Genomic DNA, 264297 nt, shown 5'->3' with positions numbered 1-264297 from the left:
CCATTGATTACAGACCCACCAAATTAAAGCTTCAGGAGACTTAAGTGAGCAATTATTATCAGCTACAAAATGCTGGAAATTGTTTATTAGGCATCATCTTCTTGTTTACTCTGACAGCTTCCTGTTGAGCTTTCTCTTAGCTACTCTGTGAAGCAGGACTGTTCCAAAGCGGTCTGATTGGCTTCCTGAGTTTTCAGAGTTCACAGCTGAGACTGGGTTACTCTTAAGGATTCGGGAGAGCCAGTTCATCCATCCCCCCGCCTCGAGGCAGGCTTTAATTACATCGGTGTAAATTAAGAAAGTAGGAGACTGGAGAAGAATAGAAGACAGGGATCCCTAATTGAAAATTGCCCTTTGAATGGGAATTCCTCACCATCTCTGTGTCCTGCGGGAACATTTGGAGGTCAAGTCCATCTGCACGGTCATGGCCGCGCAGAGAACAGATTGCATCTATAGCGTGACCTTTTCTGTGGTTCCTGCAGCCAAACTTCTGGGTTTCACTGGACTCTTGCTTATTTTTCACGCCTGGTTCTTCAGGTTGGATTCTGTGAGTCTCTGAAAGCTTTCCAATATAGATGAGGGAGCCTAGTTGGTTTCTACTGCTTCTTGCACAGCATGATGGGTGCACATTCACATCCAGTGCCCTGAGTGCTCATGAAATGCCACAAGATGCTCTGGAAGCAGAGGGTCACCTAATTCAGCTCAAGTGGGCCAAGGAAGTGTCTCCAGAGGCCCCACTAAGCTGAATCTTGAAGATATTATTGCAAGGTGAGTAAGGAGAGAAGGGTCTTCCCTGAAGAATGAACAACAAATGCAAAGGCCAAGAGAGTGAGAGAGATTATGGTATGATCAAGGATTACGAGGTTTCTGGTACTCCTGAACATGGGATGCATAGGGGAAGTAGCTGGAAATGAAGCTGGAAAAGTGGGCAGGAAGTGTGGACTTTGTTCTGAAGGTGAGGGAGAGCAGTGGGAGAGACTAAGCAGGAAGTGATAAATTAGATGTGCACTGTAGCTGGCAGTGGGTGGAGGGAGCACTGGAGGAGTAGAGGCAGGAGGCAGGCAGGTATCTCAGAGCAGTAATCCAGGTAGGAAATGAAGACTCTCACTGTAGGAGGACAGCACTTTTCAGGTTAAGGGGGATTCCAAAAAAGATAAAGAAAAAGGAACAGGCTCTGATTGAAATTGACAGAGACAGAGAAGCCAGCTGGGGGTAAATTGGAATGGTGATCGAAATTAGCATAGGTGCCCGGCGGAGAAATATTGGGCCTGTGAAAGCAAGATATACGAAAGGCAGGACTGAATGAAGTGCCCTTAAAATAACCTCTTTCTCACTGATTTCATGTTCACATACATTTAAATCCTTTAGCTTAATATTCAGAATTTCCCCACCCCTATCCTCATCCCCATCTAGCCTTCTGTTCTTCCCCATCCTCATATCCCAAATCTCTATGCTGAGACATTCTCTTCCTTACCTTCCACTTGCAACCTGTGATTTGTCTCTGTAGTTTACCACCTGGCATCCCCTCCATTCTGCTCTTCCTGCAGCTACCCACCAGCGAAGCCCAGGGTAAGCTACACATCTAGGAAGCCTTCCCTGGTGACTCCTGCCAACTCCTCTCGCTCTTCCTGGAGTTTCTGTAGTCAGAGCCGCACAAAGAACAGTTGACTAAATATACTTCCTTATTGTTTCTTATCCAAGAAAACAATGAAATTTTAGCTTGAGGGCAAGGACTTTGTCTTATATGTCTTTTGTTTAGCCTGTAAAATTCAGCACAAGAGAGAAAGAAATGGTAGCAACCCAGAAAACACAGTAAAATATATCATTTGTATTTATAATACAATTATTAGGGCCCTACCCAGGGTACCACAACTGAAGGCAAATTGGAGCAGCCAGGTATCATCAGAAACAGTCATAGGAGAAAAAGCTGAACCTGGAGGTGTTTTGCAAATTTCAAGAAAAACATGTCAGCTGTCATGCGGTGTTCTGTCTTACTAAGGAGTAAAACCAGGACAATGGTAAAAATTATAGGGAGAGGGTTTCCAGCTCAACACAAGGAGGTGCTTTCTCAAGGTCAGAGTGGGATGTCCCGAGAGGTCATGAGCTCCTCTCTACTGGAGACATCCAAGGAAAAGCCTCAGGACATAAGAGGCCTCAATGTGGGATAGTGGTTAAGGGCACAGGCTTTCTTTCCTAAACTACATAATGAGGATGACAAGATTTCCCTCACCAAATTGGCGTCAGGATTAAATGAGATAATATATGTAAAGCGGTTTAGCAGAGTCCTATAATGGTGGCTCTTATTATTTTGAAATAATGAGTATAGTAAGGAAATTTGCACAACAAATGGGGGAGACATCAAATTAGATATCTTTGAAGTCTCTTCCAAACCCGAATGTCTACGATTGGAAGATAATGGGTACTTAGTGTTGAACCTGGATTTATAAAGATGGTATATTTTCAAGGGATGACTAGTGTCATGCAGCTCCCACTTCCCTGGTAAATTATAATGATCCTCTTGGGCCCAGAGCAGTAAGGCAAGAATCACCAGAAATATAGTGGATCTAGAAGAGCTGATTTGTAGCTAGGAGCAGAGAGTTATTAAAAGATGGAGATAGGCAAGAAATCAGAAATCAAGGCTGCCAAGTCAAAACCTAACGTCAGGAATAGATGGGGGGTCAGAATCCAGAATCCAGAGCACCTAAAAATAACAGTTTATAGGAGACCAAATGGAAAAACCAGAGGGGTGGGTCTGATGGAGTCAAGAATGATCACCATGATAAAAACTTCATTATGGGCAAGAACTGCTTCACCCAGGGCTCAATGACATATTCCCTGGTGGTACATGGGTACCCCTCTTTAAATCTAGTGAAGGCACACACATGGAGTTGGGGCCCATGAGACTTTAAAAAGGCCATCATCTCCCAATACTGTTCCTGCATATGGAGCTGCTGATCAAGTGTCTTGAGTTCCCTGATCCTTACTTCTTCATCCCAGGCTGCTAGCACCCCATGTGGATTCTCCTCCCACCGCTGTTTCTCCAGCTCACCCTTAGTGGTGACTCATCTGCTGTTTCACTCCTGCTCTCAGTTCTACTTTCACCCCACCTCATTCATTCTTTCATTTGCACTAGCTTTGGAGACCCACTTACTCTCCCTAGGGTCTGACCTTGACTCAGCCTCTGATTTTGGTTTCTCTATTGCCATAGCAGCACTGACATCTTGAAAGGGTGTGACACCTGCGACTCTGCCTGAATTGCAGCTACCAGTCCCTGGGGAACAGAGAACACTGTGCCCGACCTGTGATGAGGTGAGGGGCAGCACAGACTGAGAAGTCAGAGAAAGCTGTAGTGGAACACGACTTCCGACAATTCACTGGCATCACATCGTTCCTGGGTGGCCTCACTTCCTCCAGGCAGCTTCCCCAGAGGGGTGTCATTTCAGCTAGAAGAGGAGCTTGGACATATGTACAACTTGGACCTTTCTCTCCCACAGCTGCAAACAGCAAAGAGTATGGAAGAGTACACAAGAACACGTGAACCCGCATTCACTCAGTGACATGAGAACCCTGTTAATAGCCTAGGGTTTAGTCCCCCCTTCTCTCACTTTTCTTTGAAGTGAAATCATTCTGTTGTCAACCTTGGTGAGGGTTAGCCTGTTTGACTGAAGCAGTAATTTGACAAGATGTGTCTTCACTGTCATTCAAATGGTGGAATACAGCTCTTAGCATATCATATGCAAGGCTTGTTCTGGCTGCCACCTCCATCTCCTCCCTGTGAAACTTTGCCTTCCCTTGGAGATACGCCTCCTTAAAGATGAAGAAGAAAAAAACCATAATCCTGGGGGTCAAGAGGGCATGTGCTTAAATCTACAACGAGCCCTCCTAAAATTCAGATGAGCTTCAATGCCAGTGGGGGCTCTTCCGGGACAGGGAGGGGCAAGCAATCAAGAAAGAGAGCTTAGCACGGAGTCTGCTGGCAGGGGCTCCTGCCTAGCTCCATAAATCAACCCCAATGAGTCAATTCCTCATGGAGAATGATGAATGAAAGGCTGCGAAGCCCAGCACAAGGCTGGGCTTGGTGAGGGCCCAAGACTGCTACATGTCTGTCTGACTTGTCCCAAAGCTTGGGGCCACGGGAGCAGACTCCTGCGAGTACTTCTGAGTGCTACCCTTGTTGCCAGAGACCCTGCACAAGCATGATGAATTCCAGAAAGTTGGGGAAACTCTGGGAAATTGGGGCCGGCCTAAATCTGGATTTTGTACTTATTAATAGAGCTTAGTGATTAAGAATATGAATTTTAAAACCAGAGCCACCTGGAAATCTAGCTTATAAACCTGGGCAAGGCAAGTTTGATGACTTCCCCATTGATAGAATAGGGATGATAATACCCATCCTGGGGGCTCAGTAATGGTAGCTGTCGTTACAAATATATCATGTGTCTTCCTGACTGCACCTCTGGCCCCTACAGTGGCAAGTGGATGGTGTGGAATTGAGAGTTTATGTAAGAATTGTGCTGACCAGCCAGGGAAACGGGAAATGGAAAATGGATGTGTCTATTGACCCTTATTTGGAATTGTGATCCCCTCCTGGGTCTTGTCCTCCTTACTGCTTGGTTCAGCCCTGTTGGGCCCCAGACTCCTGAGTCAGTCATTGTAAGCTCACAAGTCCCCTGGTGGGGATGCTGGAGAGCCTGTGCATGTCTGCCTCTGAGAAATCCTTGAGTTCACTGTTGGAATTCACTGCATGGTTTTCTTTGTATACGTTCCCAGCAAACCTTTGAGTGAGCAGGGTGTCGGGCATTCCTCTGGGCAGAGGGATGCAAAGATGAAGGAGAGGTGACTCCTGCCCCTGAGGGACCCACCTAGAGTGTAGGATGGAAACAGACGAGGACATGAATAGCAAGGACACTGTGGGAGGAGTGCTGTAATGGAGGTAAGTATAGTGAGTGTGCCACGGGAGAGAGGAGAAAGATACCTAACGCTACCGAGGCTGCCCTCAGAAGCCTACCCTTCAAGACCGGATGAGGCTCACCTTCATTATGAAGCCTTCACCAGTAAAAGAATTCTTTTCCCATCCCACTGTGCCACAGTACCACCCATCTCAGAGTTTAAATATTTCATTTCTTTTATGGTTATTTTTTCTCCTGAACCAGAATTGAATGAGGATTAGACTAAACGAAATGATGCTCGTAAAGTACCTGGCACACGGTTGATGCACAACAAATGCTAGTTTCCTTTCGTTTCTTCCCCCTTTGAAGGTGGTGTCTACATCATAGATTTGGTTGAACCATACGAAATTACCATTTTTGTAGGTCTAAAATGGTTGAGTATTAGTAATTGCATACTGTTCCAGTTAATGTTTTATTTGATGACCCAAAGCTGCTTGATGGATTAATTGATTTAGCTTAGAGGAAAACTTCTCTTCCTGGCAATGACTGAGGGAAGATGAGTGGGCTTGTTCTGTATGTCCAATATGTTTTGAACATCAATTACATGCTAGGCACCATACAAGGACCTGGGGGTGTAGGGATAGAAGGCCCCTGCCCTCGAGGAGTAGCTGACAATCCAAGGAAGAGAGAGGCGAGAAAAGTTATAATTCAATACAATGATCCATGTAGCAAAAATCCAAACAACATGTTATGGAAATGCAAGGAGGAGAATGAGGAGCTGTCTGAGAAGGGTCAGGAAACATCTGGCTAAAGGGTTGACATCGGACCTGAACCTAAAAGGCTGCAGAGGCATTCTTTGCAAAGCTGGGCATTCCAGGCAAAGGGAATCATGGAGAGATGTGAGAGCAGCACACAGTAGGTTTAAGGAACCAGTGGACCAATGTCTCCAAAACAAATATAAAATTGTGAATCCAAGTATCCTCGTATAGATCTTTTAAAAGAAACCAGTGTTTCTAACTGGAGAGATACTGGTGGTCCTGCTTGCTAGGAAGATGAACAGGATTTTCTCCTGGGGGCCTTTCCCCCAAAAGAGTTGGTGTTCTGGCTGCTGCATTGGGCTCCAGGTGTGCGCCCTCCCTCTAGTGTCTGTGGCAGCCGGGCTCACCAAAAGCCTCAGGCTCCGCTTTGCCCGTCTGACCATGATCCAGCCTGTCAGTGACTGGAATTTCTCATCCTTTCGTGGGGCTGGCCTTCCCCTCCACCCTCTCATTAACTACAAACCATAAGCTCTGCTCCGCCAGGAAAGAGGTTGTTTCTTTGTCCTTCTTCTCATGGCCACGTTGCAAGCCCATGCTGGGGACAGCAGCTCTATCGATGTTATTGATGCTTCCATGGGTGGGGGAGGCAGGGGGCTGATGTTCTGTCAGACATGTGTGCTGGATAAATTGCTCCACAGTGTACCGGCTTCGGTCCTCCTCTATCACACCTCCCGCCTCCAAGGCCTTCATTAATACGGGGAGCCTCGCCCTCGTTCTGAATGTCCTGAGGCCAGGCCACATTCCTCAAACTGGGCTAAGGTTGCAGAACCTCAGGAGGTGACTGGAAAGGCTTTGATAAGAGGGAAATGTAGAATGGGAGGGGCAAGGTCCTAGGGAAAGGAGGTCCCAGGTAACTACCGGAGCATGTTCAGTATACGTGGGTCGGGGTAGAGTTGGGGAGGCACCTGAGAAAGGAGACAGCTCTCTTTATAACTTCCTCCTATGTTACTGACTCTTGGAATTTTTACAAAGAATAGAATAAATACATATGCACAAAATAGCAAACTTACTTTGTCAGAGGATTTTTAGGAAGAGCCAGGGCAGTCTAGTTCTTCTCAGCCCCTCCCCTTCCCCACCAACCCCATCCCAGATTAATATTGCAGCAGGATGCCCATCCTCTCAGTAAATATACCAGGATCAATTGTTTGCCATAGCCCCTGCACAAATCCGCCTTAGACGGTAATATTTTAAAGTTGATTGGATCTTAAAATTGTAAGAGGTCCCTGGTGTCGTGACTTTGCTGGCATTATCAGCTCAGCCATTGTCTTACCAAGCAATCTCTTACTGAAGCACAGTGCCGCCCCCTCCACCCCACGTCAGGCAACTGGAGGGCGCTGCACCAGGCGCCCACTGGGGGAGCCTCACTTAAGAACCAAGGGATGGTGCAGAATGAGGATGCCCCTCTTAGCCCACGCGGATGACCTTGGGAGTGCCCGAACATCTCCTTGCAGCACCAAGGGAGGCTCCGGGCTTTTTTCCCTCCTCTCCCCTCTTTTTCCTTTTTTTTAAAATATGCCCGTTGACAGTGTCATCTCTCAACTTGATAGACTTGTCAGAGGGAGCTCCGGGAAAGTGTGACACGGAGGTTGGAGTGATTGCTGAGTATGCAGGGAGAAGAGGCTGGGGAGTTGTGGGAGGCACCGGGACATTAGCCTGGGGGCATCAGCTGTTCTGGGGTGTTCCGAGGCTCACGGGCCGTGGGCACCACCTCATGGTGCAGTCTTAACAGATCAGACCAAGGAAGAGGGAACGGGAGCTTCAGAGACCAGCATGTGATGGGAAGGAACTAAGGGAGATTAGGAGGGACAGTGCCAGCCACGGAGTGTACAAGGCTGCAAGTGTGTGCACTAGTGTATGACATTGTGTGTAACATGTGTGGGGCATGCATGGGACAGGCCACGGGAGGCTGTGTGTGGGTAGCTAGGCATGAAGGCAGGATGGAGGGTGAAGGGCAAAGAGCATTAGAGCTCTCTTGATAAAGCAGACTGGAAACTATGGCTTGGGCGTTTTCTTGAACCCTTCTACCAATTCTTCTGTGAAAGATCTTTTCAGATACCCACCTGGAATCCATAATCATCCATAATTATGGAGGTTTACACTAAAAATTCTCCTTTGAGCATAGAGGGTAAGTAAACCAGTGATTGCTGTACTTCTGAGCCTAACACAATGCTTTATGTCACTTGCATTCTATCGATAATAATCAAACACATGTTGATTCAATGAGTGAAACTAAGAACCTCAATTTTGACTGACCTAATTTGCTGGAGTGTAGAGCGTGAGTAACGGGGAGAGGGAGGCAGAAAGACCTGAATCTGAATATCAGCTCTTCTCAAGTTGCCTCTCTCTTTGATCCTCAGTTTCCTTATCTGTTCAACGGGAGATCTGAAAATTCATTACAGAGGACAGCATCCAATAGTCTCACTTCTAGATAAAAATCTCAAATGCTGTCATGGGGATCAGTGCAACAATGCAAATGAATGATATTTGTAAATTGCAAAGCACCATACAAATTCAGGAAGACGGTACAATCTCCTCCACTGGGACAGATGGCCCCGCTCCGCCCCTCCCCCTCCCCCCCGCCCCCCCCCCCCCCCCCGTTATGGGCTCTTACAGCACCCTGTACTTACCCTCTCATTGCACTCATAACCCACCCCAGCTTCAGTTGTCTCTCTAGAGGGAAGGATCTGGCCGTCTGCCAAAGGAACATGTGTCCTCTTTTTCCTACAGTATTTGATAATATAATAAACTTCTGCCCCGTGCCTCTGAGTGATTAGAACACATCTCAGGTGCTGCCTTGAAGAGTCAAGGCCAAGAAATTCACCCTACATGGGAAGTGCAATAATTGCTCTATGGTGCCCTGCCCTAGAGTGAGATATTTATACTATAAGATAGGATTTAGGTCTAAAAATAAGGAAAGTTGTCAGAGCTCAGGGTTATTGATACAAGTGCAAATGACAACACTGACAGCTAACATGAATAGTTGTGTCCAGGTTTCTAAACTGAGAAGGAGGTAAAATTAATAAATTATGTCATTGACAATACCCAGGGAGGGAGGGAATCGTCATCCCAGCTCCCCTTTTTGGCCTTTATGTAAAGGGAACTGCATTTTGGAAGCACGATGTAACTAAATACACACACCAAAGACAAAGGGATGAAATTGCTAATGTAATTAATATATTAAAAAGTCATTGATGAGCTCTACTTAATCAGATAATATGATTTAAAAAAACACAAAAGCAACTCCATTATTATCCAGAGATTACTCATGTTCAAATAATTGTAACACCATAGCGTTTGGGTTGGCAGTGTGGCATATGAGGAGGGAGCAGTTGAAATGCAGAGGTTTGGGATCTTGGCCCCAGTTCTGATCAACCAGCCTCATGACCTCGGGGCCTCAGTTTCCTCAACTGCAAAATGAGGGGGTTGGACCAGGATACTTCTAAGGTCCCATCCAGTTTTGACATTCTGAGGCTCAATATTGAGTATAATTTCATCGGTCTTTGTTGACGCAGAAAGCACTTGAGGATCCTGCAGTGCCTGTGGTCGCCATTTTGAACATCAGTGGCCTTTGTCTGAGAGTGTCAGTGGCTGGAGAGGCTGGATTAATAGAATAGGAGATAACAGGGCCTACTGTTGTCACTTTCTTCTTTTCTGAAGCACTTCTAACCTTGGGAAGCTAAATAAGACTGGTCAGTTTCGCTTTCGTTTTTTTTTTTATTTTCTGGTTTTTATCCATACCTCCAGCAGAGATTTTGGTTTTTCATTTACTTTCACTGCAGGTTGCAATCTTCCCCACCCCCAAGACAATATCCTCTACCCTGTTGCATTAAAAAAAAAAATCTTCAAATTGGCTCTGCCTCCTTGAGCTTTTAGAAACTTTTACGGTGGTGCGGGTCTGCAAAATAAATTTGGGGCCTGTGCTATTTGGTGGTGTCTCTTTGCCTCAGAGGAATCTTCTAGCTTTTTCCATTTCAAAGCCCTTGGGTCCACACAAATGCTCTCGGAGAGAGAGCTTTTTTCCCCCCTTAGCAAAAATTCAGGTTTGTCACCAGGAAAGAAGAGGTTTTTCTGTGGAAATCTTCCTCATGCTGGTTATAAAGCCACTCACATCTCAGTGTGAACTCTGCTAACTCGGCCCGTTGTCTTTGTGAGTGAGAAGTGAAATCCACACAAAGGTATAAAGAGCTGATCCATATAAAGATTGCGCTCTGCATTTCCATTGGGCAGCAGCGTTCTGATGACTGCATCTTTGCTGTAGACAGCTGTGCAATTGAGACAACAGCAGGACTCCAGATGTGCTGGGACTTGCTAGGCAACAGACTTAGAAGTTTGGCCAAATCAGCCCCAGATAATCACCAGAGAAGAAAAAAAAAAAAAAGAAATGCAGGGCTGGTCCAGAGATTTTGTGTAATTTAGGGGCTGGGGGATTAACCCAGTAAACAGAGAGGGATCAAGTTGGGATGGAAAGTCTACTTCTCATATCATGTGTGAGGTCTTTTCTTTGCCTGTAAGAAACTCTCAAAGGAGAGCAGAGCTGAGTGCTTATCTGCAGAGGTATGTGGCACCATGGGTGGAGGTCTGGGTCCTGAGTCCCACAGACCTCAGTTTGAATCTTGGCCCTGCCTCTGACCAGCTGTGTGAACTTGGGGCTGCTTTAGAGGGTTGACGCTTACAGAGCAATTTGAACACGCTTGACACGTTCATCAGAGTCGCCCCTTCTTTCACAGGGAGGAGTTTCACAATGAGCAACGAGTTTAACTGCGACTAGAATGCAGATCGAACAGCTAGTAGGTAGTAAAGATTAGTCTAAAATCCAGTTCTGCTATCTCCCTGTGCGGTGTTCTTTCCACTACACCAGCGTTTCCAAATGCATCTGATTATAAGAATCACCTGGTTGAGTAACTCTTGAATGGAGTCTGGAATCTGAATATTAATCAAACGCCCCAGGTGAGTCTTAAGATGGAAAAGGCAAATTTGAGAAAGACCTTCACTGCACTGCAGTACCCAAGATGGTATTTCTCAGAGAAAGGCTCCCATTCCTTGTGTATCTCTTCTGTACGTACAGAAGATGGGAAAAAATGAATCATTAATCTCAAGAGGTATCAAGGACCCCCAAAAGCATAATCTAAACAGTTCTTGGTGATGTCTTTGCATTAATAAAGTAATTTCTCCCAGAACTTCAGGAGAGAAAATCTCCGTGCTTTTCTTACACGAGATCCCCAACAGCAATGGTGAAGAAGTCTCTTAGCGGTTCTCTCTTGGGCACATTTTAGTGAGATGAGTCTGCTTCAGGGTGACCTGGCTTTTCCCTGCACTTTGCTAGAAATCAGGGAGCTATTTGGAGCTTGCACGATTCAGGCATTCAAAGGGGAGCACAGGAAAAGGGCCCCTCAGGTGGGAACAGCAGAAGAACAGATGGTAAAAAGTGTTCTTGGTGTCTCTTGAACATTAACGCCCTGGAAACTTTGTTTTAACTTGGGTTTTTATGGTTACTTTGGGCAACCACAAAGGATAATAGAATTGTGGTGGCAGCTATGCTGGGAGAGGAGAAGCACGTGTCCTAAAGCATTTTAGGTACAAAAGCAGGTGGCTTCAGATCGACTGCAGGTTACGAAATGGAAAAGCCCATTGTCGTTTTGGACTTTGCAGGGAGCCAGGAGTAAATAATACTTCTCTTATAGCTTTACCCCGTGCTATCTTAATTGCAATCTCTGGTGAGATTTTGGAGTTATGCGTTTTTAACAAGCAAACCATAAAATAAGGTTTAATCTCCCCAGAGCCCTGGAGTTAATTTATCTGTCCACAGGCTAAGATCTTTTGAAAGGTTAAGAATGCTTGGGTTTCCTTTCTGGTCTCTGGGTTGGCTGGAACGCCTGCAGGTGTCTCCTACGGCTGGCGGCTGGAATCTGGCTTTCATCAGCAGTAAAGACCCAGCCCTTAGGAAGCCCTGCAATAAGAACAAGGTGTTGGATCCTAGTATTCACAAACTCTACCTCATCCTGTTGCAGAGGAATTGGTATTCATTAGGACTGTACCTGTGGCAGAAAATACAGTCAATTTAGCCTTAGAAGACCAGGGATTGAGTCTTTGCTCTGCAATTCGGAGCTGTGAGATTTGGGGAAAATTACTTAACCTCTCTGAGCACCAGTTTCCTCATCTGTAGAGTGGGTATAATATCTACCCTGAAGTCCTCATGGCGGTTCTGTGAATGTTAAATGGTATGTGGATGACTTTTTTAAAAAAACAGTAAAGCACAAAGTAGTTGTTAAGCTAACTATAGAGACCCCAGGTTCTCACACAGCTCTTGGGCCTAACTGCCTTGCAGAATGGATATACATACATAATCTCCATCGGTCAGCCCAGCAGGGCGACTTGCCCTAGTCAGAGCACATTTCCCGCCTCGCCAACCTCAGGGGGATGCAATGGCTGCCCAGATCCACCAGTTGAGGGTCTATTCGCACCCATCTGCAAGGCTGTACCCCAAGAGAACAGAATAAGGGGAGCCCGCCTGCACTCAGGGTGGAGGAGGTGGAGGAAGAGCTCTGGAGAATAGGTTGATGTGGCCCATTATTTATAGACCCCTCTATGGTCTTCCAGCAGCTGGAATTCATAGCCCCATTGACTGGCATCTCCACCTTCAAGTCTGGTTGCAACCTACCCATCCCTCCCTCCTCTCCAACACCCCGCACCCTCCCCGCTTGTCACACCTGCTGTCTCGGTTCTGACGATTCTTCTTCCTGGATCGCCGCCCTCTTTTGCTTCCTGTTAAATCGTCTCACTACTACCTATGAGATCTCCATCACAAGGCCGCATCTTTCAGAAAGCCCTCCTGGATTAACCACATTCCTCTCTTTCTCTCATCACCCTTTTCCTACAAATCCCCTCAGTGTCTATATATTTGATTGGGTTATTATACAACCTCTCTAATGAAAGTCAGCATGGCCGGGGATGGGTGCTTGACCAAGGGTCCTCGGGAAAAGCAATTCTGTCATCTGCACCTGCCCTGTTGGAGCTTTGCTGAAATTGCCCCCAGGACAGCTACAGATGAGCCAGAGGCCGGGTACAGGAGGTAGGGGAAGCTCATGGTGCAGCTCCAGATTTCTCCTGAGCCACACACTGAAGCGTGTGGAAGTGTAAGTGTTTCTAGCTTTTCCAATGGCAAGCCATGTGGCAGGATAAAGGATTAGGGAGCAGATGCCAAAAGGGACCAGAATTGTTTCTCTAAAATACCATTCTAATCTCATCACTCCACACCTTGTAAGTCTGCCCTGACTCCCTAGGACACAAATAAGAAAGGCCGCACTCCTCAGCCTGGTGCACAAGGCCTTGCACAACTGCGGCCAACTCTGCAACGCCCCTCCCCCTCTCTCCCCTCTGCTCCCCTTAGGCTCCAACAGTCCCTTCCTAGTTTGGGAACCCCAAATACACTGGCACTCCAGGTAGTGTCCTCCTTAGCACCCTTCATCTGTTTGTCCTCTCTGTCTGGAAAATTCTCTTTTTTGCCATCTTTCTACCCTCCCAACTGTAATCCAGGCAGCTGGAATCATACATCCATGGGGCTCTTATCAGATCTCCCCAAGTCGGAATCAAGTTTGCCTTCCTGATGCTCCTGGAGTGTGTTGTTTGTTCTCGTACACTTATGTAGCATGTCTCCCTCCTACCTGCGTGTTCTACAGCCACTTCCCACTAGGCTGGGCACCTCTGGCCTTCAGGGACTCTGTCTTCCTTCCTATCACCTCACCTGATGCCTGGTATCAGGAGGAGTCGCCACACCAATGTACAGAGTTGAGTTAAAGTTGTTGAATTAAGATGCAAGACATCAGGAAAACCTCACTACCTTCCCAGCTCTGCTACGACACCCTACCCTGCCTGTCCCTCTCCCCTGCCCACTTTTGTAGCCATTTCCGGCATGCAGGACTCCGCGTGTTAACGGATTTGCAGGCCAGGCAGGAATCTGAGGCCTCCTGTTGGGGACCTGCTCCTGCCTCCTTGGCCTGAGACAGAGAGGGCAGCTGCTGAAGGAGGACCAGTGAGCCTTTCTACCCCCCTCCTGTGCTGCTTCCATTTGCCTTTGTCTGTGGCTTTGGAGCTATTTGGGAGACACCTTGAGACAGCTGGAGAAACAGCAATAATCCAATTAAGGCATCTGACACTTTGGGCTGGTGGCATCTTGGCAGGAGGTGGTGGACACACAGGGGCTGTTTCTGGTTCGCTCTGTGAGATGTGTTTTCCTGGCTGTCGATACACACAGGGAAAACACCAGCAGTAAGATGCACAGATAAAAACCAGTGGCCTCTGCCTCCTCCCTTGGGTGTTTTCATGAGAAATTGGTTTCTGGGCAGGCAGGGGACAAGGCTCCTTCTTTTTCTTTGCCCCCCCCTCCAGAGCATTCAGAGAGGGAGGGAAAGAGTCAATCAGAGGAGCCAGCAGGGTTTGAAAAGTCTGAGATAGCCCCCTGACCAAGCCCGTTTATTCAGGCTGAGGGACTGATTCTTCCTTCCTCTCCTGATCCTCTCTCAGAGGTACCCTTTCTCTGGTTTCTCCCTTTCTTCTCTCCCGTTCTCCTTAGGTCATTGGTCACTGTTTCACCTCTGGGAATCTCAGGGGGTTGTCAGGGCCTGAGCAAAGCACAGGAACAGTCCCCTGGAAATTAGAACAGAGGAACCCACAATCCAACCACTACACCTTTTGTTGAAGATAACCAAGCTCACCGCAAAGAGTCACTGATGGAGCTGAGTAATCTCCCAGGAGCAGGGTGCTGCCCCCTCCCAACCGTCCTAAGAGGAGTGGCTCTCAGCACCCCTCTTGCTCCTATTTCTGTCTCCCTTATTCACCTCCTAGCCTGCCACTCCATGGGGCCCCTTCCCAGATGCACCTGAGTTGTCCCCGCAAGCCCCCCACACTGACTGAGGACAAGGCTCTGGAAAACTCTCCCCATCCCACGCCAGGCTGACTTGACTGTGCAATAGCTGGAGAAAGTTAAATGCTCTCCCCCTCATTATCAGAAAGAGTTTTATTCTGACTGAAGTGAACAATATGAAGAGACACCACAGAGCTCGGGCAGAGGATGAAAAGTTTCTTATATCCACAGAGCCGCACTTCAAAGTGTCCTGTGAAAAGGTTCCTCTTTAATTAGGGGGAGTCAATTGCCATGTAACTTAATTAATATCAAAAACGTTTTTTCCTTAAATGTAAGAAAGGAAGATGGCTACATAGAAAAGGAGAAAGAAACTGACAGCGAACCTGGACAGGCCTGTTCACGGACAGCATAACAATAAACTTTGTTTTTAATTACTCCATATACGTCTCAGATTCAATTAAGAACTTGAAAACCACAGTGGGTTCTTTGCCACGATGGAGATTTGCATCTCCATCCCCGACGCTGGCCTTGGTGTGAAATAAAGTGGAGACCTGAGATAGTTATCTGGATATTTCAGCAGAGAAATGCGGAATTCCTCTTTTATTTCGCTTATCTAAGAAGTGTTTGCAGAGAGTGGTACTGGAGAGCTGGGTCATCCGGCTCCTGCATGTACTACCTGGAGACTTTTCAGCCTTCCTCCCTCCTGCTGTTATCACGTCTCACCTTCCTTCCACCCATCTGCTCTGGGAAGACTCTGGGGCATTTGTCTGGTTTCTTCTCTCTTTCCACAATCAATCCCATCGTACCCCTTCTACTTCCTACCTCTCAAATCTGTGCTCTGCTCTACTGTCACCATAGGCAGGGCCACCTCATATCTCCCCCAAATAATTTATAAGTAGGCTCCTAACTCATCTTTCTGTTTTCCCTCTTGTCCACTGGAGTCCACTCTCCCCCCAGCAGCCAGTATGATCTCTTATAAGACATAAAGTCTTGCCATTCCTCTGCTTAAAACCCTTCCATGGCTTCCCATCATTCTTAGAAAAAACTTAAGATTCCTTAGCAAGGACCACCGAGGCGCCATATGATTTTGCCTCTGCCTAACTCTCTCACGCTTGTTCTTCACTCTAGCCAGAGTCTCAGGGTCTTGGTCACGGTGTTCCTTCCGTTTGGAACATTCTTCCACACCTCCTCCACCCACCGGATCTTGGCCAGCTCACTCCTATCCATGTTTTGAGTCCTGACTTAAACGTTATTTACCCTGGAGAGAATTCTGCAATAATCACCTCCCACATCTAAGTGAAATCCCCATGTTACATACTCACATGGAATACTACACTTCTCTGTAACACACATCAAAACTGTAATCAATTAACTGTTTTGGCAAACAGTGGTTTGATATTGACCTTTTCCCCTGAACTGTAAGCTGAGTGGAAGCAGAGACCAAGTCAGTCGTATCACAGGTGTTTGCTGAGCCGCCTGCCCATCATCATAGCAGACACCGTTCTAACTCCATCAGGCCATTTCAGACTCCTAACAAAGTGATAAGGTACATCATTTTCTTAAACCCATTTTACAGCAGTAGAATGTGATGCACAGAGGTTAGATTTACCCAAAGTCACACAGGAAGTAGGTGGTGGTCATCTGGCTCCTCTGTCTCATTTTTCCTCACTGCACTGTGCTCACACAGGAGGAGGACAACGTTCACTGGTGGAAGGCAGGGAGGGAGGAATGACAGGCCTGGGAATAGTTGGAGAAGTGAGTAGACTTTACCAGGCATAACACTGTGGAGTCAGCCCTCAGCTCATGGAGGGATGCATTCCTACTCAGCACACTGTGTCTTTAATATTCCCAAGAAGGAACCTAGAAATGCCTCTCTATGGAGTGAGCATAATGGAAGGATGCATCCTGAGAAAGTTAAGATGTGGGTTAGTCTCAGCGATTTTTCTCTCCCCACTCTTTGTCCCCATCCCAACTTCTAGCCCACCCACTTCCTTTGACATGAGGAGATGCATAAATTTATAGAGTAGGGCTGAAGTTCCCAAACTGTGCACCAAGGTGTCCTCGGTCGCACAGTGAACTCACGCAGCCCTGCAGGATATTTTAATTTCTGGAGGGAAACACAGAGTTGCGCACACCTGCCAGACACCGAGCAAATTACTAAAGAGAGTTTACAGTGTTGACATTAGATCTCACAGTTTCCTTTCAACTGAATCATATCTTTATGAAGGTGGTTTTTCTGTGGCTGCTGTGATAAAAAGGAAGAACTACACAAAAATCAATGTGGACTAGAAAGTGAAGGTGATGGTGTCCAAGGTTTGAGAAATTGTGCAGTGCCCAACAAGTGCACACATCCCATTAGTAAGTCATTATGATTAAGAATGAAATAAAAATGTTTTTCCTTTCAGTTTCAAGTAGCTATTAAGTTCTTAGGACATTAATACTTATAAACTTGTTTGACCCTAGCTACTTGAAAAATGGAACTGATAGGTAGTTCTTTGGGCCTATGGGCACCATGAAAAACTGATAAGACTAAATAACCTGTGAACCAAGCAAGTTTGAGAACCCCTGGAGTTGGGTGTCAAAGGTATTGTATTGGGATTGACATACTAATGTAGCAGAGTGGGAAAAGACCACTCCGCTTAGATAGGACCACCTCAGATAGGACACGATTGTCCTCGAGGGTGAGGTTATCTTGACAGATTACAGTGAGTTAAGGGAGAAAGGAAAGAAGCAGGCAGACCCAGAGCCCAAGCCCCACCTGGCTCCCCTCTCTGAGGCTTCTCCTGGCCGCGCACGCACATCCGCAGGCAGACAGAACCCATCGCAACCTGGCCCGAGGCTTGAAGGACAGGTTTGTAATTGACAGTATCTCCGCTGCCCTCGGCGAGCACCGCCCCGAGCCAGAGGTCTCTCCACAACCGCAAAGAAAAGCCTCTTAACTTCCCGCGCTTCACGCACGCACGGCCGCCTGTTATCAGCTGCAGATGGGAGACTCGGCCGCCTCCACGCCGGAGTGCTGGTGGAAACAGGCTTGGCAGGTGGACAAAACGGACAAGATGACAAGCGCTGTTAAACAGCAACACGCGGGGGGTTGTAACACAAGCGTAGGCCCTTCCTTCTCTTGGGCTCTCTGTGCAGTTAACGCGGCCGAGGCCGTCAGAGGAGCAGCCGCGCCTCCCAGTTTCTGAGGATGTGGTGCTGGCAGCCTCATCCTCCCAAGACCTCTGCCGGGACAGAGGCGACAGAGGCGACAGACTGGAGGGACTTCCAGACCCTCCTACGCTGTCTCCTAGGGGTCTTCTTCCTCAGAGCCTCGGGTCCTCCAGGTAGGGAGGTAGAGACCCACAGGAAGGGAAGCTTTCGATTTATTTCAGATGCAGTATCCATTCGCTCATTCCCACACGGGTGACAACGACATGCCAGGCACTCTTCCCCTGTCTCAGATCCTTGTTCTCAGGAACTCCTTGACACCCTACCCCAGAGGCTCCACACTTGCTTGGTTCTGGCACCTCTAGTTTCTCAGTGCTTTTTCATGGGGTCCCCCACATCCAGAAAAGTAACAAATGGAGTGGGGTGAGTGGTCTGGAACCCTTGGAGGTGCACAGCCTCCCCTCCCACCACCTTACTGGCTGATGACTTTAGGTTTCTTATCTATAGAAAAGGTGTTGAGCTGGGGCCAGCTGGTGGCACAGCGGTTAAGTTCCCACGTTCCGCTTCGGCGGCCTGGGGTTCACTGGTTTGCCTCCCGGGTGCAGACCTACGCAGCACAGCTTGTCAAGACATGCTGTGCAGGCGTCCCACATATAAAGTAGAGGAAGATGAGTGCAGATGTTCGCTCAGGGCCAGTCTTCCTCAGCAAAAAGGAGGAGGATTCGCGGCAGATGTTAGCTAAGAGCTAATCTTCCTCAAAAAAATAAAATACAAAAAGAAGGTGTTATCCTTCTACCCTGCTCTATCCACTTTCTTTCTTCTCCAGTCCAGAAGGGCTTAGAGAAAGCTGTTCAGATCCTCATTCTCTTCTCATCCCATCTCGAAGGCTCTGGGTTTAGCAGAGGAAGGCAAACCCGGCCAGCCTGTCACTCTGCACTACCAGAAAGCCTGAATTTGGATCTGTGTCCTGCCTGGGAGGTACAGACCCAGAGGGAAGCCAGAAGAAGGGAGAGAGCGGGCCACAGCTGCAGGGGGCTTCCCGTTTCGGTGGCCCCAGAGTCCTGCATTCAGGAGCCTTGTGGCTTGGCAGCCCCCCAGACTGGAACTACTACCAGGAGAACGTCTCTACCTCATTTCATCAGAGCCAGAGATGTCTGTCTCCAGCTGCCATATCGTCATCCCACCAGCTGTAGGACTTACTATAATTTCATACAGTTCTGCGGACAGATATTGAAAAGGCATCTGGAAAAATTGATAGCATATCAAGGCAAAGATTTCATAAAAGTCATTTTTTAAATGTCCAGCCATAGGTGCCAGCGTGCAGTCCTCGCAGACACACATTCAAGGTCCCCAAAGGACTTTTTCCCTGATCTTAGAGCGCCCCCTTTGGAAATGATGCTCCTACTGCAACTGGCCAAGCAGGCTTGTCGGCAGGTATCTGAGATCCGGGAACAGGGGAAAGGCAAGGGACGGGGAAGAGCAAGAAGGGAGAGGGCAGAAGGACAAAAGGGGCAGAGGGAGTAGGGGCTGACTTCCAGGGAGCATGGTGTGTACACACTGTCATGTGCTGAGCTCTGTGCCACACACTAAGCAGATGCAATCTCATTAATACACGCAAAATAAGCCTCCAGCCCCAGTTTACTAAGGGAGACACAGAGAGTCCAAAGGACTCACAGGAGTGGCTGCCAGGGCCAACGTCCTCTCCGATTCCTGAATTCATGCTCTTTGGTTCGAGAAAATTGTGAATGGCAGCTGCTCCCTTCTCATCTCTCTCCACAAAGGTTTTTTCAAGTTCTCCACTGAAATCACAATGAGAAGAAGCAACTATTTTCAAGGGACCGACCCAAGTTTCAGGGGGTTTGGCTGGACGTGGAGAGTCCACTGATAGTAACAATAGTCAAGGGCAGGTTTCACAAACGTTCTTCTTCCCCGCGTTTTCATCTTGTTTTGCTTCATCCCCTTCCCCAGTGATCACAAACAGGTGGCAGCCGCCACAGCATGAAAAGAGCCCCGGACTTGAACTTGGAATCAGGGACCCGCTCTAGCAAAATAGGGCTTGGCCTCAGCAGGATTTGGTCAGTAAGGAGAGAAACCGCTAGGCTCCGGGTTTTGATCGGCATCCAGGAGGTGGTTTCAAGGGATGTACGGGCATTGTCTGGTGATCACACAATGAGGAGCAGGGAGCTTGTCCATAGTGCAGGGAGAAATCTAGGGTTCTGCAGTAAGAAGCCAGGTCAGGAGCCAGCAGGTGGCTGAGTATTGGAGACAGGAACATGGGAAAGAACAAAGGGCAGTTCTCCGAAAGGATCTTTGAGTGAGACCTTTGTTAAGTCAAGGAGGGAGCTCTTTTCTGGAAACATCTTAAAGACATGGCTCTTTGAGTGGGTCTGGGGATGCAAAGAGCCGGAGTGCTCAGGATGGGGTGGGGTGGAAGTGGGGGATGCAGGGTGTGAACTTGACTCTGAACTCAAGGCTCTCTTTGGGGGTCTCTTTTGGTCTCTTTTGAAGGAGTTGGGGTTGAGAACAGAGGAAATTGTGCACTAACGAGTTTCTTTGGCCAGAACGTGCTTCCCCGTGGGCCTGTGCTTAAGTGGAAGCCTGGCTCCCTTGTTTCTTCTTGGTGGGGACCGAATCTCAGGGATGGTGAGCCTGAGATCCGCCGACTCATCCCTCTGTCTGCATGCTTGCCACCTTCCACACAAGAATCAATTCCACTTTGAATACCAGGGAGAGCACTAAGGAGCATTTCCATGCATGTCCTTCCCAAATAGCACCCTGGAAAGTCAGGAGAAGAAGGAGAAAAGCAAGCTCTGGTCCAATAATGCCGTGATGAAGAGAAACAGAAGGTTACGCTGGGGCCTCGCCGCTGCTCCTCAAAGGTCGAACCCCTATTTCTATCTGATAACTGGCTTCATGAGTGAACGCATCAGTGGAGAAGAGCAGAGATGGCAGGTCTGTTTTTGTAGGGGTACTTTTCAGAAGGACCTTGTTGGGGAGCCAGACATGGTAGGAGTCTGTGGCCTTTCCCTCCCTTCTGACGCTGTGAGCCGAGATGGCCTGAGCACTGTTCTAATAAAGTGGTGGTCACTATTTGGGCCCTACATGGGCAAATTAACTCTTCAAAGAAAAAAATACTATTCCCAAGCCCTGGATACTCAGAACCTTGCCTGTTAAATGCAATGAGTATTAAGTAATATTGTTGAAAACATTGTCTATCACCCAATGTCTCCTAAATGAAGCCCCATATGAGAAGTTCCTGTCAGAATTTAGAACCAGGATATTTTTTAATCCCCTAAGAATAGAGGATAGTGGAAAGGTATACTTCCTCCTTTTAAATGATGAGAGCTATGGTAATATACCATGTTTCCTTTTTTGTCTTAGCTACCAGGAAGCTCCAATCAGATTTTATGTTTATTGCAATAAATATATTAATCAATCCTTTGGATTAGTATGTTTGTTAACGCCCTTCTTCTTCAATCCTGGTTTCTCATTTTGGTTCCTATTTAATTATCTTATTGTATATCCTTTGTTTAAGCTATTTAAACCACCTTTGGAAAGAGGCAGATATTTCTATAAGACAACAGACTACTTTCTGCACATTCATGGCCTGAGCTGGATAAGCCACTCAAAGGGTACCTTTTTTTGGCAGGAACCCACATGACATCAACGCTGTCTTCAGAGAGAAAGGACAGTCTTCTGCATTCCTCTTGTGCCTCTTCCCCCGCCCCCACCCTCACAAGGACAGAGTGTCGAGGGCATTCTTTAATCTCCTCTCTTTTAATTGGTGAGAGAAAGTGGTGCCACTCATCAGCGCTCTAAGTTGGAGGGATTTAATTAGATCTAATGACCAGATAAATGGAGAATTCTGAGTAAGGACCTTTGGGGACTGATCGGTGTGAAGAGGATTATGTTGTTATGTTTCCCTGCACTCATCGTCGTGGCTGAGGCCACCATGGAAAGAGAAGCCGGGCTCTAACAAGAGGCAGGTGCAGATGCTGCTGGGGAGGGTAGGAGAGAGAGCAGAGGGTCATCTTTGGGCCGTGGTGGAGAAGGCACTCAGAGCAAGGGTGAGGTCAGGGCAAAGGGTGAAGTGGGGGTGAGCGCTCATGAGGATCAAGATATTTAATTCCACTGCCCGAGTAATTCTCACTGGTAGGTGATCCTGCCTTCCACTTGATCCATTTCCCAGGCATTCTGTCTCCCTGCGGCCCTGGCATCTTTCTCACCTTTGAGGAAAGCCACAAGCCCGGCCCCTCAATGGGTAGAACTGTTCACTTGTCAGGCTTCCCATGAGTTGGTGCTGAAATGACCTGTCCCCTTGACAAGTCGCCTTTATCTAGTATGAGCAGGATCATTTTGAATATCCTTGTGCTGTCACTTAGGGCCTGGAGTGTCAGCAATTTCTCTCCCCTCCAAGATCATCTGTCAGAGTTAGTGGGGTATTCTAGTCCCAACAGCCCCGAGGGAAAAGTTCTAGGGGCGGAGGCAGAGTGTGGGGAGAGGCAGGGAATGAAGTCAGTCTGCAAAAGCTCCAGATCTCACTCCTTCCCAAATGCGGGGGGATGAATCCTTCCCTGGAGAGAGGTCAGTGGAAGCCACGAAGCTTGAGAGGAGGAGTGAGAAGGTTTTTTGAGTAGCCACCATATGCCCAGCGTTTGGTCAGATGCTCATATCTGTAATACCACTTAATTCTGATAATATCAATGCCTGGTGCATGACATGTCCTCAATAAGTACAAGTAAAATGGATGCATAATTTAATTACCCTGAGAGGTATCACTGTCCTTATTATACAGAAGAGAAAACCAAGGCTTAGGGAAAATAAACAATTTGCCAAAGTTCACACACCAGTGGAGCTAGGATTTGCACCCAATTCTGATGCCAAAGATCACTCTCTTACCAGTTCGCTGTGAGTGCAAGACATTGGCCACAACCCTCTCTGGTCTCCCTCCAAATGAGAGCCTGTTCACGTTGGGCTTGTGTGTAATTTGATTTCATTAGACCTCAGTCTGCTCACCTATGAAAAGGACTGGCTGGGGCAGTGCTTGGTGACGACGGCAGCGGCCACTGTTTTTTTCCGGGAGATCCAGTAGAGCTGGGATGATTTGTGTGGAGCTGCAGCCCACTTTTCCTCTAAACCCAAAGCCCTGCTCTCGGTGATAAACAGCGTTAACGTGATGCTAACTCTATTTATATGGCTCTCTGCCCCAGGAGATGGATTTACATATGCGCTAAATGTATTTCCCCAGCACCTAAGTGTGATGCTTTATTTCACTGCTTCTGGACACCTGGTAGCAGCGGCTCAGGCCATTAAGGAAGCATCTCTCTCCACACACACACACACACACACACACACACACACACGGTGCACTGTGACCACTCTGGAACACAGTAGCAGCAGGAGAGAGATGGGGAGGGCCCTGGCCATTAAGGAAGCATTTCACACACACACACACACACACACACACACACACACACACCACAAGGTGCATTGCAACCATTCTGGAACACAGTAGCAGCGGGAGAGAGATGGGGAGGGCCCTGGCAAGAGAGTCCCACTTCCAAGTATAAATGACAAACCACCTCTTGTTCCAACTCTCTGTAAGGTTCTTAAAGACGCCGAAAAGGGCCTGCCAGGGTCATCTTCTCCCTTTACTCCTCAGAATGATTCAGATGAAAGTAGAGCGTAGGGCCCAAATGATTGGAATTGTTCTCTACTTCCTCTGCTTTAGTCTGGCCAAGGAAAGGCCTTCACAGCGTGAAAACGTGCTAGTCAGTGAGCCCCACGCTTTAGCCCAAGTAGCTCCTGAAGCACATGGATCAACCTTCCCTAGCATAATAGTTGTTAACTTTCATTGAACGAATTACATCCCAGGACCTGTGCTGAGGGCTTCAAATACATTATCCCGTTGAATTCTAATAACAACTCTATGAATTTTTACTATTATTACGCCCATTTTACAGTTCAGAAAATTGAGGCTCAGGAGATTAATAACCCGTCTGCAGCCACTCGGAGAGCTAATCATTAGCAGAAGAGAGATATGAACTCAAGTCTGTCTGAACTTTAACTACACAAGACCGCAGACTTCAGTGAGATGTGTGTTTCTGAGGATATTGGACTGTTGGGGTGAAGGGGACCAGAAAGGAGATTTAAGAGAAAGGAATTTTGCAAATTTTTTTACACTCATGTACAATGTGCCATAGAGAGTACAGTCATGTGGAGTCTTGGGCTAATTCCTCTAAGAGGCAGACAGGACAAGTCACAATCCTCTCCCATTCATTCACTCACTCATTCGTGTCTTAATTCAGACATTCACCCAACATGTCCTGTGCTATTCAGCGGAAATACAAAATTAAATAACACCTGGTCTCTACACTGAGTAAGCTCACAGTCTAATTGGGGAGACCAACCTGTAAGTTAATGATTGCACTGCCATTACATGCTTTGGTGGATGGAAACTATGCGAGCCCAGAGGAGGGGCATCCAGATCAGAATGAACTTCAAGTGATGGAAGGAGCAAAGGCTTTTGAATTAATTTAAACAACAGCAGCAACAAAAATAACTGTGTTTGAGTCCTGTTTGTACGATCTTGAACCAGTTCAAATTGTTTGAGCTCTACTGTCATTCTTTTTTTTTTTTAAGATTGGCACCTGAGCTAACATCTATTGCCAATTTTTTTTTCTGCTTCTTCTCCCCAAAGCCCCCTAGTACATATTTGTATATTCTAGTTGTAGGTCCTTCTATCTGTGGCACACGGGACACCACCTCAGCATGGCCTGATGAGCAGCGCCATGTCCGCACCCAGAATCCAAACCCGTGAAACCCTGGGCCACCGAAGCGGAGTATGCAAACTTAACCACTCGGCCACAGGGCTGGCCCCACTACTGTCATTCTTTTGCTGGATTACAAAACTACCAATCTAAAGATATTAGCAACCCTAAAAGAGTTGGAGAGAGAATTAAATGAGTTAATATAAATGAAAGTACTATTATTCTTCATCATAACGGCAAAGATGGAAAATATGGGAAAGGTAAGTAAGAAAAGGCATAAGAGCAATGTAAATATTTCTATAATACAGAATTAGATAGCAGAGTAATGAAATAGATGTAGATGCTCCAAGGAAATGAGCTGTCCTGGGCCTTTAAAATCATTAGTCATTCTTTCGGGGGCCAAATTTCTCCATATGGGATTAAGGAGAAAAAATACTTTGAGAAATTGGCAGGTTGTCATTCTTCCTAGGGTAGGAGGATAAAAATATAATCAACACTTTCCATTAGATCTCAGAGAAATCAAGTAATTAAATCTTAAGTATCTACTGACCATTGCCATGTGCCCAGCACCGTGGCAATTTCTGTGTAGAACTTCAAAGAGCTAATGAGGTCATTGGAAAGAAAAGAATAAGATATATTAAATAATTAACTACCAAACTGTGACAAACTCCACTCACAGTGGGAGAAGGAAAAGTTTGGCATAAGCTCAAACAGTGAGAGATGCTTTCAGGAAGAGGGGGAATTGAACAACATCTTAAAGAAAGGCTAAGGTTGGGAAAAGCAGAAGGGAGAGTGAAAAAGGATGAGAAGAAGAATGAAGGTGGAAGGGGAGAGGGGGAGAAAAACAATGAAAGGGTGGGAAGAAAGACAGGAGAGGACTAAAGAGAGAGAAGCCCGAATAGAAGAATCAGTCTCAGCAGAGAGAGAGGCTGGGACCAATCTGGAAGGGCTTGGCTAGAAGCCTGTTGCAGCAGAATCAGTGACAGTGGAATAGGTTAGATGAAACCAAATTATATTCAGAGCAGAGGAGTCTGGATTGGACGCTTCTGTTGGATGGACTCGTTAGTCGGTTCATGACAGGGATTGTCGGGATAGAATAAGTTTTGCTTGGTAATGGTTTGAAGGATGGCTTGTGGGGAGCCAAGAACAAGGAGTAGAAAGGCCAAATCAGAGACTCTCTGTGAGCCACGCTCCGTTAATGAGGACTTGGCCTCTGCAAGAACAAAGAGGAAAGGGCAGGTCTGAGCAGAAAGGAGAGGACTTGGAATATCAGAACTAAAAAGGAGGAAGGAGGAAGAAGAAAAAGTCAAAGAATCCTGCCAAGATTCTGCGAGGCTGGGAAACTGGAGGAAAAAACAGTGCCTCTGGGGAAAAAATTAAGTATTGGGGAAGAGGAAATGGGATGACTTTAAATTAGACTGTGTTCAGTTTGAGGTGACGGGCAAGTCTGCAGTGGGAAAATCATATAAGCAGTTGGGATAATGAGATTGAAATGAGATTGCATGGGTGAAATCAGGGCTAGACATGGACACATGAGGGATGTACTGGGGTGACAGTCATCAAGCTCTTGGAGGAGGTGGTTAGAGGAACAAAGGGAGAAGGGCTAAAGAAAGGTTCTTGGAGAATCCTCACATTTAGGAAGGCAGGATAAAAATGAAACCTTAAAGAAGACCGATAAGGAGCGATCCCAGAGGATGGGAGCAGAACTCCCAAGATCCGGTATACAAAGAGGAAAGTGCTAAAGAATATCATGAATGAGGGAATTGTCATTAGTGCCACACTGCAGAGATCAAGAATAATGGAGCAGGGGGCTCCATTAAAAATGCCATTTGTTTTGCAAGAAGACATTTCAAATGTAATTTGGGAGCGAACGCCAGCTTGTCTGAAAATGAAGACTGGGGTATCAGAAAGTGAAGACTTCTGCAAAGACCATAAGCTTGAATGGTTTACCGGCAAAAAGAAGAGAAGAAATTAAAAGGTGTAATAGGATCAAACCGAGGGCTTTCTGAGATGCCGAGACTGCAGCTCCTGGAGAGAAAGAGGCAGAAGCTGTAAGAGGTGGAAGAACCAGAGCTATCTTGTGGAAGAAAAATCCCAGAGGAGACAGGGTCAGAGTTCACAGGAAGCAGTTACCTTTAAATAAGAGGAAAGAAACCTTTTCCTTTGAGAATAATGGGAAAAAGTCCACTTCAGAGACAGAGCTTTTGTGTGGTGAGAATGAGGGCACACAAGTTGTTCACAAAGACGCCTTTAATCTTCCACTGATCTGAAATGGCCACGTAGCAGGAGTGAGACAGAAATCTTTGATGGTTTCAGTTACTGAGATTTTCAGGCTGTTATTGCAGCATCACCCGGCCCATCCTGACTGAATACGAGGAGAAAGTGGCCTCCTGAGATCAGGAAGGCAGGGAGGGACTGGGGTTTTAAGGAAAGAAAAGGTATGAAATAACTGTGGTCGTATCCAAGCGATTCAAAAAAGATTCTTTTTCCCAACATGTGTTTTCAAACTTTCAAATCTACAGAAAAGTTCAGAAACTGGTCTAATGATCACCCGTAGGCTCTTCACCCCAATTCACCAATTGCTAACATTTTGCCACATTCACTTTATCTCTCTGCATGTAACGTATATGGACACGCTTGTGCGGGCGCACGTACACACACACACTCCTTTCTTTCCTTTTCCGTTTTTGTCTCTTTTTTAAAAAAACATTTGAAAGTAAGTGGCAGACATCACATCAGTTCACTCTGAGCGTTTCAGCATGTCTTCTAAGAACAAGGACGTTCTCCTGTAGAACCACAATATCATTATTATACCCAAAGAATTTAATATTAATACAATAATGTTATCTAGTATATGTCCGTATTCACGATTTCCCAATTGTTCTTAAATTTACTTCTCAGCTGTTTTCCCCTCATTTATGATCTCATCAAGGATCACACACTGTTTTTGGTACATATATATATATACATATACATATACAAAGAGAGAAAAGTATTGAGGTAGGCTAGGCAGATTTGGATAGCCCAACCCTTCAATGAGCCAGATTTGCTCATTTGCTACGGGGAAATAGGAGTGAGTGAGAGCATGTAAGGAGATCTGCTTGGGTGGAGAACACAGGCCTTTGCCTGAGATTATCTGTGAATATGTCATGGTGGTGGTAGTAGTGATGAAGATGATGATGATGAAAAGGAAGATGAATGCTGCATAGCATCCAAGGAAAATGACAAGTTTTAGATATTAAAGGACCAACAAAGGAAAAAAATTAGAAATATGATTTGGCAATGTAAAACTGAATATTAATTAGACTCTTTATACCCTACCAAAAAATGTTTAATTACCATGCATTAAATAATAAATCATTAAATCTTTGTGAAATTAATTTGTTCTAAGTTCTCTACACATACATGCTCAATTTGCAAGTAGCAGGGCCAACTCCTCCCAGCTTTAATTAATTAGAGTTAGCGTTGCTGATGGAATATTTATGGACCAGGTGCAATTAGAGAGGAATGGGCTGTGTTCACTGTAGGGAATGCTAAGAGGGATTTAAGATATGAGAGATTGAAAAGCCTAGAATCTCAGAGCCAGTGTGACCTTTGTGATCATTTATTTCGGTGGATCCCTTTATATCATAGGGATCTGTGATGGCTACCATGTGAGGCTGTGTGATATTCTCAGTATTTCAAGATGACTAACAGAAATGTTAGATTTACTCATGATAAAGCTGCACAGGTTCAATAAAGTATCGGAGTTTTCAATTTTTTGTTTTATCTTGGGCTGGAATTACATTAACTCTTTGCAGTGATGTTGGTTATCTTCTGCTTACCAGATGCTCTGATAGCAGTTAAATACATCTTTCACAGAAAAAAAAGGATAACAAATTAATTTTTCTTTAATCAATGAGTTTCTTTGGTTGAAGAGATTTTTTAAAACAAGGGGAAAGGGCAGGGTGCTGAGGGAACTAATAGTAGAAGTCCTTAGAGTGAAAAGATGGAAAACCACTATTTTTGCCCCAAACCCTCATTTCATAGATGATGAGATTGCCCAAGTGACATCCCCAAGTTCATGCAGTTATTTAATAGAAGCAATTAGCAGCAATCCTTCTAGCACATCCAAGGTTAGTTGAGGAATAAATTTAGTGAGCTAAAAGTGGGGTCTCTCTGGTGACAGCGAGTCTCGAGAAGGGAAACCAGTTATGAGGCTGTTGCTGGCAAACCAAGCAGACTGACGGTGTCCTGATTTCAAGTTGTGGGTAGACTGCAGCTTATGTAGGAGGTACAATCAATAGGGCTCGGTGACTGAGTGGCTACTGGGGGTCTTAGAATGGTGGGGAAGGAAAGGAAGCATCAAAAACGAAATGACATTCAGATTCTAAATGGCAGCTTTTGAATGGTGCCATTTGTGGAAGGAGAGAACAGAAGAGAGGAAATGGAATTGAAGACAAATGTTAGGAAATGAGCTCAGACGCCCAAGAAGGCTGAGATTCTAAGATTCTCTGCTGCTCCTCGAGGGTTCTTGGGTCTTTCTAAAGCCAGGGACAGAGAGATCAAGAAGTATTCCCAGCCTGACACCTAGTTCTGGGCCGGAGTCACAGGCCTCTGCTCAACGCAGACACCAGGGGTCAGTGCAGCCCCAGCTTCTCTGTAAGGAGCTGTTCGGTCCCTTGCCTCGAGCATCTGTTCATTACCAAGAGAATTTAAGAGAACTCGGAAAGGCAGATTCGTTTATGATAGCGGCGTTTACAAGCAGCTGTAATTATGGTGTATGGAAAACAATTATTCTCTCCTAAAATTGGTCTTTTAATTTTCTCTTATTTGTCCCATAGTGAATGTTAAATAAGCCTCATTGCCTCACACACTGCCTTGGATATATGCACGGAGGCCCCTAAGCATCAGGCTGTGAAACACACACCACACTAGCCTGCACACACGCACTCACACTCACATTACACAGACAAGTTCTGGGGCAGTGTGACAGGTGCCCCCGGTGGAACTCCCAGCCCAGCCCCATCGCTGGCACAGCTCACGGAGCTGCATCATATAACCTCTCCCATCCACCTGGAGAACATCTACTCCTCTTCCTATATCCACCTCGAGTCGCCTCCCCTGTGAAACTTTTCCCTCCAGCGCCCTCAAATAGACCTGGCCACTCCATCCTTTATGCTACCGTGTTCCCTGAGCGTGCATTTTCCACCTGTGAAATTTCATCTACTTCTTCATTTCCATGTCAGTCTTTACATCCAAGCTCTTACATACCTTGAAGGTGAGAGCTCACCTTATGCGCTACCAGGCCCCAGTGGTTGGCACATGGAAAAGCTTAATAAATCAGTTTTGGGTTAAATAAATGAGTGATTAAGTCTAAAGAGGACTGGCTAGGGTATGTAGAGGGACAAGGAAGAAGGAAAGGATGAGGAAGCAACGAAGACGTTCGGCGTGAAGGAAAATCACAAGAACAGCCTGACTTGATCTGAGGTCCCTCTAGAGGAGTGGGACGTGATGCTGAGAAGCCTGCATGAGACGGAGTGGTGGGGTGCTCTGGATGTCAAGCAGAGAAATTCAGGCTTGATGAGACAGATGATAGAAGATCCTTGTAGATTTTTGTTGTGGTAATTGTGAAAATAGCTGATTTCTGCTTTCTCTCACAGGCCATAGCTGAACATATTGCTCTCCTAACAAAGGTCACAGAACTGGGTGCTTTCCCAAAATTCTGGCTTGCAAACAGCTCCATTTCCAGAGTTCCAACTCTACCAAGGAAAGTGAGAGAGGTGGAAGATGCTGAGGAGCTGAATTTACCTGCTTTCCGGGGATTTCCACGAGAGTGTGGCGCTTTTGCAGAAATGCATCCCATTTCAAAATGTCTGGGATCTTGGTGAGGCTGCAAAGAGACAGCACACAGGAGGGTCTCAACTTCTACCTTTCAAGAGAATAGTTCTCCTTAGAACCGGATTCTACGGGAGGTAGGCAGAGATGAGAAGCAAATCTTCACGATCAGGAGCAATGACATTTCATAAAGTGATTAGGCAGTGACATTAAATAAGTTCTCCGGCCATCTTGGAGTGATTAATGTGGGTGGATGGAGGCCAGGATCTATTAGGGGAGGCATGTGGCGGGCTGTTCTTTTGATTAAAAACTGTGTGTTTGTGGGGGGGGGCTGAAGTTTCAGGGAAGTGTTGTTATTAATTGGTTGTCTTTGTCCTTAAAATGGTCTTGACTATTAAATAGCTCTGTCTTTTCACAGGGGTGGAGGGAGTAAGAGGAATGAGCTCCACGTGAGGGACAGAAGGAAGGTGCTGGTGCCAAGAGTCTTTTGTTGGAATCAGATACTTTGCGGTTGGCAGACTCTTTAGACTCTTGTTTATCCACCAATATTCCCTCATGTTGGCTCAAATGCTAAAGGAGCTTCCTTTATTTTTCCTTTCACTACCAGCGAATGGGGCAATCCTGAGGATCACTGTAGCTTCATATTTAACTCCCTATCTGTATCCCCATGCTGGTGAGAGTGAAGAAAAGAAGCCTGAGTTTTCCCTCTCCCTGTGGTTTAGGAGCTCCGCGAAAAAGTTAAGGGTGATGAAAGAACATGGATGGAAGTTTTGTGAAGACTCCCGTACCTTGTGGAAACCAGCAACCGTTAGGAAAGTACTTATGTGAGCAGAATTTGAGAATTAACAGGAGACCAATGATTCCCAGGATTTCAGATTTCATGGACCAGGACAATTTTTTTAAAAAAAAGGAAGAGCAAGGGCCAGCCCTGGTGGCATAGTGGTTAAGTTTGGTGTGCTCTGTTTCAACAGCCCAGGTTCACAGGTTCGAATCCCAGGCACAGACCTATACTACTCATCAGCCATCCTGTGGTGGCAACTGACATATAAAGTGGAGGAAGATTAGCACAGATGTTAGCTCAGGGTTAATTTGCCTCAAGAAAAGAAAGAGGAAGATTGGCAACAGATGTTAGCTCAGGCCTAATCTTCCTCAGCAAGAAAAAAAAAAGAGCAATTTTTTACATTGCTAATTAAAGCAATAACAAATAAATTGCCATCCACCACTAACAAAATTACATAAACTATAAAAACTGAGAATAACATAATTAAAATGACTGAAGGATATTAAATGTAATACCATTTGCTTTATGAAAAACTTACTCTTTGTGTTAACTCTCCTCATTTGGTAGCTTACTTTTTTGACCAACCAAATATTCATTCACATACCTGGGAGAAGGTTTAGCATAAATGCCATCTCTGACATGCCAGCAGAAACTGACTTGACTTGGAGAACAGCAACAGCTTACACTCAATGAGCACTCCCAAGGTGCTATTAAAATGGAAGTGATAAAACTTACAATGGTTTTTTTCTTTTTTTGATTTTTCCACGTATTAATTCATTTCATCTTCACAACACCCCTAGAAGTGATTACTATTATTACCGCCACCTTACAGGGAAGAAATGCAAGTACAAAGAGGTTAAGTAACTTGCCGGAGGTCTGACAGCAGGGTGGGTGGAGCCAGAATTCAAACCCAGGCACTTTGGAGAAGTCCTAGAGCACCCCTGGGGTTACCTGGCTGCAATGGAAACAACCTGCATGGGTGAAATCAACCAACCAGCTTGAATCCTATCATGGAATTAGAAAGAGCGCGTGTGTGTATGAATGTGTGTGTAAGTATGTGTGTAGGGGATATAGGATGTGGGCACATGTACACGCCCTCCTTTGGGTGATTAAAAGAAAAAACTTACATCTTCTTAACAATGTAAATATCTCATTTTTGTGTGTGTGTGAGGAAGATTGGCCCTGAGCTAACATCTGTGCCAAGCTTCCTCTATTTTGTATGTGGGATGCCACCACAGCATGGCTTGACCAGCAATGTGTAGGCCCATGCCTTGGATCCAAACCCACAGCCCCCAGGCTGCCAAAGCAGAGCACGTGAACTTAACCACTATGCCGAATGGCAGGCCCCAAATGTTATCTCATTTGATTCTTCAAGAATCCTTGTGAGTATGACAGAGTATATTTTATTGTGTCCATTTTAAGATAGGGAAATCTGTAGGAAAATAAAAAATTATTATTAATAATAATTATAATGGCTAATATTTATTAGCACTTTTACGTGTGTCGATGTATTTAATCCTCACAACAAATTTAGTAGTTTCATAAGATTAACACACTACTTAACAGATTATTGCTCTTTTACAGATTAAACTGGGACTCAGAGAGATGAAGTGAGTTATCCAAGATCAGTTAGTGAATGGTGATAGAATTTCAATCAGAGAGGGATATGATTTCCTGGGAGCCTGGATCTTTTGGGGCTTTCCGGAAGAAAAAGAATACAAATTTTAAATTTCAAAATTAGGTGCAAATGTGAAGACTCACTGAGGATGAGAAAAGAGATCATAACAAATTACACATTTTTAAAAGCTTCTATGTATCAAACATTACAAAATCCAGAAAAATATTTTTATTGATTAACTGCCTGACGTATCTCTACCTTCTTCTTCCCCTCCTTTTTTTGGGTTACTTACTCTTCATTTTCTAGTTTTGTTTTTGTTTTTTTATTTTACCAGAGAGAGTTTATTCAAAGAAGAACGACATATGTATGGATTGGTTACAGGAATTTGATCTTACACAATGGCAGGAGCTGACTAAGCATTCTGTAAGGTTTGTTCCTTTTTTCCCAAAGATTGGCACCTGAGCTAACATCTATTGCCAATCATCTTTCTCCTTCTTCTTCCTCTTCTTCTTCTCCGTCTCCTTCTCCTCCTTCCCAAAGTTCCCCAGTACATAGTTGTATGCTCTAGTTGCAAGTCCTTCTGGTTGTGTTATGTGGAACGCCTCCTCAGCATGGCTTGATGAGCAGTGCTAGGTCTGGGCCCAGGATCTGAACTGGCGAAACCCTGGGCCACTGAAGTGGAGCACGTGAACTTACCCACTCAGCCACAGGGCTGGCCTCGAGATTGCAGGCCACTGGGGAGGCAGTTGAGGAGGGATGATGGATGTGAAGAAAGATCCAGGACAAATTGGAGCCAACATTAGGAGCTGAAAACCCACGGATGGACAGAAATCAGGTCTGTTACAGCCTCTGACAGAGTGGTATAGATGTCTGGCAGAACTAAGGCCCTTCATCCTGGAGTTAATTATGTATCCCTGCTCCAGGTGTTGTAGAAGCTGATGGAAGATCCAGGGGATGGTGGAGCAGTTGCAGGCCATGTGCTGCCTCGGACCATCAAGTTGGCTCCGCAGATGAGCAAACAACATAGATGCAGTGCAAAATGGCCACGGCTTCCCCTCCGCTTTCCAAATCTTCCACAAGAACCTCCCTGCGGCCCATCATAATCAGAAATATAGAAGAGTGAACATTCTGGGAAAAGTACTTCAGCCTATTCAAGTTGACGTATCACAAAGCGGTATCATGTTTTCTGCTGATGCTGGTTAGATGTTCAATAAATGTCAAACGTGTCTAGTTGGTTGATAGTGTTAAGTCCTTTATATCAACACTGATTATCTGTCTACGTGTTGTGTCAATGTCTGAGAAAGGGGTGTTGAGTTCTATAACTATATTTGTATTTTTTTCCATTTCCCCTTGCACATTTCAAAATATTCCCAATAAAAAATGTAAAATAGCCACGTAATCAGTGTTTGTTATTTTAGTGGTTGTTTACTCTTTGATTGTCTATTTGTATAAAATCGGGGTGGAAAGAGCCCTTAGTCTTCACTAATTGCAGTTTTCATATATATATATATATACAATAAAAATATATAAATGTGTACACATTTATATTTATAAAATACATATGTATGTTTTATATAATCTATACATGAAAGTATGTAAATACTTATATAATATACATAATTTTTTTTGCTAAAATATATGACCGTGTGGATACATTGCTAGGGCCTCTCCCAGGACCTTGGAAGGAACTCATGCAAATGAAGGCCCTTGACTTAAGTTTTCTGCTCTGATTCTAGCCCAGGTTTGTCTCAAAAGCCCAACCTCATGACCGCTCGACTGCCTCTTCAGTGAGAGAGTCAGGAGCAGAGTTCAGGTCTAACTCAATACAGGTGCTCTCTGCTCTATTTAAAGAATAGCTGTATCTGCCAGATTCCCACCGTCATCCAACTAGTGCATCAACGTATCTCAGTGAGCTTGCTCATGTTTGTCCAAGAATGTAGCCTGCTTTTTGCTCAAGAAAAATGTGAACATTCAACCAAACCTCCCAATCCCAATGTTAACGGAGAAGCAGATGAACACTTGAAAGAAGGCTGAGATTATGACTCCTGCTTTACGTAGGAAGCTGGCCCAGGTAATCCCATGTGACCTTCCAACAGAGTCGTCTGCTCACCTCTACCTTTTCTAACAGCAAGAATTCTGCCTGAGTGGAATTTGTCCATCTAATTTTCATTCACTCATCAATTCTGCGCAGATGGGAGTCATTCAATAAGTATCTATCCCATACCTGATATAATAGTGAATAAAACAAGCATGGTTGATGGTAAACTCAAGTGTGCTTCTTAAACTTTACCACCAGGTTAGAACATAGACACAGAGCCCTGAAGATGTAGTTGCTGGATAAAGATTCCACGGGACTCCTTCCATCAGAGCTGGTGGTAAAGAGAGAACATAATAATGAGAACAGCAACAGTACCTCACATTTTTGAACAGCTGTCGTATACCTTGTTCTCTGCCAAGCACTTTACACAAAGTATCTCACTGAATCCCCCCAATAACCCTGGAGATGGGTACCTAACCACTATGCCATCATGCAGGCAGTGCCCTTCCAGCAAATGGCAACAACACTCTGGGGTCAGTGAAATTCACCTAGGAAACGGGAGAGGTTCATGAATGAAGGTGAACCAAAAACGTCTGCGAACAACTCCAACATCAACCCAGAATCTGCTCACAAATATTTTCTCTCCTTCATAGGCTTTATCCTCTCCACCCAGGGGGAGGGAGAAGACTTTTTAATAATCAATGTCATTTAATGCCAAGGACAATCAAAAAGAACTTCTCATGAAATTTTTACCACCATGGCTTGCAATTTTTAATCAAGAAAAACATCCCTGTATACCTTCCCCAATAAATCCTGGCCTCCGTCCACCCATATTAATCACTCCAAGATGGCCTGAGAACTTATTTAATGTCACTGCTTAATCACTTTATTAAATGCCACTGCTCCTGAATGTGAATATTTATTTTATCTCATCTCTGACATCTTCCATAGAGCCCTAATCGAAGAACCCCGACTCCTTTTCAAAAGAACATGAGTTTCCCACTGTGCACCCCATTTGTCACTTCTTGCTGTAAAGATCAAATGGTACAATCTGAGGTACATCAGAAAAACCACTCTTTCTGACATGTCTCCCTTTGGTCTTATTCAGAATCCTATCATAGAAAGTTATTGCTAAAGACTAAGCATGAGCCTCTCCAAATTCCTCCCTCGGGGGTGGGGGCGGTGGCACAATATTTTATGCCATAAATTTTCATTTTCAATTATTCTTCTCTGTTCTGAGGAGTGAAAGGGGCATGAAAGTCCTGGAAACTTCAGAAATGAGAGGTTACTGAGAGAAAAAGAGCTAAGAAACAGAGAAAAAGAGCTCTGTCACCAACAGAAATGTTACCAAAAAAGAGTTTTTGCTTCCTTGACTAAAACCAAAATGTTGTCACAGGACTGGGATAAGGAGTGTCTTGCCCAGTCTCAGTGGAGGAAGGCGGAAGGGTGAAAGGATGGGGAGTTCCATAACTGGTACAGCAAGGACCTGCTCTGGAGGGAGTGGTTTTCATTGCAGTTGACATAGTCCTGGAGAGAAAAAGAAAACTAAACTCGACTGAGTGTTTCCTAAATATTATGAAGACAAACTCTCTGGAACAAATATTTTTGCTCCAGGGCTGGAAAATTGATTTCTTTGTGTATGCCAATGCCAATTGATTGGTAGTGGCTTGCTGTAGCATTGTGTGAGAAGGATTCTGAGACCTTCTCAAGCACAGTTGGAAAGAGAGCTGCGATGAGTTAACAAGGTCTATTGCGGAGAGAAGAAAGGAATGTCATGACTTCCGAGTAGCTGCTATCCGTGCATTGTCATATTGGTTAGTCCACCCAACACTGCCATGAAGACAAGAGAAATGCAGGTGTAGACACTAAGGTCCCACCTTTTATTTCATTCAACTCTTAAATCTCCTTCCTCACAGAAATTTGAAACTGATGTTGTCGGTTTCATATATTTAAAGGGATCTTAGAGGTTCTCTACACCTAACTCCTCACTTTATGAATAAGGAAACTAAAAATCAGAGAAGTGATTTACTTATTAACACTTTGAGTTCCAGGTTTTTTTCATATACATTTCTACGAATAGGGTCATTTCATTGTATAAAACAAAACAGAATTCTGAGAGGGTCACTACAAAATAAAATTTAAGAATGTTATATTTTTCTGTTGACATCCACTATACTAATCAAGAAGGCTCCTTTATGGAGAAAAATTATTGGCTATTGAGAGAATTATGCTTATACTTAAGGATTTAGAAATATGGGAAGAAATTACATTTTAGAAACTCACTATGATACTCATAATGAAGTAGAAATCTTTTACTATAGAATGTAAACAAAGACTTACTTTTAACGCTAAGAACTTTACTTTTTTTCCCTCATTTGGTCCACAACCCTGATAAAGCATGACCTCATTCCCATTTTCCAGGGAACGTGCTGCCCAGAGCTAGGCAGTACAGGGCCGAGACACATGCGCAGGCTTGTGTTATACAATAGTTTCGGCTCTTAACTCCTCTGTTCTGTTGCCTTGTTCTGTGACCTTTGGAAAAGAAACAGCATCTCATCCTCTGTGAAATAATAAAGAGAATTCACAAGTATTACAGAGTATGAGAAATCCACTTACTGGGCTCAGGAAGAAGAAAGAAAAACCATTAGCTGGGGAAAATGGAAAAAACACTAAAGGGTGGATGTGAGAAATCAAGAGGGGGCTGGCTGGCTCTCTCTGATGCAGAGGAATCCAGGATGTGATGGACACTAGACAGGATTTATCACTCTTTTCATCCTCAACCACTTCAACTCATTCCTGGGGGGAGACAGGGGTGGGGAATGGGGAAGCAATCTAAAGAACCATGTCTTATCATAAAACTATAAAACTTGGGGTTCGGGTAGGCAGTACTTTTCATTTCAACTAGGGTTGGGATTTGAGGAGAGAAATCAGTTCAATAGACAGCCAGAGTGGTTTAATCTCTTTCTAGAATTAGATGATGATGATGATGATTATAGCTAGGTGATAGATAGAAAGATAGATGATAGATTGATAGACAGATGACAGATAGATGGTAGATGATAGATCGATAGATGGATGAGAGATAGATAGACAGTGAGATAGATAGATGATAGATAGACAACAGATAAGCAAGCAAGCTGTCTGCAAAGCTAGTATTACAGAATGACATTTGGTTTCCTGGGCCATAGTTTAAGATACGGAAATGTTGGTCTCCCGGCAGAGAAAAGAGCACACATCCAGTATACGCAGGCTACCTGCTTATTGATTTATCAAGCTGACTTTACACTAAAAATAGAGGCAGAGAAAGAAAAATGCCCAGAAATGAATCAGGGCAGCATCTATGACAAGAGAAGAAAAAATAATAGTGGAAGGAATGCCTGGTACTTCATAATGGAAATAATGGGAAGAGTAGCTGAAAGTCATACTGAAAAAAAATATGTGTAACCTTAGTACCTGCCACACCAGCCCCTGTTATGTTTTCTCATCAACATAAAACATGCCATCAATTCTCCTATTTTAAGGAAACCGTCTTTTTATCCCCCCATATCTAACCTCATTTCTCTACTCCTTTTTATAGTAAAACTCCTTGAAAGCGTTACCAATTTTCCTTGCATTTTCCCCTGAACCACTCAGTCAGACTCAGCCCTTTTTCAGCTTACCAAAACACCAGTGACCTCCAGGTTGTGAAATCTAGTAGACAGTTCTCAGCTTACTTGAACTAACAGCAGAGCAATTATCCAACCATATGGACAGCTGCAGCCACACTGGCTGGTAAAACATTAAGATATGTCCACACCATTGATAAATAGCCCAATTTCTGAGCCCTCTGAATGCCCCAGCCAACCACTGCTACTCCCTAGAACCCATTCCTTACTTTCTCAAAACCCAGAAAGTAGTGGATTAATCCTAGGCACTGCAGGGGCCTCCAGGTCCTGCTCCAGCACTAAGGCCAGATTCTATTCCCATTGATCAACAGTGTACGTGCCAGTTGTACCCCCCAAGGGTCTTTACTCCCTGGCATTGCCACCCCCTCCATCCCCAAGATGAGTGGTCCATGGCCTGCCCACGTGCCACACACAGCTCTGAGGATCTCTGAGTCACATTGTTTGGGAGTCTTCTTGGTGTCTACTAGGCTCCTGGAATTCCAGCCAGCCCACCATGGCTCCATGAGCCAACCTTAGATCCTGGCTCTAGTAGGCCCAGACATTTGTAAAAAGTGTCCCTGGTGGCACTGATATCCAAGTAAGGAAATGCCTAAGCTCCATCTGGCCTCCAAAGCTCTGGCCTAGTACTGCTGGTGCTCATCCTGGTGGTGACTTCACATGGCTACATAGGGCTGTAGCCTCCATGGGACTTTGCCTCAGAAAGGATCTGGGAAGGGCAGGCAGAACAGGTGGGCAGGAAGGAATGGATGGGGCCCTTTGGGACAGTTTGTGGTCAAGGATACCTAGAGTGTGGGTCACTGTTGAGTTTCACCTCTATGTAAATGGGTAGGCTCATTAAAACCCACCAAGCACTCAACCATCACAAAAGTTAGCAGCAATAACTTCATTAATGAAAATGAAAACAATGACTTACAGTATTTGTTCTGTGTCTGGCAAATATCAACTCATTTAAGTACTTAATGATCATCATTGTGCCCATTTTTACAGATAACTGAGACACATGGAGGTTATTTGAAACTTAAATGGCAGAACCAAGACTCAAACTTAGTCAGTCCGGCACGTAGCCAATGCTCTTAGCTGCTACAGTACTCTGCCTCTCGTTTGGCCTGAATGATCATATTCCACCCAATTAAATATGACATTACGAAATTATTTTCTTGATTTACTTGATAATAAAGATTTTTAATACACAAAATCTCGGTAATATAACGACTAAAGCATTTAGAAGGGTAGAACATTTTTTATGTAATTGCTTTTCAATAGAAGTTGAGAGAATTTGGTGCCACGATCTATATTATTGATGTTAATTTGACATTCTAAGCCACCAATGACCATAAATTTAGCGGGGAAGTTTTTATGTGCTGAATGCCATCCTCTTTATCAAAGAATAGCTCACAGATAGGGGCATCATTTAGCTAGTGACAGCCTCCTCAAATAAAAGATCGCACCAACAATTTCTAAAAATTAACAAATCCTTTAAATGGTTTGATGAATAATTTGTACCATGACTATGTCACATGACAGAATTATACTATATCTAGCTTAGCTTTTTCAAAGGATAAAGGAGGTTTCTTTTCAGTTGTTATATATATACTTTTACATTAACTTATTTTACCAAGCTGATTGTTAAAGATTTTTAATATCTCCTCACCTTTCACTAGGATTTGACTCTCTCCTCCTTAAAACATGTTTTCAATAGAACTTAATGCAACACATTCTTGTTCTCCTCCTAGATACCATGGAAACTTCTCGATGTCTCTTGCTGATTATTCCTCATGTCTCTGATCTCCAAACCTTAGCACATCCTAGGCTCAGTCCTGGGACCTTTTCGCTTGTTTGTGTTTTCTCTCTTGGTCACCATATCCAGTATAATCGCTTTAAATACTACCTATGCTACCTGCAAATGTGTGTCTCTAATCTTACCTCTTTCTTGGATATCAGACTTCTATATCCAAATGGTTACCAGACAGCTCCTCTTGGGAATCTCCGCTTAAAGCTAATATGTCTAAAACTCAACTCGATCTTCTTCTTCAAACTCCCGGTTTTTCCCATCTTCTTAAATGGCAGCTCTATCTATCTAGTTGTTCAAGCTCCAAACCTCAGAGTCATTCTTGATTCCTCTCTTTCGTATCCCGTGTCCAATCTATCAGCAAATATCCTAAGATCTAAATAGATCCAGAACTGTACCTCTTTTCATCACCCCCTCTTCTATCACCCTGGACCATGCCATCATCATTTTTACCTGAATTGTTTGCAATATCTCCTTAATGGTCCCCCTGATGTCACTCTTACCCTCCTGTTCTCTATTACTGATTTTCAAAGGGTCATTCCTTTAAAACGTAAGGCAGATCATGTGGCTCCGCAATTCAAAATTCTCCAATGACTTCCATCTAACTTGAGTACAAGCCTAAGCCACTATAGTGACCTACAGGCCCCTTCATGATCTGACAATACATTTCCTCCTGACTCATCTTCTTCCTTCACTTGGCTTCAATCATAGTGACAGCCTTCCTAGACCTTGCACATGACAGACACACTCCTGTCTCAGGGTGGTCACATCAGCCATTCTATCTGCTCAGACAATTTTTCTCTTAGATACCCACTTGGTCCTTTTCTCTCTTCATAACTTTTCTCAAATGTCACTGTATTAGCTCCCTCTTGCTGCTGTAACAAATTAGCACAAACTTAGTGGCTTTAGTTCTAGAGGTCAGAAATTGTAAAGTCAATTGATTATTAGCAGGGTGTCATTCTTTGGGAAGCCACTTCGTTGCCTTTTCCAGATTCTAAATGCAACTACATTCCTTAGCTCCTGGTCCCTTCAAAGCCAGCAGCATAGCGTCTTGAAATCTCTCTTTCTCTGACCTCTGCTTCCATTGTCACAATGCCTTTTCTGATTCTGACTCTCCTGCCACCCTCTTATAAAGACCTTTGTGATTACATTGGGCTGACCCACATAATCCTGGATAATCTCCCCATCTCATGATCCTTAACTTAATCATCTCTGCACAGTCGCTTTTACCATATAAAGTACATATTCACAGGTTCTGAGGATAAGGATATGGACATCTTTGGGGGCCATTATTCAGTCTACCACAGTGACCTTTTTAGTTGATCTTTTCCAGCTGAAATAGTTAAGCTTACAAGTCTCATTCTCTCACCAGAAAGCCCTAGCCTCCTTTTCTGCTAAATTTTTCTCCAAGCACTTATCACCATCTGACACATGGAGTATCTAAAATTCATCCATCAAGCCCATTAGAATAAGGGTAAGTGGGTTTAGTCTCTTCTCTTCATTGCTATACCACCAGTGCCTAGAAGAGTACCTAGCATAAAATGGGCCCTCAATAAGTATCTGTTGAATGAGTATAAGAGTCACTTCAATAATAACATATGCAGGAAGGAGACTCACAACTAGAATCTGCTAATGAAATATATACATTGAAAATATTACCAGTGTTTGCCAAGGTCTAGTTCTGTGCTTGTCGCCCATAAAAGACTGCACTTTCAGCTTCTTTGTGGTTGATTGGGACCACATGACTAATTCTGCCCATTGAAATGTGACCACGAGTGGTGTATGTCAGGTCTGGTCTGAGGCAGTGGAGAGCCCATGCATTCTTCTCCAGTCCATATTCCTCTGTTGAAGCAACTAGGGAGCTGGTGTTTCAGGGGGTACAGCTGCAGGTGACAGAACCTCTGACACCCTGGGTGTCTGAGTGACTGTGCAAAACAGAACCTTCCCTTTATCCCCACCAACCAGAGTAGGACATATCATGTGATCAAGAAACCAACTTTTGTTGCATTAAGACACTGAAACTTTAGCTTGTTTGCTGTCAGAACATAACCCAGTCTATTCTGATGAATACAGAATTTCCCACCAGAAGTTGGGTGGCCTTGTAAAAAGTAACGCAGAATTTGTGGCACTAACTTCACAGTTATGTGGTCATTGACAAGGAAACTGATACCAGAGGCTAGAAAGGCTGTGACCCATGTTTTATAGTGACCAAGTATTTAGTAAAACTGTCACTCATGTAACTTCAGAAACAGATCATGATTTGAGTGACCTGCAGCGCTAGGGGAAAACATGTTAGAATGTTTGTTTAGTGATTTTGTCGTGTTTGGCTAGGTATTATATGAAAGACGGGAGCCCAGGAGAGAATTGCCCAATTTGAAAGCAGAAATAAAAGGAAATTGAGAGATTTAGGAATTGGGGCTCTGCAAGGTTAAAAAAAATACCCAACTGCTTCTAGACTCGAAATAGTACAATATGAGAGTCAGAAAGCAATTTTAAGGGAGATGGCAATAAAATCCTTCAACAGATTATATTACCTAAGGGCAAGGATCAGATTAAGGATATATTGCTCAGTAAATCTTTTTCAACGGTATAAAATTACTCATGTCAAATATTAAGAGTAAAACTTGCCCAAGAAGTGGGATAGAGAAAGAGAGCTGTGGGAGTGAAAATGCAAAGAAACACACCAGATGTGAGAAATTTGTCCCAAAAAGAACTATGGGATCTTCCTCTTCTCTTCCCTTCCCTCTTGAAAAATTTGGTCCTAAAGCCATTAGGTGGGCAGAGGAAGGTGGACTTTCACACTGGTGTGGGGGTAGCAGCAACCACAGTGGCCCAGAGGAGAGTACTGGAGCCTGAGCTGAATAAGGAGGGCACCTGCATAGGACGGCTGCCTGGGTCTGAGCCCTAGTGGGGCAAGGAGGGTGTCCATGTAGAGGAGGGAGTGTGGGGGTCAGGGCCTCAGAAGGGTGAGGAGGGCATCTCTGGGGAGGGGAGCATCTTGGCAAGTGATGTCAGAGCTTCAGGACACTGAAGAGTCTTCCTGGAGAAGTGGCCTGGTGTGGGGTATCAGAGGGCATCTGTATGGAAAACACACACCAGCACAGAGAGTGAGAACCCATATGGACTGAGGAGAGTATCCTAAGTGGCGAGGGTTAAGGGACAATGGGTCAGGCACGCGGAGGAAAAGCCTGAGCACGCTGAAGAAGACACCCACACAAAAGGTGGTATGTCATTGGGTTTCAGAGCCCAGAGTGAAAAGGGCACTCCCACAGAGAGTATGCAAAGTACAGGTTTAGCGGCCAAGCAGAGTGAGCAAGGGGTCTTTATGGAGTGGCAGCCTAGCACGGGTGTCAGAGCTTGAGCAGGGGGAGGGCGCATCCAAACTAGAAAAGCAGACTGGATCAGGACGTCAGCCTGAGCCAGTGAGGATGGCATTCACATGGAAGGGGCAGCAGCAGTGGATGATTGGTTATATGCTGAGGGGTTGATGAAATAAAGATAACAGGAGACAGTTTCTCACTGTCAGAGAAGGGCACTTCAAATATGAAAAGGGAGAAAAGTAGAAGGAGCCCTGTGGTACATCATGATGAACTTGTGGAGATTATATATATATATATACACACATATACATATACAAACATATATATTCATATATATTATGTAATACAACATATATTATTTATAGTGTAATATACATTATATAAAAATATAGATGTAAATGTATATTTTATATGTGTATACGTATATACATGCATACATACACAGATTCCCTAACTCTGTCCTCTGAGAGAGCCTGGGAAAAGTGATACTCGAATAGCAATGGACATACCAGGTGCCTAGATTATGACTTCTAAACACCTATTCTCTACCAAAAGGAACCACTGTTCCTTGGAGAAAAGGCCAATTCCAGACCTGGGCAGGAAAAGTATAATATAATCTTGGAATATTTTGTCCTAGAAAATAAGGAATAGCTCAAAGAATGATAAAGACATGTCAAAAGGCCACAGATGCCTGCTTGAAGGGGCACCCACTGGTCAAATCTAGGACAATTTGATTATCAAAATAAGCAATGTTGGCAGTGGATTATAATCCGCTAAATAAATTGAGAAACATATATATTCTAAATACAAACTAATAATGAATAAATTGAAAGTTTGGTGACAAATGAGATACATACATGGCTCCAAAGTACTTTCCCACAGTAGTTATCAGTTACGAAGGGAAAAAGAGTAACTTTACAGTGGAGAAGCCTGGCAGACATCATCTCATTCAGGCGATCAAAGCGAAAAAGTAAAAATCTCTGTCACTCAATGGCACGTGACAAGAGCACAGCAACACTTCTGTGATATTCCTGCCAAAATGCACGACTTGAATCTAATAATGGGGAAACATGAAACAAACGCAAATTGAGGGACACACTACACAGTAGTTGGCCTATTGTCTTCAAGAGCATCACGGTAATGAAAGTCAAGGAAAGACCGAGGACCTGGGCCACAGTGAGGGACGCACGACAGGACAAGGAAAAACAACTATGATTCTGAGCTGGATTCTTTTGCTATAAAGGACATTTTTAAAACATCAGGCAAAATTTGAATGTGTCTGAGGACCAAATGATAGTAACCCATCAATGTTGATTTCCTGATTTTGATGATTATGGTTTGCTTATGCAGGAGAATGTCCTTGTTAGTAGGAAACGCACTTACTAGGAGATGCTGGGGCATCAGATCAGCAACTTGCTCTCAAATGGCTCAGGGAAAAGAAAGTTCTCTGTGCCATCCTTGCAGCTTTCCTACAAGTTTTATATTGTTTCAAAAATAATAATACAGGCGTACCTCAGAGATATTGAGGGTTTGGTTCCAGACCACTGCAATAAAGTCACACAAATTTTTTTGGTTTCCCAGTGCCTATAAAAGTTATATTTACACTATATTGTAGTTTCTAAAGTGTGCAATAGCATTGTCTAAAAAAACAATGTACATATCTTAATTAAAAAATACTTTATTCCAAAAACTTTCTGTGCATCATCTGAGCACTCAGCAAGTCCTAATCTCTGTGCTGGTGGAGAGTCTTGACAATGTTGATGGCTGCTGACCGATCAAGGTGGTGGTTCTGAAGGTTGAGGTGGCTGTAGCAATTTCTTAAAATAAGACAACAGTGAAGTTTGGCAAATCGATTGACTCTTCCTTTCATTAATGATTTCTTTGTAGTATGCAATGCTGTTTGACAGCTTTTGGGGGGGTTGCTTTTGTTTGTTTGTTTGTTTGTTGCTGAGGAAGATTCTTCCTGAGTTAACATCCATGCCAGTCTTCCTCTGTTTTGTACATGGGCCACCGCCACAGTATGGCTGCCAACGAGTTGGGTAAGTCCACACCCAGGAACTGAACCTAGGCTGCTGAAGTGGAGCATGCTGAACTTAACAACTAGGCCATGGGGCCAGCCCCTGTTTGATGGCATTTTACTCATAGTAGAACTTTCTTTCAAAATTGGAATCAACCCTCTCAAACCCTGTTGCTGTTTTATCAACTAAGTGTATGTCATATTCTAAATCCTTTGTTGTCAGTTCAACAGTCTTCACAGCATCTTCACCAGGAGTAGTTTCCATCTCAAGAAATGACTTTCTTTGCTCCTCCATAAGACACAACTCCTCATCAGTTAACATTTTATCATGAGATTGCAGCAATTCAGTCACATCTTCAGGGTCCACTTCTAATTCTAGTTCTCTTGCTATTTTCACCACATATGCAGTTACTTCTTCCACTAAAGCCTTGAACCCCTCAAAGTCATCCATGAGGGCTGGAATTGACTTCTTCCAAACTCCTGTTACTGTTCAGATTTTGACCTCTTCCCATGAATCACAAATGTTCTTAATGGCATCTAAAATGGTGAACACTTTCCAGAAGGTTTTCAATTTACTTTGCCCAGATCCATCAGAGGAATCACTGTCTATGGCAGCTATAGCCTTACGAAATGTATTTCTTAAATAATAAAACTTGAAGGTCAAAATTACTCCTTGATCCATGGGCTGAAGAATGGATGTTGTGTTAGCAGGTATGAAAACAACATTCATCTCATGGTACATCTCCATCAGAGCTCCTGGGTGACCAAGTGTATTGTCAATGAGCAGTAGTATTTTGAAAAGAATCTTTTGTTCTGAGAAGTAGGTCTCAACAGTGGGCTTAAAATATTCAGTAAACTGCATTGTAACAGATGTGCTGTCATCCAGGCTTTGTTGTTCCATTTACAGAGCACAGGCAGAGTAGATTTAGCACAATTCTTAAGGGCCCTAGGGTTTTCAGAATGGTAAATGAGCATTGGCTTTGACTTAGAGTCACCAGCTGCATTAACCCCTAACAAGAGAGTCAGCCTGTCCTTTGAAGCTGTGAAGCCAGGCACTGACTTCTCCTCTGTAGCTATGAAAGCCCTAGATGACGTCTTCTTCCAATGTAAGGCCATTTTGTCTACATTGAAAATCTGTTGTTTAGTGTCGTCACGTTCATTAATGGTCTTAGCTGGATCTTCTGGATAGCTTGCTGCAGCTCCTGCATCAGCACTTTCTACTTCACCTTCACTTTGTGTTATAAAGATGGCTTCTGTCCATAAACCGCATGAACCAACCTCTGCTAGCTGCAAACTTTTCTTTCACAGCTTCTTCCCCTCTCTCAGCTTTCACAGAATTGAAGAGAGTTAGGGCCTTTCTCTGGATCAGGCCTTGCCTTAAGGGAATGTTGTGACTGGTTTGCTCTTCTATCCAGACCCCTAAAACTTTCTCCATATCCGCAAGAAGGATGTTTCAGTTTCTTATTGGTGTGTTCACTGGAGAAGCACTTTTAAATTCCTTCAAGAACTTTTCCTTTGCATTCACAACTTGGATAATTGTTTGCCACAAGGCCTAGCTTTTGGCCTATTTTGGATTTCAACATTCCTTCCTCACTAAGCTTAATCATTTCTAGCTTTTGATTTGAAGTGAGACATGACACTCTTCCTTTCACTTGAGTGTTTAGAGGTCACTGAAGGGTTATTAATTGGCCTAATTTCAATATTGTTGGGGTCAGGGAATAGGGAGGCCTGAGGAGAAGGAGAGAGATGAGAACGGCCAGTTGGCAGAGCAGTCCGAACACACACAACATTTATCAAATTAAATTCACTGTCTTACACAGGTGTGGTTCACGGGATCCCAAAACAATTACAACAGTGACATCAAAGATCACTGATCACAGATTACCATAACAAATATAATAACAATGAAAAAGTTTGAAATATTATGCGAATTACCAAAATATGACGCAGACCTGAAGTGAGCAAATGCTGTTGGAAAAACGGTGCTGATAGACTTGCTTAGCACAGGGTTGTCACAAATTTTCAATTTGTAGAAACGCAATATCTGCAAAGCACAAAAAGTGCCATGAAATGAGGTGCACCTGCCATAAGCAAAAAGAAAATAAAAATAAAAATGAAAATGGATTGTGAATATGGGTGTGGTTTCTGGCACGCAAAGATCCTGGAATCTGATGGAAAGAAACTTTCTACGTTTTTGAAAGATGGGGAGAAACTGTTGGCTCCCAATGTTTTCTGGTCAGAACGTGGGCTGTGACATCTGCACAGTTCTCATAGGGTCTATTTCCCGCAGTCAACTCTAGCTATGGCTGAAGAAGAAAATGGAAAAAGAAAAATCTCCCAAAGACGTGGGCTGAGAAACAAAGGACAAGGACGCCTTAGGGTACAGTGCCCGCCAGTGAGACGGAAGAACTCCTGTGGACCAGTGACTGCGCCCCCTTCCTGGATGTTGCATATCGGGCCCAAGGCAGGGCAGATAACTTGCATTTTTCATTCATGGTCTCCAGGCAAAGAGGAGCCATGCCTGGATCAAGTAGAGACTGTGACACTTCACCAAGAGAGCCTGGGCTTTGAACTCAATACCATGACCAGTTAAGACTTTCAGGTTATCTCCCTTGGGGAGGGTTGTTGGAGAAGAGTGAACTGAATGTTTGATGACTGTAAACAGACTATGCTAGCCACTTTTAGTATTCACCCAAATCTGGTTCTCTTCTTTTTCTGTGCATATAGAACACTGCAACTATTAGCCCCAACGACTTCTGACTATTTCAGCCCAATGAAAGGTGAGCAGAAGTGACACGCATCATTTCCATACAGAGGCAGTGAGGTGGCCAAATATTAGCCCTCCATCTCCCTTTCTCTGCTGCAGTGATTGAAGTCATTTGCTCCAGATGCTGCAGCTGCAAGACGGCAGATTCCCTATCAGCCTGTCATCCTGAGTGTCACGCCGGAGGCAGGCACCCAAGAGAATCTAGAAATAAAGTGAGCAAGCAAAACACTTTTTTAAAGAAAATTAAGCCACTAGGTTTCGAGGTTGTTCATTACCACAGTATAATCTAGTTTATATAGATACTTAATTCAAAGAACAGAACCTGGGTAGAGGAAGGTAAAAGACACGAGCATCTGATTGAAGACAAAAGAAGAGTGGTAGGAATGATCTCTCTGTGGGTATCCTACAGTGAATTAACCAAAGAGATACGGGACATGGGTTTCCCGATAGACATAGCAACACCAACATAGCAGCAAGACCTAGAAATTTGCTTTCTTTAGGCTGAGGGTCATAGAAAAGGAAAGTGCCCCCCTTTTGATCCCCGGCCTTTTACATGCTTGGATTCTTGACACCTGAAGTGGCTCTCCTACTAGTTCCTGGTCTTAAGATTTCTGTCTCCTCACCTCCCTCTGGTCTTAGTAACAATCCTCAATGGTTTCTGTCTCTGCATTCTGCATACTGGATTTCTTACAATACCTGACTCCCCCCAGGTGTTTTAAGGTTTTTTGTTTGCTTTGTTTTCAGTTTATTTGATATCCTTGGCAGAAATCCTGGCTCAGCTGACAGAAATAAAGATACTACAATGATACCCATAATCCTAACTAGTTACCCTGCGTAGTAAGAATACTTCTTAATGAGGGTCAACACCCCACTACTTAGAGTAAAACATAGCTGCCAAAATTATATGAGATAGTTTGTAATAGAAGTTCACCAAATATAGATTTTGGTCAAACGCCCAATGGTCAAGTGTTAAAATCAATATTCAGCTAAAGCCGAGTCAAAGCTGAAAATAGCCATCATAGAAGGAAGCTACAGGATAGAAAATATATTATTTTATTTATGTGTATACAAAATTCATTATTGACATTATTACAATATACAAAAAATATTATTATTATTACAATTTTATCACTGAACTTTTAGAAGTGAAATTTTAAGTTTATCGTATGAATGCAGGAGCAATTCTTGCTTCGCATGGTCAGCTGTTTGATGGTTCCTATATAGCACATTTGTGAGATTAAATAACTCATTAAAATTGGAAAAAGAACAAGAAATTTGGAGGTACCTTTTTCTCTAGTGTTCTCTTCTCGTGTTCTACTCCACTGTTCTTTATTATATCTAACTTTGTGTGTGTGTGTGTGTGTGTGTGTGTGTGTGTGTGTGTGAGGAAGATTGACCCTGAGCTAAAATCTGTTGCCAATCTTCCTCTTTTTGCTTTAGGAAGACTGTTGCTGGGCTAACACCTGTGCCAATCTTCCTCTATTTTGTATGTGGGCCGCTGCTACAGCATGGCTTGATGAGCATTGTGTAGGTCCATGCCCAGGATCTGAACCTGCAAACCCCGGGCCACCAAAGCGGAGCATGTGAACAAAACAACTACACCACCGGGCTGGCCCCTGTATCTAGTTTTGGTATGTGAGTTTTGAGTTTTCTCTTCTCATCAAATGTGGAGGTCACAGAGTTGACATTCTTGCTTCATTCTTACAAGATAAAAAGAAATCCCAAAAGAAGTTTTCCTTAAAAACAATCATGGCCTTAATGAAATTGCAAAACTAAAATTTAAATATAGTTCTTAAAGCTTGTTTTGTTTAACATACATCTAATAATTTTATAAATAGTAGAACTATGACATAATCATATTCTTATTATTCTGCTTTGGATTATTTAAATTCTTATAAATATTTATTTGCTGAGAAAGGATAACTTCCTGAAATTATCTGTAGAAGCCAGATTCCCTTAATTTTTGTATTAACTGCTAAACCATACCCTTATTTATCTATTTAAAGATTCCTAATTGTTTTTAAATATTAAAACGAACAGCTTTCGTAACAGCTATTGTTCCCTTTTATAACTGCAATAATAAATATGCCTTCACACTTTTAATGGACTGGGAGTGTTTATATAAAATACATACAGAGATTTGACTCTGAGTAACACCTAGTACACTCACTTATATTTAAAGGCATCGTGATAAATCTGAATAATATATCATGTTTGTATTACTTACGTTGCTCAACTGATAAGACGTAACTGTAAACAATAGCATGATGTTGTTATTGACCATGGACAAGGTCAAAGGTGCCAAAACTTGTTTAAAAATGTACGTGGGCTGTTCTGACGTTTAAAGGCTAAGACTGATGACAAAGCCAAGGCTGAATAGTGGACTTTTGGGCCAGATTCCTCGGGCGAAGCTAAACTTTGGTGTATCTCTCGTGTGTACAAACGATACTTCGAAGACGGATTCTCTGATGGCTGGAATTTACAGAAAGGTGAATGCCAAAGACCACCTTCACACAGGGTGCAACCCCCTCTCTAAGCAAATCAGCTCGTGTATATGGGATTGAGCTGGGTTGGCAAAGGCCTCCCGGGGCAACTAGGGAAGCAAAATTCCTTGACATAAAAGAAGGAACGGAAAAATACACATTCTCCTAGCTTTGGTAAAGAAGATTTACACTAAATAGAGAGCTCACCTAAAATGTCTAAGCAAAAAGCAGAAGAAAAAGGAATGGGAGGTGCTGGCCCTGCGGCCGAGTGGTTAAGTTCATGCGTTCTGCTTCGGCAGCCCAGGGTTCGCTGGTTTGGATCCTGGGCACAGGCCTGCACACCACTCATCAGGCCATGCTGAGGCAGCATCCCACATAGAAGAACTAGAATGACTTACACCCACGATATACAACTATGTACTGGGGCTTTGGGGAGGAAAAAAAAAGAGGAAGATTGGCAACAGATGTTAGCTCAGGGCCAATCTTCCTCAAAAAAGAAAGAAAGAAAGAAAAAGGAATGGGAAATCACAGATGAGGCAAAGTTTGGGACCGTCTGCCCGCCTCTGCTGTTTATTGACTCCTCTACTTTAACCAAGATCTGTAACCCACCTGAGCCTGAGTTTTCCCATCTATAAGATGTAGGTACCAGTATCTACATTCTCAAATTCATAAAGTAAGGGAAAGCTGAAAGTTTCGTAAATTCTAAAGCTCTACATAAAACAGATTTTAAACATTCAAGGAAGCTTTTCATTAAAACATTTTACTCTATTCTGATCACTCCCTCACCTCTCCAGTTTGCTACATACTATATTGATCCTGCTTACATGTTACGCTATAAAAAAAAATATTAATATTACTACCACAATTCCCATTTTACAGACAAGGAAACTGGGGCACAGAGCTAAGAAAGCACAGAGCTAAGATTACACAGCTAGAAGCATCACGACACACATCATTTACTGACAAGATCAAATCAGAGAACCTGCAAAGCTGAATCCAGGCCTTAGTGCACGGTTACTTTGCCAAGCAAAGGTCTTTGGTACAAAAACATCAAGCCTTACCTGTTGACCTCCCTAACTCAGTGTTGAGTCTTTTCATCCTAAGTTTCCAAGATAAAGTTTGGTTAAACACTGGAAAAGAAAGCCTGCTGCCCAAAATATTTATTATTTAAGGTGCTTGAATATTCATTGTAAAAATGAGGGGTACCCCTGAAATCGAGCAGAAGACCCTTTGCGTGCCTCAAAGAATGCCGAAACTCTTAGTCTTGAAAGCCCCAAACAAAATCAGTCTCTCTCGGTTCAGCCGGCATCTGAGCGAGCTGACGGACCTGAGACAACAAACGAGGCCTGTTGGAATTGGTCACAGCCACATAAATATCAGAGATAATCCTGTGGCCCAGAGCTCTGCTTTGGACCAACCAGGAGGTTGGCTACGTTCAGGAACTCACTCCACAATGAGTGTGGGAGGGGACCATCCCAAACAAGGCCAAAGGATCCTGAAGCTCTCTTCTAATTAAGCCTCAGAGGTGCAGGGAGGCCTAAGACTGTTCTTTTTTATGATAGTATCAGGTGATTCTTCTGCACACCAATGTTGACCTGACAACTACTGATATAGAGGGAATGGGACATGCCTCTTAGCTTGAGGTTTGAGTGTCACTTAGATTTGATCCCAGGAGTGACTGAGAGTGCTTTGCATCCCCTCCAGCTCCACCACTACAGCTGAAGCAGAGGCCGGGATCACAGGTGGGAAAACAGCCAAGCCTGAGCTTTATATCATTGGCCTGAAGAGTAGAAACCCCAACCGTTGGCTCAGACATACCCCAACTTCTCTAAGTCCCAAGCAAGGAACGGGCAAGAACAATGGCATCAAAGGAGCCAGAGAAGCAGGGTCAGAAGGAATATAGCAGCAGCTCTAGAGACGTCTCATTCCTGCCCATGAAGTCAGCTTACTTAGTGGTAGGTAGGGCGCTGGCAGCTGAGTCTGCCTAATTCTGAGGTTTAGCACAGAAACTCATTTGGATAACACACTTCAACCATGTCCTCCAACCCAGTTTTCATTAGTAATAAAAATATATACAGAAATTTACTCTCGTTTTCTTCCTTCTCCATCCTAGGGTGATAGAAGGCAGCAAGTCAGGTGTGTCTGCCCTGCAGAATCAAACTTTCCCATGATCTAAATTAAGGGACAGTGGGAAGCCAATTGTTGCTGTGTAAGCCGTGCCCTCCAGTCCAACTTAGATCAGTAAAAGAACAAGTCTTTTGATCTCCATCCTTGTGACTACTTTGTTTTTCTCAGTTGGTTTGGAATTCAAGAGAAGAGTATAGGAGTGTAATTTGAGTCCCCCAACCCCAGACTCGTGTTCAGGATTCACTGCCCAAGAGATGTGCGTGACCTGAAGTTAGTAATTCAATCCATTCAAGTCTCTGTTTTCTCATCCATAAAATGGAGATAATAGTAGAAACTGCCTCAAGGACTGTTTGGCAGGATAACAGGGTATAACCCAAGAAAAGTGCTCAGCAGAGTGACTGGCACATTTTTTCCAGTTTTATTGAGAAATAATTGACATACATCACTGTATAAGTTTAAGGCATACAGCCTGATGATTTGATTTGCATATATTGTGAAATAATTACCCACAACAGGTTCAGCTAACATCCATCCTCTCACATAGATACAATAAAAAGAAAAGAAAAAAAAAGGAAAAAGGAAAAAAATTATGACTGGCACATTTTTAGTACTCAGGAAGTGTTGCCTATTATATTTATAATTTAATATTTTAAATTAATTTTTATGCTTTATTATTATAATTTTGATCTTTGCTACAGAAACATATTGCTCTGTTTCTTTTTAAACCCATTCTTTCAGCACCGATATCAGGTAATACCCCAAACCCATCTCCACCCAATCCATGTGGAGCGGGATTTGAGGCATTAGCTGATACTCGTGAAGATGGTTTGGGCATTAACTGATGTCAGCAGAGATAGGATCGTGGTATTAGTGATAGCAGGAGAGATGAGTTTGGGGCATTAGCTGATATCAGCGCTGAACGAACTGGTGTAAAAGAAAAACACAGCACTAAAATTCTGGGGCAAAGATCGAAATTGGACTATTGTCAGAACATAGAAAATAAGAGAAATCCAATTGTATAAAGGAAGAAACAAGTTTTACAATGTGTGTGTGTGTTCTAGGAGGGAGTGCAAGAGTCAGGTAAATCAATACCTTGCAAATTGCTAGCACTTGAGGTTGGCAGGTTATCTTTTCCAGAGAGAGAAGGGAATAAGCAGGTTTTAGAAGCACGTTTTCCAGGAACACCACAAACAGGCACCCACGGTGCCTGCATAGGATCGCTTAGCTAAAGATCAAATAGAGAGAGAGAGAGATTTGTAGCAAAGGCCTTAGGTCAGGGTGCTACGGTTACTCTCCTGTTGTAGGTGATCACCCCAAATTCCTCCTGCAAGTCTAAGCTGGAGTTCTTGTACAATAGTGGAGGAAAGCAACTGGTACCTAGATGGCGACAATGAAGATGATTATGACTGACATCACCACCTAGTGTTTATTGATCGTCATGTGCCAAGCTAAGCAATGTGCATTCAATATCTTATTTCACCTCCACAACAATCCTAGGAGATGGATACAATTGTTTTTTAGCATTTCAAAATTAATCTTTTTATTTTGAGATAACTATAGATTCACATGCTGTTGTAAAATAATACAGAATTTCCCCCAATGGTATGATCTTGCAAAATTGTAGTACAGTATCACCACCAGGATGTTAACATTGACGTAGTCATTTTATAGAACATTTCTATCCCTACAAGGATCCCTCATGCTGCCCTTTTATAGCCACACCCACAAATCATAGATTGTTAACTTATTTTCCTTCTTCAGATTTTCAGTTTTCTGAAACAAATAGGATTTCTTTAACTGAATTCGTAATAGTTTACATCAGTGTGAGATTTCAGTTGTACATTATTTCTTGACTGTCACCACATAAGTGCTCCCCTTCACCCACTGTGCCCACCCTTCAGCCCCCTTCCCCTGGTAACCACTGAACTGTTTTCTTTGTCCGTGTGTTTGTTTATCTTCCACATATGAGTGAAATCATCTGCTATTTGTCTTTCTCAGTCTGGCTTATTTCACTCAGCATAATTCCTCCAGGTCCTTCCAAGTTGTTGCAAATGGGATGATTTTGTCTTTTTTTATGGCTGAGTAGTATTCCATTGTATATATATACCACATCTTCTTTATCCAATCTTCAGTCAATGGGCACTTGCATTGTTTCCATGTCTTGGCTATTGTGACTAATGCTGCAACGAACATAGCGTGCATATGTTACTTTGGGTCGTTGATTTCAAATTGTTTGGGTAGATACCCAGTAGTGGGATGGCTGGGTCATATGGTAGTTCTATTTTTAGTGTTTTGAGGAATCTCCATACTGTTGTCCATAGTGCCTGCACCAGTTTGTATTCCCACCGGCAATGCATGAGGGTTCCCTTCTCTCCAATTCTCTCCAACATTTGTTGTTTTCAGTCTTAGTGATTGTAGCCATTTTAGCAGACGTAAGGTGGTATCTTAGCGTAGTTTTGATTTGCGTTTCCCTGATGACTGGTGATGTTGAACATCTTTTCATGTGCTTATTGGCCATCCGTATATCTTCCTTGGACAAATGTCTGTTCATCTTCTCTTCCCATTTTTTGATCAGGGTGTTTGTTTTTCTCTTGTTCAGCTGTGTGAGTTCCTTATATATTATGGAGATTAACCCCTTGTCAGATATATGATTTGCAAATATTTTCTCCCAATTGGTGGGTTATCTCTTTGGGGTTTTTTGTTTCTTTGTTTTGTTTTCTTTTGTTTTTAAAGACTGGCGTCTGAGCTAACAACTGTTGCAAATCTTCTTTTTTCCTACTTTTTCTCCCCAAATCCCTCTACTACATAGTTGTACATTCTAGTTGTGGGTCCCTCTAGTTGTGGCATCTGGGGCACCACCTCAGCATGGCCTGATGAGTGGTGCCGTGTCCACGCCCAAGATCCGAAGCAACAAAACCCTGGCCACCGTGCAGAGCATGCAAACTTAACCACTCCGCCATGGCGCCGGCCTCATGTCTTTGTTTTAATTCTAGTTTCTTTTGCCTTGCAGAAGCTCTTTAGTCTGACAAACTGCCACTTGTTTATTTTTTCTTTTGTTTCTCTTGTCTGAGAAGACATGGTATTTGAAAAGATCCTTTTAAGTTCGACGTCAAAGACTATACTAGCTATATTATCTCCCAGGAGTCTGATAGTTTCAGGACTTATCTTCAAGTCTTTGATCCATTTTGAGGGTTTTTGTTTGTGTATGGTGTAAGATAACGGTCTACCTTCATTCTTTTGCATGTGGCTGTCCAGTTTTCCCAACACCATTTATTGAAGAGACTGCCTTTTCTCCATTGTATATTGTTGGCTCCTTTGTTGAAGATTAGCTGTCCGTAGATGTGCGGTTTTATTTCTGGGCTTTCAGTTCTTTTCCATTGATCTGTGTGGCTGTTTTTGTATCAGTACCATGCTGTTTTGATCACTATGATTTGTAGTACATTTTGAAGTCAGGGATTGTGATAGCTCCAGCTTTGTTCTTTTTTTCTCAGGATTGCCTTAGCTATTCAGGATCTTTGATTGCCCCAAATGAATTTTAGGATTCTTTGCTCTGTTTCTATGGACAATGTCATTGGGATTCTGATTGGGATTGCATTGAATCTGTAGACTGCTTTGAGTAGTATGGACATCTTAACTATGTTTATTCTTCCAGTCCATGTGCATGGAATCTCTTTCCATCTCTTTATGTCATTATCAGTTTCCTTCAATGATATCTTATAGATTTCATTGTATAAGTCCTTCACCTCCTTGGTTAAATTTATTCCTAGGTACTTTATTCTTTTTTTTGAGATTGCAAACGGAATTGTATTCTTCAGTTATCTTTCTGTAAGTTCCTTATTGGAGTATAGAAAACAACTGATTTTTGTAAGTTGGTTTTGTACCCTGCAACTTTACTGTAGTTGTTAATTATTTCTATTAGTTTTCCAATAGATTTCTTGGGGATTTCTCCATATAAGATCATGTCATCTCCCAACCGCGAGAGTTTCACTTCTTCACTCCCTGTTTGGGTTCCTTTTATTCCTTTCTCTTGTCTAATTGCTCTGGCCAAAACCTCCAGTAGTATGCTGAATAAGAGTGGTGCTAGTGGGCATCCTTGTCTTGTTCCTGTTCTCAGGGGGATAGTATTCAGTTTTTGCCCACTGAATATGATGTTGGCTGTGAGTTTGTCATATATAGTCTTTATTATGTTGAGGTGATTTCCTTCTATCCTCATTTGATTAAGAGTTTTTATCATAAATGGCTGTTGGATCTTGTCAAATGCTTTCTCTGCATCTATTGAGAAGACCGTGTGGTTTTTATTCCTCAATTTGTTTATGTAGGGTACCACATTGATTGATTTGCGGATGTTGAACTATCCCTGTCTCCCTGGTGTAAATCCCACTTGATCATGATGTATGATCCTTTTGATATATTGTTGAATTCAGGTTGCCAAAATTTTGTTGAGGATTTTTTCATCTATGTTCATTAGCAATATTGGCCTGTCGTTTTCATTTTTTGTGTTATCTATGTCAGATTTTGGTATCAGAGTGATGTTGGCCTCATACAATGTGTTAGGAAGTGTTCCATCTTCCCTAAATTTTTGGAATAGCTTGAGAAGGATGGGTATCAAATTCTCTCTGAAAGTTTGGTAGAATTCCCCAGGGAAGCCGTCTGGTCCTGGGCTTTTATTCTTTGGGATGCTTTTGATTACTGTTTCAATCTCTTTACTTGTGATTGGTCTATTCAGATTGTCTGTTTCTTCTTGTTTCAGCTTTGGGAGGTTGTAAGGGTCTGAGAATTTATCCATTTCCTCTAGATTATCCATTTTGTTGGCATATAGTTTTTCATGGTATTCTCTTATAATCCATTGTATTTCTGTGGTGTCTGATGTTATTTCTCCTGTTTCGTTTCTAATTTTGTTTATCTGAGCTTTCTCTCTTTTTTTCTTTGTAAGTCTGGCTAGAGGTTTGTCAATTTTATTTATCTTCTCAAAGAACCAGCTCTTTGTTTCATTGATCCTTTCTACTGCCTTTTTGGTTTCAATGGGATTTATTTCTGCTCTGATTTTTATTATTTCTCTCCTTCTACTGACTTTGGGCTTTGTTTGTTCTTCTTTTTCTAGTTCAGTTAGCTGTAATTTGAGATTGCTTATTTGGGATTTTTCTTGTTTGTTAAGGTGTGCCTGCATTGCGATGAATTTCCCTCTTAATATGGCTTTTGCTGCATCCCATATGAATTGGTATGGTATGTTATGAATTTCGTTTTTCTCCAGATATTTTTTGATTTCCCCTTTAATTTCTTCAATGATCCATTGCTTGTTCAGTAGCATGTTGTTTAGTCTCCACGTCTTTGTCTCTTTCTCAGCTTTTTTCTTGTAATTAATTTCTAGCTTTATAGCATTAGGATTGGAAAAGATGCCTGTTATTATCTCAATTTTCTTAAATTTATTGAGGCTTGCCTTGTTTCTCAACAAATGGTCTATCCTTGAGAATGTTCTGTGTGCACTTGAGAAGAATGTGTATTCTGTTGTTTTTAGATGGAGTGTTCTCTATATGTCTATTAAGTCCATCTGGTCTAGCTTTTCACTTAATTCCATTGTTTCCTTGTTGATTTTCTGTCTGGATGATCTATCCATTGATGTGAGTGGAGTGTTGATGTCCCCTACTATTATTGTGTTATTATGAATATTTTCTTTTAGGTTTATTAATAGTAGCTTTATGAACTTTGGTGCTCCTGTGTTGGTGGCATAGATATTTAAGTGTTATGTCTTCTTCGTTGAGTCTCCCTTTGATCATTATATACTGCCCCTCTTTGTCTCTCTTTATCTGACTTATCTTGAAGTCTACTTTGTCTGATATAAGTATCATGACACCTGCCATCTTTTGTTTGCCATTAGCTTGCAGTATCATCTTCCACTCCTTCACTCTGAGCCTGTGTTTGTCATTGGAGCTGAGATGTGTTTCCTAGAGGCAGCATATTGTTGGGTCATGTTCTTTAATCCATCTCATCACTCCGTCTTTGTATTGGAGAATTCAATGCACTTACGTTTAGGGAGATTATTGATGTATGAGGGCTTAAGGCTGTCATTTTATCACTCGTTTTCAGGTTTTCCTGCTTTTCCTTTGTTTCTCGTCCTGTGTGTTTTGGTCTACCCATTGAATTATGTAGTTTTTTATGACATGTTTCTTTGTTTTCTCCTTATTTATCCTTTCTGTCTCCATTCTGCTTTTTTGTTTAGTGATTACCCTGAGGTTTGCATTCAGAATCTCGTGTATAAGATATGCCATTTTCTGATGGTTTTATTATTTCCTTAGTCTAAACTGATTCAGTGCCTTTCCTCCTCCCCTCCTAAGTTGTTTTTCTCATATCTTATTCCATCTCATCTTGTGAGTTTGTGGTTAAAATGACAGGATTATCTTTGGTTTTGGTGTTTTCCTTCACTTTACCTTAATGCAATAGTTGAGTATTTGCTATCCTATTCTGATTCTGTCCACCGATTTATCTCCTTACTCTGTGTTTTGTGACCCCTTTCTCCCCCCCCACTTTTTTTTTCAAGTTTAAGGGCCTTCTTGAGGATTTCTTGTAGGTGGGCTGTCTCATGGCTATGAAGTCCCTTAGCTTTTGTTTTTTCTTTTGTTATTTCTCCCTCGTATCTGAAGGATGTTTTTGCTGGATAGAATGCTCTTGGCTGGAGACTTTTGTCCTTTAAAGATTTGAATATGTCATTCCACTCTCTCCTAGCTTGTAAGGTTTCTCTAGAGAAATCTGCTGAAAGCCTGATAGGGGTTCCTTTGTGGGTTATTTTCTTCTGCCTTGCTGCCCTTAGTATTCTTTCTTTTTCATTCAGTTTTGCCAGTTTCACTACTATATGCCTTGCAGTAGGTCTTTTTACATTGACAAATCTAGGAGATCTGGAAGCCTTTTCTACACATATTTCCCTCCCTTTCCCTAGGTTTGGGAAGTTCTCTGTGATTATTCCTTTGAACACACTTTCTGCTCCCTTCTCCTTCTTGAATACCTATAATTCTTATGTTGCATTTCCTCATTGAGTTGAATATTTCTCAGAGACTTTATTCATTTCTTTTTAGTCTCAGTTCTCTCTCCTCCTCTGCTTGGACCATTTCAACATGTCCATCTTCGATTATGCTGATACGCTCCTCTATGATGTCCACTCGAGCGTTCAGGGAATCTGTATTTTGTTTTCTCTCTTCCATTATGTCTTTCATCTCATATATTTCTGATTGATTCTTCTTTATAGTTTCAATCTCTTTTGTGAAGTAGCTCCTGAACTCATTGAATCATTTCTCCACATGCTCTTTTACCTCATTGACTTATTTGATGATAGCTATTTGGAATTCTTTGTCATTTAGATTACATATTTCTGTGTTCTCAGGACTGAATTCTGAGTGCTTGTCATTTTCTCTCTGGCCTGCAGGTTTGATGTAGTGTCTGATGTTAGAGGAGGTGGGTTGGGTCTTTTGCATTCTGATGTCATTTGGTTGCAGTTACCATCTGTCGCCACTGGGTGGGGGTCGAGAGCCATGTATTCTGAACCCTCTGCCTTCAGCTGAGATCCCAGGGAGTGGAGTGGGGATGGGGTGGGTCAGGGAGGGGGGCTTTCTCCTGCATGCTTTCAGAGCTTTCTTGCTGCTGCTATCTGGTCTCCTGGAGTGTTGGCTTGATGAGGTCACCCCTGCAAAAGCTTTTGCCCCATTAGAGGGTTTTGCTCTAGGCTGCAAGGGCCCTAGGAAATGCCTTGGTGTTCCTGCAAATGAGTATCCCTTCCCAACTCTTTCCCTCATGGATCCTCCCACTGTCATGGATCCTCCCACTGTCATGGATCGAAGACTTTAGGGGAGGGAGTAGAAGTTCTCTCTTATCCTGTTCCAGCTCCTCCATGGGGGGCTCCAGCCTCTCCACCCTCCGTCGTGTGGGTGTATGTCTCTCTGACATTTTTGTGTTGTGTTAGGATGTACTCTGTTGGAGTACAGATGCCCCTCTTTGTTATATGTTGGAGGGGAGAGAGTCCTGGGCAAGTTCATCCCACCGTGATGCTGACGTCACTCTGAGATGGATAAAATTTTAACTCCTCTGTTTTTCTAACGGTGAATCTGTGGCCAAAAAATTAAGTGGTTCACCTACATTCACATAGCCAGAAACTTGTAGATTTGAGATGCAAACTTGGCTTATCAGAGAGGAAGAAAAATTCTCACATAAGATATAAGAAATTCTTCTGTAAAAATACAGTGGTAGAAGGGGAGCCACTCATAATAAGAGGATTTTGAAAGATCCTGACAGCAAAGGTAAAAAAGAGAAATCTTTATACTCTTAGAAATAATAGAGATTCTTTTGTAGATTACTCTAAATATGCTGAAAAAGTAAAACTATACTATGCTTCCATAAATGCCAAGAAAAGTTCCTCAACACCACAGGAGGAAGAGACCTTCAAGGGTTATTAGTAACTGCCTGCCATACTTCAGAGAAGTGACCATCCAGGGTCATGTGCTTATTTAGCCTGGAGAGTCTACTGGCTTACTAACCCTACCAGGATACAAATAACATATTCAGAAGATGATGTAATTGGTAAACTGTAAATTGGAGGTTATGCTAACTTCATTACTTCCTATTGATAGCTGTAGCTTTAAAACCGAACAGTATATAGGAGAGCGAATAATAAACCACACTTCTGGTGTTGGCAAAAAGTCTTGGTTCTCTGAACCACGGCCAATGCCAATACAATGAACATTTAAAAGAGATTAAAAAGAAAACTGAAAAAAAAAAAAAACATGTAAAGGACTGTGCTCATACACCGTGAAGGAAACAACATGAATGATCTTTGCTCTAAAAGTTTCTCATTACACAGATAAGCAGTATTTAGAAGACATATCCATAGATACACAGGAGAGTTTCAAAGTTATAAGAATTTACCATGTCAAATTTGTATTCCATTAAAAGATCTGTATGAAAGGGATGGGTTTTCAAGCAAAATAAAAATGATCAAAATTGACCGAGATAAAAGAAAACCTGGAAAGTATAATATTCATGGACAAATTATTATAGGTAGTTAAAACTCTACCCCTAATTATAGTCCATCCCCTCACATGTAACCCTAATTACCCCTTTTGCCCTCCCCCCCTTCTCCTATGGTAACCACCAATCCAATCTCCATTGCGATGTGTTTGTGGTTGTTTTTATCTTCTACTTATGAGTGAGATCATATGGTATTTGACTTTCTCCCTCTGACTTATTTTACTGCACATAATACCCTCAAGGACCATCCACGTTGTCACAAATGGCCAGATTTCATCATTTCTTATGGCTGAGTAGTATTCCATTGTGTATATATACGACATCTTCTTTATCCATTCATCCCTTGATGGGCACCTAGGTTGCTTCCAAGTCTTGGCTATTGTGAATAATTCTGCACTGAACATAGGGGTGCATGTATCTTTATGCCTTTGTGTTTTCAAGTTCTTTGGATAAATACCCAGCAGTGGAATAGCTGGATCATATGGTAGATCTATTCTTAATTTTCTGAGGATACTCCCTACTGCTTTCCATAGTGGCTGCACCAGTTTGCACTCCCACCAGCAGTGTACAAGGGTTCCCTTCTCTCCACATCCTCTCCAACGTTTGTTGTTTCCTGCCTTGTTAATTATAGAAATAGCAATTCTTTGCATGTTCTCCATGTGATGTTTCAGTCAAAGCTTTGGTAATATCCAAGGAGCTTTACTGGCTGTATAAAGTCAATCTTAGGTCTTTAAAATTGTTTGTAAATAAGGAATCTCAGATTAGACCTTTAAAGTCTCTTTAGGCTAAGAAGCTAAGCTCAGAACTTGTCCGATTGTGTCCTCTTACAAGGAAAACAGATTCCTATTGAACTTATGTAAATACATATATTTTCATGAAAAATAAGAACATTTCATAGTTTCTGAATTCCGGAGGGATCAGGTAGGGAGAAAAAGATAAGTATTTCAACCTTTGTTGCAAAGACATACTTTACCAAATTGCTGTAGAGAAATCACATCCCAAAGTGTCCTAAGCTGGAAGAAAGACATAAATTTATAGATTCAAGTATTTCATAGAACCCCAGCCAGGATAAATTTGAAGAAAACTTCCCTAAGCACATTATAGTCAAACTGCTAAAAACTAAAGATAAAGAGAACATCTTGGAAATAGACAGAGAAAACTGACATAATACTTAAAAACTGAACAATGATGCAAATGACAGCTGACTTCTTATTGGAAATAATAGAGACAGTAAACAGAGGAGCAACATCTTTAAATTGCTTAAGAAAAACAACTGTCAACACAGAATTCTATGTCCAGGGAAAATATCCTTCAGGAATATAAGCATATTCAGATAAAATAAGCGAAGAATTCATTGTCAACGGATACACACTGAAGAAACACTGATAATTTAACAAGCCTTCCCGGTGACTCTGATATATGTTAAGGTTTGAAAAGCACTGATATAAATGAGAATTTGGCATCACATACAAGGTTAACGTAGAAGATCTTTGCCATCCCCTTTGTCTCTCAGTTGTATGATTGCGTGATTTAATAATCTACAATAAGGAATTTTGACTGGCTGAGCTAGACCTCAGAGGCTGTTAGTGTGGACAGTATACTTTTGTGTACTATGGCACAAACAATGCTGATACAGGACTCCAGTGCAAAAGTGCAGCATAGTTTTGGAGAGAGTATTCTCCAGACCTCTCCCTGAAATCTAGCACAATAGTGGTACCCTGAGGATCACCAGCTTTGTTAGCATCAGGTTTCTGAATGCAACGTTACCTAGAGCGTAAAATAAAGCCGTGGAAGCCACAGTGATACTCCTTCAAGTAGCTTTGCAAGCATCGCTTGTCAGCAGGCGCAATCCAAAGCAGAGAGGGATGGTAGAGGCAAACACAGTACGGCCAACAGACTGGTTCATATGCACACATGAGGTACCCATTCAGGAATGATCAGAAATAGCTGCGAAGACTCTTCATTAGGAAGGTGTGCAGCGGAGGACTGTAAAACTCCCGCTTGAGGTAGTAGGAGGTTCAGGGTCACTTAAAATAAGGCAGTAGGGTAAATGAGTGCCTTCATTTGGTGTGGCCAAGTAACATTTGGGCTTCAAAGGTCTGTGTATGGCAAAGGACGGGTCAAGTGGTAGGAAAAAGATGGTGGAAAGAGGATGCAAAGGCTAACAATGTTACTTTCGAAAATAAACGCTGATATACTAACTGTTGGCTATAAGATTGTGCATTATGGGCAGAAGTGAATGTAAAGTTTTCAGTGTCAATGTGTTGAAGTTCTATGGCTTCACTCACTATGGTAGGATAAGGAAATAGGGACTTCCACTTGCAGTTCACTCAGGGGTGAGGGATGAGAGCTTAACTGGGAGGTGGGCTGTCATGATGGCAAGAGAAGAAGTGTGATGTTGTAGTTAGGATCTGGTTTAGGCGTTATACAGATCTGGGAGTAAATCTCAGACTACTGGTTTATCCTTCATGTGACCTTGAGTACTTTATTTATCCTCGTTGAATTTCACGTTCCTCTTCTGTCAAGTGGAGATAATAATGGTCTCTATCCATGGGATATGATTATTGCTGTTATTCTCTCCAACCAGTTTGACATTTGATTTTTCTAGAGGAAACTTAGGAAGGTGCTTAGTTTCTGATTTTCCCCTTCTGTATAAAACATTTTTGATAAATTCTGAGTTACAAAGAGATGATGGCTGGGGGGAACTTGGAATATTAGCCAGGAGAGGGTTCTGAGCACAAGAGATCTAGTGAAGGGAAGCAGTATGAGCACCAAGGGGTGTCATATTGCTTGTGATTCTGTGTGATCTTTCTTCTTTCATATTTACTTATCATAAGATTCATACCGTGTATGTTACATTTAAAGGAAAAACATACATTATTTTCCATGTTGATGTTTATACTAGTTGCCTGGATCATTTTTGCAACCCCTAAAGACTTTGTAAAGCTAAGAAGTGTTTGCTCACTCACTACGTTCGATTTGGGAGTGGTTTCATGAAAATCTATCTCCAGGCCAGAGTAAATCTATCTCCTTATAAAGAACTCGGATTGGGGATACAGCTAGTGCATGCTCAGGGGAATTCATCACTCCGCACAAAGATAAGTCCTGTCATGAGGGTCCTTCCTTCTGAATCCCCTGTGAAATTTTGCCATATGGCACAACCTTGAGTTTTTTTCTCTCTTCCGGCCCAAATGTATCATTTATTACTGTGTTTTTGACATCGCTTTTCCAACTCTATGCTTTCCACATTGGGATTTCAAAAATCGGTAATCCTTCCCTCCCTCTCCCCTTCCATCCATGCTCTCCTTCCTCTCTCCCTCCTTTCTTTTCTTCTTTTCTAACTTCCTTCTTTCCTTCCTTTCTTTCATCTTTGCAATTTTTCAGTAAATCACAAGCTTTCTATAAAGTTTAGGGAGTGATATGTGGAACATTCATGTACTCATCACCCAATTTAAGAAATAAAATAAAAATAAAGCTCCTTGTACACCATCTTCAATCCAGTTCCTCTTCTCTCCCTCCACCAGAATTTGCTGTTAATCATTCCAGTGCATGACGTTAGAATTTTATCACATGTGTAATGTAACCACATACATATAGGTGCTGTTTTGTAGGTTTTAAACCTTTACATGCATAGTTTCACATGACCTATATCCTGAACCTTCCTTTTTGTTGTTGCTGTTCAAAATTTGTTTTTGAGATGGTGCTTTCATTTTTTTTTGCTTCCCAGATAAAGGCATTTTAAAAACCACCACATACTTTCTTACTGTATGTAAAAGATGATACTTCAATGACCCAAATTAGAAATATGGGTCATTGCTAAATTATGTACATTTATCTTTATGTGGGGTATTGCATAACTTTTGCTTTCCTCTGTTACCTTGGACCAATAAAGATGTCATCCCAAGCTGAGAACAGGGTGGTCCAGCAAAGCTTATCTGCATCCCTGCTCATCTCTTTCTCAGGGGCCATGCAAACTTTCAACAATCTGTGAGGAACCCTAGGCAAGAAAAGCAGGACAACATCGCAGGGTCCTGGCTTGGAGTTAATCTCCAAAGCACCTTTTGTCTTTATGCAGGCCCTGGTTCCACTGTGTCTCCTTGGGAAAAACCCTCAAACTCTCTAGAGGTGCCCTCTCCCCACCGTCCCAGAATACTGCACTGTAGAATCTGTGTTGTCCCTTCTGACAAATGGTCCACGTCTCTCTTCACAAGTTCCTACACCGGGAAAAGCGGCATCCACTTAAATTGTCTCAGAACTCCCTAAACTATATAGGGAAATTTATCTTAAATAGAAGTTTTCCTGGTAAATGTGAGAACAAGAATCAGCCAGGTATACAAAGAAAAGTTGAAACTGTTTCTTTCTGCTTTCCTTCAGATCTCCTCTTCTTTTTAATACTCATCTCTTTCAAGTCAAGCCTTTCCACATCTCTCTCCCTCCTGGCTGCTCACCTTTCTAGGGCACCCTTGTTTTACTCTCTCTATTTTCTTTCGATGTGCCTTTCTGTTTTCCACTTATGTTCCTCATCCTAGTTCTACTCATTGGCAGAGCAATACAGTAATTAAAGGCATGAGCTCTAGAGTCAGGCCAGTGTTCAAATCCTGGCCCAGCCACTGATCATTAGTGTGATTTTTGGAAGATTATTTATACTCTCTCTGTCCCAATTTTTCTCACCTATAAAAATGGGACGATTTTAGTACCTTCCTCAGAGGTTATTATAGGAAGAGAAATAAGATCAATACTAAAAACCTTTCACATGTGCCTGACACACAGTCAACTCCTCAAAGCTATTAAATATCATCATCACGTTTTATTCCGTATTTCCATTCTCTTCTATCTCTTGTCAGCTAATTCTCACTTGTTTTTATTCACCTTATTTCCTCCGACTCCCTTGATTTCTATCCCAAGTGCGCTCAGGCCATCTTTCTCTAACAATGGGGGTCTAGAAATGAGACACAATCCAGACAAGAAACAGCAGCAGGTTATATACGTATAGTTACAAACCCACCAACATAGATAATAACGTAGAGACAGGCTTTGTGATTTGTACAAAGCACTAAAGTATGTTCCTTATCGTTCCATTATGATTCTGCTCCAAAGAATCATTTATTGTACCCTGAGGCACCCAGAGGAACAATGACTGCTCCGAGAATTTAAAAGAAGTCATGAATAAGCTAAATCACATGATCTCACATGAACACTATTGCCAGCTCAGACCTCAGTGTACTCGCAGTCCTCAGCCTCAGGATGGCCCTCAGCCAGGTCATCTAAACGTCCTGCGGAAGGTGAGAGAACACTTGGGGAAAAGGAGAAAGCGTGGTGGGGATTTTCTAAAGGCCAGGACCTGAGGCACCTGGTTCATGAAGGGTGACTGACGTCAACAACGGGACCTACCTTGTCAAGCTGCCCTTGTTCTCTTCTGCTCATCCACCCCAGGGAAAGGAAGGGGTGTCTGCTCTCTAGAGGGCAAGAAACCCTGTACAGATCCTCCCCAAATCCTGTCTGGGTGTAGCCTCAGTACAAAATGACAAGCAAAATTTGCCTGGTCCCGGCTGCATTAAAAATAGAAATATATGAGCCATACTTGTAACTTCCAATTTTCTAGTAGTTGTATTAAAGTAAAAACGTGAAATTAATTTTGAGAATTTTACTGAGCCCAAAATATTATCATTTCAACATATAATCAATGTAAAAACTATTAATGAGATATTTCACATTCTTGGGGTTTTTTTATACTAAGTCTCTGAAATATGGTGTGCGCTTTACACTTACAGTATACCTCCATTTGGACCAGCCACATTTCCAGTGCTTAATAGCCACATGTGGCTAGTGAATTGGTCACTGTAGCTTTCAACCAAGAAGCCTTCTACTGCGTGAAACCTGACCTGTGCCCTGACCCATATGAAGAGCAGGAACAGTGTGGTGTCTTTTCTTAGTTTCAGAGAAAAACATTTGCTCTGCAGATAAATAGGCCTTCATCAAGAGATGCAGAAGAGTGAGACTACACCCAGCTCAGACTCCCTCAGGTAGGTCTTTTCCTAGCTGAGTCGCTCCACTATCAACATGGAGTTCAGTAGTCAGACCCATCCGCTCAGAGTCCTCCAGGTCAACTGAACTGGGGAGTCTATTTACAGGAAACCATTCATTTGACTTCCACTGCTCTGATCTCATGTCCCTGAAAGGGTCTTTAATAGGAGAACACCCAGAGAAGCAGCCTCCCTAGAAGATAAAGGGTTTCAAGGAGGAGGGAGTAGTAAACTCTTGAATGCTGTTGATGGGTAAGAGAAGAATTGCGACTGGATCATTGTGGGAGTCAGAGATGACCCCAACCACACCCCAGCCTCGGGGGCAGATATGATCCACACTTGGCCACAGGCTGAGACAGCCATGTCCAGAGACCTAAGAGCCAAGGCAGGAGAGGGAGCTTAAAATGGGTTTTCAGGAGAGAAGAGCATGAGAATGGGATGAAGCAACTATGAGGAGGCAGTAGGTGTAGCAGGGAGTGATGAGGGGAATCAGGCCAGGGCCTTCAGGGCCCTGAACACCAGCTGAAGAACCTCACATACTCAGGAAAAGGGGACATTGGAGGTTTTTGAGAAAGGAAGGAGCCTCTAAGAAGATGTGTGCAGTGGCCAGGAGGAGGGAAATGGGAGAGTAGGCTCTGGCCACCCATGGCCTGAACTCACCCTCAGCATCCTGGGCAGCCTCTTGGCTTGCAGGCTTCCTCCTTTCCCAGGAAAGATGCAAAGCCCTGTGGGGGTCAGATGCAGGGCACAGTCTTACGGTTGTCACAGCCAGTCTTTCTCCCAGTGTGTCACCTTCACTGGGATGCAGCTGCTTGGCTACCAATGAGAAGTACAGGGCTTCCAGCAGGACCTGGGGAAGGGGATGACATCAGAGAAGGTCAGAGCCAGAGGCTGGGCAACCTGGATCCCCTCTCACACCCTACTCACCTTGAGAGGTTCCCAGGAGAGGAACGAGGCCAGGAAACCACTTGAAAGGAGACACGTGATACTTGGACTATTGTCCAAGACTCATCCCCAGAGCCACCAGAAGCAGGCTGAGCCCCCAGGGCCAGGTGGGCACATGGGGCTGGTGGAGGTGCTCCTGCAGACCATCCATCAGGCCTGGGGAGGCAGAGACTGTCTGTCAGTGTCCTAAACTCTGCCCGTATGTGTCCAATGGTTCTGATAGTCACTGCCACCTCTGATTCATACTGGGGGCCTATAATGACAACAAAATGGGCAACCGTCCACCCAGAGCAACATGGAGAAGAGCAAAGACACAACCAGGCGGCTCTTCCACCCCCCCATGGCATCCAGCCTTCTGTGCTCTAAGCTGCCATTTCCCCAGACTCCTAGGACCCGCTGTGTTTTCTGACTCCCAGGAACTGCTCAATATTTCTCATCTGCTGTTGGGACTCTTCCTTGTTTCCTGCAATTGCTATTAATTTATTCTTTGAAAATATTATTTCTGTCATTTCTTTGGCTTGGTTGGGAGGGAGGTAAAAGCAAGGAAGAAGTAGCGGAGGAGCACTATTATTTATCGTACTTGCGGCAGGGAAGACATCCTGACTACAGGCAGCCTAACACAAAGGAGAGGTTTGAGTATATTAGCTAAAGCGATAAAAAAAACAACAGAAGCACTAAAAGTTATAATATAAGGAAAAAATTTCACGGTGGAGTAGAGAAGCTGTCAGTGATTTGGATTCCTCATCTTTCCCAATGGTGACTCAACGGAGTCTGTCTAAGGTCAGTATAATCAATAAGCAGAAGCATAAACTTGAACTAATGGGATAACCGCTGAATGACCTAAAACAGAAATGATTAATTCTCTGGAGGGAATGGGTAGGGCAATGCACTTTCCGTGTAAGACCATTCTACTATACTTAAGCTTGCTTTTAACATGCCTACATGTTATTTTTTATTTAAAAATAAAAAATAGGATTTGTGGCATTTATTTTTGTCACAGATTCATAAAGCCTGGACATATGATTATAGGTACCTATAATCATAGCAGTTTCACTGAAAATTCTACCAGATTTACCGCCCTTGTTATGGATTTCAACTGACCTAGAATAAAGTAGCGATAATGGATGTGACTTCATTCATTTCTCTGGGCCACAGGAATTCTGCACCCTCACGTTCTTTTTCACTTTTTATTTTGAACATTTTCAAACATTTGTATAAGTAGGTGGAAAGATATTTGAGGAGTCATTACATCTTTCCAGTCATCCAGTTTTGACAATGATTAACATATTTTACTGTATTTTTTCCATCTATTTTATTTTGGCCAAAGTATTTTAAAATAAACATCAGACTAATGACATTATACTTCCAAATGCATAGGTGTGCCTCTTTTTTTAAAAAAAAAGTGATATTTCTTATGTAAAGACAGTGCTGTTATCATTCCGGACAAGATCTACAGTAAAGGTTTAATTTCATATTCAAAATTCCCCAATTGTCCCCAAAACATCTTTTACAATATAAAGGATAATACTGAAGAGGAGAAAAAAAAATGGGGGCCAATAAATCATCACACATTTCAATTATTGGATGTTATGCCTCTTAAGTCTCTCTTTTTTAAAAAACAGCTTTATAGAGGTACAACTGATGTACAAAAAACTGCACATATTTATCGTATACAGTTTGATGAGTTTGGACGTATGCATACACCTGTGAAACCATCACCACAATCAAGGGAATAAACATATCCACCATGTCCAAAAGTTTCCTGGTGCCCTTTTATTTTTGTTTTTGTTTAGTTGTGGGTTTTTTTGTGGTAAGGACACTCAGCATGACATCTAGTCTCAACAATTTTTTAAGTGCACAATACAGCAGTAACTGCAGGCATGATGTTGTACAGAAGTTCTCTAGAAATTATTCACCTAGCATTACTGAAACTTTCTACCCACTGAACAACAACTCCCCCACCCCCCCACCGCCAGCCCCTGGCAGCCACCATTCTACTTCTCAAATCTCTTTTAATCTAGAATAGCCATTTCCCAACTCCCTTTATTTTCTTGATGTTGACTTGAAAAAATGGGGCAGTTGTTCTGCAGAATATCGCATCTTCTGGATTTTTCTCATTGCTTCCTCATGGTGTTAAATTTGTTTCTTTTCTCTAGGTTTTCTGTAAATTAGAAATTAGACCTGAAGACTCTTTTGGATTCTGGCTCAACATTTTGGACAAAATACTTCCTATTGCATCACATGAGAAGGCACGCAGTGGTGGATTGTCCCAATTTCATTGATGCTAAGTGGGTTTAGGTGGTGGCAGGCTGACATCCCCATTGTATAGATAACCATTTCCTCTTACAGCCAGGAAGTAATCTGTGGTGATATTTGGGCACCTTGTGAATATCTGTGTTTACTTTAGCGTCTATTAGTGATTATTATCTATATAGATAAATTCATTAGGAATTTTAAAACTGGCGATTTTCTAGTTCTTCCCACCTTTATTAGCTGGAACAATTCTGTTAAGAAGAGTTTACCTTCATCCGTTCAAGCTCTTTGGTTCCCCTGAAATACATTCACATAGGAAAATCAAGATGAATGCTAATTCTTTTGCTTTAATTATCCATTTTTAGAGTAATGTATTTCTGTACTAGCTACCTCCAGTGATAATAAATGAGATTTCTTCTCTCTCTGATAAACTCAAATAATTTTATATATTCAATGTGTTTCAAAACAATGGCAATCATTCTTTCCAGTGCTCAAATTGCTCCATTTTGACCAGTGAGAGCCCACTTGATTTCCTTTTCAGACCCCTAAATCTAAGAAGACCTCAGCCTTTATCACACAATCTCTGTTTATAAAAAAGAGTTAAGCATTGATGAAATAGATGCTCAACATCACTAATCATCAGGGAAATGCAAATGAAAACCACAGTGAGATATCACCTCACACCAGTTAGAACTGCTATTGTCAAAAAGACAAAAAAAAAAGACAAGCGTTGGTGAGGATGTGGAGAAAAGGGAACCCTCGTGCACTGTCGATGGGAAGGTAAGTTGGTGCAGCCTCTATGGAAAACAGTGTGAAGTTTCCTCAAAAAGTGAAAGATTTTTTTAAAAAGAGCTACCATATGATCTAGCAAGTCCACTTCTGGATATTTATCTGAAGAAAACAAAAACTCTAACTTGAAAAGACACATGCACCTCCATGTTTATTGCAGCATTATTTATAATAGGCAAGATATGGAAACAACCTAAGTGTCCATAGTCAAATAAATGGATAATGAAAATACACACACACATATATATACACACACACACAATGGAGTATCATTCCATTCCATATATATACACACACAATGGAATATTATTCCAGCATAAAAAGAATGAAATCTTGCCATTTTTACAACATGGATGGATCTTGAGGGCATTTTGCTAAGTGAAATAAGTCAGACAGGGAGAAAGAAATACCATATGATATCACTTATATGTGGAATCTGAAAACAAAAACCTTGTAGATACAGAAAAGAGATTGGTGGTTGCCAGAGGTGGGGGCGCAAAATGGGTGAAGTGGGTCAAATGGTACAAAGTTCCAGTTATAAAATAAACCCTGAGGACGTAATGTACAGCATGGTGACTATAGTCAATAATACTGTATTTCACGTTTGAAAGTTGCTAAGAGAGTAAATCTTAAAAGCTCTCATCATGAGAAAAAAAATTTTCCGTAACTATGTATGGTGACAGATGTTAACTATGTTAACTATGGTGACAGACGTTGCGGTGAACACTTTGCAATACATACAAAAATCGAATCATTCTGTTGTACATCTGAAACTAACATAATGTTGTACGTCAATTACACCTCAATAAAAAAAAAAAAAGAAGGGCCAGCCGGGCAGTAACCAGATGTACCAGTCTGCAGGGACTCTAAGCCAAAAGTCATCAAATTTTTCTGTAAAGGGCCAGATGGTAAATATCTTAGGGTCATTTACTTTTTTTTTTTGACGTATATTCTTCTTTGTTTTATTTTTACAAACCTTTAAAAAGGGAGAAATCATTCTTAGTTCACGGGCTGTATAAAAACAGGCTGCCGGCTGGGTTTGGCTGGCAGCCATTAGTCTGCTGACTCCTGCTATAAACTAGGAGCAGATACATAGAGAGGCAGAACTTATTTCTTTATTTCAATTATTTTTAGCAAAAGTGCTCTTTGTTCTTGGAAGGAATACTTTCATCAGCTGTTTGGAGTGTGGAATGCTGAAATGCCACCTGCCTGTCCCCTAAAGGACATAACCAAATGACAATGGCCTGATACCAGCCTGCCTTCTGAGTAGAGCAGGTCTTTTTAATCTCAGAGCTTTTATCCGGCTTAGTGAGATATGCAGTCTTGGGGTCAGAGCTGAGTTGCTCAGGACAATAGGGGTGGCACTGAGTTTTCTCTGCTTTACCACCAGACGGTCCTCAACTTGCCTTCTCAATATATGCTGATGAAATACTTGAAAAGTACCACACGATTATTTTTATACCCAGGTGCCACCTTGCAGGAAGGACATATCTTATATCTGAGATCCAGATAATTACAACAGAGATGAGTAAAGGATACAAGAAACATACCTACCTATATTCTAGAGCATTTTTATTTCATCCCTCATCAGGCCTCCTCTATCCCCGGGGTAAATAATGTGTGGAAAATGGAGTGATCTTCCACACGCATCAGAATCTTTTTTTTTCATAAGGTCAAGTAGAGGAGGAGGCATAGAGACAGTTTTGCTGGATCTAGAGTAGGTGAGGATAGAGACAAGAGGCCTGGTGGCGCGGGCTCACTGAGGCTGCTTTTCCTTGTCCAACATGCTGACCAAGCTTCCACAAGGATCATGACTTACCTGTCTTGGGAGCTGCTTCCCTCAGCACCCCGTGGTGAAGACTCAGCCAGGCAACAGGTTTAGATGAGAACCAAGGAGGGCTATGGAAGGGCCAAATGGATACGCATAAGCTGTTCGACCTCGGGGAATATAGTGGAGAGAGAATACCTTAGGGTGCAATTTCTAAGTCGATCCTATTGCCAGATGCCTGGATGGATGTATTAGAATGACGTTGGAAGACAGTAAAAAAATACAGATTCCTGGGCATCACCCAGGAAATCTTATTTGGCTGGTCAGAAGTTAGGTGTGACAATTCCCATTTTTAAAAAGCTTCCCAGGTAGTTGTGGTTCCCAGGCTCCTGGGAGAAGCTGATTCTGAAAATGTCCTTATAAGAGAAAGCATTAGTTCTGAGTGTGGCCTGCATGGTTTACCAAGGGGCCAGGAGGTATTTTGGTAGTTCTCAAAGGAAAACACTTAAACATTTTGTTTACCTATAGTTCATAAATTTGAAATGAAATGCATTGCTTCCCACCCTTCCTTAGGATAGTGTGAAATGGATTTCTATCACCTCTAAAAAAAAAAAAAGCCTTATCTAATGCAGAGAAGTAAAACCATTGAGAGCCAAAATTATGATTTCCCCAAAATTTCTCTATATTCTTAATAAGAATTGCTTTCTCAAAAGCGGTTCATGAATCATAAGGTCTGTTCAGACAGCTAATCTTGACTAGTATTCAGTTAACGTGGAATAGTATGGTCTTCAGGAACATATTTTTACATAATTACAGGGTTTTGTTTGTATGTGTTAAATTTATATTTTTTTGGTTTCTATTATGTAATCTTATATCCTCACTACGAACTAAATAAATCAAAGGCTTACAAGTGGATTATTGAAAGTAAATGTAGTGATAAAATTAGTAACATAAATACTTCAACTCAAAATAATTTTTAAAAGTGAAGAATTTCTTCTCAAATATCTGTGAATGTGATGATTTTATACAATTAAGTAAAAAATAAAGTGTAAAAAAGAAATACAACCACAAACTTCTGATAATTGAATTTTATGGAATCAGTAATCTGTTTGCCCCTTGGGTATTATTTTTTATGAGACTTTGTCAAATATATCTGCCGTGGAAGAAAAATATTTTGTCTATATTCTTTCCTTCACTCCTGGCAATAGAATTTGGCCAGAGGCATGGGTATAGGGTCTAGGCTCGATAATCAAAATCATCTATCCCCTTGGCCACTGTCATTGGTTCCAACATGGACATGTGACCCAAACTGGGACAACCAGAGTTTTCTCTGTGTTTTTTTATCTATATATAGGCACTGGAAGAGGATTCTATTCCTCTGGGATCACAAATCACAAGGATCACGCAACCTTTCAGCTGTCCCCTTCAGCTGAAAATATCCTGCCTGAAAATGAAGCCATCAGAGAAACATGGAGCCAAGTGGCGGCAAGGGAGAGACAGAAGTCTAACAATGTCCTTTAGGCGTCTGGATATAACATCCCTCAGTTTTTCTGCCCTCTCTGCACTTTTCAGTTATGAGTCAATACGTTCCTGTCCCCTTCTTCTTAGCTTGGTTTGAGGTGGTTTTCTATTGCTGGTAAAAAGTCCTATCTAACACAGTGTTAAGCCATCAAAGATTTAATATTAATTGTCAGGCAAATCACAGTCACCTCTCTGCTAGAGCAATCTGCTTTTCTCCAGAGCAAGAACAAAATATTGCCATTCAGTACAAACTTGATAAATTCTATCAATAAAGTCAAAGGAAAGAGCAAAATTACCAAGATATCATTTAGAGTTGCACTCCTGATAATGAAAAAAGGTCCAAGTCAAACTGCTAATGAGAAGTTTATAAAGCCAACCATGAGTTACTGACAAATATGGTTAACGCTAAATCGGAAGGAACAGTTGTTGGCAAAATTCCTTTATCAAATAGTGCTCTGTACAAACAAAATGTCAACAGCATATAATGTGAATTGAAAGGTGTGTACTGGATGCAGTTTGCTGTAGAGTAGGTTGAAATGATTGACAAGTAGAGTATGAATAAGCAGCATTTATAGGAGAGTGAAGCGCTTGCTTTTTTTGCTCCTGGTTGTCATTGAAAACTCATGCTGTAGATGAGGAATTTTCATGTACATTGTCTTGTGAGCTCTGGTATGGTACGGAAAAGAGCACGGGTTATTCCTACTCGAGCAGAAGCTATGTGTGCAGCAAGACACAGCTGAAGCCAATTCACATGCTGCTTTATCAACAGAAAACAGGGTTTTTTTTTTTAACAGTGTGCCACCTAATGTTGATTCCTTATGGAAGAAAATAAAGAATTCAAGCTATTAACAGATACTGAGCAACTGAGACCATTTCATTTTAGAATTTTGGGCAAAGAAATGACATGCTATCGATTGCCACATTGAAGTTTATTTGCTACGAAGGGAAAAGAACATATATCAGGTTGTGTGTGTGTATGGTAAAAAACACATTAAATTTACCATCTTAACCATTTTTAAAAGCACAGTTCAGTGGCACTGAGTATATTCACACTGTTGTGCAACAGATCTCTAGAACTTTCGTCTTGCAACACTGAGACTCTATATCAACCAAACGTTAACTCTCCCTCCCCTCAGCCCTGGATAGCCACCTTTCTACTTTTTGTTTCTTTGATTTTGACTACTTTAGATACTTGTATATGAGTGGAATCATATAGTATTTGTCTTTTTCTGACTGGCTTATTTCATTTAGTGTAATGTCCTTGAGGTTCATCCATGTTGTAACATGTGACAGGATTTCCTTATTTTTAAAGGCTACATGATATTCCATTGTATGTATAAACCACATTTTTATTTATTTGTTGATTTGCTGATGGACATTTGGGTTGTTTCCATATCTTGACTATTGTGGATAATGCTGCAATAAACATGGGAATGCAGACATCTCTTCGAGATCCTGATTTTGGTTCTTTTGGATGTATACCCAGGAGCAGGATTATTGGGTCATATGGTAATTCTATTTTTAATTTTTTAAGGAACCCTCATACTGTTTTCCATAATAGCTGCACCGTTTTACATTCCCCCCAACAGTGCACAAGGATTCCAACTTCTCTGTATCCTTACCAACACTTGTTGTTTTCTGTTCTTTTGATAGTGGCCATCCTGATGAGTGTGAGGTGATATCTCACTGTGGTTTTAATTTGCGTTTCCCTAATGATTAGTGATGTTGAGCATCTTTTCATGTGATTATTAGCCATTTGTATATCTTCTGTGGAGAAATGTCTATTCAAGTTCTTTGCCCATTTTTTAATCAGATTATTTGTTTTGTTGCTGTTGTTGTTGAGTTGCAGTAGTTCCTTATATATTCTGGACTATTAACTCCTTATCAGATATATGATTTGCAATTACTTTCTCCCGTTCTGTAGGTTCTCTTTTCACTCTGTTGATTCCTTTGACGTAGAACTTTTAAAGTTTGGTGTTGTCCCATTTATCTATTTTTTATTTTGTTGCCTATGCTTTTGGTGTCATATTGAAGAAATAATTGCCAAATCTAATGTCCTGAAGCTTTTCTCCTATATTTCCTTCTAGGAGTTTAATAGTTCTGATACTGACCCTGATATCAGTTTCCCTACATCAAACCCAGCATATATGGGATTAAAACCAAAACACTCATTCCCTGCTTGATCCCTGGCTTCCTGGCTCCAGAATCCACTATCCTCCATGGAGACAGACACCGCCAAGGACGAGCACCTGGATTCACTATCTCCTCCCCGCAAAGAGATACAGGCTGGTGGGAAAGCTGCTGACCAGCAAGGTCATGGGCTCCCTCCTCTCTGCAAGTAGTCTCAAGGCCAAAGACAGGCTGGTGGGAAAGCTCCGACCAGCAAGGCCATGTGCTCCCCCTCCCCTACCTAAAACCCCAAATTAAAACCCTTCCTTTTAGCTTTTTGGGGAGTTTGGGATTTCAGCCTTAGCTTCCCTCTTTCCTTGCTCATCACTGTGCAATAATAAAATTCCTGCTTTCTTCCACTACACCCGGTGTCAGAGGTTGGCTTGCTGTGCAACAGGTGAGCGAACTCACTTCAGGTTCAACATCAGTTTTAGGTATCATGTTCAGGTCTTTAATCCATTTTGAGTTAATTTTTGTATACGGTGTAAGGTGGGGTCCAACTTCCTTCTTTTGCATGTGGATATTCAGTTTTCCAAGCATTATTTGCTGAAGAGACTGCACTTTCTTTTTTGTGTAGGCCTGGCATCCTTGTGGAAAATCATTTGGCCATATATGCGAAGCGGTATTTCTGGGCTCTCTATCCTGTTTCATTCATCTATATATCTACCTTTATGCCAGTACCACACCATCTTAATTACTGCTGCTTTCTAGTATCATTTTGAAACCAGGCAGTCTAAGTCCTCCAACTTTGTTCTTCTTTTTCAAGATTATTTTGGCTATTCGAGGCCCCTTGAAATTCCATATAAATTTTAGAATATTTTTCTTTTTCTGCAAAAAAAAAAAAACACCATTGGAATTTTGATAAGGTTTGCATTGAATCTGTAGACGGCTTTGGGTAGTATGGACATTTTAACAATATTAAGTCTTCCAATACACAAGCATACAATGTCTTTTCATTTATTTCTATCTTCTTTGATTTCTTTCAGCAATGTTTTATATTTTTCAGTGTAGAAGTCTTTCACCTCCTTGGTTAAGTTTATTCCAAACTATCTTATCCTTTTTGACGCTACAGTAAATGGGATTATTTTCTTCATTTCATTTTCAGATTGGTCATTGTTAGGTATAGAAACACAACTGATTTCTGAGTGTTGGTTTCATGTCCTGCAACTTTGCTAAATTTGTTTATTAGTTCTAACAGTTTTTTTGTGGAATCTTCAGGATTTTCTATATATAGGATCATGTCATCTGTAAACAGAGACAATTTTACTTCTTTGAAAATTGGTTTTCCCCTTATTGCTTTTTCTTCTCTAATTACTCTGGCTAGAACTTCCAGTACTATGTTGAATAGTAGTGGCGAGAGAGCTACAAGTCTTTTCCTTATTCCTGATCTTAGAGGAAAAGCTCTCAGTCTTTCCCTGTTGACTATGATGTTAGCTGTGGGCTTTTTATGTATGGCTTTTATTATGTTGAGGCAGTTTTCTACTATTCCTAGTTTTTTGAGTTTTTATCATGATAGGGTATTGAATTTTTGTCAAATGTTTTTTCTGCATTGAGATGATCGTGTGGTTTTTGTCCTTCACTTTGCCAATGTGGTACATCACATAGATTGATTTTTCATATGTTGAAGTATCTTTGTTTCCAGATAGAAATCCCACTTGGTCATGATGTGTGATCCTTGTAATGTGCTATTGCATTCAGTTTTCTGGTATTCTCTTTAGGAATTTTGCATCAATATTCATCAGGAATATTAGCCCGTAGTCTTCCTTTTTTGTTGTGTCTTTGTCTGATTTTGGTGTTGGAGTAATGCTGGCCTCACAGAATGAGTTAGGGAGTCCTCCCTCCTCTTATATCCTTTGGAAGAGCTTGAGAAAAATTGATGTTAATTCTTCTCTAAATGTTTGGTAAAATTCTCCAGTGAAGCCACCTGGTCCTCAGCCTGTCTTTGTTGGGAAATTTTTCTTATTACTGCTTCAATGTCCCCATTGTATTAAATGTAGTTATAGGTCTATTCAGATTTATTATTTCTTCAGGAGTCAGTCTTGGTAGGTGGTATGTTTCTAGGATTTTATCCATTTCTTACAGGTTGTCCAATTTGTTGGCATATAATTGTTCATAAACTTCCCTCTTAATACTGCTTTCACAGCAGCCCAGAAGTTTTGATATATTGTGTTTTCATTTTCATTTGTCTCCTAATATTTTCTAAATTCCCTTGTGATTTCTTCTTTGACTCATTGATTGTTTAAGGGCGCATTGTTTAATTTCCTTATATTTGTGACTTTTTCTATTTTCCTTCAGCTAATGAGTTCTAGTTTCATTCCATTGTGTATACATGAGGTTTTGAAAGAGGCTTGTAATACTAGTAAAGAACACTTTTACCATGTTAAATGGCTTGTTCAAGTCTTGTATATTAGCAATATAGTCAATATCTGCAATAACGTGAAGCTATCACTTCAAAGGCCAAAAACATTATGAAATATGTTGATACTGGAATTTCTTAAAAAGACTGAATCAGAAGTAAATGGCTTAGAAGTCAAAAGTTTGACACTTAGCAACATTTGATGACTTTTTCATTCATCATAAAAATTTATAGAATACCGTTGACTTACTTTTTAACATAAATTCAAATGTTATAGTGAAACTTTAAAAAACACTCCCCAGAGACAAATGCAAGCAAATATTGTGCTGTCATTACAGTGCTTCTAGACACATGTGGCTATTGAACACATGAAATGTGATTACCGCAACCAAGGAACTGATTTTTAATTCAATTTTAATTTAAACAGCTGCGCGTGACCCATGGCTATTGTACAGTGGAGCTCTAGAACAAGAGAAGTAATAGACCCTCGTTATTCTATCCTGATTGGTCACCTTTAAATTAGGGCATTCAATTTGTTGAGGTGCAAGATTGAGTGGAAGGCGTATTGTAGAGTGATGTAGACAAACTCCAGTGCATTCAGAGAAGAGTAATGGTGAGAAGACAAGAAACTTCATCATATTAGAACTAGGTTAAAGGAAGTTGAGGTGCCCGTGGTGGGAAAATAATAACTCATGTACACATTTAAAAGTACAATGGTTGGCCAAATAATTAGATTTATTTAGAAAAATTTTAATAGGAAGAGTTAGAACTAATGCATAGCTTGATTCAAAGAAGAGACTTCTAATGTGTGTTCCCTTATTTAGAGGAGCCCAGTCCTGAGCTGTGTGACTTGGCCTTTGCAGTGATGTTATAGTGTTATAATTTTACTTCCTCTCACTAGAAATATTCCCTATGAGGGAATCATCCCTGAATTCGGAATCAGCCCTGAATAACAACATTTCCATTCTTGACACCTCAAGCATTTTAATGGGAAGAGTGGATACTTCTATGCTGAAAGGGAGATTTAGAGATAAAGCTTATAAAGTCGTTTGAGGTCCTCTGGAAGGGATCTCACTGCATCTATTAGGGTCAGCAAGAATCAGGGTTTCAGGGTCTATACATTGACATAATTCTTAGCTGGTTTCTCTCAGTGAGCATGTGGGTTTTGGATTGTGAACCCTGATTCTTACCGAAATCTAGAGAACAATTGGTTACCAAATTCTAAATAATTTTCTTAAGTAAGAAGACTGACATTATGAGTCCACTAAGCTTTCTTCTACAGATCACATTTTCCCTAAACTTGAATCATTTAGATTACTCCTTTCCGGGCCATACATTTCTTAAAATTAAACTATGAGTGGTGATGTTTTACTATTCTGCCATCATACTCAGCACTAGAGATATTCCTCCAAATTTGGTTTGCTCTTCATAGCAGCATTATTCACAATAGGCAAAAGGTAGAAACAACCCAAGTGTCAACCAATGGATGAATGGACAAACAAAATGTGGTATATGCATACAGTGAAATACTATTCAGCCTTAAAAAGAAAGGAAATTATGACACATGCTACAACATGGATGAAACTTAAAGCATTATGCTAAGTGAAGTAAGCCAACACAAAGGACAAATACTGTATAATTCCAAGTATTTGAGCTACCCAGAATAGTTTAATTCATACAGACAAAAAGTAGAATGGTGGTTGCCAGGGCCTGGGGGCAAAGGAGAATGAGGAGTTATTTTTTAACGAATACAGAGTTTCTGTTTGGGATGATGAAAAAGTCCTGGGGCTAGATCATGATGATGGTTGCGCAATATTGTGAATATCCACTGAATTGTACGTTTAAGAATGGTTTAAATGGTAACTTTTATGTTATGCATATTTTACTACAATATGAAAACTTTTTTAAAAATTTCATTTCCTCCTACCTTGGATTGCAATAAACTATCCTTGCAGTATAAGTGAGGTCATCTATAGAGAATGGCTAGTACTGTTTTTGCTGTATTTTTCCTCTAGCAAGTATAGTTTAAGAACATGTTAATCTGATTTCCAATCACATAATCAGGTGGATGGGCATTATTAGTGCCATATGCAATAGTCATATCCCAGGCATCAATAATACCCACATTGAGATCCACAAAAATGTCCCTCATGATAAGATTCTGAATGTAGCCATGAAAGTCACTAAACATCTCTGCATTTAGATATATCCCCCTGGTGTTTTCAGTTTTGGGGATCACCTTGGTCTCTGGGCTTTGCAAGAACAGACGTTCAATGGCCTTTTGAATATTGATGGCCCTACGGATGAAAATGTGGATGGGAAAGGGTCTGAAGTGCTAGCCGAGGGTAATGACAATGGCTGTGTAACTGTCTCCTGCTACCCGGTCAATTTCCCGTGGAATATAGTTTTCATCTTTCACCGAGAACAGATTTTTGGTAATAAATGGATGACCATGTTTTTTCCACTAAAGGAAAATGTGTCTTTCAGTATCCAGAAGCATGTAGGTTTTAAAGATCCCGGTTCCATGATGATCAAAATATTTTAAGGCTGATGGAAAACAAATCAATAAGTCTTTTAATTAAAGGAAAATAATGATGTAATTTTAAAATGCACATATTTAAAAAATTCTAACCAAAATCACTTCTAACTATAGTAGCATTGCTGCCTATCGGGGCAAGAGAATTTTACCAGATGCATTAAGATCTTAATAATATTTTGAACTTTCTATCAGAATATAGGAAGAGGAAGAAAAGTGTCAATATTTGTGAATGAAAAAATAAAACAACTTTTTATGAAAAACTCAAATCCAAACGTTTGGTGAGTTAAAAAACAATAACAAAACAAATAGCAGAAAAGGATAGCAAAAAATTCTAATTATTATTCAAAGAATCCCAGAAGTCAACTATAATGTCAAAATAAAAATAAAGTACATACTTTTCACCACTTTTTCTAAGTAGTAAATCCACTGACGCAGTCTTGAGTCTCCCATGAGGTAGATAAGTTTTCTCTTCAAGCAGTCATTTATATTGTTTGTTTCATTCAACTCGATCTGTTTGCAAAATGCTGTAATCCACCTTTTTCTCATATCATAACCACTGGGGAAAAGAGTCTTCACTCCAATCTTACATTTCGTTTCTACGTTCTTACTCTCTGGCAATAAAAATTCCCACAGCAAGCAATTTTTATTGCCACAAACCGTTTCAGAAACACCTTCTTCATCTTCCCCCTCCTCTTCCTCTTTGTCGGCCACCGTTCTCTATTCCTTCCCTCCTCTCTTCCACAAATGTTTATTTAACAAGATCGCGTTAAACAGGTAAATTAAAAATTCTCACTTTGGAATAATCTCACTAGTGAGTAGTTTTTCCTGGAGTAGGGATAGATTTCCTTTTACGCATTCGCAATGTTTCCCTGGGCTTCACCTTGTCACCAAGGCCACTCCACTGCGAGACAGCTACCCAAACCAGGAGGAAGTGTGTGGCCGTGAAATAGCAGGACTCGGTGGCCCAGCTAAATATTGTACCAACGACATTGGCCTTGCTGGCTTGTAAACCTCCTCTTCCCCAAACTACTTCTCCAGGAAATAAACTGAAACACATTTATGAAATGAGTGTCACATACTGTTTATTTTGTGTATATCAGAATCATGTTTCCTGGTTAATCAGAAAACCCCTTAAATGTTTAATTGTGCCCAGGCCTGTACGTAATATTCTCAGCGTGGTCTGATTAGTGCAGAAAAAGGGAAGACCATTATGTCCTTATTCTGAACACTCCAGTAGGAAAGTGGCCTGAGCTGTACTCACTGATCCACATCAAGCTTTCACCCAAGTAAGACTCAGGCTATTGTTATATTTTGCCATTAAAACCACATCTTCTTTGTCTTCTAGCTACATCTACTGGTTCGGATTTCGGGTATGAGTTTAGGAACTTAAATTTATCTTTAAGGAATTATATCAGGTTTATAAATGGGTCTGGAAAATAACAGTCTGGCACTGTCTTCTAAGAAACTGCCTGACTTGGGGCCGGCTCCATGGCCGAGTGGTTAAGTTCGCGCGCTGCGCTGCGCTTCAGTGGCCCAGGCTTCGGATCCTGGGCGCGGACATGGCACTGCTTGTCAGGCCACGTTGAGGCGGCATCCCACATCCCACCACGAGAAGGACCCATAACTAAGATATACAACTATGTACAGGGAGGGTTTGGGGAGATAAAGCAGAAAAAAAAAAGAAGAAGATTGGCAACAGTTGTTAACCCAGGTGCCCATCTTTAAAAAAAAAAAAAAAAGAAACTGCCTGACTTTACTAGAAATTACTGTCCAGGCAAGAGGGAAATCACAGAAATGTTAAGAGGACTCAAGTTGCCTCAAGAGTCTGAGAACTTTCTTTGGTGTAAAAGTTGGGCATGGATGACGGCTTCCATGGCAGAGAAGGGATCTGTCTTTTCCACAGACTGTGAGCTTTAGATCTGGGTACATGATTTATTTATAGCTATGTTCTCCACAGGGTTTAACAAAGTGGGTTCTCAATATACATCTATTGAACACATGAAAAAAGGGCAATGATAAATGTAAACCCCATTGATTGTTATAATGGAGATCATTTGCTTTTCTGAAATTCCCTTTAACTTTGTTTTGACCACTGAAGTTCACGTGATAAAACTGAAAAAAAATCCACGGAAATTGTTAGTTAGTTCATAGAACTTCAACTGAGATGGTTTAGCTGGAAGAGAGATTAGAAATTAGAAACAATGAGATTTCCTAACTCTGTAACTCATCGGAGACATTTTCACCAGTACCCAATTATTGGCTTTTCAGGAATAAATCTCAAGTTTAAATACAAATAACCTGTACATTTTGAGAGTAGGCAGCTAAAATTAAGGGTTGCCTAGTCTTTTATATCAGACTCAGGATGAAAATTGGTTTGAATTGATATGGAAATAATTCCCCAAAATAAAATCTCTCCTGTAAAACCCAAGATAATTGACACTATTTGTTCCAGGAAATGAAAGGTTGAAATGGTTAACGTCAAAGAAATATCTCTTAAACTAAGAATGTCCTTTAAACAGATAAATTGTGAACACGGCAGGCAACAGCACAATGGACTTACGGTTACATGATAAGACCTCAAGGGAGGTGAAGTTCTTCATCATTTCAACCCCCATGTTGGACCTTCAAGAAATGGGAAAATAAATTAGCCTGATATCTGCCCAGATGTCAGAATGAAATCACTGCCTTAGAGGGATTGGACCACTCTTAACTCTCTGTAAATGCTTTTTTTTTTCCTTTATTTTTATATATTTAAGGTATTCTGGGGGAACTAAATGGGTCAGGATTCTGAGAAACTCTTCCCCTGCTAATGGCAGGGACCCAGAGATCTAGAGAGAGTCATTTACCTTCCATGTGCAATTAATCAAATATATATATCTTTGATTTTACCTTCTCAATGATTTTCTACCACAAGCCATCCTCCCCACCCTTACCACCCATAGTAATTCAGGCCTCCATTGACATTTTCCTAGGCTAGTACTTCTCAAACTCGAGCATGGATCAGATTATCTAGAGTGCTTGTTACAACTCGGAATCCTGGGCCTCAGCCCCAGAGCTTCTGATTCAACAGTTCTGGGGCGCTTGAACAGATCCCTGCACCTCCATACTCATAGCAGCGTTATTCACAATAGCCATGACATGAAAACAACCTAAGTGTCCATCAATGGATGGACAGATAGAGAAAATGTGGTCCATATATACAACAGAATATTATTCAGCCTTAAAATAGAAGGAAATTCTGCCATTTGCACCAACATGGATGAACCTGGAGGACGTTATGCTAAGTGTAAGAAATAAGTCAGATACATAGAGACAAATACTGCATGATTTCACTTGCATGTGGAATCTAAAAAAGTCAAATTCATAGAAACAGAGAGTAGAATGGTGGTTGCCAGGGGTGGGGGTTGGGGTAGATGAGGAGATGTTGGCTAAAGGGTACAAACTTTCAATTGTAAGATGACTAAGTTCTGGGAATCTAGTGTACAGCATGGTGACTATACTTAATGACAATGTATTGTATACTTGAAATTTGCCAAGAAAGTAAATCTTGTGTGTCACCACACACAAAAAATGCTATGTGAGGTAATGAATATGTTAATCAGCTTGATTATCACTTCGCAATGTATATGCATATCAAAACATCACGTTGTACACTTTAAATATATACAATTTTTATTTGTCAATTATACTCAGTAAAGCTGAAAAGAATAGTTCTGGAGCAGTGTCCAAGAATATGGATTTCTAACAAATTCTTAGATGAAACGGGCTGCTGATCCAAGGACATTAGTTTGAGAACCTTGTCATAGATTGTTATAATATTATCCTTCTTCCCCTTTGGTTTATCCCACTTAAATACATCCTCTCTGCTGCCTGCTTTATTCACCTACACAAAATCTCTCCATGACTTTCCATCATTAACCTACGGGATAAGGACCAAGCTCCTTAACTGGCATGCAACTTTCTGTGAGCATCTACTTCTCTAGCCTCATCTTCATGCACTCTCCACCTTCACAACTCCCCCAGGGGTCTGTTTTCTGTACTCTGTAATCTCCTTGAGAGGAGAACTTAGGTCAACCTTATTCACTATAAGATTTCAAGGGCTTAGCACAGTGAGCTTCACCTCAATTAAGATAGTGACTACATTTGGTCAATTAAATTTATTCCATCAGAATGAAATCCATCTGGGAGAAAGAAGGACTCCTAAGGCCAGAGCAAGAGAACTCCAGGATGGACAAAGGAAGTATTTTTCAACACTGAGGATTGCCTGAATCCTGGGAAAGATTTTTTTTGGATCAAGTGAGAATAATATTCCTCTCATTAAGAGCGCCAGAGGGCTGGGTAACTGAGAGGCCAGGGTGGTTGGACAGTGATGGCTGCATAGAGTGGTGGAGTCATGGAAACAGTGCTATAGCAAATTGACATTAGAATAAGGTAGATTGGGATTCCAGTTCTGGCCTTGCAACTTACATTGGCCAAGTTATTTAACACGTCTGTGCTTAAATTTCCATCTATGTGAAATGGGCATGATAATTGTCAATCCCAAGTGTTTTACTGAGGATCCTATCAGACCTATCTTTAGCACAAGATTAAAATTTGTCTCAGTGGGAAATTTGAACTTTTTGAAACTTGAAACATTTATTCTTCCACATCGATCCAGGTAAGGTTGAAGTTGACGAAAGAGACCGATACCTGGCTACCTTGTAAATCTGGTTACCAAAGCCAAACTTTTCTGGTTACCAAAGCCAAACTTTGATGGGACATTAAAATTAGGATTAAAAACATGTACTCATGGTATAAAGGCATTCGTTTCAATGGGTGTTGTCTTACTATTGAGTGTGCATGTGTGTGTGTATGTGTATTGCATTTCAGAAGTGGGTCCAGAATATTGGACCATAATGGAAACTGAAAGAATTGTCAATAACTCTGTTGCTTGTACGATGTCTTCTTCTGTGGTAACCCCTTGTTTATTTTCCCATCATGATTATCAATAAAACTCTTAAATTAAAAAGACTTTTTTGTTAACTTTAAAGAAGTGAGTATCTAAGGAGGTAGCGTCTGATTCTGTCACCAGGGTTGGGAGAGAGAACCCTGGTGGGAAAATGTATTTATTATGTTACAAATGAAAGGGAAACAGGCTTAGTGCCTGGACTTGTGGGAAAGCAAGATGTCAGAGAACTTAGCTTGGACCTAAGAAGGGGCCCTAGAGCTTAGCAATAGAATAATCCGTGAGGGTACTTGGATGTGGAATTATGTATGAAGCCAGCTATTCCTTGTATATGCACTAAATTGCCTGTGAGGAGACTCAAATCTCTACTTGCAGTGAGGGGAGAAAAGGACAATTTAAATAGAGCAGGGGATCCAAGAAGGAAATGTATCTATTGGGAAGTAAAACAAGGTGGGGCAGATTACTGTTACGAATATAGCCCACTTGAGAAGCAAGATTGCACCAAAAATACATGGAGGTCTGCCAGACCAGGGACTTAGGATTTCTGAGAGCAGCCAGGAGAGTGTGCAAGGAGAGTTCCTCCAACCCAGGCTGCAATGAGGACCATCTCAGGAGGGAGCCAGATGTGGCCAACAGGAATATATCCCACATATACAGATAGTCACCGCCTGTAGAGTTAAGACATAGTTCTGAGACCTTCAAGACAGAAAGGCCTCTATGTCTCCATGATTGTGTCTCCTTTAGGTCTTAGTAAAATATTTATTTGAAAAAGTCCAGCCTCTTTTGACTGAGTCATAGGATAATGGATTTTTCCGTACCTTCATCAGGAAAGCAAAAGGAAGTAAAGGTGACATAGGGGAGGAAGGGAAATCTTGTAGAGGTGTAGGGTCGGTGTGCCCTGCCCCCTGTCCTTGTGTCATTATAATATTTGAATTGGATTTCAACTAGAATTTCCAGGATATCATGCTATCCAGCTTGATCTTCAGAACCCACATCGAAAAACCAAGGTCTTTCTACAGCAGCAGTTACCAAACTATGGAACCAAAGTCCCTTAAAATGATGCACTAAATAAGTGTTCCACAGTCAAAAAATTGGGGGAAATGTTTTGTGCTCTATTGCTTCTTGACAGAATAGATACTAAAGTTACTGAGAAGGCCTACTGCAAAGGAATCTATGTGATTATTTTCCCAGATTGTATTTCACTTATTCTTTCATTCAACAGTTGAGAACCTTCTGGTGTTGGGCGATGTGCTGGGCCTGTGAGACAAAATGGTAGCCCTCAATGGCTTCCTACCATACATACATGGCCTCTGAGGTCCTGCCTACCCATCTGACCTCCTCTCTCCCTCACTCTTTGCATTCCAGCCTTACTGGTCTCCCTCATGGTTCCTGGAACATTCCAGCATGCTCTTGCCACAGGTGCTACTTGCTCCTTTGAGAATGGTATTTCCCCCCAAATTCACATGGCTCCCTCCCTCTCTTCATTCAGGTTGCTGTTCAAGTGACCCATTCTCAGGCTCAAGCCAGGCCTTATCTGACCACTCTTTAAAAACAGCATCCACCATCACATTCAAATCCCATATTCTGATGACTTCATGTTACAAATCTATTTGTTTGCTTGTTGTCTTTCTATCCCACTAGAATGATGAATTCTGAACACATAAAACTGTGTCTGAAATATAAAAGGTGCTATTTATAAATTGAATAAATGAATGAATGAATGGCAAAAAAATAGTTACAGTTATTGCCTCAACCAGCTTACAATTTAGCAGGGGATATAAAATACATATATTTGAAATTTAATAGTGTAATGAGTGTTATAACTGGGGAAGAACAGAAACAACAGAAGAATATGGGACTACCACTGTACCCAGACTTGGAGGAAATGATGTTTAAACCAAGGATTGTGAAATGCCAGAGTTGAGAGAGAACATGGTCCATTTGTGAAATAAAAGGAGTCCAATCTGACTGACAGGGAGCAAGGCAGTATAAAAGTGAGACAGGCAGCTGCAGAGCTGGGCCAGTCCTTGTATGCATATTAAAGAGTTTGAATTTCATCCTCAGAGCAATGGGATCACATTAAGGGTTTTAAGAAAGGAAAATTAAAAGTCATCTGCATTTTGGAAACATTAGTCGGAGTGCAGTGTGGAGAATAAATTGAAGGAAAAAAGACTGTAGGCAAGGAAGCCAGCTCTGGAGATTGTTGTGATGATTTACGTGAGATATGCTGATAGTTTACACAAGGATAGAGGCAACAGCAGCAGAATAAAATGTCTGGGTTCAGGAGATAGTTGGGAGGGACAATTCATTTGATATAAAGGGTGAAGTAGATTAAATAATGATACCATTCACCATCCCCCTTTTGATTTTGCACAGCATCTATTAATACTCTGTAGGATTGGTATTCCATGGAATATATTATAGGAAATACTGGTCTATAAAAAATTATTGAATCTGGAAGTATTACCAACTATGGAGAACTACAGGCATACGGAAAGTACTTCATTAGTTATACTCCTTTTAGCAGCTAGTCAGGATGAATAAAATGCTTGCATAGGTGACCTGTTTGGGACCTGGGAATATACTACCAGCTGAACTGACTCTGAATGACGGACCTAATTACAACCTAGTCAACATTCATTGACATGATAAAGGGAGCTTGATTAGGAAAAGCTATTAGTCAAAGTTGGGCTGAAACTAAGTCTACCTGTTTGTATCGATTATTGTATTCGAAGGCCTGTTTACCTGTGGAAAAGACTCCGTTCTGCCTTTCTAAGATAGGAAATGTTTCCATCCTTGGTGGTCACGTGGGTTAGGGCCTCACAAGGAACATGCGAAGGCCTCACGCAGTAGAAAGCTTCTTGGTCTCGATCATCCAGGTACTTGCACAGTTCAGCACTTGAACTGAGGATCAGGCCACATTTAGAGAGGACCCGGGAGGTACTGTTGGCAAAGTGGCCCGTGAAGATCACCCTGTCACAGCCTTGGTTCCTTGCCCTCCAGAGAGCCGACACCCCTTCACTGGGGTGGATGAGCAGGAGAGACAGAGAGACCTGGCCCTCCCAGAACAGAGTGAAGCTGACAAGGTAGGTGCCATTGTTAAAGTCTGTCACCTTTCCTGAAGCGCCTGCCTGCAGGGCGGGGGAGGACGTCCTGGCCCGAAGGAAATCCCCGCCATATTCCTTCCTGCGTCCCAGGTGGTCCCTCACCTGCAGCAGGATGTCTAGCTGATCCCCTTTGCAGTGTGTGTCTTGAGGGTTGAGGATGGTGACTCTGCTGTGTGCGGCACTGGTGGTGGTGTTCACGTGAGTGAAGGGTCTGGGTGGGACCAGCTGGCCGAGTTCCTCCATGATTCCCTTTATTCTCAGCTCAGTCTCTGTTGGTGAAACTGCTGGATCCAGTGGTGCTTCAGGGTGTGTGGACTTTCTGAAGACATTCCATTGACTCAGGGTGATAGGGCTTCTTAAGCTGAATAAGAACTGAAGAACTGAGGGAAAAGGGATATATCAGCAAATAATATGGCTTGGTTTTCAATGTAAATTATTATGGTTTAGTTTATACACATTTAGGAGTGATGTAATCATATCAAAAATTGATTCTAACTAGTTTTCAGTTTTGGAATCATAGGAATTGATTTTCATGAAATGGGACTTCCTCTGCTTCCAGGAGAAGATTTTATTTGGAAGTCATTGGCTTCAAAATTAACTATACAAAATAAGTATATGTTACTTCATGATTGAATTTTAAAGTGTTTATCTTTGCCAGCCCCTCATTTGGCCTATTTTTTCTTTATAAAAATCATATAGCTATATTATAGATAATATGGAAAAGAGCAAATTTTAAAAAATATGATCCTACCTAAGCTTTGCTGTCTTTATGCTATTTTTTATTATGCCCACTCTTTCTTTTTCCTTCCATGTATGTTTTATCTAGTGTAATCATACTACAAATGTAGTACTAATTTTGCACTTATTACCATGTTTTATAAACATTTTAATATTGTTACACAATTTTCATGATCATTATTTTTAATGGTTGCATAATATTCCATCAAGAGGATAAGTAGCCAATGATATTGGACTATTGGATTATGTCTATTTGTTTCCATTTTACATCACACTTGGATATTTTCTTACACTCCATATGTAGGATTACTTCCTTATGACAGATTCCTAGTGATAGAAGTACCAGATCATACATTATTGAATTAAGTAATCAATTGGTCAAAGAACATAAACATTTTTATTCTTCTTGACTGTCAGATATGCTCTCAAGATAAGAGTTTACATTGCCACTAGCAGTATGTAAGGCCACCTGCTATGCCACACCAGTGTCTCATTGGTCATTGCAGCAAACAAGGCATAGAAGTTCTGAATAATGTTCCTTAACAAGAGTTCCTGAGACAAATATTTGGTCAAATGAAATATTTGTTTAGCTGACAATGGATGCCATTATATCCACCTGGACAAAGAGGTCACTGGAGGGAAAATTACCACCAATTTAAGGTCTTTTCAGGTCCCAGAGTCTCCCAAGCCCTGTGGAGGGACATTTGGCTAGTGGCCTAAAATGAATTGGGCGAAGCCAGGATTGGAAACCTACCCCTGTTTGGTTTTTGCTTTTTTGTTGTTGTTTAAGTCAACTGCTGTTTATTATTCATACAGAAAGTCTTGAAGTCCGGGTATGCTATTTCCTCTGTCATAACTATTATCAAAGATTTTTCTGGAACAAGATATTTGGTTATGCCAAAACAACTTTATAACATCACTTATTTCATATTCTAATAATTGGGTCATTGCCTGAATGAAAGATTCATACAAAATCTATCTTCTGATTGATGACTTTGGATAGCTGCATGCTCACCGGGAGAAAGGGGTTGTACTTGGATTTATCAGTTGACTAAATATCCCTTACAAAATTCATCACTTTAAATATTTTTGGTTAAATTATAAAATATTGTCATTAAAACTATTTGCAAATTTGGCAGGTGAAAACTGACTTATTATTTTAGATTATATTTACTTTGATACCAGTGTGTTTCAACTTTATTTTCCCTCAAATACTTGGGTTTTTTTTAACTGAGGTCAAAATAGTCTATAACATTGTGAGATTTCAGTTGTGCATTATTATTTGTCAGTCACCACATAAATGTGCCCCTTTACCCCTTATACCCCCCCACCTCCTTCCCCTCTGGAAACCACAAATCAGTTCTCTTTGTCCATGTGTTGTTTATCTGGGAGAGTTTTTATTTCTCCATCATATCTGAAGGGTAATTTCGCTGGATAGAGTATTCTTGGCTAAAAGTTTTTGTCTTTCAGAGATTTGAATATATCATTCCACTTTCTCCTAGCCTGTAAGGTTTCTGGTAAGAAATCTGCTGAAAGCCTGATAGAGGTTCCTTTGTAGGTTTTTTTCTTCTGCCTTGCTGCCCTTAATATTTTTTCTTTGTCATTGAATTTTGCCAGTTTTACTAATATATGCCTTGGAGAAGGTCTTTTTACATTGATATAATTAGGAGTTCTATTAGCTTATTTTACTTGTAAATCCAGCTTCTTCCCCAGGTTTGGGAAGTCCTCAGCTATTATTTCTTTGAATAAGCTTTCTGCTCCTTTCTCCCTCACTTCTCCCTCTGGAATACCTATAATCATTGTGTCATAATTCCTAATTGAGTCAGATATTTCTCAGAGAATTTATTCATTTCTTTTTAGTCTTAGTTCTCTCTCCTCCTCCATCTGAAGCATTTCTATATTTCTGTTTCCTAAGCTGCTAATTCTGTCCTGCACAATATCAGCTCTGTTATTCAAGGATTCCAGATTTTTCTCTATTTAATTCATTGTGTTCTTCATCTCCAACATTTCTGATTGGTTTTTCTTTATAGTTTCAATCTCTTTTGTGAAGAACTCCCTCTGTTCATTAATTTTGTTCCTGATTTCATTGAACTGCTTTTCTGAATTTTCCTGTAACTCATTGAGTTTTTTTTATGATACTTATTTTGAATTCTCTCTCATTTAGATTATAAATTTCTACTTCAGTTTAGTTTTGTATGTGGTAGGATGTTTATGATGATATTCATTTTATTCTCATATGGATGGTTGATTGTTCAAACGATTTATTGTAAAACTATTCTTTTTCCATGACTTGTCTTTCTACATTTGTCAAAAATCAATTAACCATATTTGTATGGCTACATCCCTGGAGTTTCTATTCTGTTCTACTCATCTTCATGTTTATCCCTTCATTAATTTCATATTGTGTTGACTATTATAGCTTTATATTAAGTCTTGAAATTTTGTAGTGTGACCTCCAACTTCATTCTTCTTTTTAAAACTTTTGTCTATTCTAGTTCCTTTGCTTTTCCATATAAATTTTAGAATCAGCTTATCTAGGTCAACAAAAATTCCTATGGAGTTTTTGTTTCAAATTGTGTTAAATCTATAGATTAGTTGTGAGACAATTAACATATTAACTATACTGAGTCTTCCAGTCCATGAACATAGTAAGTTCATTCATTTATATGTCTATAATTTTTCCATCAGAGTTTTGTAGTTTTCAGACTACAGATTTTGTCCTGTTTTGTTAAAATTTTATCTTGGAGTTTTATTTTTAATCTCTCATATGTGGCATTGTTTCTTTTTACTTTTTATTTCTAATTTTTCATTGCTAAAAATACGATATATAGAAATTCAATTGAGTTTTGTGTGTTGACCTTATATCATATGACCTTGATAAACTTACTTGTTAGTTCTAGGAGCATTTTTGTAGATTCCTTGGAATTTTCTATGTAGACAATTATGTCATCTGCAAATAGGGCAAGTTTTATCTCTTCATTTCCAACCTACATGTACTTTATTTCTTTTTCCTAACCTTATTGCAACAGCTAGCCTTTCCGGTATGATATTAAATAGGAGTGATGGAAATGGTCATCCTTGCCTTGTTTATGATTTCAGGGGAAAAGCATTCAATCTTTCACCATTAAGTATGATGTTAGCTATATGTTTGCCATGGATATCCTTTAATGGATTAAGGAAAGGAATTTCTCTTTTATTCCTAGCTTGCTAAAAGGTTTGGTCATGAATGACTTATGAATTCTGTCAAATATTTTTTTCTGTATAAATTGTTCTAATCAGGTATTTTCTCTTCTCTAGCCTGTTGACATGGTAGATTATATTGATCAATTTTTTAATATTAAATCAGCCTTGTATTCTGGGCATCAAACACACATAGTCATAGTATATTATTCTTTTTTTATATTGTTGGGTTTGATTTGCTAATATTTTGTTGAGGATTTTTGCACCTGTGTTCATAAAGGATGCTGGTCTGTTATTTTATTTCCTTATACTCTCTTTGTTTGGTTTTGGTATCAAGGTAATGCTGGCATAACAAAATGATTTGGAAGCTTTCCTTTTCTTTCTATCCTTTGGAAGAGATTGTGTAAAATTGGTATTATTTATTCTTTAAATATTTGATAGAATTTTCCCATGTAACCATCTGGACCTGGAGATTTCTTTTTCAGAAGAATTTTAACTGTGAATTCTATTTAACTGATTTTAGGACTATTCAGAATTTTTAATTATTCTTTGGGGATTTTTGGTAGTTTGTGGCCTTTAAGGAATTCATCCATCTCATCCAAGATGTCAAATTTATATGGTTGGAGTTATTTATGGTTTTCCTTTATTATCCTTTAATGTCTGTGATTTCTTTAGTAATGTCCCTTCTTTCATTCCTGATATTGGTTATTTATGTCTTCTCTTTTTTTTCTTTATAAGTTTGGCTAAAGTTTTATCAACTTTATAGATCATTTTACAGAAGCAGTTTTTGTTCTACTGATTTTCTCTATTATATCTCTGTTTCTAATTTTAATGATTTCTACTCTAATATTTATTATTTCTTTCTTTATGCTTGATTTTTCTAGTTCTTTAAGGTGGAAGATTAAGTTACTAATTTGATACCCTTTTTCTTTTCTAGAATAATCACTTAATGCTTTAAATTTCACTCTAAGTGCTGCTTTAACTGTGTATAACAAACATTAATAAATCATACTGCCATTTCATTCAGTTCAAAGTATTTTCTAACGTTCCTTGAAACTTCTTCTTTGATCCAAGGATTATGTATAAATGTGTTTAGTTTCCAAATGCTTGGAGATGTACCAGTTATTGTTCTGTTATTAATTTCCAATTTAATTTCATTATTATTATTTAATTTCATTTTTTTCATACTTTGTAACATTTTAAAAATTTTTAAGGCTTGTTTTATAACTCAAGAAATGTTCTAGCTTGGTGAATGTTTCATGTGCACTGAAACTGCTGTCGTTGGGTGAAGTACTTTATAAACGTCGATTAGATCCTGTTAATTGATTGTATTCTTTAGTTCTTCTTTATTTTTTATATATTTTTTTGAGGAAGTTTAGCCCTGAGCTAACTGCTGCCAATCCTCCTCTTTTCGCTGAGGGAAACTGGCCCTGAGCTAAGATCCGTGCCCATCTTCCCCAACTTTATATGTGGGATGCCTGCCACAGCATGGCTTGCCAAGCTTACCATGTCCATGCCTGGGATCTGAACCAGCAAATCCCGGGCTGCCGAAGCAGAAAAAAAAGTGCGCACTTTACCTCTATGCCACCAGGCCAGCCCAGTTCTTCTTTCTTTGTGCTAACTGTATTAGTTTCCTAGGGCTACCATAACAAATTACCATAAATTTGGTGGCTTTAAACAACGTAAATTTATTCTCTCACAGTTATGGACACCAGAGTTTTAACATCAAGTTATCAATAAAGTTGATTCTTTCTCTAGGTTCTGAGGCAGAATCTATCCCATGCCTCTCTCCTAGCTTCTGGTGGCTGCTAGAAATCCTTGGTATTCTTGGCTTGTAGATGCACATGTCAATCTCTGCCGTCATCTTCACATCATCTTTCCCTCTGTGTGCCTTCTCCCCTTCTCTTCTCTTAAAAAGTCACTTGTTATTGCCTTTAGGGTCCACTCTAACCTAGGATGATCTCATCCTGAGATTGTTAACTTAATTACATCTGCAAAGACTATTTTTCTAAATATGGTACATTCAGAGGTTTCAGGTAGACATATCCTTGTCGGGGGGGCACCATTCAACGCCCTACACTGACTTTCTACTTGTTCTATCAATTACTGAGAGCAACACAGAAGTCACCAACTATGATTTTGGATTTGTTCTTTTCTCCTTTCATTTATATGTCCTGTTCTTGATATATTTTGAATCTCTGCTGTCATATATATACAAATTTATGGTTGTTATAAATTTGGGGTGAATTGACCCTTTTATCATTATGTAATGATCCTATTTACTCCTAGTAACTTTTCTGTTTCTGAAATCTACTTTGTCTGAATTAGTAAATCTATACAAGCATTATTTTGGTTAATATTTGCATAGTATATCTATTTTTATTATTTAACTTTTAGCCTATCTATAGCTTTACATGTAAAATGGGTGTATTATGGACAATTTATGGTTCATTTTTTTTAATCCATTCTGACAGTCGCTGTCTTTTAATTGATATGTTTGGACTATTTATTTTTAACGTATTTATTGATAGGCTCTAACTTAGGCCTGTCATTTTATTAATTGTTTTCTCTTAGTTCTCTCTCCTTTTAGTTCCTCTATAACCATTTTGAAACACACCTAGAACCATCTTAACAAGATTTGCCCTCAAGGAAAACTATTTCACTAGACCTTAGACAGTTTGGGTTTGCCAAAGCCTCACCTACCCAGAGGAAGGAAAATATCCAAATCCAGCTCCCCCTAGCCTTCTTATTTCACCCAGGAGTGAAGTCAGGAGAGGAGGACAGAAAGCGGAAAAGCATTTGTGAAGGTGAACCTTAGGGGTACAAGCTCACTAAAGTACTGAGACCAAATCATAGGACTGTACCATGCTTCTCCTCCCCCATACTTTACCATCACATCAGTAGGGATCCAGTCTAAACAGTGGATGACAGCTAAAAGTATTGGAAGCCTCAGGCCCTATTTAAAAAGGAGTTTCCAGGAAAATCCAAAGGCAAAAATTCTAGGGGAAACTTGGTGCTGGCCCAGTGGTGCAGTGGTTAAGTTTACATGCTCCGCATTGGTTGCCTGGGGTTCACTGATTTGGATCCCAAGTGCAGACCTACGTACTGCTTATCAAGCCATGCTGTGGCAGGCATCTCATATATAAAGTAGAGGAAGATGGGCACGGATGTTAGCCTAGGGCCAGTCTTCCCCAGAAAAAAAGAGTAGAATTGGTGGTGGATGTTAACTCAGGGCTAATCTTCCTCAGAATAAATAAATAAATGATTTTTAAAAATTCTAGGGGAAACAAAAACCAAGATTCTAGATGAAATTTTAGCCTTTGACACCACGTCTTTAGTAAACAGTACACAGTCTAACTCCTATCCAGATAAACATAACACCTCACACTAAAGGCCTATCTACTCTGTTCCAGTTCACCAATATATCATGTCCATCTTTCAATAAAAGATTAAAATGCATGCAAAAAGAAAAAAAACACAGTTTAAAGAAACAATGTAAGCATCAGAACCAGACTCAGCTATAGTAGAGATTTCGGAATTACCAGACCAGGAATTTAAAATAACTGTAATTAGCGTGCTAAGTGTTCTAATGCAAAAAGTAGACAACATACAGGAACAGATTGGTAACGTAAGCAGAGATACGGAAACTCTAAGAAAGAATCAAAAGGAAATACTGGAAATCAAAAACACTGTAACAGAAAGGAAGAATGTCTTTGGTGAACTCATTAGCAGACTGAACACAGCCAAGGAAAGAATCAGTGAGTTTGAAGGTATGTCAGTAGAAACCTCCCAAACTGAAAAACAAAGATAAAAAAGAATAAAAACAAAAACAAAACAGAATATCCAAGAACTAGGGGGAAAATACAAAAGGAGTAACGTAATGGGAACAACAGAGGGGAGAAAAAAGAGAAAAAGACGGAATAAATATTCAAAATAATAATGGATGAGAATTTCCCAAAATTAGTAACAAACATCAAACTATAGATTCAGGAAACTCAGAGAACACCAAGGATAATAAATACCAACAAATCTACACCTAAGAATACTAAATTCAAACTGCAGAAAATCAAAGACAAAGAGAAAAATCATGAAAGAAGGCAAAGGGAGAAAAAACATCTTACCTATTGAGGAACAGGGATAAGATATCTATGTCCTATTCTAGAAAACCTATGAATATATTAGACTACATGGTAAAGGGAAGTTAAGACAGGACATGCAATTAAGGTTGCTAATCAGCTGACCTTAAAATAGAGAGAGTATCCTGAATTATCCAGATGGGCCAAATGTAATCACAAGAGTCCTCAAAGTGAGAGAGGCAGAAGAGAGAGAACCAGAGAGATGGCAGTGTGAGAAGAACTTGGCCCAATGTTGCTTGCTTTGAAGATGGAGGAACCAAGAAAAGTGGACCCCTAAAAGGTGAAAAAGGCCAAGGAACTAATTCTCCCCTAAACTGTCCAGAAGAGTATGCATCTTCATTTTAGCCCAATGAGATCCATTCTGGAATTCTGATCTCCAGAAATGTAAGATGATAAATTTGTATTGTTTAAGCCACTAACTTTATGATAATTTGTTGCAGCAGCAGTAGAAAATTAATACAGTTATAACTCCTGTTTTAAAGTCTTTGATAATCCCAACATCTTTTATCTCAGGGTTGGTGACTTTTGTTTATTCTCTTGCAAGTTGTGATTTTCCTGGTTCTTCATATGCTGAATAATTTTTGCTCATACCCTGGATATTTCAAATATTATGCAATGAGATTTTAGGTCATGTTTAAACCCTAAGGCTAACACGGATTTTTTTTTTTTTAATCAGGCAATTGACCTAGGTAGGTTAAGGCCACAAGAGTCAATCCACCTTTTGTGGGTTCCAGTTCCAAGGTCTTTCAGGTCTCAAAGCCTTTGCTGTGCTATTTGAATCTGTCCCATGTGTGTGACATCCAGTGGCCAGTCTGGAACCTGGGCAGTGGTCTAGTCTGTAGTTCAATTCCCAAAGTCTCTGGTGTGCTATTTAGGGTAAGATCAGTACATGCTAAATTCAAGTTAAGCCCAAAAATTCATCCACCACTTTATGGGATGGCTCTTTTGAGCCTTGTCTTCTCTGCAATCTCTCTAACCCCTTCTCATTCTCTGGGGTCCCTACTTTTGGCTCTTCAGCCAGATAAATGGAGCAGGAAGAAGGTTTCCCAGCCTGAGTGAGAAACCTAATATGCTTCCCTGGATTTCCTGTAGCACCTGAGATCAGGCAGGAAATTTGAACAAGGTCTGACAAAAGCAAGATGAACACCATATGGGGTTCTGAACTCTTAAGGGAAATATTATTTGGATAAGATTCAGCATGTAATGAGGTTTTAAACTTGAACAGAAGTATAGTAAAAAGGAAAAGAATTAAACTTTCTATTTTTAGATAATTGTAAATTCACATATAGTTGTCAGAAATAATAGAGAAATCTCATGTATCCTTTATCCAGTTTCCCCAATGGTAACATCTTGCAAAGCTGTAGTAATATATTACAACCAGCATATTGACACTGATATAGTCAAGATACAGAACATTTCCATCATGACAGGGCTGCTTCATATTGCTTCTTTTAACCACTCCTACTTCCCTCCCACCCCAACCCCTCCTTAACCCCTTAACCCCTGGCAATCATTTACCTGTTCTCCATTTCTATAATTTTGTCATTTCAAGAATATTATGTAATGGAATCACACAACAAATAAGCCATAAATATGAGCAAGGAAAAAGAAAGAATTTTGTGCCAGGCTCTTAAAATTAGGCGCATAAAGGGGAAAATCTCTTTAAAATAGTAGTAGCAGGGCTAGGATCAATATTCAATCTTCAATTTCACTCTTAGCCCAATTGCCTCATTCTTTTATTAACCTGTTTCAAATATTCATATTTCAAATATAGATACATTAAGGATATATACATATTTCAAGTATATATATTAGGGATAAATATATATTTAATATGTAAATATATATACTTCAGATACATATATATTTCATATATATAAACCCTAATATATAGGGTCTTTTTCAGAAGACTCTAAGATCTTTTGTTCTCATGATACATCTGACCAAATATCACCAATTACTATGTAATCCTCCTCTTCTCTGTCATTTTCTAACCCATTGCTTTCTTCCTCTCGTTGACTGAAGATTGTGAAGAACTTGGCTTATAGTCTTCTTCATCACTAAAAGTCCTGACATCCTCCAGGTAGATCTCCACGTCCATGGAGCAATTCCTCCAATACCTAGATCTCTTTGTCACTTAACCTTCTCAGCTGTAAGAGTAGTCAGACTACAATTCAACTTCCTGTCACCCTGCCCAAGTGAAGTGTAATCATCTTTTCCTCCCTACTGCCTGTTTGTTTCTGTTAGCCCCTTTCCAAAAGACTTTAAGTGTATTCAAATATCTCCCATATTAAAAAAATAAAAGAAAAACTTTCTAAGCTTCCTATTCCCCCTTTAACTACTATCCTGACTTTCACTTATTCCCTACCCCTACCCAATTAAGCTTCTCAAAATTTCTCTTCAATCACTGTTCTCACTTTCCCTCCTACCGCTCACTTCTCAGACCAGTGCTTTTCTTGTTCCTCAGGGCAATATCATTAGCAACTCTTTCTTCTCACTCCATAGCTCACCCAAGGAAATGTCACAGACTCCAAAGACTTCAGCTGCCATTTATACTCCGATGCTTCCTAAATCTATTTTTCTAAACCAGATCGTTCTCGGCTTTCAATCTGTATATTCAACAACGTCCTGAAGCAACATCTCCATTTAGGTGACCGAAAAGCACCTCAAACATAGACTGTTTATATCTAAACTTATCTTTTTTCTTCCAAAACTATTTCTCTTCCTCTTCAGTGAATGGCATCACCAGCCATGCAGTTGTGTATACTTGAAATAATTCGTGTTTTACTCGACTTCTTCACCCCCATAGTCAATCACTATTTCTGTTGATTCTATCTCAAATCCATTGACTTTTCTCCATCCCCATTGTTAGTACCTTATTTCATGTCACCACTACCTCTCACCTAGATCACTGAACAGTCTTTCTTTAGTTATTTAACAGTTCTTTATGAAGCATCTTTTATGTGCTAGACACTGTTCTGGGCACTTGGGATATACCAACAAATAAATACAGATAAAAATCCTTGTTCTTACGGAGGTCACTTTATAGCAGGTCAAGATAGACAATAATCAAATGGACATAATAAACAAGTAAATTCTTTAGTATTTTAGAAAGTGAAAAGTATTATTGCAAAAAAATTGTCAAACAGTGTAAGGGAAACGCTAAGAGGTAGGGGTGGGGCTGTTTTCAGTGTTATATAAAGAAGATGACATTTGAGCAAGTACGTGAAGGAAGAATGGGAGCTGCATGAAAACCCAGAGGAAGAACAGGCAGAGGAAACAGCCGGTGCAAGAACATCTTGGGCCAGCTTAAGTGGCCTTCTGTGCCCTTTAATCAAGGCCTGAGGAGACACGGTGCAGGGAGTTTGGGCCCTACAATGCTGCATGAGAAGCCACTGAAGGTGGTTAGATCAACATCCAAATTTTTATTTTAGAAATAAAATCCTGGATTCTTGAACACAAATACGACATCCCATATTTCTGTATCCCTAATCCATAGGCCGGCGCCTGACACACAATCTATACTCAACAAACGTGTGTTGAATGGATGATTAGAGCAGGCTGAGACTGGGGGCAGGGGAAATTAATTAGGAGACTATTTCTACAGCATAGATGAGAAATGACAAGGGATTGCACTAAAGCAAGACAATGGGGATGGAGAAAAAGGATAGATTTGAGAGATATTTAGGAGGTAGAATTTATGAGACAGTGGCTGAGTGCTTGAGAAGGGAGTTTTGGCTTGGTTGAGTGGTGGGCTGTAGCAACATAGGAGAGAGAGGAGAAAGGGCAGGGAATTTGTTTCCATTTGGTTTTGTTTGTTTTGTTTTTGCCAAGGAGGGTGGTGAGGGAGATGCTAAATTCAGTGTGCATTTCTTTGTCTTGGTAACACTAGTGCAAGACCGAGGTGAAGATAACCTGTGAACACCACATTTCCAAGTGTGGGACACAGAAGAGGTCTCAGTTCTGGGAGTGCACAAGCAGAGCTTCTCAAACTGGAGCGAGCATAGGAATCAGCTGGGGAGCTCGTCAATACTTCATAATCTTAGGCTCAAGCCCGGAGATTTCTTGTCAGTAGCTCTGGAGTAGGGCTCAGGAATCTGAATTTTATACACACATGCACAAACCTGGTGCTCTGGTGCAGAGAGTGTCCACACCTCACTTTAAGAAATACAAGTATTGGTAGTGGATGGGACCTGAGCATATGAATTAAAGATACAAGTATAAAGAGAAAAGGATGGAAGGCAGAAACCTAGAGAACGCAGATATTCATAGAGCAGACTCACAAAGAGAAACCTTCTGAGCTGTGGGCTGAGAGCTCTGTTATGGACCACTTCACATTATTGTCTGAATGTCTTAGACTTGTGGTCCTTCTCCTTTGGGGCTGGGAGTTTGTGTTAGACAAAGTTGAGAGAGACACTTTTAAAAGAAGTTGGGTCGAAATTTCAAAGAACCTTGAATGGCTAACTGAGTTGATCTCATCAGCGCTGTCATCTGTGAAAGCCATTGGTGAGAGTTTTTGATCAGGACAAGAAGATGATGAAAGCAGAATCTTTTTTTTTCTTTGAGGAAGATTAGCCCCAAGCTAACATCCATGGCCATCTTCCTCTGCTTTTCTATGTGGGACACCTATCACAGCATGGCTTGACAAACAGTGTGTAGGTCTGCACCTGGGATCCGAACCGGTGAACCCCGGGCCCCTGAAGCGCAATGTGTGAACTTAACCTCTGCGCCACTGGGCTGGCCCCCGAAAGCAGAATTTTTTAAAGGCCAGTTTGGTACTAAATGTTTGGAAGGAGGAGAAAATGAGGCTAGATCCGTCAAGAAAGACTGCAGAAAGGGAAAATCAAAAACCCAGCTGAGCTATGCAAAGAAAAAGAAAACCTCTATGAGGAAGGCAGAGGGCTGAACCAGAGATTCAACTGGACAGCAGACTCAGAGGCTGGAATTGGAGAGAATTCTTAGACGGGATGGTTAGTAGTGCCAAATACTGCAGAGACGGCTGCAAATCCACCAGACACTAAAATGACAATAATAGCATATATATTGTCAAAAGGATTAATGCTGAACAAGGGACCCTCTCAGTCACATCCATTGCTAAGATGACACGCTTTTTAACTTTTAATCCTTGCCTTCATAAAGGTGAGCATTCAAAGTCACTGTGACCTTCTCTGAAATTCTGAAAAAGGAAACAATTCCTACCTTTGTGTGATCCTTTGAAACCAAGTAAATGACCCAGAAAACTAAGATAAATATCAGCATCAGCGATAATTTACGAGTTATGGCATTTGGAAACGAAGTGAGGACCGGAGAGAGGACAGGAGAAATCATCACACGTTAAATCAAATCAACATGACGTTGCTCTCTATGCTTTGGTTCTTCCTCAGTACTTTCCAGAACAGGATTATCTTCTATACAGCTGCTGTCTCCTGGGTTTCCAGGAAGTCCCATTATATGTTCTATTAGGAATCAGAAACCATGGTAGTCCCTGAGACAGGGAACTGAGCTGGCTGAAGGACTCCTGGTTGCTGACTCTCAGGTTAATTCTTCAGTATGGAGTCATAGCAGAGCTCCGAGCCTTTTCTCTCATTAAGAACACAGTGAGCATGGCAAGTTTTAGTAACTGTTTACCCTAAGAAACACTTTCTTCAGGTGCCCTTCAATGAACCCGAGTCTCTAAATCTCTCTCGGATACACAAACACATTCACACACATGCACACACACGTGCAGTACCTGGTACCCTCTCTCCCTAGTCTTCCCTGCCTCCTGAGGCTTCCTTCTAAATCTCCCATTTGTTTTTTCAGGCAGCTTCCTTCCATCTCAGGTTTTCCGTCTCCTCATGCTAAAGCAGTTGAAAAACATTGCCATAAAGGGCAAGCGTGTACTCTTTAGAAAAGGTCATTGCTGAGTGGCCAGAATTTTAGTTTTAGCTTTTTAAGCCTAGAATTGCAAAAGTCTCAGCTAAATTATGGCAGTGTTTCTCAAACTCTTCGCTCGTGACCCACAGTAAGAAAATCATATCAAATCCCATTTCAGAGCTCACACCGCGCCCCCCACCCAAACCACATAGAGCAATACTTATCCTTATTGTGTGCAGAGCACAGTGATCTTTTCTAGTAATTCTATTTTATTCCATTCCATTTTAGTATTTTCCATGCGCAAATAGAATAATTGTACTTTCCCTGAAGGGTTGCAATGCTTCATTTGAAAAGCACTGACTGGTCTATGGTTCTCCCTCCCGTCTCTGCCATTAATTCTGCAAATAAGAGTTGGAAAGCGCCGCACCTGTGGAGGAATATCTTCTCCATCATGTTCTTGCACAGCAATTACAGCCGTCCTAAGCTTGTTGGTTAAAGTGGTCTTTGTGTTTATTTTAGGGTTGGAGTTCCCCTATAAGCTTCATTGATCAAAGGCTGAAATGCCATTTGTGGCCACAGTGTGCCAGATGGAATCACAGCCTCCCTTTCAATGACCTGTTCCTGCTCCCTCCACGCAGCCAGCCAGAAGAAAGAAGCCAGGAGGAAGCTCCTCAGTTTGTTTGAGAGAATGGACATATCCAATCCCAGCCCAGGGTCACCATAGTTTTATACAGAGGGCATTGCCTTTGCTCACGCCTTTGCTTTGTGTCTTATGGAATTAGTCACGTCTGCAATAACAGAAGTATCTGAAAAAACCAGAAAGAAGAAAACAGAAGCCCTTGTCCACAGTTCCTGAACGACTGAGACTTCATGTGGCTGGTTCCTCTCAATATTAGGAGTGCTTTCTTTGTGAACTCCTTCCCTTGCTCTAAACAAATGCATACATTAAGCATTCCAACAACAATTTAAATTAAATCTCAGGCCATAAAAGGAAGAGCTACAGGTCTCAATCCCACTGCAAACTGCATCTGTAACAGGGTAGGAAAGAATCTAAAAGAGCAAACTCTGTGGACATGGGGGTCACTGTCACTAAAGGTGGTACATGGTCACAGTGTAGCCACCTACTGGTGGCCTGTTACCATCACATTACACTAGCCACCCTCAAATTGCATTGCTCTGCATGGGAATATCTACAGAGATAGAGATATCCAGATACAGATATACCTTGATAGAGATACAGATACAGATATAGAGATATAGATATACCTAAATATCTACATATAAACATAGAGATATCCAGATAGAGATGATATATAGAGATATACACGCATGTATTTCGTATATGTGATATATGTATACACACATAACATTGGTTTGTTTGCATCCATGCCAATCCCTCCAGGTACGCATCCATATAACTATATAGATATCAAGACTGTGATCACAGCACGTTGGAAACCTGCACTAAGATGCAGTAGATAATTTCTGAAGGAACTGATTGAAAGAAAAGAGATACAGATCCCACCAATCCTTCCCCACCCTTGATAAGGTATGTTCCTTTCTACTGCCTTGTACTACAGTGTTGTGACGATTCTAATAGTGGGTCCAGGATTCTTAAACTAAACCCCTGGAGCCTGCTCCCTCGTGTGGAACAAAGAGAAAACACTTGCCTCCAAAAATCCTTAATGAGAAACGTGTGCTCCAAGTCACAGCCTAATCACCACTGCCACATAGATAACTGCATGGCAAACAGACAAATGCTTGGTACCCCTAAAATATGTAATTAACTCACCTCGTTTTCACAATAGTTGTTGAGCTAGTCAGGATAGATACTGTCATGCCCACGTAACAAAGAGCCTGGGACACAGAGAGGAGCCACAAAACTGGTCTGAGGTCACGGCGTCAGCATTTGAGCCAAGTCCAGAGCACCAGGCCCTTGACTTGTGTGGTGGGCCTGCCGCCCACAGGAATGGACGCAATGAGTTCAGGGTATGGCTCCCCAATCCTTACGATTGATATGAAAGGAAATAAATACAATGAAGGAGAGCCGATTTTTGGTTGAAGTAACATAGCCTTGACTTGTGCTTTTCAAATTAAAATTATTTTGCCTGATGGTGGGGAGCCGGTATGAGGCCACATTTTGGGGGAAGAGGGGTACTGGCTACTAAACAGCCCATTTTCCTCTAGTGTTAATTTTACTCAATGATTTTTGGGGGGCAAATTAAAGCTACTTAATTGGTAAATAACTTTAGATATTTTTGTCAATCTAAACTTCAACATACCGTAACATTTAAATGAGTTTTTAGGGTAAAAGAAAAGACTGCCAAGGAATTTTAATCCCTTAGTAAGGTTGTTTTTAGCAATAGCCATAATCCCCTAAAGGTTGAAGTTCATTCTCCTCTGCTTTTGGAATATATTCATCAAGAAGTTTGGGCTAAACTCAGAGAAACTTCCCTGGTACACGTGCAGAATGTCTGTGTTGCCAGCACCCTTGTGGGAGAGGTCGCCCCAACATCAGGAACATAGGCATCCAGTCTGGGGACTGTGGGGGAAGGGAACGAACATTTGTTCTAGGCAGAACATTAAGAACCCACTCCTGGTATTTCCTTCCATTTGGAAGGACATTAGTGATTTTTTATAAGAAGGTACCCAATCTCCTCTGCTTCTTCCTGTTCGAGGAGGCCTGGCTTGGTCTCACGCTGCCTGGACAGGATAGGTAAGCTTCTCTGATGCTGGGATTCAGTATTAGAAAGACCTCTTGGCTACATGTAGGTATAAACCACATTTTCCAATTTCAGCCTTCTTAGAAGTAACAGTGAATTTGGGGGCGGGTTCTCCATTTGCTTACTCTTTTCTAATTTCTCCACTCATTCAGAACTCAGTCTGAAAGAGAGAAGATATTTATTAGAACGTCTTTTAAAAACCATCAATTTCCTCAGTTCTATGTGCCGTCAATAGCTTTTAGTTCATCTTCTCATTTAACTTTTATAAACTTGGGGTTAGAAAGCAGCATCTCCACCACATAGATAGAGAAAGGGAGACTTGGGTAAAATAATTTTCTTATGCTTACATAAGCCTCTGTCTAATCCAAAGGGCGAGGGGTGCACACTATGGCCCGCGGACCAAATCTGGTCCACAGCCTGTTTTTGTAAATAGAGTTTTTCTTGGAAGAGAGTCACACCCATTCACTTACATATTGAGTTGAGTAATTGTGACAGAGATCATATGATCCATGAGCCTAAAATATTTACTATCTGGCCCTTGACAGGAAAACTTTGCTGATGACCCCTGGTCTAAGCAATCTAATAACCTGTTGGATTAGTAAGAGTTAAAAAGTGAGTGGATCATATGTGGAATATAAAAATGTACTGGGACAAAGAAAACAGTTCAGTGGTTACCAGGGGGAAGAGGGTGGTGGGGGGCACAGGGGGTGAAGGGGAGCACTTATGTAGTGACAGTCAAGAAATAATGTACAACTGAAATCTCACATTGATGTAAACTATTATGAACTCAATAAAAAAAAAGTATAAACTTCACTTCAACAAATAGTGTTGGGAAAATTAGATATCCACATTCAAAGGAATGAAGTTGGATCCTTAATTTACACCATATACAAAAATTAACTCAAAATGGATCAAAAACTTAAAATAGCTAAAACTATAAAACTCTTAGAAGAAAACATAGGGGGACAGCTTCTTGATATTGGATATGGTAATGATTTCTTGGCTACAACACCAAAAGTAAAAAGAAAAAGACAGCAAAAATGAAAATAAATTGGACTACATCAAAATTAAAAACTTCTGTGCATCAAAGGACTTAATCAACAGAGTGAAAAGGCAACCTACAGGGTAGGAGAAAATATTTGCAAATGATATATCTGATAAAGGGCTAATGTCCGGATTATATAAAGAACCTCTACAACTCAACAACAAAAAGACAAATGACCTGATTAAAACATGGGCAAAGGACTTGACTAAATATTTCTCCAAAGAAGGTATACAAATGGCCAATAAGCATATGAAAAGATGCTTAACATCACTAATCATTAGGGAAATCAAAACCACAAGACATCACCTCATACCCATCAGGATGGCTACTATTAGAAAAAAAAAAACAGTGTTGGCAAGGATGTGGAGAAACTGGAAGTCTTGTGTACTATTGGTGGGAATGCAAAACAGTGTGGCCGCTGTGGAAAACAGTATGGTGGCTCTTCGAAAAATTAAAAGTAGAATTATCATATGATCCAATAATTCCACTTCTAGATATACACCCAAAATAACTGAAAGCAGGAACTCAGATATTTATACACCCATGTACATAGCAGCACTATTCACAATAGACAAAGGTTGAAGCAACTCTAATGCCCATTGACAGATGAATGGATGAAGAAAACATGGTGTGCATAAAAATGTAGTGTGGGGGGAAATGGGGAGTTGTTGTTTAATGGGTATAGAGTTTCAGTTTTGCAAGATGAGAACATCCTGGAGATTGGTTGCAAAACAACGTGAATATACTCAACAATATTGAACTATACACTTAAAATGGTTAAAATGGTAAATTTCATGTTGTGCATTTTAACAATTTTTTTAAGTATAAATTTAATGAAATACTTCATACCAATAAGTTAAATGTTTTAATAAAGAAAAAAAAGTGAGTGGACTGCAAGAAGAAAAAGAAGTTCTACTCACTAAGTGGAGTGTTGAAATGGCAGAGAAATTATGGGTAATGACAAGTTGTAATATGTGCTCATGGGTCTGATTATCTAAAGTGGTATAAAGAAGAAGGTCACTGGATTGAAGAGAGACAAGAAACTATAAGGATTTAGATGTCGGATGTATCATCCACGTCGCTATTAAAAACTCACAGAATGAGAATGGGATTTGGTGTGGGGAGGAAGGTCATGAACTCAATACTAACTTCTTTGACAATGTAAGGGGGAGGTTGATAGACGACAAAGAAAGGAGGGTGGTGATGGGTATTAGCAGAAGAGAATGATCCGCAAAAAGAAGAATTCCACAGAAGAGGGTGGTATAGATGAAACCAAGAATGGTTTCCATTCCATATTCCCTATTCCATACGTAGTACTCTCCAGCCCCAAACAGAGTGAACTGATTTTTCCTCAATCTGTTCCCAGCATGTGATGCATTCCACTATTACAGCATGTATCCCACACAACTGTATTTTTTTGTTTAACAGCTTTATTGAGCTATAATATACATACCATAAAATTCACCCATTTTAAGTGTACAGTTCACTGACTCAATAAATTTATCTAGTTATTAAACTGACACTAAAAATCAATTTTAAAACATTTCCATTGTCCCCCAAAGATCCCTCATATCCATATGCAGTCCCATCTTGTTCCCGCTTCCATCCCCAGGCAACCAGTAATCTGCTTTCAGTCTCCAGGCCTTTTCTGGACATTTCATGTAAATGTAATCATTCAATACATGGTCTTTTGTGTCTGGCTATTTTCATTTAGCATAAGGTTTTTGAGGTTTTATCCATATGGTAGCATGAATCAGTACTTCATTCCTTTTTATTGCTGAACAATAGTCCCTTGTCTGGACATACCACATTTTATTTATCCATTCATCAGTTCATGGCCATTCAGGTTGTTTCTCTTTTCAATCTTTTATTTATAATGCTGCTACAAACACTTACATACAAGTTTTTGTGTAGTGTGTAGACATGATGTTTTCATTTCTTTTGGGTACATACCTAGGAGGGGAATTTCTGGGCATATAGTAACTCTATGTTTAATATTTTGAGGGACTACAAGACTGTTTTCCAAAGCAATTACACCATTTATTTTCCCAACAGCAATGAATGAGGATCTCAGTTTCTCCACATCCTTACCAACATTTGTTATTGTCTTTCTCATTAAAGCCATTCTAGTGGATGTGATGTGGTATCTCATCGTGATCTTGATTTGCATTTCCCTAATGACTAATGATGTTCAGCATCTTTTCATGTGCTAACTGGCCTTTTGTACATCTTCTTTGAAGAAATATCTACTCATATCTTTTGTCCATTTTTAAATTGGGTTATTTACCTTTTTATTATTGAGTTGTAACAGTTCTTTATATATTCTAAACACAAGTCCCTGATTGGATATATGGTTTACAAATATTTTCTCAATCTGTGGGTTGTCTTCATTTTCTTAACGGTGTTCTTTGAAACACAAAAGTTTTTAGTTTCAGTGAAGTAGAATTTATATTTTTTCTTTTGTTGTTTGTGCTTTTGGTGTCATATCTAAGAAAGCTTTGCCTAATCTAAGGTCACAGAGATTTACTTGTGTATTTTCTTTGTGAGAGTTTTGTAGTTTTCCTCTTACACTTAAGGTCTATAATCTATTTTGAGTTAATTTTTGTGTAGACTGTGAGAAAGTGGTCCAACTTCATTCTTTTTCTTATGGATATCCAGTTGTCCCTGCACCTTTTGTCAAATAGACTATTCAGACTATTTTTCCTCATTGAATTGTCTTGGCACTATTGCAGAAAATCAATTAACTGTAAATGTAAGTGTTTTTTTCTGGACTCTGAATTCTGTTCCATTGATCTATAAATCATTATGCCAGTACCACACAGGCTTAATTCCTGTTACTATATAGAACGTTTCAAATTGGGAATTGTTGCTTCTCTGATTTGTTCTTTTTCAAGATTGTTTTGGCTATTCTGGGTCCCTTGAATTTCCACATGAATTTTAGCACCAGCTTGTTAATTTCTGCAAAAGCAAAAAGCTAGTTGGGAATTTGATAGAGATTGTGTTGAATCTGAAGATCAGTTTCATCCTATCATCCTAACAACATTAAGTCCTCTGATCCATAAACATGGGATGTCTTTCCATTTTTTTAGGTCTTCTTTAATTTCTTGCAACAGTATCTAGTAATTTTCAGATTATAAGATTTGCATTTATTTTATTTAACTTCCTAAGTGTTTAATTCTTTTATGCTATTATAAATGGAATTTTTTTCTTAATTTCATTTTCATATTGTTCACTGATAATTTGTAGAAACACAATTGATTTTTGCATATTGATCTTATATCCTGCAAACTTGCTGAACTTATTTATTTGTTCTATAGTTTTTTAGTGGATTGCTTAGGATTTTCTTTATAAGATACCATGTCACCTGCAAATAGAGATAGATTTACTTCTTCTTTTCCTATCTGAATACCTCAATTTTTTTTCTTGTCTAATTGCCCTGCCTAGAACCTCCAGTTTGTCCTTGGCCTTCAACATTTTTGCTATAATGAGTCTGGATGTAGATCTCTTTATAATATCCTAGTTGGAGTTGGTTGGACTTCTTGGTTGTGTAGATTCATGCTTTTCATCAAATTTGAGAAATTTTCAGCCATTATTTCTTCAATTTTTTTCTCCTCTTTTCTCCCTCTCCTCTCCTCTGGTTCCCCCATTAGGAGTACGTTGGTGTGATTAAAATTATACCACATATCTCTGAAGATTTATTTATTTTTCTCTATTCTTCAGAATGCACAACCTCTATCAATTTATCTTCAAATATGCTGATTTTCTCATTCAGATCTGCTATTGAGCACTTCTAGTGAACTTTTGTTTTCAGTTATTGTACTTTCCAATTCTAGAATTTCCATTTGGTTATTTGGTTTTTAAAATTTTTTTATCATTTCTCTTTACTGATGATCTCTCTTTGATGGGGTATTGTCAGAATACCTTTCTGTCTTTAAGCAGAGTTTCTTTCAGTTTCTTGAACATATTTATCATGGTTGTTTTGAAGTTTTTGTCTGCTAGATCTAACAGCTTGACATTGTCCAAGGCAGTTGCTAGTGCTTGTTCTTTTTCCTGTTTTGTGGTCACACTTTCCAGTTACTTTGCATGTCTCGTATTTTTTGTTGAAAACTGCACATTTCAGATAATATGTTGTAGTAACTCTATATACTGATCTCCTCCTATGGAGCTTGATGTTGTTTTGTTGCTTGTTTATTCGTTTAGTGACTTGGCTGGATTATCTTAGTAGTCTAGCTCTCCTGGAGCATGCAGACTCTGATGTTGCTCCTCAGAAGGTGTAACCTTGGACATGTGCACAATCAGTCTGAGATGACAGTGCTTTTATTAAGGCTCTCTTTAACTCTGTTTTATTCTGACCTCTCTGTTAAGCTGTCTGCATCTGTTGGTATAACATTCAGCAGTTAGCCTCTAGTAATTGCTGAATGATTGCTCCATTATTTTTGACTGATCCAATTAAATGTGCCCACATTTGGGGGCAATCTTTGAGACTAGACTTTCAGGTTTGTTCCAACTCCAGAAGGGCTCTTCTTAGCTATTTCTTTCTGAAGTTCTCCCTGGTAAACTAGTCAGTCTATGGTTTAGCTTGTTGACCTCAAGGAACTACTGGCCTCCTCTTAATTGCCTACCCCTGCCACTAATGTTTCCATTGTTTTTAAGAGTGCCCTTTGGCTTGAACTTCCCAAGTAAAGTCAGTTCCCTTGGGGAGATCTTTGGAGTATTCTGTTCTATGTCTTGGCTTTCCAAAACCTCTACTATTGCTCCAGAATTGAGGATAGGGACAATGGCCCACTTTTCTCAGAGTGATAGCCTAGCTTTGAGCACAGATCTTCTCAGCTTGTCTCCTCCAGCAAATGAGCTGGAATGGGCATAATTTGGGAGCAGTATTATTAGTCTGACACACCTGGAATAGAGTTTCTGCCCTACAAGTAAAGGCTGGGTGGAGGAAGAGAGCCCCAGACTTCTCAGCCATTCTTGCCTGGAATAGACCTTCTGCACCATGGAGCCAGAGCGGGTGAGAAGTGCTGGTGGCTTCTGGGGAGGTATCCTCTACTGGGAGCTGGGGAAAGTGGAGCCTGTGTTCTTCATTGTACCCAATGAGAGTGGAGTTTCTGTCCTTCTAAACTGGGGGGCATGGATGGAGGAAGGAAGCATTTCATTGCTCAAATGCCATAGACTCTTGCTGTTCTTACCGAGATTTAGTAGGTTTTCTTTTTAAAATGTTTATTCACTTGCCGTATGCCCTTAAAATAATTTCCAGAGACTTTAAATCTTTGTTTTATAATTTTCACTAATAATGATTGTTTCACTGGGAAGAGGATCCATATTGCTCCTCACACCACTATTCCAGAAATTGTCTCTGGATTGTTGTTGTTGTTGGAATCATCCTTGGGCATAGGGCATTTTTGTGGAGCTCTAAATCAAATCAGCCTCCTCCAGCTATCATTCCGCATGGCTACTGCTCCACGGAGCTGGGAGCAAGATGGGAGCATCCCTGAGGTCAAATGTCAGAGATTCCACTCTTCAAAGTTCAGTAGTTTTTCTCAAATAAATGCTTTTATATTTGTTATATGCATTTGGTTAATTTCCAGAGTTCTGAAATGGTTGTTTTTGATAATTTTGTCCAGCTGTTTATCCGAAGAAAGATTTTCCAAAGTTCTAACTCTACTATTCCATAAGTCACACCCTAATAGCCTGATTTTATACTGACAATATCCATTAAAAGATTAACAAACTACTTATTAATATTTTCTGAAGAAAAATATAAAGACAAGTCATAGTCCCTGCCCACTCTATATAACTTCCTGGCCTGTTGCTTTTTCCAGGTGTCCTCTATGCTCTGACCAAGTTGTAAAATACCTTATGCTCACTTGTGCTTCATGGCTTTGCTCATCCTCTTCCTTCTCTCTGGAGTACACTTCACCTTCTGTCTGGTTAATTCCTACCTATATCAATCAGGGTCCATTCAAGAAAACAAAAACCATACACTAGCTATTTCCACAGAGAGAAGTTAAATTCAAAAATAAGTCAAACAGATATTGGAGGATTCAAAAGGCCAGAAGGGAGGAACAGTAACTACATGAAGCAGCCACCCCCCTCGCCAGGGCTGGTAAGCATTGGGAAGAGGTGGACGTTATCAAAACCCATAAGCTTTGAGGAGGGTCCCGGTGAAGCAGGGCTCACGAATCTAAGGAGGCATTGCCCTGTGGTTGCTGAATGTCAGAGGAGAGGGCAATGACAGTAGCTCTTAAAGAGCCAAAAGAAACTGGATACCACTGCCAAGATGAAAGGCTATTTGTTGCTCTTCACTGGCAGGAACAGGTAGCAGACAGAAAGGAACAGTCCCCTATCTTCTTTCACCCTTGAAGTCTCTCTCTAGTGCCCCCAGCAGGGACCCAGCTGAGGTTTGCAAAGTCCCAGCCCCAGCATCACAAAGCAGCATATAGAAAGGTGGTTTGGCATTGAGGGGCAATAGTGAATAATAGGCACACTGTCCATCTACCTAGACTTACTTCAAATGTCATTTCTAAGACTTTCTGGACATCCTTCTCCTAGTCAAGGCTGGAGCTCCTTCTTTGTGTACCCATAGAATACCAACTTCGTTTTTATCATAGCACTTATGACAACGTTTGTGTTTGCCTGTGTTTGTCTATGACATAAGTCAAGAAATGTGTCTTTCATTCCTGTGTCCTCTGTGTATTAGTTATCTACTCTGGTGTAACTTAGTGGCTTAAAACAATAAACATTTACTATCTTAGTTTGTGTGGTCAAGAATTCAGGAGTGGCTTAGTAGAGTGGTTCTGGCTTGGATTCTCTCAAGAGATTGCTCTCAGGATGGCAGCTGGAGATGCAATCATCATCTGAAGGTTTGACTGGGGCTGAAAGATCCACCTCTAAGCTGGCTTACTCATATGGCTCTTGTCAGGAGGCCTTGGTTCCTTACTGTCTGTTAGCAAGAGGCCTTAGTTCCTCAGCATGCGGACTTTTCCATAGACTGCTTGAGTATCCTCATGGCACGGCAGCTAGCTCCCCCCAAAGAAAGCAAAGAGAAAGCCATGATGCCTTTTGACCTAATCACACACCATCACTTCCACCAAGTTATATTTGTTAGAAGGAAGTCAAGACCAGCCCCACTCAAGATGTGGAGAATTAGGCTCCATTTCTTGAAAAGAGGAGTATCAGAGAATTTATGGACATATTTTAAATTTACCACACCTTCTACTGAGCACAATGAATGACATGGAGCATGTTTTAATCAATGACTGAAGGACCTCCAACTAAATGAACACTTAGAAGTCTATTACTTCAGAGTTATGCTTCAGATCAATGTTTTAGGAGAAACTTGTCTAGTTATTAATTATAATTAGGTTAATAAGAAACATTTTCCCTTTTTATAGTTACTCTGCCACTCTGTTTCTCAGTCTACTGACTTCTAAAGTACCAAGAATGGATTAGAAAAATTCAGAAAGATTTCTTCTGATTCTAGAAGAGCAAAACCAGCTCCATAACTCTGTCAATCAGGATCTGGATCTTCATGAAAACAGCTGTGGATTCTTAGATACCTCACTGGGCCACATGGCTATCACAGTACAGGCAGAACAGCACCTAACACATAGTAAAAGCTTGATAAAATTTTGTTGAATAAGTAAGGTTATGGACTGAATGTGTGTGTTCCCCCAAAACTCATATGTTGAAAATTCTAAACTTCATGTGATGGCATGAGGAAATGAGGCCTTTGGGAGGTAATTATGTCATGAGGGTAGAGCCCTCGTGAATTGGATTAATGCGCTTATATAAGGGACCCCAGAGAGCACTCTTGCCCTCTTTCTGCCATGTAAGGACTCAACAAAAATTCAGCAGTCTTCAACCTGGAAGAGGGCCCTCACCAGAACATGACCACCCTAGCACTCTAATATCAGACTTCCAGCTTCCAGAACTGTGAGAAATAAGTTTATGTTGTTTATAAGCCACCCAGTCTACAGTAACTTGTTATAGCAGCCCAATGGACTAAGACAAATTGGTACATACTTTAGACGTGGGAAGCTTAGATGTTCTTTAATGTTCAACCCTGTGTTTGTTTCTGAAGGATATATATAAGGGTGTGTGAATGTGTGTAGGGGTGTGTTTTATGTATGTTTTGTGTAGAGGTCTGTACAGGCATTTATTGCACTTCACTTTATTGCACTTCACAGATACTATATTTTTTACAAATAGAAGGTTTGTGGCAACCTTGTGTTGAGCAAGTCTATCAGTGAGATTTTTCCAACAGCATTTGCTCACTTTCTGTCTCTGTGTCACATTTTAGTAATTCTCAGAACATTTCAAACTTTTTCATTATCATTATATTTGTTATGGTGATCTGTGAATGTTGATCTTGGATGTATCCATTGTATTTGTTTTGGGGAGCCATGAACCACACCCATATAAGGCAGTGAACTTAATTAATGAATATTGTGTGTGTTCTGACTGCTCCACTGATCAGCCATTCCCCTATCTCTCTCCCTCTCCTTGGGCCTCCCTATTCCCTGAGGCACAACAATACTGAAATTACGCCAAGTAGTAACACTACAATGGCCTCTAAATGCTCAAGTAAAAGAAAGAGTTGCATGTCTCTCACTTTAAATCAATAGCTGGACATGATCAAGCTTTGTGAAGGAGGCATGTCAAAAGCTGAGACAGGCTGAAAGCTAGACTTTTCGTGACAGACAGCCAAGTTGTGAATGCAAAAGAAAAGTTCTGAAGGGAAATTAAAAGTGTTGCTCCAATTAGCACACAAATGATAAGAAAGCAACACAGCCTTATTGTTGATTTGGAAAGTTTTAGGGGTCTGGATAGAAGATCAAACTAGCCACAACGTTCTCTTAAGCCAAAGCCAAATACAGAGCAGGACACTAATGTTCTTCCATTCTGTGAAAGCTGAGAGATGTGAGGAGGCTGCAGAAGAAAAGTTTAAAGCCAGCAGAGGTTGGTTCATGAGGTTTACGGAAAGAGGCCATCTCCATAACATAAAAGTGAAGGTGAGGCAGCAAGTACTGATGTAGAAGCTGCCGCAAGTTACCAGAAGATCTAGCTAAGATCATTAATGAAGGTGGCTACACTAAACAACAAATTTTCAATGTAGATTAAACAGCCTCATACTGGAAGAAGATGCCATCTAGGACTTGCATAGCTAGAGAGGAGAAGTCAATGCCTGGTTTCAAAGCTTCAAAGGACAGGTTGACTCTCTTGTTAGGGGCTAATGCAGATGGTGACTTCAAGTTGAAGCCAATACTCATTCCAAAAATCCTAGGGCCCTCAAGAATTATGCTAAATCTACTCTGTCTGTGCTCTGTAAATGGAACAACAAAGCCTAGATGACAGCACATCATGTTTACGACATGGTTTACTGAATATTTTAAGCCCACTGTTGAGACCTACTTCTCAGAACAAAAAATTCCTTTCAAAATGTTACTGCTCATTGGCAATGCACCTGATCACCCCAGAGCTCTGATGGGGATGTACAATGAGATTAATGTTGTTTTCATGCCTGCTACACAACATCCATGGATCAAGGAGTAATTTCAACTTTCAAGTCTCATTATTTAAGAAATACATTTCGTAAGGCAATAGCTGCCATAGATAGTGATTCCTCTGATGGATCTGGGCAAAGTAAATTGAAAAACTTCTGGAAAGGACTCACCATTCTAGATGTCATTAAGGACATTTGTGACTCATGAGAAGAGGTCAAAATAACAGCATTGTCAGGAGTTTGGAAGAAGTGGATTCCAACCCTCATGGTTGGTTTTGAGGGACTCAAGACTTCAGTGGAGGAAGTAACTGCATTTGTGGTGGAAATTGCAAGAGAACTAGAATTAGAAGTGGAGCTCAAAGATGTGACTGAATTGCTGCAATCTCATGATAAAACTTTAACAGACGAGGAGTTGCTTCTTGTGGATGAGCAAGGAAAGTGTTGCTTGAGATGGAATCTACTCCTGGTGAAGATACTGTGAAAACTGTTGAAATGACAACAAAGGATTTAGAATATTACATAAACTTAATTGATAAAGCTGCAGGAAAATTTGAGAGGATTGATTCCAGTTTTGAAAGAAGTTCTACTGTGGGTAAAATGCCATCAAACAGCATTACCTACTACAGAGAAATCCTTCATGAAAGGAAAGGTCAATCTATGTGGCAAACTTCATTGTTGTCTTATTTTAAGAAATTGCCACAGCCACCCCAACCTTCAGCAGCCACCACCCTGATCAGTCAGTAGCCATCAACATCAAGGCAAGACCGTCCACCAGCAGAAAGATTATGACTAACAGAAGGCTCAGATGATGGTTAGCATTTTTTAGTAATAAAGTCTTTTTTTTTAAGATTGGCACCTGAGATAACAACTGTTGCCAATCTTCTTTTTTTTTTTTATTCTTCTCCCCAAAGTCCCCTAGTACATAACTGTAGATTCTAGTTGTGAGTGCCTTTGGTTGTGCTACGTGGGACGCCACCTCAGCATGGCTTGGTGAGCAGTGCCATGTCCGTGCCCAGGATCCAAACTGGTGAAACTCTGAGCCGCAGAAGCAGAGCACGTGAACTTAACCACTCGGCCACGGGGCCAGCCCCAGCAATGAAGTATTTTTTAATTAAGGTATATATATTGGTTTTTTTTAGACACAATGCTATTGCACACTAGTTACACTAGACTACAGTATAGTGTAAATATAAATTTTATATGCACTGGGGAACCAAAAAATTCATGTGACTTGCTTTCTTGTGGTGGTCTAGAACCAAACCCAAAATATCTCTGAAGTATGCTTGTGTATTGTGAATAAGGGGTGGTATTTATTCTTCCTTTGGTAAATTCTGTCCATCAGAATTCCAAACCAGAATTCAGTTCACGAAAAGGCTTTAAATACAAGGAAAACCTAAGTACACGAAGAGAGTATTCTAAGATGAGCTGATATTCTAGTTAATGTAAGTTTATTAAATGCTTGCACCAGCAACCCAGAGTGAGATGTGGGTCTCTTTAGAAATCATTTGGCATAGCTACGTGTGAGTTTTCAGATCAAGAAACCAAAGTTCAGAGTGGTTATATGATTTACTGAGGGCTATATAGCTGGTTAAACAACAGATTTAGGTAAGAACAAGTGTTTTATGCCAGTGTCAGCCTATCACTAAGCAATGTGCTGGTTAGACCGGCCCTTGCAGTTCTCATTATGATTTTAAGACGCCCTTCACCAATACCCATCAGGAAACTTCGAAAAAATAAAGGTTTATTATTTACAGGACCTGGAAATTAAATAGCATACCTGGGGCCACAAAGCAAGGTCACAAGTAGAGAGAGAGCACAGGCCTGGGGTTCTGCTTTCATTGGGGTTGAGGGTGGGGGCTTAGGGTTTTGTGGGCTCACTCTTTATGGATGAATTTAAAACATAAGAGCAGGAATTTAAAGCACAGGAAGAGGAAGAAACAAGTGGCCCAAGTGGTCAGTTATTGAAATCAACCAAGATCTCTAAAACAAATGAGCCTCAGTGGGAGAGGCAGCTTGGCTCTTTATCTAGCTCTGTGGCTGGCAACATGCTTGTTAGAGACTGTTGTTTTTGAAGTGGATGCCTCAGCGACCAAAGCTTAAGTCAGGTACTTGCATTAAAAAACAAAACAAAAACCCCCTATTGTCAAGGTTTATACTACATTCCACCCTGTGATTTCGAGGCATCAGAGTCAATGGTGAGGACATTAACTGCCTGAGTAGCCGATACGCTAAAAGTCAGGGATGGGGCACATTACAACCCTGAAAGTACACATCTAAATAGGATTATAGCACTAAATCCTATGATAATTATACAGGCAATAGTCTAAAATCCAGTTCATAGCCATGGTCTCAAACTTGAACGATCCAGCCATGAAAATAGGTTAGTGATCTTGGGGGCCTGGGAATGTGTTCAAAGGTTTGGGCAGTGCTGTGGAATATTTTAACAACTTGGGTCATCTGGTGTAAGGAGGTTTGAACCTGTCCTGAGTTGGCAGATTGCCCCATATCTCACTCAACCAGTCTCTTGGTCCTGAAAATAGGTCAGTTCAGCTAAAGGGTCGTGTCTCATTTCAGGAGGCAATGATGCTGGTGAGTTCCCCAAGTTAGGCCTATTTGGTGCAAATATTGCGTCAGGTACTTAATAAGAGGTATTTCTATAGAAACAAAAGAAAAAAAATAATGATTAGAGCAGAATATAGAGTCAGCTTATGAGTTTTAAAGGCAGCCAGTCAAGAAGACTTCTAGTCAGGTTCGAAGCATCTTCAGATGGAGTGAGGGCAGACAGTAGCAATCTGATAGATTTTCCTGGATTGCAGTTTGAATGTCTCTGGTGGTCTTTCTGAGTGGCCCACACTGCAACAGGCATGAACACTGTCCATACATAAGCTGTTGTGGTGATTTCTCTGAAGTTTATACAAAGTTGTCCCATTGTAGCTTGCATGACTTCACAAAAAGGGCAGTTTTAGTTCTCAATGACTCCAAGTCAGAAAGGTGGGAGAAAAATTGGAAACACTAGTTTGGAGAGTTGTAGCCGGATATTGGAGGAAATGAGAATTTAGTATCCAGTCCAGTTTACAGGTAGAAAACAAAACTTCAAAGACAATTAACAGAACTGGAATCTAATATCCACAACTGTTATAGTTTCTGTGTTAGAACTGTTATAGCCTCTACTGAAACATAATTTTTCTCTGTTATATATTTCTTACTGTGTTATAGTTTCTACTGAAACATAATTTTTGTCTCTACAATCACCCCCATCTCTATCAAAGATAATCATAGCAAGATTAATCTGTTTGTGAATTAAGTGTAGTTTCAATAAACTGGGCCTGATTACTTACATGAGTGCAGCAAGAATAGCGATTGACCATATAGGGCCTTTTAAGTCTGCTTTGCTGGAACCTTTCATAAGGAATCTCAGATTGAACTTTAAAAGCCTCTCCAGGCTAGGAAGCCAAGTCAAAGGCTTGCCATCAGACTTCACCTGCCATACCTATAGATCTGGGTGAATTCTTCTTTTCTCAGGGTCCCCCAAAATATGCTGAGGTTTTCTGAAAAACAAAAAACCTTTTAACGACAATTCCGTTTTAGTGAACTTGACCACACAAGGTAAAATTCTCCTTCTCTCTTTCTTCCCAACTGCCAATCTTCCTCTTTTTGTATGTGAGCTGCCACAGCATGGTCACTGACAGACGAGTGGTATAGGTCCACGCCTTGGAACTGAACCCAGGCCACCGAAGCTGAGGGTACCAAACTCAAAAACTATGCCACCAGGGCTGTCCCTCTCTTTCCCATTCTTAAATAACTAGTTTTACTTTAGGAAAGATTTACTTTCTTTTCCCTTAACAAAAATGCATCTCCCTATCTCACATCTTCTCTTAGCCAAAAGCACATCCTACTTTCCTTGCCTATAGAGCTGTTTCACTTATTATTTCTAGTAGCTTTAATTATATAGATAAATATTAATTCTAACTCTTAGCCCGTAGAAACCTTAATTTCTGGTGAAAACTAAGACACAATTGTGAACTAACCTTCATTCTTTAGATTGGCAAATTTATGAATATATTTCAAAATTTCTAGAAACATACATTTCCTCACAGCATAATTTTTCAATGTGGCACAAGACATGTTTACTAATAGATCAAATATCTTTAGTTCCTCTGTAATAAGAAGTCAAAAGTGGGTAAACTTAGACTTGTTTAGCAATTAATGTTTCAGTAATTAACCTTATCTGGAAATGATATAGACATTCAATGAATTCCCATCATTTAATTTAACTTAGAAAAATTCTGAGGGTGGAAGTTACCAAATATTTGGAAACCATTTTTAAAAAGACATGCCGTAACAAATGACTCATTGCTGAAAAGTTCACCTACAAACTCTTAGCCCACTTACATCTGCCTAAATCACTTGCTCCCAACAATTATGCTTAGATTACCCCTTGTCCATGAAAATCATCCATAACCAATCTATAAATGAAAATTTGGGTGAGTTTATTCTGAGCTAAAATGTGAGGACCATGGCCCAGGGCCTTTCTTCCCAAAGGAAAAAAGGGCACCAAAGAAGTGGGGTGTACAGAGTGGTTATATACCCCCAAAGAGGATGTTTCACATATGATGGAAATGTCCCTTTTACAATAGTCACGAGACTGCTCTGTCGGCACAGCCATTGACGTAGGTCTACTGTCTCAGTGGACACAGCAGGGTGGCAGATCTGTTGTCCTGAGCTGGGTGGTCACAGATGAGCACAGCAGTAAGTTCCTAGCCTAGGGAGAGATGCTTATCCTTAAGGAAATGCCAATGTCGGGGGAAGTTGCACCTTTATCTTAAGGGCATTTGTTCTTGCCATAGGAAATGTTTAAAGCAGATGTACAGTGCGTGCTCAATGGCCATACCAGGCCCTTTTGGAAAAACAAAGGCAGGCCAAATTAGGTTTACACCAAATGGCTTCCTCGTATACTCCACTATATCCTATTGCCTGCCATTTCTATTTGTCACCATGAAAATTTCATTAGACAAAGTCAGCCATTATCCCAAGCTACTCTTCTTGCTAATATATTTTGTAATAGAGATAACATAAATTCATTTAACTAGTAAACCCAGGTAGAATAAAATTTGTTTATCTGCATTGTATTTAACACTGATAACTCTGAAGACATATTTATTTCAATTAAGCTAAACTTAAACTAGCTTTTATTTACCAAAGATTATCCCAGATGCTAGAATTTGAAAAACATTTGGATTAGTTTCTATATTGCTGAATTTTAGGAATACTTAATTCATAAGCACTTATTTTTAAGCCAGTTAAACAGGGCTCTTTTACAAATTAATTTTCACAATACCATCTAAAGGTAGAGGGGAAAACATCACATGCATGTAACATACATCCATAGACATACATAAACACGCAAAAGGACACAGAGACCCTACAGCTTCCATTCTAAAATCTTAGCCATGAATCATCAGGTATAACAATATAAAACTCACTAGTTTACAAATAACAGTTGAATCCAAATTGGCAGACAGAACAAGTTAAGGTTACCCACTCCAATGGCTAGAGCATTTTACTAATATTTGTGAAGAAGACTTTTAAGATTTGTATTTGTCCTTGACAAGTAATCTTAAGGAGGCTGTAGACCAGATTTTGGGCGAGAGAGCTTTTATGGCATTTTGTATTTTAACAGGCTTCTTTCACCCTCTTTTTTTCCTTCAGTCTCAAGTGATTGTAGGCAGAGTTTTAGTTACCTCCTTAGGGTGTTTACATTTCAAAGACATAGTAAGATTTACATCTTCAAGGAACAGAGAAAGAATGTAGGTTTTCTCCTAGGAGTTTTAGTGCCTTTTGGATGGTTTTGGCAGTCCCAATAAAATATAGTAGCACTGCCCTGTAAATTGGGGAAGCATCCTATGAAACTAATTCTCTGGATTCAAGGTCAAATGAGGCTTGTTCAGAGGGGGTCATTTGGATCACTATGGTTGTGGAAATGATAAACCCATTGGACCACGCCAATTTTGAACAGCAGAAGATGGGCCTCATCTTAATGTTTTCCATTCACTGTGAACCTTAGCGGTGTTCATTGCGATAGAAGAATGGGCACAGGACCAGGCAGTAAATATCCAAGTGAGGAGAGGGAGAGCCCTGGTATGAATATATGTGGCTCAAGGGGCCTTTGCCTTCACTTTTCCTCTTCAATAGACACCTCAATAACCCTGTCGGGTTTTCCCTTGGCAGCAGATATGCCTCATGAGATGTGCTTTAATTCTGCTTCATTCAAGGGAATGTCAAGGGGGCTCAGGATCTGTGGTATCTCAGAGGAAATAAGCGTATAGCCCAGAAGGATCTTTTAAAAAGTTGTGGATTTTAGGGTCTTTAAAGATACTGGTCAGCTGATGCATTTTGGCAGCTGTGAGTAATAATTCAGAGTTCATTCCAAGCAAACAAGAAAAGCTGCCATAGCCAATTAGTTCTCCTTTCTCCTTCCTGTTGCATAAAATCTTTAAGAAAAGTTTGAATTTCAATTAAGGTATAGTTTTTGATCTCAGTTTATACTTCTTGTTTTTACCCTTTTACCTTAATCTTTCATGTTGTTACTGGAAAATTTTGGCTATCGTCACTGTGAGCCCTCTTTATAGGTGGCTGCTTTCTTTTCCATGGTGTCCCAAGAGACTTTTCTGGGACTGGGGTTTGCTTCCACTAGTGTGATATGCACAAGGTCTATGGGAAATGCCCCTAGGCCTCTGGAGCATAATACCAGAGTTTGGACATGTTGGTATGCCATTGCATTGAGCAATGCCTGGGAAGCTTCCTGGGGTTTTGCATTTATCAGGGAGCTGGTGTACCTCCTCAGGGTTCTTGGGAGGCAATGGCACTACATGTTCAGGAAACTTATATTTGTCCATTAATTTTTTTTAGTAATATCATGACAGGGATTGGACCCACAATATTCCACTGGGTCAGGGGATGAAGAGCAACAGTAGAGGCCTCTGTTGTAATTTCCCTCTGGTGGTACCAAGGCTATTTCACTCCTCTGGGACAGAATACACAGTCTAGGCATGACCCACCAACTCAGTGGTTGCGAACAGAAGTCTCCTGTCCTCCTCACCTATGGGAATCTTTTCCTCATGCCTTTAGCCCAGAGCCACTCCTTGGGCAGGACAATAGCCTTGCAATCCAATCCTCCCTCCTTAGGTCTCCTTGGCCTTGAGGCATGGAGGACCCCTACACATATTAATAGTCAATTAAGGTCTTTGTAATTAGTGGTCTAATCATCTCGTTAGATCATACGGCCTTGATCACACTACTCTGGGTAGATCACTGGATTATTATGGAAGCCATGAGCTTTTGGGTTGGATACTGTAGGCAATATACAACAGAGTCAATATGTGAAAGCATACAGCAGCAACAGACCCCAAGCAGGTGGTGCTCCTTTCCCAGATGGTGTTACTCACCTGAGTTAGGTGGTTATGAGCAAACTGCAAGTAAAGGGCATTCCCCTCTGTTAATTGCAAGGGCAATCACACAATCCTGGCAACTACCCCAATTGTTTTATGCCAGTCTCAGCCTATCCATAAGCAATATTGTGGTTGGACTGGCCCTTGATGTTCTTATTATGATGGTAAAAAGCCCTTCAGCAATAACCGTTAGGAAACTTTGAAAAAATGAAGGTTTTTTACTTACAAGACCTGGAAATTACACAATACACCTGGGGACACACAGCAAGAAAGAGAGTGTGTGGACCAGGGGTTCTGCTTTTATTGGGCTCAAGGACAGGGGCCTAGGGTTTTGTGGGCTCACTCTTTATTGGTGAATTTAAAACATAACAGTGGGAAGTTAAAGCATGGGAAGAGGAAAAAAAATAGCTCAAATGGTCCATTATTGAAATCAACCAAGACTCTAAAACAGAGGCGCCTCCGTGGGAGGAAGCAGCCTGGCTCTTTACCTGCTTGTGTGGCTGGCCACATGTTTATTTGAGACAGCCATCTTTGAAGTTGACGTCTCTTTGAAGTGGATGCCTTGGCAATCAAAGTTGAAGTCAGAAAAGCAAAAACAATCATCAGGGTTTACACTACAACAGGTCTCTTTGCTACCAGTCTATTGAATTTCAGTTATACTATGTTACCATTTATGGAGGGAAAAAAAAGAACTCTTTAGTTTGAGTCCATAGATAATACTTTTAAACAAATCAGAACTGATCTGGAAATACATATTTTAAATCTTGATAATAATAATCTAATTGGATTATTTTTAGGAGAAAAATTTCCCCCATCCCCAAATTAAGGATAATTATGGAGCTGTGGGGCTTTCACTGTAAAGAAGATCCTGTCACTGGCTCCAGGCTAGCGAGGAGTGTGGTAAAACAGAAAACGCGGCTGTGTATCAGGAAGATGATCTTGTAAAGAGAAAGCAACCTGCTACAGGGGAGAAAAGGTGTATGAGTTTCAAAAAAGCGAAGAGTAGGCAACTGTCAGGGTGTTAGAGAGAAAGAGAGAGCCAGTCCTCTCTGAGGTCTAGAACATGCTACAAATCATAAAGAGAGGAGATAAGGCCAGTGGAAAGAGTGGCATGATTGTCCAAAGATGTGGAAAGAAACTTCCACAAAGATTCTGGAAAAGGTGCAAAAAGAAATCTGGAAAATGTGCAGCAGGGCCAAATAAGCCTGAAGCCTGGGCAGTTTCTCATACGATACAGCAGAGTATGGGACAAGTAGGGACACTGGAATCAGAAAGCTGGGACGAGTTCCTGACCCTGCCGCTAGCTCAGTCTCCTCTCCTGTAACATGAGAATAATAGTAACTGCACACGGGTTTGTCATAAAGATAAGTGTTTTCGTGCAAGTTAAAGTCCTCGTGTATTGGAGGTGTTCAATAAATGGTAGCTTCAGTTAGAGCGGGGCAATGCAGGAGGGGACAGCTCCAAGGAGGAGCTTCTAATTTTGATAGTCTTAGCCCTCCTCTGAGTCCCTGGATTCTGATCTTGACTTTGTCTTGACGTTTGCCACCCACACACTCTGCCTTTCTGACTCCAGATGGTAATTGCCATCTCACAGGCCAGACTATCTCCTACCTACACTGACTCATAGCAATCGGTCTGGCTCTCCATGTCCCGTCCTACCAACGCTCCATGTTAACTCTGTGGGCTTCAGAGAAGGTGTCGAAACATTTTAAAAGGTACAAATCTCTTTGCATGCTTTGAGATCTTCAGACTTTTCAAACACTTTCATTTTCAGAATTATTGAGTACTGATAGAACCCTCGGTAAAGTATGACTACCAGTGGGATACTATGTTCATAAAATTTTTAAACTTTGAACAAGTTCAGGACATATATTTTTGTTAACAGATCATCAAAATGTAATGGACTTATTTCCATTCGAATTGGAGAGATTTTGAGGGAGAAAACAAACCCAGCATTTCAAATTATTTATCGTATAACTGGATAGACAACAATTTAGAGAATAGCAAACATCTTTTGAACTTACCTTAAATAGATATTATGTTCTGTATTTTGCCAAGATAATAGCATTATCATAAAGAAAGTGGAAAAGGTGTGGCAAAGCTATTTTATATATCCGTTATGAAACTCTAATTTATGTTTTCATGAGAAAATAAGGATATAGGGGCTGGCCCCATGGTCGAGTGGTTAAGTTCGTGCGCTCCGCGTTGGCGGCCCAGGGTTTCGTTGGTTCAGAACCTGGGTGTGGACACGGCACCGCTCATCAGGCCATGGTGAGGCGGTGTCCCACATGCCACAACTAGAAGGACTCACAACTGAAAATACACAACTATGTACCGGGGGGCTTTGGGGAGAAAAAGGAAAACTAAAATCTTTAAAAAAACAAAAAGAAAATGAGGATATAAAATAATATATGGTGCCATGTTTTAAGCGTGGACAAAATTACGTACAGTCATGTGTCACTTAATAATGAGGATACATGCTGAGAAATGCATTGTTAGGCAATTTCATTGTTGGGTGAACTTCACAGAGCATACTTACACAAACCTAGATGGTATAGCCTACTATACACCTAGGCTACGTGGTACTAATCTTATGGGTCCACCATTGCATATGTGGTCTGTCATTGACTGAAACATCATTATGCAGCAGATGATTGTATGTGTCCCTTTAAGGAATTTGTGCTTTCAAAGACCTCATTTTCTTCATGGTGCACAGAACAGTCTGGCAGAAGCAAATGTGAAACATGACACTGTTTAGGTTTTTCAAAGTCAATTTTTGAGGAGCAATTTATTGAGAGACAATTTATATGCAGCAAGATTCATCATTTTTAGTATACCGGTCTATGAGCTTTGACAGTAACGTGACCATCACCACAATCAAGAGACAGAACAGTTCCAACACCCAAAACATTATCTCATATCCCTTTGTGGTTAATCCCTGCCTCTACCCTCAACCCCTAGCAACCCCTTTATCTATTTTCTGTCCCTATGGTTGTGACTTTTCCAGAATGTCATACAAAGCTTTTCAGTCTAGTTTCTTTTTTGTAGCATAATACATTTGCAATCATACACGTTGTGTAGTTTGTCCCTTTGTACTGCTGAGTAGTATTCCATTATATGGATGTATCCCAGTTTGTTTACCCAACTGAAGGACATTTGGGTTATTTCCACTTTTGGGCAATTGTGAATAAAACTTCTATAAACATTCATATACAGGTTTTTGTATGAACACAAGTTTTCATTTCTCTTGGATAGTGATATGTTAGGTAATACAGTCTATTTTAACATTATAAGAACTGTCAAACCGTTTTCCACAGTGTCTGCACCATTTTTTTGCACTCCACCAGCAATGTTTGAGAGTTTCTGTTGCTCCATATTCTTGTCAACACTTGGTACTGTCAGTCTTTTTTTAGATATTCTAATAGATGCGCAGTAGTATCTCATTGCAATGTTAACTTCCATTTCTCTAATGTGTGATGATGTTGAGCCTCTTTTTATATGTTCATTTGCCATCTATATTCTTCTTTGGTGAAATGTTTAAACTTTAATCCATTTTTTAATTGGGTAGTTTATTTTCTTATTATTGAGTTTTGGGAGAATATGTGTGTGTGTGTGTATACATATGTGTGTGTGTGTGTGTTAATATATATATATATATATATATATATATATACATAATCTTACATGTATATATGTAAGATCTCATCTGCATCCAAAGACCTGAGAACCAGAAGCCTCGACGTCTGGGAGTAGGAAAAGATAGGTGTCCTGCCTCAAACAGAAAGAGCAAATTCACCCTCCCTCTACATTTTTATTCTCTTCCAGCCCTTAATGGATTGGATGATGCCCACCCACATTAGTGAGGGGAGGAGGCAATCTTTACTCAGTCTATCTTGAATCAGTAATCTCTTCTGTAGACATCTTCACATATACACCCAGAAATAACGTTTTACCAGCTGTCTGGGCATCCTTTAGCCCAGTCAAGTTGACACATAAAATTAACCATCACAGCCATCAAAGGCATACTTCACCTCTGTCGCTGTCCCTGTCTGATAATTCCAACATCTGGGTCATCTCTGAGTCTGACTCTAGATGTCAGACTCATCTGACATCTTGCTCTTTACTGTGGATTATTTTGTCTTGCTTTTCTGTGTGTCTCATTTTTTTTTTTTTATTGTCAGACATAAAGTTTAGAACAGTAAAGACTGAAATAAATATAATTTATGCATAGAAATGATACACCTCTTCTCCTAGGTCATTAGTGTGGGATGAGGTTTCACTCAATCTAGTCAAGAGTTAAGATGGGTTTGCTATGGTGACCTTGGGCTCACCATGAACTTCAAATTTCTCTGGAGTTACCTGGTGCTTAGGGCAGGTATTGTTTTGACAAAGCGTTTTTCTCAGTGTTCTTTTTTGTCCCCTGTGTGCCTATGTCTCAGACAGAGTCTCTCTCCATGCCCTTGCCCCTTCTGCTGTGGTTGACTGCTATTGCTTTCCACCACTTGTGGGGAGAAGGAATGGGGTTCTCTGTTGTTCTGGCTTAGCCTCCATCCTAGGCAAGCCCTGTGTCACAGGTTGGGTGGAGGTTTGGTAGTGGCTTTCTCAGTGATCCTGTCCCCATCCCCACAGCATTAGGAAATCCTAATGCTCTGGGTCCAGGATAGTTTGCTGCCCTCCCCCCCGGGAATACACAGTTTTATTTCTCCTCCACTTCCCCAGCCACAGTCAACCTTCATATGTGCTCTGGGAAGAGTTTGCTGTCCTTCGCCCAGTGGCATAAGGCTTTGGGTCTAGGCAAGAAAGATGCAGGGGAGACTTTGTGCCTTTCCCATCAACGAGCTTCTCTCGCCTCCGTGCCCACACTACCAAGGGAGGCTCTATCCAGTCTTCTGCCCTGACCCCTTCTTTTTCATGAGTGCTTGGAGAAGATCCAAGGAAAAGAGTGGGCAGGTCTCCTTATGTCTTCACTCCTAGAAGTTCTATACTCTCACACTAGCCCACACTCAGCTTTTGTTACCAATTTTACCTCACTCTAGTGGGACACTAACCCACATTCAGAGGAGCTCTGAGGAGGGGCCCACAGGTGGGCCTTGTACCCACAATCCATCCCATCCTCAGTGGTTTTCTTTCCTGTTTGACGTTGCAGATTTGAATTGAAACCGAAGCTGAGCATTCAACAGCACAAGCTTTATTCAATGGCCAAAGAATGGAGAAGTGAAACTATGTTCACAAGCCAACTTCTCAGCTCTTGGGGTGATTAAGCAGCTAATACACAGGGTCTTGGTAATGAAGGGGAGGAATATCCACAGTTATTCAGGGAAATGGGCAAGCTTTTCCCAGGGAACAAGGGTGCCTCCTCCTTTCTTTCCTTATTTGCTTATGTCCTGCTGTTGCCAATTGTAAACTGTCATGGCACTGGTGGGTATGTTATGTAGCATGTTGATGTATTACAATGAGCATATAATGAGCTGTGGGGTCTATGTCAAGTCAAGTCAGGCTGCCATGTTCCCTTCAACCTATTTTAACTGCTTTCAACTATATGTCTCAGCCATCTCTTCCTTCCTCTTTTTGTGGTTTCCTGTAAGCTAAAGAGAATACGTTAGGTTTGTTCTAAGCAGGGCTGTCAGTAAAGTCTTAGAGGGGTGGTGGGCTGGGTGAGACTTTTAGCAATTTGTTAACAAAAAATTAGCTAAATTCTTCTTACCCATTTTCCCCCGCAAAGTGAGTCAGCGTTTATGTCCCTTCTGTTCTTGGAAATATCCGTCTGTCTTTAGATTTTAAGTTAGATGATTGGCCTGTGACCCCAGTTTCTGGTAAGTCAATAAAAAAATTATCATTTTGTAGATTATCTGGATTTTTCTTGTTACTGTGGGAGCGATGGTGTTCCCGCTGGCTAACTAGATCCTAGACTGAAGCTGGAAGTCCTCCAGGGTTGATTTTAAAGCAAATAAAACTTCTCTTGGACCAGAGAGGAAACTCTAATTTAACAAACACATGTTTAATGAGCGATTGGACTTTAACTATCTACAACTAAAAGTAAGTAATTCTGTCTTATATTCCCTGTTGATTGAGGAGGATGATGGCATTCAGTGAGACTGTGAGAAGGTTTGCTTTTGAGACTGTAGGCTAATTTTTAACTGAAAACAGTATATTTACCTAAATTAGTGGAAAATATAATATAGTAAGTGCTAGGATAGGAGTTCTTAATCCTTCTTTTCTTTTTTTTTTTTTTTTTGGTGCCATAGAACCCTTCCACAATCTATGAATCTTTTCTCAAAACAATATTATTAAATGCAGGACTTAAAATATATAGAATTAAAAAGGAAATCAATTATATTGAATTATCGTTTTCAAAGTATTTTTAAATACAACAAAGAAATATATGCCTTTCCTATTTCTCACATTAAATGACAATATCTAGAGTCAGGTCTAATAACTACTGTAATTTCAAAGAGTGGTGAGAGTAAATGCTATTTCATGCTATCTGCAAAAATTGTAACCTGATGCGAACTATTCGTGGTTTCTAATGGTTTGAAATTAGATATCGCTAATGCTATTGAGCTTTATTATCTACATTCAAATTTTTTTAAATGCTGAATTTTAGTGAGATGTTAGTGAAAATAAAGATGTAATCTTTTTCCCATCTAAGTTCACAGACTTCTCTGATTTCTATCTATGGGTCCCGCAAGGGGCACACTGGATTAAGAAACGTCTGTGCTAGAAGCCGAAAGCAATCAGAAATAAAGGGAGAAAAGTCAGAGAGGGCTTTAGGGAAATTCCAGGTGGAGATCACAGCATCTGCAAAACTGAGGATGCAGCTGAGGATGAGTGCAGTACATTCAGAGAACTGAAAGTAATTTGGTATTTTGGAACACAACTACGATTACTACTACCAGTTACCCTTCATTGAGGACTTTTTAGATGCCAAGTACTGTATTAAGTATATTATAAACACTTTTTCCTGGAATTTAGTCCTCACAACATCTCTTTGAGGTAAACATACTTGATTTCCACTTTAGAGATGAAGAAATTGGGGTCCAGAGATTTTAAACAACTTTCCTAAGATCAAGTAGCTTGTGTGTTGCAGAGCATGTATTTCAACCTAGATCTGTTTCACTCAAAGCTCACGATGGACTTTGGGTGTGTCTTCATTTGTGTGGGAGGGAAGCATTTCAGTCTGGAAATGCTCAGGGATGAAGAGTCTTCAATGCCATACTACAGAGAGTGCATTCTCAAAACCAATGCAGAGTCTACTCTCCAGCTTCAGCCCCTGCCTCTTCACGTACTCCTTAGCCACCTTGGACCACTATCATTCCCAAACAAAACTGATTTTCCTAACTTCGTGCTTTGCATACGCTTTGCACATGCCTGGAATGCCGTCCTTCCGAGGTTGCCTTTTTCTCCTGGCTAACTAGAACTCACCTTTCAAGACTTCACGGGTGTAGGTGCTATCCTTGTTTAGGAACGCTAGAATCCTAAGCTTTCCAGACGCCGGAAAAGAAAACAGAGTAAGGGCAGTCCTACCAAGAAAAGAATGCAATATGGGGTACGAGCAGCAACGGGTAATATATTTTTGAAGCTACCTTCTAGGTCAGAAAAAAGGTGGCATCAGAAGAGGAATCAAGAGGAAAATTAGAGGGTTTATTTGCCTATTAAACAAGATGGTTGAGCTTACAGGGGAAATGAAAGCAGCATATGCTAACTATAAAGAGTACTGCTTCCTTGAACAACCCTATCTGGGGTTCAGCCCTACATAATATGTTTATAATGTTTGTTTAAGTTTCCTTTTGCATTTCAAATATCAAATTGTTAAACCTTGAACAGGAACATTATTTTTTAAATTGCTTTCTCCAAAGATTTTTATAAATTTGAAACTTATAAAACCAGTAAGTATTGGTATATATGCTTCATAGAAAATCCTTTTATCAAAAATCCATTCAATCAGTATTTAATGAGAACCTAAAAATGTGCAAGGCACTATGGGACATGTGATGAATTCTACAGCAGCAGAACCTCTAAGATCCTACACAGAGGTTGCACATTTACACTTCACAGTCATGTTTTCTTTGCTCCAGATTTTTAAGAATATTAAAAATTCAGGAGATTTCACATAATCATCTGGATTTCTGGGTTCAATTGAAGAAGTGGTGGATTGGCACCACTGGACTTGCAGTCTCAAATGAAATGGACTGGGGCTGAACGGGCTGCCTTTTATAGACCAGATGCATGCTTTCCAGGACACCATCGGCACCACCACTCTGCCAATCTCGGAGTCTCAAAATGTGGAGCCATTCTTGACGCTGACCTCACTCATCCTTCATATTCAATCAGTCAGCAAGTCAATCCAGTGTCTACCATATCCTTCACTTCTATCTCCTCCTTTTCACTCTAACTTCAATAATGATTCCAGGACTTTATTACCCCCTGATGAGAACTGTAAGAATAATAGCTAACATATACCGAGCAGCACTCATTGTGTTAAGCATTTTATATGAACCATCTCATTTAAGCCTCACATCAGCCCTTTGAGATAAATTCCATCACAGTCCTCATTTTACGATAGAGAAAAGCGAGACACTAAAAGCTTAATGAACCTACCCAAGGCCCCACAGCCTGCAAGTAGTGGAGTCTGCCTCTCGAGACTCTACTCTTAACCCTACAAATAAATCACACAGATAGCTTCAAGGTTGGGTACAGGGAGCCCTGGCGCCTTGAATCTTTCCAAGGGGTAGGAAGGAATAGAATGCTTTAAGAGAATCATTTTCCAGTCCAGATCTTCAACTTCTATAAATATTCTTTCATGAAATGGATCTGCCTGCTAACTCAACTAAGGTCTCAGAGTCCTCTTTCACCGTGACCCTTCTTTCACTGATTATCCCTCACCCATCTTGAATCTTACTAGGGTGCATTGCCCCAGAGCGTAAAACCCTCTAGGCAGTAAGCAAAATGACAACATGAAATATTGGTGTAGATGTTGGGTGAATAGCTTTTTCAGTTGGGTAACAAATGCTTTCAAGGTTCAGTCCAGTTACAAGTTCCACACCAACCAGGGATATAGAAAGATGGAGTGTTGTTGCCAACCTAACAACACCCTAATAACTTTTTCTTCTTGTTGTTGTTATTATCACCTTCAGTGCACCACAGCCTTCAAATTCTTTGTTGCCCTATGCTTAGGGTGGGAGCTGAGCAATAGGAAGGTCTTTTCTCGGAGTTCCTGCTGGCCCCTCTGCTCTCAGCCATCTCTGAGGCCAGGGTCACCGTGCAGTCCCTCCACCAGTTGCAGGCTGCTCTTGTGCTGTTGTTACTGGGTACAAGCCCTGGGATGGGAGCAAGAGAGATTCTCTATTTTCCTGGTCCAGCTCTGTCTTAGGCAGGTCCTCTGTGCCTAGGTCTTCGAGACAGCCTTCCTCAGAATTCCTGCTCCTTGCCTATTTTTGGCCTGTTGCTCTTCCAGACAATAATTAGAATCAGCTTATAGAAGTCTGATAGGATTTGTGGGAGAACTGCAATCTTTATGATGATGTTAAACTTTCCTATTCATAAACATGACACAGGATTCCATTTATTCAAGTCTTTCTTTTATGTCCTTCAATATTTTATAACGTTGCCCATAAAAATCTTTTATATCTTGTGTTAATTTTAGATGTTACTGCAAATAGGATTTTTTACTAGTATATTTTTAATTGGTCATTATTATTGCTTAGGAATATGGTTGATTTTATATGTCAATTAGTTTCCTAGAGCTGCCATAACAAAGTACCACAAAATATGTAGCTAAAACAACATAAATTTATTTTCTCACAGTTTTTAGGGTAGAAGTCTGAAATCAAGGCGTCAGCAAGGCCACACTCCCTCTGAAGGCCCTAGGGGAGAATCCTTGCTTACCTCTCTCAGCTTCCAGTGATCCCAAGTATTTCTTGGCTTATGGCCACATAACTCCAATCTCCGCCTCCATCTTCACATGGCCTTCTTCTCTCTGTGTCTACTTTTCTGTTTAGAAAGACATCAGTCACTGAATTTAGAGCCTAGCCTAAATTGAGAATTATTTCATCTTGAGATCCTTAACCAACTACATCTGCAAAGACCCTCCTTCCAAAGAAGGTCACAATCTGAGGTTCCAGGTAGACACAAAATTGGGGGGGACACTATTCAACTCACTTACAATCTTGTATCGAAGCTTGACCAAACTTTCTTATTATTTCTAATAATTTGTGGATTATCTATGTAGACTTTTATGTTATCATCAAACAGACAATTTTCTCATTTTCTGTCCCTTTTCCTTCTTTTGTCTACCTAGGTCTTCTTAGTTTTGCTACAACTCCAGAAAAAATGTTGGATGAAAGTTGTGATGACAAACGATTTTAATTTGTTCTTAATTGTAGCATGAATTCTCCTAAAATTTCACAGGTAAGTGTAATGTATTTGATGTAGGATTTTAATAAATATCCTTTATTATACTAATCAAGTTTCCTTCTTTCCTAGTTTGCAATGTAACATTTTTACATTGTTTCGTTTTTAAATTTTGAATGAGTGCTGCATTTTACTGACATTTTTTCAGCATCGATTGAAATGATCACATTTCTTTCATCTAAATGTTAATGTGGCTGTCAGGGAGGAAAAACTGTTCTTCCACCCTCTTATGTTCTGTGAATGGAGTCCTGTGAATTAAACTGACAAAAGACATATTAACAGAAGGAAAAAGTTTATACATATGCATATGGCAGCCAACAAAAGGAATAACTGTCTTGTTAACTGATGACAGTTAGAGGTTTACGCACCTAATTTATCAGGGAAAAGGGAGGAGGGAGAAAAGGGTCTTGTAGGAAGAACAAATAAGTTTCTTTAGGAAAGGCAAATTGTTTTTTAAGAGAACAAACAGGATATAAGAAAGTTTGTGATACTGTTTGTTTATGCAGGTGCCAGTGGTCTTTCCATTTTCTTCATGGCCATGAAACTCTCAGGAGTGGCTATTTATAGTGTTCTCATTTCCCAGAAGTTGCTGCTTTTAATCAGATAAAGAACACTCCAAGAAGGCTTTTATCTGTATCTATTGAATCTTAAATGTCTTCAGCTTAAATCTTAAGTCTTCATACCAACTCTGGGGTCCCCAGTGGGTCCCCACATGGTAAAATACAATGGATGTCCATCATTGTCTTCCTGGGACAAAACTAACTTAGCCATTGAAGCCAGGTACCTGAGGATTAATATAGATATTCAATAAGAACACGATTGCCTTTTGACCTCTTTCCCAACAAGACATAGATGAATCTTGTCAATATGCTGTTTTCTTATTTAACTTGAGGGGTGACTCAAGTCTTGAGGATTGTGAGTTTGTTTTGCAGAAGAAAGAAAATGCCTTTGGGGAAGTTGTGATCACCAGATGGCCAGTCCCAGCAACTATTTCAGATTGCCCAGGGACTTTTCAGGAGTGACCACTTTGTTTCTCTGAAGCTTCCCCTGCCAAGCCCCTTAGTTCTATAAAACACCCCTGCTTTTTGCTCTGTTTGAGGCAGATTTGAGCAAACCCAGGTTCCTGCCTTCTCATTTTGGCCAATTCAAATAAAGCTTTCTCTATCTCCAAGCATCAATGTCTCAGTGTATGGCTTGCTGCACACTGGGCACACAAATTTGAGGTTAAGAGGTTCAGTGTCACCATGATGGTTTTCTTCCCCATATATTACAGAATCCAATTGGCTAGTAATCTATTTAAGATTATTCACCTGTGTTCCATAGTGAAATTAATTTTCCCTTTCTTTACTTTCCTTGCAAAATAGTTTGGGGAATTTTCAGCCTCTTTCTCTAAATAGTTTATATAACATGGGTGAAATAGGGTAAAAATTGGGTAAAACTTGTGCCTTTGGGAGTACAGATTGGAGATATTTTTCTATTATGAATTCATTTTGCTTAATAACTACATTTTTAGAATTTTAATAGACTCTATTTCTTAAAACAGTTTTAGATTTACAGAAAAGTTGAGAAGATAGTACAGAGAGTTCCCATATACCCTGTACTCTTCTATTATTATGGTACATTTGGTACATATGGTATCATTATGGTACATTTATACTATGATAAAAATGTAAATATGTGGTATATATGACTATGATAACATATATACTATGGTACGTTGTTATAATTAATGAGCCAATATTGATACATTATCATTAACTAAAGATGATACTTGATTCAGATTTCTTTAGTTTTTACCTAATATCCCTGTTCTGTTCCACGATCCCATGTTACATTTAGTTGTCTTGTCTTCTTAGGTCCTTTTGGCTGTAATAGTTTCTCAGACCTCCCTTGTTTTCGATGATTAGACATTTTTGAGGAGTACTGATCAGGTATTTTATATAGAATGTCCTTCAATTCGGATTTTTCTGGTATTTATCTCATGGTTACACTGAAGTTATGAGTTGTGGAGAGGAAGACCACAGAGGCAGAGTATCATTTTCATCACATTAAATCAATGGTACCTATTATCGATAGGATTCACCCCTGTTGATGTTGACCTTGATTACCTGGCTGAGACTGCATTTGTCAGGTTTCTCCACTGTAGAAGTTACTCTTTTCCACTATTTCCAGGCTGTAGTCTTTAGAAGGAAGTCACTATGCACAGAATAATTGCTTTTTCATTTGAGCTTTTTATTCCTTCTCCCATCAATTTTGTTGTCATATAATTTTAAAATATTTCCTCTGTGTCAAAGCTTGCAAATGGATTGATATAAAGTTATTCTAGTACTTTCTCATGATTTCAAAAATCTTGGTATCAGCTTTGGTCTACCCTTTTTTAGTCGCAAAGTTAATTATTTGTATATTTTCTGGTTTTCTCTTGATCAAATTTACTGGAAAGTTTCTTACTTTTTAGTTTTGTTCTAAGAATTAGCTTTTTATTGTGTTGATTATTTCTATTGTTTCTTTGTTTTATCTCCTATTAGTATCTGCTCTTATATTTATGATGTCCTCACTTCTACTTTCTTCAGATTTGCTATGCTGTTCTTTTCTAATCTTGACTGGGCCATCTAGCTCATTCAGTCCTAACTTTCATTGCTATGTGATAGCCGCATTTGCAGTTATAGACTTCCCTCTTAGCGATGCGGTGGCATTCTACAACATTTGATATAAACTACTTTCATTGTTATTCCCTGTCAAATATTTTGCAATTTCATTGTGATTTACATTTCAATGATGAACTTAAAAGTTGCTGAGATTTCCCTTGTGACCCAGTATGTGGTCTGTCCTTGATTTTCACACGCACTTGAAAATAATGCATTGTCTCTTTGTTTCCTTGGTTTTTCCCCTACGTTTTTGGGATTCTTATTAAATGTGGATATTGACATTTTTATTTCTTTGCTTCATATCTTTTAACTTGTCTTTCATACTCTTTGAACTCTAGTCTCCTTCTTGATGATTTCTGGGAGAGGTCCTCAAGCTCATCTTCCAACTCACTAATTTGATTTTTGTGTGCATTCTACTCTTGCACCAGACTATTATTCACTTCAGCAATTATATGTTTTGGACTAAGAATCTTCAACTAGTTCTTTATGACTGTTTGTTTCTGCTTTACAATCAGACAATTGATATCTCTACTTTATCTCTGTCTAATGATATTTATTATGCTTATTATAGGGGAGGAAGAACCATTCCTCTACCCTTCTAAGTTCTTCTGGCTAGTCTAAGAATTAAACTGACATGAAACAGAATAACAGGAGAAAATCAAACAAATGTAATAACAGGTATACATGCGGAAAACCCAGGAAAACTGAGTAACTCATCAAAATGGCCAAAGTTACCACCTTAAACATCATCTTCAGCTAAAGACAAATAAGGATGTTGGGTGTAGTGGTTTTGGACTTCAAAGGAGACAAAGGCAATTCACACAGAGAAGGTAAAGCAAACATCTGGTAAACGAATGTTTGCCATGCCTTGCAAAGATGATGGGACATGGAGAGGACTTGGATCAAATGGGCCTTGCTAGGTTCCTCTCTGTCTACCACACCCAGTTCATATTATACCATAGTCATCTACGGTGATAGCTCCTTCCTGAAATAGGCCTTCTATCTCAAATTCCCTTTTTTTTTTAGGGTTTGGCAAAGGCTTATTTTTTTCTATTTCCAGTCTTTTTCAAAGTAGAGAGATTTGCTAGAATGAAGTTGATTCTAAGAGCACGCAAAAACTGAACACAAAGGATAAGACTAAATTCAGCAACCTAGAGTGATAAAAGAGTAAGCTACTTAGCTTGGCAGGTGGCCTGGAAGGGATACTGACCATGCAGTGGTTACTAACAGCCAGAGACTGAAGTCCTCACCCTGTAAAGCAGGCAGTCCAGCGTCTGACCACATGGTGAGTCTGTGTGTACCTCGGATTCTGCTCTGCACAGCGAAGAAAGGCAGGCCGAGCTGAGCAGTCTGTCCTAGACAGCTGCACGCCCTCGAACATAGTATTTCCTCCAGCAGTGTGAGTATAAGGCCACAATATTTATTTGGGATAAACCCCTTATGTAGTCATTTTAATATCAACATTGTTCATTCTTCCAAAATATAAAGTGCCCTAACTGAATGAAGCTGGCAGATAATTTTTGTGAAAATACTACATACATCATGACTAGTGGGTTAAAGTTATTTATACTTAGATATTTAAAATAGCCAAAGAAAATTTACTACCAAATTATTACAGTCAGTCTTAATGACATGCTTATTAATTGATCCCATAGCTATGACTACAGATTAGCATGGTTTTAGTGTCTATTCTCTCATTTGCCTAAATTAGGAACAGAGCATTTACAGAACCAATACACACAAGTGGTGCGGCCTCTCAAGGACCGAGATGGCTCTTCAGTTAGCTATGCCGCCAGCTCGGATGCACATCCGGCTACATGAAAAGAGCCGCATTCAGTTCTTCATCAAAAGGTGCTGGTGGGGGTCGTCAGAGGCCTTCCAGTGTAGATCCCCAACCCAATGGCCAGCAGATGAACAGCAGCAGAGACGGAAGAAAAACTTTCAGAAACTCTGCCGAGACAATGCCCCCTTTCTTCATGTTTTCGTGTTTCTCATGCTGAGTGTGGCTGTGCGCTTAGGGCGTCTGAAGAGGAACTCCTTGGCGGGGATATTTTCCGGCCAACTTGACCAATCCCATATCCAGTCTGAGTTTTTCTTCAGGACGCTTGCAACTTCATTCCTTCTCTCAATATAATCTTCCTCAGACTGAGAGCTGTTTTTCTCTCCAATGCTATGGGTATGTTTCAGAAGCTCTGTTAGTATCTTGTGGGGTCTGTGAGCGAGGCGGGCGGTCACAGTGAGAACTCTTGAAACTACTCCGTCCAGACTCATGCTGGGCATTCAGCAGTATTTTTCCGTTTCACCATTATAAATAGAAACGGAGGCTGGAACTCTGCTCCCGTTCCCATTTATTGCTGAAGTGCAATTCTACCCAGGAGCCCTGCAAGTTCTCCTCCTGCAGTCCGGGGGCATCCCGTTCTGCGACAGGCGACAGGCGCGAGGGAGGGCGCTGCGGCGGGCGGGCGAGTGGGCGGAGCGGGAGCGCAGGCCCCGCGGCTGGGGCAGGGGAGGGGGCGCGTCAGCTGTCTATTTTTAGGCAGTTAGGGAAGAAGATCCAAGTTTCTTCCTGAGTCTTTCAAACCAAAGACACACACTTTGGGGTATCAAATTCTGCTCCCCTACAATTCTAATTCTTGCTGTGTGTGGTCCATTACTTTTTTCCTTTTCTTATATAGTGGTTGTTCTCTTCAGATGTCTCATTTTTTTCTTAAGGTCACATTTCCCTGGGATTATCTGCTACTACCAATGGTACTGTCTCCCTAGGAGAATAGGCAAAATCCCAAGCCTTAGCTTGTGCCCTTGGTAATGAGTTTACAGAGATTCTGAGAAGGATTCTTTAGTGCTAAGAGCCTGTTTTGATCTGTTCTCGACAATTTCCCATTCTCTCACTCACACACATAATGTGACACTGACCTCAAGTGACTTTTCCGCACCTCCACTCGAGTACAGCTTTTCCAAAGAGCTACTGTCCTCTTGGGATCTAAACATCTAAATCAGAGTTTCTCAACCAAAAGCAATATTTGGAAATGTACGAGGGAAATTTGGGGGTTGCTATAATAATGCTGGATTACAATAGACATTTAGGGCAAAAAGCTAAGGGGATACTAAGCATGCTATAATGCATGAAAAAATCCCACACAATGAAGTACTGTCCCAGATAAAAATGACAATAGTGCCCCCATGGGTGGTGATGGGGAGGAGTTTAGGAATAGCTCATTCCTTTGCACATGTATATTTCACCTCTCTATCCTCAGGGTTCTCTACTGGTGCCTGATACTACTACATTGCCTCCAGCTGGCTGCTGCAAGATGATGCTGTTTCTCTGCCCTGGAGTAGCAACGCAGCAATCAGTGTTCTAACCAAGGTATTGAAAGGAAACTAAAAAGACTCAGAAGGCTCACCTCAATATTTTCCCTATCCGTGGCTTCCAGCTTTTTCCTGCATCCTGGGTTGGCTTTCTTTTCCTAAACCCTCACCTCCAACAGGCACATCAGAACCCCATCATCTCGGACTTCCCAGGGATTTCTCACAGTTTTTACTAATAACCGAAATACACTACCTCCCTCTCACTTCTGTGGCATCTCCAGGGTTGGAGCAGATGAGGGAACACATCATCTGTTAGTATCCCCCCTTGCTGCCTCAGTAGGAACACTGATTCTTAACAGCATGTGGGGGAAAACATGGTACATAGATAGCTAATTTTGAAAAAATTAGAGCAATAAAAATCAGACCAGCAGATAATAAGATATACAAAGCCATGTTTTAAAAAGGCAAAATAAAACAAAAACACAGTGTGACATCTATAGATGAAAAGTAGACCAAACAGGATGAAGAGCCCAGAAACATACCATGTATAGATGGCAATGTGAAATGATAGAAGTGGCAGCACCAACCTGTATAAATATGACAGACTATTTGGTAAATTTTTGGTAGATGATATGGGAAAAATAAATCATTTCATGGAGAAATATACTATTTTTTTCCATTTGAGAAGCTTTCTTAAGCTTTCTATTTTGAAATAATTTTATACTTACAGTTTCAAAAATAGTACAGAGAGTTCTCATATACCCTTCAGCCAGCTTCACTTAATAACATCTGTGTAACCATTGTACAAAGTTCAAAATCAAGAAATTAACATTAGTACATTCGTGGCTATTAACTAAGCTACAGACTTTCTTTGAATTTCACTAGTTTTTCCATTGATCCTTTTTCTGTTGCAGGATCCCACATTGCACTTAATCATCATGCCTGCTTAGTCTCTTCCAATATCTGAAAGTTGCTTAAAAGTCTTGCATTCTTTTTCATGATTATGACACTTTTGAAGAGTATTAGTCAGTTATTTTGTAGAATGTCCCTCAATTTTGATCTATCTAGTATTTTCTCATTATTAACTGAGGTCATGCATTTTTGTCAAGAATATCACAGAAGTGGTGTGCCCTTCTAGGTACAATATTTATGGAAAAAGATGTATCTTATTACTCGTGATATTAACCTTGATCACTTTGATAAGCTGGTATCTGTTGCTTTTTTCCACTGTAAAGTACTATTTTTCACTTTGAAATTAATAAATGTATTGGTGGAAAGATATTCTTGTTTCTCCCCAAGCTTTCATCCACTGATTTTAAGATTCATCAGCCCATCTTGACTACAGAAATGTTTACTGCAGTTCTAATGCAGAGAAAATACACCTTAACAATGTATCTATCTATATAACGAAATGGAATACTTTTCATTCCAAAATGTCTGTATTTAAGTTGCTCCGCTTCAGTCACATTTTCCACAAGAGAAAAAGGGGCGTACACCTGCTTCACAATCATATCACTAAAAGGGTCTTGGTAGGAGAGAGGTTCCAGTCAACCCTGAAGGGCAAGCCCACTTATAAATTTTTTAAATAAGTTCTCCTCATTCTATCTTGGAGACAAAGTCTCAGCCAGGCGAACATGTTAATTAGAGTTTGGTCAAAAATTGACTAGGTGGCCAGATGCCCACAGTCTCCTGTTCAGGTTGTGCAAATCCATTAAAAGTGCTCTGGAAACCAATCACATCCCTCTTTGAACAAACATGTTCACTTACCTAGCCATGAAAATCCCTAGACACATGCTCCTCGTATCACTCAAGTGTCAAAGTCAGGTGCATCTGAACAAGATGTTCACGGTTTTCCTGTGTTTTGTTTTTCATCTTCATGGAAAACATCTTCAAAGAACACTTTCAGTTTCATGCTGCCAGTGAACAAAAATATAATGACGTGTATTTGCAATATCTGTAGCTGGTGTCACACGATTTTGACAGTTTCGCACATTTTAGAATCCTGTCGAGAATTTGAGGCTGTAGGGGAGGAAGACATTTCCTCTACCCTCTCTGGGTTCTTCTGGCTGGAGAATGAATTAAATTCATGAGACAGAATAACAGGAGAAAATTAAACAAAGCTTTATAACATGTATACATGGGAGAGGCCCAGGAAACTCACCAAAATGACTGAAGCCACCACCTTAAATATTATCCTCAGCTAAAAGCAAAGGAGGATGTTGGGGGTAGGGGGAGTCGATCATGGGAGATTACCACACAAGTACAGTAAACAAGAGTCAGGTTATTGTGCAGACTTGAGTCCTTGCCTTCCGCATTGATGAGAGTTTCTAGAGATAAGGTCATTCCCCCTCTTCCTGGTACAGAGAGGGAGACGCCTTTACACATGGAGATTTCCTTTACAATGTAAATGTCTCTTAAGAAAGGGTAAGTAAATTCTACTTTTCAGGGTTTCTTTCCTGTCTGCAGTTTTTAAAAGTAACCAGCCCAAATAATACTCAGGCCAAAGAGGCATATCTTGGGGTGTCTAATTCCAGTCTCCCACAAGGGATGAGATAAAATTCATCCTCCCAGACCTGCAACATGCTCCAGTGCCTCCCAGAGATCATAAGGGTCGCTGAGGAACTAACTGGAGGGGCCTTTAGGACACGAGGTGGCCCTAGTAATGCGTTTGAAACCACCTCAGCGGCAGGCACAGGTTTTGTGTGCTCCACCATTAAGTGACTCAAGCACTTTCTGTCTCTGCTTCTCCTACTGCTGTTAACACCGAACCAGTCTCTACCCTCTGTCTCTGCTTCATGGCTTCTGCTGCCTCGTGTCTCCCACTATCTCATGACTGCTGGCAGCACCTTAGAATGGTTAAAAATCCAGCTCTGGAGCTCTGGCCTCAAGGCCTGCCTCTTCCATGTGCTAATTATATGACCTTAGCTAATGTCTAAACCACCTGTGCCTCATTTTCCTCATCTGAAAATGGGAACGACCTCACACACTTACTTCTGTGTGAACTGATAACGGTAGTTTGTTATCTAGGCCCCTCCTTAGGGTGGAGCTGGCATACCTGACACTCAGCTGAAACAAGCAGAAGGTTGTGGCTCTAAGCTCAAAGCATGCAGACCGCAGCTTATGCCTTGATTTGTTTTGGCACAGAGGAGAGGTACTCCGAGAGTACACTGGTGGCTTCAGAACAAAGCCTCCACACCCGGCTTACCAGAGCTCCTATGTGGAGGATTCAACAAAGTCAAAGTCTAAACTAAAGGTATGAAAATATTGGCAAATTTGGGCAAGAAGAGGAAGGGGTAACATCTATTTTTGGATGCAGAAACTTCTAATGTCTATGTAGAAACTGTGGATCTAGGCTAGGAGATGCTTCTAGGGGAAAGTAAATTTTCAGAGATGGAAAATTTTAGAAAGACAGCAGTAAGAGATTGGATTTTTATTTATGTATATAAAGAGATTTTTTTTTATTGTAAAAGATTCAGGTATACAGCTTTATAATTCAACATCTGTATATGCAACAAAGTGATCAAGCAATCTGATTTTAAAAGACAACTTGAGGAGCCGGCCCGGTGGCATAGTGGTTAAGTTTGCATGCTCTGCTTCAGTGGCCCCAGGTTCACAAGTTCAAATCCTGGGTGTGGACATACACGCCACTCATCAAACCAAGCAAACCAGGCTTTGGCAGCATCCCACGTACAAAGTAGAGGAAGACTGGCACAGATATTAGCTCAGTGAGAATCTTCCTCAAACAAAACAGGGATGATTGGCAACAGATGTTAGCTCAGGGCAAATCTTCCTCACAAAAAAACAAAAAAAAGACAACTTGAAATTCCAGGACGAAAACAGAAATTAAGATGTAATCATAGAAAAATATGGATAAAGATGAAAAATTTTTCAAAGAAATCTGAGTTTTAAAGTAATTCTTTTCCAGCTTCAGGGGTGCTAGAAAGGCTGGTAAGACAAGAAAAGGGAACATATTAACAGATTTGTCATAAGGAAGCTGGAAAAATCAAGTTACATTGAAAAGGCCCTAAGATGATGTGATTATCAGGGTCAATAATTACTGAGATATTTTGTGTCTGCTTTTTGTGTTTAAGGGAGGAGAACAAGAAATCCATTAGGTGACACAGATCCTAGAGATTCACCTAGACTTGAGCAACCCTGTATCCTTCAGGCCCTGAGCTGCTCAGTTCCCGGGAGTCCATGGTGGGCTCCATGTCTTGGAATAGCACTTCTGTTGAAGGAACAAGCTGACAGCCCAAGCTAGCAGTTGGGAGACAGGAAGAACAGCTGGAAGGGCCAAGGTTGAGCTCTGGGAGTAGATTATCTGAGGACGAAAAAAAATCGGGAGGCATAAACTTTTCATGTGTATCTGCATTTCTTTTCTATTTTGATTTGGTTGTGTTTGTGCTAGTTTTTGTATTGTCTCTTGCAGGAGCCTAATCAGGACAATGAGTGTGATAAATCGTAAGTCACTGTTGGTATTATTGTTTATATTAGCCTCCTGGATCACTTTTACAGTTGTCCAAAACTCCGCAAAGGTAGGCGTTGCTTTCTTTCTGTGTTTTACAAAAGTATACTTTTACTCGCTACTTCACATGTTTTAGGAAAGTCCAAACGACCAGACCTATAGATTGTAACAGGGGAATTTCAACAGCTTACACAACCTTTAAGAACCAAGGTACTTTATGATCATTATGCAATATGGGAGAGGATAATACTGTGTGTGGCCGCACACATTCTTCCTTTGTCTCTTCTGTATGTGTTGTAACTCTCTTCTGTCAATATTTAGCTATCTTTTCATCTTCTTTAAGGGAATTTCTTTTCTTGTTTTTTTAGTGAGCAAGATTGGTCCTGAGCTAACATCTATTGCCAATCTTCCTCTTTTTGTTTGAGGAAGATTGTCCGTGAGCTAACATCTGTGCAAACCTTCCTCTATTTAGTATGTGGGATGCTGCCACAGCATGGCTTGATAAGCAGTGCATAGGTCCAACGTGGAATCTGAACCCGCGAACCCCAGGCTGCCAAAGCGGAGGACACAAACTTAATCGCTATGTCACTGAGCTGCCCCCCAAGGGCATTTCTGAACAACAAACTATTTTTATATTTATATAGTAAAATTTGTTTGTCTTTTTTTTACAGTTAATGCTTTTTAAGTATTAAGAAACTCTTCCTTACTCTAATGTCAGATTATTTATCTAAATATTCTACTTTTTTTAACTTTAAAGACATTTAACCCTGTAATGTATCTGGATTTCTCTTTTTTACTGATTTTTCTTTTATTTCCATATGGATCATCACTTTTTCAGCTCTTTTTATTTTGTAGTTCTTTCTTTCTAAGCTGATTTATGGTGTCACTTTTGTTGTATATCAAAATTTCTAATAAGTACAGGTCCCTTTCTGGCTCTTTGTTCTATTCCATTGATCAATTTGTCTTCCAGGTATCAATACCACATTGCTGTAATTAATGGAACTTCATAATTAGTCTTGAAAACTTGTAGGTCAAGTTACCATTGCTTAATCTACTTCAGTTCTTGGCCAGTCTTGGCCTTTTACTCTTTCTTGTATGCTTTAGAGTCAGCCTGTCAAATTTGATGAAAAATCCTACTTAAATTATATGTACATTACATTAACCATGTAGATAAAATTGGAAAAAGTGACATATTTGTAATATTTTGCTGTTTAACAACATGTAATATCTGTCCATTTATTTAGGTCTTCTGCAAGATCTTTCAGTAAATTTTAGAATTTTTGCATGAGGTCTTAACGCATCTTTTGTTAGATTTACACCTAAGTGCTTTATCATTTATTGTCACTGTTGTAAATAGTGTCCTTTTCAATACATTTTCTATTTGCCTGTTGCTGGTGTAGAGGAATGCAACTGACTTTTGCCACTGAATAGCAAGATTTCACTTTCCAAGATCTTTAATTGATCCATTCTTTTATGGATGCAATATCATCTAGCATCTCTCTGAGGATAGAAAGTATACTTGTCCTAAATTTTGTTTTGCTCTTCCTATTAATTCTGTTCCCTTGGGTGTCTTCTCTTCATTAAACTTGATACCTCTCCTTCATGAATTGGCTTCCATAAAAATCTTTGCTAAATCTTGGTTGTGTGTCCACTCTATACCTGAGATTCTGTGGTGGCCAGTCTGGAGAGCTGTGATCTGTTTTCTCCAGCACGTTGGTAGCATAGGTGCAAAAAGTACTGCAGGGCAATACATGCTGCCCATCTGTCTACGCTGTGGCCAAGCACACAGGGTCCTACCCTACCTCTCCAACTGAAATATCTCTAGTTTTTACTCACACCCAAGTACAGAAGTCCCCATTTGTAGCTGCCTGGCCCAGGCTCAGGTGGGGAAGTAGGGCAGGATCAACCCACCTGGTTAGTCCTCCTGTGGGTTACCCCTCTACCCTCTCTAACCCCAGTGACCAACCTCCTCCCGGTTTGTAGTGGCCATGAAGTGGGTTCCATCTTTTTGCAGAATCCTCATCTGCGTGACTTTGGAGCCAAGGTTTTCTTCCTTGATCTAATCTCACCTGCCTTTCATTTTTCAGGAGATTCCTTACTAGTTCTGGTCCAATTAAGGTATCTCTTCCTCTTTCCCAGAACAGTTAGAAATTTTTTAAGTACTTTCTTGTCTTTTATAGGATTTTATGGAGGGAAATCGAGGCTATAATATGTGCTTAGTTCTCCATCTTGAATCAGAATTTTCCTGTTATATTTCTTCATTTTGTGCACAGAATATTATTCTACCATACTAAAAATCACTCATAATTTTCTTTTTTTTTTTTTTTTGAGGAAGATTAGCCCTGAGCTGACATCTTCTGCCAATCCTCCTCTTTTTTGCTGAGGAAGGCTGGCCCTGAGCTAACATCCATGCCCATCTTCCTCTACATTATATGTGGGGTGCCTACCACAGCATGGCTTGCCAAGCGATGCCATGTCCACACCCAGGATCCGAACTGGCAAACTCCAGGTCGCCAAAGCGGAACATGCAAACTTAACTGCTGCGCCACTGGGCTGGTCCCTCAAAAATCACTCAATTTTCATTTGAGGTCGTAGCAATTTAAAAATATCTGATAAAGTACTGTGATGGTTAAAAGACATTACTATGCTAATATTGTTCAGATCCTTTAGGTCCTTACTCATTTTTTTATCTACTGCCTGTAGCAGCTACTGAGAGAGGTTTTTAAGTTTCTAATTATGATTGTGAATTTTTCTATTTCTTCCTTTAGTTCTGTCAATTTTTGTTTCAGGTATAAATACATGTATGTGTAGGCACATACACATTTATGATTGCCATATTTTCTGACACATTGACCCTTCTATCATTGTGAACTGTCTATCTTTGTTTCTGGTAATACTCTTTGTCTTGAAGTCTGCTTTAATATTAATATTAGCTTTTTTATGCTTACATAGTATATCATTTTCCATCATTTACTTTCAACCTGTAGCTGTCTTTATACCTAAACTACATTCCTTACAGACAGCAAGTAGTTAGGTCCTGCTTTTGTATCTCTGCCTTGCAATGGAGTGTTTAGTCTACTTACTTTTTTAAAGATTTTATTTTTTTTTTTCCTTTTTCTCCCCAAAGCCCCCTCGGTACATAGTTGTAATTCTTTGTTGTGGGTCCTTCTAGTTGTGGCATGTGGGACGCTGCCTCAGCGTGGTTTGATGAGCAGTGCCATGTCCGCGCCCAGGATTCGAACCAACGAAACACTGGGCCACCTGCAGCGGAGCGTGCGAACTTAACCACTCGGCCACGGGGCCAGCCCCAGGTCTACTTACTTTTAAAGAAATTATTTTTTTTTTTTTAAAGATTGGCACCTGGGCTAACAACTGTTGCCGATCTTTTGTTTTTTTTTTTTTTTTCCTGCTTTATCTCCCCAAACCCCCCCTGTACACAGTTGTATATCTTAGTTGCCGGTCCTTCTAGTTGTGGGATGTGGGACGCCACCTCAACGTGGCCTGACAAGTGGTGCCATGTCCATGCCCAGGATCCGAACCCTGGGCCGCCGCAGTGGAGCATGAGAACTTAACCACTCAGCCACAGAGCTGGCCCCTAAAGAAATTATTAATATGAGAGGATTTAGGGCCACCATTTTGCTATTTGTTTTCTATTTGGCCCCTCTGTTTTTTGTTCTTCTGTTCCCCCTTTCCTGCCTTATTTTGGGTTAACTGAATTTTTTTCCTTTTTTTTTAGTATTTCCTTTTCGTTTCTCTATTATTTTTATAGCTCTAAGTTGTTAGATTCTTTTTTAAAACATTTATTGCAGTGGTTTTTTGTTTTTCTTTTTTTGCTGAGAAAGATTCACCCTGAGCTAACATCTGTGCCAACTTTCTTCTATTTTATTTGTGGGTCACCACCATAGCATGGCTGATGAGTGGCGTAGGTCCACGCCAGAGATCTGAACCTGTGAACCCAGGCCGTCAAAGCAGAGTGCACAGAACTTAGCCACTAGGCTGTGGGGCCGGGCTTTCTAAGTTGTTTTTTTAGAGGGATTTTGCTAGGAATCACAGTACACAGTCTTCACTTTCAGAGTTAATATTGTGCTACTTCATGTAATCTGTAATAACCTTTTAAACTCTTAGTTCCATTTCTTTCCTACCCCATTCTTTATGCTATAGCTGCCATATTATTACAAAATTATAGTTTTTACTTTAAATAATTATACATATTTTAACAAAATTAGGAGATAAACACATAATATTTTTTATTTGTCTGTATAGTTACCATTTCTGGTGTTTTCATTTCTTCTTGAAGATCTAAGTTCTCTCTGGTGTAATTTCCCTTTGGCTTGAAGAACTTCAGTTAGCGCTTCCTATAATGCAAGTCCAGTTGTTCCTTCTTCCACCTTTCAACTCCCCTCCAGCATTTGTCTGCTTGTAGTCACTCTCCTGTGCTTTTAGAGAGGATGTTTTTTGGTCTAGAGTTTATCATTGTTCTCTGCAGAAGAGTTAGTCCAATACAAATTACTCTGCCTTTACTGGAAATTCTGGAAATCCAATACTCTTGGATTAATATTATTACTGTTTTATTATTTGACATATTAAGTTTTTTTAATAAAAAACATTTTTATTTATCAAATAATATAGATAGTAATAACAAACACTTTAGTATGTGCCAGGTACCATTCTGAATGCTTTTCCTATGTTAGCCCAATGATCTCCACAATAACATATGAGGTGGTTATTTTTATGACCCAAATTTTAGATGAAGAAGCTGATTCACAGAGAAGTTAAGGAATTTAACCTAGGTTGTACAGCTAGTCAGCGACAGAGTCAGGTTCTAATCCCAGGCAAATCTCTCTAAAAATGAGCTGCCCAATGGTGTGAGCATGAGGTTTTAAGAGTAGAATTCTCATTCACTGCTCGTTTAGGTGCAAATCGGCACCACATTTCTGGAAAACAATTTCACAGCATGTGTTAAGATCTTTAAAAATATTCACCACATTTCACCAATAATTCTATTTCTGAGTTCTCAGCAAATAACCTGAACTACAAAGAAAGATTTATACCAAAGTTCTTCTTTACAGAATTATAAGTAATAGAGAAAAGCTGAATGCAATAACTGTCCAGAAAAGATGGAAATAGGTGAAATATTAAGCTATATCCATAGGCTGGAACACTATGCGGCCTTTGACCTAAGATGGAGAGTTTTTAACGGCACTCTTTTTAAAAAAGTCAAAATTCATTGGTAAATATTCAATTTATTCACAATCATGTAAAATAGTATATGAAGAATGAGAGAAAAATCACCAAAATGTTAAGAGTAGTTATCAATTGTTGGCATGACTGTGACTGAGTTTTATTTGCTATAAAGTTTCAGCATTCTCTCATTTTTAATAATAAATCAGTGTTATTTTACAATTAGAAAATAAATATGTATTTTTATAAACCTATGTTTCTTATCTCCTAAGTTAGCTAAAGCAATCTGAAAAATACTGATAAATATCATAGAATGCTTAAGCAAAGTGAAAAAAGTGAAATAGAAACAACAGATAATCATATTTTACGTAAGAGCCCCAGGCATTTTAAACATTTTTTAAGAACTTTTTTTAAATGACTGAATTCTTGTTTTAAGATAAAAAATAACAGAACAATAAACACTTGTTCTCTGCTCTGCAGTTAAAAAACATTATCTCATTTGGTCTTCACAGTTGTCCAGTAAAGGTATATTTTATCATCACCACTTTAAGGAAGAAGATTCTCAGTCTCTTTGGGGTTAAATGACTCTCTGAAATAGATTAGCCAAGGAGAAGTGAGGTTGTACCACCAGATTTAAGGAAAATCATTTTGCCTGTGAAACATATATGATAATAAAATCTCAATATCATTTTAGTTTAATTTTCATATCTCCCATCATTCTATAAAAGATAGAAGTTGGCTAACCTACCAAAAATTATTACATTAAAGGGGAACATTTTCTATGCTCTCTATTGTATTCCTTGTCATTTCAGTTATGGACTACACTCAAGTTGCCCATCTCCCTCCATCACTGGAATTACTTCACAAACTCCTTATGTCCTGACGCATCGCTGAATCCAGTAGTTTCACTAGCAGAGACTGAGCTGAGAATAAAGAAAATCATGGAGGAACTAGACCAGCTGGTCCCACCCAGACCCTTCACTCACGTGAACACCACCACCAGTGCCGCACACAGCAGAGCTACCCTCCTCAACCCGCAAGACACATACTGCAAAGGGGATCAGCTAGACATCCTGCTGCAGGTGAGGGACCACCTGGGACGCAGGAAGGAATATGGCGGGGATTTCCTGCGGGCCAGGATGTCCTCCCCCGCCCTGCAGGCAGGCGCTTCAGGAAAGGTGACAGACTTTAACAATGGCACCTACCTTGTCAGCTTCACTCTGTTCTGGGAGGGCCAGGTCTCTCTGTCTCTCCTGCTCATCCACCCCAGTGAAGGGGTGTCGGCTCTCTGGAGGGCAAGGAACCAAGGCTATGACAAGGTGATCTTCACGGGCCAGTTTGCCAGTGGCACCTCCCATGTCAATACTGACTGTGCCCTGCTTTTAAACTCAAGTGCTGAACTGTGCCAGTACCTGGATGCCCAAGACCAAGAAGCCTTCTACTGTGTGAAGCCTCCACAGGCGCCCTGTGCTGCACTCACCCACATGTATTCCAAAAACAAGGAAGTTTCTTATCTTAGCGAACAAGAAAGGAGCCTCTTTGAAAGGTAAATAACTATTTTTGGAGACTACCTGGGCAACCATGGTAATGATTTCACCTACATATTGATCCAAAGGAAAGTGCTGTGAGTATATCAACTTTGGGACTCTATGAAGAGCCATTTTAGAAAAGATCTGTGAATTCGTTTGAGGACAGTGCCCACTCCCCAGTAGTCTCTAAACTTTTTGGATATTTAACCCTTGTCATTGAAACAAAAAATATAAACAATACAAATTAAAAGAGGATGAGAAATATACATGTGTGTACATGTATGTGCTCTAATATATTCTTTCTGCAATCTCAATAAATTACCTTGCACACCTTCCGGGTATCTGTACCCCCTAAACTAATAAGCAAAGAAATGAAAATTTAATAAATGGCTTGGAACCGTGGGCACAGTAGTCAATTATTATCACTAAGAAATAACTGAAGCAATGAAGAATGTGGCTTCTTGTGTTTCCTGATCTTTGGGGCCACCTGCAGATTAATTCCTGTACTTGTCTCTTTAAGGTCAAATGTGGGTGTAGAGATTATGGAAAACTTCGATGCCATCAGTGTCTCCCAATGCAACAGTAAGTTTTCCCTGTGTTTGATGAGTGGTTCTCAATATTAGACCCAGGTAAAGGGTTTCTTCTTTCTGCTGGACTTGTTCACTATTATCAGTCCTATTGGTGCTTCTCATCGGACTTGTCTATGGTGGGCCAACATACCAGTTACCTAAGTGAATAAATGATTGAAATCACTAGGATACCATAAATCTGTTTTAGCAATATAACTCTCATAATCAATCTATTTATCAGGCAATAGATTACCTGGCCATCTAATACAATAACCTTCAAATGTCAAAACTCTCTCCCAATTTACACCTAGGTCCTTACCCTCCACACGACCACCGTCAGCACTTCCCACATCACTACAAGACCAGAATCACCATCTAGAGGTTTCCAACCCACCATCTAGGAGTCAATTCATTACAATTTCCCCCTCTTGGTCTTTGCTGCCTTTCAAACTATTTTAGCATATAAAATAGCACTTCCACACTTATATTTATTAATTTCTCTTCAATCTGTTTGGCTCCAAACATCCTAAGAAATCTCTATCTAAAATCATTTAAGGCAAGAGCTTTTGTGTCTCTCTAAGCATTAACAGCTTGCTAATTGCAAATAAACTTGTTCACACTGAAGTGTAAATATGTACCTAGAGGGAGAAATGGCATTTTTCACCCAGGATACACACGTACACTCATACCAGTTGTTAAAATATGAACTATTTCCTTTGGTTGGTGAATAATCACTGCCCCAAGTCCCCCAAGGGCTCCTCACCATCCTAGCCACCTCAGTCCCTCAGATTCCCAGACCATCCACAAACCAGTAACTAACAGTTAATACCTGGCCCGTCTTGGACCTCCAGGACTCTACGCCAGCCTACAGCCATATCCATGTGGACTGTCCAGGTCCCAAACCAAACTAGTTGTTAATTTTTTGTGTATCACCCTGCATTTAATTCAAAGGATTTACAGTTTGATGGTGGCATTTAAGACACTATGACAGAGTGTGATAAACTTGGGGATAAAGTGGGCTAAAATGATAGAATAATTGAGTTTTCGCTACTAAGCAAGAATTGATGACTCTACTTACATAGGAAAGCAAACAAACGCTTAAATTTTACCCAGAAGGCTTTTTTTCCTGGGAGAAAATATGTTCTGTATAATGAACATTATGGGTATCATTTAGAAAATTCATATCAGAGAAAAATTTTACTGAACAAATAACTATTCCGTTAAGAGGATGATGCTTCAATAAGGCTTTTCTACTACGCTTATGCCCTATTAAGTAAATACTTAGAAAAGACAGTAGGTTCTTAATAAATACTCATGGATAATGTGATATTTTAGGAGAGCCTATCTTGCTGATTCTTTGGCAGAAAAAAGAGTTCCAACGAAAAAGAAATGCAAGTTTGGAATGACATCCACAATCCCCAGTGGACACGTCTGGAAAGACACATGGAATCCTGTCTCCTGTAGTTTGGCTCCGATTAAAATGAAAGAATGCCTAAGGGGAAAATTCATACATCTAATGGGAGATTCCACAATCCGCCAGTGGATGGAATACTTCAAAAGCAGTATCAACAGTACGCTTTGGTCTAAGTTGTTATGCATAACCCTTTCTGAATCTTCTTTTTCATTTCAAGGGGAGAAAGAAATACGGGAAATGCCTCTTCTTTTTCATATTTCTTAAACACAACACACAAAAACTTTTCGCAAGATGTCGTTAACTTTTCTTTGAAAGAACACATTTCTCTGACTGGAAGGGAGCCAGTGTAGAAAACAGTTTATTACATCCTTATCCCCGCAGAATTCACACTTCAGTATTTACCCAGCATGCTCATAAAATCGCTGACGGAGCTGAAGATAACCTCATATATTATGTTGTCCGCCTTCTACAATTGGCATTATGTTTAAAGGTGTGGATTCTAGATCCAAATGGCCTGGTATCAAAATCTGGTTTCTCCGTGTCCTATCTGGGTGACTTTAGGCAAGTTATATAACCATTGTGTCCCTTAGTTTCCTCGTCTGTAAAATGGAGATGAAAATAGTACCCACATGGTAAAATGAGGTAATGTAAGCAATGCATTCAGAATACTGTTTGGTACATAGTCAGTTCTCTTTAGTGTTAGCTATCATCACTATGATCATTACATGAAAGAACAGATGCTACCACAACTAGAAGGACCTGCAACTAAGATATACGACTATGTACGGGGTTGGTGGGGGGGGGGGGGGTGGTTGGGAAGGTAAAGCAGAAAAAATAAAAGAACAGATGCCAGGAGCTGGGTGGTGACTTTGCATCAGGTAGGCACAATGGTTAAAAGCATGGGCTTTGGAATCTAACAGACTTGAACTGTGCCACTTAGAAGCCATGACCTTGGGCATGTTACTTATTTTCTCTGCCTCATTTTCCTCATCAATCAACTAGAAATAATAATAGTATCTGGTCCTTGTTATGAAGATTAAATGAGGTAATGGGTATAAAATATTTAAGATATCGTAAGCCACACAGGCATGTGGAAGCTGCTGGGTAAACAACAGCATATTGCAATTATTATCATTAGTTAATGTCAGAGTTGGGGCTAGACTCCTAGTCCAGTTGCTCTTTTTACTAAACCAAGAATGCGGTAATAATAACTCAGAATCCACTACTAGATCATAGCCCTCTAACCTGGAAAACCATCCCTGCCTGCCCTCTGTGTGCTGGGCTCTAGCTTTTATCACTGGGGTCAGTGCACCTGGTGTGGCTCCTGGTGCCAGGGGCACTCTGGCCTTCCTGTCATGATGCTGCTCTTGTGATCTCAAACTCAGAGGGTAAGCTGATCCTCTCAATGAAAAGGGAAAATCAGCAGGGCTCCAAGCTATCAGTGGAATTCCTAACAGAAGGAGACAGTTTTACATTGTGACCTCTGATAAACAACTGAACTCCTTGGACCTCAGTTTCCTCATCTATAAAATTAAGGTTCTGGTGATGACCTTTAGCATCACTTCCTAAAACAGAGTACTGAATTACTGAGTTATTACCATCTGTGACTAATCTCCTAAACTGCAGTAGCAAAATATCTGTTGCACATTTTGTTAAAAATTAAACTCTATGCCCATAGTGTGCTTTGAAAAAGGAAACGGAAGTAAGCTGGAAGCAGAATGAAGAAAATCATTCTGCCATTTTCCTCCAAGCAACCCTCCAGCATCTCCATTTTCAAATCTCACTGCATTAAGGCGTTAAATGTAGCCCTTTACTTCCAAGACGGCACAGGTTACAAAGCATTAATAATCCTTTTCTACACATTTTTCTCAGAAGTTCTAACTACAAAGCAGCTGGCCTTGATAATCTGATAAGGATCTAATTAATATGATGAAAAATGGAAGGACTTCATTTTATTCTGTTCCTATTACATTTACCATCAAAAGTTTTAAGATCGGGTGGACTACTTTCACAAGAAGTGAGAGCAGCTTCAAGTTTCAGCACAGATTCTGTCACTAGCTGTGTAAACTTGAGCAGGTCATTTAATCTCTTGGTTTTCTTTTCTATAACATGGCAATTAAATATATCCATATATGCACAAATATATATATGAAGAGCTCTGAGGGGAATGAATATATAAGTCCAAATAAACGCTTTGTAAACTGCAAAGTCCCTCACAGATGAATAGTAATACTGTTATTATAGATGCTGTACTCAGTACCGTTCCATGCATATGTAAAGGAAACACACAGGTATAGAATGTAATTTCAGTCTTAAAGGAACTTACAGAATATTTGGAGGAAATAGGTCTACTTATTTTTTTTAAAATGTAAAGACATCAATTAGTACCTTTTTCTATCTCAAATGAGCTTAGTCTACAGTTAAGAAAATGTACAAAAATAACACCTACAAAACTGACTACATCATCCTCCAATGAATTTACTTCAGAGCTTACCATCCCCAGTCCATTTGGTTCTACATGGTTCTACAAGGGGGCATATATAATTTCTTCTTGTGCAACCCTCTTGATTGCTCTAATAAGTTTTAAACCTAAAACCTATAATAAATCAGCCATGATTAACTTATTCAATCATAAACACTGAAGCTTTTCTTCATCTTTATGATCTTTGTAACTTTATTCTCCTTTCATTTTGGGATTGCCTATTTGTCATCAGCACTGAAGTCAGTGGATCTGCATGAACTTGGAAAATTTCAAAACCTGCTTGCTGTGGACTTGGATAAGAATATCAACATCCAGTGGCAAAAACATGGTTACCCCTTGATTGGATCATTGATCTACTCAGTCAAAGATATTGAGTACCTCGCCCGGGTCATTGACAGAACTGGAGGAGAGAAAAATACCATCATTGTTATTTCTCTGGGCCAGCATTTCAGACCGTTTCCCATTGATGTTTTTATCCGAAGGGCCCTCAATGTCCACAAAGCTGTTCAGCGTCTTCTTCTGAGAAGCCCAGATACTATGGTAATTATCAAGGCAGAAAATATCAGGGATATGGACGCTGACATGGAGAGATTTAGTGACTTTCATGGTTACATCCAATATCTTGTCATAAAGGACATTTTCCAGGATCTTAATGTGGGCATCATTGATGCCTGGGATATGACAATTGCATATGGCACAAATAATGTCCACCCACCTCAATCTGTAGTCAGAAATCAGATTAATATATTGTTAAACTATATTTGCTAGATAACACATATCTCTGAAATTTGTTTACTTAATTAAAAACATTAAGTGTTTGCTGTCATGTCAAATGTGTGTTTGGTTCTGAACTCCCAATTAGCACAAGATAATCTGTGCTATGGTTGATCCATAAACCACCAATTCAATCAAATCAGTTAGTTACTTCTAATTTGTGCTTCCTCTTAAAAATAAAAATACTCATGAAAAGGACCTACCGTTCTTGATCAGAACCCTGCCACTCTTCACAAATGGGGAGTCAAGACACCTAATGGTTAAAAGTTCTTCTCTCTGAGGCACGGAAATTCAGAGCAATAAAGTCCTTATAAAATAAATATGTGGAGAAAGCACTTCCATTTCCTTATTTCTACCACTAAAGATAAGCTCAAGGTGATTTCCAAGTGGGAAGAGAAGTCTTGTGAGGCAATTCTCCAGGTCCACAGTCCTGGAGGACCAGCAGAATTCCAAGCAAGGTCCCCGGGATACTGAAAACCTCTGACTTTTCTCTCCCTATAGAACTCCCACTGCTAGGAGACTAATCTAGTCTATAAACTTTATCCTTCAGGAATATAGGATAACACAGGCACAAGCACAGTGCACTAGAATTCACGGAGCTGGGCCTGGGTCCTTGTGTTGCAGTAATTCTATAACTTTGGATAAGTCACTTCTGCTCTCTGGACCTTGGTTTCCCAAACGAAGGGGTTAGACTAAGATTCGTAATTTTCAAACCTTGCTCTGTACAGCTCTGGGTGTTGTAGGTGGTACTTCAGGTACTGCCTGGATGGACAGGAGTTAGGAGAGGTGCCTGGTGGGCAGCGTGCAAGATCTGCCACATCACATCAGCCAAAATATCAGCCATTTTTACGCTATGTGTATTGGACTATGTGTATGTGGTTGGGCTTTTGGTTTGAAAAAAGTTCCACTGTTTAAAACATGTTTGAAAAGCATTATGCAGATAATCAACAATTAACACATGTAGGTTAATATTTTAATCATTCTTACTTGCATTTTAATAGGACTTCCCAAAACTTGACCGAAAAAGAATGATTGATATGAGAATTTCAGTTGAATAGGGCAATATAATTAGTATAAAGCAATTTGGCATATTCTTCCTTAATTTTCCCCTCTAAACTATGCCCCAGATATCACTGGGTCCCTGACTTACTCTTGCTGTATCTAGGAAATAGCAATTGTAATAGGAACATCTTAAATATATCTAGCCTCTCGGCAAGGGATAATAAATTTTCTCCTCAATTGCCCATGAACCACAGTTCACAGTTCAGTGCCCAGCAAACACTCAGATGGTCAAAAATATTTATTAAATCCCTATCATGTGCCAGGAACTGTTCTAGTCTTTAGGGAGACAGTGGTCAAAAAGGCACGTGAATTCTCTGCCATCAAAGAATTTACATCGTGGTAAAGAAAAAAGATAAACAAAAGATATAAAATAATTCCATACTGCAAAAGTAGTAAGAACAAAGTATAGAATAAGGTAATACGTTGCAGAGCGACATGGTAGTGATGGAGGTGACTAGTCAGAGAAGGCACCTTAGAGGAGAAGACGTTTCAAGTGAGATCAAGATAATGGAAAAGAGGCATTCATGAGACAAAGGAGAGACAGATGCTAGAGAAAGAACGGCAAATGCGAAGCCCCTGAGACCTGATGGAGCTTGGTTTATTTAAAGAGCAGGAGACCATTATGCCTGGAGTATTGTCAGTGAGGGAAATATGGAGGGAGAAGAATTTAGAGAGGAAGGCAGAGGCCAGATCACTATGGCCTTGGAGCCTATGGCAAGGAGTTTGAATTTTATCCTAACTAAAGTGGGAAGGCAGCTGGGGGAGGGAAAATAGGAGAGAGGGAAGGAAAGAGAGGGAGGGAGAGAAGGAAAGAGTGTGACACAACTCTTTCTGTGTTTTCCTCCTGCCTCCCTGGAGACTCCTTCCCACACTCCTTTGCCAATTCTACCTCTACTACTTGGCCTCCAAATTTGGAATACCCTGGGGTCAGTCCTACCCACCTGCTTTGCTCTATGCTCTCATTCTGGGTGATATCCACCCTGTGGTTTAAAAAACACCTGTAATTTTGACAACTTCTAAATATTTGTCTCTAGCTCTGATCTCCCCACTGAGTTTAGCACTTGCATATCGAATTACCTACTTAACTCTCCATTTTTGCATCTAGGAGGCATCTCAAACTCAACATGATCAAAGTAGAATTCTTATATCCCTATATTCCAAAACACATTTATTTATCCCTAGTCTTCTCCAATTGAAAAACATGTTAGCAAAATCCATAGAGTAATCAGAAGCTATCCTTGATTCACCCATTTCTCTCACTCATCTCAAAGTTTTGCCATATTTCCTTACAATGTATGTAGACAATCTGTCTCTTCTTCTCTTCTTCCACTGCTGCCTTCCTAGTCCAAGCTATACCACCCCTGAGGCCATTACTGGTTTTTCTGCTTATAATCTTGAAACTTCTACAAGTCACTGTCTACACAGCAGGCAGACTGATCTTTTAAAAATCGAAATCAGATTATTTCACATCCTTAGGTAAAATCTTTCAATGACCTCTAAACTCCTTTCCATGACCATAAGGCTCCCTTTCTTGTCAGTACAGTCTCAGGTCAATTATCTCCCGAGAGAGAATTCTTCCTGACCACACAAGCGAGAAGTAGATCTCTCGATCTCTCTGGCAATTAGTCACTTCACGATGTTCTCTTTTCGTGTAACTACGTATCACTATCCAAAATGATCTCATTAAGTTAGTCATGTATGTGACTCTTACCTGTTCTACTCAACGCTAGATTTATCTAAGCTCCCGAACTATAGGGCCTTGTGTTGTCCACCAGATGCTTTGTCCACAGCGTCTAGAACAATGCCTAGAATATATTAATGGTTCAGTTTGTATGTGTTAAATAAAACAAAGGCTCCTTTTACATTTGCTAGGAAGGAAGCCTGAGGCAATAATAGCTAATAGCTACCTATTTGGAATTAGAGAGATGTTTATGTATAAAATGACACGGCATGCAGTAAAGACATGTTCTCTTTCAGGTGAATCTGTCCATGATATGACAGAGAGGCTACAAGATTCATCCAATCTGCAAAAGCCCACAAGATGTGTATCACAAAATGTTTTGATGTGTTGACTCAGAAATGAAGAGTTTAGGAACAGAGATTGTATTGTTCATTGTTACCTATGGATGACTGCAGCTTTGCAAGAGAAAGGAGAGTATGGACACATGTCATTGGGTGCACTACTGTTTGTGTTACCAGGCAAACTTTGCTCTTTTGGAACATGGACAATGATATTGATATACGTGGCTCAAGGAAAGGGCTTGGCACACTTAGGGCAGAAAAAAGGAAGAATAAGATTTGGTCCCCACCCAGAAAGCAACCATAATTCAACCAAAGGGACAAACTTGTATAAAGATAACTTAAAAATGAAACCGGGGGTCCACCAGCATGGCCAAAATTTCTGTATCTTAAACTAAATTAAGCTCTAGAAGTGGCCCTTTAATGAATTTTCTACTTCCAGAACCAGGTAAGGATCATATTGAGTGTATATTCCTGCCCTCAGTCCATTGTCCAAGCTGTTCCTTTTTCATGGAAGGAACATCCTTCATAGCTTTCTCCAATTAAAGAGAGCTCAGTCATCCTTCAAGTCCCAGGTCCATACAGGCATATTCACCCACTCCCTCTTCTGCGTACTCATAACAATATTTTCCCATGGCTATAATGTTGTTTTGTGTTGGAAATAATTCTATATGTGTCTGACAACATAGATAACACTGAAACTAAATCACACATTTGATAAGGGCAGGGAATATATCTTTACCACTTATAAACAATCCCAGACCTTCAGAGCTGAGAGACTACACATGGATTCCCAGTTATTTTCAAGTTTGCAACTGCAGGCATGCAATAAGTGATTGGGACTAATAAGTAAATCAATGAGTGAATAAATAAGTACCTAATTTGACTCATGGGGAGAAAGAAATTTTTGGATAAAGCTTTCTTAAAGGATTAATGACAGAAAATATGACTCATTCTCTTTTTTGCCCTCATCTGTACTGCCTTTTGTATTCAACAACTATTGTTTCTGTCCTGACCAATACTCCTACTTCTAGTAACACAGGCCCTCTTTTACTGGGGAACTGCCCCTTCTCCACTTTATATCATACTAGAGGGACTGTCAACCATTTGATTCTGACTCTGTGGATCCCATTCATCCCATCGAAGCATTCTACCATCTACATAAGTGATGCTCCCAGTAGGATCTATTGGAACTGTTGTGTGGACAAAAAGAGCTTGTATGGAGACGGAATGATTTTATTCCACAGATTTCTCCTGAAACAAAAAGAGAAGGACACAGATTAACGGAACTACTAAGTGCCTGCTTTTATGCTTAATCCTCAAAACCTTAAGAAGCCTGCACTGTTAATATCCCACTTTATAGATGAGTAAGTTCCGCCCTAGAAAGTTAAGAACTTGTCCAAGATTGTAAAGCCAGTCTATTGAGAACCTTTTATTTATCAGGTATTATACACCTAATGGGTTCTAGTGATAAAAGATAAACAAGTGGTCCTACTTTGGGCACAGCATGAGACGGCAGGATTCTTTAGAAAAGACAATAATGCTCGGAACAGTAGAAGGCAGCAGGAATAGAGGAAGACCAAATATGAGATGGATTGACTCCATAGAGGAAGCCATAGGCGTGAGTCCACAGAAGCTGAGTAGGGCTGCCGAGGACATTGTGGACGTCCCTCATTCACAGGGTCACCAGGCGTCAGAGCCAACTTGACAGCATGTAACACACGACAGTATAAATAGATAACAAGAGATTAACACTATAAAGTAGGAAGCTGGTGGTAGATAGGAAAAACTGCAGAATTTATTCAAAATGGTGGGCTTGGCACCTGCTGCAGGCTCCCCTGTCAAATACGTCCAAAGAAATGTCTGGAAGGAGATTTATAAAACTTTGTTACCATGCTAGAGGAGAAGAATAATTTCTTTCATCAGAACAGAGAATGTGAGAAAATTCTAAAAGATTGAAATCAGAAGAGATTGGATTAAAGTATGAAACTACAGCACCAAATGAATTCAGGACTGGACTGCCACAAAAATTTCCTACACCAGGATCAGGAGGGAGCCCCAGCGTGATTGACAGAGAAGCGGAGGTATGACTCCTCCACACCTCATACGAAAGCACTGAAGGTATATGCTTGGGTTGGAAAGATAAAGCAATGTCATGCACAACACCTAAGAACAAAAGGCAGACTGGACTATGGAGAGACTAGGTGTTGGCACACAGCACCAGGCAATATTTCTAACAACTCTCCGAGAAACGAACTGCAGTAAACAGATATAACATCTACAGAGGCTAGTGGGGAATCTCAAATTCAAAGATGAACACATATCCAAAAATTAGCCATCATTTGAAAAAGACTAATGCTTGCAAGAAAGGCATCAAGCACAGCAATCAGAAGAAATTTACGCATCAAAGAAACAGAGCAAGTTATATAGGAATTTAAAATAATTATAATTAATTTCCAGAGTGACGTGAGAAGATGTTGCAGCCATACTTAGAGTTAACTAGATGTTCATTAAACTAAACCTGTGATAGATGAAATAAAGACAAACTCGAGGGACACACCAAAAATTAAAATGAATACAATAAACTGGTGAGATGAATGAACTCAAGAATTCCTCCAGTTTGTACATAGCAGTGATCATATTATACAGAAAAGAATAAAATTTCCTAATCAAAAGAGAGATCAGGTTGGAATATAATACTAAACATGCACGTGCAACCCAGAAACTGCTGTCCTAGGCATTTATTCCAGAGAAAGGATAATTTATGTTCACACAAAAATCTGTACGCAATTGTTCACAGCAGCTTTATTTGCAACACCCAAAAGCTGGAAACAATCAAAATGGACCTCAATAGGTGATGGTTATACAAACTGTGGTCCATCCGTAAATGGAATGCTATTCAACAATACAAAGGGAGAAACTATTGGTATATGCAACAGCTTGGATGGATCTCAAGGATAGTCTGCTGAGTGAAAAAGCCAATCTCAAAACATCACATATGATATGGTTCATTTATATAACATGCTTGAAATGACAAAAAAAAAATAGCCACTTTGGAAAACAGATTAGTGATTCCCAGAGGTTAGGAATGGTGGGAGGGGAGGATGCGTGTGACTATGAAGGGGTAGCATGAAGGAGATCTTTGTGGTGATGGAATAGTTCTATATCTTGTTTGCAGTGGTAGTTACACAAATCTACCCATGGAAGAAAATGACATAGAACTATACACACACAGTATAGCAATGTCCAATCCCCAATTTTGATATTGTACTATAGCTATGTAAGTTACAACCATTGAGGAGAACTGCATCAAGGGCATAGAGGGCCTCTCTGTACTATCTTTGCAACTCCCTGTGAATCTGAGCTTAAACTAAGTGCAAGGCACTGTTCAAAATGTTGTCCATGTATTAATTCATTTAATCTTCATAACAACCTTATGAGCTACATACCAGAAAATCGATGAAACTAAGGCACAGAGAAGTTGTTTTTTTCATATATGTGAATAATGCCTGGCACGTGGTAAGCATGTAAAAAACATTTGTTTAACGAATAAATGATATTAGACACTTATAATAGCATTGAATAATTAGGAGAATTAAAAACAAAGTTGAAATAAATGCTAGATAAAACAATAAAGTGTAGGGGCTGGCCCGGTGGCAAAGTGGATAAGTTCAGCATACTCCATTTCGGTGACCTGGGTTTTTGGGTTCAGATCCCAGGTGTGGACCTACACCACTAATCAAGCCATGCTGTGGCAGCAACCTACACACAAAAATAGAGGAAGATGGGCACAAATGTTAGCTTGGGGCCACTCTTCCTCAAGCAAAAAGAGGAAGATTGCCAACAGATGTTAGCTCAGGGCCAATCTTCCTCACCAAAAAAAAAAAGAGAAGAAGTGTTTTATAGGAGGAGATAATGGAAGCTAACTGTTCCTTTGCATGGCAGAAGAGCAGCAAAAGATGCAGATTGATTTTAAGCTTTTTAAAGATGTGTATTAAAAAATTTTAAATTATATTAACTATATATATGTATGATAAAACTTCCAAAACTATCAAAGAGGGAAAAAGAGAATAAAAAATGTAATCATCAAGAGAATGGAAGACAAGCCACAGACTGGGAGAAAATATTTGAAGAGACATATCTGATAAAAGACTGCTATCCAAAATACACAAATAATTCTTAAAATTCAACAAGAAGACAACAAACAACCCAATTAAAAATGGGCAAGAGACCTGAAAATATACCTCACTAAAGAAGATATACAGATGGCAAATAAGCATATGAAAAGATGCTCGACCTCATACATCAATAGGAAATTGAAAATCAAAACAACAATGAGATACCACAAGACACTTATTAAAGCAGCCAACATTTAAAACACCAACAGCATCAAATGCTGGGGAGAATGTGGAGCAACAGAAACTCACTCATTGCAGGCAGGAATGAAAAATAGCCACTTTGGAAAACGGTTTAGCAATTTCTCACAAAACTAAACATACTCTTACCGTATGATCCAACGATCACACCCCTTGATACATATACCCAAATGATCTGAAAACTTATGTTCACACAAAAACATACACATGGATGTTTATAGCAGCCTATTCATAATTGCAAAAATTTGGAAGCAACCAAGATGTGTTTCGGTAGGTGAATGGATAAATAACCTCTGGTACATCCAGACAATAGAATATTATTCAGAGCTAAAAAGAAATGAGCTATCAAGCCATGACAGGACATGGAGGAAACTTAAATGCATATTGCTAAGTGAAAGAAGCCTATCTGAAAAGACCGTATACTATATGAGTCCAACTATATGACATTCTGGAAAATGCATGACTATAGAGACAATTAAAAGATAAGTGGTTGCCAGGAGTTAGAACGGAGGGAGAGGCGAATAGTTGGAGCACAGAGGATTTTTAGGGTGGTGAAACTATTTTGTATGAGAGTGTAATGGTAGATCCACGTCATTATACATTTGTCAAAGTCCATAGAATGTACAACACCCAGAACGAAACCTAACATAAACTATGGACTTTGGGTGGTGATGGGTCAACGTAGGTTCAACAGCTGTAACAAATGCACCATTTAGGTGTGTGAATTGATAGTAGGGAAGGCTGTGCGTGTGTGGGGCCATGGGGCATATAAGAAATCTCTGTGCTTTCTGCTCAGTTTCATGAATCTAAAACTGCTCTAAACAATAGTCTATTTTTTTAAAAAATAATCATTCCACTAGGAGGACAGGAAAGAAGAAAAAAAACAGCATGGTAAATATGAAGCCAAAAAAAAAAGATGATAGAAATAACTTCAAACATGCAAGTAATCACAATAACTTTAAGTAAACCAAATTGTCCTGTTAAATGTCAATGATTAAAAATTAGAAGTAAAGAACTAAAATCCCTCCTTAACTTGTTCAAAAGACACATCTAAAACATAGTGACACAAAAAGGTTGAAAGCCAAGGAGTGGGAAAATAGTAAAAATAAACAAAGGGGATGCAGGAGTATCGATTTTAACACAAAACAAAGAAATGTTGGGAGAGCAAAATGACTAATTAATTTTTCCATCTTCTAACAGCTTCTTCTACTCAGATCATATTCCTGGATCAAGAACCCAAACTATCACGCCTCCATTCCTCATCCAGCACCTGAAGGATGAGTCCCCATAAGGGTATATCGTCCTCAGGGAATGTCTCGACACAGGAATATGGTACGTGGGAGGCAGGTGAAGCTCTGGGTACGATGGGATAACCTAGGACCAAGTTTGTTAATGCCCTAAAGATTACAACCTTGGGATCACTGGACTATGAGATTCTTAAGAGCAAAGATAATATTTTATTATTTATGTTTGAGTTACTAGCACCTAAAACATCATAGGTACTCAGTAAACGCTGGGTGAATAAAGGAGTGAATTAGTGTATGCACATCATGCAGTGTAATGATTTAATTCTTCATTGTCATACACATTATCATATTCATCGATACAGTAAATATTGCTATACTCTCTCTATCCCAAAAGCCTACAGATGCCAAGGGCATATCAGAATGCCCAGATAAGCCCTGCCCTAGATTCTCACACTCCCTACTGAAGACCTTTGCACTCTGACCTCCTGTCCTGGAGTGTATTTCTACCACTCTCTTTTCTTACATAGCCTCTTCTCTACAGCGGTGCTTCTCAAAGAGTGTTCCACAGACAGACACATATCCCACAGAGCAAATAATCTTTCCCCACTTATTAGATCCTTTCCAAACTGGTTGAAATATCTCAGCCACTCGCCGGTTCTCCGTATGGTGTCCACTGACAATACATCCTCCTAGTAGGAGTCATTTTGAGACCCCAGGTTTTCAGAGGAAAGTCTACCCGTACAGTAGAGCCACTGGGATATTCCCACACTATGACCACAGGTCCTTAGCTGTCTTACAACTAAGAGATTTCCATTCCCAAAGGTCTGGTGACATATGGGGAGAGAAACAGGAATCTCAAAGAGTTTCTGGGAAACGCCCAGTTAGCAGAGCCTGTAGAATTACACCACCGTCTAGTTACTTTATTCCTTATTGACTCTCCATATCTACATGCTGAGGCAATAAAAAACCAAGAGAGCGAATACACGTAGATGAAAATAAATATCTTCATAGACAAGAAAAAAGTGAGTTTTCTGCAGCAACAAGAGCCAGTTGAGAACTCACAGGTTCTCTTCCTACTATCCAGGTGGGGAAGTCATTAAAACAGGTGAGTAAGTAAAATTATGGAGACTCTGCCATTCTCTCTCTTTCTCTCTCTCTCTCTCTCTCTCTCTGGTCTTGACTGTGGTCAGTGAGGGAGGGGAAAAAGCAAAGCAAAAGGAATTAGAAAGACTGTCTCTCTGCCAAAACGTTCTCTCAAGTAAGAGAAAGGAAGAAAAGGGGGAAAGTTCGGAAGAAAAATGTGGTAAACAAACAAAATATGATCATGAGAGCCTCTCTTCCTGACAAAGACAGGCTGGTTTTGAACGACATGGCAGGAAGATAAAATATTTTTCTAATAACCAACCAGCTAAAGTACCCAGTGCTCCATGGGGAGCAAGAATATATATAGTCACCCAACCTAACATCCAACTGGAGAAAGAAAGAAGTATGTCAATAATACCTGCTCACAGCTGATAACATTTTTTTGTCTTGTTTCACATGTGACGTTGTCTGGGTGGAAAAATGTATAAATAAGCCACAGGAATTCAGAACATGGGAGAGACCCATGTGGTCTAGAGTTATTCTGGAAAAGTTTCTGTAGAGATGGGTCCTAGGTTGGGGGCTGACTGACTATAGAGTTTAGATGGGCACAGGGGCAAGCCATCCCAGGAGGGCAGCAGGATGTGTCACAAACAAAGTCAGAAAAGGAGGAAGATTTTTTTATCTGTGTCTTTGAATATCCGTGTATCCTTATATTGCATTTCGTGTGTATGTTTTTAACTTACATATAATTTTGTGATACAGATTTTTAATATTTTTTACTTTCTTCACTTTGCACTGTTTTTAAGAGCTGCTGTGTTGTATGTAAATCTAGTAATTTGCTCCTACCTGCTGTTTAGTGTCCCACATTACACATCCACTATATATATGTCTTAACCATTTCATAGCAATATATATGAAAGTCTATCGAATTCCGTACAACTACATACACAGATATAGAAGCAACTGAAATAAAATTTTGTATGCAATTCTTTGTGGACTGAGAAGTCCTCTGTGATATACCCAGATTAGATTGCTTGGACTTAGGACATAGGCATACACAATTAAAAAAAAAACTACCGCCATATTGTTTTCCAAAATGATTGTATTCATTTGTGTTCTCACCAATAGTACAAGAGTTATGTATAAAAATGCAATATATATTATGACCCAGTTAGGTTTAAGCCAGCAAAATAGCTTTGGAAAACATTTAAAGATATAGGGGAAAAATCATATAACCACCTCAAAAAATCAGAAAAAGCCTTTAACAATATATCAACTTCTATTAATGATAAAAACACTTAGCAAACTGGTTTCGTAGAAAATAACTTTCTTATTTTAATAGAAGACAGTAAAGAAACCAGCAAATATCATATGTCAAACATCACACATTTAATCAAACATGGTGAAATATTGAAATTAATAGTGGGAACATGTCAAAGCTGCCCAATACGGCCACTTCTCATCATCTTTGTTCTGGATGTGTGCTGATACAAAAACACTATAAAAATAATACAGCACAGTAGCTGGGGGCAGAGATGGGGACAGAATTGACAAAAGTGGTAAACAGGAATTTGGGGGGGAAATTCTATATACTGATGCTACACAGGTATATACATTTGTTAATGCTCATAAAACTGTGGATTTAAATGCATGAATTCTTACTGTATACAAATTATACCTCAGTAATGTTTAAAAAAACACCTATTACAATTCCTAAGCAATACCTCGGCAATACCTGTACCCGGCAGCAATAGTGATGATGGAAAAAGACTACAAATTGAAGAGATACTTAATAGTAGATGTAGGCAGGCTGAACTGCTGTTAAAAGAAAAACCTCCAAAAATGCAATGATTCAAAAAGGTTGGGGTTTATTTCAGGGGTTCTGCTCCTTGAGGTCATCCAGGAAGCTGGGCGTCCATCATGGAAGCCCCGTCATCCTCTGCCAGTGGTCTCAACCTGAGGTTGATGGAGATTCGAAAGGGCTGATGGGCAGAATTTAGGAAGTCTGTGAACTTGAGTGGGAAAAAACTTACATCTTTATGTTCTCCAGCTTCTAAAGGAGGTTTAGTAATCTCCTCCATTGTGAACGGTGGCAACAAATCACAGCAGCGTTCACAGTACCTGTGGCTTAGTCCCCAACTGAAGTCGCCAATATTTTCCTACCAAAAAGCAGTTATTATAGAATCTGGAAATAGCACTCACACTTAACATCACTTTAAAATTATTATAAAATATTAGACCTGGCTGCTAAATCTTGCTATTTAGTGAGTTAATAAAGAATTGCTCTACGACTATATAACAAATTAGGTTATTTAAAATGTTGATGACTGTACTGTCACATAATTATTTTTGTTATAATTCTGTATATTTTGTGTATTTAAAAACATTATTTGGAGAAGAGGTCCAAGGATTTCGTCAGGCTGCCAAAGGGGCCCATGTTACGAAGACGTTGTAAGAATCCCCTGTGTTAGGCTGTTGCCATCAACCCCGTGGTCAAAGCTGGGCTGCTGCCCCATCCAGTTTGCATCAAGTAGGAAGAGCAAAGAGAGCACGAGGAGTTAGATCACGGCCTTAAGGGAAAGGCCAGGATACGGCACACATCACCTCTGTCTACATTCCACTTAGAACTCAGTGCAGTCTGGGAAACACAAATATTGTGCTTGTCAGGTGTCAGGGATGAAACAGTTTTCTTCAACCCTCTTTGGGTCCCTGGCTGGGAATAAAAATTAAACTAAGATGAATAAGAGAAAAGCAAACAAATTTTATTGAATTTTTACATGTACATGAGAGCCTTCACAAGAGAATGAAGATCCAGAGAAGTGACCAGAGCAGGAAGCTTTTATACCTTTCAGACAAAGATACAATAAATTTGTGGAGGATCGACAAGACAAAGAGGTTTTCACTAGGGCTAGTCTAACTAGGGTTAGGTAGTCCTTATCACCCTGCTTAAGGAAGATGGGTTAACCACAGTTGTTTGCATTTTCCTCTGGTGCCATCTCTGGGCTGATAAGAGTCTATCTCCAATAAAAGGAGGTCTTCCTGCATTTACAGTTTCGTAATTGCCTTCGCTCAAAATAATTTTTACGTCAAAGAGGCATATTTGGGGGTGACATTCTGGTTTCCTTCACAGGCACTGTGTTAGGCACTGGGCATACAACTCTAAGAACCATTATTCCACGTGCCCAGCTATATTTCTATTACTAGTGGTGAAAGAGGCAACTAGTAATCTCTGCACGTTGACTCAATTGTGTCTGAAGATGACTGGATATAAGCGTAAGGGAGCTAAATAAGTCAAAGACAGCAGCCGGGATTCTGATTAGTGATGCCATTCACGAAGAGAGAGAGAGGAAGAAGCAGAAGAATAGAGAACATTCCACTTGGACAAGTTGACTCTGAGCTTTCTGTGAGCAGTAAGGTACTCGTAACCCTGCTCTCGGGTGGTGGGTTTGGGGCCTGGGGAAGTGGGGAGGGGCAGAAAAACCTGTTTGCAGCAATTGCAGATTTCCATGAAGTAAATCTACCCATCACGGCCACTTTCAAGCTCCCAAGATGATGTCATGGCATAAGGAGTTGGGAAGAGATGAGCACAACAGGCTCTCATAAGCTAGTCTGAGCCAGCACACCTCTGCTGGGCCGCGCAGGCTGAGAATTTGTAAGTGGAGACATCCTGAAGACATTTGCATATGGAGAGTTCAAGTTTAGGAGTAGAATCTAGGTGAGACATTGATTTGGAAATCAGTAAGATTTTCTGGCCATAGGATTCTGTTTAAAAAAAAAAGAAAAGGACAACAGGCCCAAAGCCCCATGTCACCAAACCAAGACTTAATTAGTTTCTGCTCTCCCAGAAATGGAATCTCAAACCAATCAGGAATCTCCTGATCAGCACTAGTTAGACAATCTGCCTGACAGACTCCTGCCATCCCCTAAAGGAAAGAACCTCGCAATAGCCAACCTGCTTTCTTTGGCCTGGTATTAACTTCCTTGCTCCTGCTCCCTTCCTCCTATAAAAGCCTAATTTTTTACAGCTCCTCGGAACCCCATTCTATCTACTAGATTGGATGCTGCTTGATTTGAATCAATTTCTGCTCAAATAAACTCATGAAATTTTTAATATGCCTCAATTTATCTTTTAACAGCTCTAGTGTCACAAGACAGAACCAAACGAGACCCCCAGTGGCCCCAGGGAGCAACGAGCAACCAGGCGAAGGTACCATGGAGCCCCTTGAGCTCTCTGCTTCCTCGCTGCCTCTGGAGGTGGTGGGCGCGTCCCTCCCGGAAGCTAGCTCCACAGCTTTTGTGTTAGCAGCTTTCAGACTTGATTTGAGCATTTCTTTTTCCAGACTTGGTCTGGAAACCGGCCAGAGTCAGACTGCGTCCAACTTGAAAAAGTAGACTGGATCTGGAGTTGGACTGGGGCCAGTGTGAGTCCTCAGGTGAATAAAATTTTGTTTTAAGGCTGAACAAGCAGGTTAACCTTACCAAAGTTCATGTTGAATTACAGCGGCCACAGTGGAGAACTTTTAACCTAGACAAACTCATGCATTTACAAGATGTGCTAGAGAAAAACAAGCACTCACCATAAAGGGTAGAGGGAAAATTACTTTTTCTGGCCTACAGTTTCTGGTGACCAGGATGAGACCCACTGGAACACCCCACTCACTCCAGAGCCTGCAGACAAGATTCTGGGACAATTGGTAGGAGCCGGCCAAGGGTGAGAGTTCTTACACAGTCAGCTCTCCCAGATCTGCATCTGTGCAGCCTGGTCCAAAGAGGAAGGTAAATTTTCACATTGTCCCTTCCTTTCCAAATTCAGATTGGCAGGCAAAAAACATTTGTAAGAATTAGATCTTTGACTTGTGACTCTTGAATTTGCTTTCATGTACTCATTTGCGGTCTGTCCTTTCTCTCCCAGGGGCAGCTAATGCCTTCTTGTTTGTCTTCTTTGTGTCCTGAGAACTTGGCTTGGCAACTGTCAGGTTGGGGTCCCCAAAAATATAGCCAGACAGAAATGTGGGTCGCACCCCACTCATAGCTAGATATGACTGCATAGAAATTTGGGCTGCACTCCATCGCAGCTAGGGTCCTACCGACTGTTGCCAGCTCTCAGGGGAATTGTCTTCATTTATTTTGGTTATCTTTGGCTCTTGGGAGCAGGCTGTGTGGAAGGATTTACTGAAACAGCTCTAACATTTACAAACAGCTCTAAATCTAGAACACAGGAATCTTTTGATTTCCATCTTAGTTGAAGAACTTCTCCCTGATGTAAAGAAATAAATTGAAGATAATATAGCTGGATGGGTGGGTCAGCACCTGGATATAATTCAGGTTGCATCCCAGTTCTTCAAGGAATTAAAAACAACTGTTCTACAAATTGAAGACAACTTGTACAACTTGTCTTACAAGTTGAGTCTTTACAAGAACAGAAAACGCCCATGTGTCTTTTTCACCATCTCAAAATCTCCCCTGTTCCTTTCGAAAGGTGCGTAGGTATTGAAAAGATTCTGGCTTTAGGAAACAAAAGTGCTTCTTGGAGAAACTTGCATTCTTTCTCCGTGCAACTTAGATAAAAATGTTCTACCCCAGCGCTGGCCCTGTCGCACAGTGGTTAAGTTCCCACGTTCTGCTTCAGCGGCCCGGGGTTCGCCGGTTCAGATCCCAGGTGCAGACATGGCACCGCTTGGCACGCCATGCTGTGGCAGGCGTCCCACATATAAAGTAGAGGAAGACGGGCACGGATTTTAGCTCAGGGCCGGGCTTCCTCAGCAAAGAGCGGAGGATTGGCAGCAGATGTTCGCTCAGGGCTAATCTTCCTCAAAAAAAAAAAAAAAAAAAGTTCTACCCTGTCTTCTCTAGGAACTGAGGGCCATCTCTTTGAAACGCAAATTTCAGGAGGTAACTCTTGTCAGAAGAGGAAAAAAGAGAGGTTATTCGGAAACTCTGCAAATGAAAATCCTCACCACAAGCATTAGCGAGAAGTTTAAGCTGTCTGAGTAAGTAACTGGAACTTACCCCGTCTGCCAGAAACACAATATGTATCCAACTGTTCTTTTATAAACTAGTAAGTTTTGCATTATCTTACCTGTCTCATGGCTAAAATTTTAAAACAAAAGCTATGAGATCTTGTTTGCGTCTGACTGTATGTTTACATATGTCTATGTACGTATGTTATAGGTGAGTGATATTTTTCTACCTCCGGATGGTATTGTCAAATGAATTTGTAAAGAGCTCGATTTGACTGGCTTAAATTAAGCGGACTTTCAGGAATGCAGAAACTACCCAAATGTTTTTCAAGTTAACGTGATCTAGCATAATCTTCAGTAAATAAGGGCCAGTTAAAGTTTATTGATTTAATTAAAACAGTCATATCTTTAGAGTTAGCAGTGTTAAATATAATGCAGACACACTTTTATTCTACCTAGGTTTACTAAAAGTTAAATAAGCTCACATTATCTCTATTACAGAATTTGTCAGCAAGAAAGATAGCTTAAGATGATGGTTAATGTCTCATGAAACTTTCATGAGTAATCTAAAAATAATTGTTAAGAACAAGTGAATTAAATAGATGTAAGTAAGTAAACTTATAAATGAACTTTTCAACAATAATTATGCTTTATGGTACGTCTATTTAAAAATAGTTTCCAAACCTTTTTAGTAATTTGAAACCTTAAAGTTATACTGAGATAAGTTAAATGATAGATACTCATTAAATATCTAGATCACTTCCAAATAAGACAAAATACTGAAATGTTAATTCAGAACATAGGTTTGTCTGCGTTTAACTGCCTTTGCCAGAGGAGCTAAAGACATTTGGGTCTATTAGTAAACATGTTTTGTGCCACATTGAAAATTTGCTATTAGGAAGAATATACTTCTAGAAATCGTGAAATGTACTTATAAATTTGCCAACCCACAGACTGCTAACGTAACAGTCTACACTTGCTTACATCTTACTTAGTTTTCACTAGGAATTAAGAGTTCGAAGGGCTAAGAATTCTAGTCAACATATGTAACTAAAACTACTTAGAAATATTAAGGGTGAAAGGAAACAGCTGTTTGTGAAAAGTAGGTAGGGAAAGTGAAACAACTGATTGTTCTAGAATGAGAAAAAGGAAAAAATGAAAAACATAGGACAAAATATGAATGAATATGAAAAAGCTGTAGGAGGTTTGTGGGAAAGGAATCTTGGGAAATGAATTTTATGTGTGATCAAGCTGGCTAAGATTGGAATGGATTTATTTAATTTTTTTCAAAATGAGTTTTAAGGGGCTGGCTGGGGGCACAGCAGTTAAGTTCATGCAGTCCACTTTGGCGACCCAGGGTTTGCAGGTTCGTATCCTGGGCGCTGACCTAGCACCACTTGTCAAGGCATGCTGTGGCTGCATCCCACATAAAATAGAGGATGAGTGGCACAGATGTTAGCTCAGCAACAATCTTCCTCAAGCAAAAAGAGGAAGATTGGCAACAGAAGTTAGCTCAGGGCCAATCTTCCTCACACACGCACACACACAAAAATGAGTTTTAATATCAAAAGTATACTGCTGCAAAACTAGAATTTGGTTTTCTCTCTGTTAAAAGGACAAAGTTTTCTTGAACTATTGATCTGCTCTTGATGAGAGATTGTGAAAAGTTTGGGGTTTTTAATCTTTTGGGTAATCTACCTGGAAAGCAAAGATTTTGTCTTACCAAAATAATTTACTGTGTTTCATGTTATCTTTATCAGGTCATTGATTACTTAAGAAAACCCAATCTTCTCAACACTAAAAGAGCTAAGTTTTGTTCACAACTATGCAACATTCTGTATTTGCCTTTAAAATCTTGTCACTTTTGTTAAATAGATAATTAAGTATTATTTCATAATGATCTTTGATCCTGTCTAGTCAAATGTTCAAATCTTTTGACATTCTGACAACTTCCCCTAATCAAATTCTAAACGGAGTCTTTCTGACCCTTCTGAGTAACTTTGAGATTTCTCAAAGGGTCCCTGAGATATCTCAAAAGATTTGTCTGTCACCTTGTAAAAGAGAGATATTAAACTAATTAGGTTTATTTGGTATGTCAAATGACAAGGGAAGCATTGTCAAATAAGTGATGATAAACTTTCTTAGGTTTTATTTGTATGGATGCATATTACTAATATAAGTGTTCTAGAAATTGTATGAAATTCCTAGAAATCTGATATGCCCTGGTATAATGTTATCAGTCATAATTCCAGTTATCTTTAAATGCTGTATGTCACAGAAATAACCAAATTTCCCTGTCAATTCAATTATAATGAGCTCTCATCAGATCTTTAACCATAAGCATTTTTAAGTCTTTTGTCATTTACAGACAGTTTTTGCTTTACTCTGATGCTTTTACAAAGGTGACTTTCATGGAAAGGACCCTACCAAGTATTCTTGACCAGTGACATCACTGCCAAATTACAAGGTGTCAAATCTTGGGTACATATTTCACAGTTGAAGAAGGCTCCACCTAATATCTGCTCCCGTGCAAATGCTGGAGACCTGACAATCAAATTGACAAGGAAGAGAAGTAGCCAACATTGAGATAGAATACTGCCTCCCAAGACATTGGATCAGTAACGTTTCTTTCCATACCTCCTTCCCTCTCTGACCATCCTTTTCCTAATCTTATACCATGAGGTCTTTATGATTCTTTTTTCCACATTTTGCCTTGCTCTGGCCGGGATAGATAATGCCATTGTTCACATACTCTCAGCCATTGCAAGGGAGGTAATCCAATCTCCAAATAACTGTTGGATTGGCCACAATATAGTGATCCTTTAGCTCTGCCCATCACAAACTTCTCCCTGGTTTCCAATGCCTCAGTTTCTCTGGAACAAACTCAGCCCCCTTTCTATCATGTCAGAGTTCCTAACCCTGGGGGTCCATTTCCTTGTCTCTGATAACAATCCCAAACCTGGGAACCTTGCATCTAGGCTGGCAAGGGTAACCAGAATAAAACTGCCTACACAGTCTACAGTTCCTTAAATTTTACTTGCCTCAATGGCTGTCACCTTTCTAGTCCTGAGCCACAGACTCAAGTGGGAATTACTGGGAGGCATTCACAATTCAAAATTTGCTTCCTTTGGCAGATCCCTGCTACCCTGGCTAGGAGTAAGCACAAATGAGGCTATGATCAGGAACCTCTCCTTAACTCTTGAAGATATTGCAGAATCTGCTGCTAAAGCCACAGCTACCCAACAAAACTCTTAGACTCTCTGGCCGAAGTTGTTCTTGGTTATCTTTTAGCTGAGCAAGGAGGTGTTTGTGCTACGGCCAACACCACTTGCTGCACTTTGATTCACACTTCTTGGCTAAGGAAAAGGATAGAGGTCTGGGGCTTACGCCAAAGAAATATATTTTGGGGTGGCATATTCTGTTACCTTCATTTCCACCTTTGAAACTTCTAAGAAGTTTCACAGTCCAGAAGCTGAGTTGGTCGATTGTTCCATATCTCAAAGAACCAGTCTCTTAGTCCTGAGAATAGGTCAAATTAGTTAAAAGGTTGTGTCTCATCAGGAGGTAGTGATGCAAATGGACTCCCATAGTTAGGCCTATATGGGGCCAGCAATCAGTATTCAATAAGAGGATTTCAATGAAAACAAAAGAAAAACATTGATTAATGGTTGGAGCAGACTATAAACCCAGTCTGAATCCTGAGGGCAGGTATTCAAGAAGATTTCTAGATGTTGGGCTGGAAGCATTTTCAGACAAGAGTGAGAGCAGACAATGGCAATCTGATAGATTTTCCTGGTTTGCAAATTTGAATGTCTCTGGTGATCTTTCTGAGTGGCCCACACAGCAGCAGGCACAAAGATTGCCCTCACATGAGCTGTTGTGTTGATTTCCGTGACCTTTATATCAAGTTGTCAAGCTTCAGTTTGCAGGGAAAAGGGCAGCCTTTGTTTTTAGTGACTTCAAGACAGAAGGGTGGAAAAAAATTGCAAGTGTTAGTTTGGAGAGTTGTAGCCAGATATTTGAGGAAACTCGAAGAATTCAGGATCCAGTCCAGTTTACTGGGAGATAACAAAATCCTAAAGACAATGAACAAGTCTATAATCTCACATCCACACAGGTGCACTAGAGTTTTCCAATGACATATAATTTTTCTCTCTACAGTCACCCCCACTTCTATCAGAGATAATCAGAGTAAAACTAATGTTTGCAAAGTAAATTGTCTCGTTATACTTGGCCTGATTATTTACTAAGTGCAGCAAGAATAGTGATCGACCATATAGATTTTTTTAATGTTTGCTTCCTGGAACCTTTCATAAGAAATCTCAGATTGGACTCTTAAAAGCCTCTCAAGCCTAGGAAGCCAAGCCAAGGACTTGCCTTCAGACTTCGTCTGCAATACCTATAAATTTCGGTTAATTCCTCTCTTCTCAAGGTCCCCAAAATATCTTGAAATATCTGAGGCTGCCAGGAAATGACCCCCCTTACTCAACTGGTAAGGCTGTTAAGAACTCTGTAAACAATGTACCAGGCTGTTTCTCCAAGGGGTTTTCTTGGCTTCGTAAAGTCAATCTTAGTTCCCTAAAACTGTCTAGTCATATCTGATTCTATGCACATCATTATCAAATATGACATTCCAGTCAAAGCCTTGGTAATATAACCAATGTTTCCAAATGTGTCCTGTTACAAGGAGAATATATTCTTACTGAATTTCCACAAATATTTATATTGCCATAAAAATAAGAATACTTGCTAAGAGTTTCTGAATTCTGGAGGGATCAGGTAGGGAGAAAAAGTAATTGTTTTATCTTTGTTCACAAAGGTATAATTTAGCAAATCACTGTAAATCATAGATAGGTTAAGAGAAAAATATTTCCTTAAATCTGGAAAAACAAAACATTAAGAAACAGCAATGTTTCAAAGAAAAAGTCATAAAAAATTATAGTCATTCTCATCAGTTTATTCAGTCCCATGGAATTAATTTTTGTTGATTTTTATCTTTTGCTTTCAGTTTTCTAAAGCCATCAGTTTTTCCATTACAGTTCTATAAATTCTTACCCAATTCAGTGGTATGATCTGAAAGTTATCAGAAATCTGTACTTATCAGAGTCCTTTCCGTGAATGTCCTGGAAGATAAAGCACTTTTACAAAAGCATTAGAGTAAAATAATAACTATCTGTAAATGACAAAAGACTTCAAAACGGCCATGTTGAAAGATCTGATGAGAGTTCATTATAATGCAATTGACAAGAGAATTTGGTTACTTCCATGACATACATTTTAAGATAACTAGAATTATAACAGATAACACTATACCACGGCACATCAGATTTCTAGGAATTTCATATAATTTCTGGAACACTTATATTAATAACATACATCTATAAGAATATAACCTAAGGAAGGTTTAACATCACTGCTTGTTTGACAATGCTTCCCATGTAATTTAACATATCGAATAAGCCTAATTAGTGTTACATCTTTTTTTTAAAATAAAGAGACAAACTAAATCTTTTAAGATGTTCCAGGAGCCCTCTGGAGAATCCCAAAGTTAGTTCAGAATTCAAAACAAAATGAATTTTATTTTTAGAAGTTTGTCAAAAATATCAAAAAGTTTTGTACACTTGGCTAAATAGGATCACAGATCATCATGAAACAATACTTAATTATCTATTTAACCAAAGTTACCAATAAACAATTTACAAGCAGATACAGAAGGTCACATAGTTGCGAGCAAAACTTAGCTCTTTTAATGTTGAGAAGATCTTTGTTTTTAAGTAACAAAACGCTGATAAAGACAACAAGACGCACAGGAAATTATGTTAGTAAGATACAAAACCTTTGCTTTCTAGATAGATTACTTTAAAAGTACAGAAAAAAACCTTCACAGTCTCTTATCAAGAACAGACCAATAGTCCAAGAAAACTTGGTCCTTTTAGCAGATGAAAGAAAATTAAATTTTAGTTTTACATAAGTACACTAATGATATTAAAGCTTATTATTAAACCCCTTATGATAAATTCATTCAATTTTAGCCAGCTTGACTACACAAAGGTTCTCTCTCTTCCTCTCTCTCTCCTCCAAACTTTCTACATCCATTTAGTTTGTCCTTTATTCTCCTCTTTCTCATTCTGAAACAGCCAGTTATTCAACCTCAGGACAAAATTCCTCTTTTTCCTTTAACAAAAACACATCTCCATACCTGATATATTTTCTTAGCCAAAAACACATTCTACCTTCCTTGCATAGAGAATTGTTTCTCTTATTATTTTATATTAGTTTTAATTACACACATTAATAGAATTCTTTACTCTTAGAAACCTTAATTTCTACTGAAAACTAAGTGAGCAATTATGAACTGCCTGTTACACCAGCATTCCTTAGATTGGCAAATTTATAAACACATTTCATAATTTCTGGAAGTATACGCAACCTCATAGTATATTTTTTCAATGTGGCACAAAATATATTACTAACAGACCCAAATATCTTTAGCTCCTCCATAATAGAAAGCCCAAAGTGGGTCAACTTATGTTCAGTAATTAATGTTTCAGTATTTGATGTTATTTAGAAATGATGTAGATATTCAATGAATTTCCATCATGTAACTCATCTTAGCAAAACTCTAAGGGTGTAAGTTACCAAAGAGATTTGGGAAAGTATTTAATTAGACATATCTTATTGTTGAAAAGTTCATTTATAAACTTTTATCTTACTTACACTTATTTAATTCACTTGCTCTTAACAATTATGTTTAGATTACTCATGAAAATTTCATGAGACATTGCACTAAGTTAGCCAGCAACCTAAGTTATTTTTCTTGCTGATAAATTTTGCAACAGAGACAACATGAGTTTATTTAGTTAGTAAACCCAGTTAGAATAAAAGTTATCTGTCTGCATTATATTTAATGCTGATAACTCTGAAGACAAGCCTACTTTAATTAAACCAACAAATTTAAACTAGCTCTTATTTACCGAATATTATCCCAGATCATGTGAACCTGACAAAGATTTGGGTTAGTTTCTATATTTCTGAGAGTTTGGGGAATAGTTAATTTATATAAGTGCTTACTTTTCTTTAAGCCTATTAAATAGAGCTCTTTTTCAAATTAATTTTGGCCATACCATCGGGAGTCACAAAAGTATCACATATACATAATGTAGATCTATAAACATATAAACAGACAGACAGATGCAGAGACCTTATAGTTTTAATTCTAAAATGTTAGCCATAAATCACATACGATAATACAAAACTCACTAGTTTATAAATAATGCTTGAATCAAAATTGTGTTTCTAACAGATGGAATAAGTTTATCAACTCAGATGACTAAAGCTTTTTTTAACTAACATTTATGTAGAAGACTTTTAAGATTTCTATTCATCCTTGACAGGTAATGTTATGGAGGCTGTGGACTAGATTTTGGGCAAGGGAGCTTTTACAACAATTTATGTATATATATATATATTTTTTTTTTTTTTTTTTGAGGAAGATTAGCCCTGAGCTAACATCTGCTGCTAATTCTCCTCTTTTTGCTGAGGAAGATTGGCTCTGAGCTAACATCCATGCCCATATTCCTCTATTTTGTATGTGGGATGCCTGCCACAGCATGGGGATAAGTGGTGCATAGGTCCATGCTTGGGATCTGAAGTAGCAAACCCCAGGCCGCCGAGTTGAAGCACACAAACTCAACCACTATGCCACCAAGCAGGCCCAGCTGTTTATATTTTTAAATGCCTCTTTTCCCTTTTTTTTTCTTCAGTCTCAGGAAACTGCAGGTAGTGTTTCAGTTATCTCCTTGAGTGTTTATATTTCAAATACATCGTTAAGATTTACATTTTCAGGGGCCAAGAAAGAATGTAAGTTTTCTCCTAGAGTCTTTGTAGTATATTTGTCTATTTTCAGAAGTCTAGGGTAATCACTATTTAAATTTCTCCTTCTTTTTCTTAAGTGCAGGGCATTTCTGTCTCCAATATCCTGATCTTTTACAATATTTACAACATTCTGAGACGAATAGAGGAGGTTTGGTGATTGGTAAGATTGAGAAAACTCTGAATTGCTTCTAGAGCCACATTTATGGCTTTGTAAAGACTCAATTTGTAAGATATGGACAGTTGCTTTTAATTCCTCAAAGAATTGGGTTGCAGCCTGAATGATATCAAGGGGCTGACCCACCCATCTAAATACATTTCTTTTCTATTTGCTCCTTTATATCAGGGAGAAGATTTCCAACTGTTATGGAAATTAAAAGATTCCTATGTTCTAGATTTAGAGCTATGTGTCTTTGGAATGTCTTAAAATTTTTCCACAAAGTCTTCAGGATGTTTTCTTCTCCTTTGAGTACATAGTTTTGTTTTGGCTTAGGAGAGAAGGCCTTAAAAAAATGTTCCTATCAGGCTCCAAATATCAGCCTCCAATTTGGCCAACTTCTGACTATAGAGCTACTTAAAAAAAATCCTTTCAAATATCTTATCGAGTTTCAGCCAGGACAAACAGTAATTACTCCTGGTAGTCTTGAACTCCTTTTTTCCCCATTTTTTTTTTTTAACTAAAGGTAAACCTCAAGTGACTCAACCAAAACCAATGAGCCTTTTATGACTTAATCATTGACTCAAGAGGTGTCCCCAAAGACAGTGCAAAAGATACAGTCCTCCCAAGATCGAAAGCTATTCCCAAAGACAGCCAAAAGAAAGAAAGACTTAGACAATTCACCTGAGAGCTGGCAGCAGTTGGTAGGACAAACCACAAATGGGGTGCAACCCACATTTGTCTGGCCATATTTTCAGGGCCCCTAATCTGACAGTTGAGCTGCCTACACATGTAGAACCAATAACTTGCATGCCTTGGGCAGGCAGAAAGCCAAGCCAAGTTCTCAGATCATACAACAAGATAAAAAGGAAAATAATAGCTGTCCCTGGGAGGAACAGGATCAATAACCAATGGGTACCCAAAACCAAATATTAACCAGAGTCACAATCCAAACAGCAAATTCTAACAAATGTTTTTCTCCTTCTAATCTGAATTTGGAAAGGAAGGTACAACATGAAAGTTTTACCTTTCTCTCTCAACTAGACACAGATCCAGGAGAGCTGGCTTTGGTAAGAATTCTTACCCTGTGCTAGCTTCTGCCAGTTTTTCAAGATCTCATCTGCAGGCTCCAGAGCAAGCAGGATATCTCAGCAGGTCTCGTAATGGTCATCAAATTGTAGGGGAGGAAAAAGAATTTTCCCTCTATCCTTCTAGGTTCTTGACTGAGACCTCCCTATAATAAAAAGACACATTAACAGGAGGGGAAAAAAACTATTTTAATTACATATGTACAGGAGACCCATAACGATATGAGACTCAAAAGGCAGCCAGGCACTAAGGTTTATATACTATCCCGAGCTCAGTAAAGGGATAGCGGCCTGGAGCTTCAAAAGGTAGGAAGGCAATTCACAGGAAGCTGAGAAGAGGACATGGATCGTAAATAATGTTTGCCCTTTCATGCAGTTGTGTCTCTCAGATAAACAAATGATCTCTAGTAGTAGCTCTGTTCCTGGGACAGGCCCCCTTTCTAATGTAAAATTGCCCTTACAAAGGGGAAACTTCTCCTCTGATTTCAGAGCTTCTTCTATCTCTGCAGTTTCTCAAAATAATCAGCCCAAAATATTTATGCCAAAGAGGCATATTTTGGGGTGGCATATTTTGCTACCCTTCAATAACAAAGGTATGCATAATGGACTATGGGAGCACAGAGGAATAAATGATTAACTAAAACTACTGAGGAAGGAATAATTAGTACTCAAGCTCAAGGTCAAATGATGAATAGGAATTTTGCAAGTTTACCAGGGAGCGTGGTGGGGATTAGGGGCTATCAGCGTACAGTAAGGGAAGAGGTGATGCAAAGACTCGCAAGCATGGAAGAACAAGGCTTATTCGGAGACCAACAAGAACTTGGTATTTCTACTACTGTATTCTAATCCTACACAAATGTTTATTTTATTGTCGGTTTATCTTCAATACATTCCATGGTACCTGGCACTTATTTGGTAAGTATTCGATATTTTTTAAATAAATAAGTAAACAGAATAGCTTTAAGATCTCTGAAAGGGAGGTTGAAAGTCTGATTCCTAAGTGCAATTTTAATCTTTTTTTTTTAAAGATTGCTGAAAGTTAATTACACCCACTACTTCCTAGATAAGGAGAAAGAAATAGACCGTACATTGTAACTCACACGCTACAAAATTCACTTAAAAGTGAGAAGACCTGGGTCAATCTCTAGAATGGTGGGGAGAAGGGACTCAGAGTTGCCCCTTGACTATGATTTTTTTGCCCTGTTAATTATGCTGTTTGTACATTCTGAGAAAATACAGAATTTCAGGGGATAGACATTGAAGTTGGTCTGAAAAGCAGGATTTGGTTTTAAATTATTCATTCAACTAATGTGTTTGTGGGACACTGTGCTAGGCCCTGGACACACAATCCTGAGATAGATATTATTCCAATTCCTTAATAATTTGACAGTCTTTTGGCAATCAGAAGGTAAGAAAACTACTGCAATGTAGTATGTGACACAGATTAGAGCTGTCACTTTGTCCTCTCTCCTGCATTCATTCATTTGTGTCCCCATACCAATCTGGACTCGGAACTCAGCACCTCCACAGGTTCTCCCACACCAGGCTCCAACAACTGGAAAGAAGTCATCGTTCAGATAGTGATTTAATAAGAGTTGTGGCTGTGTACTGCAACTTGTTTCAAACAGTTTCATCCTGGACTCCCCCAAGGTTAGCCAGATATAAACTGACCGTTTGTCTACTTTCTGTTTTGCATGTGCAGTCCCTGTTTTTGCTCTGCACCAACCAGATTCAAACATGGAACCTCTTTCGATTCCACCAAATGATTCCCATTCACACAAAAACTTTTCACACAATCTAGATTTCCCTGAGAATTTGGGGAGGGACAGCGGAAAGGAAAGGAAAGACTTTACATCTTGCACCCCAAAATAAGTTGTTTAAAATGCATGTAATTTGATTTCTGTTCTCCATGACCACGCTAACATGGACATGTGGGGAGGGGCTTCTCTCCCACTCTCCCTTTCTCTCCCTCACCCCTTCTCCCCTTCACCACCTCTTCCCATCTCCTTTCCTCATGTGGTACCTAGCCTTGTTGGGTCATCTCTTCTCTATTATGCAGAGTAATGAAGTCCTGAAGGAGTTCCTGCTTCGAAATTTTGTACTTGGTGCTCAGCAAAACAAAAGCTACCAGCCCCACCGCCCCACCCAGCTAACATAACCAATATTTCTTAAGGGCATTTTACAGATTATGTTCGTAACATAAGCATATTCTTATATAACCCTTCAGCTATCCTAAGTCTGCTTCTAAAAGACAGGCTGAAGAATCGATTTTTATGCTTCTCATTGTAATTGCGGCAAGTGCTATAACTGAGAAAGTAGAGCACAGTGAGAGAACACATGAGGGCCATCTGACTCCCATTTCAGGGTCCTGGAAGGAGGAAGCAATAATCTTCACTAAAACCTGGATAGGTAGCCAATAGGTGGGTGATAAGTTTGGGGGTATGAGTTGTTGGTTATGAGAGAGAAAGAAGAAAGTGGTTCACAAAGGAGGAACAAAGTCTCAGAGACCTATTACAAGTTAAAAATAGAACAATGAGCACAGAGAGATTCACTCCTTACTCCATTCCCTCTCTTGTGTCTTCTCTCCTAGGGCACTCATCATGTCCTCAAATATACTGTTTCAAAAAATATTGCTGATGTTGATGTCTCTTTTAGTAGTTGCCTGGATGATTTTCATGATTTCTCAAAACTCCAGAAAGGTAGGAAGATTTTTCTCCAGTTTGACCTGAAGCTTCCAGCAGTGTGACCTGTCTCAAGTCAGTCCCCACCAGCCAAACCCTTCCCCTCCTTTCCCTATCCAACTCTGCTCTTCCTTCTCCCCTTCTCTACCTAATTTCTCAGAGGGATTGTGGATACTATTTCCATTTCCTTACTTCCCATTCATTTTCAATCCATTCTAATCAGGATTCCATCTCCAACATGCCCCCAAAATGGCCCTTGTTAAGACCATTGATGACTTTCTTGTTACTAAATCCAGGTGAATATATTACTTGACGATGTAAATCCAGGTTTTCATTTTGTCTTATTTTTTTTTTTTGTCTATGATTTCTTTTTCCACGCAAAAGTTATTTTTAAAGTAATCCAGTTTCCTTCATTGTTTCTGTATATTGAGTCACAGAAAAGTTCTTCCCACTCTAAGGTTGTACAGGAATCCACCCAAGTTTTCTTATTTTTTTACTTAGTTCCATTTTTTATGTTTAAATATCCAATCCACTTGGAATTTATCCTGTTGAATGGCATGAGGTATTGATCTCACTTCACCTTTTTCCATATTGGCTGTTCAGTTATCCTAATCGCCTTGTTTAAAATTCCATTTTGTACCCCCACCGATTTTGAGTGCTGCCTCTATAGTATACTAAATTTGTATTTATAACGAGGTCTTTTTCTGATTTTCAGTTCTGTTCCATTGTCTTTTCATTCATGCACCAAACACCCTATTTTAATTATAGAGACTTTATGAGTAGATTTTAATATCTAGTAGAGCTAATCCTACCCACACCTACCACCCCTGCTTTTTTTTTACCCTCCATATATTTATGGGGCTATTCTTTCCTATTTGCCCTTCAAGTGAATTCTCTAATTAACTTGTCTAGCTCCAGAAAAAATTACTGATTTTTTTGTGATTTCATTAAGCGTATAAATTAACTTTAAAAGAAATAGTATATTTATGATGTTAAGTTTTTCTATCCAAGCACATGGTTTCCTTTCCATTTGCTCAAGTCAATTTTGCTTCCTTCAATAGTATTTCATGAGTTTTCCTCAAGTAAGTCTTAGACATTCATGTTAAGTTTATAACTATTTTACTGTCATGTTGCTATCATGTCAGATCATCTCTTCCACTTTATCTTCTCTCTGGTTTTTTGTCTGTATATATTAAAGATATGGAGTTTTTGTGTTTATTTTTTAAAGCTTTATTTTTTTATAGCAATTTTAGGTTCACAGAAAAACTGAGAGGGAAGTACAGAGATTTCCCAAATACCCCCTGCCCCCAACACATGCATAGACTCTCCCATTATCAACGGCCCTCACCAGAGTGGTACATGTGTTACCAGGAAGAAACCTACATTGACACATCATAACCACCCAAAGTCTATAGTCTACATTAGGGTTCACTCTTGGTGTTGTACATTCTATGGATTTAGACAAATGTATAATAACATGTGTCCATCATTATAATATCATACAGAGTATTTTTACTGCCCTAAAAATGCTCTGTGTTCTGCCTGCTCATCCCTCCTCAGCTCTGGCAACCGCTGACCTTTTTACTATTTCTGTAGTTTTGCCTTTTCCAGAATGTCATATAATTAGAATCATAGGGTAGGTAGCCTCTTCAGATTAGCTTCTTTCACTTAGTAACATGCATTTAAGTTCATTCCATGTCTTTTCGTGGCTTGATAGCTCATTTCTTTTTAGTGCTGAATAATATTCCATTGTCCGGATGTACCATGGTTTAACCATTCACCTACTAAAGAACATCTTGGTTGGTTCCAGGTTCTGGCAATTATTAATAAAGCTCCTATCAACATCCATGTGCAGCTTTTTTGCGGAAATGTTTTCAAGTGCTATTAGTTTTTATACATTAATTTTATGACCTGCTATTTTACTAAATTCTTTTGTTTGCGATCATTTTTCCATTGATACTTTGGAGTTTTGCAGATAAATAATCACTGCATCTGACAATAAAAACTATTTAACTATTCCTTTCCAACTCTAAAGTCTCTAATTGCCTTCTCTTGTCTAAGTGCATTAGCTATACCTCCAACCCAATGTTAAATAATCTTGGAGTAGTGGGCATCCTTCTCTTCTTCCTGATTTTGGTGGCAAAGCCACTAGTGTTTTCCCTTAAGTAAGATGCTAGCTTTTGGGCTAAAGTATATTTCTTACATGCGGATAAGATCCATAAATTTCTTTTTTTTTTTATGTACCAAGAAATTTATCACAGTATTGTTGATAATGACAAAAATTTGGAGCCATTTGCTTACAATTTTAATTAAATTAAAAATGTTTATTTAACAGAAAGTTTTTTTTAATTTTTATTTTTTTCGGATGTACATCAAATTTCAAATTCTGGATACATTACATCATGTTCACCACCTGAACACTAATAATAGTGCATCCCCTCACATGTGACCCTAATCACCCCTTTTGCCCTCCCCCTTCCCCCTTCCCCTGTGGTAACCACCAGTCCAATCTCCAATGCTGTGTGGTTTTGGGTTTTTTTGTCGTTTTTATCTTCTATTTATGAGTGAGATTATATGGTATTTGACTTTCTCCCTCTGGCTTATTTCACTCAGCATAATACCCTCAAGGTCCATCCATGTTGTCACAAATGGCTGGATTTCGTCATTTCTTATGGCTGAGTAGTAGTCCATCGTGTATAGATACCACATCTTCTTTATCCATTCGTCCCTTGATGGGCACCTAGGTTGCTTCCAAGTCTTGGCTATTGTGTATAATGCCGCAATGAACATAGGGGTGCAAGTATCTTTATGCCTTTGTGTTTTCAAGTTCTTTGGATAAATACCCAGCAGTGGAATAGCTGGATCATATGGTAGATCTATCCTTAATTTTCTGAGGATACTCCAAACTGCTTTCCAGAGTGGCTGCACCAGTTTGCACTGCCACCAGCAGTGAACAAGGGTATCACCTCACTCCAGTCAGAATGGCTATAATTAACAAGACAGGAAACAACAAATGTTGGAGAGGGTGTGGAGAGAAGGGAACCCTTGTTCACTGCTGGTGGCAGTGCAAACTGGTGCAGCCACTATGGAAAGCAGTTTGGAGTATCCTCAGAAAATTAAGGATAGATCTACCATATGATCCATAAATTTCTTTTGTTTAGTGTTTTTAACATGAATCAACGCTAATTTTGTCAAAGTCCTTTTTTTCATCTATGGAGATAACTGCATAATTTCTCTCATTAGCTGTATTAACATGATGGATTATATTAAAGGATTTGCTAAAACTGATCCAAATTTATATTCCTGGAATAAAACTCTCGGGTCATGATATATTATTTTTTCTAATATTCATTTGGATTCAGTTGGTTAATATTCTATTTAAGATTTCTACATAAATATTTATATATACAGTTTTCTTTGGTACATTTTTATCAGGTTTGGGGAAATATACATACTTCATAAAATGAATCTGGAAGTGTTCTCTTGTTTGTTTGTTTTGCCGGCGTGCTGACGTTGTTTAAGTAGTATGGAGACTGGCTGATGTTTAAAGTGTGGCAGAATTCCTCCAATCTGGCTGTGGGAGTACTCTTGTACTTTTTTCTATGATTAATTTATCTGTTTAGACTCTGTCTCCACTAGGGTCAATTTTAGTAAGTTGTATTCCCTTAATTATCCATTTTACCTAGAGTTTCATGTGGATTCGCTTAAAATTGCAAAAAAGTCTCTCGTAACTTTTAAAAATTTTCCCTCTTTAGAGGTCTTCCTCATAAGCATTCTAATTTCTCATATTTGTGTTTTCTTCCCTTTGCATTGACTAGATTAGCTGAAGCTTGTCTATTTTGCTGATTCTTTTTAATAAAAAAAGCTTTTTGTTTGTTCTATTATTTTGCAGTTTTTAATGCATTAATTTTGCTTTTCCCTTCTGACTAACTTCTTCCCTTTGCTTCCTTTTCATTTACTTTGTTTTCCCTTTTTCTGACTTTTTAGATGGGTGTTTAATTCATATATATATGGAGAAAAAAGAAAAACATAGAGACAATGTCTATATACATAGACTCAATAGATACCATAGAGAGACGATATAGTCTACATGTATACACAGAGAGACAATACTATAAATTTTCATCTAATAATTGTTTTAGCTGTATCTCATAGATTCTGATATAATGTGTTAACTATGTTTATTTTAACAAAACTCTATAATATTATTTTGCATTTTTCTTTGACTCAAGGGTTGATTAGGCGCATGTGTGGTGATGGATTGTCATTAGTCTTTGGGTGGTGAAGATGATGTAATCCACACAGAAATCGAAATATATAACAACGTCCACCTAAAATTTATATAATGTTATAAAACAACGTAACCGCAATAAAAAAGAAAGAAAGAAACTAATTTTTTAACTTTCAGGTGGAATAGTATTTGGGGGTTTTTTAATGAATTTTTCTTAAATATGTGCATATAATCAAAGAATGTTCTTTTATTATTTCTATTAGTTAGTATTTATTTAGATTTTCTTTGTGACCTAAGATACAGACAATATTTTTAAAGGTTTCATATGTCCTTGAAAAGAAGGTATATTCTCTATTACTGGAATTCACAGATCAGTATATATCTATAAGATCTGCTGTACTGGCCGTATTATTTAGGTCTTTTAGAACCTTGAGAATTTTGGGTCCATTTGATATGTCTTAGATATGTCATGTATTAAAGGCACCAATCATTCATGTGAATTTCTGTATGTCTCCTTGAACCTCCGATATTTTCCGCCTTGTAAATGTATTGCTGTACTGTGTACATAAATATTAATCATTTGTGGATTAATTATCCTTTAGCATATAAAGTGTCCTTTTTTTTCCTAAAGATTGGCACCTGAGCTAACTGTTGCCAATCTTCTCTTTTCTTTTTTTTTCTTTCTGCTTTTTCTCCCCAAATCCCCCCAGTACATAGTTGTATATTTTAGTTGTGGGTCCTGCTAGCTGTGGCGTGTGGGATGCCGCCTCAGTGTGGCCTGATGAGCAGTGTCATGTCCGCACCCAGGATCCAAACCAGCAAAACCCTGGGCCACCACAGCGGAGCACGTGAATGTAACCACTCGGCCACAGGGCCAGCCCCTAAAGTGTCGTCTTTTGTCTCAATACTTTTTGGTGTGAATGTTACCCTTATCAAATACCTGCTTACTTTCCTTTTTTTTTTTTTTTTTGCTTTTGCTTTTACCTGCTGTATTCCTGTCCAATTTCTAATTTTATTAAGATTTAATGAACTTTTTCTTTTAGAATAGCTTCAGATTTACAGAAAAATTACAAGAATATCACAGAGAATTATTCCTCTGTACTTTGCACCCAATTTCCCCTATTTTTCACATTATATAGCATATTTGTCACAACTAATGAACTCATGCTGACACATTATTATCATTTGAAGTCCACACTTTCTTCAGATTTCCTTAGTTTTTACCTTTCTCTGTTGCAGGATCCCATCTAGGATGCTCCATTACATTTAGTCGTCACATCTCCTTAGGCTTCTCAAGACTGTGACAGTTTCTCAGACTTTTCTTGTTTGTGACAGCATTGACAGTTTTGAGGAACAAAGGTCAGGTATTTTATAGCATGTCCTTCCAGTCTAGCTTGTCTGATGTTTTTCTCATGGTTAAACAGATTTTGGGTGTGTAGAAGGAAGACCATAGTGGTAAAGTGCCATTCTCGTCACATCATATCAAGGACACATGCTACCAACATGACTCATTACTGATGATGTTAAATTTGATCATCTGGCTGATGTAGTGTTTTTCAGGTTTCTCCATGATAAGATTCCTCTTCCTCCTCACCCACTCTTCTCCATATTGTGCTCTTTAAGAGTGAGGTTACCAGATCAATCCCACACTTGAGGACTGGGCAGTTCTGTTCCACCTCTTTGAATGGGGAGTATCCACATAAATTATTTGGAATTCCTTTTTACAGGAGATTTGTCTGTTGTTCCCCATACACTTATTTATTCAGTCCTTTATTTACATCAGTGTGGACTCATGAATATTTGTTTCATCCTTTGGGTTATAATCCAACACAACATTCTTTTCTTGTTCAAATTGTTCCAGCTTTGGCCATTGAGAACTCTTTCAGTTGGCTCCTGTGTTTGTTTGTTTTTGAGTACTTCCTTCCTTTCTGGAACTACAAGATACTTCAGGCTTATCTTGTATGTCCCTTGCCCTAGTCCTAGAATCAGCCACTTACCCAAGGAGCCCTGGTTCCTTTTACAGGAGAATGGTATCAGAAACCAAGATCTGGACACTGAGCGTGTTTGTTACTATTGGGGTGTTTTGCTTCTAGACCCTCTCAGAAGACAGAGCTCAGAAACATGTGTGCTACTAACCAGTAATACACATATATCTATAATTTGTGTGTACATTTATAAATATATAAAATCTGAATCCATATTAAGCTAAACATGAGTACATCCTGATATTTCTCTCATCCATTATCATACAGCTCACTCAAGCCTTCCTCTCTTGCTTGTCTGTAACCTCCCACTCTAACAATGAGAAATCTGACTCCCATCAGCTGTCATCCATTTGCTTATTTGTTCAATCCCATTATACATAATTGATAGTTTCTGAACTGTTAACGAAGAGTACAGTCCTTATATGCAATTTCTTTTGTGTTTAGTCTTTAGTCTTACAGTCTCCACCATTCATTTCCAAAGTTACTTAGGTCACCGACCCCTAAGACCCCATCCCCTTCAGGAGGGTTATGTCATATATTTATAATACAGTTAGATTTTGTCGGTCTACATTTCATCCTTGTGTCTCCCAACCTCCTAATTGATTTTTTCAAATTTTGCATAGATTAAGCTTCATTGTATGGATTTTTGCATTGTGTCATGCATCCACCACTACAGTACCATACAGAATAATTTTAGGGCCATAAAAAAATTTCCTATGCTTAGGATTTTTAGGGCAGTGAAAATACTGTGTATGACACTATAGTGATGGATACGTGTCATTATATATTTGTCCAACTCCATAGAGTGTACAGCAAGAGTGAAGTGTAATGTAAACTATGGACATTGGGTGATTATATTGAGTTAATGTAGGTTCATCAATTGTAACAAATGTACCACTCTGGCGGAGGATGTTGATAAAGGGGGAGGCTGTGAATGTGTGGGGGCAGGGAGTATATGAGAAATATCTATACCTTCCTTTCAATTTTGCTGTGAACCTTCTGACTATCAACAAGATTGGAAATCACTGAATTTGAGTACCTATAAAACAAGGTCTAATGCTAAAAGGATAAGACGGGACCTCTAAGGTTCTAACGACTTCTAAGTTAGAAGTCAACAGATATTTAGGTGGTTTTGGGGAAAATGTGGAGGTGGTGAGCAATCCAGGAAGAGGAAAATGTATTAGTAAAGAGCAAGAGCTGAAAGAAAGGAAGGTCAGCTCCTGAAAATAAAAGGTTAGTCTTACTAAAACATAGAGTGCAAGAGAAAGAGTGGCAGGAACGAGAGAGTTAAAAAGAGGCCACAGCATAAAGCCATATGAAGATCGAACTTTACCCCAAGAGTAATGAGAAGCCATTGAAGGGGTTTTAAGCATGGAGGAGACGTGAATGGAGTTTTCAGAAGAACTGATTTAGATACAATGGAGAAAATTAACTGGAGAGAAAGCAGGACTGAAGACGATCTGCACCCTTGGGATGACTACTATAACCCATGCAACAAATGATGGTGGCCTGAACTACAGCACAGCTGGGGAGGAAAAGACCATTAGTCGTAGGTAAAATATACACAGAAGTAGAACTAACAGAAGTAAGTGATGACTGGATATAAGATGTATAAGGAAAGGAAAAGTAAATGCACCAGAATCAATTTAACTCATATGAATTCCCTGAGCTCTATATTTTGGATTCAACATATTTATCTACAACTGTTCAGGAATTCTCTAAAAATATTGAGGTTAAAAGATAAATGTTTACATTTTATTCAAAATTGTCAGAGCATTTACATAATACTGATGATAATATGTAAATAGATATTTAAATTCATAATAAGTAAAAATGACTTGGACAGGCTCATTTCACAGTATGTCACATTCCTTGTCATTCCAGTTTTGGTCTGCTCTAAACCTACCCATCTCCCTCTATCATTGGAACAACTTCACAGTGTCTTCAGAACCTAAAACAACACTGAGCCCGTTAAAGTCACCAACAGAGACTGAGCTGAAAATAAAGAGAATCAAGGAGAAACTAGACCAGCTGATCCCACCCAGACCTTTCACCCATGTGAACACCACCACCAGTGCAGCGCACAGCAGAGTCACCATCCTCAACCCTCAAGACACATACTGCAGGGGTGATCAACTAGACATCCTGGTGGAGGTGAGGGACCACCTGGGACGCAGGAAGGAATATGGCGGGGATTTCCTGAGGGCCAGGATGTCCTCTCCGGCCCTGAAGGCAGGCGCTTCAGGAAAGGTGACAGACTTTAACAATGGCACCTACCTTGTCAGCTTCACTCTGTTCTGGGAGGGCCAGGTCTCTCTGTCTCTCCTGCTCATCCACCCCAGTGAAGGGGTGTCAGCTCTCTGGAGGGCAAGGAACCAAGGCTATGACAGAGTGATTTTCAAAGGTAAATTTGTTAATGGCACCAGCCAAGTCTTCACTGAATGTGGCCTGACCCCAATATCAAGTGCTGAACTGTGCGAGTACCTGGAGACTCGAGACCAAGAAGCCTTCTACTGCGTGAGACCTCAACACATGCCCTGTGAGGCCCTGACTCACATGACCACCAAGAATCGAGAAATTTCTTATCTTACTGTCAAGGAAAAAAGCCTTTTTAACAGGTAAGCATACTTTTAGGTACACTGAGAGGTGCCTACAGGCAGAGCTACATTGCCCATCTCAGTTAACATTGAGCATGACCCTCTCGGATGCCTCTTCTACTCAAAGTCTGCTGAGACATGTGGTGTCTTCATGAGCCCCCTGTCCATGACTCTCACTGCCAAGGTTGGCATTCTCACTGAAATGTTCAATAAAAGAGGGCTACCCAAGGTGGAAATCTATTATACATGCCTGTACTTCTCCATGATGACCAGTATTCTCAGGTTCAGTCATGTCTTTTACTGTAGACCTAGGTTTTATAAAACATGTTCAGTGTAAAAGTATTCTGCTATGTGTTAATAGATGTTACAGCAAAAAAGGATTCCTTGATAAGTGTGTGATAACCTCCATGCTCCTTCATCCCCCATATCATATTCTGTAGATTCTGCCTTTAAATATCTTTTGTACTCATCCATTTCTCTCCATGCCTAGTGCTGCTATTTGAGTTCAGATCCTCATCTTATCATCTAGACTATTTGTCATAGCTTCCCTCCCACCAATCCTACCCTCTCTAAACCACTGTCCACACTGCAGCCTGAGTAATATTTCCAAAAAGACAATTCCTACTGGTCATCTCCAGTTGATCTCAAGATCAGATATTCCTCAGTATGTGCTGCTCAGGTTGCAGGAGTCCTTCAAACTCCCCAAATCGTGATCCAGTGATTCTTGGAAGCCCCTGGTTGAACAGGACTCCACAAACTGGGGAGCAAGCACGTTTCTCCTATCAATTATGGCTGCATCAATGCCATGCCTTTCTCCCCTTGCTCATAAACAGATGCTCACTTCCTGGTCTCCCAGTTCTCCACCAAGCTGGAAAACACTTCATTGCTTAGAATGAACTATCAGGGTCTCGTCCTAAGCCACTTTGAGAATCTGCAAAGGGTAGCTATGTGCCACCACAAATCCCAGAACCTGTGGGCTAAGCCCTGGGATGACCTATCCATTTCAGACTCTCTTGCTTCTTTGCTAACTTTCTGTAAGTCTCAGGCTCAGTCCATCTCTTTTTCCCTTCCATTCTGCAACTATCCATTTTTTTTTCCTGGGGATTCAATTTCCCTAGTGACAAAGTGGAATGCTAGGTTCTCACAACCCCTTTCTTAGCAGTTTTCAAAGTCAAGCTTAGTCTTTCTTCCTTAAGCTTTCAAAAAATATGCCAAGAGAAAGTATGGATAACAACCATGGAAAAATAACATGCATTCCACATCTCACATAGTTGTCCAAGTGTTGGCTCCTGATATATAGTCCCTGACTCCCTTCTGAAATAAGTAAAAGCACATTGGCTTTCTGTTTTTTCCGTTTGATCTCTGATGGTGCAGCTCACCAAATCTCCTCCTACCCACTAACCATCTTTAGAACTAAGTCCCGGCAAAATAAGGATGAAAATGTGCTGCTCCCTTCCCTTCTCCAAAGTGAACCTCAAGAGACATCCATAGCAGAGAATTGGGTACCACTTATATCTGTTGTACCTGGTACGTGGGTCCCCATTCCCCTTGTAGCCCCTTTCTGCCTGCCACCACTTACAGACACATGTACACAGGTTTGAAACAAAGAGCGAGTCAAAGAGAAGGTAAGAGCTTCAAAGCAGGGAGAGTGAGGTAGTCTTTCGTTAACTGGGGGACAGAAATGCAATGTATATTAATTCATGCATCAGACTGAACACGACTTTCTGCCAGCCACTTTGATAGATAGTAGGGAGACAGCAGTGGACTAGGCAAATGCATTATCTTCCTTCATGCATATCTTCCTTACAATCTTCAGAAAGCAAGTTTCTAGGGCAAATGGAAGGTAAACACAGCAGAAAACATGGATAAAGAGGGAAGTAGGAACCCTGTGATAAGGGGTCTTCATGCCAAGCTAAGGAGCCTGAACACCTTAGGTAAGTGATGGGAATTTTAAATAAAGGATTTTAAGCAGGAATGCAATTGTATTTGCAATTAGAAATGGTGTTCTTGCAGTTATGTTGAAGAAAATAGGTGGGCTAAAACTGAGAGAGCCTGGCCAATTAGAGGCTCACAATAATCCAAGGAAAATACTGTATGAACTCGCATAAGTGATGTGGAAGCAGCAAAAGAGAAGAGAACTTGCCGATTAGATAAATACGTTGAATCTAAAATTCCAGGACACACTGATTGCATGTGGCAGATGAGTAGAGCTACCCTGGATTTTAGGTGCTCTCAGAAAGTTAGACAGTTTTCCAAAATCCCAATTCATATGCAATGCCCAATGCGTACAAAATTTAAAAGAATACTACTTTCCAACTGGAGAAAATTTTAAATTATCCTTCACTCACAAGCAGGTGACTTCTATTACTTGTATCCTGTGGACAGACATTAGGTTAATTTACTGTTTTATTTCTTGAAGGTCCAATGTCGGAGTTGAAATGATGAAACATCTTGAACACATTCACGTCTCCCAATGTTACCGTAAGTCTGCTCTGTCCTGTGGTAGATGGTGCTTGGCATGCATCTTCTGAGAGACAGTATTATGAAGAGGAAAGTTTGTCAGTATCAATCCTAGTAATCATGGTTTTCCTGGAGCATAATTCCTAGCAGGTTTCTATGGTGTCAATTGCTTTGGATTTTAAAGAGAGAAACCAATTCACAGAAATTATTTCAAACTGTTTTTATAACAGATTTCATCTTAATTTACCCAAAAGGAGGAAGTATTCATATCCTACATTCATATTTAAACCTGGGAGTGCGTCTCCTAAGTCAGCGATTCTGTCTAGGGCACTGTGCAAACGTCTCTGATGGACACCCACAGCTTCAGAGTAGGAACATTTGGGTTTGGTTATCCTAATTCTCTGTTGGAATAACATCTTAACCTTTAGTGGAGGGACTTAGCAATTTTATATAGAGACTCCATTTCATTAAACATGTTTTAGTGGCAAACACAAGCTATGTTACCGATGAAGAATAATGTTTATACTACCTTAACCTTCTTTAAAGCCTACCTGAGTTTACCAATAACATTCATTTGGAGATTTGCTTCAACGAATGATTTCTTGCCTAAATTTATTCATTTACTCAGCCAATGTTTGTTGAGGTTCTAATAGATATGAGGCATTACGGACAAATGGAGAAAAATAAATGTTTAGCAAGGCTGCCATCTGAAAGACATTCAACCTACTAATTCTATGAAGACAGTAAAAAAGGCAAAAGGGCTTATGCTGAAGTTGGTATTTGACTTAGCCCTGAAGAATACCTATAGACAGATAATTAAGTAAAGGGAAAACTCATAAAGACCATGAGTAGCGTTGCCAGGTTTAGCAAATAATAATACAGGGTATCAGTTAAATTTGAGTAATTTCTAATTGCTTATGCATGTTACATGAGATAAAGGGAAAATATTGCAGGAGAAATACACAAAAATTATTCCTTGTTAGAAATAATTCCAATTTGGTATCCTGTATTTTTAATCTGATAACTGTAGTCATGAGCAAAATTATCGTGAACTTCGTTCAACAGGCCAATGGAGTGAGAGCATTTGATGGAATGTAGCAAAGGATGAGGCTAAAAGGAGAGGAAGAAACTAAATCATAGAGGTTCTCAAGTACCATGCTGAGGATTTTAGGGTTTATTCAGAAGGCTTTTGAAAGCTACAAAAATCAATTAAGGAAGAGAGTGATATGATCCACTTTGTGCTTTAAAAAACACAAATTCACAGGGCCAGCCTGGTGGTGTAGTGGTTAAGTTTGTGTGCTCAGCTTTGGCGGCCCAGGGTTCGCAGGTTCAAATCTCAGGTGTGGACTGAGGCACAGCTCATCAAGCCATGCTGTGGCGGCATCCCACATACAAAATAGAGGAAGATGGGCACAGATGTTAGCTCAGGGCCAATCTTCCTCAGCAAAAAGAGGAGGATTAATGACAGATGTCAGCTCAAGGCCAATCTTCCTCACACACACACACACAAAAACTAATTCACAATTTTTAAAGAGTACATGATCTATAGAAAGACAATTTAAAATGTTGCTGAAGGATATAAGATAAAATCTAGGTAAATAGAAGAAAAATATTATTTCTGAATGGAATGACTTGCTATTGAAAAGATGTCAGACATCTCTGTATCATTTTCTTATTGAGTGGCTTAAAACAACCAAAATGCATCATCTTGCAGTTCTGTAGTTCAGTAGTCAAACGTCTCACTGAGCTAAAATCAAAGTGTAGAAGCCACATTCCTTTCTGGAGGCTCCCGCATAGACTGTGTTCCAGGCCTTTTCTGGCTCACCACATTCCTCACAGCCCCCTTTCTCCATTTTTCAAAGCTGCAACAGTGGGTCAAGTACTCACATCACATCTTTCTGACCCGTTCCTCCACCTCCCTCTGGTACTTTTGAGGACTGATGAGATTTAGATTGTTCCCACCGGATAATACAGGATAATCTCCCATCTCAAATCCATACCCTAAATCACATGTGGAGAGTCCCTTTTGCCAGGGAGGGTAACATATTCACAGAGCCCAGCGATTAGGACTGGCTGTCTTTGGGTCGGGGGTGGGAGGGCTTTAGCCTGCCCACCACAGTCTCTAAACTAATCCACAAATATAATGGAATCTTAACACTATTACCAACATAGTGTTAAAAATACTCAAGCCTATTCTAAAATTATTAAGTAAATAAATATGTAAGACTAATCATAACAGAATTTCTTATATATTTCAAATAGCCCTGCAGAGCGCTTCGTTTGACACTTGGCAAAATGAATGCTTTGACCCATAAATTATACAAGATATGGTTTACAATAATAAGCTCAAAGGCTATCTTCTCACCAAATATACCAGTACATTCTTAGGATGGGGAATATTTAATAAGTATGGACCGTAAGTTTCCAGGGTTATGGTATTCAACCATCCAGGGTGCAATGCTGACAAGCCTCAAAGAAGCCCTATCACACTGAAATGCCAAAATAATTAGAGGATGATGAAAACTCTCTTTAGCAAGTCAAATCACCAGGACTTAATAGCTATTCCAAGTAATTCCAGATAAGAGCTATTCCAGAATTTTCCAATTCTGCCACCAGCACCATTTTGCCACTTTGTCCACAGGTTACAAACACAGTGGACATAGGCAGAGACTGCAAGGCCTTTGGGAGCTAAGCACAGAGAGTGAAGCAGAGACTGTGGGTGTTCTCCCAATATCCATTTCTTCCTCCCTCTTTAACAATAGAACCCCCTAATTTTAGCTGGACCCATGGTCACCAAGCTAAACGTCACAGCATTGTCTGCAGCTAGTTATGGCCGTGACTAGATTTTTGGCAGAATTGTGAGTGGAAGTGATGTGGGAAACTTCTAAGTCATGCCTTTAAAAGTAAAACAACTTGGCCGACCCTTTCATTTCTCCCCTTCCTACTGGCTGAATTGTACACATAACGGGGAGAGATGAAAAAGCCATGGTCGGCCATGAGACTGAAGTCATAGGTTAAAAACAGCACCTTGATTGTGGTGATGGTATCATGGATGTATGCATATATTCAAACTCATCAAACTGTATGCATTAATTGTGTGCAGTTTTTTGTATACCAATTATACCTCAATAAAGCTGTGGGAAAAAATAATAAAGTTAAGATTATTACCCCCTTTCCCCCCAAAAAATGGCAGAACAACAAGACAGAAGGAACTGGAGTCCCTGATATCATGAATATCATATTAGCCCTGGTCTGCTCACTCTAGGACTGTTACGTGAGGGATAAGCAAATTTATATTTTTAAATCATTATTATTTGCTTCCTATCTAATACAGAATGAGATATCGGCACAGAAGTGCTGATGTAACAAAACCTGCAATACAGGCATTGGCTGGGGCTGGGGGCCGCAGGGGGCGTGGCATAATAAGTGACAAGGAAACACACAGGTGAGAAATCTGATCATCTTGTTATGCCACAGCAAAACATTTGGTACCTGTGATGCGTTAGAAGGCAGACCATGTGCCACAGAGCCTGTAATTCTAAAGGAACTTGATGGAAAATCTCAAAATATTCGTTTGTGTTGGCTGCTGTATGGCACCTTTAGCAAAATCCTATTAAAAAATATTAATTCAAGCTAGGTATTTTACACTGTTTGAGGTTTTTGAAATGTGGACATAGTATCACATATTTAAGCCTTTTTTGAAAAATTAAAAATATTCCTATAAAAAAATTAATAGAAAAAATAAGATTATTGCTTCATTCCTGGAACAAAAGGTAAGTGATTTGATGCAAGGACACCAACTTGAAGACCACGAGTATTTAGGTTAGAGACAAAGGCCTAAGTCACCACAGAATCAGGAGGGATGGCAAAGAAATGACAGAACATCAGGACTTAGCTAATGACCAGATTTGGGAGAAAATGAACAGGGAAGAGTCAAGATACTCAAAGTCTCTCAAAAGAATGCGTAGAACTGCCTAAAGCAAAGCTGGTGATCAAAGAATGTACTAGGAAGGTAAGGAATTAGGAAATCGGAGTTAGAGGACGAGAGAAAGAGATCAAGAAAGGGAAGGACAGGGACCGGCCCGGTGGCGCAGCGGTTAAGTGCACACGCTCTGCTTCTTGGTGGCCTGGGGTTCGCTGGTTTGGATCCTGGGTGCGGACATGGCACCGCTTGGCACGCCATGCTGTGGCAGGCATCCCACATACAAAGTAGGGGAAGATGGGCACGGATGTTAGCTCAGGGCCAGTCTTCCTCAGCAAAAAGAGGAGGATTGGCTGTGGACGTTAGCCCAGGGCTAATCTTCCTCAAAAGAAAGAAAGAAGGCTGGATATTTAACTTATGCCAATAAAATCACTTACCACAAGTATCTCTGTTACCAGAGAGAGAAAACATAAAAGAGAAATGCCAAATTGGAATGAAGGTTCCTGTCCCTGGTGGTTACACTTTCGAAGGAAGGTGGATTACAACGTTTTGCAACCAGACTCAGTTTAATACAATTAAGATAAAAGACTGTTTGAAAGGAAAACTCATTTACCTCCTGGGAGACTCTACGCTGCGTCAGTGGATCTACTACTTACCCAAAGTTGTAAAAAGTATGTAATTATTTTTAAATCTTTTAGAAGTTCAAGCTGATTTTAAAATACTTTCAAGGCGATCTCTGTTCTTTCATTTGGCTGTCTTGTTTTTTACTTCATTTAGCTTTCTATATTTGAGCCTTTTAATTTAAAATATATTGTGTAGTATATTGTATTCCCTCTTTCACAAGAAATGTTCCTCTTTATAAACTCCAGTGAGAACTTTACATTTTGATTGACATTTCACATGTATGAACAGGTACTCTGCCCTAGAGGGTAGAAATGCTACAGTCAAAAATAATCTAGGTAGGTGACTACTTTAAAGGATAGGATATCCCTTTAGAAAATATTAATCATTGCCTTCTAGTTAAAAGATTTATTTTTTTTTATCAGCACTAAAATTTTTTGATCTTCATGGAACTGGACTTTTTAAGAAACATTTGCTCCTGGATGCAGAAAGACACACTCAGATTCAATGGAAAAAACATAGTTATCCTTTTGTCACAATGCAACTCTACTCTGTGATAGAAGAGGGTTATATTCCTCGGGAAATTGACCGGATACCAGGTGACAAAAACACAGCCATCAGCATCACACTTGGCCAGCACTTCAGACTCTTCCCCATTGACATTTTCATTCGCAGGGCCATCAATGTCCGCAAGGCTATTGAACGACTGTTCCTGAGAAGCCCAGCCACCAAAGTGATCCTTAAGACAGAAAACATCAGGGAGATGCATTCAAACACAGAAAGCTTTGGAGATTTCCATGGTTACATTCAATATCTTACCATGAAGGACATTTTCAAAGATCTCAACGTGGGTGTCATTGATGCCTGGGACATGACTATTGCATATGGCACCAATAATGTCCACCCACCTGACCATGTGATTGGAAATCAGATTAACATGTTCTTAAACTACATCTGCTAAAGCACAAACAACAAAATCTCTGTGGCCCAATCTCTGCAAATAACCCTGCTTGTTTTGTCCAAGAAGTTAATTTATTTTAGGGACTAAGAAAATCAAATTTAAGATAATCTGTCTGGGCAGGGAGGATGCTTAAAAACAAAGACAACTGGCATAGGATGCAAAGCCAAAAGAAAAAGACATGAAGAACGATTACACCAAGCTTGGAGCTTGTCTATGTATGATAATAAATGTTCTTATTCTTTAAGCAAGTTTGGGTCATGATTTCTGTTACTTGTGGCTGAAGTTGTACCTGATAATTTAGTAAGGTAAAAGACAGTAAACTTGTGATTGCCATGATGGTCTAAACAGAGGTCATCTAAGTTTTTCTGTAAAGGGCTAGACAGTAAATGTTTTAGGCTTTGCAAGTCATTTGTCACAACTGTTCAACTCTGCCATTGTAGCAAGAAAGCTGCCATAGACAACATGTAAACAAATAAGGATGGCTATATTCCAATAAAATGTGGACATTGAAATTTGAATTTCATATAATTTTCACGTCAGGAAACACTGTTCTTCTTTTAATTTCTACCCAACTTTGAAAAAATGTAAAAACCATTCTTAGATCATGGGCCCTAAAAAAAACATTGTGGATCATATTTGACCTCTAGACCATAGTTTGCCAACCCCCAGTTTAAAAGAAAAAACTTGATAAAATTGAACACAGATCCCTTGGAAGCTGAGGGAAAAACTAGTAACAAACTAGAAATAGAAGAAAACTCCCGTAACTTGAGAAAGGTTATCTACCAGAAAACTACAACAAATATCACTTAATGAATGAAACATAAACATTTCAGGAAGAAAACATGAATGCCTATCACTACTTCTATTCAATAATGTGCTGGCAGTACATGTGAGAAAGGAACAGAAGTTGACTGTCCATGCTTATTTCATCATTCTTCTAGGAAAAAACTAAGAGGCTAGGAGTCAGCCCCATATGGTGTACTGGGTAAGTTCAGTGCTCTCCATTTTGGTGGCTAAGGTTCACAGGTTCAGATCCCAGGTGTGGACCTACATCACTCATTAGCCATGCTGTGGCAGCAGCCCACATACAAAATAGAGGAAGACCGGCACAGATGTTAGCTCAAGGCCAATCTTCCTTAAGCAAAAAAAGAGGAAGATAGATTGGCAACAGATGTTAGCTCAGGGCAAATGTTCCTCAGGAAAAAAAAACAAGCTGAGGCTAAATATAAGAATTTAGAAGATGACCTACAACAAGTTCAACATACAAAAATTAATAGTTTCCCCTCTGGGAAAACAGGATATCCATGTGGAAAAAAATAAAATTGGACCTCTACATTACACTATTCACACACACACAAACTGTTCAGGGAGATCATAGACTTAAATGTGAAAAGCAAGGCGATAAAGCTTCTCAAACAGTACATCTCACACTATCTGTGGTAAAGAGCCACTTTTTATTTTTTTACTATTATTAATTTTTTTTTAGTGAGGAAGGTTTGCCCTGAGCTAACATCCATTGGCAAACGTCCTCTTTTTTTTTTTTTTTTCGCTTGAGGAATATTATCCCTGAGCTAACATCTGTGTCGGTCTTCCTCTATTTTGTGTGTGGGTTGCCTTCACAGCATGGCTGATGAGTGGGGTAGGTCCACGCCCAGGATCCAAACCCACGAATCCAGACCACCACAGCAGAGCACAAACTTAACTAATATGCCACGGGGCCAGCCCCCAAGTAGTTTTTTAATTGGGAAAGATTTAATATTCCCTCAGTTTACCCATAACTTTATAACCTGAGAGAGCAAAGTAAATGAGATAGAGTTAAACCTATTTTGTCTTAATTTGTGTCTCCAACTAAATTTTAAATTACTCTTGAGTAGGGATCTTGCCTTGAATGCCTCTTACTATGCCCAGCGCAAGACAGGTCCTAAAATGTTTGTCAAACAAGTGGATACATTGTTCAGTACATTTTGAAGAAATATCATGGTTTCTTAAATGCTTAAGGGTTTTTTTTTTTTTAAATGTCAGTCTCCATCCCTTGTGACCAGCTGGGTCTTGGAGGATAGGGTGACTATGGAATGGAAAAGTCTCCTTCCAAACTATACAGTAGTCTCCCCTCATCCATGGGGGATATGGTCCAAGACCCCCAGAGGATGCCTGAAACCACAGATAGTCCTGAACTCTATAGATACTATGTTTTTCCTATACGTACATACCTATGATAAAGTTTAATTTACAAATTATTCACAGCAAAATAATAAAATGGAACAATTATAACAATATACTATAAAAAAGTTACATGAATATGGTGTCTCTCTCTCTCAAAATATCTTACTGTACTGTACTCACCCTTCCTTGTGATGATGTGAGATGATACAATGCCTATGTGATGAGATGAAGTGAGTGAATGACGTAGCCATTGTGACATAGCATTAGGTTACTATTGACCTTCAGAAGGAGGATCATCGAGCCATTAGGATGTTGATGGTTGGATGTCAGCAGCAGAGGATGGCTGCAATTGGTTGACTGTGAACAACTGAAACCTCGGAAAGTGAAACTGTGGATAAGGGGGGACCACTGTATACACAAAGTAGACTCAAGAGCTCCCTGAGCTGCCCCATAGGACAACTCTGGCTGATGGGACAAAATCTAGGAGTTTCATGGTGCTCAGCCTCTGCACCATCCCCTAGGGTCGTACTCACATACAGTAACAACACCTGCCCCACCACCACCACCACACAGACACACATACATTCACACAAATTTGAAGGTGGGTATGGAAAAGTTAGATCATAGACTTGAGAGTCAGATTGCCTGGATATGAATCTTGACACTGGCAGTTATTAATTTTATGGCCATATGCAAATTACTTAACATCTTCCTGCTTCATTTTCTAATCTATAAAATGAATATAAGATAGGACCTACCTCACAGAGTTAATTGTTTCCCCATATTCACTGAATAAGTAGGTAGCTGGCTAAGTCTTCATCCTCTCCCGAAACTCCTTCCACTGCCCTGAAAGAATTTAGATCCCACATCCAAACCAATTCAAGCCTCGAGCCTCCTGGTGAGTTTTCATTCCAAGTACCAGTAACCTTCACATCTAACGTATTTTGACAACCCATTTTGAGGGCCACACCTTGAACCTTGCTATCACCCAACTAACATCTCACACTTTCTAACCACCAACTCCTAATCTTCTATATTTCTTATACTCTCACTCTCATTACACCTCCCAGAAATGTTGAATTCACTCACTGATTCAGTAAACAAAAATATACTGAATGCCTCTTCTGTCCCAGGCATGTTTCCATGATTCTTCCATTTTCTTTCACCTTATAAGACCTCTTCTAGTCCAATTTCCTTTTCTTCTCAAAGTAGGTTCTGTATTCATTACTTGAACTATTTTCTCCCCTAAACCCTCAAATTCACTGAACACATGTTTTTCTGTTTGGGTCTCCGTTTCCTTGAAGGAAAGCATCTATTAATTCTAAATTTGTCCTTGGACAGTTTCATCTTTCTGAAGGTTAAGGAAGCAATAAGCAAAATAGTTTCACTAGTTATCAGACATTACTGTAGGATACAAGTTAATTTGTATTCTCACATCAAACCTCATATCAAATAAATCTCAGATTATTTATAGATTCAGCCTTTTTTTAAAAATCCAACTGTTACAACAAACTCAGGGGATATGGTCCCTATAAACCTCTTTTTTTAAAAAAATGTAGAAGACCAACTTCAGCTAAACAAGAGATAAATGGTAAAACCTCCTACAAACAGAATGATGACAATTACTGAATCCACTTAACCATGGTACTAGCCAAAAACATGATAAAACTACCGAGATTAGGGTTGGAAAACAGAATGTAAATATTATAAACTGTGACAATGTAGAAATGTTGTAAATAAGAAAAGTTGGAGGAGGACAGGTGGAGAAATTCCTTATCATTTTTAGCCTGGTATTAAAAGATACTTTTTAAAGCTAATAAGTAATATACATATGCATGAATATATACACATATATTAAAAATACATCTTTTAATAAACAAGTTATATATAACAATATATACTATTATATATTATATATATTTATTATTTATATTATATTTATTGTATATATTTATATAATATAGTATATACTATGTGCTATAATATTTAGCATATACTACATTATATATAGTACGTATAATAACATATATGCAGTATATACAACATATAATATACTATATATACTATATATGGTGATATATACGACTATATATGACATATATAACTTGTTTATTAAAACACATATTTAAGGAAATAAGGGTAAACACAAAGATACATAATTTTGGTCTCTGCTTATAGTAGAGAGTCAATAGATATTGCTGAAGAAAGAGAAGATGAAATATTTTATATAAATTTATTGTAGATATAAACTTATACGTTACATGAAGACAATTGCTAGAACAAAAACACAAACGTTTTCACTTTTTAGAACACAGACAATCAAATGCTGTTAAATTTCAACCCACTAACTTCATTTCCAGGGTATCTGTACAAGATTACTAAATTCAACCCTGTATTAGCAGAAGACTAGAAAAATCTGTATGTCCACTGACAGGGAGGTTAAAGAATGACATCCATACTATGCAATAATGTGTGTCCATCCTAATGGATGACTGAGACAGCTCAATATATACTGAAATGAAAACATATTCAAAAGATATCCTTCTTAAAAAAGCAAGGCACACAACAAATTGGACAGCCTAGAAGAAACGGATAAATTCTTAGACTTGTACAACATCCCAAAACTGAATCAACAAGAAATAGAGAATTTGAATAGACCAATCGCAAGTAAAGAGATTGAAACAGTAATCAAAAACCTCCCAAAAATAAAAGTGTAGGACCAGATGGCTTCTCTGGAAAACTCTACCAAACATTCAAAGATTTAATATCTATGCTTCTCAAATGATTACAAAAAATTGAAGACAGAATGCTTCCTAACTCATTCTATGAGGCCAACATCACCCTGATACAAAGACCAGACAAGGACAACACAAAGAAGGAAAATCAAGGCCAATATTGCTGATGAACATAGACACAAAAATCCTCAACAAAATATTGGCAAACAGAATACAGCAATACACTAAAAGGATCATACACCATGACCAAGTGGGATTTATACCAGGGATGCAGGAATGGTTCAACATCTGCAAATCAATCGATGTGATATACCACATTAATAAAATGAGGAATAAAAAACACATGATCATCTCAACAGATGCAGAAAAGGCATTTGACAAGAGCCAACATCCATTTATGATAAAAACCCTCAATAAAATGGGTATAGAAGGAAAGTACCTCAACATGAAAAAGGCCATATATGACAAACCCACATCCAGCATCATTCTCAATGGGGAAAAACTGAAAGCCATCCCTGTGAGAACAGGAACAAGACAAGGGTGCCCACTCTCACCACTCCTATTCAACATAGTATTGGAGGTTCTGGCCAGAGCAATTAGGCAAGAAAAAGAAATAAAAGGCATCCAAATTGGAAAGAAGTGAAACTCTTTGCTGTTTGCAGACGACATGATTCTACAAATATGAAAACCCTACAGAATCCATCAGAAAACTTTTAGAAATAGCAACTACAGCAAAGTTACAGGGTACAAAATCAACTTACAAAAATCAGTGGCATTTCTATATTGCAATAACAAACTAGTAGAAAGAGAACTCAAGAATACAATTCTATTTACAATTTCAACAAAAATAATAAAATATCTAGGAATAAATTTAACTAAGGAGGTGAAAGACCTATACAATGAAAACTATAAGACATTACTGAAAGAAATCGAAGATGACATAAAGAAATGGAAAGATATTCCATGCACATGGATTGGAAGAATAAACATAGCTAAAATGTCCATATTACCTAAAGCAACCTACAGATTCAGTGCAATCCCAATCAGAATCCCAATGACATTCTTCATGGAAATTGAACAAAGAATCCTAAAATGTATATGGAACAACAAAAGACCCCAAATAGCCAAAGCAATCCTGAGAAAAAAGAACAAAGCTGGAAGCATCAAAATCCCTGACTTCAAAATATACTACAAAGCTATAGGAATCAAAACAGCATGGTGCTGGCACAAAAACAGACACACAGATCAATGGAACAGAACTGAAAGCCCAGAAATAAAACCACACATCTACAGACAGCTAATCTTCAACAAAGGAGTGAAGAATATACAATGGAGAAAGGAAAGTTTCTTCAATAAACGGTGTTGGGAAAACTGGACAGCCACATGCAAAAGAATGAAAGTAGACCATTGTCTCACACCATACACAAAAATTAACTCAAAATGGATTGAAGACTTGAAGGAAAGATGTGAAACCGTAAAACTCCTAGAAGAGAATATAGGCAGTACACTCTTTGACACTGGCCTTAGAAGGATCTTTTCAAATACCATGTCTATTCAGGCATGGGAAACAAAAGAACAAACAAAGAAATAGGATTATATCAGACTAAAGAGCTTCTGCGATGCAAAAGAAGCCAGGAACAAAATGAAAAGACAACCCACCAACTGGGAGAAAATATTTGCAAATCATATATCCGACAAGCAGTTATTCTCCAAAACATGTAAAGAACTTATGCAATTCAAGAACAAAAAACCAAACAACCCAATCCAAAAATGGGCAGAGGATCTGAACAGATTTCTCCAAAGAAGATATACAGATGGCCAATAGGCACATGCAAAGATGCTCAACATCATTAATCATCAGGGAAATGCAAATCAAAACTATAATGAGATATCACCTTACACCCATTAGAATTGCAAGAATCACCAAGACAAAAAATAGCAAATGTTGGAGAGGATGTGGAGAGAAGGGAACTCCCATAGACTGCTGGTGGAAATGCAAACTGGTGCAGCCACTATGGAAAACAGTAAGGAGATTTCTCAAAAAATTAAAAATAGAAATACCATAAGACCCAGCTATTCCACTACTGGGTATTTATCCAAAGAACTTGAAATAACAATTCAAAGAGACTTATGCACCCCTATGTTCATTGCAGCATTATTCACAATAGCCAAGATGTGGGAGCAACCCAAGTGCCCACTGACTGATGAGTGGATAAAGAAGATGTGGTCTACATATACAAAGGAATACTACTCAGCCATAAATAAAGACAAAATCATCCCACTCGCTACAACATGGATGGACCTTGAGGGTATTATGTTAAGTGAAATAAGCCAGATAGAGAAAGACAAACATGACATGATTTCACTGATATGTAGAAGATAAACTAACACATGGACAAAGAGAACAGAGTAGTGGTTACCAGAGGAGAGGGGAGTTTGGGGGTGGGCAGAGGGGTAAAGGGGCACGTTTATATGGTGACTGACAAATAGTAATGTGCAACTGAAACTTCACAATGTTATAAACAATTATGACCTCAATAAAGCAAAAAAAATTAAGAAAAAAAATAGGAAAAGGACTTGAAACGACATTTCTCCAAAGAAGATGTACAAATGGCCAACAAGCATAGAAAAGATGCTCAATGTCTTTAATCACTAGAGAAATGTAAATCAAAACCACAATAAGATATCATCTCACACCCATTAGGTTGGTTGCTATCATAAAAAAAAGCAAAACAGAAAATAAGTGTTCATGAGGACATGTAGAAAATGAAATCTTTATGTATTGTTGGTAGCACTGTAAAATGATGTAGCCACTATGGAAAACAGTATAGCATTTCCTCAAAAAATTACAAATAGAAATACCATATGATCTAGCAATACCACTTCTAGGTATGTATCCAAAAGAATTGAAACCAGGGTCTCAAAGAGATAACTGCACACCCCCTGTCATAATAGCATTATTCACAATAGCCAAGAGGTGGAAGCAACCCAAATGTCAATCAACAGATGAAAAGATAAAATGTAGTAATATATGTACAATGAAATGTTATTCAGTCTCAAAGGAAAGAAATTCCAGCACATGCTACAACATGGATGAACATTGAGGACATTATGCCAAGTAAAATAAGTCAGTCACAAAAACACAAACACTGTATGATTTCGCTTATATCAGGCATCTGGAGTTGTCAAACTCAATAAAAAGAAAGTGTAATGGTGGTTGCCAGGGGCTGGGAGGAACAGAGGAATAGGGCATTGTTATTTAATGCATACAGAATTTTAGTTTTACAAGATGAAAAAGTTCTAGAGATTGGTTGCACAATGTGAATATACTTAACCACTACTGAACTGTACACTTAAAAATGGTTAAAATGGTGGGGCTGGCCCCGTGGCCGAGTGGTTAAGTTCGCGCACTCCGCTGCAGGCGGCCCAGTGTTTCGTTGGTTCGAATCCTGGGCGCGGACATGGCACTGCTCGTCAGACCACGCTGAGGCAGCGTCCCACATACCACAACTAGAAGAACCCACAACGAGAAATATACAACTATGTACTGGGGGGCTTTGGGGAGAAAAAGGAAAAAAAAATAAAATCTTAAAAAAAATTAAAAAATAAAAAAAAATGGTTAAGATGGTAAATTTCATGTTATATGTATTTTACCACAATGAAAAAAAGAGAAGATACTTCTATTTCTCCTAATATGGTAGCCAATATAATCTAAAAACATATCTGCTACACAATACCTAGAAATTCTACATAATTTATAACAAACACCTTTTTTAAATGCATAGGTAGTCTTATAAAGTCCCATGGAATTTCATGCCATATACAACCTGACAATTTCTAAATTGTTAGGTATAATGTGGACATTTCCTCTGAACTTTTCCAGACTCATATATTTAACTGCCATTCAACATCTTCACTTATATGGCTTATCAGGCATCTCAAGCTTAAGATCACAATGTAGGGGCCAGCCTGGTGGCACAGTGGTTAAGTGCACACGTTCCACTTTGGCGGCCCGGGGTTCGCCAGTTCGGATCCCGGGTGAGCACCCATGCACTGCTTGTTAAGCCATGCTGTGGTAGGTGTCTCACATATAAAAAAGTGGAGGAAGATGGGCACGGATGTTAGCTCAGGGCCAGTCTTCCTCAGCAAAAAGAGGAGGATTGGTGGCAGATGTTAGCTCAGGGCTAATCTTCCTCCAAAAAAAAAAAAACTAAACTAAATGTCCAAAACCAAACTCTTGATTTTCCTCCACAAACCCACTCTATCCAGTCTTCCTCATCTCAGTAAATAGCAATATATTTCTTACCAGTTGCCCATGCCTAAAAATCTTGAAGACTCTTACATATACTACATATTCATTCCATCATCAAATCCTGTTTTCTTCACCTTCAAACTATATTCAGAATTTTACCACTTCTCACCACCTCCATTGTAACCATCCAAGTGTATGTCATCATCATTTCTTATCCACAATTCTGCAATAGTATTCAATTTTTTTTCTCCCTGATTCCATCCTCAGGTCCTATAGTCTATTTTCCAACTGGAACCAGAGAAATTTATTTAAAATAAAAATCAGGTCACATTCTTGCATGTCACACCTTTGCTCAAAACCCTCCAATAATTTTTCACCCCACCCAGAGTATGAGTGAAACATCTCATCATGACTCACAAGGCCCTACGTGTTCTTGCCTCTCATTACCTCCCTGGCTTCTTATCCTACTACTATTGCCCCTCATTCATTACCCTCCAGCCTCACTGGCTTTCTTGCTTTAAATCAAACAGGAGACAAGGTTTTGGCCTGAAACCCCTACATAAGCCTAAACCTTCAAAGGGCTATTCTCAAAGAAAGGCTGGACTGGAAAAAAAATATATACCCATTGATAATGAAAGTTGACAAAGAAGCTTGTCTGTTTTGTCCTAGATTCTGATAAAGAAGCAAAACTCTCCCCCTGAGAGTTAGTAAGCACAAACCTGCCTTGATAAAGATCTGAAATTCTAATGTATACCACCTGTGCAGTTCAGGAAACACCAATCCAATAACTAATTAAATAAATAAGCAAGGAATCTGGGGATAATTCCCTAAGAGAACTTAACAGAAACAAGTGAAAACTCTTTCTGAATTGGCACACTCAAAACAAACCACACAGGATTGCCATAGATAAATCCCACCAATCATAAAATCACAATCCAGAATTACAAAACAACACAAGGAAACCATGTAACATAAGCAAGAATCAGAAGGTATGATGAAATTAGACCTCTAAGAATTTCAGATGAGAGACTGGCCCCGTGGCCAAGTGGTTAAGTTTGCATGCTCTGCTTCAGTGGCTCAGGGTTTTGCTGGTTCAGATCCTGGGCATGGACATGGCACTGCTCATCAAGCCATGCTGAGGTGGCGTCCCACATGCCACAACTAGAAGGACCCACAACTAAAAATACACAACTATGTACCAGAGGATTTGGGGGAGAAGAAAGGAAAAATAAAATCTTTAAAAGAATGCTACAAATATCTAAAAAGAAAAAGAATTTCAGATGAGTTACCATTAAAAACTATAAGCATTTAAAATTATTAAAGGCACATAAAATAAAATCAAATATATGAAAAAGGAAGATACTAACAAAAATATCACACAGATTTGAAAAAGAACTAAATGATACTTCCAGATATGAAAAATATAAATATAGTCATTAAAACCAAAAACCCCATGGATGAGTTAAGTGGCAGATTAGACAAAGATGAAGACAGAATTAGTGAAATGGAAGACAGGAAAGGGAAATATGAAACAGAAAGCGAGAGAGATTAAATATATAATAAGAAAGTGCATGATGAGGGGTTTTTTGGGGGAAAGAATTTGAAAATAATGTCTAAGAATTTTCTAGAAGAAATGAAAGATACGTATCCTCAGATTAAGATGCCCAGTGAATCCTAAGCAGCATAAATAAAACTAAATCCACACCTAGTATAGAACACCAAAGAGATATAAAGTGTGAGTCTTAGATTTCTGGTTTGCACAATAGGAAGAATACTGGTACCATTTCCCAAGAAAGGGAACACTGAAAGAAGTCCAAGATTTGGCAAGAAAGGGCATGAATTTGATTTTGGATATATGGATTTGAGAACTCTTTGCGCCATCAAAAGTAGTTGCCAAATAGTCACTTGTAGAAAAATTCTTCTTTTCCATTGGCTAAGACAGATTTTTCCAATCACAGCACAATTGACATTTTGGGAAGGATAATTCTTTGTTGTGGGGCTGTCCTGTGCATTGTAGAGTGTTCAGCAGCATCCCTGGCCTCTACCCACTAGATGCCAGTAGCACTCCTCCCAGCTTAACAACCAAAAACATCTCTAGATATTGCCAAATGTCTCCCAGAACACAAAGTCATCCCCAGTTGAGAACCACTCACCTAAGAGAAGACTGTAATTTTTTAAACATAAAATCTACTGAGAAACTAAAATTTTGTAATGTTATCACCAATACATTAAGATCATAAGTCCCTCTGAAAGCCATTATCTCTAGGTTCTTCCCTCTGGGGTCCTGAACAGCAGTGCACTTTATTTGACAGCCCTCTTGGCTTGCTTGGAGCTTTCCTGATCCATTAGCCCTGGAATAAATAAGGCGCTTGCCTCCATGGCCCCAAAGATTCCTCCTTGAAATTTTAAGTTGCCGTATTTGAACAGCAGAACAGTCATCCAGATTCCAGTAGTTTTGCAACGTGAAAATATCTTAACTATACCACAACAACAATAAGCAGCATATTCTCCCAAATTAAAAAGAAGGTCACCAAAAGATGACTCGAGATTCATGTTCACTTCAATACCTGAAAAAATAGGCTAATTTTCTGTTTCCCTTTTTTGAAGGTCTAGCGTGTACATTGAAATAATGAAACACATTGAACCCACTGCATGACTATAAGTCTGCTCTTTGCTGTAAGAGGTAGTACTTAGGACAATGGTTCCCAAATTGACTGGATGTCTCAGAATCACCTGGAGAGCTTTTTAAAAAGCAGAAATTTCCAAGTTTTTACACTAAAAATTAGTTCTTGGAAGGAGTTCCAAAATCTGTTGTTGTTTTTTGTGGGTTTTTTTTTTTTTTTTTGAGGAAGATTAGCTGAGCTAACTACTGCCAGTCCTCCTCTTTTTTGCTGAGGAAGACTGGCCCTGAGCTAACATCCGTGCCCATCTTCCTCTACTTTATATGTGGGATGCCTACCACAGCATGGTGTGCCAAGCGGTGCCATGTCTGCAACCGGTATGGGAACCGGCAAACCCAGGCTGCAGAGAAGTGAACGTGCGCACTTAACCACTGCGCCACTGGGCCGGCCCCTGTTCTTGTTTTTAACACCTCATGTATACTGCTAGGTTTGAGAACTACCACTTTAGAGTATGGACATTCTTACTCAGGGTTCTAACCATTCAGCCTCAGTCCTGATATGGCCCTAATAAAATGATTTTATGGTCAAATGTTAGAGTTGTTGTTAAAGATGGCAGTGTATTCATAAATAATCCATGGCTCAAAGAAAACACCAAAACTGTAATTATAGAAACAGAATAGAAAGTCTAGACATAGACCTAGAAAATTCACTCAACTGATTTCCAACAAAGGCACCAAGGCAACTCAATGATAGTCTTTTTTCTACAAATGGTGTTGGAACAACTGGATATCCAGTGGGAGAAAAATAACGAACCCTGACCTCTACTTCCCAAAAGTATTTATCCCTCAAATCCCCAAAAGTCAATCCGGGATAGATGATAGGATCAAACAAAAAGCCAAAACTGTAAAGCTTCTAGAAGAAAACAGACTATATTTACAATATTCAGGTAGGTAAAGATTTCTTGAATGAAACACAAAAAGCAATAAAAAAATTATAAAAAATGGGCTTCATTAAAATTAAAATCATCTATTATTCAGAAGACACTGTAAAAAAAAGATAGACCACAGTATCCAGAATATATAAAGAACTCCAACAACTCTAATAACAGAAAGACAACCCAATTAAAAAATAGGCAAAAGGCTTGAACACACACTTCACAAAAAAGTTATATGAATCTTTGATAAACACACAAAAAGATGTTCAATATCATTAGTCATCAGAGAAATACCAATTAAAACACAACGAGGGGCTGGCCCCGTGGCCAAGTGGTTAAGTTCACGCGCTCCGCTGGAGGCGGCCCAGTGTTTCGTTGGTTCGAATCCTGGGCGCGGACATGGCACTGCTCATCAGACCACGCTGAGGCGGCATCCCACATGCCACAACTAGAAGAACCCACAACGAAGAATACACAACTATGTACCGGGGGGCTTTGGGGAGAAAAAGGAAAAAATTAAAAAAAAAAAAACACAACGAGATCTTATTTTATACCCAATAAAATAGCTAAAATTAAAAAGACTGACAATACCAATTGCTAGCAAGGATGTGGAACAACTGGGGTCTCGTGCATTTCTCGATGGAGTATATAATGGTACAACCACTGGAAAAACAATTTGGCAATTTCTTATTAAATTAAGCATACATCTATCCCTTAACCAGAAATTCCACTAAGTATTTACCCAAAAGAAATCAAAATATGTCCACAAAAGGACTTTTATAGGAATATCAGAGTAGTTTTATTAATAATAGCCAAAAACTGGAAATACCCTAAAAGTCCATCCAGCATAGAAAGGATAAACAATTGTGGTATGGTCATACAAAGAAATTTTAAAAGTTCCGCAATCTAAAAAAAAAAAAGATGAACTGCTGATACAAGCAACAAAGTAGATTAATCTAAAAACCATTATCTGAGGGAAAGAAGTCAGAAATAAAAGAGCACATGCCATTTGATTTCATCCACATGAAGTTCAAGAATCAACACAACAACTGTGCTGACAGAAATCATGACAGTGGTTGCTGGGTGGTGGGGGGAGGTTGACTGGAACGGGACATGAGGGAACATTCAGGGGAATTGAAAAGTTCTGTTGCTTGCTTGGTGTGTTGGTTACACAGATTTGTCAAAACTTATCAAATTGTACAATTAAGATATGTGCATTTCACCAAATGTAAATTTTACTTCAATAAAAAACTTATCAAGTTGTACACTTCAGATAAGTGCATTTTACTGTTTGTAAATTATACTCAATTTTTATAAAAGCTAAAGAAGTGCAGTTATAGACTATTAAATCTATAAAAACAACAAAATCCACATATAAAAATTGATATGATGGTCTCTATTTCATTTATTTCTGCTCTGATTTTTATTATTTCCTTCCTTCTACTGATTTTGGGCTTTGGATGTGCTTCTTTTTCCAGTTCCTTTAGGTGCACTATTAGATTGTTTATTCGAGATTTTTCTTGTTTGTTGAGGTAGGCCTGTATTGCTATAAACTTGCCTCTTAGAACCACTTTTGCTGTATTCCATAAGCTTAGGCATGTTGTATATTTGAAAATATAAACAAAGTCAACAAGCCTTTAGCTAGACCCACCAAGAAAAAAAGAGAGAAGGCTCAAATAAATAATATCATAAATGAAAGAGGAGAAATTACAATGGATGCCTCAGAAATACAAAAGACTATAAGAGAAAACTATAAAAAGCTGTATGCCAACAACTTGGATAATCTAGAAGAAATGGATAAATTCTTAGAATCATAAAACCTTCCAAAACTAAATCAAGAAGAAATGGAGAATTTGAATAGACCAATCACCAGTAAGGAGATCCAAACAGGTATCGAAAACCTCCCCAAAAATAAAAGTCCAGGACCAGATACTTCCCTGGTGAATTCTACCAAACATTCAAAAAAGACTTAATACCTATCCTTCTCAAACTCTTCCAAAAAATTGAAGAGGAGGGGAGGCTTCCTAACCCATTCTACGAAGCCAACATTACCCTGATACCAAAACCAGACAAGGACAACACAAAAAAAGAAAATTACAGGCCAATATCACTGATGAACATGGACGCGAAACTCTTCAAGAAAATACTAGCAAATTGAATACACAATACATTAAAAAGATTATACCCGTGATCAAGTGAGATTTATTCCAGGGATACAGGGATGGATCAACATCCGCAAATCTATCAACGTGATACACCACATTAACAAAATGAAGAAGAAAAATCACATGATCATCTCAATAGATGCAGAGAAAGCATTTGACAAGATACAGCATCCATTTATCATAAAAACTCTCAATAAAATGGGTATAGAAGGAAAATATCTCAACATAACAAAGGTCGTATATGACAAACCCACAGCTAATATCATTCTCAATGGAGAAAAATGAAAGCTATCCCTCTAAGAACAGGAACCAGATATGGATGCCATTTCACCATTCTTATTTAACATAGTATTGAAATTCTTAACCAGAGCAATCAGTCAAGAAAAAGAAATAAGGATCCAAATTGGAAAGGAAGAAGTGAAACTGTTACTATTAGCAGATGGCATAATTTTAAATATAGAAAACCCTAAAGAATCCTCTAAAATGCTTTGAGAAATAATAAATGAATATGGTAAACTTGCAGGATAGAAAATCAACATACAAAAATCAGCTGCATTTATATACACTAACAACAAAGTAACAGAAAGAGAACTCAAGAATACAATCACATTTACAATTGCAACAAAAAGAATAAAATGCCTGGGAATAAACTTAACCAAAGAGTGAAAGATCTGAACACTGAAAACTATACAACATTGTTGAAAGAAATTGAAGAAGATACAAACAAATGGAAAGATACTCCATGCTCTTGGACTGGAAGAATAAACATAGCTAAAATGCCCATACTTCCTATAGCAATCTACAGATTCAATGCAATCCCCATCAAAGTTCCAACAACAGTTTTCACAAAAATAGAGCAAAGAATCCTAAAATTTATATGGAACGACAAAAGACTCCAAATAGCCAAAGGAATCTTGAGAAAAAAGAACAAAGATAGAGGAATCACACTTCCTGATTTTAAAATATACAACAAAGCTATAGTCACCAAAACAGCATGGTACTGGCACAAAAACAGACACAAATCAATGGAACAGAATCGAGAGCCCAGAAATAAACCCATACATACATGGACAGCTAATTTTCGATGAGGGAGCCAAGAAGACACAATGGAGAAAGGAAAGTCTCTTCAATAAATGGTGTTGGGAAAACTAGACAGCAATATGCCAAAGAATGAAAGAATCATCTTCCACCACCGTACACAAAAATTAACTCAAAATGGATTAAAGACTTGAATGTAAGACCTGAAATCATTAAAATTCTAGAAGAAAACATAGGCAGTATGCTCTTCAACATCAGTCTTAGCAGCATATTTTCAAGTACTATGTCTGCCTGGGCAAGGGAAAAAATAGAAAAAATAAACAAATGGGACTACATCAAACTAAAAAGCTTCTACATAGCAAAGGAAACCATCAACAGAACAAAAAGACAAACTAATGATTGGTAGAAGATATTTGCCGATCATATATCTGATAAGGGGTTAATATCCAAAATATATAAAGAACTTACACATCTCAACAACAGAAAAACTAACAACCCAATTAAAAAATAGGCAAAAGATCTGAATAGACATTTCTCCAAACAAGAAATACAGATGGCCAAAAGGCACATGAATGGAGGTTCAACGTCACTAACTATCAGGGAAATGCAAATCAAAGCTACAATGAGATACCTCACTCCCTGTCAGAATGGCTATAATTAACAAGACAGGAAACAACAAGTGTTGGAGAGGATGTGGAGAGAAGGGAACTCCCATACACTGCTGGTGGGAGTGCAAACTGGTGCAGCCACTATGGAAAACAGTATGGAGATTCCTCAGAAAATTAATAATAGAACTACCATACCATCCAGCTATTCCAGTGCTAGGTATTTATCCAAAGAACATGAAAACACAAATGTGTAAAGCTACATGCACCCCTGTTCATTGCAGCATTATTCACAATAGCCAAGACTTGGAAGCGACCTAGGTGCCCATCAAGGGATGAACAGATAAAGAAGATGTGGTATAGATACACAATGGAATACTACTCAGCCATAAGAAACGATGAAATCCGACCATTTGTGACAATTTGGATGGACCTTGAAGGTATTATGCTAAGCGAAATAAGTCAGAGGGAGAAAGTCAAATACCATATGATCTCACACATAAGTAGAAGATATAAACAATGACAAACAAACACATAGAGACAGAGACTGGATTGGTGGTTACCAGAAGGGAAGGGGTTAGGGAGAAGGGCAAAGGGGCTGATTAGGCACATGGGCATGGTGATGGATTCTAATTAGTCTTTGGTGGCAAACATGATATAATCTACACAAGAATCAAAATATAATGATGTGCACCTGAAATTTATATAATGTTATTAACTAACGTTACCACAATAAAAAACAAATCAATCAAAAATAAAAATAAATTGATATGAGGACAACTATATTCAGAAGAAATCTCAAGCCTTAAATATATTTATTTTTAAAACTAGAAAGTGAAAGTAAACTTGAGAAAAATGTCAAAAAAGGAAAGAGCCTAAGAGATAAAGAGAAATAAATTAATCATAATGTAAAAGTAAAATTATTAGAAAATATAAAAAGATTTAATAAATCATCAAGCTAATTCTTTCAAAATATCAATAAAATGGACAAACTTCTTGCAGATTTAAACAACAGAAAACATTCAAATCATTAAAAGTGAAAATTAGGCTTTATTCACAGATATAGAAGTACTTTATAATGGTATAAAAAAATTCAAATGCAGTACTGTAAACTAAAAATTCAAATTTTCAAATAAGGATGAAACACATGATTTCCTAGAAACACAAAAACTTCCAGAAATGACTTGAGAAAGCAATCTATCTGGATACCAATAACTGTGGAAGAAACAGAAATTTTCTCTTTTTTTTGAGGAAGATTAGCCCTGAGCTAACATCTGCCACCAATCCTCCTCTTTTTGCTGAGGAAGACTGGCCCTGAGCTAACATCCATGCCCATCTTCCTCTACTTTTTATATGTGGGACGCCTACCACAGCATGGTTTGCCAAGCGGTGCCATGTCCACACCCAGGATCCAAACCAGAGAACCCCAGCCACGAAAGCAGAATGTGCACCATGCACTTAACTGCTGCACTACCGGGCCAGTCCAAAACAGAAATTTTTGCCTGGGGAATAAATCTAAATGCTGTACACCATGTGTAGACAATTTTGCTAGTGAGTTCTAGCACAGCTTCAAGGAAAGGTAATTCACATATAATTTAAACTGTTCCAGAGCACAGAAAAAGTTGGCATCCTTCCCAACTCATTTTCCCAAACCAGCAATACCTAATTCCAAAGTCCAATAAATAGAGCACAAAAAAGGAAATCACAAACTAATCTCCCTATTAATATAAATAATACGCTAATACAGTAGCATGTTTAATATACCAGTCAATTAGTCACTTCAATACCTCAGAAGATTAAAAAATAATTATTTTAATAAATGCAAAGATTAAAAAAATAATTAAAATAAATACAAAAGCTCCCTGATAATAGAAGAAAATCTTCTTAATCCATTAGAGAATACTTATTGCATATAGATAGCCAATATTATAGTTAATGATGAAATACTAGAGACCACAACTATTAAATTCAGGAACGAGAGCTGTGTGCTGATTATTATTTTGCACTTTTTCATTATTTATTATTTAGCACAATAAAAGACAGAAGAATTTTTTTAATTGATAAATTTTAGAACCGCTGGGACAAATTAATCTCTGTTTTCTGATGATGTTTCTCTAAATGGCAAACCTAAGTAAATCAAACGAAAATTCACTAGTAGAAGTCAGTCAGGAGACAAAAGTCAACATATTTATTTTTCTATATACCACCAGTAATCAGTTAAGAAATTTAACAGAAGAAAATCCCCATTTTAAACAACAACCAGAAATACAAAATGCCTACAAAACATCTTAATAACAAAGGTGAAACAATTTATATGGTGAAAACTACCAAACTTTACTGAGGTCTAGAAAAGAAAACCTGTTTATTAGAATGTTTAATACCATAAACATTACGGCAATCTTAATGAAAATACCAATGAAATGTTTAAGAAGTTAATACAATAATTCCAATGTTCATTTGAAAGAATAAATGTTAGAATTAGCAGAAATTATTTTAAAGTGTGTAATAAGATAATAATAAAAGATATATAATAATTGTTTTATAAAATATTAAAATGCATAATAGAGACATAAATTAGACGATAGAGTACTGCAACAGGAATAGATAGAATCAGAACCAATTATATATAATCATTCCCTCTATAATAAAAATGCCATCTTGAATCAAAACAACTCTCTGAGGGAGGAGGGTGAGGAGTTATTCCCATTTAACAGAAGAGGAAACTGAGGATCAGACAGTAAAGTAACTTGCTCTAAGTCACCCAGTTACCACCCAGCTAGAAAATGTTATTAATGGTGATCATTACTTGGAGATGGGATTACAAATTATTATTTTTTTCTACTTTGTGATGACCCCGTCTATAACAAATAGAAATAATAAGGATAATATTTTTGAAATATTAAACTGATGTGAATTTCATTTATCATATGTTGTGTTATCCTGACTGATTAACAATATTCATCATTTAGGGGGAAGAAAGAAGTATTGCTCAGTTTTGATCTTCAAACCAGAATTCTAGCACATGGAAACAGAAAAGACTTGAAAGCTTGGTTTGGTTCTTTGTTTTTAAAAGGGACAATACCTTCAAAAGGGTATTTAGAGCATCATGGCAGAGTGAGGTCTCTCAGAAATCTTTCCCCTCCAATATACAACAACAACAAAAATCCATAATCCAACAAAGGACATCCAAACACAACACAAAAAACATCAGAGAGACCCCTGTAGCCATACGTTGGAGAGTGGAGAGACTGGAGCCCCCCTTGGAGAAGGTGGAATGGAGTAAGAGAAATCTTCACTCCCTTCCCTTAAAGACTGCAATCCCTCCACTGTGGCAAAAGCTTTCATGGGGGGTGATGTTATCAAGCCAACACCCCAAGAGAGCAGGAGAAAACCTTGAGAGCATGCAGGAGAAAGTGCCCCTCCTCCCACCCACTCAGCATGGCTACAGCCCCTGGGATTTCAGCTGAAGGCAGAGAGCTCAGAATATGTGGCTCTTGACCTCCACACGGTGGCAATAGGCAGTAACTGCAACCAAATGACACCAGGATGTAAAAGAACAGAATTCCCTCTAGTAATATCAAACACTACATTAGATCTCCAGACCAGAGAGAAAATGACAAGTAGCCAGAAATCAGTCCTGAGGATGCAGAAATATGTAATCTAAATGACAAAGAATTCAAAACAGCTATCATCAAAAAAACTCAGTGAATTAAAAGAGAATGTAGAGAAACAATTCAACAAGTTCAGGAGCTACAAAGAGATTGAAACTATAAAGAAGAATCAGTCAGAAATATTAGAGATGAAAGACACAATGGAAGAAACAAAACAAAATATGGATTCCCTGAATGCTCAAGTGGACACCATAGAGGAGCATATCAGCATAATCGAAGACAGACATGTTGAAATGCTCCAGATAGAGGAAGAGAGAGAACTAAGACTAAAAGAAATTAAGAAAGTCTCCGAGAAATATCTGACTCAGTTAGGAAATGCAACATAAGAATTATAGGTATTCAAGAAGGAGAAGAGAACAGAATGGAGTAGAAACTTGTTCAAAGAAATAATAGTAGAGAACTTCCCAAACCTAGGGAAGGAAATCCATGTGGAAGAGGCTGCCAGACCTCCCAAATATGTGAGTGTAAAAAGACCTACTGCAAGGCATATAGTAGTGGAACTGGCAAACCTGGATGAAAAAGAAAGAATACTAAGGGCAGCAAGGCATAAGAAAATAACCTACAAAGGAATCAGGCTTTCAGTGGATTTCTCTGCAGAAACCTTACAGGCTAGGAGAGACTGGAATGACATATTCAAATCATTGAAGGACAAAGACTTTCAGCCAAGAATACTCTATCCAGAGAAAATATCCTTCAGATATGAGGGAGAAATAAAAACTTTCCCAGACAAACATAAGCTAAGGTAGTTCACAGCCACAAGACCCCCACCCCCACAAGAAATCCTCAAGAAGGCCCTCATACCTGAAAAAAAAGAGAAAGGGGTTACAAAGCACGGAGTAAGGAGTTAAACAGGTAGACAGAATCAGAGCAGGACAGCAAATGCTCAAGTATAGCATTAAAGACAAAGGGAAGGGAAACACCAAAAACAAAGATAATCTTGTCATTTTAACCACAAACTCATAACACAAGATGGAATAAGATGTGAGAAAAACCACTTAGGAGGGGAAGAGAAAAGGGACAGAATTGGTTTAGTCTAAGGAAATTAGAGGCCATCAGAAAAGGGACTGTCTTATCCATGAGATCTTGAATATAAATCTCAGGGTAACCACTAAACACAAAAAGAAGAACAGAGACACAAATAGAGGGTCCCAGAGAGAGACACGGTGGGCACGGAGGTCTCCCAGCTGCCGTTGCCCGCCCCGTGGGACTAGGGATTGCCGGAGATCTCGGAGAGGACCGGGGCGGGGGATCTTTCAAAGGCGGGTCCGGCGACCCGGTGGGGAAGCGCCGGAGCTCCGCCAGGCAGCAGACAAAACTCTCTGTCTGCCGGTAGCAGAGGGGCCACGCTGAGCACTCAGGGCTCCCGGCAGAGGGCCGGAGAGAAGCCCAGAGGGCGGGGCGACCCCCAGCTGCCGTTGCCCGCCCCGGGGGACTAGGGATTGCCGGAGATCTCGGAGAGGACCGGGGCGGGGGAACTTTCAAAGGCGGGTCCGGCGATCCGGTGGAGAAGCGCCGGAGCTCCGCCCAGGCAGCAGACAAAACTCTCTGTCTGCCATTAGCAGAGGGGCCACGCCCAGCATTCAGGGCTCCCGGCAGAGGCTCTGACGGAAGCCCAGAGGGCGGGGCGTCCCCCAGCTGCCGTTGCCCGCCCCGTGGGACTAGGGATTGCCGGAGATCTCGGAGAGGACCGGGGCGGGGGAACTTTCAAAGGCGGGTCTGGCGACCCGGAGGGGAAGCGCCGGAGCTCCGCCAGGCAGCAGACAAAACTCTCTGTCTGCCGGTAGCAGAGGGGCCACGCTGAGCATTCAGAGCTCCCGGCAGAGGCCCGGAGAGAAGCCCAGAGGGCGGGGCGACCCCCAGCTGCCGTTGCCCACCCGGTGAGGCTAGGGATTGCCGGAGATCTCGGAGAGGACTGGGGCTGGAGAGAGTTCCAGAGACCCAGCTTAGTAGCCTAGGGGGAAACCCTACAGGCTCACAGAAGCCTTAGGGAAAGCCTCTGCACAGCACCAGTAGAAGGCACCCAGCCGCCAGCCACAAGGCTGGAAGACCCCAGGGCAAAAGCAGCATAGCTAGGTGTACTAACCACAGACTGTAGAAGATGCCAATAGCTCTCCTGCGACCCATAGAGGACAAGTGAGATTTGGTGGGTGCCGACAGCAACCGAGCGACAAATAAAAGTGATCCCACCCCTGGCTGCTGGAAAAGCCCATAACACCGTTGCAGACCCCAAGGAGAGAGCGCATCTAGGTGGGCAACAACAGTAGGCACCTGCAGTCTGAAGCCCCCCGTGACGGCCCCCACGGCAGAGGAGGGAATCCAAAGGGCCACTGTGGCTACGAAGAGGGGCCCAGGCCCAGTTAGCAACTACGGACAGGGTTCCTGGTTGGTGAAGTATAAACAGCTGCTCCCCCCACCGCAGCAGCTGAAACAAGTGAAAGGAGCAACTAAACTCTGTCTCCATGCGGAGGCACAAATCAACATCATCAAGCAATATGAAAAAATACATTAAATCTCCAGAACAGAAAGAAAGTAACAAATACACAGAAAACAATCCCAAAGAAAATGAGATATATAACCTAAATGATGATGACTTCAAAACAGCCATCATTAAAATACTCACTGAGTTAAGAGAGAATTCTGACCGACAACTCAACGAGTTCAGGAGCTATGTCACAAAAGAGTTTGATACGATAAAGAAGAACCAAACAGAAATACTGGAAATGAAGAACACAATAGAGGAGATTAAGAAAAATCTAGATGCTCTGAACAGTAGGGCCGATAATTTGGAGGAAAGAATTAGCAATTTGGAAGATGGCAATATAGAATTGTTGCAGGCAGAGGAGGAGAGAGAAGCAAGACTTAAAAGAAATGAAGAAACTCTCCGAGAATTATCAGACACAATTAGGAGATGCAACGTAAGGATTATAGGTATACCAGAGGGAGAAGAGAAGGAGAAAGGGGCAGAAAACCTATTCAAAGAAATAATGGCTGAGAACTTCCCAAATCTGGTGAGGGAGATGGATCTTCAGGTGACAGAAGCCAATAGATCTCCAAACTTTATCAATGCAAGAAGACCAACTCCACGGCATATAGTAGTGAAGCTAGCAAAAGTCAACGACAAGGAGAAAATATTAAGGACAGCCAGGCAAAAGAAACTAACCTACAAAGGAACCCCCATCAGGCTATCAGCAGATTTCTCAGCAGAAACTTTACAGGCTAGAAGAGAGTGGAATGATATATTCAAAAATCTGAAGGACAAAAACCTACAGCCGAGAATTCTCTACCCAGCGAAAATATCCTTCAAATACGATGGAGAAATAAAAACTTTCCCAGATAAACAAAAATTAAGGGAGTTCATTGCCACAAAACCTCCTCTTCAGGAAATCCTCAGGAAAACCCTCATTCCTGAAAAATCCAAAAAAGGAAAGGGGCTACAAAACCAAGAGCAGAGGAGATAAGTAGAAGGACAACAACAGAGAGTAGCAGCTCTACATCAGAACAGATTAAACCATGGGACGAGAAACAAAGGAAACTGAAGAAAACCGGAAAACAAGACACAAAATGGTAGTGGTAGGCCCCCACGTCTCAATAATTACTCTAAACGTAAACGGATTGAACTCCCCAATCAAAAGACACAGAGTGGCAGGATGGATCAAAGAACAAGATCCAACAATATGCTGCCTCCAGGAAACACACCTCAGCCCCAAAGACAAACACAGACTCAGAGTGAAGGGATGGAGAACAATACTCCAAGCTAATAATGAACAAAAGAAAGCAGGTGTCGCTATACTAATATCAGACAAGGTAGATTTCAAAGCAAAACAGATAAAGAAAGACAAAGAGGGACAGTATATAATGATAAAAGGGACTCTCCACCAAGAAGACATAACACTTATAAATATATACGCACCCAACACAGGAGCACCAAAATTTGTAAAGCAACTCTTAATAGAACTAAAAGAAGACATCAACAACAATACAATAATAGTAGGGGACCTCAACACACCATTAACACCAATGGACAGAACATCCAGACAGAAAATCAACAAGGAAATAATAGAATTAAATGAAAAATTAGACCAGATGGACTTAATAGATATATATAGAACACTTCATCCAAAAACAGCAGGTTACACATTCTTCTCAAGTGCACATGGAACATTCTCAAGGATTGACCATATTTTGGGAACCAAAGCAAACATCAATAAATACAAGAGAGTTGAAATAATATCAAGCATCTTTTCTGATCATAACGCTATTAAACTAGAAATCAACTACAAGAAAAAAGCAGAGAAAGGTGCAAAAATGTGGAGACTAAACAACACGCTTCTCAACAAACAATGGATCATTGAAGAAATTAAAGAAGAAATCAAATATTATCTGGAGACAAATGAAAATGAGAACACGACATACCAAATCATTTGGGATGCAGCAAAAGCAGTCCTAAGAGGGAAATTCATCACAATACAGGCTCACCTCACTAAACAAGAAAAAGCTCACGTAAGCAACCTCAAACGACACCTAACAGAACTAGAAAAAGAAGAACAAACAAGGCCCAGAGTCAGTAGAAGGAGGGAAATAATAAAAATAAGAGCAGAAATAAACGATATTGAAACAAAAAAGACAATAGAAAGGATCAATGAAACAAAGAGTTGGTTCTTCGAAAGAATTAACAAAATTGACAAACCCCTAGCCAGACTCACCAAGAAAAGAAGAGAGAAATCGCAAATTAATAAAATCAGGAATGACAGAGGAGAAATCACAACAGATACCAATGAAATACAAGAGATCATAAGAGAATACTATGAAAAACTATATGCCAACAAACTGAACAACCTGGAAGAAATGGACAAATTCCTAGACTCCTACAATCTCCCCAAACTGAATCAGGAAGAAATGGAGAATCTGAATAGACCAATCACAAGTAAGGAAATAGAAACGGTAATCAAAAACCTCCCCAAAAACAAGAGTCCAGGACCAGACGGCTTCTCTGGAGAATTCTACCAAACATTCAAAGAAGACTTAATACCTATTCTCCTCAAACTGTTCCAGAAAATTGAGAAAGATGGAGAACTCCCTAACACATTCTATGAAGCCAACATCACTCTGATCCCCAAACCTGACAAGGACAACACAAAGAAGGAGAACTACAGGCTGATATCACTGATGAACATAGATGCAAAAATCCTCAACAAAATTTTGGCAAACCGATTACAGCAATACATCAAAAAGATTATACACCATGATCAAGTGGGATTTATACCAGGGACACAGGGATGGTTCAACATCCGCAAGTCAATCAACGTGATACACTACATTAACAAAATGAAAACCAAAAACCACATGATCATCTCAATAGATGCAGAGAAAGCATTCGACAAGATCCAACACCCATTTATGATAAAAACCCTCAGTAAAATGGGTATAGAAGGAAAGTACCTCAACATAATAAAGGCCATATATGATAGACCCACAGCCAACATCATACTCAATGGACAAAAGCTGAAAGCCATCCCTCTGAGGACAGGAACAAGACAAGGGTGCCCACTTTCACCACTCCTATTCAACATAGTTCTGGAGGTGCTGGCCAGAGCAATTCGGCAGGAAAAAGAAATAAAAGGAATCCAAATAGGTAACGAAGAAGTAAAACTCTCGTTGTTTGCAGACGACATGATCTTATACATAGAAAACCCCAAAGAATCCACAGAAAAACTATTAGAAATAATCAACAACTACAGCAAAGTAGCAGGGTATAAAATTAACGTGCATAAATCAGTAGCATTTCTATACACTAACAATAAACTAACAGAAAAAGAACTCAAGAACTCTATCCCATTCACAATAGCAACGAAAAGAATAAAATACCTTGGGATAAACTTAACCAAGGAAGTGAAGGATCTATACAATGAAAACTACAAGACTCTCTTGAAAGAAATAGGCGATGACATAAAGAGATGGAAAGACATCCCTTGCACATGGATCGGAAGAATAAACATAGTTAAAATGTCCATACTACCTAAAGCAATATACAGATTCAATGCTATCCCAATCAGAATCCCAAGAACATTCTTCACAGAAATTGAACAAACAATCCTAAAATTCATATGGGGCAACAAAAGACCGCGAATTGCTAAAGCAATCCTGAGCAAGAAAAACAAAGCCGGCGGAATCACAATCCCCTATTTCAAAACATACTACAAAGCTACAGTGATCAAAACAGCATGGTACTGGTACCAAAACAGGTCCACAGATCAATGGAACAGAATTGAAAGCCCAGAGATAAAACCACACATCTATGGACAGCTAATCTTCGACAAAGGAGCAGAGGGCCTACAATGGAGAAAAGAAAGTCTCTTCAACAAATGGTGCTGGGAAAACTGGACAGCCACATGCAAAAGATTGAAAATTGACCATTCTTTTTCACCACACACCAAAATAAACTCAAAATGGATCAAAGACCTAAAGATTAGGCCTGAGACAATAAGTCTTTTGGAAGAGAATATAGGCAGTACACTCTTTGACATCAGTTTCAAAAGAATCTTTTCGGACACTGTAACTCCTCAGTTGAGGGAAACAATAGAAAGAATAAACAAATGGGACTTCATCAGACTAAAGAGCTTCTTCAAGGTAAGGGAAAACAGGATTGAAACAAAAAAACAGCTCACTAATTGGGAAAAAATATTTACAAGCCACTTATCCGACAAAGGGTTAATCTCCATAATATACAAAGAACTCACACTGCTTAACAACAAAAAAACAAACAACCCGATCAAAAAATGGGCAGAGGACATGAACAGACATTTCTCAAAAGAAGATATGAATATGGCCAATAGACACATGAAAAGATGTTCATCATCGCTAATCATCAGGGAAATGCAAATCAAAACTACACTAAGATATCACCTTACCCCCGTTAGATTGGCAAAAACATCCAAAACCAAGAACGACAAATGTTGGAGGGGTTGTGGAGAAAGAGGAACCCTCATACACTGTTGGTGGGAATGCAAACTGGTACAGCCACTATGGAAAACAGTATGGAGATTTCTCAAAAAGTTAAAAATAGAAATACCCTATGACCCAGCCATCCCATTACTGGGTATCTATCCTAAGAACCTGATATCAGATATCTCAAGAGTCCGTTGCACCCCTATGTTCATTGCAGCATTATTTACAATAGCCAAGACGTGGAACCAGCCTACATGCCCAGAAACTAATGATTGGATAAAGAAGATGTGGTATATATACACAATGGAATACTACTCAGCCATAAAAAAAGACGAAATTGGCCCATTCACAACAATGTGGATGGACCTCGAGGGTATTATGTTAAGCGAAATAAGTCAGTCAGAGAAAGACGAACTCTATATGACTCCACTCATAGGTGGAAATTAGTATATTGAGAAGGAGATCTGATTGGGGGTTACCAGGGAAAAGGGGGGGTGGGGGGAGGGTACGGAGGGGGAAGTGGTGTACCCACAACATGACTAACAAAAATGTACAACTGAAATCTCACAAGGTTGTAATCTATCATAACATTAATAAAAAAAAAAAAAGAAAAAAAGAGAAGAAAAAAAAAAAATAAAAAATAAATAAGGAGAAAATAAATAACCACAACATAAAAAACTACATAACTTGATTGGTAGACCAAAATAACAGGAAGAGAAACAAAGGAAATGCTGGAGAACCGAAAAACGAGTGATAAAACGGCAGCATTAAGCCCTCATATATCAATAATCACACTAAATGTAAGTGGATTGAATTCTCCAATAAAAAGACACAGAGTGGCGAGATGGATTAAAGAACAAGACCCAAGAATATGCTGCCTCCAGGAAACACATCTCAGCTTCAATGACAAACACAGGCTCAGAGTGAAGGGATGGAAAACGATACTCCAAGCTAATGGTAAACAAAAGAAAGCAGGTGTTGCAATACTCATATCAGACAAAGTAGACTTCAAGATAAGACAGGTAAAGAGAGACAAAGAGAGGCAGTATATAATGATCAAAGTGACATTCCATCAAGAAGAAATAACACTTATAAATATCTATGCACCCAACACAGGAGCACCAAAGTACATAAGGCAACTATTAACAAACCTAAAAGAAGACATGAATAATAACACAATAATAGTAGGGGGCCTCAACACTCCACTCACATCAATGGACAGATCATCCAGACAGAAAATCAACAAGGAAACAGTGGAATTAAATGAAAAGCTAGACCATATGCACTTAATAGACATGTTATACAGAACACTCCATCCAAAAACAACAGAATACACATTCTTCTCAAGTGCACATGTAACATTCTCAAGGATAGACCATATGTTGGGAAACAAGGCAAGCCTCAATAAATTTAAGAAGATTGAAATAATAACAAGGTTCTTTTCCTATCACAATGCTATAAAGCTAGAAATTAATTACAAGAAAAAGCTGAGAAAAAGACAAAGATGTGGAAACTAAACAACATGCTATTGAACAACAAATGGATCATTGAAAAAATTAAAGGAGAAATAAAAAAATATCCGGAGACAAACAAAAATGAAAACATATCATACCAACTCATATGGGATACAGCAAAAGCCGTATTAAGAGGGAAATTCATCACAAGGGAGGCTCACCTTAACAAACAAGAAAAAACCCAAATAAGCAAACTCAAACTACACCTAAGTGAATTAGAAAAAGAACCAAGAAAGCCCAAAGTCAGCAGAAGGAGAGAAATAATAAAAATCAGAGCAGAAATAAATCCTATTGAAACCAAAATGGCAGTAGAAAGGATCAATGAAACAAAGAGCTGGTTCTTTGAAAAGATAAACAAAATTGACGAACCCCTAGCTGACTTACAAAGAAAAAAAGAGACAAACCTCAGATAAATAAAATTAGAAATGAAAGAGGAAAAATAATGACGGATACCACATAAATACACAGATTATAAGAGAATACTATGAAAAACTATATGCCAACAAAATGGACAATCTAGAGGATATGGATAAACTCTTAGATTCTTACAATCTTCCAAAGCTGAATCAAGAAGAAACTGGAGAATCTGAATAGACCAATCCCAAGTAAAGAGATTGATACAGTGATCAAAAGCATCGCAAAGAATAAAAGCCCAGGACCAGACAGCTTCCCTGGGGAATTCTACCAAACTTCCAGAGAGGATTTAATACCTATCCTTCTCAAGCTATTCCAAAAAATTAGGGAAGATGGAATGCTACCTAACATATTTTACAAGGCCAACATCACTCTGATACCAAAGTCTGACAAGGACAACACAAAAAAGGAAAACTGCAGCCAATATCGCTGATGAACATAGATGCAAAAATCCTCAGCAAAATATTGGCAACTCAAATACAGCAATACATCAAAAAGATCATACATCATGATCAAGTGGGATTTATTCCAGGGACACAGAGATGGTTCAACATCCATAAATCAATCAACGTGATACACCACATTAACAAAATGAGGAATTAAAACCACATGATCATCAGATGCAGAGAAAGCATTGGACAAGATCCAACAGCCATTTATGATAAAAACTCTTAACAAAATGGGGATAGAAGGAAATCACCTCAATATAATAAAGGCCATATATGACAAACCCACAGCCAACATCATGTTCAATGGGAAAATACTGAATGCCATCCCCCTGAGAACAAGAACAAGAGAAGGATGCCCACTATCACCACTCTTATTCAACATAGTACTGGAGGTTTTGGCAAGAGTAATTAGGCAAGAGAAAGGAATAAAAGGAATCCAAATAGGGAGTGAAGAAGTGAAACTCTCACTGTTTGCAGAAGACATGATCTTATATATAGAAAACCCTAAAGAATCCATTGGAAAACTATTAGAAATAATTAACAACTACAGTAAAGTTGCAGGGTACAAAATCAACTTACAAAAATCAGTTGCATTTCTGTACTCTAAAAACAAACTTACAGAAAGAGAACTCAAGAATACAATTCCATTTACAATCGCAAAAAAAAAAAAAAGAATAAAGTACCTAGGAATAAATTTAACTAAGGAGACAAAGGACTTATAAAATGAAAACTATAAGACATTATTGAAAGAAATAGATAACAACATAAACAGATTCCATGTACATGGATTGGAAGAATAAACATAGTTAAAATGTCCATACTACCCAAAGCAATCTACAAATTCAATGCAATCCCAATCAGAATCCCAATGACATTCTTCATGGAAATAGAGCACAGAATCCTAAAATTCATATGGAGCAACCAAAGACACAGAATAGCTAAAGCAATACTGGGAAAAAAGAACAAAGCTTGAGGCATCACAATCCCTGACTTAAAAATGCACTACAAAGCTACAGTGATCAAAACAGCATGGTACTGGTACAAAAACAGCCACACAGATCAATGGAACAGAACTGAAAGCCCAGAAATAAAACCACACATACACGGACAGCTAATCTTCAACAAAAGTCCAAGAACATACAGTGGACAAAAGACAGTTTCTTCAATAAATGGTGTTAGGAAAACTGGACAGCCACATGCAAAAGAAGGAAAGTAGACCATTATTTCATGTCATATACAATAATAAACTCAAAATGGATCAGACTTGAAGACAAGTCCTGAAACTATAAAATTCCTGGAAGATAATATAGGCAGTACACTCTTTGACATGGAACTTAAAAGGATCTTTTCAAATATCATGTCTTTTCAGACAAGGGAAACAAAAGAAAAAATAAACAAGTGGGACTTCACCAGACTAAAGAGCTTCTGCAAAGCAAAAGAAACTAGGATCAAAACCAAAACACAACCCATCAACTGGGAGAAAATTTTTGTAAATCATACATCCAATAAGGGGTTAATCTCCACAATATATAATGAACTCACACAACTGAACAACAAAAAAACAAACAGCCCGATCAAAAAATGGGCAGAAGACATGAACAGACCTTTTTCCAAAGAAGATATACAGATGGCCAATCAACACATGAAAAGATGTTCAACATCACTAATCACCAGGGAAATGCAAATCATAACTACACTAAGATACAACCCTATGCCTGTTAAAATGGGTATAATCACTAACACTAAAAACAACAAATGTTGGAGAGGGTGTGGAGAGAAGGGACCCCTCATACACTGCTGGTGGGAACGCAAACTGGTGCAGCCACTATGGAAAACAGTATGGAGATTCCTCAAAAAACTAAAAATAGAACTAACATACAACCCAGCTATCCTACTACTGGGTATCTACCCATACAACTTGAAATCAACAATCCAAAGTAACATATGTACCCCTAAGTTCATTGCACTGCTACTCACAATAACCAAGACATGGAGTGCCCATCCACTGATGATTGGATAAAGAAGATGTGGTATAGATATACACTGGAATACTACTCAGCCATAAAAAAGACAAATTCATCCCATTTGCAACAACATGGATGGACCTGGAGGGAATTATGCTAAACGAAATAAACCAGACTGAGAAAGACAAACATCAGATGATTTCACTCATATGTGGAATATGAACAAGCACATGGACAAAGAAAACAGTTCAGTGGTTACCAGGGGAAGGGTGGAGGGTGGGTACAGGGGGTGAAGAGGAGCACCTATGTGGTGACAGACAAGAAATAATGTACAACTGAAGTTTCACAATGATGTGAACTATCATGAACTCAAAAAAAAAAAAAAAAGAGGTGTTTAATACCCTTAATATATCAAGAGAATCAAGTCAACCCAACATGATCAGTCTTACAAAATTCACAGAGCAGGCAAGAAAGAAGATAGGGCATTCCCACCACCTAGAGAAGAAAAGTAGAAAGCCCTTTGGGAACTGGGGAAGAAGCTGGGAGAGGGGAGAGAGAGAAGTCATCAAGGAAAAGTTTCAATTCTTCCCCCAACACCTCCCACAGTCAAACCCTGGGGAAGCGGCAATAAAAATACCACAGATAGTTAGAGGTCATGCCAAAAGCTAAGGGGAGTCTTGAACTTCATTTTCCATTTGGAACTCTGATAAAAGAATGGCTTGCAGGTACACTGCGCCAGCCTATAGCAGAGTGAAAACGAAGACATTGGTAAACAGCACCAAGGGCTAGGGGAGGAGAGAGGAACAATGGTGCTTGGTCACATAAGGTCATCGAGATCAGTCGAAGTCACATGGGAGCTTAGTCTTCAGTGGGACATGATGGAGAACTCTCCCAAGAGCACTATATTGCATTTCCCTCGACTGGAAAGCAGGCCACAAGCTATACCAGCCACAACGGCATCAACAGGCGAAGCAGCAAGGACAGCAGCAGATGCTCAAAGATGCAGTGGCACAAGTTACACATCAGAGTTCAGCGGGAACCAGCAGAGAAAGCTCTTTCTTAGGAGAGAAATCTCCCCTGCTACCAGGAGGTCAAGTAAGTGTCTGTCTGTGCCCAGAGAGCAACCAGAAATAGAGATGGAGAATGAAGGGAAGGTGATGAAGGGGGATATGGCAGGGAGAGGACTCCTCCAAGACTGTCCACTTACTAACAAAAGAAATGGGGAAATAATCTGAAAGAGAACATTTTAAACTGGGAGAGACAATGACCCATGATGGGAAATTTGACTTTTGCCCCCTCAACAGCAGGATTATTAAGCTAATCAAAGAAAAGTTAGAAAGCCACATTGTTTTACATATCTAAGTTTTAGTTTATGGATTTTGACCCTGCTATGTGTTTTCCTAGGAACACCCATCATGTGTTTAGCACTTAAGGTGTTCCAGGCACTGTGCTAAATGCTTTACATTCATACCACATTCCATACAACAAACTTTAGAAGCAGATGCTATCATTATCCTTGGACTACAGAACAGCAAATTGCAATGTAGAAAGGTTAAGTAAATTTGACCGAGATTAGACAGCAAATAAGTGACAGAGCAAAGATTTGAACCCATGGCCAGAATCCTCTCACTCTAACCACTACATCATACTGCCTATGTACTACTGTTACGCTCACTCTTGAGGTGTATAAAGAAAGAGGTTAAATGACTAACCCCACCAGCAGGTGGCAGAGCTGGGGCGTGAACAAGGCAGTCTGGGCCAAGATACGCCAGTTTCTATTTCTTGAGTAACTTTTTAAAGTATTTTAACAAATCTGTTTCTTGAACTTATAAATCTTACTGTTGCTTTTATAACATAGGGAATACACAAACTAGATTAGGGCAGTAGGAAATGAAAGAATAAAAAGATAGAAGATAAAGTAAGTTCAGCAAGGTTTTATGAATAGAAACTTCGTGAAAGAAAGACAAGCTGTAGGAAGGAGTAAAATTATTGGCAACTGAACGCTGGGAGCAGTGAGGGGAACCTAAGTGTTGTAGTCTAGCAATGTAGGATTACAACTAACAACTGGCTGAATGAGTTGGTATGAAAGTATGCTGAAAAAACCTGTGTGCATTATACATGTTCAGATCTCATAAGACAACCACACGTCCTACTGGAAAAAGGCTTAAGAAATGACACACATGCAGATTAGTGTTGGACAATCAAAGTCTTAGTGTACTCAGATTCAAAAGACAATGGTGGAAGGCATGGAAATGACAGACTGGACAATCTGACAGCATTTGGGGTGCATTATGGGAGGAAGGTAATTGTGCAAGACTTTAGTAGTTGTAGACATATCAGCCAAGGCACCTTGCACCTGCTTTCATAATAAGGATGAATAACTAATTCATAACTTGTTATGCAAGGAGAGAGGAAGGGAGAAATGTGATTTGGAAATGTTCAAAAGATGGCTACAACTAACGGAAAATGCTCCGAAATCTCAAATAATCAAATACATGTGGATTCCTTTGTTTGTAAGATTTCCTGGGAGTTTCTTTCTGAAATCCTTCCATGAGTACTTAGGTAACATCCAGACTTCATAGACAGCTCTAGTTGCTTTAACTCAGTTTGTTAAATCACAGTTTTGACAAGGTCAGTGTTTTGAGGGTCCCAGGTCAGTTAACTGCCTTGTTTCTAAACTAAAGGCTGCATTCCTAACCTGAGTCAATGATGAAGAGCCTGTACACTGTCTTTCACATTTGGATTTACACTCGGCTGTGGGCTACTTAAAAGCAGGAGACTTTTTTTTCATCTCTGTATCCCCTGAACCTTGCACAGCTATGGCGCAGGCACTCGATAAACGGGTGAGGAAGGAGCAGGCTGCAACCACCACTCGGTGAGGAGCACAGATTGAGGGATGCCACCATGTGTCTTTCAGCAGAAACCTGCGCACGGATATTCTTCACCCAGCACCTGTGCTCCCTTCCTCCACATGCCCAGGTAGGAGAAAAATTTGGCTGATTCTTCTGATACTTGCAAGTGTATAGGAAGGGCTCTAACAGAAACTGTGGTGCTGAATACTGCTTCTAAGAGGTGTTTGTTTTACAAGAGTGTGAAAAAGTGAAAGAAAAATGCAAGACTGAGGTAACTCCTCAGTTCTCAGTGGTTACCCTTTGGAAGGAAATGGATTTCAGAAATTTGCAGTCTGAATTAAATGTCATCAATGATCATTTGAAAAGAAAACTTATTTACCTCATGGGAGATTCTACACCACTAGATTTACCACTTCCCAAAAGTTTTTAAAAATATGTTTTTTCTCTCGTAAAATTCAATTTTAAAATTTTAAAATTTTGAATTTCTTTAAATGTGATCTTTCTATGTTCTTGATCTGATTTGGGTTTATCCACCTTTTCGACTTGTGAGTTTTTGTTTTTAAAATTTCACTTCTCGTCACAAGAAATATTAACAATATTCATCCTCTTCATACGTTCTATTAAAAAGTTCTGTCGTTGCCATTTTAATTCACCTGAGCTAGCATTCTGCCATTTTTAGGCAACAATGCTCTAAATTTGATTATCTTATCACATGTTTTAAAACCTTACCAAAATCCACGGTGAGTTCCTTTTCTGTGCTGGGCTTCCTTTGAAATTCGTTAAGATGAGATGGAAATTTCAGGACACCAATCAAAGGTCTCTGTTCACTCTTCTCCAAGACGATACTAAGCAATATTCAAATATTACATGACAGTTTTCAGCCTTCTGCCCGTGTGATGCCTTCACCCCAGCACCGCACTAAGCTAGGAACTCACTTGGTACCGAGGGTTAGACACCAAAGTTCTGTGGACACACCAGTGTGGGGGTTCTGATTCCTTTGGCTCATCCTCTGGGATAGAACTAAATGGTCCTTGGTGAATCCAATCATAACGCTAGAATCTCTTTTGAGGCAAGTTCAGCGGGCAAAATCTCTCGTTCTCTAATTAAACATTAAAACAGCATGCAAGCATCGATTCTTGAGAGAGATTTCTTAAAGGAATCTAGCAAATATTGTATAGTCTCTTTCCTCATTGTAATAAATACCATTTATTTTCCTGAAAGGGAGCATACTGTTCCTAAGTGACTTGAAATTTAAAAGTCAGAAGTTGGGGGCCGGCCCCGTGGCCGAGTGGTTAAGTTCTCATGCTCTGCTTCAGCAGCCCAGGGTTTTGCCAGTTCAGATCCTGGGCACGGACCTGGCACCGCTCCTCTAGCCATGCCGATGTGGCGTCCCACATAGCAGAACCAGAAGGACCTACAACTAGAATATACAACTATGTACTGGGGGGGCTTTGGGGAGAAGAAAAATAAATAAAAGAAGAAGATTGGCAACAGATGTTAGTTCAGGTGCCAATCTTAAAAGTAAATAAATAAAAGTCACAAGCTGATGATCCTTTTTTATTGTGATGGTAAGTATAGAAGAACAGGGTGATGGGCTTCAGGCCCATAAAAGATGTTTAATAAATATCTCCTGGAACATTAGAATGAATACTTTAACCAGTGGGTCAATGGATTAACTAGGACTCTTTCAGTTGCTAATGACAAAAGTCCACCTTCAGTCAGCTTAAGTGAGGAGTATTATCACATAACTGGGAAATCCAGGAATTCAAGACAACAGCTGGATCCACCACTCACATAGTGTCACCGGAGCTCATCACTCTCCATCTCTCAAATCTGCTTCTGGTTATGGGCTGGCTTCCTTCTTCCAAGAAGCCCTTGCCATGCAGCAGGAAAGGTGGGGCTGTCTACAGACCCACATTTACATCCTTCCAGCTCAGCAACCACAAGAGGAAAAAATTATTTTCCTCCCCTAACATCCATGTACCTATCCCAGGAAGGAATCTGTATGGGCCATGGGCCCATCCCTAAACCAATCACTTGGCCCCGGGGGGATAGGGTCATGTGTCCCCAGCCCATACGGTAGGGAGGCAGAGCATCAGGCCTGACAGGTTGACAGCCCAACAGCTTACCTGGTGGAATGATGGGGGATTCGTTCCCCGAGAGGAGTAGATTTGGCAGATACATGGCTACTACAGTTAAACATTTCAAAGTGACAAATACTATTCTTTTACCCCCAAAAAACCACAGTTTATTGGTTATTTACCACCAGCAATAGTTTTGTGTCTTTTTAATTGTCATGAAATTGGATTTCTTAAGAAACATGAACTGATAAGGAGCTTATATCCAAAATATATAACGAATTCATACAACTCAATAGCAAAAAACAACCCCATTTAAAAACGGGCAGAGGCTCTGAATAGACATTTTTCCAAAGAAATACAGATGGCCAACAGGTACATGAAAAGATGCTCAACATCACTAATCATCAGGGAAATGCAAATCAAAACCACAATGAGAGATCACCTCACACCTGTTAGAATGGTTGCTATCAAAAAGACTAGAAATAAGAGTCGGTGAGGATGTGGGGAAAAACGAACCTTTGTGCACTGCTGGTGGGAATGTAAATTTGTGCAACCACTATGGAAACAAGTATGGAAGTTCCTCAAAAAATTAAAAATAGAACTATCATATGATTCAGAAATTCCACTTCTGGGTATTTATCCAAAGAAAACAAAAACACTAATTTGAGGGGATATACGCACCCCCATGTTCACTGCAGCATTATTTACAACAGCCAAGATATGGAAACAACCTAAGTGTCCACCGATGGATGAATGGATAAAGAAAACATGGTAGATATACAAAATGGAATATTATTCGGCCATAAAAAAGAATGAAATCTTGCCGTTTGTGACAACATGGACAGAACTTGAGGGCACTATGCTAAGTGAAATAAGTCAGACAGAGACAGACAAATACCATATGATCTCACTTAAATGTGGAATCCAGAAGAAAAACACATTGGTAGTTGCCAGAGGTGGGGGAGATGTGTCAAATGAGTGAAGGGACATAAAAGGTACAAACTTCCAGTTATAAAATAGGTAAGTCATGGGGATGGAATGTACAGCATGGTGACTACAGTTAAATCATACTACATTGCATATTTGAAAGTTGCTAAGAGAGCAGATCTTAAAAGTTCTCACTATAAGAAGAAAAATTTGTAACTATGTATAGGGACAGACGTTAGCTAGACTTATTGTGGTGATCACTTCACAATATATACAAATATCAAATCATTATGTTGTATACCTGAAACTAATATAATGTGATAGGTAAAATATATCTCAATTTTAAAAATAAATTAAAGAAAGAAATGCTACTTCTCTGGTCCCACTGCAGACCTCAGGGATGGGGACCAGCAACCTGTATTGGATCGAGCCCTTCAGGTGACTCTGAGCCACGCTAAAGTTTGAGAACCACTGGCCTAGCTGACTCTCCATTTGAGTGCAAAGATTTCTTTTCATCTTAGGTAGTTAAAGAGTAATAGTCAAGAGCAAGGATTATAAAATTTTTCCATAAAAGGCTAAATATTAAAAAGCTTCGGCTTTGTGGGCCAAGAGGCAAAATCAAGGTTATGTAGGTATTTATGTAATCCCTTAAAAAACAATCATTTAAAAATGTAAAAACCATTCCTGGCTGGTGGGCTGTACACGAGCAAGTGGCGGACTACATTTGCTGACCACTGGTCAAGAGTTTTGTGTTAGGCAGTCTTACAAAAAAAAAAAAAAGAAACGTAATTCTAGATGCATAAAAGAAATTCACATTCAGTGGGGAAGACATGGATTCCCATTTATCACTTTGAAGCACTTCTCAGTGACAGACAAATATATCACCCAAGAAACTGACTTGGTAGCAGCAAACAACGCAGTCCTTGTCATCACCCTTGGCCAGCACTTCAGACCCTTCTTTATCAATGTTTTCATTCACAAGGTCAAAAAGCCATTGAATGTCGGCTCCTGAGAAGTCCAGACACCAAAGTGAGATGGAAAGCATTAACAATGTGCATATGGAAGGAGAGGGACTCAGTGACTTTTGCGGCTATATTAACTCACTCACCCTGAAGGACATGTTTTAAGATCTTAGTGTAAGTGTGATTGATACCTGGGATAAAACCATTGCATGTGACACTAAGAATATCTACCCTCCAGATCATGTGATTAGAAATGACAGTGAAACGTTTTCAACCTGTGTTTGTTAAATTACAAATATGAAGAATCACAAGGGGCCACTCTCCATAGATATCCACATTGATACCACACTTTCCCAGTTTTCCTCCCACCTGTCTAGTCATTCCTTTTCAATACCTACTGCTGGTTCCTCTTCCTCTTCCTACCAAAGTACATCCTGACCTTGCTCATGGTTTGTTCTGGACCTTCTGACCTTCGCATCTATGGTCTTTCTTTGGACAATCTCATCCATTCCCATTCAATTACCACCCATCAGCTGACCACCCTCCAATCCGCATCTCTAGTATTGACCAGTCCAGAGCTCCTGAGCTTCAAAGTGCTGTATCTGACTGTTCACTCTCTCCACATGGCTGTCTCTGCATCTAAAAAATTAACTCCTCATTCCTGCCCCTCAACCCAAATATGCTCTTCCTCCAACGTTCATCATCTCAGAAAATGACACCACCATTCAGCCTGTTACTCAAATTTGAAACCTGGGACTCATCCTTGAGACCTCCCTCTCTTTCAGCATCTCCTTCTACATTTAAACAGTAGCAAAATCTTATCTACCTCCTAAATATCTCAAAACTGTCCACTTCTCTATACGCCCACTTGTCCAAGCTACCACCATTCTTTAACTACAGCAGTAGCCACCTAACTACCCTACAACCATTCTTGTCACCTCCCTCCACTACTCCATGCAAATCCAATTATATCAATCTCTGCCTTTAAAAACCTTCAAAGGCCATAAAGCTCAGAGTGTCTCAGAGGGATGTGCTGGGATTAACTGTACCAGAGTCCTATAGAGGTGCTTGTTAAAATGTTGGCTCTTGAGTTGCACCAAACCCAAAGAATCAAAACCTGTAGGGATAGGCCCAAGACACTGATTTTTAATCCCAAATCCTTAGTACGGTTTAAGGGCCTCCATAATCTGACCTCTTGCAGTCCCAGGCTAGGGTAGGGCACTTTATTCACGATGCTGTCCCAAAACACCCTGTACTCCTCCAGGGGCAGCACTCTTGGCCTTGGTTACTACATGTTACATGTCTGATTCCCTGCCAGACGGTAAGCTCCGGGACGGAAGGGTCTACCATTTATCTCTAGTGCTCTGGACAGTGGGGCACACCATCTGTTTAATACTCATCACCATTCAGAATCAAAGAGAGCTGAATGCAGAGGACTCTCTCCGCAGCATGGTTGGTTAAACACGCCTGAAAACATCTTCATCTGTTGATAAGAGCCTACAGACCAAGAAAAGAAAGGGCTCAGATAACAATTAATTAGTGGCCTGAAGGAGAAAGTTTAATCTTCAAAATCAAAGCAATTATTCGGAGGTTGATAACAAGCTCTTTTCTAGTCTCCAATGAGATCAAATGAACAGAAATAAGCTTTGGACTACATTCAAAGGGTTTTTGATCATAAGTCCTCCAAGGGTAAACAAATCTTTTTTTAAAAAAAAAAAAGAGGAAAGAGACTCTACCCCCACTCCTTTTTCTTTAGAAAACTTGTAATTGTAAATTCTTTCTCTGTCTTTGGAGATATATGCAAATCTTTTCAAAAGCTCAATAAGCCTTTCACCAGTTTTACAACCCAGGAATGTCTTTCTTAAGGATCTAGGAGTCATCTCTTTACAACGTAAACATGAAGGAAGATAGCGCAGGCCCCTACCGCCCAGTCTCCAGGAGACTTTCACTTAGGTCTCTGGCTCCACATTGTTAACTACCTACCTGTCACAGAGCTAGAGCTACGAGAACCTTTATCACTCTTCCAGATAGAGGCAATTAGTAAACACAGATGGTCACTCAAATTACTAAGTGAGGGGCCAGCCCCATGGCTGAGTGGTTAAATTCAAATTACCATGTGAATCTGGGATGAACTATGTGTGACAAATGGTGCTGTCACGCACCCTCTCCTGAGGACTAGTAACCCTTTATCTTGAGAACGCGGATGCAGTGAGTTGTATCTGCCTGGCTATAGGAAAGGCTGAGATTTCTTTCTGTTTTTACACTCTTTTTAGCGGATTGACTGTGATGTGCACCACATTCTGGTTAAACGCTTACTCAATAATAAAACTGTTTTCTCTTCTCCCTTTGTGGAGAGGTTTTTTGAGTTGGCAGGAGATTTTGTTTTCAGTTACATTTACCCAACAGTTCCGATCACCAGCCAAACTGACCAAATGAAAGGTGGTGATTTAAGTCCACGAAGTTGTTTACCAGTGGTGAAAGCAAGCTGACGCTGCTCCTGAATTTCATCAGGGCCCTGACAGCTGACTGTGGGGTGAGAATATCTTGCCCTTAAAAACCAGTCTTTTCCACTTGTAGGTTACTTGTGCCCACTGCATTCCTGTCTCCACTGACTTCTCCCTCCTGGGCTCAGTATGTTTTTAAAACTCTGGCATATTAGCAATGGAAAGCTCAGGCAGGGCACACTCAGACCCAGGGGGCAGATATGCAGCCTGAGGAACTTAGTGGAGGTGAATTTATAAAAACGTAAGTGAGGAAAGCAGTTGGGATGAAAAGGACAAGATGTCCCAGAGGGAGTGACACCAGCAAAAGCTTCAGATGAAATGAACTCTCGGAGATATTTGACAACACTGAAAGTGGAAAGGCTAAAATGTTGAATACTGATGCAAAAGTAGAAAGGAGTATGACAAACACACAAAGGTGCTTGCTTCATGTCGTATGTTTTATGATGGGAAGGCAAGCACTGTTCAAACTAACTTTTGGGAGTTTTTTACAACAAAATAGAACACTTTTAGTTTCCAATGTTTCTAATGTTTTAAATTATAGTGTACTGATGAATAAATGAAAGCAATAAGATATATTGAGATACATGAGGAAGCCATTCGGTTTAAAACTAACTCAGCCTGTCCTTGTTTTTCCAAAATGGGCTGACGTGGACTGTCGAGCATGCATTGTACATCTGCTTTACACATTTAAAATGTCCCAAAGCCAAGAATGATGCCCTTAAAGATAGGGATGTTTTCTCCCCCCATATCAGCATTTCTTTAGTAAGAAGCGTTTCTTCCCAGAAACTAAGAATCACTGACTACCGTGCTCATCTCGTGACCACTGACCTGCTGTACTAGCAAAACATCTTGTGACTATAGTAAAAGAGTGATTCCTGTCCTATTTGATGTACGTTCCTTATTCCAAGACGATATACAACGACACAGTACAACCTGCTTCCTCAGAGTGCTTCCTTCCTTGATGAAGGTTGTTTTCCTGGGCTATAGTCCTCAAAACTGGCTCATATAATAAATTCCCCCCAATTTTGATTTATAGATTGATTATGGATTATTTGTATCGACAGCACTATAGTTTATAATATAAACTATATTTTTAATTTTTATATAAAATTTTTAATTTTTAATTTTAATATAAAATATTAGTTTTATTATTTTTTTCACTTCCCAATACATTAATAACCAACAGTAAGAGCTACTTAAAAAGTTGAATGTCTTGACAAAAAATTTTAACGGTCACAGAATACTCACCATCTTTCCCATGATTTTTAAGGTTGATTTGCATGGTTTTAGCTTGCACGGTCTTGCACTATCACGCCAAGCAAGGACTGCCTATATTTCTTATTCCTCATTAAACAAGTTAATACAGTTGCCTAAAACAGTGTCTGTCACACAATAAGTGCTCAATAAACGTCACCTATTATTTCAAAAACATTACATACAGTTTCTCACCTTTAAGGCAAAACTTTTTTTTAAGGTCTATACTTGCTGCTCCTATTTCTCCCCTTCCATTCTCTCTTGAACCTGTTCCAATCAGGCTTTGGTCCACATCCCTCCACCAAAATCACTCTCCTCAAAGTCACCAATCACTGCTGAACCACAGAATCCAATGGTAGCTGTACATCTTACTTAATATACTTGACAGCGGCGTTTAATTCAATTCTTCACAGACGACCTTGGTTTCTCAACACCACACTCTCCTGGTTTCCTCCTACCCTACATGCTGATCCTTTTCAATTTCCTTCGCTACTTACTCCTCTCTCTCTGACATCCAATCAAGTGCCAAAGTCTCTGGATCTCTTCTCTTCTCCTTCTCTCCCTGCCTCCCTCTCCCTCTCTCACACGCGCACACACCCCATCTCAAAGCCATCAGCATATTCTGTGAACCTGGTATTTTCTTGTTATTAGAATTATCCCCACTTTAGAGACGAGGAATCTGAGCCACAGAAAAGTTGTGTACTTGCCCAAGGTCACACAATTAATTAGTGGCAGAACTGGGATTTCTACCCAGAAGGGCTAGCTTTAGAGTTTTAAAGTCGCAAAATTCCTCAATTCTGGTCACCAGGATTTCCAAAAAAAATGAGGTATAATTTCAAGAACGCTTTTTGATAAAGACAAAAAATAAACAATTTCTAAGTTTCTTCCAACTATACAATTCAGTAAGTAAATGTACAACTAATATAAAACATAGCTTTGTAAACCAAAACGTAGCTTTAACAGTCTATAATGGAATTTCCCACTCAGTTTTATAATCTTTGTGTTTGTATATATAACTGTTAAAAATTGAGATACTTTTTTGTTTTTTTAATTCTTTTTTTCAATTCAAAATATATCCTAACATTTTCTCCATTATAATAGAGTGCCCTTGGTAAAGTTAAACTTCGCTTTTTTGGAAACCTTGAGAACTACAAGTAAGGAAATCTGCCATTTTAAAACTGCAAGAAATTTTTCTAATTCTCTAGAAACAGAGGATTGAATTCACTGTACAGAAGGAAAAATAATGTTCCCTCTACCCTTCTAGGTTCTTGGCTGAGATCCCCCTGTAATAAAAAGACAGATTAATAGGAGAAAAAACCACAATTTTAATTATGTACATATGGGAGCCCCACAAAGCTATGAGACTCAAAAGGCAGCCAGGCTATTCAGGCTTATATATCATCCTGAGCTAAAGAAAGGAAAGGGGTCTGGAGCTTCGAAAGGAGGGAAGGCAATTCACAGGAAGCTGACGAGAGGAAATGTGTGGTAAACAAAGTTTGCCCTGCCATGCAGATAAGTCTCTCACACGAAAAAGTAACCTCTGGTAATAGCTCTCTTCCTGGTACAGGCCCCCTTTCTCAAGTTCCCTTACAAAAGAGTAACTTCTACCCTGTTGTCAGAGCTTCCCCCATGTCTATAGTTTCTCAAATTAATCAGCTCAAAATAATCCTTATGCCAAAGAGGGATATTTTGGGGTGTCACATTCTACTACACTTCATTCCCTTTAACATATTGACTGTCTGGGCAAAAACACTCTTCAGTTTTGCAAAGGGGTAAAGATCCTATTCTGAAAAAGGAAATATTACTCTTCACAGAAATAGAACAAAGAATCCTAAAATTTATACGGAACAACAAAAGACCCCAAATAGCTAAAGCAATCTTGAGGAAAAAGCACAAAGCTGGAGGCATCATAATCCCTGACTTCAAAACATACTACAAAGCTGTAGGAATCAAAACAACATGGTACTGACACAAAAACAGATCAATGCAAAAGAAGTGAAAGCACAGAAATAAAACCACACATCTACAGACGACTAAGCTTCAACAAAGGAGCTAAGAACATATTACAGAGAAAGGAAAGTCTCTTCAATAAATGATGTTGGGAAAACTGGACAGCCACACACAAAAGAATGAAAGTAGACCATTATCTTTCACCATACACAAAAATTAACTCAAAACGGATTAAAGACTTGAACGTAAGACCTGAAACCATAAAACTGTTAGAAGAAAATATAGGCAGTACACTCTTTGACATCAGTCTTAGCAGCATCTTTTTGAAAACTATGTCTACTCAGGCAGGGAAACAAAAGAAAAGATAAACAAACAGAACCATATCAGAGTAAAATGCTTCTGCAAGGCAAAGGAAACCAAGAACAAAATGAAAAGACAACCAACTGGGAGAAAATATTTGAAAATCATCTATCCGACAACAGATTAATTTCCAAAATACATAAAGAACTCATACAACTCAACAACAAAAAAACAAGCAAACTGATCAAAAATGGGCAGAGGACATGAACAGACATTTTTCCAAAGAAGATATACAGACAGCCAACAGGCACATGAAAGGATGTTCGACATCACTATTAGGGAAATGCAAATCAAAACTACAATGAGATATCACCTCACACCCCTCAGAATGGCTATAATTAACAAGATGAGAAGTAATAAGTGTTGGAGAGGATGTGGAGAATAGGGAAGCTCATACACTGCTGGTGCGAATGCAAACTGGTGCAGCCACTATGGAAAAGAGAAAAATAGAAATACCATACAATCCAGCTATCCCATTACTGGGTATTCATCCAAAGAACTTGAAATCAACAATACAAAGAGATCTGTGTACCCCTATGTTCACCGCAGCATTATTCACAATAGCCAAGATGTGGAAGTAATCCAAGTGCCCACCAACCAATGAACAGATAAAGAAGATTTGGTATATTTATACAATGGACTACTACTTAGCCATAAAAAAAGACAATATCGTCCCATTTGCACCAAAACGGATGGACCTTGAGGGTAGTATGCTAAGCAAAATAAGCCGTACAGAGAAAGACAAACACCGTATGATTTCACTCATATGTGGAAGATTAACACATGGACAAAGAGAACAGATTAGTGGTTACCAGAGGGGAAGGGGGTGGGGGGTGAGCAAAACGTGAAGGGGCACATATATATAGCGACAGATAAAAACCAGACCATTGTTAGTGAACATGATGAAGTCTAGCAGAAACTGATAAATAATAATGTACACCTGAAATTAGATATTATAAATGAATTTGACCTCAATAAAATAATTTTTAAAAAAGTAAAAGTTAAAATTGCTCAGCAAGGAGTCAAGAAAACTGGATACACTTGATCTAATCTAATCTGATTTAATCAGCTGACTTGAAAATGGCATTTTTGGAGACCCTCAGAAAACTGCTGACACTTTTCATCATCTAATAATATTTCTTTTCTAAGAGAAAGAGATAAAATCAGCAGATTACAATTATTGTCTATTGCTCTTCAGTTACAGTAATGCCTGTGCGCATCTTTCCCAATGATCCTCTACAAGTATCACTAAGGATGATAAAAACAGCACCTGAAAACTACTTGCTCAAAAACCTCTTTGAGGGGCCAGCCCCATGGCCGAGTGGTTAAGTTCACGCGCTCCGCTGCGGTGGCCCAGGGTTCGGATTCTGGGCGCGGACATGGCACTGCTCGTCAGGTCACGATGAGGCAGCGTCCCACATGCCACAACTGGAAGCACCCACAACTAAGATATACAACTACGTACAGGGCGGGTTGGAGAGATAAAGCAGAAAAAAAAAAAAGAAGAAGATTGGCAACAGTTGTTAGCTCAGGTGCCAATCTTTAAAAAAAAAAACCTCTTTGAGACTGTATGGAAGTTTTTATTAGAAAACAGATTTAAAACAAACCAAGCAACCAATCTTGCCCCTACTTCCCAAACAACGAAAGGCAATTATGATAGGACGACAGTGTGGACCCACGTCTGCCATAAGAATACAAAAAAGTTATCCTTACTTGCTCCATTTGAAATGGTGGCCTGACCCTAGAGATTTGCTGCTAGCAAATTCCTCTGTATGTAGACCCACCACTATTTAGAAGGTCGAGGACAGCTAAGAGTAAAGAGTCCCATCTTTGAGACAGTAGGACCACCACACACAACTCTGCAGTTTGTGTGATGCCAGTGGTTGATTCTTGCCACAGAGCGCTCACTTTCTGTCCCACAGAGCACCCTCACCTCTAGCTTTCACCCCTCTAAATTAAGGGCTATCAGTGGAGTTCTCCCATAATTTCCTTTACTCATTGGCTCTGATCCTGATGATTTTTTAAAAGGCAATACCACAGGTCAGTTCTAATGTCTTCTTTCAACATAGTTACTCCTATATTACAGTTAGTAGATGGTCTCTAGTATTGTTGCATACGGATGGAGTTCTCCTCAATTTCCAGGACCCATTGAGGATTTGTCCTATTTTGGGGTCATCTTAAGTCAGTTTTGGGAATGTGGGGAGGCCTATGTTGAGACTTACATATCTCTAGACCTCTATCCTACATGATCTCCTTAAAAAATAGAACATTTTTTTCCAAAAGGAAAGATTTAGCTTTTATCAGTCAAAAATGTGGAACAGATTGGACTTTAGTAGAAAACAATGTGCTTAGAAATTCTTGATAGGAACTAAAACACGTAAAAAAAAATCCCGCAATTTTTTCTACCACCACAATACAAAAGTACGAGCAGTTCACAGATTTATCAATAAGTTAAGTTTCTGAAGCCCTGACCTTTGACAAATGTCAATGTTATTCTTCCACTATAGATAGAAGAGATGTTTTCCCTTGGATTGTTTGATAAAGAGTGCACAGTGTATTTATGAAGTCACTTGAGATAAAATTTGGTAAAGGAGTCGGAAGGTTAGATTTTCTTGACATGCTTAAATTTGGGGTCACTACTGTATCATAAGGAAGATTCTATTCAGTGTTATCTGTTACCTGGAAGCTGTCTGAATAGATGCGATATTCATTGACTTACAGAATTGGCGAGGATCGGAGCTCACACAGTGCGACCTCCAGCTCAGTTCTGTAATCTGGGCTACAGCATCTCTGCCAGATGATCATCTTCTCCTGCAGTAAAAGAAGACCAAACTGCCCCACAGGAAATAAGAGAACAAAGGTGGGGATACTTATTCCTGAATAACAGGAAGGAAGGTAAAAAGAGTGAAGTTGAAGTTAAAAAGCAAATACCAAATTGGGGGTGAAAAATTGCAACAAGGGATCATAGCACCCTAAATCTATAAAAAAATTTTAAAATTTAATTAAAAAAAAAACATTGCTTCCACAACACAAAAATTAGTAAAAGGCATGACAACGATTCACAAAGAATGACAACTGGACAATCTATGGATAAAAAGGTTAAACCTTACTTAAAAGTAAAGGAATAAAATATAACTGAAATATAGATATATACCCTCTCAAATTGCCAAAAATTATTTTTGAAAGATATTATCCAATACTGCTCAGCAAGGGACAAAGAAATGGGCACTCTCATACATTGCTGGGGGTAATCTAAACTGACATTGAACAATACATATAAACACACAAAATCATAGTCTATTCTGTAATATTATTATGGTTATGGTACTAAGAAACCTCAGGTTATCAAAAATGGAGATATTAAAATCAAAGTATAATGGGGAAGTGGGGAATGGCGTAGAGAGTTTCAAGCTGCAATACCAAAATTATTTTCACTGCAGGAATTTCAATAAAGATATTTTTATTCATCTAAGTACATTTTGCTATTTCAAGCTGCAGATAAATTATTCAATAAATGTCAATAAAAACTACCTTCATAGAGACTACGTTTTCTGAGTATAACGCAGCACTATTATAAAAAAAGAGAGATAGTGAACAATCTTATGTGCCTGAAAACTAGAATATAGTCTACTAAATAATATTTGTTTTAAGCAGAAAATTATGAGGGAATTTTAAAAAGACTTCTAGCTAACTAAAAGCACTACGTGAAAAATTTGAGATGCAGCCACAACTATATTTAGAAGGAAACGTTTTGATATTAATAATTAATAATAGAGCAATAATAAACAAAATGAACTTTGATATGCCATCCATTTGTTAAAGTTTTCATACTTTATCACATTTAAACAATTGTATTTTTATTGTAAAATATAGACTGGTGAAAATAAAGCATATATATTTTTCAAAGAATAGTCATTTTAGAAAAGCAAACACCTCATTTTGTATAAAGAAAACATTGCCAAAACCTTAGAAGCTTCCTGTGTGCCCCTGTCTCCATCACATCTGCTCCCTACAAAAGCAGCAGTGTCCTGATGCCCTGGCTTCACACATCCTGTGTATACATTCCTAAAGACACTGCTTCATTCTGGATGTTCCTTTAACTTGACTTAAATGGAATAGTAGTGCATGGATTCATTTGTAGTCTGATTATTTTGCTAGACATTGTCTTTCAGTTCATCCACGTTGCTGCACGTAGCTTTAGATCTTGTTTTCACTGCAGAACCTTCTAAACGTACCACAATTAATTATACAGTCTACTGATGATAATATTTGGATCATTTTCATTTTAGGGCTGCTATGAATATACTTATACTTATTTTCTGGTGCATATGTGCAAGACTTTCTCTGGGTTAAACACCCAGAAAAAGGACCACTGGATCTTAGGATGTGCACATATTTAAATGTACTAAGTAATGCCAAGTAAGTCTCCGAAAGAGTTCAACCAATCTACATTCTCACCAGCAGTGCTCGGGAGTTCCAACGCCACCACATTCTTAATCCCAGGTATTATCAGACTTTATAATATTGCCAATCTGGTAGGAACATTACTTATTATAGTTTAAATTTGAATTTCCTAATTAATAATGAAGTTGAACACTTTTTCATGTTTATTGACATTCAGGTTTCCTCTTTAGTGAAGTATCTTTTCTCGTGTTTCCCATTTTTCTATTAGATTCCTTTTTTTATTTTTGGTTATTTGGTAGGAATTCTTTACATGTACTGAGTATCAATTTTTGTCAATTATTTGATTCGCAATTATCTTCACCCAGTTTTTGACTTGTGTCTTTTATGGTAGCTTTCAAGAAAAGAAATTCTTCTTTTTCATCTAATTGAATTTAACAATCTTTTGTTATGCTGTGCAAGTTTACACACACACACACGCACGTGTGCACTTTATTTTGTTTTTGGCACGTATGTGTGAGTGTAGTCCTGTTTAGGAAATTCTTCCTCACCTGGAAAATACAAAGATATTTTCCTGGAATGTGTATGTGTGTGGTGTGAAGTAGATGTCCCATTTCATTTTTTAAAATATGGGCACCCAAGTGTCCTATTAATATTTATTGGAAAAAAATCTCTTTTCCCCACCGATTTGAAAACCATCTTGTTATATATCGTGTCCTCTAATGTGTGGTTCTGTATCTGGATTCTCTGTTCTACTCCACTAGTCTATGTGTCTATTCCAGCAACAACATCACATTCACTTAAAGGCTACAGCTTTCTAAGTCATTACACTTAAGAGGGCTATTTTCCCCACTTCACAATTCTTCAAGAGTGGACCAATACCTAGGCCTTTGAACCTCAACATAAATTTGAGAATCATTTTATCAAATATCCACAAAATAATATGGTTGGTATTTTTATTAGGACTATACTGACTCCATAAATAAAATTTGGGAAAATTGACATTCACAATATACAGGTCCACATATATACATTATATGAGTCTTTCTTCTATCTATCTCCATGGTTTAAGTATCTCAATTTCTTCCAATATAGTTGTATCATTTTCACCCTTAGGGTCTTGTAAAGCTTTTGTCAAATTTATTCCTGTGTTTCATATTTCTCTATGCTGTTGTAAATGGTATGTTTTTAAATTTTCATTTTCTAACTGATGTTTGCTGTTGTATAAAAATGCAACTTGCTTTTGTATTTGTTTTTGTATCCAGACGGCCTGCTAAATTATTATCTCTAAAAATGTTTTGTACGTTATTTTCGGTCTTCCATATAGACATTCAAGTCATCTATGGATAACAGCAGCTTTATTACTTTCCTCCCAACCCTAACGTGTTCTTATTTTTTACTGACTTACTACATTGGCTAGCTCCAGTATGATCAATAGAATTGGCAGCAGGCATCCTTGACAAGCTCCCATTCTCAGTGGGAATCCTTTGAAGTTTCAGCTAATATTAAGAATGTTTTGCAAGCAACCAACATGTCCTTTAGTATATGAATAGACTGTGGTACATCCAGACAATGAAATACTATTCAGCGCTAAAAAGAAATGACCTATCAGGCCATGAAAAGACATGGAGGAACCTTAAATGAATATTACTAAGTGAAAGAAGCCAATCTGAAAGGACTACATACTGTATGATTCCAACTATATGACACTCTGGAAAAGGCAAAATTACAGAAAAGGAAAAAAATCAGTGGTTGCCAGGGGCTCAGGGGGATGGAGGGAGGGATGAATAGGTGGAGCACTGCGGATTTTTAGGGCACTGAAACTATTCTGTATGGTAGTGTAACGGTGGATATATGTCATTATACACTTGCCAAAACCACAGAATGCACAACACAAAGAGTGAACCCTAATGTAAACCTATGGACTTTAGTTAATAACAGCGTATCAATGTTGGCTCATCAATTATAACAAGTGTACTGCATTAACGGAAGGTACTAAAAATTAGGGGTGTATGGGAGAAAAAAGAATGATGTTTAATATTTGTGGTAGTGGTTTCTATAGATACCTTTTGCCAGATTAAGTACATTTTCTTGTATTCCCAGGTTTTTTTTCCTTTAATCACAAATGGATATTGACTTTTTACAAATGATTTTCTGTACCTATTAAGATGGTCATATGATTTTTCTCCCTTAGTATGTTAATATGCTAAATTATTCGATATTTTTGTTTGTGGAGCTCATAACCCTTCATAACACTCTGTCCATTGGTTCATACAAGCCATCTTTTATTTAATAATAAATACCTGTGAACCCATCATAGAAACCAGAAAACTGACATCAATATTTATACAGCTATGTGATCCTCCTCCATTCCACCCCCCATTTCCTCCCCTCACCCAGAGTATTTCCTGAATCTTGTAATCCTTCCATATAAAGAGACGAGCGTGTGTGTGTGTATGCGTATACATATATGTATGTATAGTTTTTTTTAAGACAGAGCAGTTTTTACTATATTTACACCAACAAGACTTTGCAAGGAACAATCCCTATTGCACAGGAGAGCGCCCCGGGTGCATGAAGCATTCTGCAAGATGGAATATACACATACTCCTGGAGAGTGTATTTTCTGTTTAGTTTACATTACCCTAACTTTGAGTACCATGATACATTAAATCTCTTTGGAACTTACTTATTCACCCAATTTTATGTAGCAGAAATTTTGCATATAGATGTAGTTCAATCATTTTGATGGCTATATAATAGCCATTTGAGAATATACTTTACTTATCCATTCCCATCTGTGGGCATCCAGATTTCCAGGTTTTTGCTTTACCAAATAATGCTGCTATGAACTTTTTATACATGTCTCTTGGTACATATTTGCAAGTTTCTTCTGCACCTAGGAGTGGAAATGCCGGTAGACAAGTATATAAATGTTTAACTATTAAAACAATGCCAAACTGTTTCATAAGTGGCTATACTACCATTCCCACCAGAAAATTTGAAGTGATACTGTTGATCCAGATCCTTTCCAACACTTGGCCTGTCACACCTTTGATTTTTACCATTTGAATGGGTATGAAGTGATTATCATACTGTAGGCTTTATGTTGTTCACATTATTTTCTTATCTTTTCAGTTTATTTCTTTAATTGTATCTTTTTTTCCCCTGATTTTGGTTACATGTACCTTCTTTTTTCTTGAATGATGTTAACATTTGTCAGTTTTTTTATTCCGTTTAGCTTGCTTGCTTTCTCTACTCAATACTCATTTCTCTTTCATTAATTTTTTATCATAACTTTATTATTCCCTTCATCTATCATCCTTTCTAAAATGAGGATTTACAGCTACAATTTTCCCTCAAAGTACCATTTCACTAAAAGTTTTTATCTGTAGCGTTTCCACGAACCTTCAGTTCCAAATATTTTCTAATTTTTATTTAAAATTTTCTGTGATGTAAGTCGTTTGGAACAATATTAAATTTTTCTAGTTACCCTTTATTTATTGACTTATAGCTTAATTGTGGTATTATCAGATAACATTTTTTGAGTTTAAACTACTGAGTGCTGGAAAAGGCTTATCCTGAAGTTGTTGGGGGCAGTGTTCTACACGTAGTGCATTAGGAGAAGTTTGTTAGAAGGAAATTCATGGCTCTGAAAACAAATTAGAAAAGTTTAAAAATAACTAAGCAGGGGCCAGCCTGGTGGCACAGTGGTTAAGTTTGCACGTTCTACTTTGGCAGCCTGGGGTTCGCCAGTTCAGATCCTGGTTGCAGACCTACACACCACTTGTCAAGCCATGCTGTGGCAGGCATCCCACATATAAAGTAGAGGAAGATGGGCATGGATGTTAGCTCAGGACCAGTCTTCCTCAGGAAAAAAGAGGAGGATTGGTGCCAGATGTTAGCTCAGAGCTAATCTTCCTCAAAAAAAAAAATAAAAAATAAAAAATAACTAAGCAAAACTGAAAATGTAATCAAGAGAGTATGCCCAAAGAAAGAAAAAGGAAGAAAATAATAAAGGGTAGAACCAATACAAAACAACAAAATGGTACAGAAAAAAGATTAATAGTACCATAAGCTCCTCCTTTAAAGACTATTACAGACAACTTCAAGAAAGACTATTCAACAAAATAATAATAAAATGCAAGTAAATGTAACATACTTCAATCGGGGGCAAATTATAGCTATCATAAAGATAAAAAGTTAAGTTCTACTGTAAGAAAAACTATATTCAAATATTTTTGAAAACCTACAATAAATAAATTAGGAAAAATATACTGAGGACAAAATTAGCACTATGTAAAATAGAAACCTTGAATAAGCCAATAACATAAGAAACTAAAATAGTAATCTAAAAATCTCTAGACAAAAAATAACTTTTCCCAGATGGTCTAACAGGGGAGTTCCATTAAATTGGAATAGATAATCTCTATCTTACACAAATTTATCCAAAATTAGAAAAATTGTAAAAGACGTCCAATTCATTTTTCATGTTAGTACAACCTTAAAAAAAAACTGATGAAGACAATACGGAAAAGAAAATTGCAGGCCAATCTCACTAACAAACGTAGAAGCAAACTGTCTAAATAAAATCTTAGCTAACAGAATCCAACTGGGAGTGTGAAAAAATAACCCAAAAATACTTTTATTAAGTATTTTATTAAGAGTTTGTTCTAGAAATTCAAAGATGATTATTAAATCAGAAATCTATAAACGCATTTCACCACAGCAACAGAGTAAACAAGAAAATACATAATTATCTCGAGAGACACAGGAAAGATATTTGATAAAGTTCAACATTCAATTATCATTTTGTTCTTAAAAACCCAGGGTAAAATAGAACTTCTTTAACTTCTTGAAGGTTATGTATTAATGCCCTATAACAAACATTATAATTAATGGACAAACTTTTGATGTCTTTCCTTTAAGGTCGATAACAAGATAACAACACTACCACCACAGGTACCGCTCAACATAGTCAAGGACATTCTGGCCAATGTAATAAGACAAGAAACGCACATAAGAGACAAAATCAATTAAAAGAAATCATTATTATTTGAAGTTGACTTTAAAATCCACATAGATAACCCAGGATAACCATCATCTAATTAAAAGACCTTATAAGGAAACAAGATATAATACAAAACCACAGTAAAAAAAAAACAAAATAAAAAAACAGTGGCATAGAATCAGGCAAAGACCAACAGAATAGAATGAAAAGCCCAGAAACAAACCCATCTGTATACAAAAATGTTTTGTGTGATAGAGGTGGTATCACAATCAGTGGGAAAGGATGGATTAATTAGCAAATAGTGACGGGAAATTGGTGCACTTTATGGAATGAATAAAGTTGGAATCTTACCTCACATGGTCTCCAGATGTGGTCTCCAGATGTATTAAAAGTCCATAAAGATACTTGCACCCCTATGTTCATTGCGGCATTATACACAATAGCCAAGACTTGGAAGCAACCTAGGTGCCCATCAAGGGACGAATGGATAAAGAAGATGTGGTATTTATACACGAGGGACTACTACTCAGCCATAAGAAATGACGAAATCCAGCCATTTGTGACAACATGGATGGACCTTGAGGGTATTATGCTGAGTGAAATAAGCCAGAGGGAGAAACTCAAATACCATATGATCTCACTCATAAGTAGAAGACAAAATGACAAAAAAAAAAAACACATAGCATTGGAGATTGGACTGGTGGTTACCACTGGGGAAGAGGGGAGGGGGAGGGCAAAAGGGGTGATTAGGGTCACATGTGAGGGGATGCACTATAATTAGTGCTCGGGTGGTGAACATGATGTAATGTATCCAGAATTTGAAATATGATGTACATCCGAAAAAAATAAAAATTAAAAAAAAAGTCAATTCAGAAAAGCAAAATTAAAGTATAAAGCTAATAAAAGGTTATATAGGAGAATATCTTCATGATCTTGAGGTAGAGAACTATTTCTTATACAATATTCTCAAAGATCAAACCTTAAGGAGGAAAAGTGACAGACGTTACAATAACAAAATTAAAGGTCCCTGTTTAAAGAAAGTCACCACACACAAAGTCAACAGATGGATAACTGATTGGGAGTAAATAATTGAAAATCATTAAGGAAAAGACAGAAAATCCCATAGAAAGATGGACAAAGAATATGAATAAAGAATTTACAAAAAAGAAACAAAATTGCAATACATATGAAGACATGCTCAAACTCACTCGTATTCAGAGAAATACAAATTTAATAAGGAAACACTATTTTTGCACATAAAAATAGAAAAAAACATAAATTCATGTAATTCCAAGTACTGACAAAGATCTAGGAAAATGGTAATATTGTATTTCTGGTCATAATTCAAACTGTCGCAGCCATTATGGAGAAAATGTTGTCAGTACTTAGAGAAATTAAGTTACAGGGCTATCCAATGACCTGGAAATCCTACTCCTGGCTATATACTTCAGAGAAAACTCTTGCTCAGGCCCATAACGACACATTCACAAAGATATTCATAGCAGTATTGGTTGTGATAACAGTAAGTAAAATTGGGAATGTGTATATAAAGAAATACTTTAAAGCAGTAAGATTTAGTAAACTAAATGTCTACTTAGTAATATACACAGCCTCATAAACACAGTATGGCATTAAAAAAAAAAAGACATTTATATCATAGTACCATTTTATATCAAGTTAAAACACATTCATACAATATCATATACTTTAAGAACAAAAAGGTAGAATGGATATAGTCATATATTCAACAAAACAGGGATTAGGGGGCTGGCAATGGAAGTAGAGATGGAGTATGTAATAATATAAAACAAAAGAAAGATTTTGCATTGACTGATCATAATGTGTCATGAATAAACTGAGACGTAATTAATTCAATTCAGTAAATGTGGAAACCATAAAGGAAAGTAAAAATATTTTGATAAAATCTGGGAAAAAAACAAACCTCATACGCCTTCAAATATTTACACTCATGATGTTTTTTTAAATTCTCTTACTGTTGGCCTTGAACTAGCAATTTTGGTAGCAGTTCACTACCACTAGAAGTAAACAAAAGAACAATAGAAAATTAAATTAAATTTAAAAAACCTACGTAGCCAGTCATTCAAACAGAGGTATGTGTGCCTAAGAGTTACATCATAACAGCTGTTTTCCTACTGGGCTCTGCGTTCTATCCAAATCGCTAGGACTTTATAACAAATGGAGGTCCATGTATTACGACTGTTTCACATTGTAATCCCTAATTGATTCATCATGTTATAGCCATCTTGCTTTATCCAAACTTGTGTGTATCATGAGTAATGCCAGAACTCCAGCCGTCTGGGGTTATCTTTTTCCTTAAGATCTAATGAAAAGAAATCAAACCTTTTCTTTTCCTATAGGAAATTCAAGTCCCTCCCGAATGTCTGAGGATTCCAAGGAGGGGCTTATGTGCCTGGGTGGTCACTTGTCACCGTTCACTGGTGACTGCTGTTGTATGTTTGCTCTGAGAACCACTGGCCAGTTTATGGCTGCAGCTTGACATGCTCCACTTCTCTCAATTTGGCTTTGCTAACTAATGCTGATGCTAGATGGCAGGCACTTAATAAACAACATTAAAGTTATGGATTATAGCACACAAAAAGAAAACCTACAATTTTAGTCATTATACTTCCTACAGTTCATCAGCCAAGGAGCTCCCTTTGGCCATTTTCTTCCTTACATTCTCTGAGTCCTTTCTTTCAACCTGCAGTCTTCGCCAGCCTCAAGGAGACAACCAGAAAGAAAAAATTATTTGACGTTGAAATAACTCCCTGGGTTCCCCCTCTTCCCGCAGAAGGTAGAGCTCAACCCACCCCCTCCTCGAATGTGAGCTGCATGGAGTGACTGGCTTCAAAGAACTTTGAAGTATGGAAAGGGAAATGTCATAAAAACCAAACCTAAATCTCATCGATCCACTGGATACAACTGTAACTATATATGGGAAGTAAAGAATAGGAAGATGTATACACTCACTGCATGACATTAAGAAACCATTGTAAACTTTTTTAGGTATAATAATCATACCATGGTTATTGCTTTTATTTCTTTAGAGTCCTTATCTTATAGAGATACATATTGAAATATTTACAGAAGAAATGACATGCTGTGTGGGGACTGCTACAAAATAAACTGTGCGGGAAGAGACTAGATGGGGGTATGAATGACCAGAGTGGAGATAACTGCTCAAGCTGGGTAAAGGTCTACAGGGGTTCACTACACTAGCCTCTTGACTTTACATCTCTTAAATACTCTATTTAAAAAATTCTTAAATAAATAAATTTCTGCTGAGATGTACCTTCCCTCAGTGAGAACCAATTACATTATTAAACAGATTACTTAACATCTCCATTGGACTTCTTTGCATTCTGATTGCTTTATCTACATTATTAAAAAACACAAGCATACTACCAAAGAGGCATTTTGATGACCTTACTAAAGGAGAAGTCTATTCAAAGATGACTTGCCATCACCTCTGACACCACCTGTTTTAAATATTTATGGCAAGAGAAGTACATTTTAAGGTCCACCACACTGAGCAGCCTGCTACATACGTAGACACGTAGAAGAAAGTACAGGCATCAATAGATGGACAGTGGTCTTCTCTGTAGAGTGGGGTTATTTTCTATAGTTTCACTCGTTATTTTATACTCAGGAAAAAAACTGACACAAAAAAACAAAAACTGCACACACAAAACAAAAAAGAAAGACTGTGTCAAAAGAAAGCAAAATAATGAAAAAGGAAGCCTAGAAAAAGCAAACCAGTGACCTAAAAGTGAACCTAAATCCAGCCCTATCCTAAAAAAACCTATAAATCCAGAAAGCGCTTGTAACATTAAAGCTTTCTTCGTTGTGGAGCAAAGACGCTTCATCAAGCCTCAACCTGACCCAGACAGAATACTCCTCAAGACCTTCTTGATCTCATCCTAAACTTACTTTGTGAGCTTCTGATTACAAACTCATCTTCCCAGTGCCCTGATGCTGGAAAAAGGGATGCCCCATCCAGCACACATTAATATAACATTTCAGTCCTTAGAAAAGGAGACCCCAATGTAAACTGATCAGCAGCCTTCAGAATTACACCTCAGTCCCTCGTGTGTTCCTTAAGGGATTGGTGTGCTGCTGATGTACTGCTGAAATCAAGTTTCTGGGCCTGTAATGTGGAACTTAAAATTGGGGCACCAACTGCGACGCTGCTTTAGAGTCTCTGAGTTGACCAGTTGACCATCATCCCAGTGACGTCCACCTCTCACTCACTGTCACCTACTTTTAACATGCAATAAGGTTTTGCCAGAACGAAGGCTGTAAAAATCTTACTCGTTCACTCATTCATGAAGCAAATACTTACTAGGGCCCTATTAAAGAGAGCCTAGAATGCCTTCTGCCTTAGCTCACTGTGCTCCATCCAAGTGGACTTTCGGACGGTTCCAGGAACGCACTAAGTTCTGTGCTACCTAGAGGCCATTGTTCTCTGTGCCTTCGACAGCCTCCTTCCCATCTTTCTGGACTAGACTAAAATGTTACCTAATTGAGGCAACCTGCACCACCCATCCTAATAAAGTAGCCCCTCCTCGTCCCCGGCTCCATCACCAGGTGTCTGTCCCATGGCACCTTTTTAATTAACGGCACAATTCTTTTTTTCTTAAGTATCGTCTGTCTTGCTCACTAAAGCATAAACTCTATGAGGGCAGGGATATGTCCAAGTCCCAGCTGGTTGCCGAATTATTAAAACAACACTCAGCACAAATCAGAATCTTCAATAAATATGTATTGAAATAATAAGTGAAAGAATGAATTCTTAGTCATTTTCTCACTATCAACTAAACATACCTAATTTAATTCTCCAGAAATATGGACATGTGCTATCACATTTAAATAGTTTAAGCTATCTTTTTTCAGAGGAGAAATTCCCAAAGCATGAAGCATTCTCCCATATAACTTTAGAATTGTTTTTATCAATAGTCTATTAACACTCTATTCTCAAGGGTCTTTCAGCAACTCAGTGTTTAAAAGGATTTGTCATGCTTTTCTCAAAAACCAGTATTTAACCACAGGAAACACTTAACTATATTCTTCAAACTTAAACTAGAATTAGGATTTAATTCAAATGAAATTACTTTTAAAAATTTCAGGCTATATCTGAAACTCTAAAATAACTTTAAAACTCACACTTGTCTCCTCTCCCTGCCCATCCTCAGAAAGCCAATGTTTGAACATTGACTGCACACAAAAACAATTGCAGAACGTCAAAATGGCAAAAATAAAGTTTCCAACAACCAAGGAATTCACAGCATTCCTAGAATCCCTTGGAAAGACCGTACAAGCTTAGCAGTGGAGTGAGACCCAGGGACAAGGCATCTTCCTTTGACGCTCTGATCATTAACACACCACAGGATTTTACCTCAACTAGACTGCAACGAGGCTTCTGGATATCTTCCAGGTCCTTTCATTTAACAACTTGCAAAAAAGTATAATGTGGGTAGTACAGAATGCAACTTCCTTCCCTCTTTTCTACCCCTCCAGGAGACAGTTTTGGACCTAAGTCCCAGGCATAAACACACCAGTGATTCCCAAACTCCCATCTGGGGACTGACAGAGGCCCAGGATGAAGTTGGTGCTTTTTTAATCAATCCAAAAGGCAATGAAAAAAATAAGGACATGATTGGCTTTTTCACAAAGCTAAATGTATTCCAAAGTATCTGTTCTTCATTCTGAAATTATATCCTTCTTTTGTGTGTTTTAAAATGTCTTCTCTGTTATGGAATGATAGTGACAGGAAATGGTGTTTTAACATCCTTATTTTGGTAAAATAAATGTTGGCAATCTCTATTAGAGTATCCAAATAAAGTAAAAAGTTTACCATCCATAAAATGCAAAGCTGTATAAAACAAATATTGATAGTCTGAGGAGGAAACAAGGTTTCCTAGTAAAAGTTGGCCCTAGAACATGTAATGCCAACCCCACATTTCTAGAAGCTTATATTTAAACAAAAATAGTTCGAACAGGAGCAAGCTTTGCTCCTATCCCACTTTAGGGAGGGAGGGCTAGGATTTTGCTTCACAGTATCCCTAACATCTATCCTACTTTTCGGTTCTTCTGAAATTGCTGTTAGATGTTAAATAGGAACATGAAATGAGTGGGCCAGCATGTCAGCCTATTTCACAAAAGACTTTAAAGATGGAATAAGAAGGCAGAAGGATGTGACAAGGTACTGAGAACACCCAGAATGGTAGAGACGAGACTGTGTGTAAGAAAAATAAATAAATGATTTGGACAAAGAGAATACAACCGAGATGAGTGGAAGTATTACACTGTACACAGTCTCTAATCGAACAATGAGCTCCATTGCGCAATGTAAACTGTGAGCTGGCGAAATGGAATGCAAAATGGAAAAGTTTTTCCACAGAAACAAAATAGGACTGGGTTTCAGGCCAGCCTACACGGGCTTATTAAACTAGATTATCCAAAAAGTACACCTAACTCAGAATTCAGAAACATCTTTCCCCCAATGCCTATGGCTAAATTTGGAGGGGAGAAGGAGGTTGGACGCTCCCAAAGGATATTGTTAAATTCCCTTTGTCTGTAAACAAAACCAGCAATTCCTTATACCACTTCGATGCTGACATAACAGAAAGCACTGCCCGAAACTGTCCACTTCCTGCTATTCCAAATTTGGGAAACAAAGGGAAGTTCCTCCTCCCAAGGGCACAAGCACCAGCCTGAGTTCAGCTCTTCCAAGAGTCCTCAGACAAGATCATTCTGAAAATGGGCTGTGGTACATTACGCGTCTTTTTTTGTGGTAAAATATATATAAAATAAAATGTACCATTTTTGCCATTTTTAAGTGTAGAGTTCAGTGGCATTAGGTACATTCACTCTGTTGTGCAACCCAAATTATGCAACTTATCCTGCTTCCCCAAAGGTTCCGCGGGCTGTTCATGGTATGTTTTCATTTACACAAGAATATATTTTTGCACCACACTCCCCAATCTTCCTATTTTCTAGGGCTTACTCCTAATGAGAGACTCTTGTTTTCTGTATCATAAAATACCAGTGGCATTATAACCCAGGTGCAAAACTAAACTGATTAAATTATCCTGAAGACCAAGTTAAATCTCAGGTCCTATGCATTCAACTTGACAAGTCAATTACGAAAACTATTACATCTGCCTGCATTCTAGTGGAATGAAGACTTATAATCCCTTCTTTTTAGCAGCCTTTTAACATATTTATATTAATAACTTTATTAAGATATTTTCGACATACAGAAATTACATCTTTAAGGTATACAACTTAATGATTTTATATATATATATATACGTATACATTGTGAAAAAAGTCTCCATCAAGCTAAATAACCTATCCATCACCTCTACATAGTTACCCTTTTGTGGTGTGGGTGTGTTAGGAAGATTTATGTTAAGATCTATCCTCTTAGAAAATTTCCAGATTCCCCTAATCAATAGAAAATACTCAACTAGGGAGGAACTCTTCATTTACATTACCACCACAGCTATGGTTTTATCAGGAGCCACATACAATTAAAGGCTTTGCTCAAATAACTAAAACTCAATTAATTTTCACAATAGATATACAGCATATATCAATAGATACATACCATAATAGCTTTTGCCTCATCAATAAATATAGAACATAATAGCTTCTGCCCTCATCAATCTGCCACATATGGCTTATCCTAACAACAACCAATTCTCCACTGTGTCTGCTGCTCATTAATTTTTCAAGATGCCAGGGCATGTGAGTGTACCTAGGACTTCCATGCACTATCACAAGGCCATCGATACATCAAAATTTATTTAATGACAAAATGGCACTTGACCATTATGACTAGCTATTCTTCAAAGCTTACACTTATAAGAACACCAGTTTTGCCAAAGGAAACTACCAATTTCCCTACGAATTTGTCAGCTGGCTTATTAATGAAGAGATATATTGTTTTGTAAAGGAAAAAAAAAACAGGTGGCTCACGTTCCAGTCTCATCTCCTACGACTAAGCTACTGAAAAAGAGAGGGTCTTTCTTGCCCACATGCTCAGTACAATGGCTAGATGACCACGAGCGCTCAAGGAGTACTGAGTGGAGACTATCTTCACAGCACTGATTGACTCACCTCATGAGTTTAAGGCAGGGGAAGTCTACCTGGATGATCCCAAGAACATAGTCTGCAGGATAATTACAGCACAGACAGGAGAAGCAGCAAATGAAAAGCCCCAGGAGCACTGGAATGGCAAGCTCTGCTAAACAAACATACTGATCATTTTTAAGGCTGTAGTTATATTTAAACCAATTTGCATCGCAGTTCATTTCACAGAAATCACTTCATAGCTGCAGGATTCCCCTGTGAAATCACTTACCAGCACTACAAATTTAAATTTATTTTTAAACAGACTAATAAATAATGAACCAATCACTGAACCATCCTGTCTTCATAC

The 264297-nt window shown here is 39.6% G+C and overlaps 3 protein-coding genes, 1 long non-coding RNA gene and 1 pseudogene across 19 annotated transcripts; 3 read left to right on the top strand and 2 right to left on the bottom strand.

Moving 5' to 3' along the window:
• Positions 1-62632: 62632 nt before the first annotated feature.
• On the bottom strand, positions 62633-104451 carry LOC103564111 (NXPE family member 2). Its single transcript, XM_070623186.1, is given in 5 exon segments — positions 62633-82289; positions 82677-82884; positions 84831-84903; positions 89972-90705; positions 103587-104451. Coding segments are annotated over 5 exon segments (1680 nt in total). The 5' UTR covers positions 103716-104451; the 3' UTR covers positions 62633-81753.
• Positions 104452-106920: 2469 nt separating this feature from the next.
• On the top strand, positions 106921-157788 carry NXPE4 (neurexophilin and PC-esterase domain family member 4). Of its 9 annotated transcripts, none has more exons than XM_070623179.1 (9): positions 106921-106959; positions 135259-135368; positions 141271-141380; positions 144467-144575; positions 145752-145857; positions 151781-152514; positions 153018-153079; positions 154431-154637; positions 157195-157788. In XM_070623179.1, exons 5-9 carry the CDS (start codon positions 145768-145770, stop codon positions 157728-157730), a joined length of 1629 nt encoding a protein of 542 aa, XP_070479280.1. In that variant the 5' UTR covers positions 106921-106959; positions 135259-135368; positions 141271-141380; positions 144467-144575; positions 145752-145767; the 3' UTR covers positions 157731-157788. The 9 variants fall into 9 exon arrangements, with proteins under 9 accessions (XP_070479280.1, XP_070479282.1, XP_070479285.1 ...); XM_070623181.1 differs by lacking the exon at positions 106921-106959 and adding an exon at positions 126627-126676; XM_070623185.1 differs by lacking the exon at positions 106921-106959 and adding an exon at positions 130567-130774 and having other exon boundaries at positions 145752-145783.
• On the bottom strand, positions 139846-142833 carry LOC103540782 (BCL2/adenovirus E1B 19 kDa protein-interacting protein 3-like; annotated as a pseudogene).
• Positions 157789-167406: 9618 nt separating the features above from the next.
• Positions 167407-202306, top strand: NXPE1 (neurexophilin and PC-esterase domain family member 1). 8 transcript variants are annotated; one of them, XM_070623171.1, is made up of 8 exons: positions 167407-167545; positions 171660-171730; positions 183476-183515; positions 185191-185299; positions 193382-194115; positions 196514-196575; positions 200935-201147; positions 201523-202306. In XM_070623171.1, exons 4-8 carry the CDS (start codon positions 185201-185203, stop codon positions 202056-202058), a joined length of 1644 nt encoding a protein of 547 aa, XP_070479272.1. In that variant the 5' UTR covers positions 167407-167545; positions 171660-171730; positions 183476-183515; positions 185191-185200; the 3' UTR covers positions 202059-202306. The 8 variants fall into 8 exon arrangements, with proteins under 8 accessions (XP_070479272.1, XP_070479277.1, XP_070479275.1 ...); XM_070623176.1 differs by lacking the exon at positions 185191-185299; XM_070623174.1 differs by lacking the exons at positions 167407-167545; positions 171660-171730; positions 183476-183515 and adding exons at positions 173117-173513; positions 181093-181262.
• Positions 202307-236345: 34039 nt separating this feature from the next.
• On the top strand, positions 236346-249495 carry LOC139083855 (uncharacterized). Its single transcript, XR_011540870.1, has 2 exons — positions 236346-236507; positions 249140-249495. It is a non-coding gene; the product is annotated as an uncharacterized lncRNA (long non-coding RNA).
• The last annotated feature ends 14802 nt before the right edge of the window (positions 249496-264297 follow it).

Source organism: Equus przewalskii, chromosome 6, assembly GCF_037783145.1.
Source record: "Equus przewalskii isolate Varuska chromosome 6, EquPr2, whole genome shotgun sequence".
In the NCBI taxonomy this organism is placed as follows: domain Eukaryota; kingdom Metazoa; phylum Chordata; class Mammalia; order Perissodactyla; family Equidae; genus Equus; species Equus przewalskii.
Note: the sequence above shows the minus strand (reverse complement) of the source record. Positions and strands in the feature narration are given on the sequence as shown.

Bases quoted from the DNA above. Each gene is read 5' to 3' on its own strand.
- NXPE1 (XM_070623169.1), top strand. From the start codon at position 183,457: ATGTTTATTTTATTGTCGGTTTATCTTCAATACATTCCATGGTACCTG. The intron at 185,300-193,381 runs GTAGGAAGATTT...TTGTCATTCCAG, and splicing joins TTTCTCAAAACTCCAGAAAG to TTTTGGTCTGCTCTAAACCT. The intron at 196,576-200,934 runs GTAAGTCTGCTC...CTCTGTTACCAG, and splicing joins TCACGTCTCCCAATGTTACC to AGAGAGAAAACATAAAAGAG.
- NXPE4 (XM_070623179.1), top strand. From the start codon at position 145,768: ATGAGTGTGATAAATCGTAAGTCACTGTTGGTATTATTGTTTATATTA. The intron at 152,515-153,017 runs GTAAATAACTAT...TGTCTCTTTAAG, and splicing joins GAAAGGAGCCTCTTTGAAAG to GTCAAATGTGGGTGTAGAGA. The intron at 154,638-157,194 runs GTACGCTTTGGT...ATTTGTCATCAG, and splicing joins CTTCAAAAGCAGTATCAACA to CACTGAAGTCAGTGGATCTG.